This window comes from Talpa europaea (genome assembly GCF_964194135.1).
Source record: "Talpa europaea genome assembly, chromosome: 12".
NCBI lineage: Eukaryota > Metazoa > Chordata > Mammalia > Eulipotyphla > Talpidae > Talpa > Talpa europaea.
Window position 1 is genome coordinate 102,341,365 of NC_140079.1, and position 262,141 is coordinate 102,603,505.

Consider the following 262,141-nt stretch of genomic DNA (forward strand, 5'->3'; position numbering starts at 1 on the left):
CCGCCCCTGCGGGCCGTACCACTCCGCCCGGCGGGGGTGCCGCGACCCCGGTGCGCCCCGCGGCCCGCCGACCGGCCCTGCGCGGCGCCGCCGCCCCGCCGCCCCGCGCCCCGGCCCTTCCTCCGCGGCCTGCCGGGGCGCTGCCGGGCGCGGGCGCCCCTCGAACCCCGCCGCGTTGGTGCCGTCCGCTCCCGGGGCCGGGGCGGGGCGGGGCGGGGCGGTGGGCGCCGCATTAGCATACGGGGAGGGGCCTCGCGGGGCCCCGCCTCCTCTGCGGCGGCGGCTGCCGAGCGCGCGGGGCTCCGGGTGCGCCGGGCTCCGGGTGCGCCGCGCTCGGGGTGCGCCGGGCTCGGCGTTCCCCGCGCTGCCGCCGCCGTCGCCCCTGGGGCCGCGCGCGCGCCCGCCGCCTGCGGAGCCGACACCCGGGCCCCGGCGCCGGCCCGTCCGCCCCCCGCGCCTGGCCGCCCGCGGCGCCCTCGCCGGTCCCCCTGCCCGGCCCGGCCCGGCGCGCGGGCTCGTCTGGCCTCCACATTTGCGCCTCCGGGGGGACGCGTGCCGGCCCAGGCCCGCCGGCGTCCAACCTGTGGAGGCGCCCCGGGAGCTCTGCGCGCGTCCGAGGCGCTCCCCGGCTCCTCTTCCAGTCCCCCCTCCTGCCCGCGCCTTAGGGCCGCCTTCCTTTCTGGAGCAGTGGGGGGCACTGCCCTGAGATCCCGGGTGGGCGCCCAGCCCCCAAGCTGGAACCTTCATCTCAACGCTCCGGCCCCGGGCTCCTCGGCCCTTGCGTGCCCTCGCCGCCAGGAGCCCGCGCCCGCCACCCGGTTTGGGTCTCCCGGAGCCACAAGCCCTGGGCCGAGCTCTCCCTCCCTGGATGGCCAGAGCGGCCAGAGGTCAGGGGGGCGGCGGCCAGGTCACCTTCCCGACCCCGAACTCCCCCTCTGAACTCGCAGCGCAGGAAGCGCCAGGTGTGTCCCCAGCGAAGCATCCCCACCTGGCGGGCCCCTGCGTCCATCCCCACCTGGCGGGCCCCTGCGTCCTCGGCCTCCCTCTTCCTTGTCCGCCTCCGACTTTGGAAAGAGGAATCTTCACCTGGGGCTCCCGCCCTTCCTCCCAAGTACTCGCCCTTGCCAAGGTCACCTGGGCCACCCCTCTGTAAGCGCAGACACATCTGTCCTGCCGCCTGCGTGGCAGCCCTCTGCCAGCCTCCCCACCCGGCCTTTCTCCGGCTCACCTCTGCGGAGCGGACACCCTCATTCCTTCCTGGGGTCACAAGAAGGGCAAAGACAGGCCCTGCAGCCTCAGCTTCACTGCCGCCCAGGGGTGCCCAGGGCTCCCTGCGGCACTGCCCCGACCCTCATGGCTGCAGCTTTATCCTCCCCCTGGCACCCCCACATGCTGTGCCCTGCACCAAGCCGGGCTCCCAGGGAGCCCAAGGCCCATGTGCTCAGCCCCCACACTCTAGGCACGCAGGACCAAGGTCAGGGGAGCCCAACTGGAGCTGGTGTTGGGGGGACGGGAGGATTTGGTCCCAGGGGAGAGGAGCAGAGCAGCCCACTGGGGCCGGAACGAGCGCAGATTTTTTTGCAAGCACATTGGTGGGTGAAACTCATGGACCCCAGTACAGCCGTGATCCCGAGGCTGGGACGTTGGGGAGACAGTCCCTTTCTTGGGCTCTGGGACCGCATCAGCTTCTCTGTCCTTGCCTTCACGTCGTGGCCCAGTTCCAGTGTGAGGCCACGGTGGGGTGCCCACACATGCAGCCTGCCTGTCTCACCCGGAGCTCACCCTGCCCCCACCGTCACTGCAGCACCTCAAGTATTTCCATTTCCAGCAAAGGACTCGCCGTCCACCCAGCAGCCGGCACAGCAGCGGCGAGTCACAGCCCCGCTCCTCCTTACTCACCGCTGAGATCCCCAGTTCTGCCTGGGGGGTTCCCGAGCCCCTCCCCCTCCTGGGTGTCTAACCTGGGTCCTGGGAAGACTCACCTGGTCCGCCCGCTGCTGTCCAAGGGGGTCTAGCTGACGCCCCTGGACCCCTCCTGCCCAGAGCACTGGGGGCAGCCAGCCCCGGCACGGCCCACTGAGGAAGACAGCGCTATTGCCCTCATTTTGTGGACAAGGAAAGGCCCGGGAGGACTGAGTGCCCTGCCCAGGTCTCCGGACTCCTCAGAAGGCCCAGGGTGCCTTCTTGGCCTCACCGCCCAGAGGGCCCTGGGGTGGGATGGGACGCGGGCGGGGGAGGGAACGGCCAGGGGCCGCTGCTGCCTTCTCCTCCCAGCCAGCACCCCATCAGGAGCCCCTTGCATGAGGTGGGGGGTGCCTGGCTCTCCAGGAACGCAGGAACTCAGTCTGGGCCCCTGGCAGAGGCGGGCGGCGGGTGGGCTCCCTCAGGGCCGGGGAGAGAAGCGCCCGGCCCCTGCAGAGGCCTGAGGAGGGAGGGCGCTGGGGAGACACGGAAGCCAGCGATGAAACCCTAAATGGCCCCACAGGGTTGGAAAGATGAAGCTCCCCGAGGGAGCCATTGCAACGGAGGAAAAGGGCCCAGCGGCGGCCCAGCAGCCCGGGCAGCTCGAGGGCGGGCAGTCCCGCTGGCCGGCACAGGCGGCTGGAGGGCGGGGGCGCGAGAGGCAGCTGCGCTGCTGGAGGCCCTGCGCGAAGCTGATCTGGGGGTTTTTTTGGTTAGGGCCTGTGCAGCTACAGGGCCGCTCGGTACGGTCCGCAGGTAAGTGCGGGCCCACCCGGCAGGGCGGCCGGGCAGCCGCCCCAGCACCCCAGCTGGATGTCAGGCCCGGGGGCAGGAGGTCTGCGGTGGAAGGTGGGCTGCTGGGGCGCCGGGGCTCTGGCCTCCCGCCACCGACCGGCGCGGGTGACCCGACGGGCCTGGCCCGCCCCACGCCCGGGCCGGTGCGGTTGGAGGGGGCGCGGCAGCCCCGCCTGAGTCCGCGGCCCGGGGGTGTCCGCGGCGCCCTGTGATCGGGCCCGCGCTCCAGGGGAGCCGGTCCAGGGACTCGTCCTCGCCCCGCGCGGCCCCGGGCCTCGCCTGCCCCGAGCGCCCCGTCAGGGCTCAGCCCCCAGCGCCCCGCAGGCTCCGCGGCCCCGGGACGGCCCCGGGGGGGCCGATGCGGCGGCTGGGGTGCGGCCCCCCGCGTGGCCGGGTGTGGGGCCGGCCAGCCTGGACGGCCGCGTGGGGTGCAGCCCAGGGCGAGGCGCCCGCTCCGGGGCACGGGCCTCCCAGGGGGACGTGGGCGTCGGGCGCGCGGCCGATACCTGTGGATGTGCCGAGCGCGGGGGAGCCAGACTCCCCGGGTAACTCGCTTTTAAAAATAAAACAGCGCCTTCACGCCGCGGGGGAGGCGCGGGTGCGGCCGTGAGCACCCGCGGGGGGGGGGGGGGGGGGAGGGTGCTGGGGGGCGGGGACGGTGGAGGGAGCACGGCCCACCGCCCGGGGAGGCAGCCAGGGGAACGCGCGGGACACAGCTCTGCACCCCCACCTCCAGCCACGGCACCGAGGGGGTCAGGGCCTGCCCTGCCGCCCGCGAGTCTGGGTGCTAACCCCCAGATCCCTGCCCCTCTGCCTGAGGTCAGCCCCCCACATGCAGACCGCCTTCCCGCCCAGGCACTCGCACCCCTTTCCGGAATCATGCCAGGCAGGGCAGTGCCAGCGGCTCAGAGACGGGGCCCCCTGGCCGGCGCGGGCATGAGGCTGGAGGAGGGAGCTGAGGGGGCAGCGCTGGGGGCCAGGCCTCCACCCCCCACCCAGGCCGGCCCAGCTCTGGCCGCAGAGGCAGCGGGGCAGTGAGGCAGGGCCGCAGCCAGCGTGGGGCAGAGGGGGCGGGCAGGAGGGTGCGGGCACGGCCGCGAGGGGGCAGAGGACGGGGCTCCGCTTCTCCACCGCATGCAAGAAGGCCAGGAGTGGGGGAGACCGGACACCACCGACGTCACCCCGGGAGCATGCTCGGCCAGGAGCCCTCCCACGTTCTCCGCTGGAGATTTGGGTCACGCTCCTGCCATCGCGTCCCCCGTGGGCCCCGTGAACTGAGGAAACACCCGGAAGGCGTCAGCTACGCGTCCCCCCTCAAGCCTGGCCGCCTCCTGCCCCTTCCCATGTCTCGGCCTGGACTGGCCCCGGCACGCCCTTCCCACGGGCGTTCGTGCATCAAGGCCTTCGTGGCCCCAGAGGGTCCACGGTGCCGTCAGTGACCGTCGTCCAGCCACAGCCACGGGCCCTGGGCCCTGCCTCCTGCAGCATCTTCGCTGTCCCGAGCCTTACCCGCTGCTCCCATGCCTTCCCAGCAGGAGCCCGGCAGGGACCCCGCCCAGTCAGCCAGGCCTCTGGGGCCCCTCCTGCCGAAGGTCAGGCCCCTGGACCTGCCCCCAGGGTGAAGCGCCTTGACCTTGAGACCTGGCCAGAGGCACGGTCGCACATCCAGACGGCACATCCAGGGAAGGTGCTATCACCACAGCTGAATGTTCACGCCAGATCCGAACACCCACGTGCTTTTCTGCTTGAGGGGGTGCAGAAGGGCAGCTCTGGGAGGCCTGCCTTGCCCTGGGCTGGACCTATCAAGGGGGGAGGGCAGGGCGCAGTGCTGCGAGGGCCTGGGGGCCGCGCCCTGAGGGCCTCCAGTGGCTGTTCCAAGAGGTGTTAGTGTTGTGAATTTGATGACATTCTGGATTTAATAAAAGTGGCAGTAAATAGCTATAAAATTAAATCTATTTGGGCCTCCCCTGGTGGCGCAGTGGTTGAGCGCTGGGTTGCGAAGCTGCCCGCATTCTCTGCAGCACCGGTTCGATCCCCGGCTGCTCCCCGGCCACCAGGCGAGGGTCCCACATGGCGCGCGGACCTCTCCTGCCACCCGCTGCTCCCCTCAGCAGTGCACTTCGGTCCCTCTGCCTGCTCTGCTCCCCGCTCTGGCTCTGGTGAATTCTCTCACCCTCCCGTGCTTCTGACTGTACCCAGTGCATGTATAAATAAATAAATAAATCTTTAAAAAAAAAAAAATCTTTTTAAAAAAGGACAAATTGAAATACTAATTTAAATGCAATTAATCAAAACTCTGGAAGTCCATAAAATACAACAGACGTCCTCACGTGCTGTGACTCATTCCTGCTAACAAGATTCTCTGAAGTCCTAAGGACACAGACCCCCGGCAGAGAGTACCTGAGTGAGCTAGTTTGCAGGGTGCTTACGCTCTGGCTTATAAAGTGAATTTTTTAAATTTTTTAGAATTTTTTAAAGATTTGTTTATTTATACAAGAACTGGGGTATAGGCCAGATGCACAGGAGGGTGAGAGGATTCACCAGAGAGAGACAGAGCGGGGAACAGAACAGGCAGACTGACTCAAACACACTGCTGAGGGGAGTAGCGGGCGTGTCAGGAGAGGTCTGCCACGCCATGTGGGACCCTGACCAGTCGGCCAGGCTTGAACCTGCACTGCAGAGGCTGCGAACAGCTTCACAGCATGGTGCTCAACCGCCCGCGCCACCAGGGAGGCCTTAAACTTTTTTTTTTTTTTAAGATTTATTTATTTATGCATATAAGAGCTGGGGCACAGGCCAGAGGTGTGGGGGGTGGGGGTGAGAGGAGTCACCAGAGATGAGTGGGGAACAGAATAGCCGGATTGACTGAAGTACACTGCTGAGGGGAGCAGTGGGGAGACAGGAGGGGTCTGCTGCGCCATGTGGGCAGCTCCATGGCCAGGGATCAAACTCGTGCTGCAGTGGCTGCAGATAGTTGCATCTTAATGCCTTGCGCCACCAGGGAGGCCCCTAAAGTGAACTTTTATATGTTTCTTTAAAAATTTTGTGCTATTCCACAAGACTTGGACTAATTTTTAACATCAAAGGTTAGTAATGATGAAAAAGAAATGAAATATTAAAGTAAGTAATGTTCTATTTGGTGATACTTAATAGCAGATAATAGGATACTTTAAAATTAAGATAATTATCACAAGGCTTTTTAGGTTAGTAAGATGTCAAGAAAAAAAGTTGAGGGCCTCCCTGGTGGCACAAGGGGTTAAGCACCACACTATGAAGCAATCCACAGCCCCTGCAGCACGAGTTCGATCCCTGGCCAGGGAGAAACCCACATGGCGCAGCAGACTTCTCCTGTCTCGCCCGCTGCTCCCCTCAACAGTGGATTTCGTCAGTCTGCCTATTCTGTTCCCCACTCTGTCTCTGGTGAGTCCTCATCCCGTATCTCTGGCCTGTACCCCAACTCTTGTATGCATAAATAAATAAATCTTTAAAAAAAAAAGTTGAAATTCTAAGGGCCCATTTTGACAGATCATTCTAGAGACTCAGCAGCCACTACTCTCCCAGGGCTGGGTCTCAGGAGCACTGGATGGGGAGCACCAGATGGGAAGCACTGCGTGGGGGACCACTGATGGGCAGCATAGCGCGGCAGCTCCCAGAGGACCCTCTGGACTTACTCACCAGAGAAGAGAACACCCAGCCAGGAAGTCCGCAGGGGAGCCAGGCCGAAAGCGCCATGTCAGCGTCTGAGGCTCTCACGGGCCCCACCAACATGCAGTGGCAAAGCACTGACAAGCGCCGGGGGGCAGCTCCCTATGCCCCCTTTGGTGAGCCTGGGTGGCCCCGAGGCCCCTCTGGTTGAAGAGACCAGACCTGGAGCCTAGGAGTAGGAGTCACGAGACCACGTTTAATGAACACCAAGGCTGTCGGGACAGACGAGGGCTTGGGGGCCACGGGGCTGCAGTGTCCAGTGGGTGGGCAGCATGCCCCTCCCTGCGCGGTGCCCATGGAGGCCCTGGGCAGTCCTGTGGGGACAGCTGAGCGGACGAAAGCCTTGACGGCATGGGGGAGCCGAGTTCCAGAAGGTCTGTGGCTCGCCCAAAGCCACACCGGGTCCCCAGCCCCTGCTTCTGCACCGTGGCTGACTCAGAGGAGACCAGAGCGGGGCAGGGAGAAGCCAGCTGGGAGGTGGGCAGAGCTGCTGGCTGGAGCCAGGGCGGAGGGTGGGTCAGGCCCAGCACTGAAGGCCCAGGCCCCAGCCGGCCACTTGGTACCTGCTTCTTTCTCTCCCCTCAGAGCACTCGGCCCTCAGGACCAGCTGAGGGGGCCACGTGCGGGTGGGCAGCTCCCCAGGTGGCCCCTGGTGAAGAAGGCCGGGCGGGCGGGGCAGGGAGTGGCAGCCTCATGAGGTCAGGCTACAAGGGGCGCAGACGGAGGTGCAGGCCGTGCAGGGGTGGGGTGAAGGTGCCGCAGGGCAGGGGTGGGCGGACGTGCAGGGGCCAGCCAAGGGGTGGGCAGGGCTGGACCCGGGTGAGCAGGCCTGCTGGGCATCTGGCTGGGTCCCAGGTGCAGGCGTGGCAGCAGCGTGACAGAGAAGCGGCAGAGTCGGGCGGCAGAGCCCAGGGCCGTGGGCAGGCGTCTCCATGCGGCCTGCGGTGGGGCTGGCGGGTGTGGGGCGGTCCTGGGAGGCGGCCTCGGGCCCAGCAGAAGCTCTGGCCCTGCAGAAGCACAAGGACAGCAGCGTCCCCTCCGGCCAGCGGCACACATCCGGCCCTCCAACGTCAACTGAGGCAGCCAAGGTGGCCAATGGTGGAGAGGCCCCGCCAGAGGCCCTGTAGGGAGGAGGCAGAGCCGGCTGCTGGCCAGTCCAGGCCTGTGTCTGGGCCTGGCGGGAGGTGGCCAGGCTGCACCAGCAGGGGGCGCCCTGGACTCGCAATTGGCAAGGGCTCTTGCCTTCCCAGGTCTTGCCCTGGCCTCCCCAGGCCTGCAGGAGAGGCAGCCCCAGAGAAGGGCGTAGGGGCCCAGCAGCCCCGCCTGCCCAGGCACTGGCCGCCCACGGCTCTCCCTGAAGAGGAGGCCCCGCCCTGGGGGGCGGCCCTGGGCACCCTCAGGCATCACTGGGTGTCGGGGTCCTGGAAGCCCCAGGCCTCCACAGCGGCGATGAGGAAGTTCTCGGAGCAGAGCGGCTGGTTGTTGAATGTGTCACAGTGCCCGGTGCGGCCCCGGTTCAGGTCCCCATCAATGTAGAGCGCCTGACCGCCGCCGCCACCTGCGGGAGGCCAGGTTAGGGGCGCGTCCGGCGCTGCCCTGGTCCTGTGTCCACGGGGCTAACCTTCCACCCCAGCCAGGGCCCCGGCGAGGGCCCTTTGGTCTGGCCCTGCCTGTCCCTAGGGCGAGGCCCCGCCCCAAGGCCCGTGAGCCTGCCCCAGACAGGGGAGCCGGAGGGCTGGCAGGGCCAGCACAGGGGGCCCACCTATGATGAGACAGTCGCTAGCCCCAGCCATGAACATGGACTCGGCCTTGGAGGGCAGGTTGAAGTGCCGGGCAGCCAGGAAGGGCGAGAGGCGGTCACTGAGGTCCGAGGGCGCAGACGCGGACGGGGCGGTCTCGGGGGGCGCTGGCTTGGTCAGCTCAGGGTGCTTGATGACCACCCACTCATAGCGCTGCACCTCGGGTTGCAGCTGGGAGCGAAGGGCAGTGAAAGGAGGCCCCAGGGTCATGTCTTCACCTGAACTCAGCACCAGCCCGGGCCAGGAGGCCACCCCACACTGCGCGGTCGGGGGCTCCGGGGCTGAGGGCCGGGCGGGGGCTGCTGTCCTAGGAGGGGCACGGAGCGGGTCTGGCCACCCTGAGCTCCCCAGGGAGACCCACTCACCCTGAACACGAAGCACTCTCCTGTCCCGAAGAAGCCCAGTTTGCCCCCAAACTTCTTCCTCTCGCTCCAGTCCGTGGACAGGTAGGCCCCGCACACCTGGGGGAGGCTGGGTCAGCAGCGCCTGTGCGGATGGCCCTTGCGCGGGGCGTGATCCCAGCCACTCCCGCCTCCCCAGGCCAGGCTGGGGGGAGGGCGTGAGAGGGCCTGCAGGGCTGGGGCTGGTCCCGTCACTTGACTCAGCCCCAAGTGGCCACAGGCCCTGCCTGAGGGCCTGCCAGGCAGAGCCCAGGGCAGACTCAGACTCCCCGGCTCCTCCTGGAGACGTGGTGCGGGACCCCCGGGGCAGGTCTGGACAGGCTCCTGGGCTTTGGGCTTCCAGACCCCGCAGGCACCTTCCGGGTGACAGTGGACAGGCCCCTGAAGATTCCTGGCTGGGGGTGGGGGTGCAGACCTGCCTGCCTGGGGTGGCTGCACCCCAGCCCCCCTGTGCCCCGCAGGCCGGCCCTGAGCCAGGCTGTTCCAGCAGGGGCTGGAACCCGGGGAGCAACGGAGGCCCCAGGCGTCTGTGAGCAGCAGGCAGGAGGCCAGAGCACCCCTCTGCAGAGGGCTGGCCTCGCTGTGCATGCCGGCACAGCCACCAGCCAGTGTGGAAGCAGCAGGGGCGCCCCCCCCCCCGGCTTCTGGCAGGACCAGGACTCTCTAGGGCTCGGCAGAGGCCCCGGGCCCCAACCCTCACCTCCTTCTGCGTTGTTTTGATGAGCAACAGGGTCGGTTCGTGCCCCTCGCATTGGAAGTAGAACCTGGGCAGAGACCACCGGGGCCAGCTCTGAGGACAGGGCCACGGATGCTGCCCACTGCTCCCATGTCCACGGCGGGCAGAGCTGGGCTTGGCTGGCACTGCCCCACAGGGCCAGCCTGGACACCTGGCTGTGGACCACCACTCGGGAGGTGGCAAGTGGCCGGGCCTGTGGCCTGGAGGTTGTGCACCAGGGCGGGGGGCGGGGGGGCTGCTGTAGTGTCTACACAGGCCCTGGGCTGGTGGGTGTGGATGGGGGGGCGGGTACTGGAGAAGCCCAGGAGGGTCCAGGCCCCCCACCCCGGAGCGGTGGAGGCAGCAGCAGAGCCGAGCCCCTGGCCCGCACAGGCCCCGCAGTGGTGCTACCTGGTCAGGCTGTACCCGTGCTGCAGCGAGGAGAAGAGCAGCAGTGGCTGGCAGAGCGCGAACCGCTCCGGGACCCACGACCATATGTCTCTCATCTCCTTCACGCTGACCACCTCCGAGTGGAAGTTCTCCGCGTGGACGGCTAAGTGCACGAACTGCCTAGGGAGCGGGGCGGCTTAGAGCAAGGCTGGGCCAGCCGCCCACCCCCGCCAGACAGTGTCCGCGGGGAACCACGTGAGCCCCAGGGGCCTGGCCCCGCCCCGCACGGAGCAGGTGAGCCCCGCCCGGGGGCCAAGCCCCTCTGAGCGGTGGGGGCAGAGAGCAGCCAGCACTGGCCAGTCAAGCACCAGCAGACAGCACAGCCAAGGCAGCCCAGCAGGCAGGCGGCAGGCAGGCGGACAGGCAGGCAGGCGGACAGACGGCACTGCTGAGGCCCGAGCCGGCGCAAGCAGCCAGCCCCACAACACCAGGCTGGGGGCAGAGAAGCTCCTACCTTTTAGAGAGCGAGACACTGAAAACCCGGAGGAAGCAACGAACAGGAGAAGAGGAAGGAGACCGAGAACAGGTCAGTGGGAAGTGCACAGGGGCGTGCTGAACTCTGGCCTGGGAGAAGGGCTGCCCGCCCCGGCACAGCCAGGACACGCTCCCGGGTGCCGGAGCCTGCCCTCCCAGGGTGCCCAGCAGCCACAGCTTGGCCCGCGCAGAGCCTCCCGGGACGGCCCTCGGACGCCGGCCAGAGGCCGGCCAAGCATGGGCACGACGCGCGACGCCCCGGCCCCCACGCAGGCCGGCGGCCCCTGCCCACCTCTTCTGCTTGACAGTGATGCCCTTCTGCTTCAGGGCCTTCTCGTTGGCCATCTGCAGCAGCTGGATCTCCTTCCGGGAGAAGAGACGGATGGCGAAGGCTTTCTCCAGCAGCTTCTCGGGGGACGCGGTCCGGGCGATGTCCCTCACAAAGGCACGGATGTCCTGCTTCACGTTGTCCGACTCGGGGGGCTGCCCAGCCCGCGCCTTGTGGAAGAACTTCAGGATGGCCAGCGCCACGCGGTACAGCACCTTGTAGCCCTCCACCAGGAAGACGTCGAAGACGCGGGCAAAGTGGCCAAGCGGCAGCTCCCCGAAGAGCCAGCGCTGCCAGTCGGCGTAGACTTGCAGCACGTCCTCGGCCACGGCCACCATCAGCTTGTGCGCTGCCTGGCAGTACTTGTTCACCAGGTCCCCGAAGGTCATGCAGGAGGACTCAAAGGCCAGGAAGCTCTGGTCCACCAGCTTGCGGCCGGGGTCGTTACAGGCCAGGATGCGGCAGGCCTTCTCGAAGCACTCAGCCTCGTCGATGCTGTAGTGCAGCAGCAGGGCCACCACGGCGGGCAGCGCGGGGCAGAAGGAGATGTCGGGGAACTGGTGGGCGATGCACAGCAGAATCTTGCGCACGGCCCCCTCGCCCCGCGGGTTCAGGCAGTAGCTGGGCACCTGCGTGTTGTCCACGAACTCGGGCAGGGGCAGGCTGCTGCCACTGTGCTTGCCCACAATCTTGCCCACGATGTCACTGTACACGCTGGCGTCGGGCGTGACGGTGCGGCAGGGGATGTCCCGGATCAGCCGCTGGTATACCTGGGCGCGCAGGGCGTGGCTGCGGGCCCAGTAGCCCTGGCGGGCCAGCTGCTTCAGCTCCTGCAGCTCCGTGCAGCTCAGCTCCCTGGGCCCCAGGTCCTGGATGGCCGCGTCCATCTTGTCTTTGTCCACAAAGCAGTTATAGCCCGGGGAGTCCATGGTGCAGGGGGAGCCCAGGGGCGCGGCGGGGCTTAGAGCAGCTAGGCCCTCCGGCCCCCGCTCTGGGGCCTCTCTGCCAACCTGCTGGCCATCTGCAGCCTGAGGGTGAAAAGCTGCGTTCAGCGCACCTCCGTGAAGGCTCACGGCTGACACAATGCGCCTTTGTCCAGGCTCTGGAGAGCGCGGAAGGGCTTCCGGCTAGGAGACATGGATGTTCTGGGAAGTCAAGCTAGGGGGGCTATGAAGCTACCGGAATGGGCTGCACAGTGCCAAGCTAGGGAAGGGCCTCGGAAGGGCTGACTCTGAGCAGAAACTGTCCCTGAGGGGGAGCCCTCTTGGGCCCACACATCACCTTTTTGCAAAGGACCCGCTGGCCAGCAAGTCCGCAGGCCAAGCTCCTGCCAGGCACCGCAGGGGAGGCGCTGGAGGGGTAGGCGCAAGGCCTGCAGCACACATGGAAGGGGTCCCGGCTTCACATGAGACCTTTCTGGAGCCCAGTCACCCGGAAACACCAGGGGACTGTGGTCCTTGCTCCACCAAGGACCTGTGTCGAGCCACGTGGCCCCGAGAAGATGCAGCCAACATGCTGTCGGGGGCCCCAGCGTCGGGGACCCCAAGTGAGGGGCACCCCGGCGTGGGGCCTAGTCCAGTGCCTGCCACCAAGGCTTCAGTCACCTACCTCAGGTCAGGTCCTGCCTGGTCGGTGCGAGTGGCCAGCGGGGCTGCAGAGCCACTTCAGAGAGTTCTGGTAAGTGACCAGGCGACCCCGGCATCTGTAGCATCCAGGACGTTCATCTGAGTGTGAAAAAGCAGAGTTAAGGGTCACAGGCCAGGCCCTGGGAGAGTGTCCAGGCGCCCGGTGCTGGGCCTCTGGCTGGCGCAGGACACACAGGTCACTGAGCGCCTGAGCTGCTCGGGGGCGTGGGCCACCCGTGACTATCACCAGGCGCCTCCAGGACCTCCTTGCCTTCCCAGCCGAAACCCTGTCCCCTGAGCACGAGCCCCGCAGCTGCCACGGCCTCCTCTCTCACTGTCCGTCCGCCAGTGGACATGGGTGCCCCTGAGGCAATGCCAGGGACGCCAGCACCCCGCTTTCAGCTCTTCCCGGCACACACCTGCTGACATGCCCATAGGGGCTGCCCAGCAGAAACGCTCACCACGCTCAGGCCTGGCGGCTCCATTCCGCACGGCCCGCAGCACAGAGCCGAGCCACGGCAGTGCCAGGCCTGCGGCCAAGGCTAGGACTGTCCCCTCAGAGAAGACCCCAATGGCAGCTGATTTCTCCTGGGGTCGGTGGGGAGGGAGTGAGCCCCAGCTCCAAAGCCCAGGCCTGGCACTCACAGCCCACAGCTGGCCCCGCAGCAGGGCCCCGCGCCCGCCTGGGCAGCCGAGAGGTGGTGACCTCCGGAGGGACCTCAGGCCCACCCCGTGTGCCCACGAGCCCGCGCCTCTGGGCAGCGTGTGTTTACGGGAGAACACAAGCAGGCAAGACGGTGCCCAGCCTGCCCGGCGGCCTCAGGCTCGGGCTGAACATTAACCTGGAAACCCCAGAGCGGCTCCCACCCTCTCAGAGGTCCTGGGAAGGCCCTTCAGGGAATGCGGTCCAGCACCCGGTCAGATGCGGGGCTCCCCTGCAGAGGCACAGGCGGGGGACCTGCAGGCGCCTCCCCAGCCCCACCCCATGGTGTTTCTGGGCCAACAGGCCCTCCTGGGCACCGAGCTGGGGCTACCTGCAGGAAACACATCACCGCAAAGAGATCAAACAGCATGAAATCACAGGGGGGACATTAAGGGAGACTGAGGTCACGCTGGATGGCCACGGGGCGCCGGAGCAGCCCTGCAGACCCTCCCGGCACCGACACAGACTCATGCTGACCACAGTCAGGGGCGGGGGCGGGACACTCTGAGACAGGCCGGGGGGCACAGACTCAGGGGACAGTAGCTGGGGTTGGCAGCCATCACACCACCCCCTCCCCACCTCCCCAGGGCCCAGCCCAGCAGATTCATGGCCACACCCAGGGCTCGGAGCTGACTAGGAGGAGAGCCCCGTCTGCAGCCCGGGTCCGGCCTCAGAGTCCTGCTCTGCCGCCTCCCACCCTGCCTGGAGCCGCAGGCCTGGGTCCCAGGCCCCTGGCCGGCAGACCCCGCTGCCCCTTCTCCTCGGCCTGGCCAGTGGCAGTGCCGAGAGCCACGCTCCTTTGGCCTGGGTGAGGGAGGCAGCCGAGTGCTCACCACAAAGACTGGCCCCGGGGGAGGGCAGAGGCGCCTCTGGAAGGCAGCCCCTCCTGAGCCCGGCTGCCCTGCGTGCGGAGGTGCGGAGGTGCTATGCGTCTTTTGGCCTCAGACTGGGGTCTGGCCTGTGATTCTGGAAAAATAGGAAATTTGCCACCCACTCTCAAGCCGTCCCTCCGGGCACCGCGCCCGCCGGGCACCGTGCGGGGCTAAGGGCGGGAAGATGGGGGAAGGCCAGTCCAGACAAGGAGAGCGAGGGCCCGCCGGGCCTGGGGCGCAGGAGAGGTCCACGGGGACCCCACAGGCAGGAGCCCGCAGGGAGGCATCTGACTGATCGCACAGAAGGGAGCAGGGGGCCACGGCGGCCTCGGGGAGAGCGCTCGGATCAGCGGCCCGGGCGGCTGGGTGTCCGGGCCTCCCGGCCTGGCTCCGGCTGGGGTCTGGGCCCGGCTCCTGGCAGGTCCCAGGTCCTGGGAGGGCCGAGGCGCTGTCAGCTTTCTCTCCTGCCTGCGCGGCCTTCCCCACCCCGGCGGCCGCTCCCAAGCCCCAGCCCCTTCCCAAAGAGCTGGCCGAGGGACCTGTGGGCAGGGATGTTTCTTAGACAGAAAGCAGAAAGCCAGATCCCAAGTGGAAACGAGCCCCCCACGTTACCAGGGGCGAGGCCCTCCAGGTCTGCATTGACCCTGAGGAGCTCCCAAGGGGCCTGGGCCCCTCAGCGGTTCCAGCCTGGGCCAGCAGGGCCTTGTCTGGGGTGGGGAGTTTCCTAAGAGATGACAGCCAGGCTGGGAGCACCCCACAGCTCAGATAAGCCCCAACTCTCCTCCACTCAACCCCCAAGGGTGCCCACGGGAGGAGCAAGGAGGCCAGACCCCCACGCCCGAGGGTCAGCTCCAGCAGCAGGGGGCCGGGAGGGGCCCAGGAGGGTGGAGCGGGCGGGAGGCGTCGGCCCAGGAGACCGTCGGCCCAGGAGACCGTCCACGCGGTCGCCTCCCGCCCACCCTGGGGACGCTCCTGAGGCCCCTCGTGAATGACAAGCCCCACGATGGCCTCTTGGCACAGGGGTCCCAGTCCCGCCCCCACCAGCGCAGGCCCCCTCCGCCCTCCAGGACGGGGCTCAGGCCCCGCTGTCCAGGCAAGGACGAGCTCCCTGCACCGGATCTGCGGACAAGCTTCCGGTGAGGGCCACGGGCCGCACGCCCCCCCCCCCCCCCCCGTCTCCTCATCTGACAAACTCCCTGCACTCTGCAGCAGCTGCCCCCACCCGCGGGAGCCCCCAGGGCCCATGAGGGGAGGACAGGGTCCAGAAGAGGTGGCGCCTGGGCTGGAGGTGACCCAGGGGTGAGGCAGAGACCCCAGCACACGGCCCGGGTGTGGGCGAGGTGGCCCAGGGGACAGGTTCCAACTGGGGGTCCAAGGGCCTGTCACCGCACAGGGGCCTCCAGAGGCCAGAGCAGCTGGCCCAGGAGTGCCCTGCGGGGTCCTGTGCAGGGGCCTGGCCCTGTCCACTCCCCCACGCTGGCTCCCCGCCCAGTGCGACTGGCCCCCTGCGCCCCCACAAGGCAGGGAGGCCGGCACTCACCAGGACTCCTGCCCGCAGCGCCCAGCCCAAGCCCGCTGCAGCTGAAAGGGCAGCTCAGAGCTGAGGCCAGGTCGCAGGGCTGACCGCCCAGAACGGGCGTCCTCAGTCCCTCCCTCCAGGCTGAGCCACCCCCAGCCAGCCCGGGGGGGGCTGCGCCCTGGAGTGGAAGGCTGCAGAAGCAAAGGGCAGCGGGGAGACCAGGAGCCCCGAGGAGGAGGAGGAGCGGGCAGCGGCCAGCAGGCCGGCCAGACAGGGAGGGGGAGGACATCCGGGGGAGGGCGTGAGGCGGGCCTGGCTCGAGCCAACCTGAGGCCACTCAGGGAGGAGCAGCGGGCGGGCGGGCCCGGGGCAGAGAAGTCTGGGGCGGTGATGACCACCCTCTCCCATGACGCCCAGTCAAGTGTGACTTCCTCGTGAGACCCACGGGCGGGGGAGGGCAAGGAGCCGGCAGCTTTCACCCCCAGGCCTGGGCATGGCTTCCGGGCACTGGTCTCCCTTGGGAGGCTCCCTGGGTGCTGACGCTGGTCACTGGGGTGACAGGGCCACCGAGCTCCCCATTCCCACCTTTTTGCCCTGAAGCTCCCGGATGCACATAGCCCCGCGGGTTGTCCAGAACGTGCCCTTCTTCTGGCCAGAAGCAGCGGCCCTGCCTGGAGCCCTGTCCCCTCCCCGGGTCCTCCCCAGCCCCTGCCTCCTCTCAGCTCAGCTTCCTGCCTCATCCTCTCTGCAGCCACCTCTGTAAGGCACTGAAAGACAGAGCCAGCAGCCCCGGCTCAAAGTTGCCCGACCTCAGGAGTCTGCACCCTGCCGCTCTACCCTCTGCCCAGAAGGTGCACTCACAGCTCACCGCCCCCCCGGCCCCGCCGGCCTCCTCCGCACCCCACCAGCTCCCCTGGGCCAGGCCTCCGGGCCCCCAGCCCAGACCCTCCCTCCAGGCCTCAGCTGCCCACTGCCACCTGCTCTTGAGCTGGTGGTCCTCTGGGCCGGGCTGCCAGCATCCCCGCTGCTCCTCAGCACCCCCATTCGCCCCAGAACAGGGGCCCTTGCCCTCTGCCTCAGCCCTGAGCCTCCCCCCAGGGTGCCCAGCACCAACCTCAGAACCCCAGCTCTGCTGCATGTTTCCTTCCTTCCCAGCCAGCTCCTGGAGGGCTGCCGGGCGCCAGCGCTGCCCCTGCTGGCCCTGGCTGGAGGGCCGCCTTCGGGACCGCTCGGCTCCTCCCGGGCCCCAAACCTCCAACTGCTTCCCCGCTCCCCCAGCCCTCACGCAATGTGTGACTCCCCCACCTCAGCTCAGGCCTCCCCCAGGGCACACAGGCCGGGGCACACAGGCCGGGGGCTGGGAAGGAGGGCAGGCCGGGAGCAGCCTCTGTCAGCTACTGGCCTTGCCCAGGTGCCCCCTTCGGGCCCTTCTGCCAGCTCCCCATGGACGGCGCTGAGAGCGCAGCAGCTGCTCATCCCGAGCCGCCTCCGCCCTCGGCAGGCTGTGGGGAGGACCCGCAGAGGCCGGCCCGGCCGGGCCCAGCGCACCAGGAGGAAGCAGGACAAGGGCCCAGATGGAGACTCAGAGAAACCACTAACCGCTCGGCCCAACAGGAAAGTTTAATTCTAGATCACGACGGCGGCGGGCGGGCTCCTGCTGGCCTGCGCCGCCCCCACCCGCCGGGCGAGCCCTGCAGGGAGCGGCTGTCAGGCCTGCGGGTCTTGGTCCTGGCGCGCCCGCGGGCTGCGGGAACCTGATAGTGCCTGGCTGGTGGCGGCACGTGCCAGGTACAAAGGGTGTAACCGCAACGAGGCGTTAGTCACTGCTTGTCGCGTGGGAAGTTCAAACACAGGTCTCGCCCCGACACCTGAGCCGGGCGTTGGGCCCAGAGCAGGCAGAGGCCCCAGGCCCGACCTCCGGGCCACCCGGCCCGCCCACCGGCGCGGGTCCTGGGGAAGGTCTCCCTGGTGCGGGCCGGGCCGGGTGCCGAGGCAGGTCAGGGGCCGGAGGCCCCCCTCACAGCAGGTTCCCGCGAGGATCTTCAGGCTTGACGCAAGCTGGGCCCTGGAGTTTTGCAGGTTTGACGATTTTAAGAAGCTTTCGAGACTCTTCCCAGGCGTGGGCCTGAGTGCGACAGCACAGGGCGCGGCCGGGCGGCCCTTCGGGAGCCCCTGGCGGCGGGCGCCCTGGGAGCACTGACCCGGCCGACGGGCGCAGGGCAGAGAGGCCGGCCCAGGCCCTTCCAGGAAGGCGGTTCGGCTGGGCCGGTGCCTGCGAAAGGGCGTGAGCCCGAGGCCCAGGGCTCAAATGGCTGCGAGCGGGAGCGGGGCAGTGGAGGCCAGGGGCTGCCAGAGCCAGGGGCTGAGCACACCAGCCCTCCCCAGGGCCGAAGATCCCCAAGACAAAAGCTGCCGGACCTCGCCCGAAGGGGCTGGCAGAGGGTGACACAGGCAGACGAGGGGTCCTGGGAGAAGGCGCGGCCCAGGCTCGCACCGTAACGGGACAACCCATAGATCCCCAGCAGCCTCTGCGCGGCTCTGGCGACAGGTCACAGCCAGGCAGGCCGGCCTCAGGCTGCGCAGGGGGGCAGGTGCGATGCTCCCGCCACCTGTGGGAGGGTGGGCGGGCCGGGAGCCACATGCACACACACCCCCCACCCCCCCCCACCCCTGTCAAATCGTGGGGTGGCTGGGGAGGACCTGAGGCGGGGAGGGGCTGCAGCATGACCGCGCAGGACGGAACGGGGCCGCCAGGGCACAGACCCGAGGCCGGCCGGCCGCGTGGGGCTCCGTCCTCAGTGGGTTCTTTGCCTGGTCCTGCTGGTCTGCCAGCGCTGACGCCCTCACAGAGCCCGGGGTCCTGGGAGGGGAGCAAGGGGACCTGGGGATTCTGCCCCCATGGATCTGCCCCGGGGTGTGAGCGGCCCTTCTCAGAGCTGCGACTGTGGACCTGACTCGGTCTGGAGGGGAGCGTGGCCCTTTGAAATGAACGGCCATGGGGAAGGTCCCAAGCCGCAGATAAACTCGAGATGAGCGGCCATGGTGCGTGGGGCTGCCGCCTCGGCACCTTCATCTTCCCTGCCCCGAGCAGACTGGGGCTCCGTGACAGAACTGGAAAGGCCTGCGGCCCTCTCCCTCAGCCAGATGCAAAGGGTTACCCATCAGGTTTCTGTTTGTTGTTCCGGTTTATGGACACCAGACGTGCGGTGCCCTCCAGGGTCACTCGCTCCACACCGCCCTGGCCGGCCCAGCCCTTGCCGGCTCCGGCGCCACACACAGACACGTCCCCGAACTGCCCGCAGAGCGCTGGGACACCTCGTGCACCCCCTGTTCTGCATCTCCAAAGTGAAGGGCTCGCCCTTCTCTGGCCTGCACTCCTCCGGCACACTGCGGGGGCACAGCATGGCCAGGCACCCCCTGCCCCTGGCCTTAGCAGCCCTGCAGCCCGGCTCTCCGCAGACTCTCCTCTGTCCCCACCACCCTGCTGGGGCTGCGCCTCATGTCTTGCTGGATGGGCCACTGTGGCCCCTTCACCACCCCTGACTTGATACAGCCCTTCTGTACCCCCTGCGACCACTGCCACCCAGCGGGGACCCCAGAAACAGTCTGAACGGCCAACGCCACTTGCCAGCCCTGGGCCCAGCACCCAGGGTGAATTCAACCTGGGGCAAGGGCTCAGGGATGGCTCAGCTCCCTGGCCAGCCGCCCCGCAGTCCCCCTGCACTCTCCCCCAGCATGGGCACTCCCTCTGCCCCCCTGGCCCTGGGGAGTGCCCTCCAAATTTGGGCAAGCCCCTCTCAGGTGCCCAGCCAAGGCCAGCGACCCTACCTCGGGGAGTGCTCCCACGCTGCGCCACAGTTGCCTGGAGCACCTCCCTGGGCAGGGGCCTCTGCAGCCTGGGCCCAGTGGGGGGGGGGGGTCATGAGGCCAGAGGCTCTGGCTGAGCCTCGCGGCGAGGTTTCCTACTCTGCTGTCATCTCTACTTGGAAAGGGACACTGGGAACGCCCCGATCGCTGCTTCGGGTTGAAAGGGCTTCATTCTTCCGCATACGGGGCAGTCACGACAGGGCAGGTGTGCCCAGACAGGTAAAACGTTGGCAGGGCACAAGTCAAGAGCCTTTTTACAACTGGCCTCGTTGTCCTCGGCACTTGACTTGAAAACAAAAACCGCCTAAAAGCAAACACGTCAAAGGCGGCCTCTGAAGGCGGCTGGGACCACACAGCAAGAGGCCGGGCGGCCCTCAGCACCAAGGTCACGCGGCCTGCAGGCCAGTCCTGGCAGGTGTGGCCGGCGAGTGCCAGGGCCCACCTGCCGGTGCACGGGCGACCCAGGGGGTGCTTTATTGTTGCTATGGAAAACCTGCCGAGACAGCTGCTGGCTCCTGGCCGGGGGTCACCCTGAGCCCGTTCACGCCAGGCGGCGGGCGCGCAGCGCGAGGCGGCAGGGCAGGGCGCGGGCCCCGAGCACGGCACGCGCTTCTGGCCGGCCCTGGCCACGCCGCCGCGGGCGCGGCTCCCGGGCTGGCCGCTCAGGCGAGGACTTCGTCCCGGGAGCGGGCGGCGGCCGGGCCGGGCCGGGCCGGGCGCGAGGGCCCCGCAACGGCTTCCCCTTACCCGGCTCTCCCGGCCTTGGGGCGAGGAGCCTCGCGGGGGGGCCGCGGCCGGGCGCGCGCTGGGGCGGCGAGAGGCCCCCGCCCAGGGCAGGCCCGCGGGGCGCGGTCACACCGCGGGGGCCGCCCCGCAGACGAGGGCGAGGGGAGGTCGACCCCCGGCGGCCGCCCCGCCCCGGGCCCCCACCCGCCCGGCCGCCCCCCAGGGCCCGACGAGCCGGAGGCGCCGCCGGCCGCGGGGCGGGGCGGGCGGGCGGGCGGGGGCGCCGCGGGGCCACCTGCCGCCTCGAGCCGGGGCGCGTCTCCGGGTCCGCGGACTCCGCGCGCCCGGACCGAGCGGCGCGATCCGCCGCCGCCGCCCGCTCCGCGCCCCGCCCCGGCCGCGCCCCCGCCCGCCGCGGACGGAGCCCCGCGCCCCCCGCGCCCCCCGCGCCCCCCGCGCCCCCCGCCGCGCACCCACCTCCGCCCGCCGCCGCCGGCCCTCCGCTCGCCGCGCCGCTCTCCACTGCGCACGCGCGCGCGCGGCCCCGCCCCCGGGCACGCGCCGAGGGCCCCCCTCCCGCGGGTCTCGGCGCGGCGGGCTCTGGGCATGCGCGATGCCGCCCGGCAGCCGGCCCGCGCGGAGGGGCGGGAGCGCGCGCGGAGGGGCGGGGGCGCGCGCGGAGGGGCGGGGGCGCGCGCGGGGCCGGCGGGCGCCGGGGCCCCGAGAACTGCCTGGCGAGTCGCGCGTGGAGCCGGGGACGACGTCCCGTGCCGAGCACGCGGAGAAGGGCAATGGGGGTCCCGGGGCGGGGCCGCGCGGAGGGGCCGGCGGCCGAGGGACGGCCGGGCGGGGGCCGGGCGGGGGCGCGGGCGGGGGGCGGGCGGGGGCCGGGCGGGGGCCGGGCGGGGGCGCGGGCGGGGGGCGGGCGGGGGCGGGGGGCGGGCGGGGGCCGGGCGGGGGGCGGGCGGGGGCCGGGCGGGGGGCGGGGGGCGGGCTGGGGCGGGGGGCGGGGGGCGGGCGGGGGCCGGGCGGGGGGCGGGCGGGGGGCGGGCGGGGGCCGGGCGGGGGGCGGGCGGGGGGCGGGCGGGGGCCGGGCGCGGAGCGGGCGGGGGCGGGGGGCGGGGGCCGGGCGGGGGCCGGGCGGGGGCCGGGCGGGGGGCGGAGACGGGCCGGCGGAGGCGCCCGGCCACCCGCGCCCCCGGGCCGCAGCACCTCGGGGCCACAGCGCCTCCCGGGGAGTCACGGCGCTCTCTGGCGGACCTCGGAGCCCGGGTCGGGGGCGCTCGCGGCGGCCTTGGGGCGCTGGCAGGCCGCTCCCGGCCAGGCACTAGAGCAGGAGGCCTGGACCCGCGGGGAGCGGCCACGGGGCCCCAGGGAAGTGAGACGCGCCTCCCGGGACCGTGGCTTCACGGGGGCACAGTGGCCTTGGGGGCCGCCCCGCAGGGGGTTCCCAGCGCCCTTTGGCGGGGTCGGAGAGCGCGGGGCGGATACCAAGGAGTCCTCTGGGGAGGACAGCGGCCCAAGGCAGCTCAGAGCAGCTCCTTGGAGCCCCCCATCCTCGGCGGGGGCTCGTCGCGGCGTCTGTCTCCCTCCCCTGGGCGGGCGCGGGGCGCGGAGCGAGGCGCCGGCAGGGGCGGGCGGGCGGGCGGGGCCCAGATGGCTCCTGCGCCCGCGGCCGCCCTTGAGGAGCTGGCGCCGGGAGGTGGGCCCGGCCCCGCCCGCCCCAGGCCCCCAGCCCGCCCCCCGCCCGGCCCCCCAAGCCGGACCCCCCCCCCGCCCAGCGCCCCGCCCGGCTCCCGCCCAGCCCCCCCCCTCCCCGCCGCCCGACCCCCGCCCGGCCCCTCCCCGCCGCCCGCCCGGCCCCCGCCCGGCCCGCGGACTCAGGCCGGCCCGCAGCGCCCCCGCCGCTCCCGCCGCTGCAGCCTTCGCAGGCGCCGCGTCCACGCGTCCCTCCACGGCAGCACCAAGCTCCCGCGGGTGGCCCTGAGCCCGCGCGCCCGGCCCCCCAGACCCCCGCCCGCGGCCCCCGGGCCGCCCCCCAGCAGCAGGTAGCGGCGCCCGGGCCGCAGGCGCGGGCAGCCACAGGCCGCGTCCCGCGCGGGCACCCACAGCGCGCGGCTCCCGCGCCGCGCGCGCTCCCCGCCGCTCCGGAACACGGCGAGCACCGCCACCGGGAAGCGCGTCCACGGCCCGCGCGCCTCGCCGCGCGCGCCCACGGCCACCAGCACCGCTGCGGGACAGGAGGGGGGCGCGGGCTCAGCGAGTCCACGGGGCGCGGGGCGGGGCGCGGGGCCGCGGCTGGGAGCCCCGGGGACAGGGCCCTGGGGCTGAGGGGCCTGAGGGGCGCCAGGACCCAGGCGAGGGGCGGGCGGGCGCCTACCGTAGCCTTTGCGGCAGAACTTCCTCAGGCTGATGCGGTGACTGCCGCGCGCAGGCTTGCAGTGTGAGGCGCAATCTGGGGGTAAGGGGGAGGCCGCACTGATCCCCACCGGGAACCCCGCCCTCCTTCCCGCCTCGGGGCCACAGCCCCTTGGGGCAGGGGCAGGCTGTCCAGCGCCCCGGCCGGCCCACTCACCCTGGGGCTGCCCGGGAGTGCTCTCTTCCGTGGGTCCAGGGACAGGGGTCTCTGTGGAGGGGGAAGCAGGCTGCGCTCGGGGGGGCAGGGCCGTCTGCAGGCCCAGGGACAGGTGGGGAGCAAAGGGGGCCGCGGTGGCCACGCGGGACCGTCACTCACTGACACAGGGTGCCACGGGGGAGCGGCTCTGCTGGAAGCCAGGGGCGCAGCGGTTGCAGGTGAGGCCCGCGACGCCGTCCTTGCAGGGGCACTGGCCTGTGGTCTGGTTGCAGGTTTTGCCGGCAGCGCCAACTGGGTGACAGTCGCAGGCTGAGGACAGAGGCGGGGGGTGGTCAGAGTCCGTGGGGTCCCAGGAAGCCGGAGGCCGTGCGGGGCTGGCGGGAGGCTCACCCCTGCAGGCGCGGCGGTCGGTCGGGGCGCGGCCGGGGTCGCGGTAGAAGCCCTCCCGGCAGTAGTGGCAGTGGCGGCCGGCCGTGTTGTGCCGGCAGTTGAGGCAGACGCCCCCGCTTCTGCGGCCAGACAGTCGGTACAGCTCCATGTTGAAGCGGCAGCGGCGGGCGTGGCCGTGGCAGGAGCAGGCTGCCGGGAGCGAGAGGTCAGGGAGGCCGACCTGGCCCTAGGGCCCCCGGCACCCTTCTAAGGCCTCACCGAGACAGGCGTGGGCTTCCCGGGCCGTCGCCCTCTGCCAGGGCCGGTCACAGTAGAAGGGCTTGCAGCGGCCGCAGTCCGGGCCCTCGGTGCCGTGCCGGCAGTCACAGATCAGCTGGCCGCGGGCGTCCGGCGCGCACCGGGAGGCGTGCCCGTTGCACTTGCAGCGCCCACCCACCTGCAGCTCAGTGGCTGAGTAAAAGTAAGGCGCGGCGGCCATGGGGTCCCTGGTGCCCCCGGGGTAGGCAGGCCTGGTGAGCACTATTCGGATGTCCGTGGCAGTCACCCAGTCTTGGAGCACAGGGCTGCTGTCCAGATCCAGGCCTGGTGGGCTGCCATCCCGCACACTGAAGGCCAGAAGGCCACCGCCATCGGGCTGGGCCTGGGGCTCCGGAAAACACAGGGCTTCAGGCCCGGGGCCAGCGGGGCCACGGACGGGGGCGGGCAGGCGGCCATAGTCTGGGCCACAGCGGGAGGAGAAGAAGCCCAGGGGGGCCCAGCTTCGGCCGTGGTCCTGCGACTTGAGCAGCACCACCGAGGCTGGGGGTGGCGAGCAGAAGCGCAAGCTCACAAACACCAGCTCGAAAGCCTTGCCCAGGGGCACAGTGAGGGTCACGTTGAAGGGCGCGTGCGTCAGAGAGGCCGATCGCCAGCACAGAGGGCCCGCAGAGCCCCCCGCAGAGGTCAGGAGGGCCGCAGGGTGTGCCCGCCGTGCGTCCGAGGCGTCGCAGGCCCGAGTGGCTGGTCGGCCACACGTGCTGGATGCCAGCACCTCCCGGCCCAGAGCCGCGTTGACCAGGCCCGGGATGCAGCTGCGGGGCGCACCTCCCTCGTCATGGCAGGGGTCAGCAGGTGCCGGGGGCCCCTGGCTCAGCACGGCCAAGAGGGTGCCAGCCATCAGCAGCAGACACCAGGGCCAGGTGGGCATGGCGGGAGCCAGGGAGGCCCAGCAGCCAGGGGCACCGCACCGCTGCCCTTGGGGAACAACAGCCAGGGTCCAAGGCTCTGCGCGCCAGTGGGGCACGCCAAGCACCGGCGGCCCCGGCCGGGGCCCAGAGGTGGGAGCAGCCAAGGGCAGCCCACGAGCAGCAGCAGAGATGTGGGAGCGCCCTCCCGCTGGGCCCGAGCGGTGACAGGCTCTGCCCCCGTCCCAGTGTCCCGCTCACGGAGGCCCCACCCGCACTGCGCCCGCACTCACCCGCTGAGGGCCAGGCGGAGCAGGTCTCCCGGCCTCCCGGCCTCCGGGGAAGGGCCGTGGGCGGGCGGGGCCTGGGGCGCCCCTGGCCGCCTCCTCCCGGCTGCAGTGAGGGCGGGCGAGCTCTGCCAGGAGAGGGTGGGGGGCGCAGCAGGCGCAGGCCTGGGCCCAGCCAGGGGCGGGGCCACTTGGTCGGGGAAGGAGGGAGGGGAGGGGGCCTCGTCGGTGGAGCTGGAATCAGAAGCAGATTCAGACACAGGCTGGGCCAGCGGGCGGGCGAGGGGGCTGGGAGGCCGGGGGAGGGGCCTGGGAGCCTGGAATGCGCTGGCGGGAGGGGGCCGGAGGGGGTGGTCAGCCACACAGGCCTTGGGGGACCACCCAGCTGGGTCCCTGGCCCCGAGGCCTGGTGTTGACTGCTCGTGGGGCCTTGCCACGTGGGGGTCGGCGGCCGCCTCCTCCAGGCACGGCAGGCAAGCCGCACCGGAGAGGTGGAGGCTGGGGTGGGGTGCCCCTGCGTCCCTCCAGGTACACTCTGGGCAAGCGTGCGCTTGTAGGCAGTGGTGGGTGACCCCCCCCCCCCCCAGGCAGGGGTCTGCCTCAGGAGAGAGAGAACCCAGGACTAGGCTGCAGTCCCGTCTGGAGTCCCAGCCCACCAGTCCGGCCGCGTGGTCCAGCCCCCCAACCTGCATGGCCTCACGGGCAGGCGCCTGTTACGCAGCTTTACAGAGCTGTGGGAACCTGATAAGCGGGCTTGGCCGTGGATGTCGCCAGGGGTTCAGCAGACGCGAGCCCCTCCTGCCATGTGTTCCTGGAGAGGTGACCCCAGGGCTGGCCGGAGCTTTCCAGGGGCGAGGCTGCTGGCCCCACGCGGCAGGGCAGCACCTGTGCCAGCCTGAATCGCTGCACCGCCAGGTGCATGGGCGTAAAGGGCCCAGCAGGGAGGTGTGCAGTGGTGTGGGGGGTTCTGCCCTCCAGGTGGCAGGGTCCCTTGGGGCTCAGGGACTCTCAGGCAGTGGGTCCCCAGTCAAGGAGTAGAGCGTGGGGTGTGAGCCAGGGAGGGCGCGCTCATGGCCTCCAGCCAGACCCCAGCGCCTGGCCCACAGGCACAGCTTGCACCTGCTGGGGTGAGCCCGCTATAGCCCAGCGACCCCGGCCAAGAGGGACCAGGGATTGCTCTGGACAGGGAAACACTCCCCACCCCAGCCCAGGTCTATGGTGAAAGGGACTGAGCATCCCGGAAAGGACTGGGCGCTGACGCCTCATAGACCGGCCCTGCCTTGGGGCAGCTCTGAGGCCTGATGCTTCGGAGGAGCGGGAGGTGGGTGGGTGTCCAGAGCTGGCGCCCTGCCTGGGCAGAGACGCTGTCGGGAGGACTCGTGCGGATGGAGCGAGGCAGAGGACTGCGTTGTTTCCCGAAGGAGGCAGGCAGGCCCCGGACCGTCCAGGGTAAACTGAGGGAGAAGAGCAGGCGGGCCTGACCTGGGAGGAGCAGGAAGACGGGGATGGGCCCTGGCGGCCTCCCTCGGGCCTGCAGGAGGTGAGGGGCTGATGGGATGACGGGAAACGGGGAGGACCGAGCGAACAGCCCAGAGGGCCCAGGGGTCCCTCTTTGCAGGAAGCTGTGGGTGCCCTGCGGAGTCGGTGCCCCTGCCCGGCCCTCGGCTCAGGATGTGCCCAGGCGGCAGGCGCAGCCAGGTGTGAGCAGGGGCGGCGCTGGGGCGGGTCAGGTTCGGAACCAGCACTCCCCGGCCACCCTCTTCAAGGTCCTTCTGTTTCAGCCTCCAACCCCCTTCTCCACGTGGGAGGGCCCAGCTGGCGGCAGGAGGCGGGTCTGGCCAGCTGGCTGCCGAGGGAGGAAGGCCCAGGCCTGTCGCTGTGTCCCCGGGCCTGAGCGCGTCCCCAGGGAACGCCCGGCTGTCTCTGGGCCGAGGGAGGCGAGCCAGCAGCCTCACCCACCCCGCCAGCCTGGCGCGCCTGGCCCTGCGCCTCCCGAGTCGGGGAGGATCTGTGGGGCATCTGGTGGCTTCTGGGCGGGTGGGAGCAGGCGCCGGGGCTCAGCTGCGGAGGCCGGGCCCCCTCCAGGGAAGGTGGGCCTGTACTCCCACGGCCCCGGGGAGCCGGGCAGATGGCGTGCCGAGCTGAGGGGCTCTCCTCCCAGCCCCCGCCCCGACAGCTCCCGCTGGGCCCAGCCACCTGCCGGGCGCCCCCTGGCCCTGCCCCTCCTGCTGGCACCTAAGAGGCTCTGCCTTCCCTCCCCTCCCCTGCTTGCCTGGGTGGGGGGGCAGCGGCCAGGCCCCTGCCCGACCCCACCGGCGTGGAGCCTGTGGGTGGGGTGGGAAGGCACCGAGGGCCCTAAGGGACCTGAGATCTTCCCCACAAAAGCCGATGACTGAAACCTGCGGCCGCACCAGGCCCTGCTGCCCTCGCTGAGGCAGGGACAACCCGCGGCCACGGGTCTCTGCCTCGAGGGGTGTCCACCCCGCCCGGGCGGGAGGGCGGCCAGGTCCACGCCCTGCCGTCGCCCGCACCCCCGCGACGCCCGGAAAGGGGAGCGGGGCAGTGGGGGGCGCTGGGCTCAGGCCCCTCCCTGCAGCCCCCTCAGGTTCCGAAAGGGCGGGCTTGGGCAGGGGGCGCGCCGCGCCCAGCCCAGGCCTTGGGGCGCCCCGCCGCCGGCGGGGGCCCGGAGCAGCGCGAGCAGCCCCAAGGCTGCAGGGGGCTCGGCAGGCGCTGCTCACGCCCCAGACGGGGGTCGCGCCCTGGGGGGCTCCCGCACTCGGGGCCCGGTCAGAGCTGATGGGTCGGGACGCAGTGACGCAGCGCGAAGCCCGGGATGGTTTGGCCCCTCGCCCGAACTCGGGAGGGGTGGGCGGGCTTCCCCCGGGGCAGCTCCCCCGCCCGCTCCGGGCGCCTGCTGATGGGGCCTCCCCAGACCTCCCAGGTGAGAGCCGCGCACCCGCAGAAAGCCCCGGGTACACAGCAGCCGGCAGGACCCCACCAGCACCAGCGCCGGCCCAGAGGTGGGTCTGCGCCTCCTGCCTTGGGGCCTGCGGCTGGGCCCGGCCCAGGAAGAGGGCACACGACAGGTGCCGGGCTCACTGGGGGCTCAGGCTCCTCCAGAGCCAGGCATCGGCTGGAGCCCGGGGGCAGCACAGGCGCTGTGGGGCTGGGTGCCCCTTCCCTGGGCAGCAGGCAGAACTGCCCATCTCCTGCAGGCCCCTGGTGTAAGGAGGCCCCCGGGCTTCTGGGCTCCGCACCGGGGGCCCTCACAGCCCACCACCCCAGGCCTGCTGCTCCGGCGGGCTCTTGGGGGACCTGGCTGCTCTGCGAGCCAGCCGCCTCCTGTGTTTGGGCCTTGGTGGGGCTGGCGCTCCATCACCAGTGCCCCAGCGCCAGGACGGGACTAGGACCCACGGGGCCTGCAGCCTCTCCATCTGCCCCAGCCCCAGGGCGACAACCCCTGGCCCCCCATGACGGCAGGGGCAACACGGGGAATTGAGACTCTGCCCTAAAGTCCTTTTTTTTTTTAAAGATTTACTTATGCATACAAGAACTGGGGTACAGGCCAGAGTGTAGGGGTGAGAGGATTCACCAGAAACAGGCAGATCTACTGAGATACACTGCCGAGGGGAGCAGCGGGGGGACAGGCGGGGTCTGCTGAGCCATGTGGGCAGCTCCCTGGCCGGGGTCTGTGGATCAGACCCAGGCTCCAGTGACCGCTGATAGCTCGATAGTGCTAAGACTTAACCCCTGCACCACCAGGGAGGCTCTTGGCCCTGAAGTGTTAATGGCTTTGAAAGAGCGAAAACAGGTAGCTGAGAGGCCTGCGGGTCTCAGGAGGCCGCACCGAGCACCATCAGCAGGTATACTGCCCAGAAAAGGGCCTGAGGTCCCTCAGGAGGTGCGAAGGCCGCCCCACAGAAGCCCTCTCCCCAGGGAGCCAGTGGGATTCCCCAGCCAGAGTTCCAGGCAGGGAGGGGCTTAGGGTCTGCAGGGTCTCAGTCAGCGGGCGGGTCCCACAGGACAGACGGGAAGTGCTGGCCCCCCTCACAGAGCAGGCTGTGCACAGCCCGGCACAGCACCAGGGGCGGCTCCGGTGCCCTCACCAGTGGGAGGAGCTCCTCCATCAGGACCTAGGGTGTGCAGGGCACAGGCCTCAGGCAATCAGACCAGGGCCAGACAGGCCCAGGGGGAAGGTGCCCCTAGGGTGGGGTGTAAGGCCACCGAGTTCCAAGCCCTGCCCCCCAGCTGCCCTGAGTCTGGCACGAGCCCACGGGCACCCAGTCCCCCTCAGCGCCCCTTAGTCTCTGGGAAGGTGCAGGCAAGCTCTGGAAGCTGAAACCTCAACAGGCCCCAGAATCTGTGTCTTCACGTGGTGGCTCCCGTCCCGCCCCCTGCCCTGCTCGGGAAGCACCTTCTCCAGGTGTATCTGCTGCTCCAGCGTGGCCACCCGCAGCTGGAGGGCTGCCAGGGTCTGCAGCTCCCTGGTGCTCGAGTACAGCAGCAGCGGGGGGCTCCAGATGGGGTCTGCGCCCCCTCCACAGGGGGCTGGGGCGCTGGAGGGGCTCCCCTCAGGCCATGACTCCAGCTGCTGCTCCGTCACTGCTGTGGAGGGGGATGTGGCCCAATGGGGCAGCTGCGGCTCACCCCTCCAGCCTCCAGGGGCCGCAGTCTCTGCCTCCTGGGCCAGTCCCCTGCCAGCACCTCTGACTCCTGTACTACTGGGCTACAGTCCCCTGCTCCTGCCGCCCCAACTTCAGCATGGCTCAAGCGGGGGGGTCTTACCCACGCGCAGCTCCTGCAGCCTGTGCAGACACTGCCCAGCCAGGGCCTGCAGCCCCTCCAGGGTGAGCAGGCTGCGGTACTCCTGCGTCCAGTCCACCGGGTCTGTGCAGAGGCGGGGGTGGGCTGGTCCCAGCCAGTCCTGAAGCCCATCCCACGCCCGACTTCCCACTCTCAGGGCGCCCTGACCTGCCACGAGCTCTTCCCTCATGCGCAGCTTCAGTAGCGAGCAGGCCTTCTGCAGGCGCCCCACTTCTGCCTGCACCTCCTCGGTACTGAGCCCAGGGCCCCTGGGGCTGGGCCGGCCTGACTGGACCGGTCAGGAAAACTCCGCTGCGGACAGGTCCCGCCCTCCCCGAAGGAGGGCTCTTTCTGGAGCTGCTCCTCAGCCCCACAGGCCTGGAGGCAGGGTCCGCCCCCTCCCCAGGGCCCGGCGAGGATACTGAAGCCTGCATCTTCTGGAGGAACTGTGCTTTGGTGGTGGCGGCGGCACCTGCAGAGTCACTGGGCTGGGTAGAGCTGAGCTGCGCCCATAGGCTGGGAGGCACACAGGGGCCCAGGAGCCAGGGGGAGGTGGTTACCCCAGCTGCCGGGGCTGGGTCTCAGGAGGTAGGCGAGGGTCGGGGAGGGGCCCCAGCCTAGGAGTCAGACTCTGCTGAATGCCAGTGGGGGTCTAGGAGCCTTGGGGGCCGAGAGGACACTGTCCACTTTTATGGGACAGACCTTGCTGCTCTGGGAAACACCAGGAGAGAATTCAAGGGAGCAGGGAGAGGCCGGGGCAGTGCTGGCCAGGAAGAATGACAAGAGCTTCTGGGAGCCCACAGCACCTGCACCAAGCCGCAAGCCTAGGCCATGCACAGGGAGGACACCGGGCCTCGAGACGCTGTCTGTGAGCGGCTGGGCTGGGCACCTGAGGTGGCTGGCGGTCCCAACTGGGTGGGCTCTCAACATGCAGTGTCCCCCGCCCCCTGGAAAGAAAGCAGAGGCCCCCGGGAAAAGCATCCCCAGCCCAGCCCAGCCGGTGGGACGCCCTGGCCTCCTCGTTGTCCCCAACCCCCAGCGGCCCCCCACTGCCACCCAGCCGCGAGACAGCCTCACCGGGAATTCTGAGCAGCCGCCTTCCTGAAGGCCACGGGCAGCTGCAACAGGGTCCTGCAGGGAAGCCTGGGTCAGGGGGGGCTCCAGCCTCCTTCTGGCGGCTCAGGCCCTGTTCCTTGCTCAGGTCAGAGTCAGGGATGTGGCTGACACCTGCCCCCCGGACTTGGAGAGGCAGGGGTGCCAGCCCGGCACAGAACACAGGCACCTCGAGCAGGGCCAGGCTCTCCGGGGCTGAGCTGGAGCCCTCGACTGCGAGGGCCAGAGGACACGCCGCTGGCAGCAGAGGAGAGAGCAGGTGGGCCCTTGCGCTGCTGCTGTGCCTGCTGCCAGCTGCCAGGCTCGAGGCTCCCCGGCCGGCGTCCAGCTCAACATCCTGCTGTCACCCTGATTCCTGGACTCCTGCTGTCGCCAGGGAGTGAGGCGGGGCCCGCCAGTGAGAGTTTGGGGCACCTACCCCTTCTCCTTGAGCGTGAAAGCTTCTAGGGCCGGCGAGGCTGTCTGTTGGTCCCTGAGGGCTGGTGGGGGCCGGGCGGGTCTCCCCACGCCGGGCTGCCCCCTGGCTGACAGAAGCCGGCGCTGGGATGTCGAGACAGGCAGCTGGGTCTGCAGGATGCCCCTGCGGGGTCTCGCCTCTGAAGCTCCGCTGCCACGGGGGCCTGAGGCCCTGGGTGGGGCAGAGGCCGGGGAGGCGGGAGCCGCAGCCCCGGACCCAGGCTTCGGGCAGGGGCCCGGGTCCCTTTCTCCAGCCTTAGAGACGCCCTTCCGGACGCGCGCGGCCCTCTCCAGGGCGCGCGTCAGCAGCTCCAGCTCCTCGAGGTCTCGCGGGCTGGGCGCGGCCCCTGCGAAGGCCAAGAGTCCTGCAGCGGCCGCGCGCTGTCCGCGGAGGGGCGGCTGCCACCGGTGCCGCGCGCAGGCCAGGCGGAGGGCTGCGGGCCGCGGCTTACCTGCAGGCCGCGGCTTACCTGCAGGCGAGTCCTCCTCCTCCGCTGCGGGGCCCGGGCCTGGCTCCGGGGCCGCGGCTTCCGCGGGCTCCCTGGGAAGAAACACGGAGGCCGCGGCTCGCCGGGGGCAGGCCCTGGGCCCAGGGGCCCCCGCCGGGTGGCGCCTCGAGCCGCGCGGCCTCGCAGCCGGCGGGAGGCCGGGCCGGGCCCGGGTTCGCGTACCAGGCCCGCAGCAGCCGCCGGCAGACGCGCAGGCTCCGCTCCAGCTGCCGCTGCCGCTCGGCGCAGGCGTCCAGGGCGCCCCGGAGCTCGGCCAGCAGCCTGGGAGGGACGCAGCGGCGGGTCAGCCCGCAGCCCAGCCGGGCGGGCCCCGCCGCCCGCCGCCCGCCGCCCGCCGCCCGCCGCCCGCCGCCCGGGCCCCACCGGCGCGAGCAGCCCGCGGGCAGCATGGACGCGGCGGCCGCTCCTCGGATTTGCCGCCGGTGGAAAGCCCCGCCCCTTCCTGGCATGATCCCGCCCCTTCCGGGCCGCCTTCCAATCCCCGGTCCGCCCCAAGCCCAGCCCCGCCCTAAACCCGCCCCACCCTCCAATCCCCGCCCCGCCCCCAAGCCAGCCCCGCCCCCACGCCCAGCCCCGCCCCCGGGCTCCCGCGCGCCGTCGGGCGGGGCTGGGGGCCGCAGGCCGCGCCCGCCCTCCTCCCGCTGGCCCCGGCGGCGCCTCGGCGGCGGCCTCCCCTTGGGCAGCAAAGGTGCCCTGAGGCGGCCGGGAGCCGGGAAGCCTGTTGCCTGGGAACAGCCCGGAGGGCGGCGGCCCGCGTGGGCGGGGAGAGGCCGGAGGGTTGGGGGCTTCGGGACACCAGGTGGGCGCCTGGGCAGCGCCGTGCGGCCAGGACACGGCCGATGGGGCAGTGGGCCCTGGAGGGGCGGATGTGCCAGACCCCGGCCGGCGAGGGCTGGGAGCTGAAGCCCCGGGGGTGGGGCGGCAGAGCCCGTCCCCAGAGCCACTGGAGGCTGGCCTGGAGCGGGCGCCCATGGGGGCAGGACAGGACCCCGGGGACACCTGGGGCATTGGGGGCCAGTCCCTAGCTGGTGGGAGTGGTGTGGAAGGCAGGGCCCCAAGGGATGTGCACAGGCGGGGGTGGGAACCGGGCCGCAACCCAGCATGAGGTTCTGTGAGCCCGGCTCTGCCCGCAGGCACGGGTCGCCGCTCAGGAAGACACGGGGCACATGTCGCTGTCCTCATCACATTTAATCCTCACAACACCCCTGTGAGGTAGGTACCACGGCCCATCTTACAGATGAGGAAACAGGCTCTCGTGCCCTGGTGCAGTGCCGACGGGAGAGGTTTGCCGTCCCCGCACCCAGGTCCCCTCACCCCCCATGCCCACTGGGGGGTCAGAAGTCTCCGTCCCAAAATGACAGCTACCACGAGACATCAGAGAGCGCGCACATGCACACGCGCACACACACACATGCACGCATGCACACGCAGGCACCCAGAAAGCCACCGTCCACAGGACCACCACGTCCCGGCAGTTCTGGTTCAAAAACATTTGGGGACACCCCTGGCCAAGTGGATCTGGCATTTCAAGAGGACATAAAACTGACAGCAGGTGCCAGTACTGACCCCTAGGAAGGGGCAGGGGCAGGTTTTGGGGGCCAGGGGTCCCTGAGGCTGGCTCGTCTTTACACACCAGGGGAGGGGAGGGCAGGGCGCTTCCGTCCAGCGAGCCTGCGGAGCCCGAGATGGCTGTCCCGCCTCGAGACGCCTGCTCTCCTGGCTCAGCGCCCTGGGAGCACAGTTGCAAGTGACAGCCCTGGGGCCTGGAGCCAGGTTTTTCTTTAGTTGGGTCTAAACAATGTTAAGGATCTGTAGGCTTTTTTTATTCAGCATCTTCTATTCAAAACACACCTTTGCTCTCCTCCCAGAAGAATGAAGGATGGACACGAAGACAGGAAAAGAAGTGGCCAGAAATTCAGTGCACGGAGACATCGACACAGACAGTCGGGGACAGACAGACCACAGTGGGGGGCACACAGGCGCTACGGGGAGCAGGCCCGCGGAGGAGGGGCGCCCCAGGGCCCAGGCGGCCAGGGCCCGCACCCAGCCGGGACAGGAAGCAGGACAGACACGGAGAGGACAGAAAGATCTTGCTAGGGGCGGCAGGATGGTGCGGAGGCTGGGCTCCCAGAGGACCCCGGCTTCCCATTCTGACCAGACATTCTGAAGGGTCATGTGATGCCCCAAGACAGACACCTGGCACCCTGGGCATGTGCGCACGTCTCCAGGGCCCGCCAAAGGCTCACAGCCGTAGGAAGCCCATGTCCACCTCCCCCTCCACGCTGCGGGGGGGCAGGTTCTTCCTCTTCACCCGGCGCGGGGGGAGACTGCCGTCCGGGGAGCCTGGGGAGCGACACTGCAGACACGACTTCCTGGCAGGGTGGTGGCAAGGCCGGGCGCGTGAGTCGCTGCCCGGGGACGGCGCTGAGGTAGGTGGCAGGGGACTCCCAGAGCCGCTGACGGAGGAGTACCCTGAGGTGGTGAGGTCCCTGCCCGGTTCCCTCCTGCTGTAGGCAGGCGGCTGGGGCTCCGGGGAGGTAGGCATCTGGGTGCCCGACCCCAAGGCGGGCAAGTCTGGGCCTCCCGCATCTTCTGGGCAGGCCTCCTCGTCGCTGGAGTCCTGGCAGCAGTGCTGCTCGGGGTTCAGGTAGACCACGGTGACGTCAAGCACACCACTGGGGGCCGTCACTGCGGGAGGGGGCGGTCAGGGTCAGCGCAGCCCCGGCCCAGCCAGGGCCGGCTCCCAGGCGCCCGGCCACCACCTTCCCGTCCGTCCCCCATGCCGCCCTCCTCCAAGCCGCCAGCATGACTCGTGGGAGGGCACGGAAGCCAGTGGGGGAGGCCTGGAGGCAGCAGGGAGGCCTGGCTGCTCTGGGGATGCGTGGGCAGAGCCCCAACAGCAGGTCACACAATGCTCTGAGAGCCCCTGCGCCCCCACGCCGGGAGCCCTCACCCCCACCCTGCACTCACCATCGCCCTCCTTCTCGCCCTCGCTCTCCTGGTCGCCCTCATAGCCCGAGCAGTAGTCCAGGCTCCAGTCCAGGAAACTGCCCAGCAGGGTGTCCTCCTGGCTGGACAGCTCTGCAGTGGGCGTGGTGACGAAGCTGCCGCGGTCCTCGTGGGGGCCGTTCTCCCGCTTCCTGCCGGGGGAGGGACCCGGTGACAGGCAGGGGTGCGGGGGGCTCTCCAGGAGGTGAGGCCGGGAGACCCAGGCGGGCCCAGGAAGGGCCCCCGACAGGCCGGGGTCAGGCCTCCCTGCACGGAGGGTGCCCCTGGGGGCTGGGGTGATGGCCAGGCCGGGATACTAACCGCTTGGTTCTCCTTCCGGAGGGGGAGCTGAGGAAGGCCTGGATCTCCCCGGCGCTGAGGAAAGACGCCGGCTCAGGGCTCTCGTGTTTCACGCCCAGGGCCGCACACACCTGGCCAAAGCTCAGCACCTGAGAGGGAGCAGGTCAGGGGGGAATCTGGGGACGCACCCGCCCACCTGACACCCCAAGCAGCAGGGCGGGACGCACCTCCTCCTGGCTGATCTCCCCATAGCGCTTGTCCTCAAACCGCTGCTTCACGGCCGTCAGGGAGACCTGTCTGTAGTCCTTGGGGGCATCGTCGTGGAAGCTGCAGGCGGAGAACATGTCAGGGGGTGGGAGGGCATAGCATGTGGGTGCCCCGGCCCCAGGACACGGGGTCGGCATCCCCCCAGCAGCTAGGCCCGCAGTTGTAAGGGGACCAGCAGCCCTGCCTGGGCTGCACCCCAGCTGTGCCAGCTGGCCAGCATGCTCACGGCACGGTGCCACGGCCAGGGGCCCAGGTAGCAGGGTCCCGGCGCTAAAGGTGTCCAGACGGGCATGCCAGGGGAGGAGCACCGCCTCCCGCTGAAAGGTGAGGGTGCGGCTTCTTTTGCGGGCAGTTAACACGCTGGCCGGGCGCGGACCCACCCGCTGAACTGTACGCCAGATGAGGTGTAACCTGTATACGCGTTTCCAATCGGTCTGGCTTGAAGTAAAAGGAACTCAGGATAGCTATGGGGTGGGGAGAGCCAGCAACTGCGGGAGCCAGGGGCGGGCATTGGCCATGAGGTCGGGCCCGTGGCGGGGGAGTGCGGGGCGCCCGGGCTGTGGCTGGAGTGTGAGCATGTAGGGGGTGGCACATGGGTCATTAAGGGGCCAGTGCCTTTCTCAGTTCCAGCCTGTCCTGGGAGGGAGACGTGGGAGCCACAGGTCCCGAGGTGGCCAGGGAGTGGCCACGGCAGCAGTGGCAGAGCCTTGAGGGCCAGGGGGGACGGAGGATCAGGCACAGCCAGGCTGGCCCGGGCTCTGCTGGAACGACTGGGGCCTGGTCCACCCTGAGGGCCAACCGGGATGCACGCCAGGAAGAGGGGCCTGCCCTGGACCCCCCGCAGGGATAGCCTGGGCCCTGGAAGCCGCAGGTGAGGCAGACGGAGGAGGGCCCTGGGCCGGGAGGATGGAGGCCGGCCTCAGCGGGTGTGCGGGGGCCCTGTGAGCGGCCCCGAGCCAGAGAACAGCTCGTGCTCCGTGGAAAGAAAGATCCCCTGGTCCATGGGATGGGGCAGGGCCCCGGGACGTCCTGCCTCCTCAGCTAGGATGCGGGAGGGGCTCAGGGGCCCTGAGGGGCAGCGGGGGCTCACCACTTCTGATGCAGGCTCAGGACACAGGGCGTGAGGTCTTCACAGGAGAACCCAGTAAGGTCCCACAGGCGCGTGGGCCAGGGCTGTGCTGGGGGGGAGAGGAGGCAGGAATGGGGGTGCTGTTCCCGCCGGCTCCTGCCCGCCTGCCCCCAGGTTCCCAGTTTTCTGGAGCCCGGGTTGAACACAACCCACACACAGGCACCCGCCCCACCCTGTGGAGGCCGGTCCTGGTCCAGGGTCTCTTGCCCAGGTGACAGACGTGCGCCCTCTCCTCCCTCCACCAACACCGGTGTGCACAGATCCCCGAGCCAGGCACCAAGGGGCTCCTTACTCTGGCCGTGCGTCAGCCTGGCTAGCAGCAGGGCAGCAGCGGCCAGGCGGGCGGGGGCGTAGGCGGCCAGGCCGGTGTGCAGCAGGGACAGCTCACACAGGAAGCTGCACAGGTGCTGGGTACGGGGGGCCTCAGGGACCAGCGCCAGCAGGACCTCCTTGTAATCCACCACGGTGGGGACCTGAGTTAGGGGGCGACGTGGGGGCTCAGCCGCCACCGACTGGGAGGCGGGGTCTCACCAACAGCACCCCATAAGCCAGCCCAGCCCCGGGGCATGCAGGGAGCCCCGCTGGCCCCTCTAGCCGTGGAGCGGCCCCATGGGGGGGGGGCTTACTCGGATCCTGCCCTCCAGGGCGGAGATGACCTCGCCCATCATCCGCACCAGGTCCTCGTACTTGTACGTGTTGTCCGTGAGCCACACGGCCTCCCGGATGGTCAGGATCTCTCTGCTGATAAACCTGCAGCGAGGGCAGGGCTCAGCGCCAAGACCCCTGGGGTCCCTGCAGGCTGTGCCCCTGCTGTGGTGTGAAGGGTGGGACAGGGAGCTGGGTCATCCACTGCTCGTCAGGACAAAGGAGAGAGCGCCTGCCTGTGCCGTCCTGTGGGCGAGGATGGTGGCAGGACCCCAGAACAGGGAAGCCCCAGCTCGGGGCCAGAGGGCGGGCAGTGGGTGTGCCCAGCCAGATGCCGCGGTCGCCCCAAGCAGATGCTTGTCCTGTTCTCTGCCCCCGCCAGCAACCCCAACCCCCACAGGGTCATGGGCCAGGCCCAAGGCCCCTCTGTCCGCGGCTCTGCATCTCCCACCTATGCTGCCGGCTCAGCAGGGGCAAGGCTGGGTGGGACGCCAGGTGCGGGGGCTGAGACGGGTGGGGGCAGGGCAGGTGCTGCTGCTTGCTGGCCAGCCTGGAGCACCTGGCCAGGCAGCTGTCCTGGGGGCTAGGGAAGGCTGCCAGTCTGGGCAGGCACCCACGTCCAGCGTGCCTCACTTCCCGGCAGCCGGAGCAGGGGTCCTCACCGGGTGCAGATGACCATGCAGGCGATGCCCAGCAGCTGGAGCCGGTAGCGGGGCACCAGCCGCCGCCGCAGGTACCGGTCCACGCACTCCACCGTCAGGTGCAGGCACAGGCTCGTGAAGTCCTTCATGGTGGCCACTTCCACCAGCCAATCGATCAGGATATACCTGCAGGAAGCCGCAGCCTGACCACCAGGGCGAGGCCCAGGCCGCCCCCTCCCGCCGGGGCAGGGGAGCGAGCTAGTGGTCAGCTGTGTGTGGCCCGGCCCGCGAGCAGACCAGGCCCGTGCCTTCTGGCGGGGGCAGGTGGCTGCGGCCACCACCCACAAGACTCAGCGCTTGCTGTCATCTCGTGCGCGGGCGAGGGGCACCCGGCTTGCGCCGCGGGCGAGTCAGGCCCAGGGAAGGGACCGGCGTTCCAAAGGCTCACTGAGCTGCACCTGGAGCACAGCGGGGCCAGTCCGCTGCCTCCCCAGAGCCTGCCCGAGCCCCACTGCGGGGAGTCACTCAGGTTTCTGTGTCACCGCCACACCTCGGAGAAAAAGGGGCCTGCAGAGGAGCTCGGGCTGGGCGGGGCTGCCGGGCATGAGCCCTGGGCCTGGGCAGCTCCAGGGCCAGAAGACGTGAGCGTTTGTTGTGACAAGAAGGTGGTCTCGTGGCCGCGGAAATTGGGGCCAGAAATCCCATGATTTTAGAAAGACGCTTGAAAGGCTTTGCATGTTCTGGCAGGAAATAGAGAGCAGACGATGGGGCAGGTGGGCAATTTCCAAGCTCTGGCGACTCAGGCCTCATGGGCTTGGAGCACACGCGTGCAGCAGTGGGGCCGGCGGGCGCTCTGGCCCCTGTGGCTCTGCCCCACGCTCACCTCATGGTGTCGTTGAGCCCCTTCTGCACGGAGAAGACCTGCTGCTTGCTGACGGCCCGGGAGGCCTGGAACAGCTGGCAGACGATCTCGCTGACCGCCCTGGCCTCTAGTCCAAGCTGGCTCCCGTGCGCACAGGCTTTGGCTAGAGACAGCTGGGCAGAGACACAGGCCGTGTAAGCACCTGCCTTGATCACTGGCCGGGGCTTTGTCCTTCCTGAATGCATCACGCAGGATGTCCTTGTCAAGGGACAGGAGGCATGTGACGGGCATCAGCTGCCATCACAGCCGGATGCAGCCCCTTGGCCAAGTCAAGTCTCTGCCAACATTTCCTCAAGTTCCCTCTCCCATGGCACGACCAAGTGGGCAAGAGCTGCTGGGAGCCCAGAGGACTGGCTTTCACCCCCCAGCCCAGGGGTGGCCAGTGGTTGGTTTGGGGACTTCTCTGCACATTTCCCTTTCATAATGAGCAGGATAACCCCTCGCTTTGGGACACATAACAGATGTGGGCCCTGATCCACCCCCAAGGTGAGGCGGCGCTGGTGGGCAGGGCAGGGGGCAGGGCAGGCTGTCCTCGGCGCACCCGGAGCCCAGCTCCAGCGAGACCCCATCTGTGTGGGCAGGCCCTGCGGCCCCTCACCTGTGCCTCCCAACAGCCTCTGGCAGCGTAGTCCCTGAGCTTCCGGAAGCTGTGGAGGCACCGTCCAGGGTCTGTCACCTGCCAATGGAGGAGTCGCGCCTTTACACGGCTGTGTCTTGGGGGAAATGCTGAACCCAGCTAAACCCCCAAGTCCCCAGGAGGCCCCGGCTGCGTCTTTCCCAGCCCTTCACCCCCAACAACGTGCTGGGCCAGCTCCTGAGGGCACCAACCCCCGAGGCCCACTCACGTCCGTCGTCCTGTCGCTTTCCCAGAGGAGGTACGAGCTCGCTAGACACCCGTGATTAGCAGACTCTTCGAACAGGTCCCGGGCCTGCCGCTTCCTCTCCTCATCCTAGAAAAGCGCGGCCGTCTGGTCTTGTCTTCTGCTTCCCACTGCCATCCTGGCACCGTGTCCCTCAAGTTGCCCTCATCACTAACACGAGTGCTCGAGGCTAGGGCAGAGGCTTCTCCGGGAGAGAGCACTGGTGGCTGCTGGCCTCTGCCGGCTCTGCACTGCCTCAAGCGGGCTGGGGCTGCCTCAAGCCCTGGCACCCCTGCTGCATGGCCACGTCCTCCCTGGTGCAGGCGAGGAGGCTACGCACAGTGGACACCTCTGTGCCGAGTGGCTGCCGAGCTCACCCAAGCCAGGCACGCACCAAACTACCGTCCAACAGGACAGACTCACCTCAAAGAGACTCAGCACTCGGCCCAGGCAGTGCAGGATGGATGCCCTGTGGGCCTGGGATAGAAGTGAGACATGTGACGTCAGCACGGAGCCCCCACCCACTGGCAGCCCTGACCCCCACCTGCTCCCCTGGCTGCACAGACCCTGTGCCTAGCAGTCAGCGTCTCTCAGGGGCCCCTTGCAGGATCCAGCCTGCTTCCAAGGCCCTGCTCCCCTCAGGTGCTGGAGACGCCCTGGTCTGCACCTCAATTTTCTATGCCCCCATGGCCCCAGGCCGGCTCGGCCTTACCTGCAGGTTACCTTGCAGCCCCCACCACCTGGACCCCCACACAGCTGTGCGCCCTCGCCGGGCTCACCCTCTGCAGCTGGCACTCCGCCCGCAGGCTCTCATGCACCACGGCCTTGCAGCAGCTCCCAGACACAGACCACGGTGGGCGGATGAACAGCCAGATGAAGGGGGAGGCGCCAGCGCTCAGGCGTTCGGCCAGGCTGAAGAAGCGCGAGGCCTTCAGCCCATTCACCTCGGCCCGCGCCTCATCGGACACGGAGACTGTGGGACACAAACCAAGGTGGGCACTGCAGTGGGACCATCTGCCTGGCCCTCGCGTGGACCCTGACGCCCGCTGCAGAGCCTGGAGGGGACACATGTGGTCTCGACCACAGCGCGGTTGGAAGCCGAGACAGGCCCGCTCGGGGTGCTAAGCGGACAGGCAAGAGAGGCCTTGCCAGGAGGTCCTGCTCTGACTCGTGTCACTGACCCCCTAGAGTTCCAGAGGCCGGCAGCCAAGCAGAAAAGCCAGCTGTGCCGTCACCCAGGGGTGGAGGCCGGGGAAGAGCAGGCTGGCCCAGGCAGCCCCCAGCCTCTGCACAGCCCCAGCTGGCCGGTCAACACTAAAGGGCGGGTGAAAGGGCCTGTCCCCAGCTCCAGAACCATAGCTCATCAATGGGGCCCTTGGGGGGCAGCTCCGGGCACAGGTTTCTGGGAGGGGTGTTAGGTGATGGTAGATAGCAGCTCAGCGCCAAGGCTAGGGCGCTGCAGCCTCTGACACTGCAGCCTCGGCCCCGCCACCCGCCCGCCAGGACTCACGGCCTTCGTTGTATAGGTAGGCGATGCCCAGCTTCACAGCAGCCTCAAAGTTCCCCTTCTCGGCAGCCCTGCAGCGTTAACACACCAAACACAGCGTGACTTGACTCCACAGATGTGGATCACAGTACGTGAAACAGGGTGATGTGTTTTTGGGACAGATAATCTACCGCACTGTGGCCAGATGTCAACCTTCCTGGACGGGCCTTGAAATAAAGACCCCAGCCCCAGAGGTCAACAGGTCATAAGCCCCTTCATGTGAGGCTCTGGCCGGGAAGGCAGGAGCAGAGAGCAGGCTGCTGGCATCCAGGCCAGGGCTGCGGGACACTGGGGTGACTGCAAGGGACTCCGGCAGCCTGGAGACGGCCCCCCGCCAGGAACTGCCCCTGCTGACTGCCCCTGGCTGACAGCCGGCTGCTAGCAGCGAATCATGCGGCTGGAGCCTGTGACAACCACCAACCCGAGTGGAACGTGTTTCAGTAGAGACACGTCCACCGCCAGGAAGCCACCCGTGGGGCGCATGGGCGTCGCGCCCTGGTGGCCGCTGACTCTGGCTATTCCTAGGTGGATGAGGGCAGCAAGATGCATCGCCTGGAGGCTGCGAGCCTTTCTCAATGTGGTCCCAGGGGGACAGACCTTGTTGAGCCGGCAGCTGCTGAACGAGGGGGCTGCAGCCCTGGCAGGAGTGGGCTCCGCCAGGAGGGAGGTGCAACAGGACTATGCACGGCATTGACCAAGGAAATCCAAAAAGCAAGGGCTGGGGAGGGCCCACAAAGGTCACCAGTATTAGGGTCATGTGGGGAGCCAGAGCCTCGGGGGCCTCCAGTGGCACCACCCCGAAGACTGAGCGGAGCCGCGTGTCTGGGGTGGGGACTGAGGACAAGGCGCTGGACGCCGTTGTAGCTCATGAGGAGGCGGACAGTCCCCAGGCACTCCCAGGGGATGGGCAGGGGCGACATCAAGAGGAAAATTGATCTTGGGCCCAGCTAGCACGCAGACTGGCAGGCCAAGCGGCCGCCCCAGGAGCTGGCATACCTTTCAAAGAGCTTTAGGTTCTTTGGAGACGGCCATAGCTCCTGGAAGCTGGCGCACGCCCACACGCTGGCGTGGTTGTCCACCAGGTACTTCAGGTGGGAGTGCACCTGCGGAGCAAACCAGGGTTGTCTCATAGGGCAGCCACAAGGCCCGCTCCTGGGGTCTCGCAGGCACCTCCCTGCCGAAGAGCAAGGCCACAGGCTCAGTGTCAGAGCAACAGCTGCTTGGATAGAGAAGAAGCCCCAGAAGTCTCTCTGCAACTCCCGGGGACAGTCATACTGGCACAACTCCGAGGCTAACTCCAAGGGGAGAGAGTGGCCTCTCCACTGGGGCCCAGAGGGGGCCGGGCAGGAGTTCGGCAGCCAGGGCCTGGCACGCACTGGGAGCCCGCATCCCAAGGGCTAGAGCTCCCACCTCCCCTGCAGCTTAGCACCTGGGGTGTGTGCTGGTGGCACAGGTGGTGGCCCTGGGAGCCAGGAAATGGGGAGCCATGGAAGGTCACTGCAGCCTGGCTGTGCAGCCCAGGCCCAAGGGAGGCTGCAGCTCTGACCACCACAGCCCGAGCTGAGCATCATGGAGGACCTGTCCCCAAGAACAGTCTTACTTCCTGTGATACTGTCTCGTTTCCTAACAGGTGGAAGTCTCCCCCCCGCCCCCACGGGAGAGTTTTCTCTGTTAAGAGTCCCAAGGCCCAGTGGGCCCCACACAGGGGCTGTCCTGCGAGCCTCTGCCAAGACCCCACCCGCCCCTACCCACCACATCGGTGAGGCTCTGTCCTGAGATTTTGGACATGGAGGTCATGGGCCCCACAGCGCCCGCGGCCACTTACAGCTCGCACGGCCAGGATGTCGCCGACCGAGAGCCACTTCAGCACATGGACGAGCACATCCTCTGGGAGACCCAAGAGGGTGAGGTTCCGGGGCCGCCTTCGCACTCTCCGCCTCGCAGGATAGCAGAAACACTTGGCGCACCTGCAGTGGATCACTGGGGGCACGCCGGGCAGTGAGGAGCAGAAAGGGGCCGGGACCCCAAGTCGCACTGAAGGCCATGTAGCAGCCCGGCCAGAACCACCCAGCTCCACCCCAAAGACTCAGAGAAGGAGCAGAACCGGGTTACTCAGGGACCGTGCAGGCAGGGAGGCAGGTAACTTGGCTTCTGACCCAGGGCCCAGATGAAAACCAGGAGAGAGAGGCTGGTGAGGGCAGCTGCCCCGGCACCCCCCCAGGAAGCCCTGGCCCCGCTGCTGTCTGCGGCCACCAGCAGCGCCAGGGCCAAGTTAACGCGGCAGGAGCCTCGGTGCGCAGCGGGAGGGGGCCGGAGGCTGGGCTTGGGGGCCAGGCCGGAGCGCGGCGCCGGGCTGTCAGAGCTGCCCCGTCCTCTCCCCACGCCCGCCCCCTCCTCAAGCCCGGCCCCTCCGCCCCCGGGAGGCCCAGGTCTCGGCAGGGCCCTCGCCGCGCGCCCCGTCCCTGACCCGCCCTCCCTCCCGCGGACCTGGCCGGGGCGCGGGGGGCCCTCGGCAAGCGGACAGCGCTGCGCTCGCGGGCCCCGACCCCAGCGACCCGGCGGCTCGCCCGAGCTCCCCGCGGCCGGGCTCCAGGCCGGGCGCCCAGGCGCGGGCGGCACAGCCCCGAGGCGCGCCCGCCCCGCCGGGCATTTAAACCGCGCGCCGGGCAGCGCGTCCGGGCGAGCCGCACGCCGGGCCGGAGGGCGCGAGCCCGGCCCGCTCTGCCTCCGAAGGCCCCGCGCCCGCCCGCGCCCGCCCGCCCGCCCGCCCGCGCCCCGCTCACCGCCGCCGCTGCCCATCGCGCCGCCGCTGCCCATCCCGCCGCCGCCGCTGCCGAAGCGCGAGCGCCCGCCGGCCAGAGCGCGCGCGCCCTCCGCGCAGGCGCAGACCCGCCCCGCCGCCCGCCCGAGTTTTCAAACGCGCCCGGGGCTCCCATTGGCCGGCCCGGGGGGCGCTCGCCGCGGGGCCGCCCCGCCCCGCCCCGCCCCGCCCCCGCCCGCGCCGGCCGCCCGCGATTGGCCCCGTCGGGACGCGAATTCGAACGCCGGCGGCTGATTGGCTGAGCCCGCGCGCCGCCCCGCCTCCCGAGCCGGGCCGCCCGGAGCGCTGGGGGCGGGGCCGGGCCGGGGCGGCGCGGCGGGGTCCGGCGGCCGGAGCGCGCGAGGATGGCCCGCGCCGCGCGAGGGCACCCCAGGGGCGGCGTAGATCCCAGTGCAGAAAGTGGAGGCCTGGCGCCCCACGTCTGCTCCCGCATCAGCCGGCACGCTGAACCCCTTCCCCAGGCCCTTCCTCGGTCCCTGTCCCCCACCCCTAAGGCACCCCGAAACCTTCAGGGCGCTGGGCTGTGCCTGGCTCCAGCCCTCCGGAGCAGGAGACGCGGGACCCGGGGCTCGCGCCCCAGGGAGGAAGCGGGGACACCCTGAAGGGGGGCTGCTCCCCAGGGGTCCCGCGGCCCCCCTCCCCCGCGCCCCCTGCGCCCCGGGGGCTGGAATTGGCTACTGTTTCCCGCCCTGTTACTTTGTGTCCTCGGGCCGCGGCGTGGGCAGCGGCGGGTCCTGGGGCGCCCTGGTCCTCCCGGGGCGGTTATTCCAGGGCGAAGCGGCCTTGTTGGGGGAAGCAGGCGTCCTTGTGGTCCTCGTGGCCCTGCTCACCTGCGTCCTCAGGCGCTGGCCGGGGTCCCCAGGGGAGAGAGGGGCCCCTTGCCCGCCCGGCCCCGCGAGGGGGAAAGGGCTCTGGGAAGGCCTGGACTGGGGGTTCAGGGAGGCTCCCTGCTGGAATAAGATGGCAGTGGGGGGCCTGTGGGTGAAAGGACATTCAAGGGGGGGGAGCGTAAGGAAAAGGGGAGTCAAAGGGGAGCCGGCTGGGGGCATCCCTGGAAGGGATGGCCCCCCAGGAAGGCAGAAAAGGGCCCACGGAGGCCAGATGAGGTGGATAGGACACCCACAGCACGGCCCGGGGCGCGGGAGGGGGGATGGGGGGCTGAGGCTCGCAGCGCTCTGCCCCCGCCTCACTCCTGAGATTGCTGCGCCTCAGCCCTGGAATTTCAGATTCAATGGTTCTGGGGTGGGGCCCAAGAACCTGCATTTCTAATTGGTTCTGGAGGTGGGATAGAACCTTCCTGAGTAGGTCCTGGCTCTGGCCCCGGGAACGCGGAACAACACCCAGGACCCTTGGGAGCAGCAGCCCTGGGGTCAGCTCGCTGCCTGGGGAGGGGCGGACTCCCGTGGGGGGGGGGGCATGCAGCCTTACCCCTAGTGTTTGCAGGGGCCAGGCAGGTGGTGCCCCACAAATCCCGAGGGCTGGCAAAGCCCCCTTCCCGCCACACCCCCAGGGACCCCCTCCACATCTCAGGGAGGTCTCCTGGTAGGGCTCCAGGGAATTCTTTCCACCAGGCCACCCCTATCCCTTGCCCCAGAACTGACCTCCTGGGCCCACAAGCTGCCTCCGGCCCTATAGCCATGGCAGGCGCTGGCATGGTTTACGGAGGATGGGATTTGATTCGGAGGTGGGGGAGTGGGGAGCCGAGCCGCAGGGCACAGGCACTGTGGCCCCCCGCAGTCGGAAGGCAGTCTGGAAGATGTTCTTGCGGGGGCCTGGCCGACAGAGTGATCCGCTCCGGGCTGCTCCAGGACCCCAATGCTTGTGGGGCATGGGTGGAGAGGAGGCAGAGGGGGTGAAAGAGGGAAGGCCTCTGGGGTCTTGGCAAAGGCCCACCCCCTCTTGTGCACCCCCAGGGCAGCTCCCCAGCTCTGGTGGGATCCAGCTGTCTGCCCTCAGGGACTGGGCACTAGCTGGGGCCAGAGGGGCTCCCAGGGGGTGTGGGGCTTGCTGTGGGCCCTGCGGGTGGCGTGGCCTCGGTGGCCCTGCTCCCCTCTCTGTGGAGTGCAGACACCGTGTGTGCTAGGAACGCTGCGGGGGCATTGCCATGGAGACGCAGGGCGCCTGAGTGCGCTTTTCCCAAAGTCAAGCAGAGCGGCGCTCCAGAAGGCAGCTTCAGCAGTGCCCCCCACACCTAGATGCACTCCCCGTGGCCAGCGGAGGCCGTCCGGGCAGGCAGTAGTGCAGCAACCCCTGGCACTCCCCTTCCAGGACGCTGCCTGCAGAGAGGTGCCCATGGCCATAGGCCCGGGGCTGAGAGAGTGGCCCCTGGGCGGGGACTCCACCCTGCCAGCCCACATGGGGGCCCTTGTCTGTCTCCAGCAGCCCAGTGCCCCTCCCCACTTGTTCTTCTTGGTCCAGAAAGCACTCCAGGCCCCCAGGAGGCTGCAGGCACTTGGCCTCTGCCCCGCACCATGTCCTGCCCTCCCCTGGCCTGTGAGGCTCCCCCTGCACACAGGCCAGGCCCTAGGAGCCCAGGAGAAGCCTTCTTCCAGGCTCTCTGGGGTGTAAGGGCAAAGGGATGTTTTAGCTGACTTTTTTAAAGATATATTTATTTAAAAAAAAAAGATTTATTTATTTATACAAGAACTGGGGTATAGGCCAGAGGCGCAGGAGGGTGAGAGGAGTCACCAGAGCCTGAGCGGGGATCAGAGCAGGCAGAAGGACCGAAGTGCACTGCTGAGGGGAGCAGCGGGGGGGACAGGAGAGGTCTGCCGCGCCCTGTGGGAATCTCCCTGGCCGGTGGGATGGAAATCCCTGCTGCAGAGGCTGGGGATGGCCTCACAGCGCTGCGCTCAACCCGCTATGCCACCAGCGGGGCCCTTAGCTGACTTTTTTTTTTAAGATTTTTTTTTTTATTTATTTATACAAGCACTGGGTACAGCCAGAAGCGCGGGAGGGTGAGAGAATTCACCAGAGCCAGAGCGGGGAGCAGAGCAGGCAGAAGGACCGAAGTACACTGCTGAGGGGAGCAGCGGGCGGCAGGAGAGGTCTGCGCGCCATGTGGGACCCTCCTCCGGTGGCTGGGGAGCAGCCGGGGATCGAACCGGTGCTGCAGAGAATGCAGGCAGCTTCGCAACCCAGCGCTCAACCGCTGCGCCACCCTGCGCCACCGGGGAGGTCCACCCTTAGCTGACTTTTTAAAAAAACACACACTTTGCAAATGTTAACTTCCTTAATCCTCCAAGACTTCAAGGAAACAGGAACACTCTGAAGCCAGCAGAAGGAAGCTCCGAGGCCCCTGGGCTCTCCTTGCCCTGTGGGAGGGAGCCCCTCGAATCCCCAGGGCAAGTCCTGGGTCTTGGCCATGGGGCTCAGCCTCGGCCTTGGAAGCTCCCCGGAGCCATGGCTGTATCACCGGCCACAGGGCTGAGGAGCATCCCCAGGCTCTCAGAGAGGCCCTAATCTGCAGGTGCCACACTGTGGCAACCCCAGCCCCAGCAGGAAATGACAGGGGGGGCCCCCTGGCGCCCTCTGCTGTCCCTGCCCAGCTCCAGGGGACACTGAGCCGGGTAGCCCAGACCACTGACCCCCCCACAGTGGGCGCAGATCCACAGGTGAGGGTGTGGCACCCAGCCCAGCCCAAACAGGGGTGGGGGGTGTGTGTGGCTGCCCCGCCCCAGCACCAGAGAGCCTAGCGCCCTCCTAGAGGCCAAGGCTGGGCCCAGCTCACCTGCAGGTCTGCAGCTGTGGGCCTGCATGTCCAGAGGTGGGTCACCAGGGATCTGGCCCACGGGGGTCCCACAGCTCTGCATCATGACAGGCTCTCCAGGCCCACCGTGCACCCCACAGGGTGTCAACCTGGGAGCACAGCTGCCATAGAGGGGCCGCCCGCCTCCCCCACCTGGGCCTCTGCTCTGGGTACACACACAGAGGCCTCATGCCAGCACATGCAGCCGTCCCATGAAGGGACAGTTTGCTCTGGGGGGCAAACATGGGGCTCCAGCCCTTATCTGGCACCCCTCCTGCTGTCCCCTGGAAGGAAACCTGAGGGCCGCCTCCTGTCACCTCGTGAGTGTCTGGTCAAGAGAAGGTCCTCGGGCCTCCCTGGTGGCGCAGCGGTTGAGCGCTGGGTTGCGAAGATGCCCGCAGCCTCTGCGGCGCCGGTTTGATCCCCGGCTGCTCCCCAGACACCCAAGGAGGGTCACATGGCGCGCAGACCTCTCCTGCTGCCCGCTGCTCCCCTCAGCAGTGTCCTTCAGTCCTTCTGCCTGCTCTGCTCCCCGCTCTGCTCTGGTGAATTCTCTCACCCTCCCGCACTTCCGACTGTACCCAGTGCTTGTATAAACAAATAAATAAATCTTAAAAAAAAAGAGAGAGAAGGTCCTGACCGTGTCCCTCTTATGAGTGTTTTCTTTTTTTTTTCTTTTTTTTAAAGATCTATCTATTTATTTATTTATTTATACAAGCACTGGGTACAGTCAGAAGCGTGGGAGGGTGACAGAATCCACCAGAGCCAGAGCGGGGAGCAGAACAGGCAGACTTGATGAAGTGCACTGCTGAGGGGAGCAGCAGGTGTGGCAGAAGAGGTCTGCGCACCATGTGGGACCTTCACTGGCGGCCGGGGATCAAACTGGCGCTGCAGAGGCTGCGGGCAGCTTCGCAGCCCAGCGCTCAACCACTGCGCCACCAGGGAGGCCCTCTTATGAGTGTTTTCAGTGGGGATTCCTTGTAAAATATTCCCACAAAGGCAACTGGAATGGGAGGCTGCCCCTGGGGACCCCAGACCTGTGCCACCAGGTGCGCCTCACAGAGGCAGGCCCTCCTGTGCCTGCTGCCTTCTGCACTCACCTTTGTGGCTCACAGCAGGGCCCAAGGACCCTCCTCCATACAAAGGGTGGGTCTGCTCTGGCTGCACAGCTGCTTCCTGGCTTCTGGGAAGGTGGTCGCCTCAGGTCTGGCTGTTCACTCAAAGTTCTGCCCATGAGGGCCACCTTCAGCTCTTAGCATTGTTACAGGGCAGGTGGAGGGGCACCCCAGTCCCCGCAAACCTGCCTGCTCTATATAAGTTCTGCCATCTGCAGCATCAATACAGAATATATGAGACTTTAATACAATTAGGAAACAATACAGGAAAGGCAAAGGATATAGTTTCTAAATCAAGCACCCAAAGTGACCCGTCCCCTCGTGAGTAAAAGTCCACCCAAGCAGGACTGGCCCAGAGCAAGCCCGAAAGCTGCCACCAGTCTGAAGCATCTTCCAGTGGGGACCCACAGAAAAGGATCAGAAACAACCAGACAAGCCTGGGAGGAAAAGAGCAAAATCAAAATAAAGACAAAAACCGCCACTGTCACCTCCCCGTGGGCCTCTCACCCACATCTGTGTCACCCCGTCCATGACCCAAATGCCAGCGCAGTTTCCTCACGTGTCTCTCGGCTCCATGTGCCTCCTCCAGGTCTCCTCCTGGCTCCATCCTGCTTCCTTCCTTCCTCAGTCTCCTCTGCAGCTTCTTCCCTCTCTGCTCAGCTCCACCCTCCTTTTGGTGGAGGGAACCTGGAACCTCCCCCTTTCCTGGGGACCCCCCTGTTACAGCATGACAGCCCCAGCTGGCCGCGCTGGCTCCCCAGGCTGATGCTGGGGGAGGAGGAGACATGTCTGGAAACTCACCATGGGCCCCCTCCCCCTTCCTCATTGAAGCAGCTGGTCAACTCCAGGCTCCGCCACCTGGAGAGCAGGGTGGAGAGGCTGTGACAGGTGCAAACCAGAAAGCCGCCAGAGTGTCTGTATAGGGAAGGGGTGGAGGCATGTGCAGGGGCTTTGCAGGAAGACGGCAGGGCCCTAGAAGTAGTGGTGCCTGGGGACAGACGTCCCCTGGCTAGAGGGAGCCCCTGGGACACACAGGTGACACCGTGGAGATGCTTCAAATCTCTTACCTTTAAATATGAAGGCTTCTGGGGCCTCGTTGGTGGTGTAGGGATAAAGTCTCAGCAGTAGGATGCTATCGGTTCAGTCCCAGCCAGGGAGCTACCCACATGGTGCAGCAGACCGCTCCTGTCTCCCCGTTGCTCTTTTTTAAAAAAGATTTCTGCTAGATTGCTTTTATCAACTGTGCCACTGTTCTCAATGTGCTTTATTTTATTTATTTATGAGTTAAAGCAATTTGATGTTTAGTACTGGCTGTGTTTAACAACCGGCTCACAAATTCCTTGGTAATGCACCATTGGCCCTGCAGGGGCCAGGACGGGCTGGCGCCAGGCGCTGGGGGGCATCTGCCTGCAAGGACTGAGCTCCCAGCAGGGCTTCACCTCGCCCGAGGGCGCTCGCAGACTGCCTGGCAGCCCAGTCACCCCCGTTCTGTCTCTGCAGTCTGCAGAATCCTCAGAACACCTGGTCACCAGCACACAGGTGCGGGTCAGGGCAGCAGGGTCTCCATCTGGTGAGAGGAGCCTCCCACGCACTGTCCTCGGATCTCTGGCCGCTCAATATCCTTAGAGGATTCCACTTGCCGCATCACACACTCTCGAGGGTGGAAAGTCTCAGCTCCGAGGCCAGTCCACGGTGGGGGGTGCCCTCCAGCTGCTCAGAGGTAGGTGCAGAGTAGGTGGGGCTGGGTTTAGCCAGTGCCAAGGTTTTGCCATTAAAGCTCAATGCTGAGGGCCTCCCTGGTGGCGCAGGGGTTAAGATGCAACCTATGAAGCTGTCTGCAGCCTCTGGCCAGGGAGCTGACCCGCAGGGCACAGCAGACCTCTCCTGACTCGCCCACTGCTCCCCTCAACAGTGTGTTTCAGTAGATCTGCCTGTTCTGCTCCACACTCTGTCTCTGGTGGATCCTCTCACACACACCCCCCCATACCCCGCACCTCTGGCCTGTGCCCTGGTTCTTGTATGCATAAATAAATAAATCGTTAAAAAAAAAACAAAACAAAGCTCAATGCTGAACTGATGGTCAAATTCAAGGGGTCATCAGCGTGGTGGGCCGTGGCTCCCCGCCAGGTGAGGAAGCAAGTGGGATGCAGGGCAGGCTGATGGGCAGTGGAAGGTGCTGTGGCCAGTGACTGGAAGGCAGGGAGGTCATTTCACTGGGGACGATGGGGCAATGGAAGAGAGGTGATGGGAGTCAGGACTAGGGGTTCTGCAGGCTGCAGTCTGGGGTTCTGGAGGCTCAGCTACTGGAGGGCTCAGCTACGGAGCTAGTCCAGCTTCAGAGCTGACCACAGAGCACGGGAGCACTGACGTGGAGGGAGGCTGGGTGCTCTCCTGGAACACGGTCACGTTTTTACTGACAAAATAATCACAGGTGCACATCATTTTTAATGGAAAGAATGAGGAGGGATGAACCACCCCCCCCCAAAACTACGCAGAATTTCCTTAAGCTCAAGATTATCTTAAACTGAACAATGTATGTGCGCTCGCGAGGCAGGTCTTTGATTCGGCCCCGTGTCGTTCCCAAGGTGAGATCTATGCGTGTACCTTTTTTGAGGAAAGCCTCCATGTTGGTAATTAGAAGGTGATTTTTCACACAGCCACGTAGTGGGTTCTCATTCAGTCATTCACACGTCAGCACATGAGAACACCCAGTTACGTGGATAGTTTAAAGGGGGAAACAATCAGCAAGAAGCCACAGACATAAAATGACCATCTTCTCTTTCACAATCTCTATTTTCAACTGCGCGTGGAACACACAATTTGAATCTTCTACAGTCGGTGAAACTCATGTCCGGCACCCCGCTTTCCTCGGAGAGCTACCGCCCACAGCTGGGACTTAAACCCCGGGGCACTTTGCGTCCCCAAGCCTCAGCCACCACCGCACCTCACCGAGTCTTCCAGGAGCCGTGGGCACCTGTGTCTTCGCCCCGTGGGCCTTCACCCCGCCGCCACTCCCAGCGTCCCCTCCCGCCCCTTGCGTCGAGCCTGCAGCGACGGCGGACATGCGAGCCCAGGAGCTGCCGGTGGGCCGGCCCACGCGCACGCGACCCTGGACCGAAGCAAGAGAAGCAGACAGCATGGGCGGGTGGGCCTCGGCTCAGTCAGGGAGCACGGCAGCCGGGCCAGGGCTGAGCGTGCTGGGGAGGGAGGCTGAGCACCGTGTAGCTGGTGCCTCTCTGAGCTGCCACGAGCCTGGGTGCGGGCTCCTCCTTGCCAAGCGGCTCAGGTCGGGCCCGACCGACACGGGTGCCCCGCGGCGGAAGGGAGAATCCACACCCCGTGCCCTGCGTCTGGTCACCCCAGACACCCTGCGGCCCCAGAGCACGCAGGACCCCTGGTGTCTTTTTTTTTTTTTTTTAAAGATTTATTTATTTATTTATACAAGCACTGGGCACAGTCAGAAGCGCGGGAGGGTGAGAGGATTCACCAGAGCCAGAGCGGGGAGCAGAGCAGGCAGAAGGACCGAAGGACACTGCTGAGGGGAGCAGCGGGCGGCAGGAGAGGTCTGCGCGCCATGTGGGACTCCTGCCGGGGGCCGGGGATTGAACCTGCGGGCTGCGGGCAGCTTCGCAACCCAGCGCTCAACCGCTGCGCCACCGGGGAGGCCCACCCCTGGTGTCTTCATCTTCCACACACGCCTGTTTTGACTCTCCCCTCCTCGCCTCTTCACCTGGCACCCCGCTGATTTCCAAGACCTGGGTCAAGAGATATTGTCTGTGGGCTTGGCCCAGCCGCCCAACCCCCTGCGGGCCCCGGCACCCCTCTGTAGGATTTGGCTCCATGCCGGGAAGGGCAGGCAGGGCTGCCATCTACATCTCCGGGGCGCGTGTCACTCAGTGGGCATCTGCTAAGGGAAGTGAGGCTCCTGCCTCCCAGGTGTCCCCCCCTCCACTGCGCTGCCCTTACACCCGAGACTGCCCCACGAATCTACACCAGCCAGTCACCCGGCCAAGCAGAAATGGGGGTGCCGGCCCTTAGGGCAACCACGCTCCTGCGGGTGCCAGTGGAGCCTGGCCCTGCTCCTGGGTGCTGGTGTGGCCTGCCACACCGCCCTCGGGGTGCACCCTTGAATGGGAACCGAGGACACTGGCGGGAAGTGCCCTTGGCCACAGGAAAGCTCTGCCGGGGCCCCGGTTCTTCCCTAAATTGAATATTGGTCTCGCCAACGTGTGATGCCAACATCCAGTGCGGCACAACGCGGCCCCAGGGAAGGCGCCAGCATGTTGGCAGAGAACCCCTCGCAGAGTCCTCCAGCAACACTCGGCCAGACTGTCAGAGGCAACGCCAGCCTGTCACCTCCATCGGCACGGCATCAACTGCCTCACAAGGGCTGGAGTGAGCACGGTATGGGGGGACCAGCACACGGCTTGAGGGGCACCCCCCACAGGTCACAGGAGGGATGGCCCAGGGCAGCCTGGCCCTGGCCTCCAGGTCCCGGGCGGGGACCAGTGTCAGCAACTTTGAGGTTGGCAAGAAGTCCTGCCAGCAGGCCTGTCCTTTAAGTGCCCGCCCGGGCCAATGCGGGCGTCTCTTTTGGGGAAGACTCCCCTTTTGCTCAGCTAGCTCCCCCGGGCCAGGAGAGATCCCCTGGTCCATTCTCAGAAGGACCCAAGAAGCTGGGCGCGAGGGCGTCGGTACTTAGCTGCCCTGACGCCGGCTGCCCTTGCGGCTCCTGGTCTCCTGCTTGCCTGTGGGCAGAAGCCCGTCCACGCTGGGGGAGGTGGGGGCAGGACAGCGCGCCGCGGGAGAGGGGACGAAACACGGATGATGCTCAGATTTCAAACAGCGCGAGGGCAAGTTCCGTCACGGCAGCAGGCGGCACTCAGAGAGGAGGAGGGAAGATCTTTCTTTATGCCGCAGGCCCAGAGGAGACCTTCCTGCAAAGTCTGAGCCCCTAGCAAGTAGGTACCAGAGTGTTTGTCGCCTCAGCAGGCGCACGTGCCCTCTCAGGCAGGCAGGGAGGCAGAGCAGGAGACTCCCACGTGGTCACCTGGGGAGCACACACCGCGCGTGTGGCCTTGACAACGTTCATCAGCTACTCCCTGGAACCCTCAGCCTGCACGGAGGCCTTGTCCCAACATCACGTCAGCTGCTTCGCGGGCCAGGCTGCCTCTCCCACTTCCGCGTCTCCTGCCGCCTTGAGGGTGTTGATGCAGAGGGTGCCAGGGAGTGGGGGTGCAGCGCACGCCGGCCTGACTGTGGGTGAGTGTGCACCTGGGCCGAGAGCCCGGGCGGAGGGGTGAGCCCACAAGAAGGCGTGAGAACGCCAGGGAGGCCCAGGGAGAGAGCGGGAAGCTTCGCTGGCGGGAAGCTCAGGCCCCACTATTCTGGCACGAGGCTCCCTGCAAAGGTCAGGCTGCCGAGCCTCAGCCACCTCCTCTGCCAAGGAAGAGCAGCAGTGGCAGTTTGCTCATGGAGTTGGGTCCCAGTCAGGTTCCCAAAAGGACCCCTATCACCCTCCAGTGGGGGAACTCACGGAGGCTGAGAGAGGGTCCTATCCGGGCACGCAGCAAGAGGGGCACTGCCACCATCGGCCCACAGGGCGAGGACAAGAGGAGAGCATCATGGCCCGGAGGGGGGCCTCATGAACAATACGCTCCAGAGACCTCTGTGAAGGGGCCAACTGAGTTCAACCCTCCCTCCGTCAGGTGGCCGGGGCAGTCGCTGCCCCCAACTGCCCTCCCCTGAGGCCGGCTTGCGGATGCCCAGAGGCCGACCTCAGGGCGGGGCAATGCAGCAAGGGTCAAGAGTGGAGCTAGAGGCCAAGCAGGACCCCATGGGAGCTGCCCGGTAGGTGGCCGGAGAGGCTGGCCCTCCAGTGCTGGGAGCGGGGGGAAGTGCCCAGCCCATGGGCTGCACACGAGCTGGTGAGACGGACCACAGCCACATGCTGCCCGGCTCTGGTAGCTGCATTCTGTTTCTTGAGCTGTTCTGGTTGTTTCTTCTACTGCCATATTTGAGAGTGGCAGGTGAGCAGGGAGGTGGGCAAGAACATTGTTTGGGGCCTCCCTGGAGGCGCAGGGGTTAGTCTCAGCACTATGAAGCTATTGGCAGCCACTGTGGCCTGAGTTCGATCCCAGTGGGCACAGCAGACCTCTCCTGCCTCCCCGCTGCTCCCCTCAGCAGTGGATTTCAGCGGATCCTCCTGTTCTGCTCCCCACTCTGTCTCTGGTGAACCCTCATACCCCGCACCTCTGGCCTGCACCCCAGCTCTTGCATGCATAAATAAATTTAAAAAAAAAAAAGACACAGGAGGTCGAGGCTCAGAACGCATGTGACATGTGAATGAGACCAGGTCCCTGTGCTGATTTCCTTCAGCATTTGCCAAGCGCCTCCCCTGTACCGGGCACCCCAGGGCCTGGGGTGCAGCCACGAACCAGGCAAAACCCCTGGCCTCGGGGGCCCAGCTGCTGGCCAGGGGCAGAGGGAAGGAAAGCCAGCGGCAGCGACGACGCTGCTCCGTAGCAGGAGGCTCGGCCCTCCCGACAAGGTCCTCCCGGCAAGGTCCTCCCGGCAAGGTCCTCCCGGCAGGGCTCTGCGGCGGCCGCTGGTCACCACGGCGGGCCCGCGCGGCCCGTGGCTGCCCTGGGCCGGCTCTGCCGCAGGCATCCGCAGTCAGGGCGCGGGCGCGGGCGCGGGCGAGCGCCTGCTCCCCTCTGCTCGGGGTGACCCCGAGGCGGCCTGGACACCGACCGAGACCTCCACACCAGGGGCGCTGCCCCCTGCCAGGGGCCGTCTTGGCCGCAGGGCACCCCCGGCCCCCGCCCCAGGGGTCCTGACGCGACCTGCGCCCGCCCGGCCCCGGGCCCCCCTCAGCCGCGAGCCCCTGGAGGGGCCGCCGCCCCCCGCGACCGCGGGCCTCGCGAGGCTGCTGCCCTCAGCCGCGGAGAGGCGAGCGCCCCCCACGGCGGGCGGAGGCGGGCCGGGCCCGCGCGCGCGGATGGGGCTGGGCTGCGGGGAGCCGGCGCCCCGCCCCGCCCCGCCCCCTCCGCCCCGCCGCGCCGCGCCCCTGCCACGCCACGCCACGACGCGCCGCGCCCCCTCCGCCCCGCCACGCCCCCTCCGCCCCGCCCCGCCCCCTCCGCCCCGCCCCCCGCGCCCCCTCCGCCCCGCCCCCCGCGCCCCCTCCGCCCCGCCCCCCGCGCCCCCTCCGCCCCGCCGCGCCGCGCCCCCTCCGCCACGCCCCGCCCCCTCCGCCCCGCCCCCTCCGCCACGCCCCGCCCCGCCCCGCCGCGCCCCGCCCCGCGCCCCGCTCCCCGCCGCGCCCCGCCCCGCGCCCCGCTCCCCGTCGCGCCCCGCCCCGTCCGCCCCGCCCCGTCCGCCCCGCCCCGCCCCGCCCCGCGCCCCGCCCCGCCCCGCCCCGCCCGCCCCGCCCCGCCCCGCCCCGCCCCGCCCCGCCCCACCCGCCGCTCCCTGCTCCGTCCGCCCCGCCCCGCCCGGCGCCCCCTGGCGGCGGCGGGCGGCACTGCGTGGGCGGGGCACCCGCAGGGGCGGCCCAGTGCGCAGGCGCGGGCCGGCCGGCGCGCCCCCTGCAGGAGCCCAGCCCGGCGCGTCCCCCGTCGCGGGTGCCCGGCGCCCCCTCCCCGCCGCGGCCGCCTGGCCGTGTCCGCTGCCGGCCGAGCGCCGCGGGCCGAGGCGGGACCCCCGGAGGGCCGCGCGCCGGCCGCCGCCGCCCGGGCGCCGAGGGTCGGTGAGTGCCGCTCGCACCCGCGCTCGCGCTCCCCCGACCGCGGCCCCGCGCCCGCCGCGGGCCCGGCAGGTGCACCCGGACCCCGCGCCCCGGGCCTGCGGGCGCCGCCTGTGCACGGGCCGGCCCGGGCTGCCGGCTCGCGGCGTGGAGCCCCGGCCCCAGGTGCCGCCCCAGGCCGCCGCGCCCCGCGCCCCGCGCCCTCGCCCCGCGCCCCGCGCCCTCGCCCCGCGCCCCGCGCCCGCGCCCCGCGCCCTCGCCCCGCGCCCCGCGCCCTCGCCCCGCGCCCCGCGTCCTCGCCCCGCGCCCGCGCCCCGCGCCCTCGCCCCGCGCCCCGCGCCCTCGCCCCGCGGCGGGGACACCGGCTGCGCGCGGGGAAGCCGGTCTGCGCTTGGCAGGTGCCGCGCGTGGGGGCGCCTCCCGGAGGCCGGTCGCCCCGTGAGGGCAGCGCCGACCCCCGAGCCCGAGCGCCTGGGTGTCCGTGGCCGGGCGCGGCCCACCTCCCCGCTCCTGCCCGAGCCGCGCCTCCGCGAGCCCCGCCCGACGCGGCCTGTCTGTTCCGTGGCCCCGGAGCGGAGCGGGGGGCGCCGCGGGCCTGGCTGGGCTGGTGCCCGCGCCCCACAGCCTGGGAACCTGCCAGGGCGCCCCGCCACGCCAGGCAGGTGCCGGTGCGCTGCAGGCCTCCCCGGGAGGAGTCCCGGCGCCTGGAGGGGGAGGAGGGGCCGTGCCCTTTAGAGAGTTTGCACAGTGGCAAAGGTATGGGGGGGGAGGGCGAGTGCCCTGGGAGCCCCTCCCTTTTATTAACTTAAAGAATTTTTAAAAATTTGAACCCTTGCTGATTAGCTGACAAACAGGATGACCTCGCTCCCTCCTGGGCACCTGCTGCCACCTGACCAGACCGCCTTTGCCCCAGGAGAGGGCAGCTCACCTGCTTTTACAGGGCCTGCGCAGCGCAGGTGCCTGGCGGGCCCAGCGGGACCTGTTCTGACTCAGCCTTGCTGGCACTGCCCGAGGAGACGCCCTCCTTCCAGGGCTTCTCCAGCTCTACGGAGTCTGGCGAGGGGGTGCCGTCGAGGCCCCCAGGCAAATGATGGGCCAGGCGCTAGGGCCCCCACCCTGGGGACCTTAGGATGGAACCAACAAGATTATGACCTCAGACACATGAGACACCCAGGAAAGCCGCTGCGGGCGTCAGGGTGGTCCAGCAAGGACAGGAGGTCTCCACTCTGACCCAGGCCCCCCGCAGAGGCTCCATGCCCAGACCAGCCCCCACAGCCCCAGGGTGGGCCTGGGACATCCATGTCTGTCTGCAGCACTTGGGAGATTCTGTTCTGTGGCCCAGAGGACACTGGGTTGGGTTGCCCGCGTCTGCTTCACACCGGGCTGAGCCTGCCTGGGAAGTGAGCGGTCGGAGCCCAGAGGAGGGTGACGGCCACGCAGTTGGGCCACAGGAGGCTCAGACCCCCCAGGGGGTGTCCGGGGCCTCAGCCCCTGTTCCGGGAGCCTTTGTGGCACCCACGCCCCTGAACGCTCCAAGCTGTTTGCTGTGCTGGGAGAGATTTGGAGGCCGCGGGCAGCCAGGCGCCTTTGCAGGGCTGAGTGATGAGCTTGCTCCTTGCGCCTTACGGAAGCTCCATGGCTGCCTCTCCCCGGGGAGGCTCCACTGCCTGGTTACCTCATTTCCTACCCCCTAGGCGGGGGCTCGCGGGACTGGGCCGGGGGGAGCTGCAGCAGGGCCCAGAAGCAGGCGGCCCCTTGGATTTGGCAGAACTTCTTCTCATTGCCCCCTGCGGCCACAGCTTTAGCTTAAAAATACACAGTCGCTGCCTGGGGCCTCAGCTAACCCAGAGCCCCTGAGCCAGAGAGTTGGCTGGCCCCTCCATCTGGGGGTGCTGGGTGTGGGCCGGTAAGCAGGGCCTCAGCCTGGGCCTCCCAGTGCAAATGGCCCCAGTCCAGACCGCGCCTGGTGGGCTCAGGACTCTGGCAGGCTCATCCCCTCCTCCACGCGAGGCCACGTGTGTTCCCGAGCTCTTTTCTCGTTTCTTTTTGTGTCAAAGAGCTGGTACCCCCTGAGTTTCATGTATTTATTTATAAATTCTAGCTCTCGCCTGCTGGCTTAGTGTCGCAGACTCAGAAATATGTAGCACAGAGAACCTTGAAGGGACAAGGGGCGAGGCGGGCAGGATGAATACTGCCAGTGCCCAGCGGCGGCCGGGCCTGCACGCCACTTGCAAACGCTGGTGAAAGCCATATTCCCCGCGCTGGGGGGGCTGGTCTGGTTCTGTGTCCAGCAGCCCCCAGTTCTGGGGGCTCTTGCTGGTGACGCAGGCCCCCGAGGCTCCAGGCCTGCTGAGGCCGGCCTTGTTTTTCAGCCCACTGACCAGTCATGCAAGGCGTCTTGATGAGCCGGACAGGGACAGCTCCAGGGGCTAGTGGGGAATGTGGAAATTCTGGTTTCCGAAGCCTTTGGGGGGGGCGGGGGGGGGGCAGGTGCAGGTGTGGGCACCATGGCAACGCCACACAGCCCTGGAAGCGCTCCAGGGCACCAAAGGTTTCGAAAGCTGTGCCTCTCCACGGTCACCTTTTCCTGGAAGGGACAGGTCTGGGCGCCTGGGGGAGGAAGAGAGAGCCTCCGCTGAAAAGGAGAGGCCTCCAGATTTGGAGCTTTTCGTGAAAGGAGATGTGGGGTCACTGGCGGGGACCCCACCCTATAAACATGCTTGTCATGTTCAGCTTTTTTTTTTAACAGTTTTTATTGGTATTTGGACATTTTTTGTCCAGGCTTCATTGAAATAGGCATTTTCACATAAGCTGTGCCCGTGGGCCCCGAGAATCAGCTACTGGCTAAGAGACGGAGCAAAGCCGCCCTGCAGGCAGCGTCACCACGCACTCTGACAAGTGCAGCCACCTGTTGGCGCAGCGTGGCCTGCCCCGTGGCACAGGGTGCTTCCTCCTGGGTCTTTGTGCGAAGCCCTTGTGGGCGTGGACCGGGCCCAGCTCAAGGGCCCCACGCGCTTCCTTCCCAAGCCCCAGGATACGCATGTCCATCCCCAGCGCTTGCAGGCTCCCCCTGCACGGCAGGGGCTCTTTGTCCCGTGTCTCCGAGAAGGCCACTGATTCTTCTTTGCGATGGATCAATCACGTTTATGGGGCCGCTCTGGTGGTGACGCTGTGTTGTGGAGTGTGGGGCCAGTCCTCTACAGCCATTGCCGCAGCGCCCCGCACGAGCACTAGCAGGCCCCCCAGTCCTGGGCCTGCGCCCCCTGTGCTGCCCCCTCCCCCTCTGCAGACCTCAGTTCTGATGTCGGATTTCTAGGCTTTGTTTTGCTTTGGCTTTGTCCGTCCTAAAAGGCCACAGTCAAGCAAACACCTCCCCCTTGTCCACTGGCACATGGATGTCTGTCCCTCTGACCACCGGGGCCCTGTGTCTGCTGGGACGCTCTCCTGGCCGAGCGGCCTTCCCACCTCGGGCCTCAGGACAGCGCCGAGTCCTGGCCGGGCCACCGCAAGGCGTCCCGCCTGCTGCCCGCGCTGGTCTGTTTCTCCGGGTGATGTCAGGAGGCCCCGGGGCTCCGCTGAAGCCCTTCCTTCCCTCCCACGCCTCCACGGAAGGGAAACCCCAACTCGGGACAGGACGGGAGCACGTGGCCCCGGCCTGGGCTCCGCTCGCTGCCTGCTGACGGCCCACCAGGCCGTCGGTTGTCTCCAGTGGCCTGGACACACCTGCCCACGGCATGGGATGAAGATGCCCTTGCTGGCCCATAGGACAGGGCCGTGTCCTGGCCCGTCGTGTGAGAGCAGCGCACAGCAAAGAGCAGGGGTGGGGGCCGGGGCTGCAGGGGCACCAGGGCCGCAGGCTCTGCGGCCAGCCAGAGGGACGGGAAAGGCAGTCTGAGGGGCACCCCAAGACAGGGAACTCGTCAAGTGAGTTCTCAGAAGTGAGTGGCTGCCTGTGTGCTCAGACACCCCCACAGCCCCCACCCCGGAAAGCAAACACTGAGCTCTCAGGCCCTGGTGCTTGATACGTTCACAGGAAGCAAATAAGCTTCTTAGTAGGAAAAAAAGCTCCCCCCCCACCCCCAGTGAGCCCCAGTGAGCCCCAGTGAGCCGAGGAAGTGCGGGCGCACGGGGTGTGGCTTTGCCAGCGAGTGTTTGGGGAGCACAGGCCCCCCGGGAGCGAGTACCTGAAGGAGCCGCCTTCCTCCCCTCGCGCCCGGCTTTCGCAACCAGAAAGCTCTCCGGATGTTGTAATTCTGGGAATCGTCTTTAAATTCCTTTTTGCTCTGAAAAGGGCTCAGAAAAAGCAGAAGAGCAGCGGCCGGCTGGGCCTCGGGCACCCGGGAGCAGGCTGTGGGAGCAGGGGCAGCGCTGCAGTGCTGCTCAGGGCCACGCGCCCTTTGCTGTGCGACCCTGAGCCGGGCGCCCCCTCCTTGTCTCTAGAAGGGGGCGTCAGAACCGAGGCTGGGCCGAGGCTCCTGAAGCGTGCAGGTGGGAAGGCTTGAGGTCCTGTGCCTGCCCAGCGCTGCCCCTGCCGTCCGTCCCTCTCCTCTGCCCCTACGCCTCTGCCCTCGCCTGGTCCTGCTATAGTAACCCGCGCGCCGGTTGGCATCTGCGTCTTGACTCGGCAGGAGCTGTTGGTGAATATTTTTCTAAATCACGCTCAAGTGCCTTCCGTTTGCCCAAAGGTACAGAGAGTCACGCTCTCAAGCCCCGGGCCCCCTGAGCTCCCGGGAGGCGCCGTCTCCAAGGCCACCCCGCTGCACTCCAGAGGCCCCCACGCTCCCCCCCACGGCGCTCTGCGTGGGGCCTCCTCCTCCCGCCCAGTCCTCCCGTGGCCCCGACGGAGCCGGTGCCAGGAGCCTCTGCACGCTCAGGTCAGTTCCCCGACGGTGCTGTCCAGCCTTGGCCTTGGAGCTGGCCAGTCTGTCTGCCTGCCCTGCCCCCGGGCCTGGGCCTGGGCCTGGGCAGGACAGTCTCGAGCGCGGAGCTGTTTCTATTCTTGGTCAGACTTTTCCAGAAAAGGAAGTCACCCACTTCTCCACCCAGAAGACTTCTTTGAACTGTAGTTTCTTTATTTTTTTAAAGATTTATTTATTTATGCGTACAAGAGCTGGGGTACAGGCCAGAGATGGGGGTGGTGGTGAGAGGACTCCCCAGAGACAGAGTGGGGAGCAGAACAGGCAGACTGACCGAAGTTCACTGCTAGGGGAGCAGCGGGGAGACAGGAGGGGTCTGCCGCGCCCTGTGGGTAGCTCCCTGGCCGGGGATGGAACTCGTGCTGCAGAGGCTGCGGACAGCTACATAGGTTGCGTCTTAACCCCTGTGCCACCAGGGAGGCCCACCCCGGTGACTTTAAGACAACTTTTTTTGCTTCATTAATTTTAGAAGAACGTGGATCATTTATTAAGTTGCTGCTTAACAGCACTTCACGTGACGTGGGCTTTAATTTCCCCGTGTTTTACCGGCGACGGGCTCAAAGTGATGTTTTAAGGTACTTTGTAAAGAACCCTCGCGGTTGTCCTGCCCACGGTTGCTGTTGGCGCCCGCTAGTGCACAATTCTGAGCCACTTATTAGATGTGGACAGCCATGTCTATTTTTTTTCCTGAGAGTTTAATTTAAAAAATACAGCACTTTAACGGAGATGACCTGCAGCCGTAGCTAAAAGTGAGGGTGAACCTTTTAAAAGCTGCCTCGGCCTGGCTCCTGGCCACGGGTGCCAGCAGCGTCTCTGGGCAGCGACGTGCCGCAGATGAGCCATTTATTGGCCGCTTGTGTCTCCGGAGTGTTCCGACCCCTGAACAGGCTGGGTCAGTCCAGCCTGGACCTGCGCCGGTCCAGTGGCCTCAGGACCTGGGCGTCATGGAGGCTTCTCCCCCTTGAAGGACACCAGTCTGTGAAGGGCTCTCGCTGTCCCTGCACCGGCGTGAACGATGACCAGGGGGCCCTTGGCACCTGCCTGCCTGCCTGGCCCACACTGCCTGTGCTAGTGGGAGCTGCCGCCCACGCCCCTCCATGCCCGCAGCCTCCGGGGCAGGCTCCCTCTGTGTCCTAAGCATCGTGGGGACCGCCTGAGCCCATTCCTTCTCCAGCAGGTGAGTCTCTGCTCTCCAGGGAGATGGCTCTCACCCACCCCAGGGGCCCCTTGTCAGCCCCGGCTTTTACTTCTGCTGCACCTTGGTCCGATGGCCTGGCCGACTCAGCACACAGCACACACAGCTGCTTTCTCTGGAGGAAGGTGGCCGCTCTCCATGGCAGCTCCGGGGACCCGCAGCTCAAACGGGGAGATGTGCTCCTTCGGGTGGGTGGCCTCACCCTCGCCCGCCCCAGGCCCCGACCAGCCAGGCTGCAGCCCCTCCCTCGCCCTCGGCCCCGCAGAGCTCTCTATGTCGCTGTGGGGAGGTCAGGGGCACCCAGGAGCGCTGGTGACGGAAGCCGCGGCTCAGCCGGGGCGCCAGCCCGGCCCAAGCGCTCACGAGAAGCAGCGTGCGTCCTGTCTGGAACTGGTGTTTTTCTCAGGGCCGCGGAGCTAGGGTGGAACAGAGGCGGCGAGGAGGAACTCGGAGAGAAGGCCTGGTTCTCCGCTCCGCCCTGCCGCCCGGACCACAGCCCCCGGCCGCACACCCCCACTCTTTCCGTCTTCGTCCGTGGCCAGGGCTGGTGTCCCTGCAGGCAGGATGGCGGCTCTCCGGCAGCTGGGGCTCCTCCTCTGGAAGAACTACACTCTGCAGGTGAGGCTGCCGGCCCCCACCCAGGGAAGGTCTCTGCACCCCGGGGCCCCCGTGCTCCAGTGGTGCCCCCCGGGATGGTCCCTGTGCACCCCCCAGGCCCCGGTTCCAGCGGCGCAGTTTCGATTTTTCTCCCAGAAGCGGAAGGTCCTGGTGACCGTCCTGGAGCTGCTCCTACCCCTGCTGTTTTCTGGGATCCTGATCTGGCTCCGCCTGAAGATCCAGTCAGAGAACGTGCCCAGCCCCACCATCTACCCTAACCAGTCCATCCAGGAGCTGCCCCTGTTCTTCAGCTTCCCCCCGCCGGGGGGCGCGTGGGAGCTGGCCTACGTCCCGTCCCACAGCGAGGCCGTGAAGGCCGTGGCCGAAAGGGTGAGGCAGGTGCTGGACACCGTCGACCTGAGAGGTGAGGCGCTGCCCAGCCTGGTGTGGAGCCCTGGGGTGTAGACCCCAGCCCCATACATCCACTCAGAGTAGGGCAGGGCCCAGGGCCACCCGAGAGCCACCGTGGCTCCCCGTGGGAGTGGATGTCCACCCTGGAGCCTATGCACCGGGGCCAGGCCACGACGGCGCTATGGGGGAAGGCCCTGCAGGATGCCACGGGGAGCCCTCACCCCCTTGATTTTGGATGTCCCTTCGTGGCTCATTTGAGCCGGGGTGGTGGACACTCGGGATACATGTCCCTTGTGTTGGCGTGAGAGGCCCAGGGTGGGAGGCGTTTCCTGGCAACACATCCATGTCCCCTGTGTTTGTAAGACGCCGTGTTGGGTAAGAGACCGGGCTGCCCACTGGGGTAGGCACTCAGGGCCAGGCTGCCCTGGCTCTGGTGGCTAGGCTGTGCCCCTGATGCCCCCAGGAAGGCCCATTCCCAGTGACCTGCCCCTTTCTCCACAGCACGCGGCTTCCCCTCAGAGGAGGACCTGGAGGACTACGTGCGGCGCGGCAACGGCTCCGCCACTGTGCTGGCTGCCGTGGTGTTCGAGCACACCTTCAACCACAGCTCGGCCCCTCTGCCGCTGGCGGTGCGCACCCCTACCCCTAGCCCCCGGCCAGCAGCTGGGCCTTCCTCTCCACCATCCACCCCACAAGGGGCCTGCCCTGTCCCCGTGTGGCTCCTACCTGGAGACGCTGGCTGGGCTGGCCTCCCAGGCACAGCATGGCCATCCCCGGCCTGGCTGGCAGGACAGACAGGAAAGGAGCTGTTGCTTGGGACGCCCGCGTACCGTGGTGTTAGAACTCCAGGCCCGTGTTTAACAAAACCCAAGGCTTTGCTTGCCTGGTCCCTCCAGCCTCAGTCCAGCCGCTCCCGCCCACCTGAGGGCCGGCAGGCGTGGAGAGCAGGGTGGCCCTGTGGACGCCTCGCCCGCTGGGCAGAGCTGCTTGTCTGGCACCCCAGCACCCCAAGAAGTCGTGGGGGCAGAGTGGGTGGGGGTCCATGCGGCACGCCCCGAAGCCCCCAGGGAACAGGTGGGTGCCCTGCCCGGGCCCGGCAACGCGGCTTTCCCTCCCGCAGGTGAGATACCACCTGCGCTTCAGCTACACGCGGAGGAACTACATGTGGACCCGGGCGGGCTCCGTGTTCCTGAAGGACACCGAGGGCTGGCACACCACCTCCCTGTTCCCGCGCTTCCCGAGCCCGGGGCCGCGCGAGCCCGCTGCCCCCGACGGTGGGGAGCCAGGTGAGGAGCCCTGGGCCAGGCCCCAGGCGCCTGGTGAGAGCGGGCGCCCACCCTGCTTGCCTCTGCGGGACGCTTCCTGGAGAAGCGTGACCTGCTTTAGGAAGGCAGGGAACGCCGGGGCAGCCGTCCAGACAGCCGCGCCCCCCGGGCCTCAGACACAGGCTGCCGACAGAAACTCGACTTCAGTTTCTGAGAAGCTCCGGTTTGCGCCGACACTGATTTTCAAAGCAGAGGGAGGCCGGGGCCCCGCATGCGGCTGCCGACGGCAGGTGGACGTTGTGCCGCGTGGGACTCAGGCAGAGCCAGGGCCACAGGAGAGGAAGGAGGGGGCCCGACCCGCCAGGCGCAGCCCAGTCAGGCCGCAGCCCCCTGTCCCGCTGAGTGGTCAGCCTGGGGGCAGCGCGAGCCAGAGGGGGCACGCCCACCCCAGGATGCTACTGCGGCCGCGCTCAGGCCCGACCCTCTCGCGGAGGGACCGCTAACAGGTGGCCCTTGGTCTTCGTCCTTGGGACACTGAGCTCCTGCCTGGGCCATGAGCCAGTGGGCGGGCTGTTCCGTGGGGAGGCGGGACATGCCTGAGAGGCCCTGACTTAGAAGTCGGGAACCGGGGCCTCAGCGTCGCCCCGACCCCCTCTGCCCAAAGGGGAAATGGCCAGCTGCTCGGCAGCTCGTTGTGAAGTGGGAGCTGGCCCCCAGCACAGCTGCGCCACCTCCCGGGGCCCCACACCCTGCACCCCTTCTCCTCCCGGTGTCTGCCCTTCCCAGGCCAGCCCGACAACCATGTTGCGGCCCTTTTGCTTCATGAGTGTGATTTCAAAGCGCAACGGGGCCAGAAAGGCCGGCACGGAGAAGCGCACATGGGGGCTCCAGCCTGGGCCCAGGGGCGCCCTCAGCCCCATCCTGACAGGCCCATGGGCCTGTCGGGCCGGGGTCAGGCTGCTCACCAGCAGCCTGGACGCGGCGAGATTCTCGTGGCCTGTCCTGGGGGGAACGAGGTAACCACAGGCCCTCGAACATGGACAAGGAGGCCGAGGGTCAGGGAAGGGCACCGTGTCAGGCACAGGTGGGAGGGACGCTCTGGGTGGCGGTGGCCAAGCCTGAGGCGGCCCCACGTCTCCTGCCCCTCCCAGGCTACATCCGGGAGGGCTTCCTGGCAGTGCAGCACGCCGTGGACCGGGCCATCATGCAGCGGCACGCGGACGCTGCCGCCCAGCGGCTGTTTGCCAGGCTCACCGTGGTCGCCAAGCGGTTCCCCTACCCGCCCTACATCTCGGACCCCTTCCTTGTGGCCATCCAGTACCAGCTGCCCCTGCTGCTCATGCTGAGCTTCACCTACACCTCGCTCACCATCATCCGCGCCGTGGTGCAGGAGAAGGAGAGGAGGCTGAAGGTGCGGGCGGGGGCGGGCGGGGGCTGGGGGGCGGGCGGGGGCTGGTGGTGGCGGGCGGGCGTGGCAGGCCTGCTGTCCCCCCAGGAGTACATGCGCATGATGGGGCTCGGCTGCTGGCTGCACTGGGGCGCCTGGTTCCTCCTCTTCTTCCTCTTCCTCCTGGTCGCTGTCGCCTCCATGACCCTGCTCTTCTGCGTGGAGGTGAGCGCAGCCCCTGGGCTCCGTGGGGCGAAGGGCGGCCCCCAGAGAGCATGGGCTCCCAGACCGGGGTGGGGGTCTCTGCCTTCCCTTCAGGGGCAGGGCCTCACTGGCCGGCTCCGTCTGTGGCCGGCATGCTAAGACGCCCTGGTTTGCCTCCACCACCCCTGCCTGTCCCTGCGGCCCACCCCCGCGCCGCACAGGTGAAGAAGGACCAGGCGGTGCTGACGCACAGTGACCCCTCGCTGGTGCTGGTCTTCCTGGCCTGCTTCGCTGTGGCCTCCATCTCCTTCAGCTTCATGGTCAGCACCTTCTTCAGCAGAGGTGAGGCGTCCACCACGTTCACTCCTGCCCAGAAGGCTGGCCCTCGAGGGGCAGGGGCACCTGAGTAGCACTGGCTGGGGTGCTCTGTGGCTCCTCCCATGGAGCTGGACCCCTGGGGTGCAGCTAGGACTCCTAGGGTGTAGCCGGGACCCCCCAGTTCTCAGCCGACCCTGAGGCTTTGTGACTAGCGACGCCCGTGTCTGGCTCTCGCCCCGGACGGCCTTTTAGCTGCATGGCAGGTTCCTGGGGATGGACACTCAGTGGACCTGTTTGCCTGCTGTTGCCGCCAGCAGGGCACGGCATGGTGATCAGCTGCCACGGGTCCGGGGCTGGCTTTTCTTGGAATGAGAGTTTGAGCCGAGGCTCATCCTTTTCTCTCGGCCTCATCAGCACTTGCTTTCCGCTCGCGCCGTGGCCTCTCTTGCGAGACTGTTGTGGGAGGCACCAGGCTGGCCAGCACGTCTCTTCTTTCTCTTTAAAAAAAAGAAAAGAAATTGTGGCGAAACACACATGACATAAAATTGACCACCACCGCCATTTCCGAGCATGGGAGCACCGAGCCCCCCGCGCCACTGGGCAGTCCCCAGCGCTGTCCCTGTCAAACACCAGCTCGGGGAGCCCAGGCCCCAATTTGTCCCCGCCTGGCTCTGTGGGGGAGGAGCCGGTCACTTGCCCAGCTCAGGGAGTGCCTGAGGCAGTTGGGGCTGTGTCCAGCTGGGAGCAGCTGGGTGGGGCCAGGGGCTTGTGCCCCCTGCAGGCCAGGGCTGAGGTCAGCGTGGGGACCCCATGCACCTGACCGGGAAGGGGAGGCCCTGCAGTGGGGCCCCTAGCTGTGTCCATGGTGGGCGGGCGGGTGGCTGGTCCCCATGCACCTGACCGGGAAGGGGAGGCCCTGCAGTGGGGCCCCTAGCTGTGTCCATGGTGGGCGGGCGGGTGGCTGGTCCCCCTCAGGGGCTTGGGCCTCCAGGCACCCCGTCCCCAGGCGCAGATCTAGCTGGCTCCTCTCCCTCCCCAGCCAACATGGCGGCAGCCGTCGGGGGCTTCCTCTACTTCTTCACCTACATCCCGTACTTCTTTGTGGCCCCTCACTACAACTGGATGACGCTGAGCCAGAAGCTGCTCTCCTGCCTCCTGTCCAACGTCGCCATGGCCATGGGGGCCCAGCTCATAGGGAAGTTCGAAGCCAAAGGTGGGTCTCTTCCTGGCTGAGATCGGCTCCTGCCCGCCTGCTGCTCTGAGGCGCCACCCCTGGGGGGCGCTCCTGTGGGCAGCGGCCCCACCCCGTCCCTGAGGCTGCCTGAGCACCTGCTGCAGAGACACCCCTGGGCCGGGGGCCTGCTCCTGCCTCTGGGGGCCTTGGGGCCCTCCAAAGTCAAGCGCTGGTTCCAGGGCAGTGGCCCCGGCCTCCTGTCTCCCCACACCGTTGCGGGCCGGCCGAGTGAGGGCAGAATGTTCTCCCTGAATTTTATGAAACGTGTTGAGTTTTCACAATTTTGGGGGGGACCCCATAAAACACTCCTTCCGGCTCACTGGCCTGTGGCTCCCGTTTGCTGTCATGACGTCAGGCATGAGCAGGCACCTTGGTTGACCCCCTCCCCGAGATGGCGACCCCCGGTGGCAGACAGGAAGACCCCCCTCAAAGCCCACCTCCCACTAGTGGCCTTGGTGCGGTGGGTAGACGGCTCTGACTGGCCTCCCTCTTGCGGCCAGGCGTCAGTGGGCAGGAGCTGCGTGCGGGCCAGAGGGCTGACCCAGGTAGGGCCGGGACTCTCTCCAGGCCCAGCCCGTTCTGGCTCTGGTGAGGGGGCTGGACACCTCCTTCTGCCTGACCCAGCCAGCGTGCGAGCATCTCCCCGGCCTCACAGGCCCCTCAGTCTGGGGGTGGGAGGTGTGTCATGGGGATGTCCCCACAGCTGTGCGTTTAGTGAGTGTCTCTGAGTATGGGGTGTCAGTGTCACGCGTGGGCTTTTCCACGCGCTGCCCCTTCCAGGCTCACGTACTCATTACAGAGCCATTTATGAAGAGGAGCCTAACCATAGGGTGCCTCTCGGTTTCCAAACCTGTCCCGGGTTTCCTTTCTTTCTTTTTTTTTTTAGTGGGCGCGGCAGGAGAGGTCTGTCCTGCCAAGTGGGACCCTCGCTAGCGGCCGGGCATCAAACTGGTGCTGCAGAGGCTGCGGGCAGCTTCGCAGCCCAGCGCTCAACTGCTGCGCCACCAGGGGAGGCCCCCGGGTTTTCTTAAAGCAGACACACGTCTAGCTGTTTTGCGTGAACGTTGATCTGGGCCTGTGAGCGGCCACTTCCGTCAGGAGCCTCTGGGGCCACAGAGAGTGTCCAGGCCTGTGGTGCAGTGCACTGGCGCTGTGACCCTGGCGAGCCAGACGGAAGAGAGCCCTTGAGCCCGGGCAGGGGGCCGTCTGGTCCCTGCGGTTCAGGTCTGTCTTGCCCGAGTCGGGGCTATGTCCTGACAAGTCTACCATAAGCTGCTAGTGCCGGGAGCTGAAATGCGCTCAGCACAGCTGACCGGGCGCATCCCCCTCGGCACACAGACACCGGTGGCCTTGTCCTCGCCCTGGCTGGCGGGGCCGGCGGGACACAGCCGGGTGCCAGTCCTCACATGGCCGGGTAACGCAGGCCCCTGGCTACGGGGACATCAGGGTTCCTGTCGCGGTGCCTGCCGGTGCCTGCCACTCCCGCTGCTCCCGGAGTTGAGCAAGCACAGGCCCCGCCGCTGTTTCAGGCCAGACCCATCTGCACCTCTTATTCTAGAGTCCACAGTCTGCACACACGTGGTGCGGGCCTCGCCCAGACATGCATACACACGTGTGCAGCAGCCTTGCATGTGCGGGGTGTATGTGCAGGTGTGTGTATGGGGCCCTGTGTGCAGGTGCGTCCAGGTGTGTATGTGGGGGTACAGGTGTGTGCGGGGCCGTGGGGGGCGGGGGGCCTGCACAACCCAGGTGCCAGTCCGTCTAGCTGGGCGTCGGGCTCCTGCAGGCTAAGGCTGCTGGGTCTCCCCGAGGGGCGTGTGTCGACGGCGCAGAGAGCTTTGTGCTGACCTCACCCGTCCCCTGTGTCTAGGCACTGGCGTCCAGTGGCGAGACCTCCTGAGCCCGGTCAACGTGGACGACGACTTCACCTTCGGACAGGTGCTGGGCATGCTGCTGCTGGATGCCGCACTGTACGGCCTGGTGACCTGGTATGTGGAGGCCGTCCTCCCTGGGCAGCTCGGCGTGCCCCAGCCCTGGTACTTCTTCGTCACGGTGAGTCTCATGCCTGTGCCCACCCCGGGCCCTGAGGAGGCGGCAGTGTCCCTGGCACCTTCAGGCAGCCCCCAGCTTCCTGATGCCCCAATGCCGGGACAGAGCCCCTACCGGGTGTGGCTGCTGTGTGGTGTGGCCTGAACCCCTGTGTCCCCGGGAGCTCCTCAGTGGCCACCTGCAGGCCAGAGCCCCCCCACGCCTCTCTCCAAAACTGCTCCCTGGGCTTTCTCCCCATAAAGTAGGACTTGCTAGGACACACTAGTGCCACCAGCCACTCCAGGTGCTGGTCCCCAGGGGTGCGCACTCCTGTCTGTGAGGAGGGTGCGCTGCACGTATGGCTGGGCCCTCTTGGTCTCCCCGCAGCCTGGCCTGGGCACTTGAGGCCTTGCGGGGGCCCGTGTGCCACATGCCCTCAGCTCTGTCTGGGTCTGTCTGTGCTTAGACACGGGCATTTTTCTGGGTCAGCTTTACTTCCCGGTGGCCGCCCGGTGCTGCACGGTGCCCCATGGTGCCCTGTGCACATCACTCACCTGCTGGTGCCCAGCCGGGCCCTTCAGCACAGATTTGGCTGTGTCCACTGCTGAGATGCCACGGCTGTCGGGGTCACATTACTGCAGCGGCGCGGGCAGCACGACAGCCCCCCGGGAGGCCGACATGGCCAAAGTGCTGATCTCACGGCCCCTTGACACACAAGTGTGTCCCCTAAAACCAATGCCAGAACGGCCTCTGGCCCTGAAACATGTGGAGATGTCACCGTGGGGGAGAGGAGCCCCCACCCACAGCCTCGCCTCTGGGTTCTGCCCGTGCAGCTGCCCCTTTGAGGGCAGCGAGCCCCAGCCCGAGACGGCCTGCCACTGCAGGGGCCGGGTGAGGGGCAGGGGCTGCAGCGGACTATCCCAGCCGCGTCCTCTCTGGTGGCGGCTGCTGGGGCAACCAGGGCGCTGGCCATATGTGTCTCACGTGCCTGCCCCCTCCCAGCCCTCCTACTGGTGCGGGACCCCGAGCACCCTCCTGGGAAAAGAGGAGGATGACGAGGACCCTGAGAAGGCGCTTGGGACCGAGTACTTTGAAGCCGAGCCCGAGGACCTGGTGGCTGGGATCAAGATCAAGCACATGTCTAAGGTGCTGCCCGTGGGCAGAGCTGGCACATGCAGGGTCAGACCAGCCCCCTGCCCCACCCACCATGCGGCCCCTGGCCTCAGACTGCTTGCTGACCATGTTTCCAGGCTCCACCGTCCTGGCCTGCACCTCTCTGCGTCCTGGTGCGGGGCCAGAGGGGGCTGGGGGCTGCGGGGCCTCTGTGTCCTGAGTCCGTGGCCCAGCGAGGGCGGGGCCAGGGAGGTGGGGCTGGCAAGTCGGGCAGCTGTGCCCTCGCTGCAGGTGTTCGGGGCCGGGGGCAAGCGCACCGCAGCCGTCAGGGACCTGAGCCTGAGCCTGTACGAGGGGCAGATCACAGTGCTGCTGGGCCACAACGGCGCAGGCAAGACCACCACCCTCTCCATGCTCACCGGTGAGGCCTGCGACATCCCCAGACGGCCGGCCGCTGACCCCGCCTGCCCCCCCCCCTTAGCCGGCCACAGGCCAGCTCCCCCAGGGCCTGATGCCCGCCGGCCACAGGGTGTGCCCACCAAGCCTAAGCCCAGCCTCTGTGGCCCCAGGCCTCTTCCCCCCCACCAGTGGACGGGCGTACATCGGCGGCCACGAGATCTCCCGAGATATGGTGCAGATCCGCAAGAGCTTGGGCCTGTGCCCACAGCACGACATCCTGTTTGACAACCTGACCGTGGCCGAGCACTTGTCCTTCTACGCCCAGGTGAGCCCGCGGTGGTGGGTGGCCCACGGGTGGGGCGAGCATGGTCTCCGGTCAGGGTTCCAAGGCGGCCAGCCCGGCCCCGAGACCAGCACACGAGGGGCAGCGGCCCAAGGGCGCCCTGCCTGACCCCACCCCTGCCACTTCAGCTGAAAGGCCTGTCTGCCCAGAAGTGCCCCGAGGAGGTCAAGCAGATGCTGGGTGTCCTGGGCCTGGAGGACAAGCGGGACGTGCGGAGCCGGCTCCTGAGTGGGGGCATGAAGCGCAGGCTGTCCATCGGCATCGCCCTCGTGGCGGGCTCCAAGGTGTGCCCCGGCCGCGAGCGTGGGAGGCCTGGGGGGGGGCTGCATGCTCCCGCTGCCCTCTGCCTGCAGGTGCTGATGCTGGACGAGCCCACAGCCGGCATGGACACCGTCTCCAGGAGGGCCATCTGGGACCTGCTGCAGCAGCAGAAGAGGGGCCGCACCGTGCTGCTAACCACCCATTTCATGGACGAGGCGGACCTGCTGGGGGACCGCATCGCCATCATGGCCCAGGGGACGCTGCAGTGCTGCGGATCACCGCTGTTCCTCAAGCAGAAATACGGTGAGCACATGGCCCGCTGAGGCCGGCCGCCAGCCCGGACGGGCCTCCCCAGAGCCCGCATGCCCCTGTGGGTGGAAACCCCAGTCCAGGCAAGGGGCTCAGGGAGCGAGGGGGGAGCAGAACCAGTTGTGGGCCAGCCAGCCAGTGCCCTCCAGGGCCAGGGCAGCTGGGGGCGGGGCCGGGCGGGTGGGGCGGGGCCGGGCGGGCGGGGCGGGGCCTAGTGGGCGGGGCCAGGCCAGGTGGGTGGAGACGGCCCAGTGGGGGCGGGGCCAGGCGGGTGGGGCGGAGTCTGGCTGATGGGGAGGAGTCAGGGCATGTGGGGGCGGAGCCAGGCGGGTGGGCGGAGTCAGCGCGGTTCGGCGGGGGCGGGCAGGTGTGGCATCTCTTCTCAGGGTCAGCTGTGGGTCTGAGACCGGGGCCGGGCTCCCCTCCCCCTGCATCCGCGATGCTGCTGGGTCAGGGGGCCCAGGACCATGGTAGAGGGACGCAGCCCAACGTGGGACCCGTCGTGTGCAGGCGCAGGCTACCACATGACCCTGGTGAAGGAGCCTCACTGCAACCCGGAGGCCGTCTCCCAGCTGGTCAGTCACCACGTGCCCAACGCCACCCTGGAGAGCAGTGCAGGGGCAGAGCTGTCCTACATCCTGCCCAAGGAGAGCACTCACAGGTACAGCCCGCGCGGGCATGCGGCCCTTCCGTGCAGGTGTTTCACGCTGGCAGGGTCACGCTGCCCCTGTGGCCCTCAGGATGGGCTTCCCTGCCTGCGGGCCCTCGTGGCTTCTCTGACCGCTGTGCGGTGGTGGGCGCAGCCAGGCTGTCAGGGACGCCTCACAGCAGACCCAGTGTGCGGATCTGGGTGGTGTCGCCGGGGGCTGGTCTTCCGCCACGTCCCATCCCGCGAGGCCATCGTGCAGGAAGGGTCACCCAGGCTCACCGCTTTGGTCTTCTTTTCAGGTTTGAAAGTCTTTTTGCGAAGCTGGAGAAGCAGCAGAAGGAGCTGGGCATCGCCAGCTTCGGGGCCTCGGTCACCACCATGGAGGAGGTCTTCCTGCGGTCAGTGGGCACGGCCCTGGGGCCCGGGCCCGAGCTGGCTGGACAGAGGCTAGGCAAGGCTAGGCAGCCCCTGGCTTAGCGCCGCGCCCTGTCCATGGCAGACGCCAGCAGAACACACACCCAGTGGGACCCTTCTCTCTTTCAGTTGAGCTAACGGGCACGTTCCAGGCCTCAGCAGACATTTCTTGAGAGCTTATTTGGCTGACGCAGTGCTGAGAACTAGAATCCAAAGATCAGTGCGAGGGAGACGTTTCTCCCAGGACCTCAGGCCCCAGAGGGGGCGCAGAATAAGTGAGGGACGTTTCTGGACCGCAGTGAGCCCCACCTGACCGCAGGGCCCAGTCAAGAGGGTGGCAGCTGGGGGCAGGGGCCTAGCCCTTAGCCCGCGTGTCCGGAAACCCACCCCATGGTCCAGTGGAGAGGGGGCTGCGAGGGGCTTCCGGGAGCCCCACTGAACTTAGGATGTGGGGCACATCTGCAGGTCCCATTTGTAGGGCACTGGGCCTCTCTGCCCTGGCTGCTGTGACGCCCAGTATCTGAGTGCGACCTACACAGATCCCTGTCTCTGTGCAAACCTGTCTGTTCTCCTTCCTTCCTTCCTCAGGGGGGCACTGTCCTTGCAGGCGCTAGAACAGACATGCTCACACCCAGCCCCCCGTCCTCCATCCATCCATCCAGTGGCTGGTTAGCCCTCCATACACAGCTGAGCAAGGTCCAGGGGAGGCGGGCCCCAGGCAGGCTGCCCCGGGGCAGGCTTGGACCCCGAGACCCCTGGGAGTTGGGCTCACAGGCCTCAGTGCTGCTGTAGCCGCCAGCCTCCCGCCTGCCCGCCCTCCCCGCCCCAGCCCTGTCAGGCCCAGCCCTGCCACCACACACGCCTGCTCTCCACGCCCAAATGCACCTCTCATACTGCACCTCCACCCACCCACCCCCGCCCCGCCTGGGATGATCCCACCCAGCCGGGCCTCAGGCCCACACCCCCTTCGCTCCTCTGGGAAGCGCTGACCTCAGTCCATCTCCCAGGCTCAGCCAGGGCACTGCGTGGCATTCAGGTCTGCCCAGCCAGCCTGGCTGCGTGTAGCTGGAGTTGCAGATGCAGTGATGGTGGTGGACTAGGCGACAGCCTCAGTGCCCCACACATGCCCCCAGGCAGCGGCAGCCCTCCTGGGAGGTGCTGTCTGACCAGGCCTCGCGGTCTCGGTGCAGGGTCGGCAAGCTGGTGGACACCAGCATGGACCTCCAAGCCATCCAGCTGCCCGCCCTGCAGTACCAGCATGAGCGGCGGGCGAGTGACTGGGCCCTGGATGGCCACCTGTGCGGCATGATGGACCCGACCAATGGTGTTGGCGCTCTGATGGAGGACGAGTGTGGTGCGGTGCAGCTCAACACCGGGGTGAGTGCCCAGCGGGGGCACCCTGCACTCAGGGCAGCCATGGCTTTGGGGCCTGTGGTTGGCAGGGAGACAGGGAGCCAGCAGCCTCGATGACACACCTGTCATTTCTGAGTGTTGTCACTGCTCAGGGCTGAGCAGCAGTGACCATTAGCTCCACTGACCAGGGGCTTTGCCAGCTCCAGGCCTGACCCCAGGGACCCTCCCCGCCTCCAGAGGGCAGGGAAGGGACGACGGAGAATACAGGCAGTGGGAGGTCTGTGCCTGGTGCCCATGTGAGCGTGGCCTCGAGTGTCCCTCTGCATCGGCGTGTACAGCAGGGGCCTCTGCTCCCCTGGGGGGTCAAAGCCTGCCCCCCACCTGCTGCCAGGAGCACTCAGGCCTGCGTCCCCACCCGCTGCGCCGGCCCACCCTGCCTGGCAGGCGGGCCTCACGCAGCCCTGAGGACACCTGCCCACCCCTGTGCGCAGCTCGCCCTGCACTGCCAGCAGTTCTGGGCCATGCTCCTGAAGAAGGCGGCGTACAGCTGGCGGGAGTGGAAACTGGTGGCGGCCCAGGTGGTGGTCCCGCTGACCTGCATCACCCTGGCCCTGCTGGCCATCAACTACTCCTCTGAGATCTTCGACGACCCCCCGCTGAGGCTGAGCCTGAGCGAGTACGGCAGGACCGTGGTGCCCTTCTCCACGGCAGGGGCCTCGGGGCTGGGCCACCAGCTGGCCGAGCACTTCAAAGACCTGCTGCAGGCTGCGGGCCAGGAGCCCAGTGAGGTGCTGGGTAAGGGACTCGCACCCCCGGAGCCCCCGAACCCCTCTCCTTGCCTGCAGCACCCTGGCTGTGTGGCGCCCAGTGCCCCCAGCCTGTCCCGGCAGGTTCCAGGGAGGGGCTACCTGGTCCTCAGCCTCTTGCAGCCACAGGAGGTGCCCCTCTTCCAAGGCTGCGGCCCCAGGAGCTGCTGCAGTGTGGGAGCACCCAGCCTAGACAGGGCATGAGCAGTGGGGGCGCATGTCCCCAGCCCCTGGCCCCTCGGCTCCCCTTGGGCGTGCCCTGGCCGGTTGTCCACTCCGCTGACCCTGGTCTTGCCCCCAGGTGACCTGGAGGAGTTCCTGATTTTCAGGGCCTCCATGGAGGGGGGCGGCTTCAATGAGCGATACCTGGCGGCAGCATCCTTCAGAGACGTGGGTAAGCAGACAGTCGTCACCGCTCTGTTCAACAACCAGGCCTACCACTCGCCGGCCACCGCCCTGGCCCTCGTGGACAATCTTCTCTTCAAGCTGCTGTGCGGCCCTCAGGCCTCCATCACCGTCTCCAACTACCCCCAGCCCCGGAGTCTCCTGCAGGCGGCCAAAGACCAGTTCAATGAGTATGTGCACCGGCCCCTTCCCTGCCCTCCAGGACGCCCCCCAAGCCAGGAGGTCTTGGCGGCCGCAGGGGCAGTGCTGGGGGCCGCAGCCTGCCTGGGAGCTCCGGGCGAGGCGCAAGCTGGGGTGGGACGCGGGCAGGGTGGCAGCGGGCTCGTGCTGGAGGGCTGCAGGGGGCAGGACGGGCCGGCACGGACCTGTCCGCAGTACGCAGCGAACGGCTGTCACTTGGGACCCCGGCTCTGATGTGAGGGAGGCAGGGTGGTCAGTGCCAAGCCCCAGCTTTCCTGTGACGAGGACACTCAGGATCTACCGTCTCAGCGACATGCACACGTGTGACCTGTTGTCGCCACCTCTGGCCTCCTCCCCAGGACCAGGGGGCTCATAAGTGCCCGCTTGACCCTTTGACCCCTGGCCCGCCTTGCCCATCCCCCACCCGGCCTCTGCTGGCTGTAGTTAGAGGCTCAGCTCAGCTCTACCTGCCTGTAGTTAGGCCCTACAGGCGACACTGTGCCGTTGACTTATTTCACTGAACATAACATCCTCAGGGGCCATCCACGTGGTTGCAAATGACAAGGTTTCCTTTTTATGGCTGAATAATATTCTGCTCTGTGTGTGTGTGTGTGTGTGTGTGTGTATGAGAGAGAGAGAGAGATATGATGAGCCTCTGAGCAGTGTGTGTGGGGGTGGAGTCTCCTGGGAGGGGGAGGCAGAGGAGGTGAGGCTGTCCTGAGTGGCTGTGGGGAGTGGCTGGGACAGGGGTCAGGTGACAGCAGCTGGGTGGCACTGCCCTCATGGGGTCGGGCGGCCAGAGGAGGAGCTGGTCTTGGGTGGGCCTCCGGGTGCTGAGAGCCCCGGGCTGGGGCCTCTCCCACAGCCCCCACGGCTGCTGGGCCACCGCGATGCCCCGTGGACTCCTGGGCTGCCCCTGAGGCACTGTGTCCCCACAGGGGCCGGAAGGGGTTTGACATCGCCCTCAACTTACTCTTCGCCATGGCTTTCCTGGCCAGCACGTTCTCCATCCTGGCGGTCAGTGAGAGGGCTGTCCAGGCCAAGCACCTCCAGTTCGTCAGCGGGGTCCACGTGGCCACCTACTGGCTGTCCGCTCTGCTGTGGGACCTCGTCTCCTTCCTGGTCCCCAGCCTGCTGCTGCTGGTGAGGCTGCAGGGTGTTGGGACCCCCCCTGCGCGCCCAGAGCTTGCTGGGACCCCCCCCCTCCCAAGGAGAACCAGGTGGCTGGTCTCTGGGAGGGGAGTTGGAAATGTGAGGCGCTCCCCCAGGCTGTGCTGACCAAGAGAAGCTGCTTTGGGGGTCCTAGCCAAGGCCCCAGCGGGGGCGGGCACAGCCCGTCGGCTGACCTGGGTGGTCAGCAAGTCAGGGTTCTCTAGTCCCTTCACTGGTTCTCCCACCCCCGCTGGCCCCGCCCCTGCCAGCCGCCCCCCACCCCCCACCCCAGCCGGCCCCGACCCTGCTGCTCGCTTGCGCTGCAGGTGGTGTTCAGAGCCTTCGACGTGCACGCCTTCACGCAGGACGGCCACATGGCGGACGCGCTGCTGCTGCTGCTGCTGTACGGCTGGGCCATCATCCCGCTCATGTACTTGATGAGCTTCCTGTTCGCGGGCCCGGCCGCCGCCTACACCCGGCTGACCATATTCAACATCCTGTCGGGCGTGGCCACCTTCCTCATGGTCACCATTATGCGCATCCCAGGTGGGAGCGGGGACCCCAAAGGGGAGGCATCCAGGACACGGGCCCTGGGAGCCGCAGGGTGCCCCAGCAGGGACCAGCCCCTCTCCCCGACCGCTGTCTGTCCTGACCCAGAGGCAGATCAGGGCTCCCAGCGCCCCCCTCCCCCACCGCCTGCCCTGTGCAGGGGACCCCAGAACCTGCCCTTCCTGATTTTGCCTATCACTGGGGCAGAGAGTTGTGTCCTCCAGCGTTGACAGGTCTGTGCCCCTTCCCTCAGCTGTCAAGCTAGAAGAACTTTCCAGAACGCTGGACCATGTGTTCCTGGTGCTGCCCAACCACTGCCTGGGGAGGGCAGTCAGCAGCTTCTACGAGAACTACGAGACCAGGCGGTACTGCGCCTCCTCCGTGGTGGCGGCCCACTACTGCAAGAAGCATGGTGCGCCCCGGCCCCTCCATTGCCACACCCCCACTGCCCGTGCCCCGGCACCTGCCGCCCCCCAATCCCCCGTGTCCCTGGGCCCTGACACCCCCACCTAGGGCCATGTACCCCCTCCTGCCTGCTGGCCCAGTTCTCTGTGCCCAGCCAAGGGGGCCCCGCTCCCCGCTGCCCATCTGCACCCAGGCCACTGGCCTCCTGACCAGCCCCCACGGCCCTCCACCACGTCACCCTCAGACGGTGCTGGGGGGCAGCAGCTCCGTACCCTCACTGCCCTCCTCCTCTCCCCGCTGGCTGGGCGAGGGCCTGGTCCCTGCCCTGAACCCTGGGGCTCTGCCAGCCACGGTGCCTCCCCTTTTGGGGGTCCCCACTCCCACCTGGGATGCGGTGACAGTGACCATGAGGAGGGGGGCTGCCCACGTCACAGTCACCAGCAAGGTGCAACCCTCAAACTGCAGGGAGCACCTGGGGTCCCGTGCGGCAGGAGCAAATTGGGGAGCCTCCTGAACAGCAGGCATGGGCCTGGGCCCCTGAGCCCCTGGGAGAGGGCCTGGGCGGGCACCTCCGGGCCAGCAGGAGCTAGGCCTGGTGCAGCTTCTCCCCCACGCCCCCTCGCAGACATCCGCTACCAGGAGAATTTCTACGCGTGGAGTGCCCCCGGGGTGGGCAGGTTCGTGGCCTCCATGGCTGCCTCGGGGTTCACCTACCTTGCCCTGCTCTTCCTCATCGAGACCGACGTGCTGTGGAGGCTCAAGACCTGCCTCTGTGCCTTTTGGACGCGGCGGGCACTGGTGAGGGCTCTGGCTCTGGCTCCCCATGGCCCTCAGGAGCGGCAGGCCTGGGCAAGTGCCTTCGCCGCACTGGCTGTCACTCTGGGGTGCTGAGACCCCGCGGCTGTGAGCATGTCAGGCAAACACACCCCTGCAGCGTGCAGCACCCCCCCCCCAGCGCACAGCCCCCCAGCACGCAGCCCCTCAGGGCACAGCCTGGCCACAACCCTGGCACCAGCTTCTCTGAGGAGCGGGAAGTCTGCAGCCACCCAGCAGTCCTGCTTGAGCCCCGCGGGTGACTTGTGCTCCCCACAAGGTCCGCTGCGGCCGCCGGGGTGGCGAGGCTCTGGGATCTGAGCCCTTTATCCACAGAGGGGATCTCGGGCGGGAGCTTACCCGGGCCATCTCTTTCCGGAACAATTAGACAGAAGTGTCCGCCCGGACGTCCACACTTCCAGAGGACCAGGACGTGCTGGACGAGAAGAACCGGATTCTGGCCCACAGCCTGGACGACCTGCTAGACACGCCTCTGGTCATCAAAGAGTTCTCCAAGGTAAGGCGGCCCCGGGACCTGGTCTGCCAGCCCCGACACCGCCGGCTCTGCAGCGCCCGGCCACTCCCCACAGGTGTACGAGCAGCGCAGGCCCCTCCTGGCCGTGGACCAGCTCTCGCTCGCCGTCCAGAAGGGCGAGTGCTTCGGCCTGCTGGGCTTCAACGGCGCCGGAAAGACCACCACTTTCAAAATGCTGACGGGCGAGGAGACCATCACGTCTGGGGACGCCTTTGTTGGGGGCCACAGCGTCCGCTCTGACATCGGGAAGGTGGGTGTGCCCGGACCTCGGCTCGGATCACGGCTGGCAGGCGGGCAGCAGGGCCAAGCAGTGGCTGGGGCCAGGGCTGGGGAGCAGAGAGCCCGGGAAGATGAGCCCCATGGTGGCCGGCACGGTCCCTGCCAGGGAGAAGCCGCTTCTCCGGTCCTCGTGTCCGGCCCCCCTCCCAGAGCTCTCCTCCCCATGGGCGGGAGGCTCAGCACCTGGGGGACGCATCTGGGAGCAAGTGAACGGCCTTTTGCCGGTGCCTGACCTGCCCTCGCTGCCCATGGCGGCCCAGGCCAGCCACCTCTGGCCCCCATGGTGTGTGCTAGCTCCAAGGGCCCGGGACAGGGTCACTGGAAGCCCCGAACAGCCCCCTCACATGCGGCCCCGCGCCCCAGGTGCGGCAGCGGATGGGCTACTGCCCCCAGTTCGATGCCCTGCTGGACCACATGACGGGCCGGGAGACGCTGGTCATGTACGCCCGGCTGCGGGGTGTCCCCGAGCGCCACCTCGATGCCTGCGTGGAGAACACGCTGCGGGGCCTGCTTCTGGAGCCCCACGCCGGCAAACTGGTCAGGACCTACAGGTGCGCCCGGCCGTGGTGGGCTCCTCAGCGCTGAGTCGGCGCCCCTGTCTTGCTCTGCCCTGCCCTGGCCCTGGCGCTGTCCTGGCAGCACAGATGCCTGCCAGCCAGCCACCTGCAGGCACAGGCCAGGGGCGTGGTGCCCAGTGCAGGGTGGGCTGCGACCCCGCCCGTGGGCTGCGATCTCTCTCCGGGTTCTGCCAGCTCCAGGGCCCTCCCTCCCACCCGCCCCCTTCTGCTCGCAGCGGGGGCAACAAGCGGAAGCTGAGCACTGGCGTCGCCCTGCTCGGGGAGCCCGCTGTTGTCTTCCTGGACGAGCCGTCCACCGGCATGGACCCCGTGGCCCGGCGCCTGCTCTGGGACACCGTGGCCCGGGCTCGGGAGTCTGGCAAGGCCATCGTCATCACCTCCCACAGGTATGGGGCTCGCTGTGAGGGGAGGGCTGAGTGGGGCTCGGATATGTTGTCCGCTGGTGCAGAGTCCGCGGGAGTGTCTGGGCTACCCACTGGCCACGCTGGACCTGGCGAGGAGCAGCTGGGTTTGGGCTCACCCGCGTCCCTCGCGCCACCTGCCCCCCAGCATGGAGGAGTGTGAGGCGCTGTGCACCCGGCTGGCCATCATGGTACAGGGGCAGTTCAAGTGCCTGGGCAGCCCGCAGCACCTCAAGAGCAAGTTCGGCAGCGGCTACGCCCTGCGGGCCAAGATTCGGAGCGGCGGGCGGGACGCGCTGGAGGAGTTCAAGGCCTTCGTGGGCCTGACCTTCCCAGGTGCGTGGCTGCCCAGCCCAGGGACGGGACAGGACAGGACTGGACGGACCAGGGCTCAGTCCCCGGCCCCGCGGACATGGTATCCTCTCCGCAGGCAGCGTCCTGGAAGACGAGCACCAGGGGCTGCTGCACTACCACCTGCCCGGGGAAGGCCTCAGCTGGGCCAAGGTGAGCACCACGGCCCTCGCCAGCCACCCCCCGAGACAGCGGCTCCTCCCAGGGGCGTCACCTTTGGTTCTGCGCTGACACTGCCCGGGTTCCACCAGGCTTGGGGTATGGGGGAACCAGATTATCCGAGGTGGGAAAGCTTAGTGAGGGCAGCCTGCCCGCTCGGCCGAGGCCGCTGCTCCCCAGAGTCTGCCTCTGGGTGGGAAGCTGCCAGGAGCAGGCCTGGGGCCAGTCTTGCTCCTCGCTGCCTCCCCAGCGCTGCCGTCGGGCCATGCCTGGGGCCGCTCCGAGGCTGGGGCGCACTGGGCAGGATCTGGAGGGCCTCTTCCTGCTCTCGCGGCCACCGCGCTGCTGGCCTCCGGGTTCCTAGCGGCATCTCTGCCCCAGGTGTTCGGCGTGCTGGAGAAGGCCAAGGAGAAGTACGGGGTGGCCGACTACTCTGTGAGCCAGACCTCGCTGGAGCAGGTCTTCCTGAGCTTTGCCCACTTGCAGCCGCCCGCTGAGGATGAGGGGCCGTGAGGGGGCGCTGCCCTGCGCCCGCCTGCCCTGCGCCCTGTCTGGTCGCCGTTTCCTGCAGCAGGTCAAGCACCGAGCCACAGCCACCCAGTGCCGCAGACCGCAGGTGCTCGGAACTTGGAGCTGCGGGGCCCGGGGGCAGGGCCTGGGGCACCGCCCGGCCAGGGGGCTTTCCCTAAGCACTTGTGAGGGGAGCACCGCGCCCTCCCGGCACCCACACGACACGGAGCGTCCCTGGGGGTGAGACACGAGGCAGTGGCCACCCAGGACGGATGGGCCATCGCCGGCCGCCTCGAGCAGGGGGGCGCAGCATGAGCGGCACTGGGGGCCTGGCTTCCCTGAAGCTCCTGCACCCTAAAGCCTGGACCCCATGCCAGGCAGCGCCACCCAAGCACTCGCCAGCAGCACCTCCCGTTCCCAAGACCGGCCCTTCAGGAAGCCGCTGGCCAGAGGCCAGCCAGGGCCCGCGGGGTGGGGCGGCTGTCTGCGGAGGAGGCACCGAGCCGGGGTAACCCCGTCTAGAGAATAAAGGCTGGGGGAACACGCCCTGGTCTGTTGGTCACATGCGAGTCAGGGTGTCAGCTCACCCGCCCCCCCATGACCCCACACAGGCCCCGCATTGAGCTGCAGACACAAAAGAAAGAGCCTGTTTCCCCAGCGTGGGGCCTGCAGGACTCATGGCCCGGGGCAGGGACAGGCACAGGCAGGGCCGCTCACGGGGCTCCTGCCGGGCAGACGGGGCAGGCTCCAGGGCCACTGAGGACGTGAACCCATTTTCCAGAAGATTCTTCTTTAGCTTCAACTCTTTATTTGTGCACTTTCTTTGTGCAGTTTTCTAGGGTTCTGGGATTTTGAACCTCTCCCTCATACAGTCCCTCGGGTTCAGGCAAGGCCCATTTTCATCTCTGGTGCGTTTGGGGCGGTTCCAGGCTTGCACTTCGCCTAAGGATGTTCCGAGTAGCGTCCAGAAGTTCCCCTCGAGCTCCTTAGGCTGTGGTCACACAGCGGTTACTAAACGGCGGTAGGCCCTAGGGCGCAGGGCATCTGTAGGAGGCCCCCGCGGCTGCACCCAAGCGCAGAGCTTGGGCACCCCGGGGCGGGGGGCACCACTGTTACGGCCCACCACGTGTGCCCTGGCCGTCCAGGGGTGGGGCCTCAGGACACCCCTGGGTGGCAGCCTCAGCCGAGGGCAGGACAGGGAGAGGCATGGGCTCTGGGAAGGAAGGGGCCCCTCATCCTGTTCCCCACTGCTCCTGGGGCCATGGGCCCAGGTGGTCCCCAGAGGGGCAGCCCCACTCACCACAGGGACTCGGCTCCCGCCTGCTTCCAGCTCAGCGGTCAGGCTGGGCTTCCCCTGTGCTACGTGGCTGGGGAGCTCCCAGGGGAAGGACACCCGTGTTGGGGCCTAGGCTGGCCCGCAGGCCAACGGCATGACTGGGCTGTGGGTGGACACAGCTGAGCCTCAGCCTGATGGCCGCACCCAGGACCAATGGCCAGCAGGTCGAAGGGCAGCCCCCAGGGGAGGGGGAGCCCCCGCCGCCGTCTTCACCACGGGAGGGCTGCCGGCGCTGTCACAGGTCAGCCCTGGGGCTGCAGGAACAGCTCCCACAGACACGCGCTGTGGTGCAGATCCGGGGCTCGGGGTCTGGGGGGCAGCAGTCTGGTCTCCATGTGGGCGTGCAGGGAAGGTGGCACCAGCGTGGTTCCTTAGGGCTTCGGGGGCCACACACTGTCCGGGTACAGGCCCTTCTGAGTCAAGGTCAGCTCCCTGAGGCTTCCAGAAGGAATTGGCAGACCAGGCGGCCAGTTCCTGGGCAGCACACACTGGAACTCAGGCACACGACCGCCCTGGGGCAGGGGAGCCAGACAGCCCGCTGTAGGTCCAGCTGGACACCTCAGATGGCATCCGGATGCTGCAGGCGCACAGGCATTGCTGGTGTCCCCCACCTCCCACCCTGGCTACCAGAGCTAGCAAGGCCCCTCCCCCAGGAAGCCCCCCACCACCCCTGGAGTGCCACCAAAACAAACTGGCCAGTTTCTTGCAGGGCAAATTCCACCCTTGACCTTGAGCCCTCGTCCAGGGACAGCCGAGGTCACCAGGCCTCACCAAGCAGCAGAGAAGCCCCAGGCAGGGTGAGATGGAATGGGCAAAGGTCAGCGCCTGCGTGGGGGTGGGGGGCAGAGGCGGCGCTGCCTCCTTGGCTTTGCCTCCCTCCCTCCCCCCTCCCTGGTTAGCTGTGGGCAGAAGCTTCCTCGATGTGGACACCTGCCTCAAGCTCCTGCCTGGCCCACCTAACCTCCATGCCTCTGTGCGTGCTGGGTCACCAGCCTCCAAGGGGGCACTGACTGCGGAGGCCACAGCCCTGGGGAGGGAGGACATTCCACCTTGATCTGGGCAGGCTCTTAAGTTCAAGCTGTGCCTCATCACCCATGGGTGGCCCTGACCCTGGCAGGAAAGCGTGCCAAATGCCTGTCCACAGGCCTGGCCCCCTCACCACACCAGGCCAGAGACCTCTGAGCCCCGGCCCTCTGCCCCCACAGTCTGGGCAGGCTGAGGGGCAGGGAGGGGGCCCCCTGGAGGGGGCGGCCAACTTTTATCTTCTCGTGTTTCCTCGGGACACATTGTGCTGGTCTCAGTGACAGCAGCCGAGCTGCTCAGTTGTGACGGCTGCAAGCACGCTTGGTAACAAAAACCAGGCCTGTTTAGGAGCATTTGATTCAAGTCATGCGTCCAAATGGATCCTGTCCTCAGGGTGTAAGCACGTGCGAGTTCTGTGCTGGCAGCCTGGCCCACCTACTCTCACCTTGGCGGGGTCACCACGCTGCCCTCCTCACCTCAGGGTCGGTGCCGTCCTGGGTGCAGGCCCTGGGTTCAGGACCCTTCTTCCCCACACTGATGGCCACCCAGGGTGCGGGAGGCTCTGAACAGCAGCCAAGGCCCGCTCAAACCTGGGGACCAAGGCGACCCCACCCCCAGTGCCAAGTGGGCCCCTTTGCCCCTCACTGCTGCCAGCCAGGGCTGCCCCTCACACCATGCCTGGCTGCAGAGTGATCCCGAGAAGTCAAGCGGTGCTCCATGTCCCCAAATCTCACCTCAACCCACAGTGGGGGGTCAGGAGCCAGACTGTCGTGGCCTGCAACCCACACCCCCAGAACACACTGGTGCCTCGAGGGAGGGGATGAGGGACAGGCTGCTCCTCCCAGGCTGCCTTTTGATCCCCACTCTTCAGACACCCCTCAATTCAGGACTGCGCGTTAGGGATACACCTGACTCCCCGGGACAGAGCCGGGGGCCAGGGCCCCATCCAGAGGCCGCAGACCCAGAGCGGACAGCCGGAGCGCAGGCAGCCGCCCGTCCTGGGCGCATCGCCTTCCCTCCCCCACTCGGGTCACCCCACTCCTCCGGGGCTCGGTGCCCCTCAACTCCGGGGGCCGGGGGAGGCACTGCGTGGGGGGAACACACCCGCGAGCCCTGGCCTTCCCGCACGCCCGCCCGGGGCCCGGCCTCCCCGGGGTCTCCGCGCCCTGCCAGGGCCTTGACAGCCCCAGCCGGGACCGTCCGCCGGCAGGGGCGGGAGGCGCGGGAGCCGGGCCGCGGCCTGGGTGCCGCCCCCCAACCCGGGCCTTTGCACCTGCCGTTCCCGGCCGGCGCGCCCTTCCACGCGGGCCCAGCGCGGGGTCATCTCGGAGACGCCTCGGCGCCCGCCCGGCCCGGCCCGGCCCAGTGCGCACGCGCACGGGGAGGGCGGGCCGCGGCCTGTTAACCCCTGCGGCTCCAGCGAGCTGCCCGTTTGCCGACCCCATGAGGCGCGCGGTCGGCCGAGGGGGGCCCAGAGGCGCCTCCAAAGAGGGAGACAAAGCGAGTGCCCCCAGCCGGGTCGCCCCCGCGACCTTGCCCCTTTAACTCTCCTCGCTGCGCCCATTGGCTGAGGCGCCACGTCATCGGCGCGCGCCGGCCAGCGGCGCCTTCCCGCTTCTTAACCCTGACGACAGAGCGGCGCCGGCCTGAGCGGCTGAGGAGAGCGGGAGGCGGTCGCGGCGGCGGGAAGATGTAAGTTGTGCGAATCCGACCCCATCCGAGCGTCGGGAGCCGCCCGCCTTCGTCGGCTGGGCGCATCGTGGAGCCGGCCCGCTCCTCGGCCCCGCGAGAGGGACGGCGGCCGGGCGGCGCGGCGCGGGGTCTGAGAAGAAAAGAGTGTGGCCCGGGCGGGCGGAGTGGGAGGTGCCGAGGCCGCGGCCCGGAAGTGGTCGGCGCCGCGTTGGGCGGAAGGGCGCCCCAGCTTCGCCCGCTCCGCGGCGGGCCCGGCAGGCCCGCGGGCCCCAGGGCCGCCCGACGCGACCTCCACCCGCGGAGCGCAATCCCCGGCGGGAGGCCCAGGCCCGAAGCGCCGGGCGCAGCGTGGAGGCGCCCGCGGCCCGCCGCCGGGGCGCGGGAGTTGTGAGTGAGCGCGTCGGGGGGCGCGTCGGCGTGCGGGCCCGCGCTTTGTGGGGTGTCCGGCCAAACCGGCCGATCCTCCCCGGGGGGACGTGGAGCCCGGGCGCCTGCGTGCGTGCTCGGCCGCCCCCGGGGACGGGGCCCCGCGGGCCCGGGGCGGGGAGGCGGGAGGACCCACCGGAGGGCCGCGGCTTCCCCTTTGTCTCGCATGCCTGGGCCCGAGCGGCGGGGGCGGGGCCGCCCGCGCTGCTCTGGCCGCTCCGCGCTGACTAACTCTTGTCTCCTCTCTCCGCCGCGGACGCGCGCCTTTCCGGAGGACGGGGAGGTCGCCGAGGTCCTGCGCCGGCACCCGACCTGGCGTGAGCGGAGAACCTCAGCCTTTGCTTTCTAGCCACACCCAGCCCAGCGTGTGCTGCACTGTGGTTCTCGTTCCAGGGTGCCGGGGGCTGCCCCGGGGCCTGTTGTCGGAGTGCGCGGGGTGGGGGGGGCGCTCGCCCTGGGGGGCGCCGGGTCTGCTGCTCGGCGGGCGCGGGTTGGCAGGATGGGGGGGGGCCCCGGACCACTGTCCAGCACTTGAATACGCTCGGCCCGAGTTGAGGTGTTGAAAATTAGCGTGGGGAAAAGGAAGTGTGCCAGTAGGAAATTCCTGTACTCGCGGTGTGTGGAAAAGGTGATGTTTGGGGTCCAGGGCTCACGTACATACGCAGCTAGAAGTTCACCGCGTTTGTTCTCCCTTCTGCTCTGGCTGCTAGTTGATTTGGGGTGTACCTGCCGTTTGCACTCCTGTTGGACAGTGCTGCTCTAGGTGATGCTGAAGGGGGGGTCCCAGCCCCCCCTGCTGAGCGCTCTGAGATAACGAGGGGATTTGGCAACCAGAGTGTATGTGAGAAAGGAGCCTTCAAACCCAAAGCAACATCCCTTCCTTCTGAAAATGGCTGACATTTACTGAGCCCGCCTGGCGAAGTGTCACGTCTTTCTAATGGATCAGTTCACTATCCCTAGTAGCTCTGAGCTGGGAGCGGTGGTGACCGACACAGCCAGGTTCAAGGACTTACCCGAGGTCACACGTCAAAGGCTCCTCTCAAACCCAGGCAACTGACTCCAGACTTAACTGATACTTACCGAGGGGCCAAGGGAGGACACTCACCTCATCTGGCGTTGCCCACCAGGCACCTGTACGCCCTGATTATGGGACAAAACACCTTAAAGAGTCTCACCACTCTGGCCACTCTGATTATTCACAGCTGGACACGCTTGTCAGAATGTTTATCCTGCAGGGAGCCATGCTCCATCTGGTATGCTGTGTCCAGGCTATTTAAGAGCTTGGAGGAAGGTGGGACGGAAGTGCTTAAGACGAATATCCTGAGATTTTGGCTTGCAGCTCAGCAAGTACACAAAACCTCACGCAAGCGTTGCAGGGGGAGTTTCTGGGGAGTAAGGCACTTGAACTCGCTTGTGAGCGGCCCTGTGTTGAGCACCTGCGCTCTGCTGACCCGTAGGCGCAGCCACGACCTAAGCGCAGTGTTTCCTTCCCCCAACATTTTAACGTTTAAAACCTACACAAGTAGAAAAAAGCCGAAAGCACTGTATTGTGTTAAGTGCCCCCCCACCCCCACCCCTGGGGCTCAGTCACACCGCGTCTGTTTCTGGTGTGCGTGTCTACCCGGCCAGCTGCGTGTTTCTTGCGTTTCAGAGTAAATTGTAGGCGCTGGCATACTTCCCTTAAACACTTCCGACTCCGTATTCTCCGTTACAGTTCAGCGGTGCAGCAAATCACTGGACTGCCTTGTCAGTGCTCACCTGTGGTATTTTATCTGTTTGCATGTGGGTATTTATACGCGTTTTGGTGCTGGTAGCAGTCAGTGTGAAAGGGCTTTGCTTCCAGTCCTGTCACTGTCCAGCAGTAAAACAAGATCAAGGCCAACAGTCAGTGGTAAGACAGAGAAGAGCCACGCTTCGTGGGTTCTTCTCTGCGTGCAGATGTGCTGTGGCCTTTTCCAAACAAACTCCTGAGGGGAAGGTGGGAGCCACCAGCATTTCTGTAAGCCAGGCTGAGGCGACGCTCCACCTGCAGCTCCTGGGGTGGGTGGGGTGGCTCCGTGTCCTCCCATGGGTGCTCCACTTTAGTGCTCCATGCTGCCTCCTCGTGTGCTCAGCCTTGACTGCGAAGTGGATGTGTTGACTTGCCTATTCGTTCACTCTGTAAACCCTTTTATCTTGTTATTAGGCTGCACTTTGGCGTAAATTGCAATCGATTAGGGATCGTTTCTCAGACTCAAGTTAGAAGTGAGAGTTCAGATAAGTGAGGCTGCCATTGCTGCTTTGAACACCTGAGAAGGGGAGAATGGATTTATCAGGAGTGAAAAAGAAGAGCTTGCTAGGAGTCAAAGAAAATAATAAAAAGTCCAGCACTAGGTAATCCTTCTGTCAGATTTTTCTAGTGCTACTTTGGGGGTGCTCACTGCTAGGGACCTTCAGAGAGGGGAAACTTGGACATGCCACGCACTGCAGTGAAAGTGTCCTAAGCACAGATCGATTTTGCTCTGTGATCACCTGGGATCTCTAGCCCTTTGAAGTCCCCCCTCTTTTGGGTTGTGCTGCTGTTTTAGTGTTCAAAACGATGTGCCATCTCACACTCTTCCTCACCATCCAGGGCTCCTTCTCCTACCAAACGCAAAGACCGCTCTGATGAGAAGTCCAAGGATCGCTCCAAAGATAAAGGGGCCACCAAGGAGTCGAGCGAGAAGGACCGTGGCAGGGACAAAACCCGAAAGAGGCGCAGCGCGTCCAGCGGGAGCAGCAGCACCAGGTGGGGCTGAGGGGTTCAGGCTCTGCAGCCACCTCCCCTCCTTCCCAAGGAGCCCTCGGGGTGGCCTGTCCTCTGGGCTTCTGTAAGAGACTTGGCTTAGGGCACGCTGTGTCAGGGTTGGCCCTGATTACTTCCTGGAAGGGGGCGGCGGTGTCACTAAATGCCCATCTTTCAGAGTAGCGCTCGGAGGCCTCGCCTCGAGCTTGTTTCTCCGGGCATTGAAAATGGGCCTGAGGGGGAGCCGCACACCTAGCTGAGGGGGTTCTGGTTTGCTCCCCCAGTGGGTGTGGCCTCTGTGTAGGTAGCAGCAGCTCTGCCTGCCTGTCCTGCCCCCTGTGCTGTGTTGTGTCCCTGCCTGAACGCAGGCTCGGGGTTGGGGGTGTTTGCCCCACTGGGGAAAGCAGTGAGGTGGGCAGGGGCAGCGGCTTCCCCTGGGGCACACGCAGGCCTGTTTGTGCCAAGCAGTGCCGCCCGGCCGCTGTGGACAAGACGGCCCCATCTCACCCTCAGGTCTCGCTCCAGCTCTACCTCCAGCTCGGGCTCCAGCACCAGCACGGGCTCCAGCAGCGGCTCCAGCTCCTCCTCGGCTTCTAGCCGCTCGGGCAGCTCCAGTACGTCGCGCAGCTCCAGTTCCAGCAGCTCCTCTGGCTCTCCCAGCCCTTCTCGGCGCAGACATGACAACAGGCGGCGGTCCCGCTCCAAGTGAGCACCCCCCCCCCCCCCACTTTTCACTGCCCGTGGTGCCCCCGCCCATGACTTCTTTGGGAACTTGGGTTTACAGAGTGGGGACTAGACAGTCTACTAACAGTGGTTATTAGATAAGCGTAGACCCAGAGGGGGGCGTTTTATCTGAAAGGACTGTAAAGCCCTGGAAGGGAGCGGGGTGCGCGTGTCCTGCACTCCCCACCTCGTGTGGAGTCCAGAGCAGGGACGGTGACCCGCTGCTGGCCAGAAGCGTCCTTCTAAGGAGCGTTGTCAATCTAGCGGCTGCCGGCCCCGGTGAAAAATGGACTTACCAGAAATTGATCAGTTCTTCTGTTTTGATTTTGGTTTTTTTTCCTCTTGATCAGATCCAAGCCACCTAAAAGAGATGAAAAGGAGAGGAAGAGGCGGAGCCCTTCCCCTAAACCCACCAAGGTGCACATCGGGAGGCTCACCAGGAATGTGACCAAGGTGAGGGTTCGTGAGTGCCACAAGGCATGTCCTGCCCTTTTTTTCTTTAAGACTTATTTATTTATACAAGCACTGGGTACAGTCAGAAGCACGGGAGGGTGAGAGGATTCACCAGAGCGGGGAGCAGAGCAGGCAGAAGGACCGAAGGACACTGCTGAGGGGAGCAGCGGGCGGCAGGAGAGGTCTGCGCGCCATGTGGGACCCTCGCTCGGTGGGCAGGGATCGAACCGGCGCCGCAGAGGCTGCGGGCAGCCTTGCAACCCAGTGCTCAGCCGCTGCACCACCGGGGAGGCCCCGTGTCCTGCCCATTTCTAAAATGGAAACCGGAGAAGCGGGCCTCTGCTCGGGGCGGCCTTCAAGGGATGGAGGGCTGATGAGTTTCCTCTGTGGGGTGCTAACACGTGTGTCTGGGTGTTGGCCCGAAAGCATGGTGGCCGTGGCCGCTGGTGGGCCGTCCTGACTCCTCGGTGGGCCTGGGGATTGTCTCCTCTCTAGGACCACATCATGGAGATATTCTCCACCTATGGGAAGATTAAGATGATCGACATGCCCGTGGAAAGGATGCACCCGCACCTCTCGAAAGGCTACGCCTATGTCGAGTTTGAGAATCCCGATGAAGCCGAGAAGGCGCTGAAGCACATGGACGGAGGTGGGTGACCCAACAGCACCCCTCTGTCCCCCCGCACCCCCAGTAGAGTCCTTTAGAGCTGGTGTCCAGCCTGGCTGCCCGGCGCAATCCCCTGCAGCTCCTCCTGGCTTCTGCTTCTCAGTCAGAGGTGTAGGTTCACCACAAGCGTGTCTTATGGTACTTTTTCTTGGAAAAAAGTTCTGCGAATGTGACTATGTTAGCATTTCAAGAATCTTTTAGTCTGTTGGAAACTTAAGAATGAAGGGACGGGTTTTTCTGAAGATTATGTTATGAGCAGCATGAGGCTTCTGTACAAAAATGTTTCCTCTAATCCTCTGGGCCATTTTCCCTTTCACTGATAGTTCAGCATTTTGAGGATTACTTTGCTGACTTCACCAATTTCACCCGTTTCCCAAAGGCTTGGTTCTCAGCCGTGGCGGGCTGGCTGGCTGGGGCAGAAAGATTCTGGCAGCTTATGGACCTGGCAAATGGTTTCCGACAGCCAGTCTTCGTTTTCTCTTCCAGTCAGCGTGGAGGAGCTGCGGCATTTTCCTCTGCCCCACTTGTGGGTGCCGGGGTCCGGGCAGCTAGGCCCAGAGCCAGGACTGCCCGCGCGGTTGCCTTGCCCCATGGGGAGGAGTCGCAGTCGCCCACACCCTGGATGGAGGTCTGGGGGAGCCCCGTGAGAGGCTGCTGCCCTCGGGTCTTGCTGCAGTCCGCCGGCAGGAGGGTCTCTCGCCAGTTTTTCAAATGGAAACCGGAGACGCGGGCCTCTGCTCGGGGTAGCCTTCAGGGGATGGTGGGCTGGGGAGTTCCCTCTATGGGGCGCTTACAGGTGTGGCTGCGCGTTCCAATCCCCTGAAATCCCCTGGATTTCTGCTGTCAGGGGCTCGGATCAGCTCTTGCCTTTGGGTGTCAGCCGTTGTTCGAGGCCGTCAGTCACCGGCGTAGGGCGGGGAGCCCCTGCCGGGACTCAGGACGGGGGTGCGTCTGTGGGGGGGGTGTGATTTCAGTGCTCCGTGTTCTCGCTTCAAGAGAACCTGACAGGTTTTTCTGCGTGTCCCCATATTGTGCTTGCGCCCCTGAAGGTGACCCCTCCGCGCGGGCGCCGGGGGAGGGGGGCGGCGAGGGCGCGGCCGGTGCTGGCTGCTGGCCCGGAGATGGCTTTCGCTCTCTTGCCAGTCCATGCCGGGAAGCCCCTTGTTTGCGCTGGGTCTTACAGTGGCCGGTGCCCGCCGCCGGTCCTGTTGCTCTGCGTGCGGTCCCCACGCCGCGCTGCCCTCTTCCCTGCGGGGGCGCTGAGAAGAGTCCGCCGCCCTCCCTCCGGCCATTCTGGGGGAGGCTGTTCATGGGTCGGGAGCCGACTCCTCCCGGAGGCTGCAAAGTTGATAGCTCCCGTCACTTCTAGGCTCGCCTTGTGGGAGGTGCAGCTTGGGCACCCGATCAGACCAGGCGAAGCAAAACTGGGCCTCTCGCCAATAGCTGCCCGGCCTTGAGGAAGTCTGGAATAGAGCGCGATGCCATGTGGGCCAGAACCGGGCCTGTGCACGCGGGGCCTCTGGGCGGTGGTCGGGTACCATGAGAAGCTGGGACGGCCTGGTGAAAAGTAAATCACGCGAAAGTTCTCTTAGATAAAACTGACCGGGCCTTGTTTTTAAAAAAAGGGGGGGGGCAGCCTTCCACCTTGGGGCCTGGGGGACACCGCCAGCTGTGTTTGGCCCCCTGGAGTCTGGACTGAGGTTGGGGTGTGTGCGCCCCATTCCTTCCTGACACCTGAGCCTCTGCCTCTCGTTGCTGCTCCCCCAGAGTCTTCCTCCTGAGCCCCACTTCTCAGGACCAGTCCACAAGCTTGGTGCTGCCCCTCCAGTGCCTGCTTCCAGCTCCCCTCCCGCTGTGTCGCCACACCCTCACACCCTCGATTGCACCTCCCGGCTGCCCGGAGTTCTTGCAGCTCGCTTCCTGTCGCGCCTGCCCACGCTCCTGGCAGGCCTCCCCTTCCCAGTCAGCTCGAGCCTTCCGACTCGGACCTTCTCCACTTAGTGGTCCCAGCGCTGTCTTCAGGCGTCAGCGTAGCCGTTGCCTCCGAGAGGCTGTCTCCATGCAGCAAGACGTCCCCCGCTCGATTCTGTGCCCCTGGGCGTTCCCCGACCTGCCGTTGGGCGCGGGCCGTGGCCCTTCCTGGGTCGGTGTGCGCCCATTTGCACCTTGATCCCTTTTTCTACAGGACAGATCGACGGCCAGGAGATCACTGCCACCGCTGTGCTGGCCCCCTGGCCGCGGCCGCCCCCCCGGCGGTTCAGTCCCCCCAGGAGGATGCTGCTTCCACCTCCCATGTGGCGCCGGTCACCCCCACGGATGCGGCGACGGTGAGCCGTCGGGGTTCTGGGCAGGGCTAGCTGGGGCCAGCTTGGGTTTGCTTGACGCGTGCAGCGGCGAGGATCTGGAGGCCCCAGGCCTGCACCCCACCCGGTGAGCGCTGATGGTCTCCAGGCCCTTTCAGGGGAGGAAGCTGAGGCCTGTGGTCCTGAAATGGGGAGTAGCCTTGGGGGCGTTTGCCAGGCCACCCGGTGTCTGATGCGCTTTTCTTTCCTCCTGTAGGTCCCGCTCGCCTCGGCGCAGGTCCCCAGTGCGTCGGCGCTCACGTTCGCCCGGCCGCCGCCGCCACAGGAGCCGCTCCAGCTCCAACTCCTCTCGATAAGCAGGGCCCCCGTGCTCTGCCCCCCGTAACTTAAGTCCCCTCCAGCTCAGTGTCGTCACTCTTCCAGCCGAAGGCCGATGGGCAGGGGAGACCCCTTGACAGGGGCAGGCTTCAGAGGCAGCGATTGGGACGAGCCCTCTGAAGGCTGAGTTTTGGCTCCGGGTGTTTTGGTTTGGGGCTGTGCCTGACGGTACCCCGGTTCTCTGGCTAGAAAGCGCCTGCGTTTCCAGCTCCTGGGAAAGCTCAGTGGCAGAACCATGGGGTTCCCGCTGCAGTGTCCTGGGATCCCTCGGGGAGGGAGGCGCACCTTCCTGGGGCCTGTCCTAGCCACCGCTCCACCCCCCACCCCTGGGGCCAAACACCGAGAAGAGCCCTCGCCCCGTCGCGCGCGCACCCGCACCCTACTTCCCCTCTGAAGCCGGAGAGCAGCCCGAGCCGGCACCACGGGCGGGCGGCGGTGCGCTGTTGATGCCCTTCACGGCGGTCTTGCCGGTCACCTTGGCGACTTGTACATTGCTCTTTTTTTTTTTTTTGGCTTCTGTTGTACAGTCAGTGCTATAAGATTTGTTTTCAGTTTTGTAACTCGCATTTTAGACCATGTTGTGTTGGTGGTCTGTTGTGTAGGGTGTTGAATAAACGTAGGGTTAGAGTAAGACTGTGTGGGCTCACTGCCTCCTCCCCGCCCCCCGGGCTGCCGCCTGTCCCCAAAGTCACACCCCAGAGCCGCGGGGCCCGGGGCAGTGCTGCACCCAGGAGCTTGGCTCTTCTGCCCCGCCAGGGACCTGCCGCCTCTGCTCCTCTGCTGCTGTCACTGCCGTCCCCAGGCTCCTGGGCACACTGACCACCTCAGAGACTGCCCTGCAAGCGTTGAAGATGCTTAGGGGTTGTGCCCTCCACGCGGGACCCAGCTGTGGGGTCAGAGCAAGGCTCCCCCACACATGCCACCCACCCCCTGGGTTTCCTGTGCATCCTGCCAGGGCGACCACCCGCCCACTGCGCCTGGGGCTGGAGCCAGAGCTCACGGCCCAGCAAGTGGCGGGTCTGGGTGGCTGGGCTCTGCCTGCTCTGGAAGGTGGCGGCGTCCCAGCCAGGAGCTGCGGCCTGGCCCCTTGGAGCCCCCTGGAGCCCCTTGAGGCCTCCAGCTCTGCAGCCTTGGGGGCTGCGGCGCTCTGACTTGGGTGCCATCCCCTCCCGTGCCAACGCCCCTGCCCCGGGGACCGCATCTGGACCTGGTTGGTGGGCAGCGCTGGGCGTGCCGCCTCCCGTGCGCTCATGGAGGGGGAGGGCCTGCCCTGGGCAGCGGGACGACGGCATCTGTGCCCCCTGCACCCCGGGCCACGGACTTCCCGGACTAGGCCCTTGCTGGGAGGAGCCACGGGCGGCCCGGGCGGGAGGAGCCTCGAGGGGGACGGGCGGGCGGGCGGGGCGGGGCGGGGCGCTGTGGTCCGCCCGCCCCCGCGGAGAGGCCACCCCGCGACGCCGCGCCCCCGCCCGGCCCAGCCAAGATGGCGCTGATGGCGGGGCTGCGCGTCCGGGCGCGCGCTCTGCTCCGCGCCGGTGCGTGACCTGGGGCTGCCGGGCTGGGCCGGGCCGGGCCGGGGGCCGGCGGGCTAACGGGCCTCGGTGCTGCCGTTCGCAGGGTCCCGGCTCCGGGGCGCGGCCCTCGCACGGACGGAGGCGGCGGCCGGCTTCGGGGACGGCGTGCGGCGCTTCGGGAGCCAGCGGGTGCTGGTGGAGCCGGACCCGGCCGCAGGTAAGCGCCCCGCGCGCCCCCGCCCGCCCCGGCCCGAGCGACGCCGGGGACCCTGCGGGCACGAGCCGGAGCCCCGAGTTCGAGCCGGGGCTGCGCATTGGGGCTCCCCGGCTCTGAGAGATGAGTGTGGGCGGGTCCTCCGTGCGGGCGACGCGCCGTGAACTCCTGCCCTGCTCGGAGTAAAGCGTGTCCCCGCGGCGGGCGGCCCGGGCACTCCGAAGCCCCCCGGCGCTGTGGCAGAGCTGCCCGCAGCTGTTCCTGCGGGCCTCGGCTTGGGGGGCGCGTCTGGTCGTGGGGCCTGCACCCCTCCTGCCACCGCCCTGCCCGGGCAGCGGGGGGCCCCCGCAGGCCCAGCCGCAGCCTCGCCCTCCCCGCCCCTGAGCGCGCACAGACTCGGGTGCTGCCCTGAGACGAGGGCGCCCGCTCCCTGCTCGGGTCTCTCCTGTAGCCCCTCTGGGTCGGGGGCTGCCTGAGCGCGGGTGCGAGGGGCCCGGGGGGCTCCGCTGCGCAGCCCACGAAAGCCCCGCTTCGGGGAGCAGTCGTCATCTTGCCGCGCGCCTCCAGGGTGACACGCTTGGGCCCAGGCCTGGGCGCTGCCCGCCTGCGGGCCGGTGGCGCACAGTGAGTCTGGGTTATGTAAACAAGCGCTGGGGCTGTGGTGAGAGAAGTGTTTACCCGCGGGCTCTGCCATCTCTATTTTGCGGTGGCACAGCCAGCTGGAAAGTAGAGCTGAGGTGAGAACACCAGACCAGACCTGCATCCGCCCTCCCCTCCCCTCCGTGGGAGCAGCCTCCTGCCTTGGGCGCTCTCGGGGAGTCCGCGGTTCTCAGCGGCCTTAGCTTCTGCTCCTCGTCCCCGCCCGCAGCACCTCGGGGTCCTCCCTGCGCTCAGCTCGCGCCGCCACCTCGTGCCGTCCAGGTTCGTCCAGTTCTTGGGTAACTCACGGCCACCTCTGGCCTCCTTACCTTTCCCCCAGTTTCTGTGACCGCCCCAGCGGCCTGCAAATCTCCAGGGTCAACTTTAGAACGTCTGGAGAGCGGGCCCTGGAGTTCGGCTGCCTGCAGCCAGGGACAGCCTCCAGCTCTCGGCCCCCGCCCGGAGGCCCCTCCGCAGTGACCCTCGAGGACTGAGTCCTCCCAGCGAGGGGCCCTCGTGCACCATGGGGCCTGCCGTGGGGGCCCCGCGACCAGAGCCAGCTGGCCGGCAGCTCGGTGTCCGCAAGGGCAGGCCCTGCCCCGCTTCCCTGCTGCTGGCAGGGCGAGTGGACGTGGGGGTGTGGACAGCTGCCCCTGTAACCTCAGCTTCCTCCCGAAACGGGGAAACCACATGGCCTGCTGCAGGGCTCCTGGCACGTCGGGTCCTTGGAGTTTGCTAAAGAAACTCCAGCCATTTGTACGCCACGAACGGAGAACTTGCGGAGACGTAGGGGCCGCGAGGACGGCGGGGAGGGACAGGCTGTGCGGCGCCCACCTCCCTGTCCCCGCATGCTGACCTGCCGCGCCGTCGCAGAGGAGGCGGGGTGGACGTGCAGGGCTGCTCGGCTCCTCCAAGGCCAGGGGGCCAGAGGTCGAAAGCCAGGTGTCCTCAGACCCCGGCCCCTCGGGCATCCTCGGCCTGCGGCTGCATCGCTGCAATCTCTGCCCTCACCAGCCTCTCCTGCGTCCCTTCCTCACGGCCCTCCTGCAGCAGGACCTGGGCCTGCCCGGCCACCTCCGACCCCGCGCGGGGCGGAGAGTTGGGACTCGGCGAGCCCTCAGGGGGCGCCGCCCGGCAGCAGTGACGGCCAGCTGAAGGGGAGGGGGGTCCGGGCTGGCGCTCCTGGGCCAGGGCCTCTTCCTTCGCCTTCTGCCCGGGACGCTGGCGTCCTGGGCGGGCCGGGAGCGGCAACCCCAGAGGAAGCCCTGGCAAGGTTCTTTCTGCTCAAAGTCCATGTTGGCCCTGCCCTTCTCAAAGTCAGCCCGCCTCCGGCCGGGAGAAAGGGGAAACTCCGACCGCGCTCTGGCCGGCCCCTCTGAGTGGGCACGACCCCCAGCTCGGTCCGCCGGCCCCCTGGCTCCCCGCGAGCTGGGAACACGGCTGAAAACCGAGCAGGTCCAGCGCCGCCCTCCTGCCCTCCGCGCCGCCCCCAGGGTCTGCAGTGCCGTGGCCGTGTGGCACTTGGCCCGGCCTGGACAGAGGCGGCGGCCCCCAGGGCAGCGGGTGGGCCCCTAAGTGGCCACCGAGCAGTGCCCTGTGATCCGAGAGCGAGTCCTCGGGCGGAGGACGCAGCGCCCGGCTGCTCGCGACGGAGCGTTTCGGTCTCGTCCTGCTTATTGCCAAAGTGGCTCTCGGGCGCCTGGGAAGGGAAGAGCGGCCGTAACAGTGCAGAGGGCGCCCAGGTCGCTGTAAGATAGACCTGACCGTGACGATAAGAGCCTTCCTGTGCACGCGGTTTCCTGCCTCCTGTGCCCCAAGGGGCTCCGGGGCTCCCCTGAGCTGCAGAGGGGCTGAGGCAGAGGCGGCGGCCAGCGGGGGGGCCTGCCACAGTTGCATCTCCTCCCCCTGGCCGGCTCGGGGGTGCTGGGGGTGCCGGGCGGAGGAGGAGGGCAGCCACGCCCCCGCTCGGGGGGCCTGGGAACCTCCAGTGAGCAAAGCCAGCGCAGGGCACACCGGTCTGGCCCCGCGGGTGTGACGTGTCCGGAACGGGCAAACCCACAGATGGGGTGGGGGTGGCAGGGGAACGCCGACGATGCCCCATGCCCGGCGGGGTAGGACCCCGGGGTGGGCGTGAGCGCTCCTCTCCCTTTCCAAACCAGGGGTCGCGGTGGTGAAGCTGAAGAACCCCCCAGTGAACAGCCTCAGCCTGGAGCTGCTGACCGAGCTCGCCATCAGCCTGGAGAAGCTGGAGAATGACAAGACCTTCCGCGGCATCGTCCTGACCTCGGTGGGTGCAGCCGGGCTCTGGGACCGCAGGCCACCCTGTGCGCGGGCTGGTCCGGAGACGCCTGAGCCAAGAGCTCTGCGGGGGCCTTGGCCGAGGGGGCGCAGGCACCCCGGGAGGACTGTGGTTGTTTCCCCGGCAGGACCCCCCGGAGGACCTCGGTGCCCGCAGCCCAAGCCTGGGTGCAGGTGGGGGAGGCTTTTTTTTTTTTTTTTTTTTTTAATACAAGCACTGGGCACAGTCAGAAGCGCGGGAGGGTGAGAGAATCCACCAGAGCCAGAGCGGGGAGCAGAGCAGGCAGAAGGACCGAAGGACACTGCTGAGGGGAGCAGCGGGCGGCAGGAGAGGTCTGCGCGCCATGTGGGACCCTCGCCAGTGGCCGGGGATTGATCCGGCACTGCAGAGGCTGCGGACAGCTTCGCAACCCAGCGCTCAACCACTGCGCCACCGGGGAGGCCTAGGGGGAAGCATTTTTTTGCTGGAATCCCCTAGAGCCCACGTGGGCCCTGTTTCCCGTGGGGCGGGCTCTGCTCCCTCCTGGGCTCTCCAGGGAAGCTCAGCATGCCAGGTGGCCCTGGGCCAGCAGCAGTGGTTTCCTGGGGGAGCGTGGGCAGCTGCAGCCCCAGGGCATGCGCCGTTGCCAGGGGAAGGTGCTGCTCCTGCTCGCCAGGCGCTTTCCACACCCAGACCCGTCGGTCCTGCCTCCCTCCAGCGGTGTCCGCCCACAGCTCCACCCAGGGGCTGACCGTGGAGACCAGCAGGTGGGCGGGCAGCACAGTGCTGACCTCAGCTGTCCTCTGTCAGGTCACCTTGCAAGTTAGGAGGAGCCACAGACACGTGTCACCTGGGCTCCTGCAGCTCAGGACCACACCCCCAGCCGAGGACCATACAGGCCGAGTCCCAGGTCAGGGTTTCCAGGTGGGCGCCCTGGGGAGGCTCCTCCGCCCTCCCAGCACAGGGTGCTCCTGCCCCCACTGTGCAGCACCTCTCTGCCGGGATGCGGGTCACGGGACCCAGGGGTCCCCTCCAGGGTGGCCTCGCCTGAGCACACCTGCGGTCTCATTCCCACAGGCGAGCAAGACTGACCCATCTCTGGGGTCGCGACCCGGCCCGCCGGTGGCTCTTGCACAGGCGGGAGCGGGGTCTTCATTGGGTCCTCCCGTGCACACGCCAGCTCCCTACCCGGCGTCTGTGGCCATAAAGGTCTTGGATTTGGGGCTCTTGGTGGGAAAGGTAGGGGGTCTGTCTGGCGTCCTGCTGCGTACCCCCCAGGGCCAGACGGTGGGCCTGGGCCGTGGGTGCCGCCTCCGCTCTGCTGGGCCTTCCAAGTCCTAGGAGCAGAACCCTTGCGGAACAGAGGGCCGCCTGGAGACGCAGCGCCACGCCACTTGTGGTTCCCCCGGCCGCGTCGCCAGAGGCCGGGCGTGGGAACGTGCCTTCCCAGCCCTCCGGCCCCCCAGCACTCAGGCCGCGCCACGTCAGCCCAGGCCCAGGAGCCCTGTGCGCCCCATGCGGTGGCCTGTCCTCAGCTGGCAGGGCCTGTTGCCACAGCCCGGGCATCCCCACCTCCCCTCCGTCCTTGCTCCTGCCCCATCCCTGACGGCGGTGTTCGGCACGGGACACCGCCTTCTGGGTCATTCCCCAGATTAGTGTGTCGGGCCCGACAGGCCGGCGCTCCGTCAGGCTCGGCCTGCCTGTCCTGCCTGTGTGCGGGCGGGCAGCCCTGGACCCTGGGAGCCAGGATGGGGAGCCTGCCCCGGCTCCCGTACTGCCCCTTCAGACCTGGAGCCGGCAGGGGAGGGGCGTCCCCGGACAGGCCACTGAGTGTGCCCCTGGGGGCGCGTCCCGCCGCCTTGTCGACACGTGGGCCCGTGAGCCGGTGTGTCGCCGGGAGGCAGCCTCTGAGCCCCCCTTCTTTCCCCAGGACATCCGCGGGATCTTCTCGGCCGGCCTGGACCTCACGGAGATATGCGGGCGGAACCCGGCCCACTACGCGGAGTTCTGGAAGGCTCTGCAGGAGCTGTGGCTGCGGCTCTACCTGTCCAACATGGTCGTGATCGCCGCCATCAACGTGAGTGGCCGGGGCGGGAGTGGGGGGCATGTGGCCCTGCCCCAGGGGTGCGGGAGGACCCTCACAGCTCGGGTGTGGATGACTGCCTTCCCAGACGGGCGTCCCAGGGGGCCCTGGGGTGTGGGTGGGGACTCAGCCCCTGGGGGGCCACATGGGGCTCTGGGCAGGAAACACCCCTCTGGCCCTACCCGGGCAGGCAGGGGCGCTGAGAGGAGGGTGCGCCGCTGGCCTGGGAGCCTGCCGGGAGGGCTCCAGGGCCGGGAAGCTGTGGGGCCAGGGTTCTGGAGGGAAGGAGGCTCGGGCCTGCCGCCTCCGTGTGGGGCCTGTGGGGCCCGGAAGGAGGGTGGAGTGCATTTTGGGTTCCCAGGACGCTGCGGGGGGCTGGCCCCTCTGGCTAAGTCCGCACTAAAGCTTGCCGCCCGCGCCGGGGAGCTGTGTCTCCTGGCCACGGAGCGAGGCAGCCCTGCAGCCCCGGGGCTGAATCTGGTGGTGGACGGCCCTGGGGTGTGGCTTGGGGGCCCAGGCAGCCGCGTGGCCCCCAGCGCCGGGTCTCTCCCCACCCAGGGGGCCTCTCCGGCCGGAGGCTGCCTCATGTGCCTCAGCAGCGACTACCGGGTCCTGGCCGACAACCCCAAGTGCGTCATCGGGCTGAATGAGACCCGGCTGGGAATCGTGGCCCCGTTCTGGTAAGGCCCGTGCCGGCCGGGCTCGGCTTGTCCGCGGGGGGCGCGGGGGCCGCCAGCCCGTGAGCGAGCGTCTGCGTTCTAGGTTCAAGGACTCCATGCTGAACACCATCGGGCCCCGGGCCACGGAGCAGGCCCTGCAGCTGGGGACGCTCTTCCCGCCGGCGGAGGCCCTGCGGGTGGGCCTGGTGGACCAGGTGGTGCCCGAGGACCAGGTGCAGAGCGCGGCGCTCTCGGCGATGGCCCGGTGGTTGGCCATTCCAGGTGAGGCCGCGCCCAGCTCCGGGGCCGTGGGTGTCCGTGGCTTGGGCTCGCTTCGCCCCGTCCCTCTTCCGTCTTCCCGTGGCCTCCCTGCGCATCTGTCCCGACACTCGCGCGCCCGCGGCCTTAGTTCCCACCCCAAATCCCGTCTAACTTTGCCCGAAGGCCCCCCACACACAGGTTGCGAGGGGCTGGCACAGACAGCTGCCCCGAGCCGGGCAGCAGGACGCCCGCTGGCCTTCCGAGGGGCAGGCCCAGGCACTGTCGGCAGAGCCGGGCTCGCACGCCACGCGGGCTCACGGCACGTCTACCCCACAAAGCTCAGGGTCACTGAAATTTGAATTTCATGTAATTTTCACGTTTTGATTTTTTTAAAAACTACTTTAAAAACATGAAAACCACCCTCAGCTGGTGGGGGCCGGGGGGCCGGGTTCTCGCCCCCAACAAACATTAGCGCCTTGGTGGGCGGAGCCCCGGTGGCCTCCACGCTGCCGGGTTGGAGGGCGCCTGCCTCTTGTGGGCTCCGAGCGCTCAGCGGTGGCGGCTCCTCCTCCCGTGCCCACCCACCTGCTGCACCGGCGCCCGGCCCAGGCCCTGCGGCCGGCCTCAGGTGGCCCTGTTTTCTCAGACCACGCCCGGCAGCTGACCAAGAGCATGATGCGCAAGCCCACGGCCGACCGCCTGGCCAAGCAGCGCGAGGCCGACGTCCAGAGCTTCGTCAGCTTCGTGTCCAGAGACTCCATCCAGAAGGCCCTGCAGACGCACCTGGAGAGGCTCAGGCAGAAGAAGGGTTGAGGGCGGCTCCCGGCGGCTCGGCCACCCCGCTGGGCCCTGGGGCCAGTTGGACCCCAGCTGGAAAGCACGCTCAGCTGTATCTTGCTGGTCCCCCCTCAAGGCCCGGCGCCCCAAGGCCCCGCACCCCCATGTGTGCCTTCCTGCCTGGTGGGCCCGGCCGAGGGCGGCTGGGGCGTCAGTCTGGACCTCGACCACGTCACCAGGCGTCTCCTTCTCAGGACAGAAGTGTGAATAAAGTCCTCGGCTGGCCTGTCCCGCCGCTGGAATGTCTGATGGCTGGAGGGGCCGGGCCAGGGGCCCTAACGAGCCCCCCAAGAAGCCCCGCCCTCAAGAGCGCCGTGTTTGCCCTGAGATGAGGGGAGCTCAGGACTCAGGTGGGGCCTTGGGGCCCGGCTCTTGTGAGCTTCCTGTGCCCCGTGCGCCCCGGCGCTTCCTCCAGAGCAGCTTCCCCAGACCGGACGTGCTGCTCCCGGGCGAGGCCTCTCCTCCTGTATGGTCATGCCGGCCGGAACCCCGCCCAGCAGAGGTGCGTCAGCACCCGTCGGGCCTGTAGGGTGCTGTGCCCGGTCCTGCTTGCCCTCCATCCTAAGGAGCGGGGCCAGCCCGGGACTCAGGCTGCCATCCACCCCCATCATCTTTCCCCAGGAGGGAACCTGGGGGGATGCCCACCCCGAGGGGTGCAGGTTCCTGGGGCAGGACCTCACCCAACCCACCTGCCTGAGCTGGAGGACCTGGCCGCCGGCCACCCGCTGAGGGCTCCCTGATATCCAGGCCTCTGACCGGCGGGGGGCACAGGGCCGGGCAGGGCCCTTGACACAGGCGACACTGGGATGCAGCACTTGGGGCTGCAAGAGGGCCGGTGGCCAGGAGGTGGCCTTGCGTTGAATGTCCTGGACAGCAAAAGAGCGTGTGCCTAGCTGCCCACCCTCGGTACAAGCACTGGGCGTTGGCAATTTGCACTGGAGAGAGAAGGTGCTTGGGCTCTCCAGTATGAGCCAGACCCTGAGGCCAACCTGGCCTGGAGGCGGTCAGGGTCCGGTGGGACATGAGACAGGTGACCAGGCTGACAGGACCCACTGGCCTGTGGGGCTGAGGTTTGTGCCCCAGAGTTCCTGAGTCCTGGGAACGGGCAGGAGGCCTGGAGCCTCCTGTGAGGTCCTGGCTGAGCGCTTGCTGGGCACTGCTCTCCGCCCAGCACTTCACAGGTGTCCTCACCACCCCATGAAGGTGGTGATGGGGACCCACTCTACACACGGGGAAGCAGCCTGAGTCACCCTCAAGCGCATCCATGGCCTCTTGTCCAGGCCCAGCTGATCCGGCCCGGGGGCTGTGATGGGGAATGAATGGCCTCACCCTGAAGAGCCCCTGGGGCTGTCCCCCCTGGCCAGGCCTCAGGGCTGTCAGTGGGACTTGAGGGTCACCTCCACCGGGAAATGGTCGCTGATGGCAAGAGCCTGGAGGGAGGAGGAGAGGGTTTCGGAGGCCCTGCTGGGCAGCCAGGCAGGGGGGTGGGGGGAGCCCTGCCCCCGTGGAGCCCACCCCCGCAGGTGGAGGCAAAGGACAGCTGGGTGCCCGCCCGGAGTTGCTCGGCTGGGCGCGGCTGGCCCTCTGGGGCGTCTCTAGGAATGCCAGCCCGAAGGCAGGCGGCGGCGCATGGGGTGAGCTGAGCAAGCCTGGGGCGCAGGTCAGGTGCCCGCGGCGGCCGGCGCTCACCTGGGCCTGGTCCAGGCCGAACTCCTCCCTGAAGTCGCGCACGGCGGCCGACTGGGGCTTCAGGCTGCGGCGCAGGCGCGCGCCGCAGGCCACGATGCGGTCGTAGGCGCAGTCCGAGTTGCCCACGGTGGTGTCGGCGCCGTCGGGGATGAGCCAGCGGAAGAGCTCGCTGCTGCGCAGGCGGATGGCCGGCCAGTCGTGCGCGCGCACGTAGCTGCAGTCCGCGTTGAAGTCGCCCAGGAAGAGGATGTCCTGCGGGCGGCGGGGCGAGGGCGAGGGCGTGGGCGCGCGCCGGCACCCGCGCACCCCGGGCGGGCCGGGCCGAGGGGCGCGGGGGCTTACGTCGGTGCCCCACTTGTCGATCACGTCCAGGTACACGTCGTAGAGCGCGTCGATCTCCGCCACGGCCTGGTGGGGCGCCGCGTGCAGCGGGACCAGCACGAACTCCTTGGCGGCTGCGGGGGGCGGCGGGGTCAGCGGGGCGGGGGGCGGGGGGGTCCGCGGGGCGGGGCCGGGCGGGGCCTCACCGGAGCCGGGGGCCGAGAACTTGACCACGAAAGGTTCGCGGCTGAAGGCGTCCTCCGGGTCCGGGTACTGGTACGTGTCCGCGACGGACGCCGCGTCCTTCCTGGAGGCAGAGGGCGGGTGGGCGCGCCCAGCCGGCCACCTCCCGCCGCGCCCCGCCCCCGCCCCGCCCCCGCGCGCTCACCTGTACACGAACAGGTACATCTCCTTGTACTGCTCGCGCCCCAGCGGCGCGCTGCTCACGAAGCCGTACTCGTGCGCGGACAGGCTGCGGGGACGGCGGCCGGGGGTCAGGCGCGGCGCCGAGGTCTGGGCTCCCGCCCGGCCCGACGCCGGCCCCGCCCGCCACACCTGTTGATCTGCTGCATGAGCTCGGACACGGCGCTCAGGTCCGGGTCCCGCACCTCCTGCACGAGCGCGATGTCGTAGCCGGCCAGGATCTGGGGGGCCGGCAGGGGCGGAGTCACGCCGCGCCGCTTCACCCCGAGCCCCGCCGCGCCCCGGGCCGCGCCCCGCCCGCCCGCCCCCCCTCACTTGCGCGATGACGCCGCCGCAGGCCGGGTCCGACACTTTGCTGTCGCCGAAGCTCTGGATGTTGAAGGCTCCGATGCGCAAGGCTGTGGCCCCGGCAACCCCCAGCGCCCAGAGCGCGACCAGCAGGGCCCGGGGCCCACCCATGACGCGGCTGGGAAGGACAGACACGGCCGCCTGGGCCGGGCGGGAGTGGGGCTCAGGCCCACCTTGGCGCGGCCGGCAGGTCCGGCCCCCTCTGCTCAGGCGCATCCCTCCCCCGCGCCCCGGGGCCCTGGCAGCGCCGAGGCACGGCCTCTCCCGGGCAAACAGCGAGGGAGCGGCCCCCACCCAGCCCCTGCTCAGCCCAGCCCCACTCACCCCGACGCGGACTCGCTCGCAGAGGCGCGGGGTCTGAGGTCCAGCCGGGAGGGCGCGGGTGGCGCAGACTGCACAGGCTTGGTCTGCCAGCCGCGCCGGCACCAGCCCGGCCAGTATTTGAGGCCCAGCTCAGGGAGGGGCCGGGCTGCACTGGGTCCCGCCCCCTCAATGAAGTTGGCCTCTGCAGGCCCCCTCCCGCGGTGACCCCAAAGGACCAGCCCTGCCAAGACAGCAGGGAGCCTCTCTGGCTGCAGGCTTGCCCCAGACTCAGGAGCCCCGGCCAGGCCCCCCAGAGCGGCCTCGAGACTGAGGGCAGCCACGCCTGTGGCCCAGGGGGATGCCCGTCCCGCCCCTAGGAACGAGGTCACCCTGCATCTCCCCGCCCAGCCGCGTGCCCCGGGGAACTAAGGCCGCACACCCCGGAGAGCAGCCTCCTCGCCAGTCCACAGCCTCCGGCTGCTTCTCTGGCACGTGGTGACCTCGGGGTAAAAAGTCAGGACCCCTGGGTCCCCCAACACCCGTCTCCAGCCCAGAGCGGCCCCAGGGGCGTTGGCCGGGAAGCAGCACCCCTCCCACCCACACGGCAGGGCCGCTGGGGTCACGCTTGGGCTGGGCGGGGCGCAGGAGCCCGCCGGGTCACATGCCAGCACGCCCACGCACCGCCACGGAGCCGCCAGCCCTGGGCGGGGTGACGGGCAGCGTCTGAGGGGCCCCGGGCCGCCGCGCCGCGGTGGGAACTGCCGGCCCCCAGGGCTGCCCCGCGCGGTGTAAGCTGTGGGTTTTCACATTTTATTGTAAAGCAACAAAATCTCTGGGTATGTACAAGCCCCGCCTCCTCGGCACGCCCGGGTCCTGCGTGGCGCACCTCCGCGCCAGCCCCCGGGGGCGCAGGCAGGGTGCCCGAGGCCCCCGCCCCGCCCCCAGCCCCGCTAGACGATGACCGTCTGGACCTCCAGCTGGCCCTCCGGAGAGGCGATGACCAGCTCGCCCGCGTGCTCCAGGATCTCGATGTCCTCGGAGGAGACCATGGTGACAGTGGCCTGCTCGGCACCGCTGGCGCCGGCGCGGGCCGTGAGCACCGTGCCCTCGCTGATGGCCGAGGCCAGGGTCATGGCCACCTGCTCCGTGAGGCTCTCCGGGGTGGCGATGGTGATGGTGTCGGCGGCGGCGGCCTCGGGGCCCAAGCCGGCCTCCTGGTCCATGGTGACGTTCTGCACGATGATCTGGTGGCCCGCGCTGGCCTGGTGCACGATCTGCCGCACCACCTTCATGATGTGGCTGTCCACCTCGGCCTGCGCGCCCCCGAGGACCTCGGCCGCCTCGCTGCTCTCCGCGTCGTCCCCCGCGGCCTGCGCCAGGACAGAGGTCAGCCGCGGCGCCCGGCCCCAGCCCCCCGCGCCCCGGGCCCGCGCCCACCTCGATGATGTACTCCTGCGTGTCGGCCACCACGGACGAGAACTCCACCAGCACGGTGTGCGGGTCCTCCGCCAGCACGGCGGCCGCGGGGCTGTCGTCCACCAGCAGCTCCTCCACCTCCAGCAGGCAGCCCCCTGGGGGCGGAGGCGCGGGTCGAACGCGGTGGCGCCCCCGCCCCGCCCGCCCGCCCGCCCGCGCGCGCGCGCCGCCGACCTTTGGTGCGCAGGTGCCGGTTGAGCGTGCCGTGCTCGGCGAAGCCGCGGCCGCAGCGGTAGCACTTGAAGGGCTTCTCGCCCGTGTGGTGCCGCACGTGCCGCACCAGCGAGCCCTTCTCCCGGAAGCCGCGGCTGCAGAACGGGCACACGTGCGGCTTCTCCTCCAGGTGCGTCCGGAAGTGCACCTGCTGCGCGTTCTGCGGAGACCCGCCCTCAGCGCCGGCCCGGCCCCGCCCGCGCCCGCCCACCTCGCGCGGAGGGCGGGGGCGGCCGGCCGGCCGGGCCGGGCGCGGGGAGCCCGCGGGGGGGCACCAGCGGGGCGCGGGCCCACCTTGGTCTTGTAGCGCTTGCCGCACTCGGGGCAGGGGTAGGGCCGCTCGTCGGAGTGGACGCGCCGGTGGCCGCGCACGTGCGCGATGGTCTTGTAGAGCTTCCCGCAGTCCCCGCAGCGGAAGCGGCGCTCGTGCACGTGCGCCTCCTGGTGCTTCTTGAGCAGGTAGGCCTTGGGGAAGGCCTTGCCGCACTGCAGGCACGTGAACAGCCGCGGCCCTGCGGCGCCCGCGTCAGGTCAGGCCCGGCCCGGCCCGGCTGCGCGCCCCCGCCAGGCTCCCGCCAGGCTCCCGCGCGGCCACCCACCTGCGTGGCCCCTCTTGTGGGCCTCCAGGGTGGCTGCCGTGGGGAAGGTCTCGCTGCACTGTGGGCACGGATGGGTCCTGGGTGCCGCCGAGACCTCGTGGGCCTCCTACGGGGTCCACAGGCGCCTTCAGCACCCACGCGGCCGGCCAGGGCGCCCCTAGGACAGCCGCGGGCCCATCCTGGAGCCCCCACCTGGGCCAGGAAGGCCGGCAGGGGGCGCGCCACTCGGAGGGTGCAGCCAGCAGGCCGGTGGCCAGGCCAGAGGGGTGGCCTTGGACCCGGGCCTCCCGAGGGAGCCTGCCCATCCCCGCGACTGCCCCCACCTGCTCCACGTCCAGCAGCGGCAGTTCTGGGGGCCGAGAGGCGGGCCGGGCGGCGTCCTCCCCAGCGCCCCTGTCAGGCACGAGCCCGGAGTTCCGCATGGCCTGGCGCAGAAGGTTCTCCCGGCCGCCCTCGCTGGCGCCGGGGGGCTCCTCGGGGCCCGGGGGCTGTGGGGAGGCGGAGGGAGGGCTGGCTGTGTGGCCAGGACCCCGGCACAGGGCAGCCCCACCCAGGCCGGGGGGACACGGCGCCCTCACTCAGAGGCCCCTCGGGGCCACGGGGCCAGCTGCCCTGGCCTCTGCTCCTCCCCTCGGGCCTGCCCAGAGTAAACTGGTGCTCCCACCCCGCCTCCCGTGGCCCTGCAGCCAGGCAGCGCTGGGAGCCGGCACCCCTGCTCCCGCCAGAGCTGCTGCCCTGGCCAGAGCTGAAGAGGTGAGCCCGCCCCCCACCCCACCTCCGGGGCCAGGCCTTTCACGCCCAGGGGGAGCTCCTGCATCTGGACATGGACTTCATGGATGACCGTGCCCTTGGCGTCGGTCACCAGGTGGATCACCGGCGACGTGTCCATGGGCTCGCCTGTCACGGACGGCGATGCGATGGTCCCCACCGTGGAGGCGCCAGGCCCTTTAAGGGAGTCCAGAGTGAGGGTGCCCGAGGGCTGGCCAGGCGGGGGGGGGGGGGCACGGGCACCCCACCCCCCTGACCTGCAGGCGTGTCCTCTTTGCCCACCACCACCACGTCCTTGCTCATGCCGAAGCGTATTTTTTCTGTGCACGGGGTGAGAGACTTGAGGTGCCGGGTCAGCGCGCCCGACTCCCGGAAGCTCTTCCCGCACTTGGCACACTTATAGGGGCGCTCGTCTGCGGAGAGAAGGGGGTCAGCCTTGGCGGCGCGGGCCGGGGCGCGGGGGAGGCGCGCGGGCTCACCCGTGTGCCGCCGGTGGTGGCGGATGAGCGAGCCCTTGGTGCGGAAGCAGGCCCCGCACAGCTTGCACTCGTGGTCCTTGCGGCTGCTGTGGGTGATCATGTGGGCCTTGAGGATGCTGCCCTGTGGGGAGGGGCGGCCGGCTCAGCGCCTGGGGAGGCGGGCGTGGCACCCCCCCACCCCCGCCCGCCCCGGCTCACCGTCTTGAAGGTCTTGCGGCACAGCGCGCACACGTAGCGGCCGTCCTTGTTCACCAGCAGCTTGACCTGGGCCTGCTCGCCCGGCCCCGCCGGCCCCGGCCCCCGACGGTGGGGGCTGCCCGAGGCCTCTGCCATCTCGTCGTCCCCCGGCTCCGCCTCGGCGCCCACGATGACCTCTTTGATGTGGCCGCCACCTGCGGAGATGGGCGCCTGAGTCTTCCGGGCCCGGAGCTCCCGGCCCGGGATGTGCAGTGGGGACCCCGCACGAGCACAGAGCCCCCGCCGCCTGGCGCTGCCCCCCGCCTGGCCCCTGGGAACGCGGACGCCTGCCCCAGGGGTCCCTGGCCGGGCCGGCAGCCGTGGGCTCGCCCAGGCCGGAGAAGCCGGGCCGCCGCGCCTTCCGAGCGGGAGCTGGCAGCGGGCTCGGCCACGCCGGGAGCACGTCTGGGGGTCTCGGCGCGGAGACGCGCGGCGTGGGAAACGGCGGCGAAGCCTCTTCCTAGACACCGTCCGCCGGGCCGGGCCGGGCCGTGCCAAGATGCCGCGGCGGCCGGAAGAAAACGCCGTGAGCCAGCGCGCCGCGGGCGAACCCGGGGACGGGGGTGGGGGGGTTGGGGGGGGCGCGGCCACGGGAGTCCCGGGGAGAAACTCAAGTTTGTTTCCAGGAAAGCGGCGGGAGGGCCCGGGTGGGTGTCCAGCCCCTCGACGGTGGCGCCGGCCCAGCCCGACCCCAGCCCCGGACTCTGGCCCTGGACTCCAGAGCAGCTGACGCCAAGGGACACCCAGGATGCTGGCAGAGGGGGACGTTCCCAAGGGTGCAGAAGCAGCAGGGGGTTCCCGAGGGCCCCAAAAGAGGTGCCAAGCAAGGCCTGAGTGGTTGGAGGCAGGTGGTGGGAAGGACCCGGCGGACCCAGAGCCCAGGGTTGCCGCCTGACTCAGGAGCTTGTTTTCCTGTGTGAAGCCACCCACCCAGAAACCGACGCCCCGCCAGGGCCCCGCCTGCTGCGCTCAGGAATGCCGTGGGGAGGCGGCCTGGGGACAAGGGCAGGTGTCTGCCCCTCCTGAGCCATCTCTCGGGCTCCTCCACCCCCTCTTTCTGCCCCAGTGAGCCCCAAGGGCTTCCAAAGGTCAAGGTCGACCTGTTGCCCAAACCTGCTTCCTGTCCAGTCGCCCACTCGCGCACCTGCCACAGCGCCTGCCCAGTGGGCCCCCGCCCGGAAACCACTCCCTCCCCACTGCCCACCCCCAGCGGGCCTCCCCCTTCCGACGTGGGCATGCCCAGCTCCCTCTGAATAGCCCCCTGCCCACCGCTGGCCTGTCCAGGATGAATCGGTGTGAGCCCCCACCGCCGCCGGGCATCAGCCTGCACTTTGACTTAGAAGCAGCCATCAAAGAGGCGGCTGGGCTGCCGCTCGTAAACGCGCATCGGGGAGCGGGTGGGGGTGGGCACGCTGGGACATGAGGAGCAAGGTCAGGCAGCAGGTCAGGGCCAGCTGGAGCAGCGGGTGTGCCCTGGCACCGCCCCACCGCACCCGAGCCACAGCTGCAGCGGGCAGGAGCAGGAAAGCGCGGAGGCAGAAGCGGGGAAGGTCCTGGAAGACCAGGCAGAGGTGGGGACGGTGGCAGGAGGGGGTGCCTGTGCTGCCAGGGTGCCCCAGGGCTGCAGGCGCCTGCTCCCTCGGTGCTGGCAGATCAGTGCCCTGCGGGAGGTGCACAAGCAGCCTCATCCCCGGCCAGCCACGCGGGGTGTGCAGAGGCCCCAGCCTCCGGCCGTGTACCCTGTCCACAGCGCCTGGTCTGGGCCCCATGTGGACAGCCGGGGCTCGAGGCTTACCCACGATGTCGGGCGCCTCCACCACGATGTGGGCCACGGTGATGGGCTCCTCCCGGCCTCCTGCCGCCGCCGGCACCACCTACCGACAGGGGACAGGGGCCAGAGGACTCATCTGTGGGCTCCTGGGTTGCTGGGCTCCGAGCTCAGGCTGCGCTTGATGTCCATGGGGGCCAGCTGGGCTGGGGCTCCGCCTCCCCAGACAATCCCCTCCAACCCAGGCCAGGGTCTGGCCCTTCACTATAAGACCCCAGCCGCCTGGGCCAGACTGGAAGCACAGAGAGCCGCCCCGGGTCCAGAAGGAAGTGACTTAGAAGCAGCCACCTTAGAAGCAGGCCCTGGCGGGCAGCTCAGTGTCCCAGCCGGGGATCAGCACGGCCTGGGCCTTCCCGCAGGAGAAGGCCCGGCTGGGGACAGCGGGTCGGAGGAAGACGGCCTCTGGCTTTTCCAGTCTCCTTGCCTACTCCTGGGCCACGAGACTGGCAGGAAAGCTGCCCACAGGTGGAGGGTCTGAGGCTGTGTGTGCCCTGCCTGAGCTCACACGGGCCAGCAAAGATGGCCATTTTACGACGGGGGCTGGCCCCCAGAGCCAGCGCCTCACCAGTGCGATCCCTGGGACTGCACGAGTTGGACCCGACACCCCCAAGGCAAGACGGGCCACAGACTCCGAGGGGAGGGGTGCAGGCTGGGCCACCCCACGCCCCCAGCTGGCCCCTGCACCCCGACAGCAGAGCCCAGCCCACCTCCCCCAGGACCGGGCACCTCCCTCCACCTGCCATGCGAGGGGCATGTGTGGGGCGGGGCGGGGGCTCACCTGCTGGCCCAGCAGTGTGGCGGCACCAGGCGGGGCAGGAAGGATCTCCGGAGGGGCCCGCTGGCAAGTCCTCTGCAGCTTGTGCTGGACAAAGCCCTCCAGGGCGGTGAACTCCGCCTGGCAGCGGCCACATCTGTGCACATCGTCCTCATCTGTAAGGGGTCTGGGCTCAGGGGGCATGGCACAGGGCACCTGCCAACCAGACCTGGAGCCTCCCCTGCCAGCCCAGGCCAAACCCAGCCGAGGATGGCATCCAGAGGGACCTTCACCAGCCCTCTCCCAGGGCCTCAGAACACGCTCGGGGCCCCGGGGGCTGCCCCATCCTCTGGGAGTGTGGGGTGACCCCAATCATACACTTACGATGAGGGAGAGAGGTCCAGGGAGGGGCTGGGCAGTGGAGGGATTCACCCAAGTCAGTTGGGGGAGTGGAGGGCCCGGGTTTAAGACGAAGGGGCTGGCGCGTGCCCAGGGTCTTGGGGACCATCTCTGGGACTGGGCGGATGGGCAGAGCACATGCAGAGCACAGCGGCCTGGCCTGTGGCCTCTTCTCACTGGCCTCAGACAGGCAGCCCCGCCCCGCTCGGGGGATAGTGCACAGGTGGAACTTCCCAGAGGCCCGACCTCACGTCAGCTTCCTGCTCCTGGAGCCCCTGCGGTGTGCCAGGCAGTGCCTGCGGGCATCACCCAGTCCTATTGGGACTCCGGGGAAATGGAGATGACTGTTCCCACTTTGGAAAAGTGACTGGAAATTCACCCATGGGTGGGCGCAGGGTGGGAGCCCGAGCCTGTGGGTCTATTCCTGACGCCCCCCGTGTGCCCCAAGGCGCGGGAAGATGCCACCCCCGCCTCACACGCTGTCCCACGGCTCGGCCCAGCCCAGGCTTGGGCCTTTGGGAGCCCAGCCGAGGTCTACTGAAGCCACGAGCACAGGCCGACCACAGCCATGGCCGCCCCGGAAGGTCACGTGGCCGGCAGCTCGGTCACAGGCCAGCTGCTACGGTCCTCGCCACCCTCTGAGCCCTCCCATCTGCCTCGCCAAGCCTGATGGGGCCCAGGTGTTGCTGCGGGAAGGACCCCCGCCCCGAAAGGGAACACGTCCTCTCCATTTCACTGGCATGCGCATGGGCAGGCCCAGCAGGGCCCAGCAACCTCTGGAGACCCACCTTGGGCTGGCACTGGCCCCGGTGGTTCTGACCCTCCCCAGGCTGGACTCAGAGGAGCAGAACAAACTGAACAGGGAGCAAACGGAACAAATCCGATGGGAACAAAGCCCACCGCCGGCGTGGCCAGCCTGCCCAGGGCCAGTCGACAGCCCCCGGGCCTGGGAGGAAAGGCCGAGCGTCCTCTCCAGAGGCTCTCAGGGCCCCTGCGGGGAGGCCGCCACCAGCCTGGCCCCAGCAGTTTACATGCGGGTTCTATTTTGCATCCCCCCAACCCAGGAGGTGGCCGGAGTCAGAAGTTAGCGGCACCGGCCGGCCCTTGCTGTTTACTAGCTGGATGCCCCGGCAGGGCACATCTTTGAGCCTCCTTCTCCCCCGCCACTGGCAGGAAGGCGAACAGCAATGACCACGACGGCCACAGCAGCGCCCAGACTGTCTGAGGATGAAAGGGCGGCGCAGGGCGGGGGGGGCTCCCGAGGTCCGGGGCCACCGGCCAGGACCCAAAGCTCGAGGCCGGCCGGCGGCAGGGCCGCTCCCCGCCGCCCGCCCCGGCGCCCGGGCCGGCCGAGCCCCGAGGCCCCGCCCCCGGGGCCCCCGGCCACACCCCGGCGGGGCCCGGGGGCCTGTCAGGCGCGGGGAGGGGGCGGGGGAGGGGCGGGAGGGGCCGGCGGCTGACAGCGCGGGCCGGGCGGGGGGCGGCGGCGCTGACAGCGCGGGCCGGGCGGGGGCGCCGCCGCAGAGGCCAGGCCCGGCGGCCGCGAGGAGTCCGGCGCGGGAGGGTCTGTGGCGCCCGCAGCGAGGGCCTCCGCCGGCCCGGGCTGAGCCGCCCGCGCCCCGGCCCGTTGGGCCCCGTTACCTTCCTCGCTGAAGGTGGCGGGGAGACCGAGGAAGCCGCCGGGGGCCGAGGCCGCCGCGGCCGCGACCCCGCCCTCGCCAGCTTCCCGCCCGGCTCCGGCCCGGGCTTCTGCCGTATGCGCGGCCGTCACCCGCACTGCCATCGCGCCCTCCATGTCGCAACGCGCCGCAGGAAGATGGCGGATTTACGACCATGTCGTCATAACAACGAGCCGCGCCGAGGCCGGCCGGAGCTCCAGGGAGCCGAGGCCTCCGGGGGCGGGGCCGGCGGCCTGACGGACAGGCGGCGGGGCGGGGCCTGACGGACAGGCGGCGGGGCGGGGCCTGACGGACAGGCGGCGGGGCGGGGCCTGACGGACAGGCGGCGGGGCGGGGCCTGACGGACAGGCGGCGGGGCGGGGCGCGGGCGGCCCGGCTCGCCAGGAGACAGAGAGGGGCGTGGCCGCGCGGGCGGACGGGCGGACGGGCGGACGGGCGGACGGGCGTGCGGGGGCGCTGCGTTCCCGGGGCCGCGGGGCTGGGCCCGGGGGGGCCGAGGCGCGCGGCCGACGAGCGGCCCCTGCCGGCGAACCCCGCCGGCACCCCAGCTCCCACCAGCCACGGGGGCGGCCCCCTGCACGCTCGGGCCTCACCTCCCCGTGGCCGGGCGGCTTCGCGGGGCCGCTGCTCGCCCGGGTGGCGGGCTCCGGGCCGGCGGGCTGTCCCTCGGGTGACCGGGACGGCCCGGGGCGCGCGGCCCGCCGCCGCCCCCCCACGCCCGCCCGTCCTGGTCAGCGCGCGTGCCCGCCGTGTCCACTGCTGTCGCGGAGGGAAACTCCTGCAAGGCCGCCCGGCTGTGACCGCTGCCCGCAGACAGCGTCGAGGGAGGAAAAAGGAAGCGGCGCGCGGCGAGCCCCGCGGGGCACCCGGCCAGGAGGGGGCCCGCGGGTCTGGGGGAGTCACTGCGGGGAGCAGAGGAAAGCTGGCCGGCAGCTGGGGGTTCGCCTGCCCGCAGCCCGCCATGAGGGCCCCGCCTGCTCCGGCCAGGGGGCTGCGGGGAGGCCGCGAGTCGGGACGCCCCACCGGCCGTCCCAGCGCACCGCACCCCTCCGCGACCGCCGGGGCCGCCGCCCGCTCCTAGAAGGCGGGCTGCGCGGGCGCTCCTCGAGGCGGAGCGCTTCACAGAACTCACTCCAGATAGCGGTCACCCCTATTTTGAAGGTGAGGAGACCCAGGCTGCCGCAGCTCGGTCCAGGGCGGTGGGCAGACACCGAAGGCAAGCGCCCTGCCAGCCCAGCCTGCAGGATGCCAGAGACCGCGGCCCCGGGCAGGACGGCCTGGACAGACTGCATGGGCTCTGCCCCAGGAGGGCAAGGGCCGAGGCTGTTCAGCTGGGCGGGCGAGCTTAGCAGGAGTGGGCATCAAGCTGCGGCAGGGCTCTCCTGCTGGCTGCAGAGGTCCCGGGAGCAACAGGCGGCGCCCAGGAAGCCTCTGACCACTGTGTGAGAAAGGCCCACAGGGCCACAGCAGAGGAGCCAGGAGGGCGCCCCAGGAGGGACAAAAGGGGGGAGCGGCAGGCGGGGCTGTGGAGCAAGGGATGTGGCCAGCTTTTGGGCAGGGAGGCCCAGGAGGGCACCAGGCGAGGAGGGGGTGGCAGCTCAGTGCTCTGGGACATTCCACTCGAGGCTGTGCTGCGGAGAAATGGGCACCACATACCATATAGGTGGGGGAAGCCCCCGCAAGGGGGAAGGACGTCAAAGACCTGGTGCCCAGGGGTGGGTAACAGCAGGGGGGCTGACCACAGCGGGTGCAGAGCCAGCACTGTCCCCTGTGCCCAGGAGGCTGGGGGAACAGTTGTGGGGGGCAGGCCAGGCCTCCTGCCTACTTATCCCCAGGGGTAGAAGGGCCTCCTGGCCAGAGACATTCTGGGAGCCCCCTGTGGCCTAGCTCACAGAAGTGCTGACCTCTGAAGACACTCAACTTGCACTTTCAAACAAATCCTTGCAGCACATTCAGGTTAATTGCTGTGGGCCCCTGTCACCAGCTCGCCCCATGCCCCGTGCCGCTTCTGGGCAACCCTGGCCCCGTCCACTGGCAGGACACCTGGAGCACCTCTGTGAGTCAGGAACAGGTGATGGTCGTGCAGGTCACGCTCCTCTCCCCTCCAGACGCAGGCATCGCACCCTATTGCCACCAAGACCAGCCCTCCCAGCGAAAGCACCCTGCCTGCGCAGCCCCCTCCAGGACCTGGCCGCAAGCCTCTCCCACACCTGCCCCTCGGGTGAGTCAGGCCAAGAGCCGTGCCCGGAGCTGGCGCTTACCCAGGCCTAGGAAACCACGGCAAGTGGGCATGTCCCCCTCGGCCAGACGCACACCGTGCTGCTGGCCTCCCGCTGGATGGTGATCTTCAGGTGCAGCTGCTCAGGTCAGTCCCGCCAGCAAGCGGGAGTGGGAAGGCACAGCCCCTCCTGGGTGGGGGCACTTGGGGCAGGAAGGCTTTGCTGGACCTGTGCTTGGGGGCCTTGACCTCTGTCCTGCAGTGGGTCCCCGGCCAACAAGGACAGGGATGGGCAGTGAGTGAACAAACGGTGCTCAAGGGATCGGAGGCCGCCCGCCTGACCTGGGGGAGGGGAGTCCGGACCACATGTGATGCAGACCTGGGGCCCAGGAGACGAGCGGGTGTTGGGTCTGGACAGTCTGGCCCAGGTGGGGCCTCGGGCGGCCCGGGCCACCAATGTTCTGCCGCCTGGCCACCGCGACCGGGGCGGGAATGGCCCTCAGGAGGGGCAGCTCCGCGCCCACGGGTGGACTCAGCGCCCCGCGCCGCGGCCCGCGAGGAATGAGCAGCCGAGACGGCAGGACGGGCCTCGGCCGGGCCGCCCGCTGCTGCCCGGGCTTCCCGGGGGCGGGAGCGCTGCCCCGACCGGCGGGTCGCCCGGCGCGCAGGCGGGCGGCGGCCCCGCAAGCTGCCCTGGGCTCGCGCGCCCCGGGGGCGGCGCCTCGGCGGAGGTCGGCGGGGCAGCGACCGGGCGGGTCCCCGCGCCGCCCCGTCCCACGGCCCCGAGGGCGGCGGGCGGGCGCCGGCGGGCCGGGCCGGGCCCCCCGCGGCCCCCGCGGCCCCCGCGGCCCGGCGCGCCCGGGCTCCGGCCGCGGCCCCCGCCCCGAGGCCGACCGCGCAGCGGCGCCCGCCGGCGCCCCGCCGCGTTTCCGCAGAGGCCCTCCGCCGCCCCTGCCGGTTGGCTCCCCGCCAGCCAATCGGCGCGGCGCCCGGGCGCGCCGGCCAATGGGCGGCCGCCTCCCCGCGCCCGCCCGCGGCGGTTGGTGCGCGGGCGCCGCCGCCGCGGCCAATGGGCGGCGCGCGCGAGGGCCCGGGCCAATGAGCGCGCCGGGGGCGGGGCGGGCGCCGCGGCGGGCGGCTACGAGGAGCGGCCGGTGGCGGCGGCGGCCGGTGGCGGCGGGCGGCGGGCGGCCATGGCGGCGGAGGCCGGCGGGCGGGGCGGCCGCTGCGTGCGGCTGAGCGCCGAGCGGGCCCGGGCGCTGCTGGCCGACGTGGACACGCTGCTGTTCGACTGCGACGGCGTGCTGTGGCGCGGCGAGACGGCCGTGCCCGGCGCGCCCGAGGCCCTGACGGCGCTGCGCGCCCGCGGCAAGCGCCTGGGCTTCGTCACCAACAACAGCAGCCAGACCCGCGCGGCCTACGCCGAGAAGCTGCGGCGCCTGGGCTTCGGCGGCCCGGCGGGGCCCGGCGCCGGCCTCGAGGTCTTCGGCACGGCCTACTGCGCCGCGCTCTACCTGCGCCAGCGCCTGGCCGGCGCGCCCGCGCCCAAGGCCTACGTGCTGGGCAGCCCCGCGCTGGCCGCCGAGCTGGAGGCCGTGGGCGTCGCCGCCGTGGGCGTGGGCCCCGAGCCGCTGCAGGGCGACGGCCCCGCCGCCTGGCTGGCCGCGCCGCTCGAGCCCGGCGTGCGCGCCGTGGTGGTGGGCTTCGACCCGCACTTCAGCTACATGAAGCTCACCAAGGCCCTGCGCTACCTGCAGCAGCCCGGCTGCCTGCTCGTGGGCACCAACATGGACAACCGGCTCCCGCTCGAGAACGGCTGCTTCATCGCAGGTCCGTGCCCGCCCCGGGCCGGGGCCGGGGCCGGGGCCGGGGCCGGGGCGCCGCGGGCGGGCGGGGGGCCCCTCCCGCGCTCTGACCCGCGCCGCGCCCCTCTCCGCCCCGCAGGGACCGGCTGCCTGGTGCACGCCGTGGAGATGGCCGCGCAGCGCCGCGCCGACATCATCGGGAAGCCCAGCCGCTTCATCTTCGACTGCGTGTCCCAGGAGTACGGCATCGACCCCCAGCGCACCGTCATGGTGGGGGACCGCCTGGACACCGACATCCTGCTGGGGGTCACCTGCGGCCTGAAGACCATCCTCACCCTCACCGGGGTCTCCACGCTGGGGGACGTGCAGAGTAACCAGGAGAGTGACTCCGAGTCTCGGAAGAAAATGGTCCCCGACTTCTATGTTGACAGCATAGCCGACCTGTTGCCCGCCCTCCAAGATTAAAGATTTAGTGTCTTTAATCTCCAGAATAAAAAACATTGAAAATCGTTACCCAAATTAATAGGTGGGGCGTAGGCCGGGCCGGCTGGGCGCCCCGCAGCGGAGCCACTAGGCGTTGGCCTTGTAAGTAAAAGTTCCCGGGGAGGGCGGGGGGCGGGGGGGCTTTGTATCCAGACGCTTATATTTTGAGATGCACTTTCAAGCTTGGTGGGCATTGCGGGGGGCCTGGCGCCTTCCACGGCCAGCAGGGCGGGCTCAGCACCCGTCCGGGATTCAGGTAACCTCGGCGCCTGCTGGTGGGTGTCAGGTGGGTCTGGGGCGTCACTTCTTTTATGGAAAGATTCAGGGATCAAACCTCCTTGCGGGGCAAGGTGAGGGGCAGCTGGTGGCTTGGACTGTTACGCACTGTGCTCAGAGGGGCGTCTGGCAGGGGAGCCTGCCCCAGCTCCTCAGCTGCCGGGGGGCATGGAGCGGGGCTGCTGCCCTGCCGTGTCTTCCTGTGCGTGGGTGTGCGGTGCCGCCCTCGCTACCACCCTGAGCTTCCTCAGAAGCCACCTTGTGTCACCATTGTCTGTCACGTTGCGGGTGCCCCGGGCTGCGGCTCCCGCTCCACGCGCAGCTCTGCACACTCGGCTGAGCCTCTGCTGTCTCAGGCTGAAGTCCGCCGGCCCGGAGGGCTGGGGTGCCTCGTGGACCTCTGGGCTGCGCAGGGAGCTCAGGGCAGTGCTGTTACCTAAAAGTTTCTTTTTAGACTCTGAACAAAGTTGTCAAGTGGTGGAATTGAGTCTTACGTGTGTTGATTAATAGCTGTGCTGTGTCGTGTTGGGGAAAATCCCCGGGGAGGAGTCTCCTGCCCCTGCCAGCAGCACAGCCAAGGCTGGCTTGCTCTGGCCTGAGGAATGCCTGTTGCCCAGGGTGCCCTCTGGGGGGGGGGGGGGGGAGGGGTGTCCCGGAGAACAGGAAGTTCTTTTTCGAAACCTCCAACCTCTTCCGCTCTCCCCAACCCTGGCCTGGTTGGGGGGTTAGATCCGGTGGTCCACGAGGCCACCGACCTTGGCCCTGGAGGCCCTTATTACTGGCCGGCAGGAGGACTGGCAGGGGATCTTGCGTGCCAGGGGATTTTGGCAGGGGGCCCTGGCCTTTTCTGCCAGCCCCCATGTTTGCAGCCCTGTGGGAACAGGCCCGCTGAACACTCTCTGCTGCCTGCACTTGCAGGCCTGGGAAGCAGCTCCTTTCGGCCAGCTCTTTCCGGGCCGCTCCTTCCCGGCGGCTTCTGGCCCTGCACCATGGCGCTCTTGTCGCTCCTGCTAAGTTGCCTGCAATAAAGGGTGTCCCGGGCCTCCAGCTGCTCCCAGGCCCAGGGTACCTGGGGATCGGACTCGGCCACGGGGTGCCTGTGAGTCGGTGGCTTTGTGAGGTCGGCTCAAGGAGGGTCTGGGCACGGAGCAGGCCTCACCCACCCAGGAGCTGGGAGGTGGCCGGGGAGCCAGTGTCCCCACCCCACCCCCTTGCACTGTGTGAATGCAAATGCGTATTAAACTTTTGAACCCACACTGACTCCCGGCCTTCCCTGTGCGGCTTCACAGGATCTGTCCATCCAGCGCTGGGCCGTGGCCAGCTCCGCCCACTGCAGGGGGCAGGCTGGGGAGAATGAGGGGCAACAAGGCTGGGCCACTGGGCGCAGCTGGTAGAGAGCACGCAGGTCCTGAGAGCGGCCCGCTGGCACCACCTCAGAAAACCAGGCAGGTGCGGGTGGCAGCCGGGGGCCTGAGCCCGGCATGGCCCAGTCAGCTCCATGGCACCGCCCTGGCTTGGGGGTGAGGGGTCCAAGCAGGCTGCTTCCCATCTGCCTGCCTAGGGGAGGGGCCGGGCTGTGTGGGGAAGGAGGGAGTCAGGGCAGTCGTTCCAAAATGCTTTTATTGGGGGTTTGCTGTGTGCCAGGCCCGGTGCCCAGCCGGGCCACTAGAGTACCCCAGAGCGGAGACCAGCCTGCCCCGACCGCACCGCCCAGCCATCCTGCCTGGGCAGCGCCGCCCTCCGGCACACTCTGGGCTCCCGCTCACTCTGGCCTGCTGCTCATCCGCACAGGCTGTCAGGAGGGCAGGGGCGGGAGGGCGCTGTCCAGGTTCTGACCTGATATCCGGTATCTGGGCCCAGGGGGAGGCCTGGCTGCAGGCGGGGAGGGGCCGGCTCCCCGAGGGCTGATGGGCCTCACAATCGGCGCATTGTGCCCAGGGCTGCGGCATGGAGCAGGGCAGCTGCGGTACGGAGGGCGCCGGGCCTGGGCCCGCCGGGGTGAGTGCCTTCTGCACCAGGGAGCTCTGCTGGGCAGGGGCCAGGGCACTCAGGGCTGGGACGGGATCGTGGCACCCACCCGCACGCCGCCTCAGCCCGGCCTGCTCGCCCGCAGGTGAAGACCAAGCCCTGCCCAGGGGACTGGAGAGCCTGGGGTCTGCTGCTGTTGCTGCTGGTCGCCGCAGGCACAGCGGCTGGAGGCCTGCTGGGCTTTGCTCACAGTCCTCCCAAGGTGAGGCCCCCGCTGGGCAGGGGCAGTGAGAAGCAGGAGGGAGGCTGGCCCGCCCGGCTGAGCACTGGCTTCTCCTTCAGCCGCTCCCTGCGTTGTTCCGCCTGACCCTCCCGAGCCCCAGGGGGCCCCGGTCCAACCAGACGGCCCAGGTGGACGCGGCCCGGGACACGGCGACCCTCAGAGTGACCCCAGCCCAGAGCAACCGTAGCTGGGCCGTGCTGTTGGACGGGCAGAGCGTGAGTGGGCTGGGGGTCACGGCCCCAGGGTGCCCGGCGGCCCCACCTCACCAGCACCCCCTTTCCCCCAGGGCCATGTCTGCTACCGCCCGCCAGAGCACCGGGCCTGCTTCCTCCGCCCCATGGAGCCCCGGGACCGCCAGGCCCTGCGGCTGCTGGTGAACACCTCGAGGGTGAGCAGCCCCGCGCGGCCAGCGCCCGGCCCGGCCAGACAAAGGGTCTTCTTGTGTGCGGCCGCGCGGGGCACAGGGCTGGGGCTCTGGTTTCAGGAAACAGAAAGTTGGATCTTCCCGGCGCGGGTGCTGAAGGGGCTGGGGTGGGGATGGGCCGGCAGCGAGCCAGCAGGTCCGGGATGTGCGGGTTCTACCCAGCCCGGAGCAGGCCCAGTGTCCGGCGCGGGCCCACTGGCGACTCCCCTGCAGGCCCAGGAGTCCCCCAGCCCCAGCCCGGCCCCCCACTATGCCCAGGAGCTGCTGGCCGTGCTCGGGAGCCACGAGGTAGACCCTGCCCAGGTGGGGGCTTCAGTGCGGCACCTTTGCGTGAAGACCCCCATTTACTGGGCCCGTCGAGCAGTCGGTGAGTCCGGGCAGGTGCTATGGCGAGGCCTGGCCGCAGGAGTCTGGGACGCGGGGCTCACGGAGACCCCTTCCCCAGGGCCCCAGAGGCAGCGGCTGATCTACCTGTGCATTGACATCTGCTTCCCGAGCAGCGTCTGCGTGTCGGTCTGCTTTTATTACCTCCCGGACTGAGCCGCCGCCCACCTGCCTGCCCACCGGCTGCCAGCCACACCGCAGGGCGAATAAACTTCTCCACCCGCCCCTGTGTCCTCCATGGTCTCCAGACACGAGTCGACGGCGGGATAGGGAAGGAGCTGGGGATGGGCACCAGCCGGGTCCTCCCAATGCCCGAGGTCTGCAGAATATCTGAGGAGCGTGCAGGCTGGCATGGGCAGGCTCCCGAGCCCCGTTAAGCCCAGACAAACAAAGGGGGACTGAGGGGCCCTGGAGGGGAATGGGCCCCCTCGGGTCCAGACAGCCAGGCTGGAGCACCACGGGGGTTCTCTGACCTGGGCAACAGGGCGGGTCCAGCCAGCTGCTGCCTCCTGCCAGGCCGGCCCCATGCCCCCACACTGCTTGCCGGGCCAGTCAAGGGGCGCAGGCTAGCCCAGCACGCTGTCGTTGAAGGCCAAGCAGACAACGGCCTTCTGGTGGCCGCCGTACTCCCGCTTGATCTCCCCGGTCTCCACGCACCAGAGCCGGGCCAGGTTGTCAGAAGAAGCTGCAGGGAGGAAGCAGGGACAGCAGCTCAGGCCAGACCCCGGGGGCGGGCTCCCCTCCCGGGCGGCCGGAGGGGGCAGCAGGGTGCGGGGAGGGCAGCGGGGCTCACCTGTGACGATGTACTGGGAGTCCCCTGAGAAGGCACAGCCCCACATCCAGCCCCGCGAGGACTCCCCGGGGTTGCTGCTCTTGATGCTCAGCTCTGTCATCAGGGAGAAGTTGGACGTCCGCCAGATCTTGCACGTCTGGTCGGCCGAGCAGGTGGCAAGGAGCCTGGGAGGCCGTGGTGGGGGTCAGCAGCCGCTGCCCCACCCTGTGCCTGGCCCCGGCCCCGCCCCCGGCAGCCCGCCCGGCCCACACGCACGTGGAGTCAGGGCTGAAGCGGCACTGCAGGGCGTAGCGGGTGTGCGCTGGGATCTTAGTCTTGGGGATGAGCTGGGTCACCTCGTCCCCGATGCCCCCGGTCAGGTTCCAGACATAGCAGTTGCCCTGGGGGTGGGAGGGAGGTCACGGGGGCCCAGGGGGTCCGCTTGGACAGCGGAGGAAGGGGGCACCAGGGGCGAGGCGGGGTGCGGGGCCTGCCTCCTCCGCAGCGTGTGCAGGGCGTGAGCGCCGGGCCGCGGGGCACCGGGTCCAGCCTCAGGAAGCAGCGGAGCGGCCTGGCCCCGACCACGGGCCACAGGCAGCAAGACGAGGGGAGGACGCGCCTCCTTCCCAGAGGGGGCCTGTCCCCCGGGACGTGAAGGGCGCGGGGATGGAGGCGCCGCACAGGCACAGGCGCAGAGGGAAAGTCTGGGGATGAGAGCTGAGCTTTAACAGAGGTTGGGGAGCAGGTGCGACTGGACAGGAGAGTGAACGGGGTGCCCCGGGGCACGGTCAGGAGCCAGGGGCGTCCCAGCTTCACACAGGGAGGACGGGGGCCGGGGGAGTCAGTGAGAACGGAGACGGCAGGAAGGCCGCGGCTGCCGGTGGGGCGGCCGCGGGAACGCGGACCGCGAGCTGCAGGCAGGAAACCGGCAGCAGACAGAGGAAAGGCTGGAGGGGGTGGTGGCCGGCGGTGGCCCAGGTGGGCGGGCAGCGTGGTCATCAGGAGGGACACCGGGTTCCGGCGTCCGGGCTGGAGTAGGAGCCTGCGGGGGGAAGCGGGCCTGGAGGGAGGTAGGGCTGAGGGCGGGTGCGCAGCTGAGGGGCTCACGGTGCTGTTGACGGCTGCCATGTAGCTGGCGTCGGGGTCGATGTGGGCAGAGGTGATGGAGACCTCTGGCTCAGGGATCAGCTGCTCGTTGTGGTCAGTTTTCAAATCCCAGATGTGGATGGCGCCGCTCTGGTCACCCACAATGAGCTCCGCCTGGGGCATAGGGAGGGTGAGAGGGGGCGGACCCTGCCCCTCCAAGCCCCGTGGACTGCCCCCAGCGAGCCCCTCACCTGGTTCGGGTGCAGGCAAACGCAGTTAATGGGCGCGTTCACCTGGAAGATGCGCTGGCACTGCAGGTTCCGCGACCTTGGGGGATGGCGGCACACGCTGTGAGGCCACCATTGGTGCCCCGGGCGCCCTGGCCAGTCTGTCCCTCTGATGATGGGCGCTGTCTCCCAGGTGAGGCCCTCCCAGGGGTGCCCGGAGCATGGACTGACTCAGAAAGGGTAGGAGCACCCCCGGCCTCCGGGCGGGGTCTGATGCAATTCACTCTCCACAGCTCCCTGTGGGGTCAGGCCAAGGCCCCCTCCCTGCCCTCTCCTAGCACCCTCCGCTGACCCTGGGAAAATCACCGGACGGGGAACCCTGCCTTGGCCTCTGCCGGGGGCACCTCGCCCTGGGCGGTATGGCAGACTTCCTGGCCCAGCCCACCAGCCGCCTCACCTGAGGTCCCAGATCCGGGCGGTGCAGTCCTCCCCGCCCGTGTACATCCAGCGGCCGTCCTCGTGGAAGCCCACGGACGCTATGTTCTTGTTGACCCCGTCGTAGCTGATGATGGGGTTGGGGTTGTTGGAGTTGAGGTCGTACATGCGGATGTGCTGGTAGCCTAGAGGCAGGGGCGGAGCTGAAGGGGGGGGAGCCCGGCCAGCGGGGTGGAGCTGAAGGGGGAGCCCAGGCTGGCCCCCCAGGCTCCTGGGGCAGCGGGAGGGGAGGGTACCTGCAGCCGCGATCATGCTGCGGTCCGGGGTGATCTCCAGCGCGTTCACCTGCTGGGTCTGCTAAGGAGGATGACGAGAAGGGGCCCGGCCCCCCAGGCCGTCCCCCCACCGCCCACCCACCGCACCGGCCGGCACCAGCCTCCCACGGCCGGGGCCAGAGGATACAGAGTCCTGGTGCTGCACCGTGCGCGTGCAGATCCCGCTGTGGGCCTGCCAGAACCGCACCGTGTGGTCATAGCCGGCCGTGGCCAAGATGACCGGGTCGCTGCCCACGGTGCCCGGGGACGTGTTCATGGTGTGGCCGCCTGAGGGCTCGGCCTACACGGGCTCCGAGAGGCGGGAGTCAGAGGTCACAGCATGGGGAGGAGAGACGTGCAGGGCTCCGGGAGTCCCCTCCAAACAGGCTCCACAGGTGTTCTCGCTCCCGCCCTAGAGAAGGGGAAACTGAGGCCGGGGAGGGTCGGCTCAGGCGTGGCACCGGCCAGGGCGTCCGACCGCCGGCGCCACCCCGCGCGGCCGGCAGGGGGCGGTCGCGCCCCGGGCGCCGCTCTGCCGCAGGGACCGGCCGCGCGTGCGCAGGGCGGCGGGCGGGCCGCGCATGCGCAGCGGGCGGCGGCGGACCCCGAGGGAGGGGGCGCCCCGGGCTGGCCCCCCGCCGCCCCCGGGGCCCCGCCGCCCGCCCTGGCTCCGTTCTCCTGGGCCGGCTGCCCGCGGGCGCGCTCTCCCGGCCGCCGGCGGCCGCTTCCCGGCCCTCGCCCCGGCCTCCGTACCTTACATGCGGCTCCGCGCTCCGCCGCGGTCCAGGACGGCGAGCCGAGCGGGGCCGAGTCGATCGGGGCCGACGCCGAGCGTAGAGCTATCGATGCACCCTCAGGGCGACACCATCGGCCGCGCGGGGGCGGCTGGGGAGAGACCAAGTTCTGGGGCGGGGGCCGGGGCCGGGGCCGGGAGAAGCAGCGGGGACCTCGGGGAGGCCGGGCGGCGCCGGCCTCTCCGCACCCTCTGACCCGCCCCCCCCGCCCTCGGGCCCCACCCTCGGCCGGGGCAGGACTGCCCGGGAAGTCACAGGGCAGGGGGCCCGGTTCCGCTCGGACGCACAGCCGTGGCCTGCAGGGGCCGCGCTCTGCCCACCGGCCTGCGAGGCACCGGGCTCCCGCGGCCCGGCGCTGCCCCCGGCCCGGCCCTTCAGCCCGGCCCCAGGCCGCTGCCCCTCCCTCGCCCCACTCGGCCCAGTGACCCCTGCCAAATTGGGGTCCCCATGCCCCCTTTCCCCTCCAGCTGACCCACACTCCACCCCAGGGTCTCACCCTCTTTCACAGAAAAAGACCTCGCAGCCCTCTCCCGCGGCCCCACCCGCTCACGAGCCGGCCACACCCCTTCCTTCCCCTGGCCAGGCCCAGGGCCATGTCCCCGCGGGCCCTGGGTCCTGGGAACCTTCCTTCTGTTACCTGCCCCACCTCCCTCCCCTTCCCCTCCCCTTCCCCTCAGCCTCTAAACACCATAAAGCAACCCTAAAACTCCTTCCCCCCCCCAGCGCCACCTCCTCGTGGCCCATCCCCCCCCCACCCACCAATGATTCTGCCTTTTGCCCCCAGCGTTCCAGTAAAATGGCACCAGGGCACAGGCTGCCGGCTCTGCCAGCCCCCGCCTCTCCTGCAGCCCCCAGCAGGGCTGACCACTGCTCTCCAAAGCCCGGCACTGGCTGCTCCTGGCCCAGTCCCGCCTTCCCCCAGAGGCCAGTGGCCTGGAGTTCTGGTCTTTGCGCCTGCCCCCGGGCTTGGTCTCCTCTGTGACCCCAGCTTAGATCCGCTTCCGGCTGGAGCCTGTGCCTTGAAGACCCCAGACACCTCCTCTCTCAGTGGCCAGGACTGTTGTGGACCACACCCAAGGGTTCTCCTGCTCTGCGGTGCCCACGGTGTGTTTCGGCCAGGCTGGTCCTAGGCACACACCTCCCGTCTCCTGCTCCCGCTCGGCCTCCCAACTACCTGCTGGCCCACGTCCACCCTCCTGCGGCTGCCTGCCCGCTGCCCTGCGGCCCTCCCCTCACCCTCCAGACTCCAGGGCCCTGCCGGCTACCCTGCAGTTCCTCTGTTCCTCGGTGGGGGGCCAGAGTGGAGGGCAGCCAGGGCCCGCCAACCCGTCCAGCCCTTGCCCTGAGGCCTGCTCTCTGCCTCTGCCTGCCTGGCTCCTGCTCCCCAGCACCCCCAGCCCTGCACCCCGGGGGTATGCCCGTCAGTGCTGGCGCTTTTGTGTTCACTGAGGTGGACCTCATCCCCTGGAATGAGTCATTTCATGGTGCACAGTTGAGGGCATTTAGCGCCCTCATGGCACGGCCTCCGGCTGCTGTCCAGCTCCGGAGCTGGGATCCCTCCCCAGAGAGCCCCCGGCACTCAGCCCCTTCCCAGAGCAGCCCGTCCGCTCTCCGCCCCACCTGCCTCTTCCTGGTGGCTCCCAGGTGCAGCAGGCCTGTGGCCTCGCCTCGGGCTTCCGCCGCCGGGCAGGTCTCCTTGGGCTCGGTGGCCATGTGAGTGTCGGTGCCCCGCGCTCCTCAAGGTGAGGACTCCTGCGGCGGACAGGCCGGTGGCACTCCTTGCTCCGACGGCGGGCGTCCGTGTAGTCACTGCGTGGCCGTCGGGATTAGCCTGCCGATGGCTGTCCGGCTTTCTCCCGAGGACACATCTTCATTCTCTGGGTCCGCCTGAGGAGTGGACCTGCTGGGCCATAGCCCAGCTGTGCGGGCATTTACCCCACACATGCGGGGGTCTCCACACTGGGTGGGGCAGCGACCCCATCGAGGAGAGGAAACAGGCTCAGAGCCGGGGAGTCGTGCGTCCCAGGCCACCGGGCCCCCGTACTGCTGATGTCCCCTCGGACCAGCGGGCTGCTTCCCAGGCAGCCCTGCACCCCAGACCCCTCCTCTTCCTGAGTGGCCCGGAGCACCCCTGGCTGGAGGGGAAGGCTGGGGAGGAGGGCCCTGTGAACCTCAGATCTGAAGACTGCACAGAGCAGGGCCTGAGAGCGGGGCAGGGAGCGAGGGGACGCGGAGGACCTAGTGGGAGAGCTTGGCTCCAGCAGGCAGACCCTGAGCTGTCTGCCTTTCTGTGGGGACTCTGGGTGCAGCTCGCGGGTGGCCCAGGCCTTGGGGGAACCGACAAGCCAGCCAGGCCCCCAGCATGGCCTAGCATCGGGCCAGAGGCCGAGCCCAGCCCCTACGTTGCTTGGTGGTGTAAAGGGTGGCCAGCCCAGCGCCCCCGCGTCTGCAGGTTCCAGCGGCCCAGGGGACACGGCTCTCATCTCCAGTACACCGAAGGGGCTGGACACGGGCTCTGGGGGGCTGGGAGGGACACGGGGGAGCACCTGAGCAGGCAGGGCTAGTGGGCAGGAGCAGGAGTCACAGTGGGGGAGCCGCCACGCTTGGGGAAGGATGGCCAGCCCCAGCTGCAGCGAATCAGCCAGCCGCGCGCAGCTCCAGGCTGAGCCTCAGCAATTCTGCTGGCTCAGCGGCCTCCTCCTGGGTTTGTCCGCACAGGCCTGACTTCCTGGAGGGCTGCCTGAGTCCCACGCCTCCGCGTCCTGGTCCCCCAGCGGAGTGGCTGGTGTACCTGCGCCCCCACCCTGGCGGGACCTGGCGGAGAGACCCCCGCCCGCTCGTCCTAGGCCTTCGCCGGCCCTGGCTGCAGGCAGCTGCCGGCCCACCTTGCCGGAGGTGGCTGAGCGCTGGAGCACGTCCGAGGTGGCCGGACCTCCCGAGCCCCCGAGGACGCTAGCCTCGCTTGGCAGGGGAAGGCCAAGCGCCTCCACGCCTCCTCCCAGACACCTGGGCAGCTGCTCGCTCCAGGGTCCTAGGGGTCTCTCCCAGCTGTGGGCCACGCAGCCGGGGCTCACCCCAGGTGTGGCGCTGAGAGGGCCAGAGCTGGGCAGGGCAGCAAGGGCAGCGCAGGCAAAGCCCGTTCGTTTCCGCAGCATCTGAGACCGAGGACCGGCCCTGGGGTGGTGATGGAGGTGTCGGCTCGGCAGCCACGTCTGCTCAGCCAGGGCAGAACGCCTTCCTCTGCCGGGGCGCGAGCGTGGTGGTAACGTAGAGCTAGTTTTGTGTTTTGGGTGCCCGTTTGGTAACGGCCCCTGGGTGTTGGGCTCTTTTGCTAGAACAGAGGGAAAGCCACCCCTGGCGGCCCGGGCTGAGACCCGGACCCGCAGCGCAGTGGGGGCGCCGGGGTGTGTCCGATGGTCACGAGGCAGGTCACCCATGAAGGGGTGTCTTTCTTGCCCCTGTTTTACAAAGAGGAAGTCGAGACTCAGGAAGACAATGTGACCAGAGAAACAAATCCAGGGAGGGGGACACCAGGCCGATGTGGGCGCAAGGCCACACTCCTGACCCAAAGACCGGGCCCTCAGGAGGGTCACTTGGCTTCACTGAGCCTTAGTTTCTTCATCTGTGAAATAGGCACCGCCCCCACCTGCCACCAATGGGACTCAATCCCCCACCCTGGGCACCAGTTGGGTGTGTCCCCCAGACCTGACCCACCAGCAGTGACCGGCAAGGCGTCTGGCACAGCAGGTGCCCGGAAATTGGTCATCATAAAGAGTGGGGGTCCTGGCGCTTGAGGAGCGGCCCCAGCCCAGCATGTGCAGGAGACAGGCTTGCTCCCTACATTTCCTGGGTGACCCCACAGGGGACATGACCAGCTGCCAGGATCAGGGGACCCCAGAGCCTGCTGCTTCTGCTTCCCCACCCTCTGGCCACCTTCCTCTCAGACCTGCCGGAGGCCCAGAGCCCAAGGCCAGGCCATCCTCCCCAAACCTGACCGCGTGCCCCTGCTGCCCCTCCCTGCCCGGCCAGGCCTTCGCTGGAGTCCGGGGTGAGCCCTCCAGCAGGTAGGGTCCGCCCGGGGCTGCCCGGCGGTGCTGCAGGCCCGTGGGCTGGGGCAGGGGCTCTGGTGCTGGCCGGGACTGGGATGCCCTGGGCCCTGGGGGTGGAGTGTGTGGCTGTCAGTGGTGGATCTGGTGGGGGCTACCCCCCAAACGGTGCTACCCAGGGGGGAGGGTGGGAGACCAGAGGCCCCATCAGTGGCAGCGGGGGGCCGCACCCCACTTGCTGCGAGTGGGGCTGCCCCGGGCCTGGGCGCAGGTGGCGCTGAGGAGGGGCTGCGGCCCCGCGGGCGGGCGCACGGGTTGGTGGAGCAAGCAGCGCCGCGGGGGGGGGGGGGGGAGTGCAGGGGGGCGGGGGGGGGGCGGGTTCCCTGACACCGAATTCATTATTGGGAGATTCCTCTTCACAGCCGTCGACACCTCCCACGGGCACCGCGGCCCAGAATGTCTGACAGCCTCTGGCGGGCCGGCTCCGCGCCCCGGGGCTCGGCGCGGGGCCCCCGCCCGCCGCCGCGAGTCCCTCCCCCACGCCCCGCAGCCTCCGGCGCCGCTCTCGGGCTCGGGCTCGGGCTCGGGCTCGCGCCGCGCGGGGCTCAGTGGGCAGCGCCGGGGGCCCGCCGCGCCCCTCTGGCCGTCGCCGGGCCGCGGGGTGTCCGCAGAGGCCGGGGCGCCCCGCACGTGCGGAGGGGGCGTCGCGGGGGGCCGCGGGCGATGTAGGGGCGGGGCCGAGCCCCGGGCGCGCGGCCGGCGCGGGCGCACCGAGGTCAGCGGCCGCAGGAGGGGACCCCGGAGGCGGCGCCGGGTGCCGCGCCCCCGCCCGCGCCCGCGCCCGCCGCGCCGCCCCCGCCCGCGCCCGCGCCCCCCGCCCGCGCCGCGCTCCCGCCCCCCGCGCCGGAGCCCGCGCCGCGCCCGCGCCCGAGGACGGCGAGGGGCGGCGGGCGGCGGCGGAGGCGGGAGGACGAGGCGGCGGAGCCGCGGGGCCGCCCCGCCGCCTCGGAGCCGCGCCGAGCGCTGGGAGCGCAGCCGCGTCGCTGCGGCCGGCCGCGCCATGGGGAAGGAGCAGGAGCTGGTGCAGGCGGTGAAGGCGGAGGACGTGGGCGCCGCGCAGCGCCTGCTGCAGAGGCCGCGGCCCGGCAAGGCCAGTGAGTGCCGGGGCGGGGGCGCGGGGGCGCGGGGGGCGCGGGGGGCGCGGGGCGCCGCGCGCCCCGGGGGCTGCGCCCGCGCCGGCCCCCCACTCCTGCCGGCGCCGGCCGGGAGGGGGAGGCGGCGGGTCCCCGGGGGCGGGGCGGGGCCGGCGGCACCCAGCCCTGCGGCCCGCGCCCCCCGCCCGGCCCGGAGGAGGCGGCCCCGCGCCGGCCGGCACCCCGCGCCCCGGCGGCCGCAGGCGCATCCACGGCCCGGCCTCTCCCGCCCTGCGGGCTGCGGGCTGGCGGCTGGAGGCTCTGCCCGGGCCTTTAAAGGGCGAGGCCGATGCCCCCCCCCCCCGCCGTCGCCGCCGCGGAGGGCTTGGGGGGCCCCCGCAGCGAGGGTCCGACCCTGGCTGCCGCCCAGCCAGACCCCTCCCGCCCCTTGTTTATGACAGGTCTGCGGAGGGTGGGGGCGGCAGGACCACGCTGGGGGTGTGGCTGCCATGGCCGGCGCCTGGCCGGCTCCGTGGGGGCGCGAGAGCCAAGGTCGCCCAGCGCTGGTGCAAGTGCCCGCCGGGTCAGCCTGGGAGCCAGAGCCGCCAGCTCGCTGGCCTGCGCTAGCAGACCGCGGACCTCTGCGCTTCCCTGCTGGGAAGGATGGGGGGCCCACTAGCCATCCTGTGCTTGTGCGGGGCGTAGGGCCCCAGAAATGACTGGGAGCGTGGAGCCCAAACCCGGCAGTGGCCGCCGGGAGCAGAAGCGTCTCCCTGGGGGCCGGGAGACGGATGGATGGGCGCGCGGACCGTGTGTGCCACTGCGCACCTCTGGCCCCGGCAGTGTCAGGCACCTGTCGGGGCACGGGCAGGGTTCTGCACGTGGCCCGTGGGCTCTGGGTGCCCACTCCCCACCTCATCCCACAGCTCTATAAGCCCCGGGGCCCCTCCCCTCTCTCCCGCAGGCTGGCTGGGGCCTGGGCCCTTGAGCCCGGGTCTTGGCCACAGCCCCATGCCGTGGGAGATGCAGCCCCCAGCCTGCACAACCCCTGGCCTGCGCCCGGAACTGCTCCGGGGCGTCTGGGCCCAGAAACAGCAGCTTCTCGGCAGAGGCAGCCTCAGCCCGCCAGAGCAGGGCGGACGAGGGCGGAGGGCGGGCAAGGCTTCCACCTAGCGGCTGTGGGCCTGGCGCAGCAGCCCAGCCCCGTCCGGGCTCCAGTCTGCGGGTCTACCCTGGCCCTGCTCTCAGTGGGCGCAGCGAGCCCCCAGAACACGCTGTGACCGTTTCTGAGACAGCCCAGGCCAGAGTGCCAGGAAAGTGGGAGAATCCGATTGGGGGGTCCTCCCTTCTCTACTCTGCCTCCTCCCCACTCCCGCCCCACGAAGGCGCAGGGACTTTTACCTCCACCGGAGTGTCCACCTGGGATCTCTGTTGGCCCTGCCAGGCCTGGAGGGGACGGGCAGGAGCGACACCTGCCCGCCGTATCTGGGTGACTCACAGGGGCGGGCGCGATAAATCACCCGGAGAAATCCCTCCATGAATTAGCTTGGTCGTCATGGCAACGCTGGCCTGCTTTGGAGTAAGATGTATTTTGATTCCTCAAAGTACAGCTTGGAGTTTGGGCCGGGGGGTGGGGGGGCGCCCAGCAGTGCCCCAAGCTACAGGGGCGCTCATGCGCCCCATGACCGCCACCTGGCTGTCACTACCCTCTGCCTCCACACTGTGTGTCACCTGGGCTCCGTCAGCGCCCCCACCCCACCCCGACAGGAGCCGCTCCTTCCACACAGCCCTGCGGGGCCTTTAGGGAGAGCTGTGGCTGCTAGGGCGGGACGCTAGGGGTGGCCTCCTGTGGGGCCACGGCTGTCCCTCCTGGGGCCTGAGCTCCTGGTCCCTGCTCCCAGAGGACCCGGCCAGCGGTGGGGCCCCACCCTCACCCACTGCAGCCCGCAGCTGGGGCCCAGCACTGGGGCCTGGTGGTGCTGGGGGTGGCCCACCCTGCAGGGCGCCGCCACTCAGACAGCAGGGACAGGGGGTGCTGGCCTGGGGCGTCTCCTTGGCCAGAGCAGTGTCTGGGCTGAAGGGTGTCGGAGACCAGCGGGAGGGGCTCCCCTGGGCTCTGGGCCTGGCTGGCCACAGTGCAGTTGGATCCCGGAAAGCAGTGGGAGCGACAAGAGCCTGGGGTCCCGCTGGGGCCAGGGGGACATGTGCGCTCGCTGCTGCGGGGCTTGGAGGCTGTGGGAGCTCCTGGGGACGGACCCCTCCACCTGTTCCCAGTCCTCTCCGACAGGCCCGCTCAGACCACCTGTCTCCTTAGCTGGGGACTCCCCAGCAGACGCCAGGTCTGGGCCCCCTCAGAGACCCAGGCCCCGGAACTCCACTCCCCGGTCCCATTGGCTGTTCTCCTCTTTGAGGAGACTCTGAGGGGGGGTGGGATGACCTCAGCAAGGTGTCCCCCTGGCGTGGGGAGTGGCCCCTTCTTGTTGGACCCCCACGGTGCCTGTCGCTTCCAGCCTCGCTCTCCAGCTCCTTGGGGGTGTCGGCCCTGCCGGGGCTGCCGGTGAGCAGGTGGCCTGTCCAGGGCTCCGCAAGACCTCTGGCGCGCAGTGGCCTAGGGGCCCTGGGTGGGCTGCAGGGGCGTCTGGGGCCCTACGGGATGGCCGTGTCTGCGCTCCTCCCGCCGTGACGAGACCCCGCGAGCCTGGTGCAGGCTGCCCTGTCCAGACGTACAGAGCGTCCCACGAGGGTGACCGCGGAGCTCCCGGCCAGGTTCCTCGTGCAGGTGGCCCGGCAGGTGGGTGGATCTGGGACCAGGGCACCCCCCAAGCACTGGTGTCCTGAGGACCCCATGCAGGGCAGCTGCCTGGCCGAGGTGAGCGGGGGGGGGGCGGGCGGGGGGGGGAACACACGGCCGTCCTCGAGTGGCTCAGAGGAGTGATGACAGGCAGGCTCCGTCAGTGAGGGGAGACACATCATGGGGAGGCGAGGGGCGGGAGGGCCGTCGGCAGGAGGTGGGCGCCTCCCTGAGCAGGCGACCTATGGACAAAGACCTGAAGCTCGGGGGGAGGAGCACCCCACATCGCACACCCCACATGCAAAGCCCCACGCCGAGCGAGAGCCGGAGGACATGCGGCAGGTGTCCGGCCTGGCTCTGCCTGCTGCTGGCAGGACCCCGGCACCGGTGAGGTGTCTGGCGAGGGCCGGGGAGTGGGGACCCCTGCAGCCCCTCTGCGAAGGCTGGTGGACCCCTGGGTGCTGATATCTGCCCGGCCGCAGTGGCCAAGTCCACGCAGACCCCTGATATGTGGAAGGTCCGGTCTCCGGTCAGCCCCGTCGGCATCCAGGTCCAGGGCCATGGCCACAGGGCTGGGAAGGAGTTGAGGGCAGACGCCAGGCAGGCCTGACTTTGTGGGTGTCATGGCCTCGTGGGCTGTTGGGGGGACCCACCCCTTCACCCAGCGGCCAAGACTGAGCGGTGGGCGCTGCCATGGGCCACCGAGCAGCCCAGGGTGGCCCCTGCGTGATTGCTCCTTCCGGCCCCTGCCCTCGGGCACCACCCCCACCCGCGTGGGCCTGGACAAAGGGGCTTCTGTCCGCCAGCCCCTCCCTCACAGGGCGACTGACCCACAAACGGGTTATGTAACCACGGCCGGCGAGCAGGGGCCTGGCCCGAGGCCGCCTGGCCCGGCGCCCGAGGGGGGGCTCTGGTGGGCTCCCTCCGCTGGTGGGCGGCCGGCGGGGCTGGGGGGGCGGCCCTGGAGGGAGGCCTCGGCCCCTCGGCGGCGTCTCGCGGGCATCTGGGCCGGCGTGTGCCCCTGCGGTCTGTAGTGTCCTCCCGGGCCTCCGCGGCCCTGCCTGGCCTGCCAGGTGGCTGTCCCGCCCTGGCCCGCAGTGCTGGGGAATGGGGAGGCTGCCCCTGAGATGAGCTCTGCCCGGTTCCGGGCGTTACAGCCTCCCAGGCCGCCCCCGGCCCCATCTGGGTCCTCCGAGGAGACAGATTGGCCGGCTCGCTCCTTCCCACCACGGGCGGGCGCCCCGCCAGCCTCGCGGGGGTGGGGGCACGTGCGTGTGTCTGGGAGCCGCCTGGCGCCCCGGCCTGGGTGCAGGCGCGTTGCTGAGTGAATGAGTGAAAGAGTGGCCAAAGCCCCCCGGCTCCAGCGTCCTCTGCCCTGAGGGCCGGGCCGAGGCGGCCTCCCTCACCGTGCCTTCCCCCTCCGCCCCCGCAGAGCTCCTGGGCTCCACCAGGAAGATCAACGTCAACTTCCAGGACCCGGACGGGTGAGTGCCCGAGTGTCCGCGGGTGTGGCCCCGGGGGCAGGCGGGGGAGGGCTAGGTGAGTCTCCTCTGGCGTCTGCCCCCAGCTTCTCCGCCCTGCACCACGCGGCCCTGAACGGCAACACGGAGCTCATCAGCCTGCTGCTGGAGGCCCAGGCCGCCGTGGACATCAAGGACAACAAAGGCAAGGCCGCCGGGGCGTGCCGGCGCGGTGAGGTCAGGGAGGGCCCGAGGCTAGCGGCCCCTCGGCTGGGGTCGCGGGCGGTCGTCCTGGCGGCCGGGTCTCGGGCTGGGCCGGGTCTCGGGCTGGCTCCCAGTGGTCCCCCTGCCCCCAGGCATGCGGCCACTGCACTACGCGGCCTGGCAGGGCCGGAAGGAGCCCATGAAGCTGGTGCTGAAGGCGGGCTCGGCCGTGAACGTCCCGTCCGATGAGGGCCACATCCCCTTGCACCTGGCGGCCCAGCACGGTCACTACGATGTGGTGAGGACCGGCCCGGGGGGCGCTGGGGCCCGGGGCGTGGGAGGCCTCGGACTGACCGTGCCCCGGTGCCCGCAGTCGGAGATGCTGCTCCAGCACCAGTCCAACCCCTGTGTGGTGGACAACTCGGGGAAGACGCCGCTGGACCTGGCCTGTGAGTTCGGCCGCGTTGGGGTAAGTCTCCCGGGAGCCGAGCGGCCTCGGCCCTCTGCCTTCTTCTCAGAGGTGTGGGGCAAACCTGTACCAGCCGGGCCTCCCCCCAGGTGGTGCAGCTGCTCCTCAGCAGCAACATGTGCGCTGCCTTGCTGGAGCCCCGGCCGGGGGACACCACTGACCCCAACGGCACCAGCCCCCTGCACCTGGCAGCCAAGAACGGCCACATCGACATCATCAGGTGGGCCGCAGGGGCGCTGCTGGGGCCTGTGGGCGGGCGGGGGAGTCCACAGAAGTTCCAGGGCCCAGGAGGCCTCGCAGGCCTCAGTTTCCCGTCTGTGAAGTGGGCGTAGCAGTAGCATCTGGCTGGGCCAAGCCCTGGGCAGCATGGAAGAGCCGGCACAGGGTGGGCACTTGCACGATGACCATCACTGTCGGCCCCAGGACTCGGGGCCTGGCTTGGGGTGCTGGGGCGGGGGCTCCTGCCACAAGGCCGCCTGCCCCCCCAGACTCCTCCTCCAAGCTGGCATCGACATCAACCGCCAGACCAAGTCCGGCACGGCGCTGCACGAGGCCGCCCTCTGCGGCAAGACAGAAGTGGTCCGGCTGCTGCTGGATGTGAGTCGGGGGGCCGGGCGTGCGGGGCAGGGGGTGGGGGGGGTCATGACGGGCCTGGCTCTGGCTGTGCAGAACGGAATCAACGCCCACGTGAGGAACGCCTACAGCCAGACCGCCCTGGACATCGTGCGCCAGTTCACCGCGTCCCAGGCGGGCAAGGAGATCAAGCAGCTGCTGCGAGGTGGGCGGCGGCAGGGGCAGCCAGGGGTGGGGGTGGGGGGGTGGCGGGCGGCAGCGGGGCGTGGGACTGGGCTTCCTCTCCTGTGTCCCCAGAGGCCTCGGCGGCCCTGCAGGTCCGGGCGACCAAGGACTACTGCAACAACTACGACCTGACCAGCCTCAACGTGAAGGCCGGGGACGTCATCACGGTGAGGCCGGGGCTGTGGGGCCAGGCCGGAGCTCCAGACACCCTCCCGCAGGCGCAGGGCGCCGGCTCTGGGCTTCCTGGGCGAGCCCCACTCTGCCCGCCAGGTCCTCGAGCAGCACCCGGACGGCCGCTGGAAGGGCTGTATCCACGACAACCGGACGGGCAACGACCGCGTGGGCTACTTCCCCTGCTCCCTGGGCGAGGCCATCGTGAAACGAGCAGGCAAGCGGGCGGGCGGCTCTAGCCACCGCCACCCGCGGGGTGTGGCGGCGGGGGGGGTCCCTGTGCCCGCCCGTCCTACACACACGGGCACACCTGCCACGTGGGGTCCTGAGCTGACCGGTGGGGAAAGCCGGGGTCCAGACAGGTGGCTCTCCTGCCCCGAGGACCACTGTCCACCCTAGGGAGGGAGGGAGCAGGGGTGGAGGGACAACGTGGGATGTCCCACCAATGAGATGTGGCCGGAGACCGCTTTAGGTCAGAGAGGCGACCTGGCTGTGAGGCCGGCCTGGGGAGGGGCCAGGCAGGAGGCGTGGGCAGTCCACCCTCAGTTGGCTGGCCTCTAGGGCTGCCCCTGGCCACCCCGCTCCGGCTGCGGCCCGCAGGAGGCCTGAACTCTCCACCCCGTGGAGGCTGCGAGCTGCTTCCCCAAGGTGCGAGGGTCTGGCCTCTGCCTTGCCGGCCCCAGGCCCTTGGGGTGGCCCCCCCACCGGCACAGGCCTCCAGTCGGGCTTGGGCCAGGGCTCAGGGGGTCGCGCTCCCTGCAGGCTCCCGAGCAGGTGCAGAACCAAGCCCACCCCAGGGAGGCGGCTCGTTGGGGTCCTCTGCGCCCCCAGAGGACATCTGGGTGTTGAGGAAGCCCTTGGCAGGTAGGCGAGGCCCGCTGGGCAGGGGGCAGGCACAGCAGGGCCAGCCCCACCGACTACTCCTTCCTGTAGGTGGGGACCGCAGCGGTAGCCTGAGCGGGGCGGCTGGCGGCCGGAGCGGCGGGGGCCACGCCCTGCACGCGGGCTCCGAGGGGGCCAAGGTAGGTGGGGTGGGGGGGCGGGCGGCCTGTGCCGGAGCAGCCTGGCCAGCCGGCCTGTCTGGTTGCAGCTCCTGGCCACTGTGCTCTCCCAGAAGTCCGCGTCTGAGTCTAGCCCTGGGGACAGTCCTGTCAAGCCTCTGGAGGGCCCCACGGGTAAGAGCTGGACGTGGAGTTGCTGGCTGGCGGGGGCCCCTGCCCAGCCCGCGTCCCTCACTGCACCTGTCCTGCCCAGGTGCCACCCGGTCCCAGCCCCCAACGGCCCAGGCCGGGCAGGCCTACGGGGAGCAACCGCCCAAGAAGCTGGAGTCGGTGTCAGAGGGCAAGGTACAGGGCCCGCGGCACAGGGGGGCAGCCGGGCAGCCCTGGGCCCTGACGGCCGGACCCTGCCCTTGTTTGTCGCTCCGTGTATGTGTCGTGTGCATGGTGCGTGTGGTGTGTCTGCGGCGTGGTCGTGTATGTGCCGGTGCCGTGGGCGTGGCAAGCGTGAGGCGAGCGGGTGAAGTGTGACTGAGCGCCTGGAGGCGTGTGCAAGGGCCTGGGTGTGGCCAGACGAGGCGTGTGGTGTGCGGAGGGGGAGGCATGAGCTGCTGCTGAGTACCCCCACCCCCCGCGAGGGCCTGAGGCCCGGCCCTGGCCCCCAGAGCCCTTCCCGGGCCACACGCGGGACGCCTGGTGCAGACCCGCACGGCCTGGGAGGCCTGTGACCCCACAGCAGCTGGACCCTCCCGGCTGAGATCAGGGAAGGAGGCCGAAGGGCTGGACGGCGCTCGGGACGGCGGCAGCGGCGGGGCAGAGCGAGGAGGAGCCTGGCCGCAGACGGAGCAGCAAGGCGGAGTGAGGCCGCGGCGAGCGAGGCGGGCGTGCGCGGCCTGCAGTGCTGCCTTGTGTCTTCCAGAGTGCCGAGGCTGTGGGCCAGTGGCTCGCCACCTTCCAGCTGCAGCTCTACGCCCCCAACTTCACCAGCGCTGGCTATGACCTGCCTACCATCAGCCGCATGACCCCCGAGGTGAGCGGCCTGCTGCCGGCCAGCGCCGCCACCCCGAGCCAGCCGGCCTCAGCTAACTGGCCTTCTCCTGCCCAGGACCTCACGGCCATCGGGGTCACCAAGCCCGGCCACCGGAAGAAGATCACCGCAGAGATCAGCAGCCTGAGCGTCCCCGACTGGCTGCCTGAGCACAAGCCCGTAAGGCCCCGCACCCCGTGGCCAGGCCGCCCCACAGGCCACCCCCTGGCCCCGCCCTCGCGCCCTGGGGGGTGCAGGCCGGACACGGCCACCTGGACAGCGCGGTCACTGTCCCGGGCGCTGGGGCGGGGCCTCTGCTGGGGTGGTCAGAGAGCCAGGAGAGGCCACACTCGGCCCCTGCGGCCCATCGCGTGCACACCCAGGGGTGCTGAGGCCCACCTGGGTGTGCGTGTGCAGGCGCTGTGGGTGTGGTGCACGCCTACCTCGGCACGGGGACACCCACTGCGGTGCGGGCACCCGCGGGGCGGGGCGGGGCTGGCCGGGAGCAGGCGGGCTCAGGCCCGCCCCATCGGAGCTCCTGTGTGGGCCCCACGCCGAGCACCGGCTCCTTCCCGTCCATGGGGAGAGGCTGGCGCCCTGAGCCCCGGGGCCCAGTCGGCCTGGGCATGCGCCCCCTCGCCCACTCAGTCAGCGGCTCAGGCCCCGGAGCTCCCGAGGCCCAGGGGCTGAGTGTGCAGGGCTGGTTGTGTGAGCGACGCCCAGTTGGGAGTGTGGCCATCGAGGGAGTGACTGGAGGCTGCGTGGATGCTTGCACACACGTGACTGTGCGCGTGACTGTGTGAGTGTGACGCGCGTGTCGCCGCATGTGATGGGTGCCGGGCGCATGGCTACACGTTCCGGTCGGTGAAGCTGTGTGTCTGCGTCGTGACGTGGGGTGTGTCCATGGTGCGCTGTCCCACGCCGCCCGGCTCCTCCCCTCCCGCAGTGGTGTCCGAGGTGGGTGCCGCATGTGCCCACCCGCGTGTGCACCGTGAGCTGGCCTCGGCTCCCCTGGGCCGCGCTGTCTCCAGAGTCGACTCCTCCGGCCTGTCCGTCTGTCCTTCTGTCTGTCCGTGCTGGCTGGCCCGGCGCCCCCTTCCCAGAGCCCCGAGGGTGGGCAGGGTGTGGGCAGCTGGCCCGGGCTGCCCTCTGTGTCCACTACTCCCCAGGCAAACCTGGCTGTGTGGCTGTCCATGATTGGCCTGGCCCAGTACTACAAGGTGCTGGTGGACAACGGCTACGAGAGCATCGACTTCATCACGGACATCACCTGGGAGGACCTGCAGGAGATCGGCATCACCAAGCTGGGTGAGGCCCGGCCCGGCCCCCTCCTGCTCCTCCCTGGCCTGGCCTGACCGGCTCGTGCCCTCACAGGACACCAGAAGAAGCTGATGCTGGCGGTGCGGAAGCTGGCGGAGCTGCAGAAGGCCGAGTGCTCTAAGTACGAGGGCGGGCCCCTGCCCCGGAGGGCGCCGCCGCCGCTGGAGGTGGTGGCCATCGAGTCACCGCCCCCTCCGGAGCCCGCCCCTGCGGGCTGCCAGTCCCCCAAGATGACCACCTTCCAGGACAGCGAGCTCAGCGGCGAGCTGCAGGCCGCCATGACAGGCCCCGAGGGCGCCACCACTGCGGAGAAGCCCCCCAACCACCTGCCCCCCACCCCGAGGCCGCCACTGCGGCAAGAGCCCAGCCTGGGTGGCCGGGCCCGGCACATGAGCAGCTCCCAGGAGCTGCTGGGTGATGGCCCCCCTGGGCCCGGCAGCCCCATGTCTCGCAGCCAGGAGTACCTGCTGGACGATGGCCCCGGCACCCCGCCCAAGGAGGCCCGGCCCGGCCGCCACGGCCACAGCGTCAAGCGGGCCAGCGTGCCCCCGGTGCCCGGCAAGCCGCGGCCGGTTCTTCCTCCCGGTGCCGGCCACTTCACGCCCCCCCAGACACCCACGAAGGGCCGGCCCGGCTCCCCCCAGGCCCTAGGGGGCCCGCATGGTCCAGCCCCAGCCACAGCCAAGGTGAAGCCCACCCCCCAGCTGCTGCCGCCCGCCGAGCGCCCCATGTCCCCCCGCTCGCTGCCTCAGTCGCCCACACACCGCGGCTTTGCCTACGTGCTGCCCCAGCCCGTGGAGAGCGAGGCGGCGCCGCCCGCGCCCCCGCCCGTGCCCACGCTGTGCCTGCCCCCCGAGGCCGAGGCCGACGCCGAGCCGGGGCGCCCCAAGAAGCGCGCGCACAGCCTGAACCGCTACGCGGCGTCCGACGGCGAGCCCGAGCGGGACGAGCTGCTGGTGCCGGGCGCCGCGGGGCCCTACGCCACGGTCCAGCGGCGCGTGGGCCGCAGCCACTCCGTGCGCGCCCCGGCCGGCGCCGACAAGAACGTCAACCGCAGCCAGTCCTTCGCCGCGCGCCCGCGCAGGAAGGGGCCGCCCCCGCCGCCGCCCAAGCGCTCCAGCTCCGCCCTGGCCAGCGCCAGCCTGGCCGACGAGGCCGCGCCCGACGCCGAGCCCGAGGGCGCCGGGCCCGAGGACGGCCGGCTCGGGGTGCGGGCGCAGCGGCGGCGCGCCAGCGACCTGGCCGGCAGCGTGGACACGGGCAGCGCGGGCAGCGTGCGGAGCATCGCGGCCATGCTCGAGCTGTCCTCCATCGGGGGTGGGGGCCGGGCCGCCCGCAGGGCCCCCGAAGGCCACCCCGTGCCCCGCCCCGGCAGCCCCGAGCCGGGCAGGGTGGCCACGGTGCTGGCCTCGGTGAAGCACAAGGAGGCCATCGGGCCTGACGGGGAGGTGGTGAACCGGCGCCGCACGCTCAGCGGGCCGGTCACCGGGCTCCTGGCCGCCGTGCGCCGGGGGCCCGGGGAGCCGGCGGGGCCCGCAGAGCACGGCCCCGGCGGCGAGGACGGCGCCCGGCAGCGGCCTCGGGGCCCAGCCAAGGCGGAGGCGAGCGGCGAGGGCCCGCCCCTGGCCAGGGTGGACGCCAGCGCCACGCTCAAGAGGCGCGTCCGGGCCAAGCAGAGCCCGCAGGACGGCGTCAAGTTCATCCTGACCGAGTCCGACACCGTCAAGCGCAGGCCCAAGGCCAAGGAGCGCGACGCGGGGCCCGAGCCGGCCCCCGCGCTGGCCGTGTACCCGGACGGCGCGGCCACCGTGCGGCGCCGCCCGGCCCCCGAGCAGGCCGGGCCCCCCGAGCTGCCCCCGCCGCCCCCGCCCGCGGAGCCCCCGCCCGCCGCCCCGCCGCACCTGCCCCCGCTGCCCGCGCCGGACGGCGACGCCCGCAGGCCGGCCAAGCCGCCCGTGTCCCCCAAGCCCGTGCTGGCCCAGCCCCTGCCCAGGACGCAGGGCTCGCCCACGCCCGCCGCCAAGAGGGCGCCGCTGCCCGGCCCCGGCAGCCCAGGTAGGTGCGGGGCGCCCGGGAGGCGCTGCCGTCGCCGCCGAGGGGGGCCGAGCGGAGGGGGGGGAACGGGGGGCGAGGGGGGCCGAGGGGCGCCTCCTGCACTGGCCTGCGCCGGGCGGGGGGGGGGGGGCGGGGAGCGTCTCGGCCGCCCCCACCGGCCGGCGCAGAGCTGGAGGGAGGCCGGGGGCCCACGCGGGGGCTCCCCGCGGTCGGGAGGCGCCCCCGCGGGGTGTCGGGCAGCCGCGCCAGCCTGGCCCTCCCCGCAGAGCCGAAGCGCGCCCACGGCACGCCGCCGCCCGTGTCGCCCAAGCCGCCGCCGCCGCCCACGGCGCCCAAGCCCGCCAAGCCCGCCGCGGGGCCGCCGTCGGGCAGCGCCAGCCCGTCGCCCGCGCCCTCGCCCGCGCGCCAGCCGCCCGCCGGCCCCGCCCCGCCGCCGGCCCCCGGCGCGCCCGCGCTGCACGTGCCCGCCAAGCCGCCGCGCGCCGCGGCCGCCGCCAGCGCCGGGGCCCCCGCCTCGGCCGACGGCGCCAGCGCGCCCGGGGACAGCGCCCGGCAGAAGCTGGAGGAGACGAGCGCGTGCCTGGCGGCGGCGCTGCAGGCCGTGGAGGAGAAGATCCGGCGCGAGGACGCGCAGGGCGCGCGGTAGGGGCCCGCGGGGCGCGGGGGGCGGGCTGGGGGGGGCGCGGCCCCGCCCGCCCGCTCACGTCGCGCCGCCCGCAGCCCCGCGGCCGCGGAGAAGAGCACCGGCAGCATCCTGGACGACATCGGCAGCATGTTCGACGACCTGGCCGACCAGCTGGACGCCATGCTGGAGTGACGCGCCGCCCGCGGCCGGCCCCACACACTGACCTTACCTCAGGACGGGCACCTCTGGGCGCGGCGCCAGCGGGCGGGGGGTGGGGGCCGGGCAGGAGGGCCCGGGGCGCCTGCCAGGCTGCCCGGGGCACGAGGCGGGCACGCCGCAGCCGCCCGCCCCCGCACAAGCACAAGCCGGCCCCTGGGCACAGCCCGAGAACTGCCTGGGGGGCCCAAGGGCACTGGGCAGACACTGCCGCCCCCCGGGTGCCCGACCCTGCCTGCTGCTCCCCGTGCAATAACCGCTGGCCCTCGGGCCCTGCCGCGCGCAGTCCAGCGTGGGCCGGCCCCTCCCCAACCTGAGGCAGAGCACAGGCCTATGCCCAGCACAGAACTGCCCGTGGGGACCTCTGCCAGCCGCCCCCGCGCACAAGGGGCCGAGCTGGGCCCCTGCCCCACTGCACCCCCAGAATATAAGCTATGGAAAGTATTAATTTATTGGGAATGAGCTAAGGCAGATTTCCCCAGAGAAACAAAAAGGTATAACTTTAACAAATATATATTTAAAAAGAAATATTATTGAGTCTATAACAAACCATTTACCAACTGCAAGGACACTGACGTCTAGCCCGAGACAAAAGCTGTGTAAGGCCCAGGCCATCTGTCTGTCCATCCAACCTCCCGTGCCCAGGAGTGGCCAGCCCCGCCCAGTAGCACAAGCAGGAGGCTGGGGCCTGGGGAGGTGGTGCTCGGCCGGCCCCTCTGGCCTCGCTTGAAGGATGTGCCTTGCGTGCTGCCGGGCCGTGTCCTCTGTGCCAGGAGCCGGGAGGGGCTCCTCTCCCGGGGTGCTGGTATGCGGTGCGCCCAGGCTTTGGGTGAGCCATAAGGCGGCAAGGTGGGTGCCGGCAGGCACATTGTGGGGGCCCAGTCCCCACCCCCCGAGGCCCGTCCTCGCCCCCAGGCTCTTGTGGCTGAGGCCTGCAGTGAGGTCCTCACCCCCAAGTGCTAACTGGCCTGTTGTGTTTGCTGATCTACATGTGTTGGGCACAACTTTGACATTTCTTAAAAAATTTAAAACAAAAAACCAGCGATAGTGATTCGGCGGGGAGTGGGGCCGGCCAAGGTGGCTCGGGTGTGCAGACCCTCCCAGCTGCCTCCCCCGCAGCTCCGCAGAACCCGGCTGGCTTGGCAGTGGGTGGCCCGGGCTGGGCTCGGCAGATGGGGAGGGGGTCCGGGCAGGGAGCTACTGTCGGCTGTCAATAAACAGCAGAAAACGGAGCTGCCCGGCTCACTTTTTTTTTTGGGGGGGGGTGCAGGGGCTGGGCGCCGGCCGGGCAGGGAGGAGTCACCACAGGAGCCCCTGTCCTGGCCTCTCCGCTGCGCACCCGTCGAGGGCTGCCTCTCCCTCCCCCAGAACTGGCCCCACTCAGCCGGTTTGTGCAACTTTTATTTTCACCGGAAGTGATCAGATCTAGCTCCAGTTTAAAAACAGTAGAAAAGGTTAGTAAAAAGGCCCCAGCCCCTCTGGGGAGATGAATGCGGGCCGGGTGAGTGTCGTACCTGGCACCTGGGGGGCACTGTCCTGGCAGCAGCAATGACAGGGCCAAGGGAGGGCGGCTTGCCGGGTGCAGGCAAGAGGGCACCGCCTGGCCAGCTGAGTCTGCCCACCGGTGCCCAGGGGGCGGGCAAGGCCCAAGGCCAACTGGGTGGCCAGCGTGACCGGCAGGGCCCACACAGGTGCAAAGGAAGCCGAGAGTAGCCTGGGTCCCGTCAGCAAGTCCAGACCTGTGGAGGGGGAACTGTTCAGGCACCAGGCCAGCTGCCCGGCCAAAGACCCTCGCCCACCCTCACCGCCCGCGGGGCGAGCCGGGTACCTTCACAGTGCTGTCCACGGCCCCCGAGAAGAGGCGGCCTCGGGACACGGCCAGCGCCGTCACGCTGCCCTGGTGCCGCAGGAGGGTCTGCGTGCAGATCATGTTGTCCATGCTCCAGACCTGGGGGCGCACAGGATGTGAGGGCCGCCTGAACTGCACCCACCCGCAGCCACACCGCTCCCACGCCCCGCACCGCCAGGGGCGCACCCTGAGGGACCGGTCATAGGACGCGCTGAAGACTTTGGTCTGGTCCGGCGTGGAGATGACCGCCAGGGCGTACACGGTGCCCACATGGCCTGTCAGGGTCCGCACCTGCTCCTTGGACTCGATGTCCCACACCTGAAGGGCACAGCAGGTCAGAGGCTGGCAGGGGACAGGGCCCGGAGCCAATCTGCCCGTTCCCGCCATACATGAATGAGGTTCTCATAGGTCCCACAGACGATGTGGTGGCTCGTCACGGCGATGGAGTAGACGCTGCCGCCGGACGTCTGCAGCACGTGCACGCAGTCCAGGGTCCGGATGTCCCAGATCTGTGGGCAAGCACCGCCCTTGGTCCCGGCCAGCACCCCGCCCCAGGGCCTCAGCCACGGGGCGGGGGGAGGGGGGCAGGTCTTGGGGCGCCGGCCCCCGCCCAGCCAGGTGGATCGGCCCAGCACACCTTGATTGTCTGGTAGGAGCCGCTGTACAGGTAGCTCTGGGCGGCCACCAGGGCGCGTACCCAGTGGTTGAGGCCAGTGAGCTCCTTCTTCAGCTTCAGCTCGGTGCCCACGATGTCCCAGACCTGTGGGGGCAGACTCATGTGTGGGCTGGCAGATGGGTGTGCCCCACGGCGCCCCCCTCAGCCCCCCCCACCCGACCTTGATGGCTTTCAAGGAGCCACTGAAGAGCATGTTGTGTGAAGAGACGAGCGTGCACACCGGGTTGTCATGAGCCCGGATGGTGTTCACCTTCTGCAGGTTCTGGATGTCCCACACCTGGCAGGCGGGCAGGTGGCGGTCTCAGGGCTTGGCCCACCACCCTGGCCCAGGCACCCCCTCCCGGCCACCCCGCCCCACTCACAATGATGGTGCAGTCGGCGGAGCCGCTGTAGAGCTTGCACCTGGGGGTAGAGCCAGGCCATCAGGGGGAGACCCACCTTCCCCCAAGGCCGCCCCGGCCACCAGAAGCCTGTGGCTGGGGCCAGCACCACGGCTACTGCTGCACCTAGAGCCCGCCTTGGCCTCGTGGTCCTGCCACGGCGAGGGGCCCAGCCTGGGAGACCCCCACCGCGTGGCTGGCAGTCAAGCTGCTGCCTCCTGAGCAAACATCTCACACTCGGGACATAAGACCAAGTGGAAGGTCCCAGCGAGGGGTCACCTGGAGGTGAGGGGTGGCGAACCGGCTGTTCTGTGGTCCTGTCCCCAAGCTGTGCCCAGGGCTGAAGGTTGATGGGCACTGAGCTCCTGTGTCCACCCTCGGCCAGCCCCGCCTCAGCCTCTGACTGCCGAGACGCCCCAGGGTAGGTGCCCGGGATGTGGGGCCATGTGCCCACACCAGCCGCCTGCCCTGCTCGGGGCCTGGGGCGACAAGGCTGGCTCACCCCTGGATGCAGAGCGCCAGCACGATGCCGTCGTGGCCCTCCAGTGTCTTCTGGCACTTGTAGGTGGTGCACGTGTCCCATACCTGCAGAGAGGGGGTCAAGTGGGTCGGAGCAACAGCGACGAGGGTGCCCGCAGCTGCCACGCCCGCGGCCAGACCCTGTCACCTTGATGGTCTTGTCAGAGGAGCCGCTGAAGAGCAGGTCCCCTGTGGAGTAGACGCAGAGACACCAGACAGGGCCCTGGTGGCCCACGAAGGTCCCTTTGCACTTGAAGATCTGCTGGGGGTCGTAGGCTGCAGGGAGACAGAAGGGGCCGGTGATGGCGCCATGGGCCCCCAGGGTGCAGTGGGTGGGGGGGAGCAGCGGGCCTGTACTCACATCCCAGCATGCCCGTGTTCAGTCGCGCATTGATATGGGAAAGCTCGTCCTGTGGGGCCGAGGGAGAGCACAGCGCAGCGGTGAGTGGGGGCTCTACGGCGCCCCCCAGTCTGGGCTGGCCGGGACCAGGGTAGGGACAGCAGCAGCCTCCCCTGACCTGGCAGCAGCCGGAACCTGGGGGCACCTCCCCCGGCCAGCGCCGGCCCCACTCACGTTCAACATGGACGCGTCCCTCCGGAACTCCATGAGGTCCTCGCTGAGCTTGCTCTGATTCTCGTCCAGGACATCTGCGGGCAGGGCAGGGCCGGCCGGTCAAGGACAGGGAGCGGGCTGCACGGGACTCCCCCCGGCCCCCTCCCCCGGCCCCAGCAGGCGCGCACCGAACTTGAGCTCCAGGCTCTTCTCCAGCTGGTCGATCTTCTCGGAGAGCTTGCCCAGCATGGAGCGCAGGAAGGCGATCTCCTGGTCCTTCTGGGCCAGCGCCACGTGCATCTCGTGGAAGCGGTCGTCCGTCTGCTGCAGGAACTCCTTCAGGCCCTCAAAGCGGCACGTCTCCAGGTGCGTCTCGTACGTGTCCTGGTTCCCGATGAAGGCGCACCTGAGGCACAGGACAGCGCCTGCCCACCCGCTCATGGCCCGCCCGGCTCCAGGGAACCCACTTCTGTGCCCCACGCCCCAGGTGGGCCCCGGCTCTGCAGGTGCACCCCGCCCACTCACTGTCTGGCTCCGGCCACCCGCGCCCCTAACACGCCCCACTGCGCTGGGGCCATCCCCACCGCAGCCCGCCCTCCGCACAGCCTCTGCGCCCGGCCCTCACACGGCCCTGCCCCGGCGCCTTCTGCTCCCTCCGCCGGATCTCTCCGGCACCCGCGCCGGGCCTGTGATTTCCACCGCAGCAGAGCCGGGGCCCACCGTCTCGGGCACAGCAGCCTCGGCGGGGGTGGGGTGGGGGGGAGAGGCGCCCCACTCACCCGTACTTGGAGTGGGGACACTTGATGTGCTCGCACTCCTTGAGGTGGGCCTCCAGGTTCATCCTGAGCAGGGGCGGGCAGCTGGGGTTGTTGGGGCAGCGCACAGGCCGGTAGTCGCAGCTGGCCTCGTGGTCCCTGCAGCGGCACGCGGGGGCTGAGTGCCAGGTCGCGGCGGCCCACATGGGCATGGGGGAGGGGGGGCACTTACTTCCGGGCGCTGAGCTTGATGGTGAAGGGGCAGCCTCGGGGGTCCACCTCGAAGGCAGGGGGCTTCCCGCCGCCCGCCGCGCGGCAGCCGTGCCTGCAGTGGATGAAGAGCTCCCCGATCTGCTCGGCCACCGCGATGTTGTTCACCACCACGGTCAGCTTGGCGTTGTCCACGGGGCACTTCTCTGGGGGGAGGGCATGCTGACCCCAGGGCCCGGTCCACCCCCAGTGCCGGGATGCAGCAGGGGCTCTGGGGAGCAGCTGGCTGGGCAAAGTCTAGGCAGGGCCAGGGGCGGGGGCCGGAGTGTGGGCGCTGGGCTGGTACTAGGCCTGAGGGGACCCGCCCATCGAGGTCTCCAGCACGGTCCCAAACACCCACCCGGTGGCGCCTACGGGCCGAAGCAGGACTGGGGGAGGCTGCCTGAAAGCGGGGTGCGTGGGGTCGGGCTGGGCCTAGGGGCCCTACCTGACTTCAGGGCGCATCTTCGACAGAACGTGTGCTGTGGAGACAACACAGGCTCGGACACAGCCGTCGCCATCACCCGCCCCCGACCCCCAGGGGCAGGGGCAGGGCCTCACCCCACAGGTGGTGATCACGGGGTCCTTGAACACGCTGCAGCACAGCTGGCAGCACAGCTTGACTGAGGGCTGCTCGGCGAACACCAGCGGCTCCTGGAACGCGGGCAGGCGGCACACTGACCCCACGGGCCTGGTGGCGTGGGCCCCGGCAGGGGTGGGCCCCCAGGGGGGTCAGCGGAGGCCTGAGGCTGGGCCTGAGCTCTGAAGGGTCAAGTTGGGCAGACCCCCCAGGGTGGCCTTGACCCACAGGAGCCCACCCTGTTCCGGGATGCAGACTGGGGAGAGTCCTGGGGCAGGGAGTGGAAACAGGCCTGAGGGCCTGCTCTGGCCTCTCCAGTCCCTGATGTGGACCAGCAGGGCGGGGGCTCTGCCTGGGCCGCTCATCCTCTCACCGCCACCCCACTCAGGGTCTGCCCCTCAGGGTCTTCTGCACCCAACCCGCCGCATGGGCACCTACCGGTTCCTCTTCCTCCTCGGGCAGCGAGAACGTGGAGCGCAGGGACATGCTGGACTCAGAGTGCAACGAGCGGACGGAGATGGCGGAGTCTGAGCGGCGTGGGGTGCTGATAGGGGGCTGCAGCAGAGACAGGCGGGGGGAGGGCCAGGCCCCGTGCTCACCCGGGCAGCCGGGCCCTCCAGGCTGCCCCGTCCCAACAAGGCCCGCCTGGCCTGCAGGGGAGAGGCCCCGCCTGGCGGTCCTGGCCCCCTGTCCGGCCACCGGCTTGCGCCTGCCAACTTTCTTTGTGTAAACGGAGCGACTTCCTGCTATTCAATTCTACGAGGACACGCTCAGCCTGCTTCCTGCCTCCCGGGAGGGAATGTGGGCCGTGGAGGGGCACCTTCAACCGCCAATCCTGGGGCCGCTGGGGCAGTGGAAGTCTGGGAAGGGGGCTGTGGCGCGCCAGAGGGCCACTGGGCCCGAGGCTCCGGGGGAGGCGGGAGGCCCCCCACCCTGGCTGAGCATCTGAGAGCAGAGGATGGGCCGTGCGACCTCTGACTGGGGCACCGAGATTAGGACTTAGGGGCCGAGGTTGGTTTCCCCTTCGGACCTCGAACCCTGCCGAAGACACCTGCCGCTGCTCCCCCAACCCCCGCCTCCACTACCACCCACGGCCCCCGCCCCGGGCAGGCCCGCTGGAGCCTCCGTGGGGCGTGGGGCCACGACAACCACCCCCAGCCCTGCAGTGGGGCGCAGGGGCAGCTGGGCATGATGGTGCCAGTTCCAGGCCCCCCAGCAAGGGCAGCAGAGGCCTCTGTGCTTCCCATGTGGCCACAGATGGCGCCTCCCCCATTGGGCAGTGCCGGTGTCCCAAGAGGCGGCCCATGTGCAGGCACCACATGAGGAATGAGAAGTCGGAGAAAGACGGTCACGTGGCCCCTGCAGCAGCAAGTCCAGATGGAACCGTCTGCTCTGCCCACCTGCCCCTGCCCTCAGGGGCTTCACCCTCCTGAGCCAGGACGGTATGCCCCAAAAGCTGGGCCCCCCGGTCTCCACGCTACATTCACAGCTCCCCAAGGCCCCCAGACCCAGGGGGCTTCCTGAGCTGCCCAGGTATCCGTTCCCGTCACGCTCCAGGTGGGTGACGGGTCAGTGGTCAGGGCCTGGCCCCCAGCACAGCGCCTGGCACACCAGCGTACGAGCTCGATCGCCGCTGTCCCTCGTGAAATAGGAATCAGAGGCCTGGCAGCCCCCTCCGGCCCAGAGCCCGCAGTGAGGGCGGTGGCCACACAGCCAGGTGGAGCCCCCGAGCCACCTGGACCCACAGAGCCAGTGCAGAGACCCACAGCTCCACCCCTGCCCACCGCCACACAGGCTGACCCCAGCGTGGGCCCCGCCACGTCCCCAGCTGCTGGGGCCATCTCCCTGGTCAGGACCCCGCATGGGTCTCCTGCCTCTGCCCCACCATGCCAGCCTCTGCTTGGCAGCACTGGGAGCTGCACAAACGGGACCTGATCATGTCACCCTCCTGCTGGCACCTTCCATGGCTCACACCCCTCAAGAGGGACCCAGTGCTACAGATGGACATATGCAGGCGCCGCGGGGGCTACTCAGGCTTCGGGTGGCCCAGAGCTCCCCGACCCTCCACGACCCGGGCTCTGGTTGCTCCTCACAGCTGAGCCCACCCGGGCCCCTCCCACACCCTGTCCTGGCAGGAGGCGCTGGGCAGGGGTAGGGCGCAGACCCACCATGCTGTCCTCTTCGTCCCTCGGGGGGAAGGCCAGGGTGCTGGAGGAGGAGGGCGTCCTGCGGTGCTGCTTGTACGTGCTGGTCCCGTCAGCTGCCGAGAGAGGGGCCGGCTGAGGGCGGCCGGGCAGGCTCCCACGGCCTCCTTTGGGGCTGGAGTAGGGCTGGGCTGCAGCCGCTGCGCCCCTCTCCCCAGGCAGGTGCCTGCGTGAGTCCTCTGCGCCTCCCGGGGGCCCCGCCTCCCTGGCTCTGCAGGAGAGGGAGGGGGGAGGCTGGGGTGGCCTCCCTAGTCTATCTGCGCTGGGGGGTTGGCCTGCCCGCACGTCCCAGCGAGCCCGGAGCTCCCCGCCCCAGCAGGCCAGGGGTCCCTGCAGGGGTTCCGGTGCTGCCAGCAAGGACCCAGTGCACAGCCTGGCGCTGGCCTCAGGTAGCCCTGCGGGGCTTGGCCTCCTCACCCCACAGGGGAGTGACTGAGGCGCAGGGAGTGGGGAGCCTGTCGCCGGTCCCTGTAGGCGGGATGACGGCCTGGTTGTGCAGGTCCTTGAGTTCCCCGCACCCGCCGCCCCTGGGCAGGAAGCAGGGACCCGCCAGGACAGGCTGTGGGAGGGGCCTCTGCTACGCGTCCTGTGGTGGTCCTGGGGGGCTGGCAGGGGCCGAGGGGAGGGGGGGAGCCAGAAGGCCTCCCGCTCAGGCCCTGTGGGCGGCAACCAGACTCCAGCGGCCCCACAACCAGCCCCAGAGCCGGGGAAGAAGGCCACTCCCACAGGGCTCCGGCCGGACATGGGCTGGGCTGGGAAACCCACCCCTGTTCTGGAGGCTGGCGAGGGGCGGGGTGTCACCGTGATGGGGGCCGCCGGGGCAGGGGGCGCGCTGGTCCCACGGGCTCTCCTCTCACCTTTCGCGATGGTGGTGACGGCAGAGAAGGTGGGCCCGAAGGTCGTCTCCATCCTGGCCTAGAGCGCGCGGCGGGACGGCCCCGGGAGGAGGCGGGCGTGCACGCTTCCGTGCTGCCCCCCGCCCGGGCACCCCAGGTGAGGGGGGCGGCTCCAGGAGCTCTGCTGGGGCCCTGGGGCGCAGGGTGCGCGGAGGACAGGCCCGCACCCGGCCCTCACCCTGCTGGCGGTGTCTGGGGGGGGCAGGCGGCAGGCTGCGGAGAGGCGGCTGTGGGCGCAGCTCTCGCTCTAGAGGCATCGAGGGTCCTCGGGCAACGCCCCCTGCGGGTGGGGCCAGAGCGGCTTCAGGGGCAGCGCCAGCCCGCCAGCTGCTCCGGCTCTGCCTGGAGGCGGGAGCGCCAACCCGCGAGCTCTCTGGGCCCGGAGTGGGCAGCAGCCTGGTGCCCTCATTTGGACAAGCCTCACGCTGTGCCCCAGAGAGGTGCCGCCGGCCGGGCCCTGCAGACCTGGGGGTGCAGTGCCCAGGCCCAGTTCCTCACCAGTCTCTCCCAGACAAAGTCCTTTGGGGCAGGGGGCGAAGAGAAGAGCCCAACTCTTGCCCAGTCACCAGCCCGAGAACCCAGGGCGCCCCCACCCGGGTATGGGACTCAGGGCCCACGGCTGGGGGCACCTCCACCTCCGAGGACCACACGCCCCAAGAACAGGGCTGGGCGGCCCGGGCGCCCCTGCAAGGGAGGGCTGAGGTCACGGGAGAAGGAGCAGGGACCCCGCTGGCCCCCCGCTGCGGGAGGGGCAGAAAAGCCCCCCTGAGCCCCCAACGTGAGCACTGCTCAGAGGCGGCCGTGCAGGCCAGTGGGTCCCAGCACCTTCCCCATCGCTCCCTCCGACCTGAGCACAGGGTGACCTCTACCGCCCCTCCCTTAATCACCCCGTGTCCTCCCCGAGCCCCACCTGTGGGCCTGCAGGGAGCTGCCGGCGTCCTCGGCGCCCCAACAGCACCCGCCCTCCCGATGCAGCCCCGCGGGGCGGGAACGGCGCGTGGGAAGGGCTGAGCCGCTGCGGGCCCGTCCAAGCCGACCTCGCAGGCCACCGGGTCTGCGCAGAGCCACCCCCTGGTGAGTCCGGGGCAGCCCCTGCGCCCACGAGTGGCACTGCCCTTCCGGAAGGCCCAGGCTGGCCCCTGCCTGACAGCACCGAGGCCGGGAGCGCGGGGGCCCTGGCAGAAGCTGGCCCGGCCTCTGCAGAGCCACTTGCCACCTCCCACGAGCTGCCTGGAGGGGCGGCCGAGCCCCAGTGAGCGACCCCCAGGGCCCCGGCAGCCACCTCACTCCGCGCGTCCCTCCGAGCGGCCGGCGAAGTAAACACAAAGGCACGTGAGGTCGCGTGCAAATGCGGGGCTCCAGGACGGCCGCCGCTGGCTCAGGGACACAGGCCCGGGGGGCACAGCCAGCCCGGCCCTGGACCCATCTGAGTGCGGGGAGGGGAGTCGGGGGGGATGTTTCCGGAGCACAAGGCTCACGGCCAGCGCCGGCCTGGTGGATGGGCTCCAGCGCCCCGTTGCCGGCCCTGCCCAGAACGGGGGACGTGCAGCCCAAGCACCTCAAAATTGAACAAAGTGGCCGAATCCGCCCCAGGCCCCAGGGTTTTCCTGAGCACCCCAGGCAGGCTGAGACCCCAGAAGCGAGATGGGGCGTGCACCCCCACCCAGCGGCCAGCTAAGTGTCTGGGCAGCCGTCCTCTGGAGCGAGACTCCGCAGCGGGGAGCGGCCGGTGCCCTAGGGGAAAGCCGTGGTGGGTGTAGGGGGTCAGAGGGCTTCCTCAGCTCCCCAGTCCTCTCTGCCAAGCCTCACTGGCCTACTTCCTGGCAGCTCTCCCGGGCCCCAGGGGTGGACCCCAGATTCCCTCTTCACTCCACACCCGGAGGTAGCCGGTTGGGATCTGCTGGGGCCCAGCTGGCGGGAGGTGGGGCCTGGGTCCCCACCCATTTTGGCCAGCGGAGGGGGGCGGGTGGCCAAGCCCAGCGATGTGTGTGCTGGGGTTCCCCGAACCACATGTGCCGAGCAGCAAGGGGAGAGGTGCAGCCCAGGGAGGCCGCACAATTGCTGGCTAGACTATAGCAAGGCCCCCAGCTCATGCACAGACTGCCCCGCCCCCGGTCAGCCCTGCCCCTGGCCCCAGCCCAGGCCAGGCTGCCAAGTCCTTTAAAAACAGGCCCGGTTGCCACAGCAGAGCCGCGCACACCGCCCTGCTGCTCCCTGGTGTGCCTTAACACGTCTTTTCCATCCCAAATAGGCTGGGTACAGCTTTGAGGATCCCCTCAGCACCACGGCATGTCCTGTCTGAGGCCTCTCCCTCCCCACACCCGATGCCCAGGGCTGTGCCCCTTGTGCTCCTCACCCAGCTGGCCTGCACGCCTCTCGTGCCCCAGCCCAGCTTCTCTGAGCTGCAGCCCCTCTGCTGGAGGAGGGTCCCTCTTGCAGGAAGGCCGTTACCTTCCACCTGATGCCTCCTTCCCGCACCCGCCGCCATGTGCCCCGGGGTCTGGTGGCCCGGCTGTCCAGCATCAGGGCTGGCGGGCCAGAGCGGAGAGGCAGCGTTGTGTCCGGCTGGTTCTGGAGGCCAGGCAGGCCGGGAAGTGAGTTCGGGGCGTCTGAAACCGGTGGTTGCAGACTTACGGAACAGATGCCGGGTCTCGCCTGAGAGCTCTGGGCCCAGCCGGCCTCCCTACCTTCCTGCTTCTCGCTCCCCTGAAGAAGCTGGGGTGCACACGCAGTTCCAGGCCAGATCCGGCTCTGGAGGTGCGATGGGAGAGCGGAGGGCAGAGCTCTGGCTCAGCCCCACCACCACCGTGTGCCCCCGGCCCCAGAACACTCCTTCGTCAGCCCCAGGGCTCCCCAAGTGTTCCTTCCTCCTGGCTGTTCCTGGCACTGGCTCAAGGCCACAGACACTGGACTCTCAGCTGAGTTCAAATCCCCGCTCAGCCACTTCACTACCATGCATGCTGGATGCACCGTCGCCACCCTGGCTTCAGATCTAGGCCACAAGCCTTCAGAGACAGGCCAGCAGGAAGGAACGAGGAAGAGAACGCGGCTGGGGGTTGGGGGTTCGGGGTGGGCAGGCTGGGGTGGGGAGGGTCTCAGGGTTGGGGAAAAGGGTGGTGGGCAGGGCGGGCAGCACAGGACTCCAATGGAGGGAAGCAGCAGAGCAGGGTGGAACCCAGCCGCGCCAGTGGGCCCGCATATGGTGTGAAGGGCCTGTGTCTGGAGGGACCTCCTGAGGGGACTGAGTCAGGGTGAAGGCCCTGTGACAGTAGCCCCACTCAGGGGCTGGGGGCTCCGTGGCCCTCCCAGGGACACAGGGCAGAGAGACAGCACGAGGACTACCCAGCGTCTGTTCCTTCTGCTGCCTCCTCTGCCACCAGCAAACCCAGGAGCCCCAGCAGGCATGCCAGCTAGTCCTGCACCTGGCCTTGCTAGAGAGCCATGGGATGTCCCCCCGGCCCACGCCGCACAGAGCCCCCTCAGCATCTTCTGTTCCTGAAACCGCCCGTCCCTTTGTCCAGTCAGCTGGCCTTGCAAGGCTCACCCCTGTTGCCAGGTTCCACGCTGGAGAGAAGGGACGTGGTAACAGCTAAGCGTGAGTCTGATGGGAGCCGGGAGCCCACGGGGGTGGGGGAGGGCAGGGGGGGCGCAGTGGGGCGGGAGTGCTGTGCCAATGAACCTGGCCCTCAACCCCAGTATTGACCGGCCCTGATAGGTCTTTCCTTTCCAGATAGCCACAGACTCTACTCCTCGAGACCCCTCAGGCTGGGTCCCCTGCCCGAGCCAGGCTGCACACTGCCCTGCTCCCCTTCCAGAGAGGAGTTTCTGCCCCACCTGGAGACAGCGCAGCTCTAGGGTGGAGGAACCCTAGGACACACAACTGGGGTTTGCACCAAGAAATGCGAATGCCCAGGGCAGTGAAAGCAGGAGTCGGGGCAGAGGCAGTGCCGAGGCCACAAGCCTTCAGAGACAGGCCAGCAGGAAGGAACGAGGAAGAGAATGCAGCTGGGGGTTGGGGGTTCAGGGTGGGCAGGCGGGGGTGGAGGGGGTCTCAGGGTTGGGGAAAAGGGTGGGTGGGCAGGGCGGGCAGCACAGGACTCCACTGGAGGGAGGCAGCAGAGCAGGGCGGAACCCAGCCGCGCCAGCGCAGGGTGGGTCCAGTAGGACCCCAGACTAGGCTCCAGACGACTGTTCTGGCTTGGCTCAAGACTGGCAGGCCCAGTGGGGACTAGGAGAGGGCCCCACCCGGCCCCTGGGGAGCCAGCCTCCTCATGCTCCCGCTGCCCCGAGCCTGGCAGGGGCAGCCCCCTCCCCTCAGGCGGCGGCCCATTCCCAGCACGCTCCTCCAGCCACTGCCCAAGGCGGGCTGCCGCTGGGGCACTCCCCGGAGCCCCACTCGTTCCGCCCCCCTCACAGCGCCTGTCAAATTCCTCAGGACTCCGTGCGCCCGGCACCGCCCGGCCCGCTCCAGATCCCCTTCTCCAGGGGCGCGGAGGGAGGGGGATCGTGTCCCCCGCGACGTTCTACGACGACCGCAGACATTCCGGGGGTCCCTGAGGGCGGGTGCTTCAGGCGTGTCGCGGGGGGAGAGGGGGTGCCCCACACCCGGCGACGCCCCCGCGCGGGCCCCGGCGCCAGGGGCAGGCGAGCCCGTCCCCGGGGCGAGGAGCGCGGCCCAGCCCGCCGCCCCGCCCCGCGCCGCGCCGCCCCGCGCCCGGAGAACGAGGAGGGCGGAGGGGACTGCGGGCGGCGGCGGGGGACGGGGCGAGCGGCCGCCCAGCTGACCGCGAGCCCCGCGCCCGCCCGGCCCCGCCCCCCGGGCCCGAAGGCGCGCCCCGTCCGCCCGGCCCGCGCGCCCGCGGCGCGAGCCCCGGCCGCAGCCCCGCGCGGACACTCACCCGGCCGCGAGCGCCCGGGCGCGGCGGCACCATCCTCGGAGCGCCGTGTCCTCGGCCGCTGGCCGCCCGAGCTGCCGGACGCGCGAGCCGGAAGCGCCCGGGCGCTGGGCACGCCGGGACTCGTAGTTCCCGGGCCGGGGCCGGGGGGACCCACCCGCGCGGGGCGCTCGGGAAACGACGGCTTCCGGCGCCAGGACGTCGCGGAGCGGGATTGGCGGCCCGAGAGCGCGCTATTTCCCCATCGGAGTCTGATTGGCTGATGCATCCGTCGCTCACGGGTTCAATGGCCCCTGCAAAGGGAGGAGCGTCGGGAAGACCGCGCCCCAAGGAATTGCCGCGTGCGATTGGTGGAAACGGGGAGAGTAGCGAGGGGAGCGTATCCGCGGCGAGGGGGGCGGGTATTTCCGCCGGGATTGCCCAATCACGGAGGGGGAGATACTATAAAAGCTTGAGCCGGGAGCGCGCGCCTTCTTTTGGGCGCTGCGGAGGGCGCGCGCAGCTGCCCGGCTTCCGCGCGCGGTCGGGGTAGGCGCGGTCCAGGCCCGAGAGGAGCTCCCGAGCGCGCGGGCCGGACCAGCCCCGCCCCGCCCCGGCCAGCGCCGCCTGAGCGCCGCCGGGGCACGGAGCCCGCGCCGCAGGTGAGGCCGCCTGCGCGCCGCGCGCGGGGAGCGCCGGGCCGGTGATGAGTCGCTGTAACTTCTGACACCTCGTCTGAGCGCTGCGCGCGCAGCCTGATTATCTCGCGAGACTGAGGCCCCGCGTGCTGCTCCCCGGCGGGGGGCGGGGGGCGGGGGGCGGGGACGCGCCCTCCGGGCCGGGCGCGGACACCCGTCTGCTCTGTTTCAGGGCCGTCGGCGACCCCGCTGGACGCCCCGATCCCGACTCGCCACCGCCCCGGTGTGGGCTCGGCCCCGACATGCCGTGGGCCCCTGGGCCGGCCGCTCCCGGGAGGAGCGCGGCCCCTCGAGGCTCGCGCGGATCCGCCGCTCGCCCGTGGCCGAAGCACCCGCGAGGGCCCGCTCCCTGCGCGGCCTGGGACCTGCACACACGTAAGGGGCCGTGGGGCTGTGGGTGACCGTCGAACGCTGTGCTCAGAAACCTCAGGCCCAACCCAGACAGGACCTTAGTCCCAGCCACGTGGAACTCGCGTCGGGTGCCTGGGCCTCCGTCTGCGGCCCGGCTCCCTCAGAGCTGGGCAACGCTTAGCACAGGTTGCCATCTGAGGGAGGCCCGAGCTGAGGACACGGGTCTAGGGAGTAGTACAACAGGCCAGAAGATCCCTTCGTTTTTTTGGGACAAGCAGCGCGTCGATAGTGACCTCCCAACACCCTGACTATGACGACAATTAATAACTCCTCTTTTCAAAACTTTTTTCTTAACAATCTCTTGGTTGGTGAGAGTGCTGATGAGGAATAGGCTCAGTCTGGAGGGGGGTGGGTGCCCGTGTCTCCGCTGACTGAGATTGCTTTCCCAGTCCTTCGCAGCCCTGCGCTAGTGCCCCTGCTCATGGAGTTTCTCAGCGATGATGATGATGATGAGCCCCGGAAGCGCGCCACGGTGCCCTCCACAGGAAGTCAGCGGTCGTGGGTGAGACCACAGCAGAGCCTCGATTGCACGCAGGGCGGCTGCAGAGCAGAGATACCAGAGAACATTCTGCGGGAGGTAAGCAGTGAAGTGTGGAGTGATGGGAAGCCAGGACGGGCCGTGAGAGTCAAACCCGTGAAAGTGCTGCTCAAGCCACACGCGAGGGCCCCGAGGCTGAAACAGCGCCCGCTGAAGAGACACGATAGGAAAGTAATGGACCACCTGGTCGCTGCTTATCTCCAGTACGGGCTCCTTCGGCCCTGCAGGTCTCCCTACAACACTCCGGTCTTCCTGCTGCGGGAGCCGGAGACAAGAAACTACCGTATCGCCCAGGACTTAAAAGTGATCAATCAAATTGTAGAGGACGTAGGCCCAGCAAAGCGAAACTCTCACACTCTTCTCAACCAGCTGCCGCACGGCTTGGGCTGGTTCACGGTCTTAAGTTTAAAAGATGCCTATTATTGCATACCTTTGAGCAAGAAGTCCCAGGAGTTGTTTGCTTTCGAGTGGGGCAGCCCAGAGTCCAGTGGGGACAAGCAGTACTGCTGGACGGTTTTGCCACTGGGGTTTAAAAATGCCCCTGCCATTTTTGATGAAGTTTTTGCTAAAGATCTGCGGGACCTCCAGTTAGAAGAGGGAGTTTTACTGCAATACACAGGTAACATCTTGATAGCCAGCAAAACCCAGGTATTTTCTCATAGAAATACCATACGGACCTTAAATTTCTTGGCAGAAAGGGGGTACAAGGTCTGTAAGAAGGCCCAGTTTTCGCAGAAAACAGTGAAATACTTGGGGCTTGAGCTGTCCCAGGGGCAGAGATGGCTGCCGCCCGAGCGGGGCCTGGCCCTCGCTGGTGGGGCTGTACCCACCACCAGGGAGCAGCTGCGGAAGTTCCTGGGAAAGGTGGGCTTCTGCCGGGCCTGGGTTCCCAACTTCGGGCTTATAGTCAAACCCTTGTGTGAGGCACTCAAAGGCGATGGTGAGTCGTTCCATTGGACTGCAGAGTGTTCCCGAGCCTTTGAAGACATCGTGGACTGGCTTTCAAAGGCCCGTGCGCTTGGCCTTCCAGATCTAAGGAAGCCGTTTGACCTCTTCGTCCATGAGCGCCAGGGTGTAGGCCTTGGGGTGCTGACCCAGCGCCTGGGCAGCGCTAGACGCCCCATTGCCTATTGCTCTAAGCAGCTGGATGAGGTGGCGCGGAGCTGGCCGGTCTGCCTGCGGGCAGTGGCTGCGACCTATGAACTTCTCCAGCAGGCCAAGAAGTTCACAGAGGCCCAGCCCGTCACTGTGTACACGCCACACCACGTGAAGGCCCTCTTGGAGCAGACAGAGAGGTGGTGGCTCACCTCTGTGAGGCTGAAGAAGTACCAGGATAGCCTGCTGGGCGTCGGCATCAGGCTAAAGACAGTGTCTGCTCTAGACCCTGCCACTTTGCTTCCGCGCGCCGGGGACGAGCCTGCCCACAACTGCGTACAGGTCGTCAGGCAGCACTCCAGCAGGGCTGACCCTGAACCCCAGGTGTCCACAGTGGGCCTTCTGGGGTCCTGGACACCCGTCCTTCACCAAAGCTTCCAGAACTTGAGCCTTTGGTCCTCATACTGAGACACGCTTCCCATCCTGCTGGGCTCTGCCCACCAGCAGCAAGCCCTGACTGACCCAGGTGAGCCCTGCGTGCCTTCACTGAGCTGGCTACTCCGGAAGCGGCCAAGCCAAGATGACCTAGTAGTTAGCCTTTCACTTGCTCACGGCGGTGCCTTTGTCTGTTATTAGAGAACCCAGCCGCTTTGTTGGGCTCTTTAGAACATGATCACCGGGCTCTGATGTCTGTGCCAAAATACACCACAGCTACCTCCCGCTGCCCACCAACCCGCCCCTCTATCCCCAGCATCCTCCAGGCCCTCCGGCCACACGACCCGGCCTCTTTATAGACCTGAGAGCACAGCAATAAAGCAAGGGCAGTGGGCATACTGAGCCTGTGTCCTCACTTTCATGTGCTGCTTGTGCTGCGAGGACTGGCTTGGCCTGGGCAGTGTGGGACCTGGGTCAAGGCATGGAGGTGGGGTGCACACGGCAGCTTCACGCCTGCTGGACTCTGGGTGGGTCATACTTTTTTTTTTTTTTTTGGTGGGGCCCTCTTCAACTGCTGGGAAACAAACCGGCGCTGCAGAGGTTGCGGGCAGCCCCGTAGCCCGGCGCTCAACCGCTGCACCAGGGGAGGCCCTAGGTCATGCCCTTTTAACGGGCCATGGTCATTAGGGCTCCCATGGGGAAGTAGACCCCCCCCCCCCCCCCCCGATGTCCGCAGTGCTGGTGTCCAGGCAGTGCTGCGCGGGTTACAGGGCAGCTCCCTCTGGGCTTGGGGCCTGCCCCTCTTGCTCTGGGAGCGGTTTCCAGCCGTGAGGCAGCGTTTCAGAGAACAACTTTATTTACTAGGGCTGGGTGCAAGGGGTCCACTGAAGGCGGCCCTGCCTGGTATCTGAGCCTGCACAGGCCTCTGCTCAGGCCAGGTGGGCAGCCCTCCCTGACGGGCTTCCATGTCACACACCAGCGTCCCTTAGCAGGCGGCTGGTGTTTGGGACACAGCAGAGATGTGTCCAGGCCCTCTGCCTGGCAGAGGTGGGAGGCCCCCCCCCCCACAGGGACAGCAGGGTACACATCGCCAAGTGTCCCTCCTGTGCACGCAGTTGCTTTTCCACGAGGGCAGGAGAGGGGCAGGTAAAGGGGAGCTATGTGCTTGCTGGCTGCCTGAAGCCCATTTGTTGCAGCCAAGGCCTGCCTGGGAGTGGGGGGAAGTGGCCACTGGGAGCCTGGGCCTCCCTGCTGGCCACCCAGGCTCAGGGCCGGCAGCAGGAGCCCCCGCGGCCCTCCCGCCGGACATAGTCGTGCAGCCGGAAGCGGGGCTCGCCGGGCGTCTTCATGGCACGCTGCTTCAGCTCCCTGCGGGCAGGGGTGATGAGCAGGGTGTGCCCCCCAGTGGGGGGCCAGTCGGGTCTGGGGCTTCCTGTTGACTTACTTGGCTACAGCTGTGAAGGCCAAGTCCACGTTGAGGCCGGTTCTGGCACTGGTCTCCATGAAGGGCAGCCCGTACTCCTGCAAGCAGCGGCTTCCAGCCCCGGGGAGGGCGGCCCAGCCCACAGCGGCGCGCCCTCCCCGCCCGCCAGCCCCACTCACCCTGGCCAGCTTCTCCCCGTCTTCCCTCTTCACTGCCCGCTCCTGGGCAGAGTCCACCTGGTGGGTCGGGGGTCTTGGTGAGAGGCCCCGCGCCCCGACCCCCATCCGGAGCCTGGGCGGTGCCCACCTTGTTCCCCAGCAGCATGAGCACCACGTCGCGCTGGGCGTGCTCCTGGATCTCCGCCAGCCAGGCCTGCGGGGCGGGCGCGCGGGCTGGGGCTGGGGCTGGGGCTGGGGCGCGCCGCCCGGCCCTCGCCCCTCCCCCCGCCCCGCCCTCCGCGGCTCCGGCGGCGGCAAGGCCCGGAGCCGTGACCCCCAGGCGCCCCATCTGCGGGCCTGGGCTGTGGGGCTGCGAGGGCCCCGGCGCCCCCAGCTCACCCCACCTGCCCCCAGGGGCCTAGAGGGGCTGCGCGCCCTCGCTGTCAGTGGGTCCTCAGGCCTCCGGGTCCCTAGGCCCGATGCCGCCTGGCTGGGGGGCCCGGGGCGGCCGCTGACCTGGATGTTGTCGAAGGAGACCTTGCTGGTGACGTCGTAGAGCAGCAGCAGCGCTGGGCAGAGGCGGGGGGGGGGAGCGGTGAGGACGCGCGCCCCCCGCGCCGCGCCCCCCGCGCCGCGCCCCCCGCGCCGCGCCCCCCGCGCCGCGCCCCCCGCGCCGCGCCCCCCGCGCCGCGCCCCCCGCGCCGCGCCCCCCGCGCCGCGCCCCCCGCGCCGCGCCCCCCGCGCCGCGCCCCCCGCGCCGCGCCCCCCGCGCCGCGCCCCCCGCTCACCGTGGGCGTCGCGGTAGTAGGCGTGGGTGACGCTGCGGAAGCGCTCCTGGCCGGCCGTGTCCCAGATCTGCGGGGCAGGCAGGTCCAGCAGGCGGCGCGGCCGGCCCCGGCCCCGGCCCCGGCCCCGCCCGCCCCGCTCACCTGCATCTTCACCTTCGCGCCGTCCACGTCCAGAACTTTGTTCTGAAACAGAGTCAGCTCCAGCGGGCGCCCCGCGCGCCCCGGCCCGGGCGGCAGCTCCACGAGCACGGCCTTTGGAGGGGTCTCCGGCCAGGGTGGGGGAGCGGAGGCCCCAGTGCACCCTTCCCGTGCGCCCCGCGGGCGCCGCGCTACTGCGCATGCTCGCCTCGCCTCGCCTGGGCCGGGCTTAGGGCTTGGCCTTGAACCCCGGCCACCGGCTCCCGCCTTCTTCGTGGCGACCGGTCCCGGTGACTGCACAGAGGGCGCCAGGCCCCTCTCCCGCACATGCGGCTGTCCTCCGCGGCCAGCTCTGGGTCAGGCTTTTCTTCCCCTGCCCACTGGGGAGGCCTGGCCCTGAGTCCCACCAGCCCCACTGCCACTGGGGCCCCTGGCTGCCGCCCACCCCTGTCGCTCTCCCCCACACCCTGCCCCTCTCCTACCCTCCGTGATACCAGCCTGGAGACGTCCCTGTGCCCACCTGCCAGCCCAGCCGAGCCCTGGTGTACACCCCTCCCGGACTGCCCCAGCCCACCCGCACGCTAGGCCCGCACTGCCCCCGTGCTCAGGGCTCTCTGTCCCTCAGTTTCCCCAGCACAAGTGGGAAAGACCTGGGGCCCGTCCTGTGGCTGCTCCGCTGGCCTCACGAGCGGCTGCTGGGAGGGCATCTGCCCAGGGACCCGGCTCCTCCTAAGCTGCAGCTCCAGGGCGGGTGCAGCAGATAACCAGGGGCCAGAACTCTGCCTGGTGCTCCCTGTGGGTCAGGACAGGGGAGGGGCCCACCCCACTTCCCATCTGCTGGGTGGGGGTGGCCTAGGGGCGTTGCCTGCCCTCCCCCAAGCTCCCGCAGTCAGGGTGCTTCTCGGTCTCTGGGGAACAAGCGCAGCCATCTGCCGTGCTGGGAGGACACCCCCCCTTCCCCGGCACCCAGAACAGGGGTGTGGGCCAAATGACCTCACCTCCTTCTCACCTGCCCCTGAGCCCAGAGGGGAGGGGGAGGAGGGACTTGGGGCAGAAACAGGCAAAGGACCAGAACCGGGGGCCTCCCTCTGCACCCCTCTGTGCCTACTTCATTGCAGAGGACTTGAGGAGACCTGGCCCCCCAAAACAGGGTAGGGAATGACTCCCCAGGCTCCAAAGAGCCCCATTTCCTGTCCCCAGAGTGGGTCTCCCAAGTGCCTGCCAACTGGGTCTAATTAAAGGGTGAGAAAAATGCAAAATCAGGACTTGCCAGGAACACACCAGCACCTCAGCATGTGGGCTGCAAGGGAGGGCAGAGGTGGCAGGCCCCGGTGTTGGACCCGTCACCCCCTGCTGACCCCACAGGCTGCTGCAGGTGCCATGGGTCCTGGGAGCCAAGTGTTTCTGGGCACTCCCCAGCAGAACCCCAGGACACAGCCCTCAGTCTGGCAGGGCCGGGTGGTGGCGTCAGGGGAGCGCAGCCAGGTGGGAGCCTTTGCCCTGAGCCTCTCACCCAAGGGCCAGGACCCTTTCCCGAGCAAGGCCTGACGCCAGGGGACACCCTGCCCCTGGGCACCACAAATGCCTGCCTCAGGGTGCCTGACCCCTCGAGACAGCGGGACAGGGCGCAGGCCTCTGAGTGGATGTGGGCCACGAGGTTCCTCCCTGCCCCCCGCAGCACCTGCCTCCCTGGGCACAGGGAGCCGGCCAGGGGCCCTGTCTCTGCTGGCATGGGATGTGGCCACCCCATCTCCTGGACCCCGGAGTGTGGGGGGAGGCAGCTGCTTTGCAGTGTCCCGCTAGGCAGCCTGCCCCGGGGGCGGCGGAGAAGCTGCTGCTAGGGTCTGAGGAGCACTAAGTGAGCCGATGGGGACACTTGGGGCCCGGCCTGCTGCTGGCCCGGTCAGGGACTGGGGCACCAGACTCCGCTCTCACCCGGAAGTCGATGCCCACGGTGGAGATGAAGGTCCCCGCCAGGAAAGCCCCATCCTTGAAGCGCACAAGCAGGCAGGTCTTCCCCACGCCCGAATCCCCTACCAGCATGACCTGGGTGGGAGGGACCGAAGCGTTGGGGCGGAGGGGACAAGCCCCTGGCCCACCCAGAAGGGTGTGCGGCTTAAACAGAGTCGGCCTGGTCAGGTGGGCAGTGGTGAGAGGCAAGTGGGAGAGGCCAGGAGGTGTTGCTGGGCCTGGGGGAGACGGTGGCTGCAGTCCCTGCTGGCCTTGACCCCACCTTCACCTCTAGAAGGTTCTGCCCCAGCTCTGGAATGAGAGGTGGGGCGACTCCTCCGGGACCCCTGGCTCTGGACACCATGCTTCATGGAAGGGGACACTTGGGGCTCAGTGGGGAGCAGACCCTGGGGGGATGTTTGGGGAGCTCCAGAGAAACCTGTGGGGGCCTCTGTGCCAGAAAGTCTCTTTTGGTCCCAGCAAGACGGGAGGAACTTGTCAAATGAAGGTCGGCTCTTGACCTGAGAGGGGCTTAGGCCAGGTCTGTGGACAGGGAGGGGCAGACGGGCCTCTGTGCCTCCCCCTAGCCCGCCCTCCCCCAGCACCAAAGGCTCGCAGGCCCAGAAATAGTCCTGCCGGCCCCACATACTTCACAAGCTTCTGCCTTGGCCTAGACACCCGGTGCCCACCGCCGCGCTGGCCAGCCCCGTCTCCATCCCCCTAGACCGGGCCACACGGGGACCAGTGACGGCGGCCTGGGGCGGGGCCCACCTGCCGGTTCTGGCGCCCAGCGAGCGACCCCGCCCCAGGCCGCTGACAGCCGGGGCACCGGCGGCCTCGCCAGCTGTTGGGAGTCCCGCGGCGGGTCCGACAGCTGCGCGCGCGCCCGGAGGCCCCGAGCCGCCGAGGGGGCCGCTCCGCCGGCCGCGCGCCGAGGGTCCGCCGAGCCCGGCGCCCCGTCCCCAGAGCGCCCCCCCCCCCGCCGGCCCGGCGGGACCCCACCTGCTGCGCCCCGCGGGGGCGCGGGGGGCCGCTCACCTTGAAGGCGACGTCGTAGAAGTCGCCGCCGCCGCCGAGCGAGGGCCGGCCGGGCCGCGGGGGCCCGCTGGGCGGCGTCGCGGGGCCGGGGCGCGCCGCGCGGGGCCCGTTGGCGGCGGGCAGTGCGGAGGCCGCGGGCGCGCCGGCCCCCTTGCTCCTGGGGCTCCTCTTCCTGGACATGGCGGGCGGGCTCAGTGCGCGGCCGCCGCGCCCCGCGTCGTCTGCTCCCCGCGCCCGCGGAGCCCGGCCTGGAACCGAACCCGCCCGCGGCCGCGGCTTCCCGGGCGCTGCTGCCGCCGCCCCGCCCACCCCGCCCGCCCCGCCCCGCCCCGCCCCGCCCCGCCCCGCCCCGCCCCGCCCCGCGGCCGCCGCCACTCAGGCCCGGCCTCCCGCCGCCGCGGCCAATGGGCGCACAGGGGCGGGGCCATGCAAATGAGAGGGCCGGCGGGGGCGGGGTCAGGGGGCGCCGGGGCGCCGCCCTCCGGCCGGGACAGGGCCTGGGGCGGGCGCGTCCCGGGTCCTGCCGCGCCTCTGCTCGCCGTCACCCAAAGGCCGTCGCGGGACCCCACCTCGGGGCCTGCAATGCCAGGCGCCCCCTGAGGCCCGAGGCCGTGGCCTGAGGGCGGCGCTGGGTGCCCGCTGGGCCCTGACAGCTGGCCGTAGGGCAGGCAGAGCAGGCGCCCAGGCGCTGGGCAGGAGCTCGACCCGCTGCGGCGCCGCTGGCTGCGCTGGAGCCCGGGAGCCTGGCGGGTGTTTTGGGGGGCAGGAGTCACTGTCAGCACCAGGCCTCTCAGCGACCCCGCCTGCCCGAGAAGCCCCCTCATCCGAGGCTGGGGCTCAGTGCCCCTGAGATCCTCTGGGCGCAGGAGGGGTGGCTTGGCTGACCCCTGACATGTGGCATCTGTGGGCAGTGCCCAGGGCGCAAATAATTATAATGGACAGACGCTCCCGGCCCAGAGGCCCGGGGAAACACAGCCGGAGGGACACTGGGGCCAAGGGCCTCCTGGGAGGGCCTGGCCGGAGAGGCCGTGGAGAGCTGCCTTGGGTCACTGCCGTCCTGTCTCCGTCAAAACTGTCCTGAGGTGGGTGCGGCTGTGATCCTCAATGTTCAGATGGGAAAACTGAGGCCCGGAGCGGGGATGGGAGTTGTCCAAGGTTGCCAGGCTGGGAAGGGGCAGAGGCGGGATTTGCCCTTGGAGTGGGCAGCCGAGGGCATGGCAGGGGCAGCGAGGGCTGGCTAAAGGCCTGTGCCCCGGGCCCTACAGAGCTGGGCCACGCCGGGGAAAAGGCCTCTTTCTGGTCTTGCTCCTCTGGCCTCATTTCTTCCAGGCTGATGCCCGGAGGCCTGGGTGGGCCTGGGCTGGGGCTGTTCAGTACCTGCCATGGCCCTGATGACTCCAGGTGTCCCACCCCAAAAGGCCAGCCTCAGGGTGACTGGTTGGGGGTCTCAGCTGGGGACCCCTGGCCCCAGGATACCAGGCAGTTGGCTCCTTCTGTCCTCCTGCCAGGGGCTGCCCAGATCATGCCCGATGTGGGACCGCAGAGGAGTTTAGCTGCCCTGGGGTGGACCCTCCGAGTGGGCAGCCTGGGGTGGGGGAGAGGGGACGCGTGCTTTGGGGTGGCCAGGGACAGAGAAGGAGGCTGGCACCTGCAGAGAGCAGCAGAGAGGAAAGGCTTGTCCTTGCAGCCTCTAAAACTAGGCGTTTATGACAAAATCCAGGTGTCTGGTTTCTCTTGAAAACAGGGAGCTCGTGACACCCCCTTGCCTTCAGCGGCCCTCCAGTCTTTGTTCGTGGTACAGCTTGCTTCCTGCGCGCCATCTGTCCCCCCCTCTGGAACGTGAGCTCTCTGGGCTCCGGAAGCAGCCTGTCCTGGTCACCATGCCCCTGGCAGCTGGCTCCGGGCCTCCACAAACAGTCATTAAATTGGTGAGAGTAACGTTAGCGGCACAGGCCCCGCCTGAGGAGGACTCGGCTTTGCTCAGGAGGATTGAGTGCCCCACCTTGAAAGCAGCCAGAGGCTGGGGGAGGAGGCGGCCTGTGGGGAGGGGCCTGCAGCCCCAAGCTGGCCTGGAGGGCGTGGGCCCAGCAGCCTGTCCCGGGCACTGGAGCGGAAGGGGCTAGAGAGGACCAGGGCCGGAGGACAGGGGAGGCGGGGGCTGGGGACGGGGCAGCTGTGGGCGAGGCGGGGTTCTGTCTGGGCGCTTGGGAGTCGGGAGCAGGTGGTTCCTGGGCGGCACTTGCGAGAACACGGCCATGGCGCAGCGTGAATGGTGTCCTGTAGACAGGGAGGGAGCTTGCGGTGGCAGTGACGGGGTGGTGTAGGGACCGGACCTCCAGGAGACAGGACCTGCAAGCCTGGGCTGTGGCAGGGCGGGGGCCCTGGGCAGAGCCGGCAGCTGGAATGGCCCTTCCTGCGGGGACTTCTTCCATACGCCTCCCAGCTCCTGGCCCAGGGCCTCTGGCCGGTGGCGCTGCAGCTGCTGAGCACGGACACTGGGAAGGCTCTGTGTCTGCATCAGGGCCCTGACCTCGCGACCCGACCACTGTCCCTCCTGTGCCACGGACACTCCGTCTCGGTGCCCAGTGGGGGCGCTGTGAGAAAGGCAGCTGCCCCTCTGGAGAGCAGCCCCTCTGGGGGGAGGTTGGGGGGGGGTTTGCCACCACGAGGACGCCAGGCGTCCTGGCCAGGGTGGTGGGAGCCCCAGGTTCCATGCAGGGCAGAGGTGAGCGTCTCACCTCTTGTCCACACCGCATGGCCCGGGCTGCAGTAAGGAGTGTCTGAAGGTGTCCCTGACACACCAGCACGTGGTGGCCTGCACAGGGAGGGCAGACAAGGGGTGCTTTGGTAGGAGGGGCCAGGGTGGTCCTGGCCACAGCAGGGGATGCCCAGGCCCTCGGGAATCTCAGGCCCCTGTGGCCACAGCATATCCCTGAGGGAGGGGCTGGAGCTGGGGTGAGCTCTTGGCCGAGTGAGGGGCAGGGAGTGTGCCCCAAGTCTGCAGACACAACAGCCCCCTGGGCCTGATGCCTGGGCTGTCTCTCTGGACTCCCATTTTCCACGCCCTCCAGCTTTACCCCACTTCGATCACCCCCAAGCATTGGCCCTCGAGGCTGGCTCACTCAGGCAGGAAGGAGAGACCTCCTTGACCTTCCAAACTGTGTTGGGAGCCCCCTCCCCCAGGCAGGCTACCCAGCTTTTCCCACCCTCACTTCTGGCTCCATGGATGTGCACAGACACCCCCAGTGTTCCCCAGGGACCGTGCCATCCCCATGCAGCCCTGAGCCCCCTGAGGAAGTGCCCCAGCACCAAGTGAAGGGCTCTGAGCAGCACAGAGCAGCACTGGGCTTCAGGGGTATTTCAGCAAAACTTGTGTCCCCGGGGCATCTCCCCAGCAGGCCATCCTGTGGGATCCAGCTGTCTGCCCTCAGGGACGGGGGGCTGGCTGGGGCCAGAGGAGCCGCAGGGGGTGCGGGGCTTGCTGTGTGGCCTGGGTGGGTGCCGTGGCCTCAGTGGCCCTACTCCCCTCTCTGTGCCGTGAGGGCGGAGGAGCTGGGCTGGAGGTCCCCTCGAGAAGACACCTTATGTTCTGTGGAATCCGCGGGAGAGTTGCCATGGAGACGCAGCATGAGCTGCAGCCTCCAAAAGTGCCTTCCCCAAAGGCGAGAAGAACCAACACCCCCGAAAGCACATCTAAGGTGCCTGCACCCCACCACCCCGGAGGCCCCACCAGAGTGTCCTGGTCTCTGTGGCACAGGCAGCTGGTGGGACTGGCTGGGGGATGGAACAGGAGACAGCGGGCCCCAAGGCAGGCAGGACCATCCCCATGGGGTGCCGAGGTGCCTGGGCCGGCCCCTGGCCAGCCCGGGTTCTGGGCAGAAGAGCTGGATTTGAAGGGATGCTCCGCCTCCCGGGCTTAGTGCCGCCCCCCTCCCCGGAGCCCCAAGGGGTGGCCAAACACATGTGCCTGCAGAGTGGGGTCCCAGCACCTCAGAACCTGTGCGGGCAAGTGGGGGCGATGCTGGGGCCATGGGGCCGTCCAGGGGCCTGGGCAGGGGCAGGAGGGGTGGGCAGGGGTACAGTGTAACCATGACAACCAGGAAAGCTTGGGTGGGCCCCAGGAGTGGGCCTGGGCCTCCTGGACAGCCCCCTTCTTTTTTCATTTTTTTTTTTAAAGATTTATTTATTTATTTATGCAAGCACTGCGTGCAGTCAGAAGCGCGGGAGGGTGAGAGGATTCACCAGAGTCAGAGCAGGGAGCAGAACAGGCAGACTGACGAAATACACTGCTGAGGGGAGCAGCGGGCGGCAGGAGAGGTCTGCGCGCCATGCGGGACCCTCCTCCGGTGGCCGGGGAGCAGCCGGGGATCGAACCGGCGCCACAGAGGCTGCGGGCAGCTTTACAACCCAGCGCTCAACCGCTGCGCCACCAGGGGAGGCCCTTTTTTCATTTTTTTAGTGATTTATTTGTGCATGCAAGAACTGGGGTGAGGGCCAGAGGTACGGAGGTGAGAGGATTCACCAGAGACAGAGTGGGGAGCAGAACAGGCGGACAGACTGAAACACACTGCTGAGGGGAGCAGCAGAGAGACTGGAGAGGTCTGCTGCACCATGTGGGTCAGCTCCCTCGCTGGGGATCGAACTCCTGCTGCAGTGGCTGCCGGTATCTTGATAGCGCTGTGTCTTCAACCCCTGCGCCACCAGGGAGGCTCTCCCTTCTTTTTCTTGACTGTTAACATAATGGCTGAGGTTCATGGCTGGGGCAACAGCACGGAAGGGCAAGGCAGGCATGGAAGCTCTCCCCACCTGACGCTGGCTTGGTATGTCCTGCCGCTGCCGTCACAAGCCCTGCGAACAACCTCACTGAGAGCTGAGTGGATTTTTCCAGGATTGGGAGGCAGGAGCCGGAGGTGAGGCCTGGGGTCAGGGTGCCCAGGCCAGCTTCTTCTGGAGGCTGCTGGTGGCCCCCAGCTCTCCCTGGCCTGTGGCCACATCACTCAGTTTTGCTTCCGGAGTCACCTGACTTCCTCTTCTGTGTTTGAACCTCCCTCTGCTCCTCGGAGGACCCAATTGGACATTAGGGCCCCCCGGGTCTTTAATAATCATACCTCAAGGGCTTTCTTGCCATGCCAGGCAACAGTCATGGCGGGGGTGGGGGCTGTGGACATCTTTGGACCCATTATTTACACAGCACAGTTCAGTTTTGCTATTTCGGGATTTTGTTTGAAACAGGGATTCTAAAAGATCTAGTTAAAAATCACTGGGCCATGGATTCCTTCTTTCTATGTCATCTTTTCAGTCTGTCTGGACATCTAAACTACAAGATGGATGGGCGTCCCTGGTTGCTCAGGGGTTAGTCTCAGCACTATGAAGCTGTCCACAGCCACTGTGGCCCGAGTTCGATCCCGGCCAGGAGCTACCCACAGGGCACAGCAGCCCTCTCCTGTCTCCCCGCTGCTCCCCTCAGCAGTGTGTCTCAGGGGATCTGCCTGATCTGCTCCCCGCTCTGTCTCTGGTGAGTCCTCTCTCCCAGGCACCTCTGGCCTGCACCCCAGCTCCTGTATGCATAAATAAATAAAAATAAATCTTTAAAAAACAAACTGTGAGTTGTGACCCTGTTCTTTAAGAATATAAATAAAATCCTAATTAGCTCATCCTTGCACATTTGGCAGGGCGAGCCCGCCAAAGGTCTGGACTCGGCCGCTCCCCGCCTGGCTTTGACGTGCTTCCGGTTTCTTCCTTTTTTTTTTTTCCCCAATATTTAAAAAGCAGGTTTATTAGGAAAAGGGTTAGAAAAGTAAAGTACACTTGTATAGTCACAAGCTGGCAGGAAGAGCTCAGTTTCTTCCTTTTTTACTGATTTATTTGCAGTCAAACACGCTATCACTGAGTGGTGCCTCCTATTATTGACTTATTTGGATTTTTTATTTCTTCTTGAGTCTTTTTTTTTAAGATTTATTTTTATTTATCTATGCATACAAGAGCTGGGGTGCAGGCCAGAGGTGCAGGGGTGAGAGGATCCACCAGAGACAGAGTGGGGAGCAGAACAGGCAGATGGACCGAAGTACATTGCTAAGGGGAGCGGCGGGGAGACAGGAGAGGCCTGCTGCGCCCTGTGGGTCAGCTCCCTGGCCGGGGATCAAACTTGTGCTGCAGTGACTGCGGATAGTTTCTTTGGTTGCATCTTAACCCCCTGTGCCACTAGAGAGGCCCTGTGCTTAACTTTCTAACTTTTCTCCCTTTCCCCCCCAGAATAATGACTTGAAGGCTTAGTTTATATACTAATTTGGTTTTTCATGCTTAATTACATCCCTCAGATTTGATAGCCTGTATCCTGGTTACTATTCATTTGTATATAATTCACTTTTAATTTTCTTAGGCCCAAGAGTTATTTTAAAAAGAGTATTCTATTTTCATAGGGTTAGAATTTTGAAGATCAACTTTATTGAAACATAGTTATTGTATGATAACATTCAGCGCTTTCCCCTGATATTACAATTATGTGTACACAGATTAGGCATCTATTCTAATCAAATTAGTTTTGGAATTGCTATCATTATTTATTTTTTCCTCACTTTCCCTCCCCCCCCATCACTATTTTTAATTGAGGTAACATCGGTTGGGTTAGGAGGGGTTTGGAGAAGCCCCACCTGTGGGCTGGACTCCAGGTGTGGGTTTACAGGCCTGTGAAAGGAACCCCAGGGCCTCTAGGGGGCAGTGTTGCCTAAGGCCACTTCGTACCTACTCTTTCCCCTAGTCTTGCCAAAATATTGTCACATAAAATAGAACTTGTGAACTATCTTATTGAGTTCCCATCTCTCATGACTTAAAATTTTTTTTAAAGTTTAAAGACTTTATTTTTTTTTATAGAGGCATGTTTTGTTTATTCGTTTGTTTTGTTTATACAAGCACTGGGTACAGTCAGAAGCACGGGAGGGTGAGAGAATTCACCAGAGCCAGAGCGGGGAGCAGAGCAGGCAGAAGGACCGAAGGACACTGCTGAGGGGAGCAGCGGGCGGCAGGAGAGGTCTGCGCGCCATGCGGGACCCTCCTCTGGTGGCCGGGGAGCAGCCGGGGATCGAACCACTGTGCCACCAGGCAGGCCCATGACTTAAAATTTTAAACTTGATTTGTAAAAATTAAAGGAAGGTGTAATACAGTCTCTCACAATAATTTTGTGTGTATTTCTAACTGTTCGATGTGTTGATAATTTTAAAATGCCTCTTTATATATCCTGTGGGGATTGTGTCTTTCATTAGTGTAAACTCAAGGGCTCCTTTATCATTTACTATCTTTTGCTTTAGGTTCTATTTTTCTGGTGTTTATGCTGCCACCTGCACCTTCTCTGGTCTTCCTTTTCCTGTGTCTTAATTTTTGCCCTTTCTGGCTTTTTAAAAACCATGTGTCAATAAATAGCACGTGACTGGATTTAGTGTGTGTTCTTTTTTTTTTTTTTTAATAGAGGCATGTTTTTTATTTATTTATTTATTATATTTGTTTGTTTGTTTTGTTTATACATGCACTGGGTACAGTCAGAAGCGCAGGAGGGTGAGAGAATTCACCAGAGCCAGAGTGGGGAGCAGAGCAGGCAGAAGGACCGAAGTACACTGCTGAGGGGAGCAGCGGGCGGCAGGAGAGGTCTGCGCACCATGTGGGACCCTCCTCCGGTGGCCGGGGAGCAGCCGGGGATCGAACCGGCGCCGCAGAGGAAGCGGGCAGCTTTGCAACCCAGCGCTCAACCGCTGCGCCACCGGGGAGGCCCTAGTGTATGTTCTTAACAGGAGACTCCCTGTTCTTGAAGAGGAAATTTAACTGGTTTACATTTATTGTGATCCCCCATGTAGTTGGCTTTATTTTTTGTGTTCTGATTAAAACACTGCTTGCTCCATTGTTTCCTTTTTGATGCTTTCCCTGGACCACTCGGGTTTTCTTGTTTCTTCCCCTCTAGTTTTTCCTCTCCCTCTAGTTTTCCTCTTTGTTTTATGCTAATACCTATCTTTATTTATTTTTTAATTTTTTTAAGATTTATTTATTTATTTATACAAGCACTGGGCACAGTCAGAAGCACGGGAGGGTGAGAGAATTCACCAGAGCCAGAGCGGAGAGCAGAACAGGCAGAGTGATGAAGTACACTGCTGAGGGGAGCAGCGGGCGGCATGAGAGGTCTGCGCGCCATGTGGGCCCCTCACCTGGCGGCCAGGGATCGAACTCTGCAGAGGCTGAAGGCAGCTTCGCAACCCAGCGCTCAACCGCGGTGCCACCGGGGAGGCCCTTTAACTATTTTTTTAAAGATTTATTTATTTATGCATACAAGAGCTGGGGTACAGGCCAGAGGTGCAGGGGGTGAGAAGATACACCAGAGACAGAGTAGGGGACAGAACAGGTGGACAGACTGAAACACACTGGTGAGGGGAGCAGCGGGCAAGACAGGAGAGGTTTGCTGCACCCTGTGGGTAGCTCCCTGGCCGGGGATTGCACTCGAGCTGCAGTGGCTGGGGATAGCTTGATAGCACTGAGACTTACCCTTGCACCACCAGGGAGGCCCCTCGATTTCCTTTCATACCTAAGTTTCGAGAAACAGCAGACCACAAGCCACATCTACACCCCATCCCCTGGTACCAACCTGCTGGCATCTGGCTTCCTACCAACCCCGGCACTCAACCTGCCCTCAGTAGAGGTCATTGGGGAGCATCGGGCCTGCAGTTTCTTGCAGGTGGCATGGCAGAATTGAGGGACAGGATGTCCTAGGGGCACCAACAGTGGTGGGACATATGCTCTGCCTGCAGGTGACGGTCCATGATGTGTTCCCTGAATGGCCGTGTGAGGGGAATAGGCACACCAGAGCATGGCTGTGGGGCTTTGCCGGAGGAGGAGGCACCTCTGTTGAGCCCGCAGGCATGAGTGTTCATGGGGGTGGGATGACAACACATTCCAGGCACAGAGATCAACATGGAGAATGGCCAGGAGGTGAGGTCGTAGAGAGTTCCTGAAGCCCCAAGTTAGGGTTCATGTGGACCTGTGCATTGTAGGGGGGATGCACAGCCGTAGCACATCCAGTCCCTGTCCTGTTCCTGCGGCACCTGCGCCTGCTGATTTCTCCCCTCTAGCGTTTCCCTCCATTCCATACACCGTACGGGGGGGGGGGTACTCAATGGCCCAGGGCAGCACGGGTCCAGAGCCCACTTCTCACTTTTTCTCCACATCCCTCTCCCGCAGGGCACCCCACCCAGCAAACAGCCTGTCCTTTTCTGGCAAGCAGCTCCCAGGCAGGGCAACATCTGAGCCCCCTCCTTCCTCCACTCCCCCATCATCCGAGGCTCCATCCCACTGGGACCTACTGCCTCATCCCAACTCGCCTGGCCTGGAGGGGCGCGGCGGAGCCCTCCCTCTGGTTCTGCGGGCAGAGGCGAGCTGGGAGAGGTGTGCCAGCCCCGCGGTCCTGCCCTGTGAGGAGGGACGCGCCTCCTAACTTAAGCCCCGCCCCTAAATTAGAGCTGGACAAGAAGGGCTTGAACTCTGCGAGTGGCGCCCCGGGCCCCCCTAGGCCCGGGCCCTCTCCAGGCCCCTGTACCCTGCCCGCTCCCGGCCATCGACCCTGCTCATCCCTGGCCCCTGAAGCGCTGGTTTGCTTTCCCGGGAGAGGAGGAGGTGTCCAGGGTTTCTGGCCAGGCGGACGGCGGAGCATCCGGGGCCCGGCCCGCAGGGAGTGGTGGCGGGACTTGCCCCGCGCGCGCGCTCAGCCCGGAGAGAACATGGGTGGAGAGGAGGCGGGGAAGCTGCTGGATGCCGCCCGCACAGGCGCCAGGACTGTGGGACGGGGCCCTCAGCCCTGTCGTCTGGGGACCCCTCAGCCGCCCCCCAGGCTCTCGGGAGATGATTTTATCGCGTCTTCATGATTTTTAAAGATGTGATTCCCGGGCCTCCCGCGGCGCGGCGGGTGAGCGCTGGGCTGCGGCGCCGGTTCGATGCCCGGCGGCGGCGAGGGCCCCGCCCGCGCGCAGACCCCCCGCCCGCCCGCCCGCGGCGCCCCGGCTTGTCCCCCGTCCTTCCGCCGCCGCGCTCCCGCTCTGGCTCTGGCTCTGGCGGGTCCTCTCGCCCTCCCGCGCGCCGGCCGCGCCCCTCGTCCGCGCCCCCGACCCCGCGCGCTCCCGGGGCTGCCCGCTGTGGACGCCCGGCCGGGGCCTGCGAGCCCGCGCGTCGGCGTCGCCGTGAAGCCCCGCGCGCCCGGGAACCGGGGCCCCACCGCGCGCGCGGGGCCGCGGGAGCCGGCGCGGGGCCCCCGGCGAGGGCGGCGGGGCCTGGGGGCGGGGCCGGGGGGCGGCGCGCGGCGGCGCTTCCGGGGCGGCGCGCGCCGGGGAGCGAGGAGGAGGCGGGGCACCGGGACGCCCCGCCCCGCGCCGGGGGCGGGCCCGGTCGGGTGGCCTGTCCCGCCCCCGGCCCCGCCCCGGCCCCGCCCCCGGCCCGCCCCCGCCCCCCGCGCCGCGCCGCCCGGGAGGAGGCGCCCGGCGGCCGCAGTGCAGCGCGAGCGCGCGGGCGGGCGTCCGGCTCCCAGGTCGCGGCGGGCCGAGCGCCGAGCGGGCGTCGCGCACAGACAGGCCGCGGCCGCCGCCGATTCCGCCCCGCCCGCCATGCCGCGCGCCGGGCCCGCCTGAGCCGGGCGCCGGGCCCCGGGCCTGGGCCGGGCCGGCCATGCGCGCGCTGCCCTGACGATGCCGCGCGCCGCGCCCGCCCGCCTGGCGCTCGCCCTGGGCCTGGGCCTGTGGCTCGGCGCGCTGGCGGGGGGCCCCGGGCGCGGCTGCGGGCCGTGCGCGCCCGCCTGCCGCTGCGCCCCGGCGCCCGGCGCCGCCTGCCGCGTCGACTGCGCGGGCCGCGGGCTGCGGGCGCTCGGGCCCGCGCTGCGCATCCCCGCCGGCGCCACCGCGCTGTGAGTAGCCGGGCGGGCGGGCGGGCGGGCGGGCGGGCACTGGCCGGCGGCCGGGGCGCGGGGCGGGCGGGGCGCGGGGGCGCGGAGCGGGGGGCGCCCCGGGGAGGGGCCGCGAGGCGCGGGCGCGGCCGGGCGCCCGGGAGGGCGGGGGCCCCGAGGCGGGGCGGGGTGGGGGACCCCGGCCTCCGTGCCTGGCGGGTGCTCGGCCGGGCGCGGGGTGTCCGAGGTCTCGTCTCGGGCAGGGCGGCCGGCGGCCGTGAGGCCGGCCACCTCCGCCGAGCCTGTCCAGCCGGCCGGGGCCCCGCGGCCGCGCCCTGACTCGGCGGGGATCCCCGCTGCGCCGATGAGAGCGCCGCGGGGCGCTTGTCTGAGAATGCGGCGGCCGAGCTGGGCTTTGACCCGGGTGGACCCGAACAGGCCCCGCGGGCCAGGAGTGGCGGGCGTTGCCCTGTCCGGCCGGCCCTCCCGGGGCCGCTGGGGGCCCTCGGGCCTCTCCCGCCCTTGCCGGGCCCGCACCAGGAGTCGGGGCTGGGCTCTCAGCGCCCACCTCTGTTGGGCGCACCCGGGCGAGGGTGGTGCTCGTGGGCACCGGCGGCGGGGCAGCGGGCTCTCCGGGGGCCGGCGGGCTGCGGGCTGCCCGGCCACTGGCTCTGCTGTCTGGCGGCAGCACCTGCGTGACTGGCAGAGCCGCCCGCCCCGTTCCTCCAGCTGGGGGGTGGCCTCATGTGCCTGTTGCCGGCCCCCCCACACCTGGTCTCCAGGAAAAGTGGGAACGGGGCCTGCAGTGGGGGGCAGCTCTGAAGACTCGGTTCGCAGCAGTGGAGTGGAGCCTGGAGCCTCGCGCGTGTCCCCTTAGGCCCTGCCCCCGGCTTGGAAGGAGGGTCCCTGGGAGCAGGCTGGGCCGAGCTGGCCAGGCCCCCAGTTGCTGGCCCCTCTGTGCCTGTGGCGGGGTCCTGGGAGGCTGGAGGATGGGGAGTGGAGATGCCGTGCTCGGCTTGATCCCCTGAAGCGGCCTGTGGGGGACTTCTGGGGGGCTGGGAGTGAGGGTCTTGGGGGAAATGGGGCCTTTGGGGGGCCAATTGTTAGTCTTCCAGGCCCCTGAGGGCTGCCCAGCCGTTCTGCCTGGACGCCAGTCTCCTCCTGGGCAGGGAGAGGCAAGCCGGGCCGACAGGCCTCCTGGAGAGGGGCTGCGCGCAGCCCAGGGGCCCAGCTCTCACGGTAGGCCCGACCTGGCAGCTCTGGTCAGTGCTGCCCCGCTGGAGACCCTTGCCAGCCTGAGACGGCAGCTGTGTCCAGACTGGGGAGGCCGAGACTGGCCGGCCTGGACTCTGGGCTTCGGTAAGGGAAAGACCCTGGACTTTCTCTAATTAAGATGCCGCTGAGAGGAGCAGCCTGCAAAGGGGGTGTTTCCCAGTAGAATGTTGCTGTTCCCCAACTTCTTGAGCTTACGGTGGAGAATGTGATGGACCCCAAAGCAGGAAGAACATCCTGCCCCGCCCCTCCTACAGCAAACCAGCACCCTGTTCTTGGGTCTATGAGCATTTTGTGGGGGTGGCCACTCCAGGGTCACCCCAGAAGCCGAGGGACACTCTGTTCTGCATCCAGTGTTCATCGTTCGGGCTGTCGTGGGTGTTCTGCAGTTTGGGGGACCGACGGGCCCAGGTGAGGTCCAGGTGGTGACCCAGCAGGGCCCTGCATCCCGTGGGGTCGTGTCTGCCCACTCCATGGGCTCATGGGCCTGTCCGCCTGTGGCGCCTGCACTGTGGCCGGCCACGTGCCAGGACAGCTGCGCGTGGCCGTTTTCCTGGGCAGCAGAGGCGGACGGTTCCACCCCGCAGAGCGCCTGGAGCGCGGCCTGGCTGGGGCCGCCCGTGGGGCTGTGTAGTCGCCTGGCGGTGACACTGCACTGCCTCACGGGGTGTCGGGGGCTCGAGGCTCAGAGGCCCGCGATAGGGCCTTGGGGTCCTCTGGTGACTGACAGCAGCCGGAAAGTCTCCCCAGTGAGAGGAGAGTGGGGCTGGCGCGCCCCCGGGCTGTGCACAGGCGTGGGTGTGTGGGAGGAGGGCCGGGGGCAGGTCCCGTGTGCCTGGCTGTGGGTGCGTGACGGGGCAGCTGCCCTGGGGCTGGCCCTGTGCAGGGAGCCGGGGTCCCTCTGAGGCTCTGCCCTCACGGGGAATTGTGATGCTGAAGACTCAGGCCTGAGGATTGAGGCCCCAGGGCGGCGGCGCAGGTCGCCCTGACCAGGGAGCCGTGATGGCCGCAGCAGGGGACGCATCCTCGCGGGTCAGGGCCGCAGAGACAGGCGAATGGACTGAAATGGCCGTGTGTTGTCAGCCGATGGGACGGAGGCCCGCCAGCCATCGGCGCAGACTGTCAAGCCCCTAGGGTGGCACCCCGGGCCTGAGGGTGGGAGTGGGAGCCCTGGGGCAGTGGGCAGCACCCAGCCGTCCACCCCGCGCGGGGATCTGTGCCTTGGCAGTCAGCAGGGGAGGACTCCCCCAACCCCCCCACCGAGGGAGCCACGGCGCAGCCCGTCCGGCCAACCCAGGAGTGTCCAGTCACCAGCAGGACCGAGGTGCCGATCGCTCTTGCCAGCTGACCCGGGCGGGCTGTGAGCGGGAGGCCCATGCTGCAGAGCCTACCGCAGGAGGCAGGAGCGGCCACGTCCATGACGGGCCGGGCTGGGGGGTTGCGTGCGCCGGGGGCCACCTCAGACTTGACTGCAGCTGTCCGAGGAAAGACCCCCCCATGCTGTGCCTTCCTGTGCAGCCGCCGCCAGGGCTCACCATGTGCTCTGCGCAGCCACTTCCCTTGCCCTGTGCTGCTGGATTGGGGCAGGCCCTGGCACCGCACCCAGGGCATCCGTGAGTGGGGCCGGCGGACCTGGGCTGGGCCCCCCGATGCTCCCTGCACCCTCCCTGCTCAGCTCCTTCCCAGCCGTGTCTGCTTTGGTCAGGAGGAGAGGACTCCGGCCTGGGGCAGGCCATGCTGTCCTCTCTCCTGTGTGACGTTGGCTCGGCCGCTCGGCCTCTCTGAGCCCGGCTCGCACCCCTGAGACGGCCCCCGATGGGTGGGCGCACCCACAGCCTCGGCCGTAGTACCGGTCCCAGGCGCTGGCCACTGGGGAGGGCCCCTGGTCTGGCCCGGCCCCGGGGGCGCCCAGGGCACCTGGCTGAGGGCCCCTCTCCTCTTACTGTCAGTTTCCAGGCGTCCGGCAGGAGCACCGAGCGCCACCCCCCCCATCCTGCGGAGAGCACATCCCGCCCGGCTCGTGGCTGCCCCCACTGCCGCCATCAGCCCGTGCTCCCCCAGGCCTGTTTCCCCATTCTCCCTAGCTGCCTCCCGGTGCCAGGGTGCTGGCTGGCGGCTGCCCAGCGGGCTCCCTGGCCGTGGGTGCTGTGCGCGGGAGGCGGCGGGTGGGCGTGTAGTGTGAGCCCCGACGCCTGAGGGAGACCAGCTGGATTGGGTTTCAAGGAGGAAGCCATCTTGGACGGAGACATTTCCCTTTCTGGAACGCTTCGCAGCGGCCCGCGCCAGCAGGGAGGCTGGCCGCCTGGCGCTCAGGGATGAGAACAAGCCGTCCCGTGGCTGTGGCCTGGGCGGGGGCGGGCGCGGGCTGCGGGCGCGTGTCCTGTCCCCGAGACACCCCGTGCTCCCCGGCTCGGCTGTGGCCAGGGCGGGGACGAGGCCGGGTGGGCCGTGGCGTCGGCCCTGTGAGCGTGGACCTGGCCATTGGCGGCCCCCGGCCCTGGAGGTGCCCGGAGAGACTGCCCTGACCGGCCGGGCCCCACGCGGGAGGGGGCGGTGCTGCGGGGGTGAGGAGGGCTCCCCGGCCCACCCTGCTGTGAGTGCCCTGGGGGTGGAGCGCCCAGGGCCCCAGGGTCGACCCCATCTCCCATCTCCCTCCTCTGGCTCCCCAGCCCGGCCTCTGGGCCCGGGGTCCTTGCAGGGCGCCCCACGGCAGGTGTCGGGAACTCAGGCCCTGGCAAACGGACAACAGCCCCCCCGAAGTGCAGACCTCATGTCCTGAACCCCGGGACCCTCAGGTGCCGCAGGCGACTGGGGGGCTCACCCCGTGGAGCCGGGGGCCCCTCGCTTTCTGACTCCTGCAGGCCTGGGGGCTGCAGGCCCTCCTGCCCCCTCCTGGAGCGCCCCCGTCTCCCCACCCACCCCTCGATGAGTTTTTCTCCAAATCCACTCTCCTAAGCTTAGATTCATTAATTTAAACATCATTTCCGGCCTGGAAGCCGCCCGCTTGCCAGAAATAGAAAGGAATGAAAACAGTGAGGCGATTTGATTCAAGCTGGCGTCGTGCTGGGGGCTGCCCCCGCCCCAGCCCTTCCAGCGGGTCTCAGGGCGCCCTGGGGTGAAAGCAGCCCTGGATCCTGCTTCTGGGGAGACTGCTGGGGCCCCTGGGGCGAGGGCGGCCGGGGCGCCGGGCAGGGCGGGGCCTCCCCTGCCCCGCGCGGTGCTGCCAGAGGGAGGAGGCAGCTGCTGGCGCGGCGCCGGTTACATAACATCTGCAGCGGCCCCTGCGGAGCCCGGCCCGTCCCCCCCAAGCCGTCTCCAGGGCAGTGGCCAGCATCGGGTGGGGGTGCTGGGTCGGGGCCTGGCACCCGCCCCTGCTGCTGACCACACGCGTCTGGAATGTGCAGATGCTTCCCGGGGGCTCCGGCTGCCCCCAGACCTGCCCCCATCTGGACTGGGGAGTGGGCCCTCCTCATGGGCAGGCGGGGAAGCTGAGGCTGCGAGTCAGGGCAGCAACCACCCCTTCTCCAAAGCACACGGCCCCCCATCTCCCTCTCCTGCTTTTGAAACAAGTCGGGTGTCAGGGCTTCTGGGGGGAGGCTGTGTCTGGACAGCGGCCCCAGGGGGGACGGGGTGGGGGGACCTGGCAGCCGGGCTTCCTGGGAGGCCTCTGGCCGTGTGGGGGGGCGCTGGCCAGCTCTTCCAGCTGGGCTGTGGACTGGGCCCTACGGGAGGAGCCTTGGGGGGACAGGCCTTCAGGCAGGCTCCCCTCCTCCACAGGACCAGCTGCCCTGCCCCCCTCCCCGCCGGGAAGATGTGCCCCAGCTGGGGCCATGGCTGAGCCCAGCGGGTTTCCCAGTGGCGGGAGGGGGTCGAGGGCACCCAGCTGCAGGGGAGGAGGAAGGTGCCCGAGGGCTTCCCGCATCTTGTTTTTTGGAAAATCCTTGAGTGGCAGCTGCTGGGAGCTGCCTGTGGCGCCTGAAGCCTGGGTGGGGCGGGCGGCCTAGGCCCTGGCCTGGCTGGCCCCGACACCCCCAACCGATGCACGCGGCCGGCCAGCCCCCCCAAGGCTGCGCACGCACACACGTGCCCCAGCCCCGCGTGCTGCTGGCCACTGCATGCCCGGCGCCCCTTCTCCCTGCTCGCCCCGCCACGGCCCGGATGCCAAGAAATCCTGCCCGGGGCCCAGACCCAGCTCGGCTGGCCAAAGGGGCAGGACCAGGACAAGAGCCACCCTGGGCCCTATAGGCCCCCGAGCTGGCCCTGGGGGTGGGGAAGTCTGGGGGGGTAACCTCACTGGGCGTGGCAGGGGACCTGGAGGGGGCACCAGAGGGGGACACCAGTGCCTCAGCCACCCCGCCCCCACAGCACTCCCCCCACCTCCATCTGCTTTTGCCATCACTGTTCTGGGGGACCGCCAGGGCGCGCGAGCCAGCCCCAGCTCTGCAGCCGCCCCGCCCCATGCTGGCTGGGCCTGGAGCAGGAGCCGCCTGCAGGGCCAGCGCAAGACCCGTGGAAGCCTAGGCCAGCACCTTCCAAGTACCCCAGATCAGGCTGGCAGGCACAGGCCCGAGGGCGGGTGGGCATCGTGAGACGCCCTGAGGGAGCTGGCACAGCCCAGCAGGACCAGGCTGGGCACGCTGCCCATGGTTCAGGGACATGGAGCCAGCGTCGGGGCTGGGGCACTGGCACTTGGCCTGTCCCCTCTGCTGGTCCCACTCTGGCTCCAGACGGGGCAGGTGGGGCACACGCTGCCTTCAACCTGCGGTCAGCTGAGCGGCTGCAGCACTGGGGCATCCCCAAGGCGGTCGCGCTTCTCGGCTAGGCAGGGCCTCTGGGTCTGGGTGTGTGGCTCCTGCCGGGGGTGCTCAACCTGCGAGGGGATTGCGTGGGCTGCCCTGGTCAGTGCTTGTGCTGGCCCCGGGACCCTGTTCGCCTGCCTGGGCCCACTGATGCTGCGTGACTCGTGGCCACTCTGGCTGCCGCCTCCCTGGGCCAGCCGGAGCCACTGGGGAGAGCTTTGGTGGCCTGTGCTGTCCCCTCAGCACCCTGCTTTACAGGCGGAGAGACCAGGCTCCCAGGGGTCAAGGTGGTGCCTCTGCAGTCCACCTGCCCTCATTGGTGGCAGCTAGCAATGTGAGGGAGCCTTGTGTGCTGGCTGGCCTGTCCCCACCTGGTCACCTGCTGCAGGCCGCACAGCCTCCATAAACCCAGCGGGTGCCCTGGCTGGGCTGGGGCCGTGTGGCTGCTGGGCCCGGGTGGGGACGGGGCGGGGTGTCGGCCCTGGAGGTCAGGGCTGGTGGGTCAGGCTCCCCAGCACAGGCTGCGTGGGCAGAGGCCCCGGACCCAGTTGGATGGTGGAGGCCCTCGTGTTCACACCAGCCTGCTCTTATTAAGCTCCCACTGTATACAGCAGGCTGGAGGAGCAGGAGCCTTTCCAGGGATGATGGGTACTTCTGGACACCCCAAGCTGCCCTGGGTGCTGGGGCAGAAGCGGGGGTGACTGTCCTGTGGTGGGCGGGTCGCTGTAGGAGCTGGGGTGGCTGGATGTGGGGCAGGAGGGGAGGCATCAAGGCTCTGACCTCTGGGCGGTGGGCGGGAAGGGTAGGGCTGCCCCAGGGACTGCGGGGACATCCAGGAGGGCTGAGGCTTTGGGGCTGGGACCTGTGTTTTGTCTGGGTGGGGGCTCCTGTTTCTCCAGGCTCAGTGGGGCTTTGACTGGGTCGCAGCTGTGGCTGTGCCCCAGGACCCTCTGCTCAGCGCTGCTCCCTGGGCGCACCCTGCTGGGCCGAGGGCATCGAGGCCTTGGCTCGGTGGGGAGGGACCTGAGGGCGGGCATGGGGGGAGTGGACCCTGTCAGAGGGCTGTGGGGTAGGAAGCCACGGGCCAGGTGCCTGGGGAGTGTCAGGTCCCAGGCCTTGCCCTGACCTGCAGCCGCCTCGCTCCCCAGAGACGTGTCCCACAACCTGCTACGGGCGCTGGACGGCGGGTTCCTGGCCAACCTCTCAGCGCTGACGCAGCTGTGAGTGACTGCAGGCCGTGCGGGCTTGCGGGTGGGCCGGTGCTGCGCGCTTGTGGGGCCTCCCACCGACCCCGAACTCCCTTCTTGCAGGGACATAAGCAACAACAGGATCTCTGCATTGGAAGAAGGAATATTTGCTAACTTACTTAATTTAAGCGAAATGTAAGGCGTGTTGCCCTGATGGGCTCCGGGTCACGGCCAGCCCTGGGCGGGGGGCAGCTGGCCCTCGGCAGGGGCTCCCCGTCCCACGCCCACCCTGCTTCTCCCACAGAAACCTGGGTGGGAACCCGCTGGCCTGCGACTGCGGCCTGGCCTGGCTGCCGCGCTGGGTGGAGCAGCGGCAGGTGCGGCTGGTGCGGCCCGAGGTGGCCACGTGTGCTGGGCCCGGCCCCCTGGCCGGCCGGCCCCTGCTCAGCGTCCCCTGGTCTGGAAGCTGTGGTGAGTGTGGGAGGCAGGCGGGCTGCCCAGCCGGGCCCTGCTGTGGACCCACGGGTGCCCGGGGCCACTAGCGTGGGGGCGAGGGTGGGTGGTGGGAGCAGGTGTGTGTGGGGAGCGGCTGCAGGGCAGCCAGGCCACCTGGGGAGGAGAGCCGGCCACCGCGGACGGTGTCCAGGCCGGGCAGCAGGGGCAGAGGCCACATGACTGCCGGGCGCCTGCCCCACGGCCCATTGCTCCCCAGGTGAGGAGTACGTGGCCTGCCTCCCAGACAACAGCTCGCACGCGCTGGCGCCCGTGGCCTTCACAGCTGTCCACAAGAGCCCGCTGGGGCCCCAGGCCTGCAGTGCCCTCTGCTTTGGGGTTGGCCAGGGCCTCGCGGCCCTCTCTGAGCAGGGCTGGTGCCTGTGCGGGGCCCCCCAGCACCCCAACGCCTCGTCCTGCCAGCCCTTCTGCTCAGGCCCCTCGCCGCCCCCCGCCTGCGGGGCCCCCACCCTCCTCCAGGACGTCTTCCCAGCCTCCCCAGGGGCTGCCCTGGTGGGGCCCCCCGGACCCCTGGCCTCTGGCCAGGCCGCAACCTTCCACATCACCGCCCCGCTGCCCGTCAGCTCCACACGCTGGGACTTTGGCGACGGCTCCCCGGAGGTGGCTGTTGCGGGTCCGACGGCCACCCACCGTTACGTACTGCCTGGGCGCTACGCTGTGGCTGTCCATCTGGCCGTGGGGGCCGGCTGGGCCCGGCTGGGGGCAGAGGTGCGGGTGGAGGCCGCGCCTGCTGCCCTGGAGCTCCTGTGTCAGGCCTCCGTGACCAGCGACCAGGCCCTGGAGCTGGGCGTCCGGAATCGGGGCGGCTCTGATCTTGAGGCCACCTACCGCATCATGTCCTTGGACGGGGAGCCGCCCCAGGGTGGGTGACCCTCCTGCCCCTGCCCAGGGTCTTGGTGGGCGGCAGGGCAGGCAGGGCCATGCCTGACCCCTGCCTGCCCACCTCCAGTGGTGCACCCGCTCTGCCCGCCGGACACCGCCATCTTCCCCAGCAACGGGCACTGCTACCGCCTGGTGGCCGAGAAGGCGGCCTGGCTCCAGGCGCAGGAGCAGTGCCGGGCCTGGGCTGGGGCCGCCCTGGCCATGGTGGACAGTGCCGCCGTGCAGCACTTCCTGGTCTCGCAGGTCACCAGGTGCTGTGCCCACCCCAGGAGGGCCGGGGCTCTGGAATGCTGGGGGGTGCCGGAGACGGGAGGGGCCGGTGCGGCTGGGGCCTGGGCGGGACCCTCTTGTGCCCCTGATGGCCATTCGCATCAGCTCCGCACGTGGGTGCAAGAGGGGTGGGCTGCGTGCCCGTGTCCTGGGGCCCCTCCGGGTGGGACACCCTGGACCCTGTGCAGCCACGCAGCCCCTGCCTGGTGGCAGGGTGGCCCACACCCCAGGGCCTCTGGACACCCGCCCCTCCAGAGAGCACTTCCCCCGGTGGGCTTTGGGAGTCCCCGGGTCATGCTGGGCCACAGCGCCTGCCCCGGCCGGGAGAGCATGGGACTGGAGCCCCCTGGCTCCCCTGCAGAGGGGCCCCTTGGGCCTGGGCGCACACTCTGGGCACCCTGTGGCCTGAATGGCAAGGATGGGCCCACCTGCCTGCTCCCGGGTGCAGACTCCCCGGAGGAGGGGTGCCATTCTGGGGGCCTCCCTGAGTGCGCACCCTGCCCCACCGCCCTCAGGAGCCTGGACGTGTGGATAGGCTTCTCGGCGGTGGACGGGGTGGAGGCGGGCCCGGCGCCGCGGGGCGAGACCTTCAGCCTGGAGAGCTGCCAGAACTGGCTGCCCGGGGAGCCGCACCCCGCCACGGCTGAGCGCTGTGTGCGCCTGGGGCCTGCCGGGCAGTGCAACACGGACCTGTGCTCCTCGCCGCACAGCTTCGTCTGCGAGCTGCGCCCCGGAGGTGCGTCGGCCCCCACCCTCCCCACCCCCCCCCGCCCGCCCTCCCCCTGCTGCCCCGCCCCCCACCTGGACCTCACCGGGCTTGTCCTCCCCAGGCCCCGTGTGGGATGCACAGACCTTCCTGGTGGGAGCGCCCAGCGGGGACCTGCAGGGGCCCCTAAGCCCCCTGGCACAGCTGGAGGCCCTCTCAGCCGCCCGGGGCCCTGTGGAGGTAGGCCGGTCCTGGAGCCCTCCCTGAGGCCCGCTGCCTCCTCCCGCTTCACTGAGTCCAGTGTGCCCAGTGCAGGGGCCCAGAAGGCCGGCCTGGGGGTTTGGCCCCCTCCTGAGCCTTTTCTGGGTGTTTGTGGGCTTTTAGGCCCCAGGCAGGGACCTGCCACTCCCGGCGCATGGGACCAGCTTCCCCAAGGGCGCTGTGCCGGCCCAGTGAGGCTCCGCTCTCCAGAAGGGGCTGGGGGACCCGACTGGGGCCAGGTCTGCTGGGCTGAGGGTCCCCGCCTGCAGGTGCTGGTGCTCCCGGGCCTGGGCCGCGAGGCCTTCATCACCGCGGCTGAGTTTGGGACCCAGGAGCTCGACCAGCCCGTTCAGCTGAGGCTGCAGGTGTTCCGGCCCCGGGCAGGAGCAGGTGGGGCTCTCCCTGCGCTGGGCGGCCGGGGCGCTGGCCACCAGTGTCCCTGTGCCCTGGGTGGCTCCGGCCCTGCAGTGGGCGGGTGCCTGCAGCTCCAAGCTGGGGTCGGTGTTGGCAGGGCAGGGCTGCCGATGGGATTGGTGCTGTGGGGGTGCTTGCTGGTGACCTGTTCATGAATTGGGGTCCTTGCCACCCCCCTCCTGCAGCGTCCCCTGAGAACAGCAGTGACTCTGAGGGTAGGAGCCTGGACAACGACACTGAGCTGGCCCCTGCGTGCCCGCCTGAGGGGTGCCAGTGCCCCAGTTCCAACGTCTGCCTGCCACTGGGTGCCCCCTGCCACCCTCAGGCCTGCGCCAGCGGGCCCCAGGCAGGTCCCGGGGCCACCTTTGTGCTATGGAAGGAGTCCCTCTTCACCGTGCCCCCAGGGCCCCCCGCCCAGTACTCGGTGCGTGCCCCTGGCCTGGCCACCACCCCTGACACAGTGCGGGCCCCCTGCACAGCCCTGCAGCCCTGCCCACTGCCCCTAGCTCAGACCTCCCAGGGTCCCGGTGTCTCCAGAGGACCCTCCTTGTGGCACGTCCTGCCCGCAGGCCCCGCAGAGGGCGCCCACTGGCTGCGGCCTCTGTCTGCCCTGGGCTGTCCCCAGCTGCCTCCCTCTGGGGCCCTGTGGGGAGGGCTGGTTACTGGGGGATGCTGCTGCCCTCTAGGCCCTGAGTGGCCCACTGAGGACTGGATGCAGCCCTGCCACCCTCTCTCATAGGTGGCCTTAGGGGGCCTGGATGGCCCACTGCTCCCCGGGGACCTCGTGAGCTTGCAGCACGATGCCGGCCCTGGTGCCCTCCTGCGGTGTCCCCCGGCGCCCGGCCCCGCCGCCCCACACTTCACCGCCCATGCCTTGGCCTGGCTGGCCCACCTGCCTACCCAGCTGCAGCCCGCACCGGCCGGCCCCCACTGCGCCCTGCGGCTGCTGGCCGCCACGGAGCGGGTGACCCCGCTGCTGGGCCCAGGGCCCAACCCGGGTCTCCGGCGTCCTGGCCGCTACGAGGTCCAAGCCACAGTGGGCAACAGCGTGTCCAGGCACGACCTGTCCTGCCGCTTTGACGTGCTGTCCCCAGTGGCCGGGCTGCGGGTCCTGCACCCCACCCCCCAGGATGGCCGCCGCTACGTCCCCACTGTGGGCTCAGTCTTGGTGCTCCAGGTGGACGCGGGGGCCAATGCCACGGCCTCGGCACGCTGGCCTGGGGGCAACGCCAGCGCGCCCTTCTTAGCCGAGTGCCCTGCGCAGGCGGCTACCCTGGTGCCCAGCTGTGCCCGGGAGGCCAATGGCACCCTGTTCTCAGTGCTAGTGCTGCCCCGGCTCCCAGAGGGCGAGCTCACCATGGAGGTGCTGGTGGAGAGCGGCGCCGGCCGTGCCCGCCTCAGCCTGCCGCTGAGGGCCGAGGAGCCCGTCTGTGGCCTGCGTGCCATACCCAGCCCCGAGGCCCGAGTGCTGCAGGGCGTGCTGGTGGTGAGTGCCCGCCCATCCTGCCCTTGCAGCCCCAGCACTGCATCCAGGGCCAGTGTCACGCCCAGAAGGGGCTGCCCTTCCCTGGGTTGCCCGCCCTGTGCCCGCCGGCCACCCCCCCAAGCAGCCTCACCCTGGGGCCTCGGGAGGGGTGCCCTGAGGGTTTGCCCCTGTGGCGCGGCCCTGGTCCCCGCAAGCCTGTCACACCATCCCCCGGCGATGCGGCAGATGGCAGAGTCGGGCCAGGTCATGGCCTTCCTGCCGCAGGCTGTGGAATAGGGGCAGAGCAGGGCCCAAAGCGGGCGGGGTGGGGGCTGCTCTTCCCGGCCATGGAGCCAGGTCCACTTTCCAAGGGGGGAGATGAGTTGGAGAGGGTCAGGCCCAGCATCCCGGGCCCCTCCCCTTGGGCCTGGAAGCCCCCGCAGCCAGCCCCAGGGCGTGTCCAGTGGGGCAGACGGCCGGTCACAGGCCCCGCTGCCTGTCCTGCAGAGGTACAGCCCGGTGGTGGATGCAGGCTCGGACGTGGCCTTCCGCTGGACCATCGACGACAAGCAGTCCTTCACCTTCCACAATGTGGTCTTCAACGTCATCTACCAGAGCACAGCCGTCTTCAAGCTCTCGGTGGGGGGCGGCCTGGGGTGGGGGGGCTTGGAGGGTGGCCTGGGGTGAGGGGCCGTGTCTCACTCCTGCTTTCTGTCCCCCTGCTCCCGAGGACCCTGCTGCAGCCGTGGGTGAGTGTGGGGTGGGCTCTGTGCACACTGCCCAGGGCGCTGGCCGCTGCTCACTGCCACCTCTCCCCCCCAGCTGACTGCCTCCAACCATGTGAGCAATGTCACAGTGAGCTACAACGTCACGGTGGCGCGGATGCACAGGATGCGTGTCCTGCGCGTGTCTGCGGTGCCGCCTGTGCTGCCCTGCAATGCCACACTGGTGCTGGCCGCCGAGGTGCTGGTGGATACCGCAGTGGATGTCACTTTCCTGTAAGGGTCTTGGGTCTGGCCTCCCCCATCGGACGGAGCAGGGGTCATCATGAGCCTGTCCCCACAGCCTGCCCACTGCTGCCCTGGCAGGTGGACCTTTGGGGACGGAGAGCAGGTGACCAGCTGGTTCAAGCCCCCCTACAACGAGTCGTTCCAGGCGCCAGACCCCGCGGTGGCCCAGGTGCAGGTGGAGCACAGCACCTCACACACCTATACCGCCCCAGGTGAGGCCAGCCATCCCGCCAGGTGAGGGAGGGCATCCCGGCAAGGGGTGGGGGCGCCGGGCACCATGGCTCGAATCTGCTGGACCCTCTTGTCAACCCTGAGCCTGTCTTGCGGGGGAAGGGGGACGTGGAAACATCCCCTTCGGTGACGTGGAAACTCCAGAGGCTTTACCCATGGCACGCAGAGTAAGCAGGGCCTCGCTTTTGCCCTGCGCACCCCTACCAGCGTGCCTGGCACGGCTGCTCCTGCCCATGCCAACGGCCGCTCCTGCTGCCTGGGCTGGTCTGCAGTGCTCCCCGGGTGTGCGCTGCCCCGGGGCTCCTGCTGCGCAGCGCCCAGTCCCACCCCACTCGGCCCATTCCCCAGGTGAGTACAACCTGACCCTGCTGGTGTCCAACGCCTTCGAGAACCTGACGCGGCAGGTGCCCGTGAGCGTGCGAGCCGCCCTGCCCGCTGTGGTCGTGGCCGTGGGCAGCCGGGTCCTGGTGGCCGGCCGGCCCGTCGCCTTCTCCCCAGACCCGCTGCCCGCCCCAGGGGGCGTTCTCTACTCCTGGGACTTCGGGGACGGCTCTCCGGTGGCGCGGCGGCAGCAGCCTGTGGTCAGCCACACCTATGCGGCGGGGGGCGCCTACCGCGTCTGCCTGGAGGCGAACAACACGGTGAGCAGCCGCGCCGCCTGTGCCCGCGTCCGTGTCCTAGAGGAGCTGCGCGGCCTGAGCGTGCGCCTGCCGCCGGCCGTGGAGCAGGGCGCGCCGGCTGTGGTCAGCGCCTCCCTGGAGTCAGGCGACAACGTCACGTGGACGTTCGACATGGGGGACGGCACGGTGCTCACGGGCCCCGAGGCCACGGTGGAGCATGTGTACCTGCGGGCGCAGAACAGCACGGTGACCGTGGAGGCGTCCAGCCCCGCCGGCCACCTGGCCCGCAGCCTGCCCGTGCAGGTGTTTGTGCTGGAGGTGCTGCGGCTCGAGCCGGCAGCCTGCATCCCCACACAGCCCCACGCCCGGCTCACGGCGCACGTCACAGGCGACCCGGCCCACTACGTCTTTGACTGGACCTTCGGGGATGGCTCGTCCAACACCACCGTGCAGGGGGACCCCTCGGTGACCCACAATTTCACGCGCAGCGGCACCTTCCCCCTGGCGCTGGTGCTGTCCAGCCATGCCAACAAGGCGCACTACTTCACCAGCATCTGCGTGGAGCCCGAGCTGGGCAACGTCACGCTGCGGCCCGAGCGGCAGTTCGTGCGGCTGGGGGACGTGGCCCGGCTGGCAGCGCGCGCCTGGCCCCCCTTCCCGTACCGCTTCACCTGGGACTCCGGGGCCGAGGACGCCGCCGCCCACGCTGGGGGCCAGGAGGCGACGTTCACCTACCGAGATGCAGGCTCCTACCTGGTGACGGTCACCGCGTCCAACAACGTCTCCGCCGCCAACGACTCGGCGCTGGTGGAGGTGCAGGAGCCCGTGGAGCTCACGGGCATCGCAGTCAACGGCTCCCGGGCGCTGGAGCTGCAGCAGCCCCACCTGTTCTCGGCCCTGGGCCGGGGGCGCCCTGCCACCTACCTGTGGGAGCTGGGGGACGGCAGGCGCTTCGAGGGCCCTGCGGCCGTCACCCACACCTACAGCAGCACGGGCTGCTTTGCCATTAGGGTGTCCGGCTGGAACGAGGTGAGCCGCAGCGAGGCCCGGCTCAATGTCACGGTGCAGCGGCGGGTGCGGGGGCTCAGCGTGAACGCCAGCCGCACCGTGGTGCCGCTCAACGGCAGCGTGAGCTTCAGCACCGCCCTGGAGGCGGGCAGCGACGTGCACTACTCCTGGGTCCTCTGTGACCGCTGCACACCCATCCCCGGCGGCCCCACCATCTCCTACACCTTCCGCTCGGTGGGTACCTTCAACATCATCGTCACAGCTGAGAACGAGGTGGGCGCTGCCCAGGACAGCATCTTCATCTCCGTCCTGCGGCACATCGAGGGCCTGCAGGTGGCTGGTGGCCGCGGCTGCTGCTTCCCCACCAACCTCACACTGCAGCTGCAGGCCACAGTCAGGGACGGCACCAATGTCTCCTATAGCTGGACTGCCCAGCGGGACGGCGGCGGCCCAACCCTGGTCGGCAGTGGCAGAGCCTTCTCACTCACCGTGCCCACGGCCGGCACCTACCACATCCAGCTGCGGGCCACCAACATGCTGGGCAGCGCCTCAGCCAACCGCACTGTGGACTTCGTGGAGCCCATGGGCGGGCTGGCCGTGTCTGCCTCCCCCAACCCGGCGGCTGTCGGCACGCGGGTCGCCCTCGCTGCTCAGCTGGCCGGGGGCAGTGGCGTCGTCTACACCTGGTCCCTGGAGGCAGGGCCAAGCTGGGAGACCCTGGGGCCGGCCACCACCCACATCTTCCCCACCCCCGGGCTGCACTGGGTCACGGTCACAGCCCAGAACCAACTGGGCTCAGCCAATGCCACCATTGAGGTGGCCGTGCAGGTGCCCGTGAGTGGGCTCAGCATCCAGGCTGGTGAGTCGGCAGCCCGCGTCGTGGCGGCCGGCTCCGCCATGTCTTTCTCGGGGCAGCTAGCTGCGGGCACCGACGTGAGTTGGTGCTGGGCCGTCCCGGCCGGAGAGAGGCGTGGCCAGCATGTGGCCGTGGTCTTCCCCGATGCCGGCGCCTTCTCCATCCGCCTCAATGCCTCCAACGCGGTCAGCTGGGCCACAGCCGCGCACAACCTCACCGTAGAGGTGCCTGTCCTGGGCCTGGCATTGTGGGCAAGCAGCAAGGTGGTGGAGCCCGGGCAGCTGGTCCACTTCCAGGTGCTGTTGGCCGCTGGCTCGATGGTCAGCTTCCAGCTGCAGGTCAATGGGGCCGGCCCCGAAACGCTGCCCGGGCCGCGCTTCTCCCGCAGCTTCCCACGGGTCGGGGACTATTTGGTGGCTGTGCAGGCCGAGAATCGGGTGAGCCGGGCCCAGGCGCAGGTGCGTGTCCTGGTGCTGGAGGCCGTGGCTGGGCTACAGGTGCCTGACTGCTGTGAGCCGGGCATCGCCACGGGTGCCGAGCGCAACTTCACTGCCCGTGTGCAGCGGGGCTCCCGTGTGGCCTACGCCTGGTACTTCTCCCTGCAGAAGGTGCAGGGGGACTCGCTGGTCATCCTGTCTGGCCGTGACGTGGCCTACACACCCGTGGCCGCGGGGCTGCTGGAGATCCACGTGCGTGCCTTTAACGAGCTTGGCGGGCAGAACTGCACACTGGTGGTCCAGGTCCAGGACGTGATCGAGCACGTGGTGCTGCGGGGTGGCCGCTGCTTCACCAACCGCTCTGCCCGCTTCCAGGCGGCCACCAGCCCCAGCCCCCGGCACGCGGCCTTCCGCTGGGACTTCGGGGACGGGGCGGCGCAGGACACGCGGGAGCCCTGGGCTGAGCATACCTACCTGCGGCCTGGGGACTACCGCGTGGAGGTGAACGCCTCCAACTTGGTAAGCTTCTTTGTGGCCCAGGCCACGGTCACTGTGCATGTGCTGGCCTGCAGCGAGCCCCAGGTGGACGTGGCCCTGCCTCTGCAAGTGCTCATGCGGCGCGCCCAGCGCAACTACCTGGAGGCTCATGTGGACCTGCGGGGCTGCGTCACCTACCAGACAGAGTACCGCTGGGAGGTGTACCGGGCGGCCAGCTGCCAGCGGCCCCGGCCCCTGACCCGCGTGGCCCTGCCTGGTGTGGACACTAGCCGGCCGCAGCTGGTGGTGCCGCGCCTGGCGCTGCCCGTGGGCCACTACTGCTTCGTGTTCGTGGTGGCGTTTGGGGACACACCACTGGCACGGAGCATCCAGGCCAATGTGACGGTGGCCCCCGAGCGCCTGGTCCCCATTGTGGAGGGCGGCTCCTACCGCGTGTGGTCGGACACGCAGGACCTGGTGCTGGACGGCAGCAAGTCCTACGACCCCAACCTGGAGGACGGCGACCAGACACCGCTCAGCTTCCACTGGGCCTGCGAGGCCTCCACGCGGGTCAGCACCCCCGCGGCCGCGGCCCCGTCCCCAGCTACCCCCGGCGGGCGGCGCGGGAGGCCGGCCGCTCACGCCCCCTGTGGCTGCAGGACGCGAGCGGCGGGTGTGCGCTCAACTTCGGGCCCCGCGGGAGCAGCCTGGTCACCATCCCCCGGGAGCGCCTGCAGGCCGGCGTGGAGTACACCTTCAGCCTGGCCGTGTGGAAGGCGGGCCGCAGGGAGGAGGCCACCAACCAGACGGTGCGAGCGGCCCCGCCCCAGGGAAGCCCCGCCCCGCCCGCCCACCCCGCCCGGGCCCCGCCCACAGCCCCGGGCACGCCCCACCTTGAGGCCCGTCCACCTGTCCCGGGGTAGCCAGCGCCGGGCGGGGCGGGCGCCTGTGCCCTGCGGGCAGCCCCAGGACAGTCCCAAGGCGCAGAGAATGAGCCCCGTGTGGTCTCTTAGAGGACGCCCCAGCTTTGGAGGCACGAGGCCAGACGGATCCCTGGCCGGATCCTGGGGCGACAGCCTCTGGGCCTGGGGCCGCCCCGGCACCAGGTACCTCTGGGCCTGCCCAGGAGCGGGCCAAGTCTAGCCCCATCCGCCCCGCCACCAGGTGCTGATCCGGAGCGGCCGCGTGCCCATCGTGTCCCTGGAGTGCGTGTCCTGCAGGGCGCAGGCCGTGTACGCGGTCAGTCGCAGCTCCTACGTGTACCTGGAGGGCCGCTGCGACAACTGCAGTGGCGGCGCCAAGCAAGGGGTGAGTGGGGTCGGGGTGGGTAGGCCCCGCAGAGGCGCGGCCGCCCCTGAGCACCTGTCCCCCCGCAGCGCTGGGCCGCTCGTACCTTCAGCAACCGGACGCTGGTGCTGGATGAGACAACCACGTCCACGGGCAGCTCGGACCTGCGGCTGGTGGTGCGGCGGGGCGTGCTGCGGGACGGCGAGGGCTACGTCTTCACGCTGACTGTGCTGGGGCCCACGGGCCAGGAAGAGGGCTGCGCCTCCATCCGTCTGGCCGCCAACCAGCCCCCACGGGGTGGCTCCTGCCGCCTCTTCCCGCTGGAGACCGTGCGCGCCCTCACCACCACGGTGCACTTCACCTGTGCGGGTGAGCCGGCCGGCCCAGGTGGGGGCGCCGCCGGGCCTGCCCACTGCCCACTGACCTACCACCCCCACAGGCTGGCAAGACGCTGAGGACGCGGGCGCACCCCTGGTGTATGCCCTACTGCTGCGGCGCTGCCGCCAGGGCCACTGTGAGGAGTTTTGTGTCTACAAGGGCAGCCTCGCCGCCTACGGAGCTGTGCTGCCACCTGGCTTCGGGCCCCACTTCCTGGTGGGCCTGGCCGTGGTGGTGCAGGACCAGCTGGGTGCCGCCGTGGTGGCCCTCAACAGGTGTGTGGGGCTGCGGGGGCCGGGGCTGCAGGGTGGGGCCTCGCTCACCATCCTCTGCACGCAGGTCTCTGGCCATCACTCTGCCCGAGCCCCCTGGCGCCACCCCCGGCCGCCCTGCGGACCTCACGGCCTGGCTGCACAGCCTGACAGAGGGCAGGCTGCCTGGGCTGCTGCGGCAGGCTGACCCCCAGCACGTCATCGAGTACTCACTGGCCCTCATCACTGTGCTCAATGAGGTTAGCAGGGTCTGCGCCCAGCCAGCCCCTGACACTCTGGAGCGGCTCCTGCTGTGCCGCCCCCACCCACCGGCTGCCCTACCCACCGGCTGCCCCACGCACCTCCTCGCGCCCCATCCAGGCGGGGTTCCTGAGCAAACCCCCCTTGCACTTGGGCAAGGTGCTTGGGGCTCGATTTGCTGCCTCCGCATGGACGTCCGCGGCTGCGCCTGCCCACCCCGGGGTCAGGGTCCTGGGGCCGCTGACCGCGCCCTGCCACTTGCAGCACGAACAGAGCCTGGTGGCAGCTGAGGAACCTGAGCAGCAGCAGCAGCTCCGGGCCCAGATACGCAAGAACGTCACAGAGACCCTGGTGTCTTTGCGCGTCCACACCGTGGACGACATCCAGCAGATCGCAGCCGCACTGGCCCAGTGCACGGTAGGAGCCTCTGGCTGCACCCGGCACCTGCGGCCACAGTGGCTTCAGTGGGAGGGGTCGGGTGAGGGGCTGGCCCTGCGGCCTGTGCTCACGCGGACCAGTCACTCCCACTGCGAGGCCATGTGCTGCCCGTGCAGAGCTGGGTGCAGAGGCGTGGGGAGCGGAAGCCTGGGGGGCTGCCTGCCACGGGGCATCTGAGTGGGCAGGTGCCAGGCAGCAGGGAACACTCTGCCCCCTTGGGCTTTGTCTGCGAGTCCTGAGGCCACAACCTGGGTCTGGGCCATGGGGGGTGCTGGGGTTGACGAGTGGTCTACAGGTGTCCCGCAGGGAGCTGGTCTGCCGCTCCTGCCTGAAGCCAACACTGCACAAGCTGGAGACCATGATGCGCATCCTGCAGCAGGAGACGGCGGCCGGCACTGGGACGCCCACCGCCATCGCCGACAGCATCCTCAACATCACAGGTGTGCTGCCGCCCCGCCCACCTGCAGCTCCCTGCCACCCCCCACCTCTCCCCTGCAGGTGGCCTCGTCCCCCTGGCCCACCCCCCCACACGTCTCCCCCGCAGGCGGCCTCATCCACCTGGCCAGCGCGGACGTGCAGGATGTGCAGGCCCCACCGCGCCCGGAGCCAGGCACCGAGCCGGACTCGCCAGCGCTGATGGTGGCGTCCAGGGCTTACCACCTGTCCTCGGCTCTCATGCGCATTCTCATGCGCTCGCGGGTGCTCAACGAGGAGCCCCTGACGCTGGCGGGCGAGGAGATTGTGGCTCAGGGCAAGCGTGCAGACCCGCGGGGCCTGCTGTGCTACGGCGACGCCGTGGGGCCCGGCTGCCACTTCTCCATCCCCCCGGCCTTCAGCGGCGCCCTGTCCAACCTCAGCGACGTGGTGCAGCTCATTTTCCTGGTCGACTCCAACCCCTTCCCCTTCGGTTACATCAGCAACTACACCGTGTCCACCAAGGTGGCGTCCATGGCCTTCCAGACGGAGGCGGGTGCCCACATCCCCATCGGCCACCTGGCCTCGGAGCGTGCCATCGTGGTGACGGTGCCCAGCAGCTCGGACCAGGCGGCCCGGGGGCTCCGCCGCCCCGCCGGCTCTGCTGTTCTCCAGCCCTGGGCCTCAGTTAGCGTTGTGGTCACCTCTGAGAATAGCAACCCCGAGGCCGGGCTGCATCTGCAGCTCACCTACACGGTGCTCGACGGTAGGGGCCCAAGCCTTGGCGAGGCCTGTCCTATCCTGGGGTTCTCTGTGCCCCAGGGATTCCGGGTGGTGAGAGAAGCTGCTCGGGGTGGGTATCGAACCCACATGTGCCTCCCCAGAGCGCTACCTGCCCGAGGAGCCGGAGCCCTACCTGGCTGTCTACCTGCATACGGCCCCTCAGCCCAGCGAGCACAACTGCTCCGCCAGCAGGAGGATCAGCCTGCGGGCGCTGGCGGGCGAGGACCACAGGCCCTATACCTTCTTCATCGCCCCGGGGTGAGCGCCCCGCGGGGGCTGCGGCAGGCGGGCAGGGCAGGCTGTGCCCTCGGGGGCCTTCGCTGGAGCCGCGGGCGCTGGCCCGTGGGTCGCGCTTGTGACTCGCCGCTTCCGCAGGACCCGGGCCCCCGGCGGGCGCTACTACCTGAACCTGACCAGCCACTTCCGCTGGTCGGCGCTGGAGGTGTCGGTGGGGCTGTACTCGTCCCTGTGCCAGTACTTCAGTGAGGAGGACTTGGCGTGGCGGACGGAGGGGCTCGTGCCGCTGGACGGGACCTCTCCTCACCAGGCCGTCTGCCTCACCCGCCACCTCACTGCCTTTGGGGCCAGCCTGTTTGTGCCGCCCAGCCGTGTCCACTTCATCTTCCCGGTGAGTGAAGGCCACTGCCACCCGAGGAGCGGGGGGTGGGCGCTGCCCGGGCCTGACGGTTCTTCCCCAGGAGCCCACGTCCACTGTGAACTACGTGGTCCTGCTGACATGTGCCGTGTGCCTGGCGACCTACGCGGTCATGGTCGTGGTCCTGAGGAAGCTGGACCTGCTGGACGTCAGCCGGGTCCGCGTCATCCCTTTCTGCGGGCAGGGGGGCCGCTTCAAGTACGAGATCCTGGTCAAAACCGGCTGGGGCCGAGGCTCAGGTGAGGGCGGGCTGTGGGCGGTCCTGGGCTGCTGCGCAGCTGTCTGGGTGCTGCCCAGGGGCCAGTGTGGGAGCCCACAGCAGAAGGGCGGCTCGCCCCGTGGCGGGGCCCCTGCGTCGGTACCGATGGGCGAACCTGGGGTGGGGAGGGGCACCTGTGCACAGCGCGCCAGGGGCAGCAGCGGAAATGGAGGGTTGCCCCAGAGCGCAGATGGACGGGCCTCTGGCCTGGGCTGTGAGGTGGCGGCTGGCAGAGCTTTGGTGAGCACCTGCGAGCAGCCTCCCAGCAGGGCCCAGGCCTCTCCGTGGCCGGAGTCGCGCCTGCCCGCCCTTGCTGTCTGCCCGAATCGCCAGCTTGCCACTAGTGCTTGGTGGGCGCCAGGGCCTCTGCCGCCTGTCCTCGCCGTCACCACCAGTGTCCCCGTGACGGTGGCAGTCTGCTGCGGCCTGAGGTCTTGGGGCCGCACCTGCAGCCACCGGCGGCTCCTCGGGTTCTGTGGCCACTGGTCGCCACCCTTTGTCGGCCTTGGCCTGTTGACACCCCGCACTGTGCGTGCAGTCCGGGCCTGGCTTGGCTGGGGGCCCGGGCAGCGGGCAGCAGGCGTGAACTTGGTCTGGTGCTGCACTGGCAGCTGGCTCTGTCAGTGGGTGGCGGTGCCCGGGGGGCGCCGCTTGCGTCTGTGGGTTGAGGCCCCAGCTCTGCGGATGAGGGGCGTTGGCGGTCTGGCCTGGGCCCCGTTCTGCTGGGCGGGAGCAGACCCAGAGCGCAGCCTCCCTGCCCCACAGGCACCACGGCACACGTGGGCATTGTGCTGTATGGGGCGGACAGCCGGAGTGGCCACCGGCACCTGGACGGGGATGGAGCCTTCCACCGGAACAGCCTGGACATCTTCCAGATCGCCACCCCGCACAGCCTGGGCAGCGTGTGGAAGATCCGGGTGTGGCACGACAACAAAGGTGGGGTAGGCGCGCCCCGCCCCTGCCGGGTCCACGCCCCGGCCCTGCCCCCACCAGCCCTGCCCCGCCCCGCCCCGCCCCGCCCCGCCCCTCTGGCCAGGCCCCGCCCCGCCGCGCCCCGCCCCCTCTGGCCAGGCCCCGCCCCGCCGCGGCCCCGCCCCCTGGCCAGGCCCCGCCCCGCTGACCCGGCCCCGCCCACAGGCCTCAGCCCCGCCTGGTTCCTGCAGCACGTGATCGTCCGGGACCTGCAGAGCGCCCGCAGCACCTTCTTCCTGGTCAACGACTGGCTGTCGGTGGAGACCGAGGCCAACGGGGGCCTGGTGGAGAAGGAGGTGCTGGCAGCGAGTAAGCCGGCGCCCCGCGGGGAGGGGGGCGGGGCGCGCGCCGCAGCCGCCTGAGGCTTCCCTGCGCCCCAGGCGACGCGGCCCTGCGGCACTGCCGGCGCCTGCTGGTGGCCGAGCTGCAGCGCGGCTTCTTCGACAAGCACATCTGGCTGTCCGTGTGGGACCGGCCGCCGCGGAGCCGCTTCACTCGCGTCCAGCGGGCCACCTGCTGCATCGTCCTGCTCTGCCTCTTCCTGGGTGCCAACGCCGTGTGGTACGGGGTTGTGGGCGACGCAGCCTACAGGTGGGTGCCCGTGGGTGGGGGTCAGGACGCCCCGCAGCAGCGCCTGCTCGCAGGCCCAGCCCAGCCCACCCGCCTCCCCCCCACAGCACCCGGCCTGTGTCCAGGCTGACCCCGCTGGGCGTGGACACCGTGGCCGTCGGCCTGGTGTCTAGCGTGGTGGTCTATCCTGTCTACCTGGTCATCCTGTTCCTCTTCCGAATGTCCCGGAGCAAGGTAGGCTGGGACTGCCTGATTCCCAGGGTGGAGCTGGGACTGCTGGCTGCCTCACCCCCGCCTGAGGGGTGGCTATAGGGGTCACAAGCCTTTGAAGAGGCTGACCACACTGCCCAGCCTTTGACTAGATCCAGAAGTAAATGATTTGGGAGGTGGCACAAACAAAAGGCATGCCCAGAGAGCTCAGCGGGGAGTGAGGACACTCCCAGCACCCGAGGTGACTCGGGAAGAATGGACGTGTGGCCACAGGCAGCCAGCGGGCCTGACCTGAGGGGAGGTGGCAGGCGAGCAGAGGCCCAGCTGGGCTGACAGCCACTCCAGAAAGCAGTGGAGAGCACTTCCTGCCTCCCCCACGGGCCCCTCCTGTGACCAGGCAGGGCAGCGGGCAGCAGGGCGCAGGCAGGGGTCCTGAGCAAAGGCCCGGCATGTGGGGTCACACGCCCCACCATCAGGGACTTCCTCGCAGAGTCCAGTCTGGACGCCGGGAGTCTTGCGTGGCTGTTCATATTTAATTGAAGTCAGATGAGATTCAACTCCTTATCGGTCACCAGTCAGCTTCCAGGGCTCCCGAGCACACAGCTGGCAGTGGCTGCAGAGTGTGGGTTTATCCAGAACGTTCTCTGGACAGCCCTCATCTGGAGCCTGGGCTGCTGGGAAGGTGCTCTGCCTCCTGCTGACCACCCCTCCCTTCAGGTGGCAGGGCCCCCGAGCTCCATGGCACGGCCCGTCCTGGACACCGACAGCTGCCTGGACTCGGCGCTGGACAGCTCCTTCTTCACGTCCCCCAGGCCTCGGGCTGAGGTGGGGCCACCGCCAGGGCCCTGTGGGCAGGGTGGGCCCTGCTGCTCTGGGCAGCACTGAGCCTGAGGTCCCCTGTGCCCTTCTCCGCAGGTCCTTGCTGGACAAGTGACAAGTGACTTGTTTCTGGGCGACTCTAAAAGGTGGGGGTCCCGGAGGAAAAGCGAGGCTCAGCTTGGGCTGGTGCTGCTGAGGGAGCCCCGGGCCGCCCCTGAGTGTCGCGTGTGAGTGGACATGGCCCCTGGGCCCCGCCCCCCGTGTTGCCCGCAGCCTGGTGTGCTGGCCGTCCAGCGAGGGCACGCTCAGCTGGCCAGACTTGCTCAGCGACCCAAGCATTGTGGGTAGCACCCTGCAGCGGCTGGCACGGGGTGCTGAGGACGAGGGCCTCTCTCTGGCCAGCCCCTCGTCGCCAGCCAAGTATTTCACAGCTGCAGGTGAGCGAGGGCGCCCAGGGCTCAGGGCGGGAGGCGGCAGGGCCCTGCACCCCCTCACCCACCAGCGCCTCTGCTCCCTCCAGACGAGGCCCTGACCCGGCAGAACCTGGCCCCCACCCAGGACACCCACGCAGACGCTGACCTGCTCGGTGGCCTGTGAGTGCCCGCTTTCTGCTGCTGCTCTGAGCCCTCATTGTTGACACATTGAGCTGGCCCCGGGTACCTGAGCTGCATCTGCGCCACCCACGTCCGCACCCCGGCTCCCGCGGGCAGGTGTCCGCACTCGGGCGTCTCTGTGGCAAGGGCTCTGCGCTGCGCCCGGCGTGATGCTGCACACGCGCTGGGAGGACGGCGACTCTGACCTGCAGGCCCAGTCGCTGCGCTCACAAGGCGGCCGCGCTGCCCCTCACCGGAGGCCAGTCCAGCAGAAGCGCGTGCCGCCTGCCTCGGTCTGCTCCCGGGCCTGCCCGCGGCATGCAGCCCTCGCGCTTGGGTGGCCAGCCGGAGACGCCCCTGGAGCCCAGGGCGGCGTGGCTAGGTCGGAAGGCCGAGCTCTCCTGGCTGCAAGATCGGCTGGAGCTCAAAAATGCCGCGTGCCCATCCCCAGCAACGCACTACCTCTCCGTGCGCTGTTTCCTCCCTGGCAGCGGCCCTTCCCCTGGGGCCACCGGGGCCGCTGCTGGCTGTGGAGCTGCGCAGTGTGGGGCGGGCCGGGGTCTCTGGGGTTGGCTGGTGTGAAGCGGCGCAGGGATTCGGCTGCCAGGGTGGCGCCCGCTAAGCGTACCGGGACGGGATGGAGCCGGTGCAGGTCACAGACACGGGCGAGGGGCCCCGGCCGGGAGGTGGGGGAGAGGAGCGGGCGCGCCCGGCTCCCTGACGGCCGGTTGGTGGCCAAGCTGAGCCCCGGCGCCCTGTCCACCTGGGCTCAGGGCGACCCCCTGTCCCGGGGGGGATGAAGTCCAGGGAACGCCGCCTCCAGGCACTGAGGGCTCCTCATCCCGGGAGGGGTCTCACAGCCTGCTTTGTGTCCAGGTGCGGCACCCTGGGGGAGAGGACAGAGGCCCTGATGCTGCAGAGGCTGGGCCCGAAGGGGCTGCCCGGCCCGGGCCTGAGCTGGGAAGAGCCCCCCGCCGCGTTGCTCCCCAGGACAGGTGGGCTCGTGTCCCAGATGCCCCGCCCCTGCCCTTTGGGCCGCGGCCAGCTGACCGTCTCTCCGCAGGGCTGGTGGAGGGGCTGCGGAAGCGACTGTTGCCGGCCTGGTGCGCTGCCCTGGCCCACGGGCTCAGCCTGCTCTTGGTGGCCGTGGCCGTGGGGGCCTCGGCGTGGCTGGGGGCTGGGTTCCCGCCCCGTGTGAGTGTCTCATGGCTCCTCGCCAGCAGCGCCAGCTTCCTGGCCTCCTTCCTGGGCTGGGAGCCCCTCAAGGTGAGCGGGAGGCACGGGTGGGCGTGGTCGGGTCCCGGGGCGCCTCTGACGTGCTTCCGCGCAGGTCCTGGCGGAGGCTCTCTACTTCTCCCTGGTGGCCAAGCGGCTGCACCCAGATGAGGATGACACCCTGGTGGAGAGCCCGGCCGTGACGCCCGTGAGCGAGCGCGTGCCCCGCGTGCGCCCCCCCCACGGCTTCGCGCTCTTTCTGGCCAAGGAGGAGGCGCGAAAGGTCAAGAGGCTGCACGGGATGCTGCGGGTGAGTCCCCGTCCGCCCTCCCTCCCCAGCCCTCGCTGCCCCTGCACCCACAGCTTTGCTCAGCTCCGCCTGGACTTTCTGGGCCCTCGGCAGGGAGCTAGTGGGGTGTCCACGCCATCCACAGTGCCAGGTGTCCTGGCCGTGGGCGTTTTGCCATCTAACGTGGCCGGCCGCTCCCCAGAGCCTCCTGGTGTACATGCTCTTCCTGCTGGTGACTCTGCTGGCCAACTACGGGGACGCGTCCCACCACAGCCATGCCTACCACCTGCAGAGCACCATCAAGCGGGAACTGGACAGCCGGGCCTTCCTGGCCATCACCCGGTAGGGACACCCCGCGTGCATTCACATGCCCATGCCCTGCCGGGTGGGCTGGCCTGGCGACACTGACCAAGATCCCTGCGTCCTGCCCTGTCCCTTCAGCCCCCAGAGGGTGGTGGGCAGTCTCCATGCGGTTTGGGGACTGCGTGGCAGGCAGGGGTGTGTGACGGCTCCAGATGGCTGCCCTTGCCCCGGCAGGCTGCAGCAGCGGCCTTCTCTGGCCTCGGAGCCTGGGGGTGTGGGGTGGGGCCAGGTGACTCTGTGCCTGCAGGTCTGATGAGTTCTGGCCGTGGGTGTCCCGCGTGCTGCTCCCCTACGTGCACGGGAACCAGTCCAGCCCCGAGCTGGGGCCGCTGCGGCTGCGGCAGGTGCGGCTGCAGGAAGGTGAGCCGAGTGGGCTCTCCCGCGTGTTGGTGTTGGCAGCCCCCGCCGGGGAGCGAGACACGGCTCATTTGCCGCTTGCGGGCGGGTAGAGTTCTGGGGCGCGAGGGGGGCCAGCAGAGGTGGCGGGCGGTCAGTAAGCGGCCTCCGATTCCAGCGCCCTGCCCAGACCCCCCTGGTGCTGGGACGCTGGGGTGCGCGCCGGCCTCCGGGGGCTTCAGCACCAGCGACTACGGCGTTGGCTGGGGGAGCGCTGCCCACGAGCCCTCGGAGGCGTGGGCCTACTCGGCGCCGGACCTGCTGGGGTGAGCAGGGCGAGGGCCGGGCGGGGCGAGGGGCCCCGCTGGGCCGGGCCCCCCTCTGAGGCGGCGCCCCTCCCGCAGGGCCTGGTACTGGGGCTACTGCGCCGTGTACGACAGCGGCGGCTACGTGCAGGAGCTGGGGCCGGGCCTGGAGCAGAGCCGCGCGCGCCTGGCCTTCCTGCGGCAGCACGGCTGGATCGACAACAGGTGGGCGCCCCGCGCCCCGCGCCCCGCGCCCCGCGCCCCGCGCCCCGCGCCCCGCACCCCGCGCCCCGGCCCGCCCCGCGCCCCGCGCCCCGCCCGGCCCCCGCCCAGCCCGCCGCGCCCCTCCCCGCAGGAGCCGCGCCGTGTTCGTGGAGCTCACGCGCTACAGCCCGGCCGTGGGGCTGCACGCGGCCGTCACGCTGCGCCTCGAGTTCCCCGCGGCGGGCAGAGCCGTGGCCGCCCTCAGCGTCCGCCCGTTCGCCCTGCGGCGCCTGAGCGCCGGCCTCTCGCTGCCGCTGCTCACGTCGGTGAGGCCCCGCCCCGCCCCGCCCGCCCCGCCCACAGCGCCGCAGGCCCCGCCCACGGCGCACCGGACCCCGCCCCCTGTTCCCCGGGCCCCGCCCCGCAGGCCCCGCCCCCTGTTCCCCGGGCCCCGCCCCGCAGGCCCCGCCCCTGTTCCCCGGGCCCCGCCCCGCCGGCCCCGCCCACGGCGCCCCGGGCCCCGCCCCGGCCCGCGCCCGGCCCCGCCCACCGCCGCCCCCCCCGCAGGTGGCGCTGCTGCTGTTCGCGCTGCACTTCGCGGGCGCCGAGGCGCGCGCCTGGCGCCGGGAGGGCCGCGGGCGCGCCGGGCGGGCGGCGGCCTGGGCGCGCGGGCTGCTGGTGCTGCTGACGGCGGCCGCGGCGCTCGTGCGCCTGGCCCAGCTGGGCGCCGCCGACCGCCAGTGGGCCCGCTTCGTGCGCCGCCGCCCGCGCCGCTTCACCAGCTTCGACCAGGTGGCGCAGCTGGGCGCCTCGGCGCGGGGCCTGGCGGCCGCGCTGCTCTTCCTGCTGCTGCTCAAGGTGCGCGCGGGCGGCGGCGGGCGGGGGCCGGCGGCGGGGGGCGGCGGGGGCCGGCGGGGGGCGGCGGGCGGCGGCGGGCGGCGGCGGGGGGCGGCGGGCGGCGGGGGGCGGCGGGCGGCGGCGGGGGGCGGCGGGGGGCGGCGGCGGGGGCCGGCGGGGGGCGGGGGGCGGCGGCGGGGGGCGGCGGGGGGCGGCGGGGGGCGGCGGGCGGCGGCGGGGGGCGGCGGGCGGCGGCGGGGGGCGGCGGGCGGCGGCGGGGGGCGGCGGGCGGCGGGGGGCGGCGGGCGGCGGCGGGGGGCGGCGGGGGGCGGCGGCGGGGGCCGGCGGGGGCCGGCGGGGGGCGGCGGGCGGCGGCGGGGGGCGGCGGCGGGGGCCGGCGGGGGGCGGCGGGGGGCGGCGGGCGGCGGCGGGGGGCGGCGGGGGGCGGCGGGCGGCGGGGGGCGGCGGGCGGCGGCGGGGGGCGGCGGGGGGCGGCGGCGGGGGCCGGCGGGGGGCGGGGGGCGGCGGCGGGGGGCGGCGGGCGGCGGCGGGGGGCGGCGGGGGGCGGCGGGGGGCGGCGGCGGGGGGCGGCGGGCGGCGGCGGGGGGCGGCGGGCGGCGGCGGGGGGCGGCGGGGGGCGGGGGCCGGCGGCGGGGGCCGGCGGGGGGCGGGGGGCGGCGGGGGCCGGCGGGGGGCGGGGGGCGGCGGCGGGGGGCGGCGGGGGGCGGGGGGCGGCGGCGGGGGGGGGGGCCGGCGGCGGGGGGCGGCGGCGGGGGCCGGGGGGCGGGGGGCGGGGGGCGGCCCCTGACGCCCTGTGCCCGCAGGCGGCCCAGCAGCTGCGCTTCGCGCGCCGGTGGTCGGTGTTCGGGAAGACGCTGCGGCGCGCCCTGCCCGAGCTGGCGGGCGCGGCCCTCGGCCTGGCGCTGCTGGCGGCGGCCTACGCCCAGCTGGCCGCCCTGGTAGGTGGCGCGGGGCGGGCGCGGGGCGGGCGCGGGGCGGGGCGCGCGGGGGCCCGGGCCTCACGCCGCCCCTTCCCCGCAGCTGGTCTCCTCCTGCGCCGACTCGCTCCGGACCGCGGCCCGGGCCTTGGTGGCGCTGTGCCCCGGGGCCGCGGGCCCCGCGCTGTGCCCCGCGGAGGCCTGGCGCCTGGCCCCGCTGCTGTGCGCGGGGCTCTGGGCCCTGCGGCTGTGGGGCGCCTTGAGGCTCGGGGCGGTGCTGCTGCGGTGGCGGCACCAGGCGCTGCGCGGGGAGCTCTACCGCCCGGCCTGGGAGCCGCAGGACTACGAGATGGTGGAGCTCTTCCTGCGGCGGCTGCGCCTCTGGCTGGGCTTCAGCAAGGTCAAGGAGGTGGGTACGGCCCAGTGGGGGGGAGAGGGACGCGCCCTGGGCCCCGGAGCCCAGGGCGCAGCCGGACTGACCGAGCCCCTGTGCCGCCCCCAGTTCCGCCACAAAGTCCGCTTTGAGGGGATGGAGCCGCTGCCCTCTCGGTCGTCCAAGGCTTCCCCGGACGCGCCGCTGCCCAGCGGGGGCTCCGATGCCTCCCGCCCCTCCACCGCCTCCAGCCAGCTGGAAGGGCCCGGCGGGGGCCACAGCAGGCCCGGGCCGCTGGCAGAGCCGGAGCCCTCCCGCCTCCAGGCCGTGTTCGAGGCCCTGCTCGCCCAGTTCGACCGCCTCAACCAGGCCACGGAGGACGTCTACCGGCTGGAGCAGCGGCTGCAGCGGCTGCAGCATCGCAGGATGGGCGGGTCTCCCGTCTCGTCGCCCCCCAGTCCCTCCCCAGGCCCACGGCCAGCCCTGCCCAGCCGCCTGGCCAGAGCCAGCAGAGGCATGGGCCTGGGGCCGGGCCCCCGCAGGACCTCTCTGCGCGCCAAGAACAAGGTCCACCCCAGCAGCACCTAGCCCGGGCAGCGGCAGCACGCTGGCCCTGGCGCCGACCCACTCAGTATTATCGCCCGTCCTGCCCGCGAGGTGCCCGGAGCGCTGCGTCCTGGGCTTCAGCACTTTAGAGAGGCCCGTGGCCGCCAGGACCCAGGCTCCCTCCCGCCCCCTGGGCCTCTGAGATGCTATTTATTGCCAAGTCCTCAGGTACAGCGGGCTGTGCCCGCAGCGGTTCCCGGGCAGGCCTTGCCCCTGCTGAGGCTTTAGCTGCAGGGAGGGCACCCCGCCCCTAAGTTATTGCCCCCCCTCCCCCCTCAGAGCAACGCGCGGAGTCTGTAGCGCCTGTAACTTATAAGGGTCTGGAAATGTATATATTTTTGTACGTCCTCAAGTTTCGCTCGGGCGGGGCTTGCTGTCCCTCACAGCCCAGGGACACCCCGGACAGTAGCACTGGCCGCCCCCCAACACCTGCCCCGGGACAGCCCTGGGACCAAAGGCTGCTGGCGCAGGGCTGAGCAAGGAGCGAGGCAAAGACGCCCCCCCGGGGGCTGGCTCCCGGGACGGGGCTGCGAGGCCCAGCCTGACCGTGTCTGTGGGTGCAGCCGCCGCTCCCCAGCACCCCACCCCGACTGACGAAGTCCAATAAACGTGTTGGCTGAGCAGCGGCCGAGTCTGAGTGCCGGGGCGGGCCCGGCCGCGCGGCTCCTTTATTCCATCCGCACGGGTCGGCGGCGCGGGGCGCGGGGCGGGCAGGCCGGGGGAGGCGGGCGGCTCACACGAACTCCGTGAAGTCGTCCACAGAGGAGATGAGGCGCCTGCGCTGGCCGGTCTCGTGGGCGAGCGTGGGCTCGGCTGGGGCCTGCGCCGGTGCCTTGGCGTGGCCCGGCAGGTGCACCAAGGGCAGGCTGGGGTGTGCGTAGTGGGCCTCCTCGCGCACCTGAGGGCGAGTGGGTGTTGGGCGTGGGCGGGCAGCCAGGGCAGCACGGCCCCCCTGGCCCGGGCCACCCCCTACCCGCTGGCGCAGCCGCTTGATGTGGCGCAGGCGGGCGATCCACTTGGAGGGATAGACGTCGGTGGGGTTGGAGCGGCTGTGGTGCACCTGGGAGGCCATCTGCCGGGAGGGTGGCACGTGAGCCCCGGGCGCCCCTGGGGCCGCCGCCTGCCCCACCCGCCCCTGCCTCGCCCGTCACTCACGTTGGCGTGCAAGGCCATCTGGCGGGCCACGAAGGGCAGGTTCCGGTCAGACACAATCTTGGCCACGCTGGTGTCCACGAGGCCCTCCATGTCTGGGGAGACACAGGGCTCAGCTGCGGCTCAGCTGCGGCTCGGCCCAAGCCCGCGGGCGCCCAGCCGGGCCTCACCTTTCCTGCACTGCAGCGACACCAGGTTGCACTCGTAGTCCAGGGGGGTGATGATCACGTGCACGAAGTTGAACTGGCCCTGCCGGAGCAGAGCACAGCAGGTCCCCCAGGGCCTGCCCGCGCCCCCCTCCCTCTGCATCCCCCCGCCCCCCGCAGCGGCTGCCCGAGCTGGGCCCACACCCGTGCCCCGCAGCACCCCCCCACCCCGTGCCCCTCACTCCCCGGTGACTCGAGAGCTGCCCCTGCTCCTCGGGCCCTCCCTGGTGCCCGGACGTGCGCAGGCACACCTTGCTCTCGGCACCGGCAGGCGCAGCCCCCCACCCCCAAGTCACAAGGCCCGCACCGTGCGCTCCGCAGGGCTCCCAGGCAAGCGCTCACGCTACAGGGTGACGCCCAACTGCGAGCCGCTAGGTCCCCCCTCGCGCCGGGCCCCAGAGCTCGAGACCATGCAGCAGACGCTCCTCGCGGGAGCGGCCAGGCCACGTCGCCTGCTCTGCCGACGGGCAGCACCGTCCTCACCCCAGGCTGTGGGCGCACCCGTGTGGCCACCTGGCTGACCCCGGCGTCCTGCACCCGCCCGCCGGCCTCACCTTGATGGTGCCCAGCTTGAAGTCCTCGCCAGAGTCGTTGTAGACGATGGACACGAGGTCGTTGCCCAGGTGGCGCTTCTTGTCGCAGCGCTGCCGGTCCCCGTCCTTGGTGGGCATCAGCGTGGCGATGTGGAAGACCGCTGCGGGCGGGCGAGGTGTGAGCAGCGCCGGGCTGGGGCTGGGCGGGACACCCCCCGGGCAGGCACCGCCGGGCACCTTGCATGATGTCATCGTGCCAGCAGTAGGTGAACTGGCCGTCCTCGCCGCACACGTCCAGGCCGCCCAGGTACACCTTGTCGGGCTGGCAGTCCTTGAGCTCGATGAGCCGGCCCAGCCCCGTCAGGAACTCCGTGTACCGGTAGGAGCCGTGCTCGTTGGACAGGATGGCGAGCTCGCTGCTGCTCTGTGGGGGGAGGGCGCCCTGGCACCTGCTGGGTCCGAGGGCCCGGGCTTGCCGCGAGGGACGGCCCTGACCCCTCGCCCCAATTCTGCAGCCCAGGCCCCCCGCCGCCAGCCCGACCACTGCCCGACTGCCCCGCCCCCGCCTGCGCTCCCTGAGGGGCCCCGGCCTGGCTGGCTGCTCCTGCCAAGGGTGCTCCCCCCCACACTCAGCACCCCCTTCCTGCCCCCGGCTCACCGGTCACCTTCCCGGCCTCCCAGACGTGCCCAGCGCCTTCCCGGCCTCCCAGACGTGGCCAGCGCCTCTGCACCCGCTCCCAGCCAGGATGCCCCGGGGGGCCCAAGCAGTGACTGAGCTCAGGGAGACCAGGAGGCCCACCCCAGCCCCAGACAGGCGCTGCCGGCGCGGCCTCACCTGGCCTTCGCCCACGTACAGGACGGCGATCTTGTGCGTGTCGTAGGACGGGATCTGGTCGAGGAGCTGCACGGACCGCTCGAAGGTCTGGAGCCAGAGCCTGTCTGAGCCCGGGCAGAGACCGGCCCCGGCCCACAGACGCCCCGCGCGGGAGGCCGCTCCCCATCAGGCAGGGGAAGGGCTTCCGCAGAGAGCGCAGGCTGGAGCCCTGCGGCGGGGGCAGACCAGGGTACCCCACCATGCCCCCCACCCGGGCTCCAGGGAGACCCCGCGTGGGGGCCCACAGGGGCAGCTGCACACCTCGTTGGGCAGAAGGATCGGCTTGTTGGACTCATCCCCGAAGAAGGGCGAGTGGTAGAGCTGCAGGAACACGAAGCTGTGGAGGGAGCCGGTGAGGACGGGGAGGCGGGGGGGGGGGGGGGGGCAGCGCTGCAGGAGGCAGCTCCCGCCGTGGCCCCGGGGCCAAGGGCCACAGGCGCAGTCAGGAAGCCGGGCTCACCTGGGGTTGATGCCGGGCACCTTCTCGGCGTTGGCGGCCCCGGCTCTGCTCTTTAGGGCATCCCGCTCCACCCTCTTGCCCCTGCGGGACGGGGCCGAGTCGGAGATGGTGTAGCCTCGGGGCCGCAGGCCGCTGGGGGAGCGGGGGCAGCTGGCAGGCGAGGGGCCCTCGGGCTGGGGTGGGCCCAGGCCCTGGCCGTCTGCCCCCGAGGCTGACCAGGAGGCGCTTTCCCCGTCCAGGGTCCCGGACTGTGACCGGGCTTTGGCCTCGGGGCTCAGCCGGCCGAGGTCAGCCTTGTCCCCGGGGTCCCCGAGGACGTCCTGCAGGCTCTGCAGTTCCGGCGAGGAGCTGGACTTGCTCAGGGGCTGCGAGGGCTGGAAGGCGAGGTCTGCAGTGGGCCGGGCTCCCTCAGAGGACACGGCCCGCTCGATGGGGATCCCCCCGGCTGCCGGCTCCTCCCCGCGGAACGACTTCTCCTCCTGGCTGGAGGTCGACGAGGACTGCAAAGCCGGCCCGCGGTCAGCCCTCCCGGGGCCTGGCTGCCGGCACCGAGCAGATGCCGGCCCCCGCATGCGGAGGCGGATGGGGGAGGTGCACACACGCCAGCCCCCCGAGGCCGAGCAGCTGGCTCGCCCACCATGCTTCCCCCCTCCTCCTGGGGGGCTCTGCGACTTAGGCCCTGGTCCCTGAGTCCAGAGGGGTGCACCCCAGCCCCAGCCGCACCCACCCTGCTGTAATCCGTGGCACGCTCGCGCCTGTCCACGCCTGGGGTGGCCTCAAAGTCCTCCAGGTCCGGGGGCTCAGCGGCCAGGTGCACCCCGCCAGCGTTTCCCTCCTCCAGGACCACAGCAGAGTCTGGGAGGACAATGGGGGCTGCTGGGTGCTGGCTTGACCCCTGGGGCCGCGCAAGGCTGACAACAGTCCCAGCAGAGCCTCGCCCAAGGCCCTCCTGGCCTGCGACTCTTGGCCATCATGCCCTGTGACCGGGGAGCAGGTGTGTTGGGGGCCCCTACTCAGCCCCAGGGGTCGGACTGAGGGGCGTCTGCATCCTCCATCTACCCCCGCCCACCCCGTGTGCACAGGAGCAGCCCCCTGCTCCTCTGGCCCAGCAGGAGGCCAGAGTAGGGTGGCTGCGAGGACGGGCCTCAACTTGGGAAGAGCTGGGCACCTCAGACAGTCTGGTCAGAGGCAGACGCTGCTGTCACCCAAGGCCAGCATGGCAGAGGTGGCCGGTCCCTGCGTCGGCGTGGGCTCGAGCCGGTCCCTGGAGGCGGGGGTGCACCTGCCGAGCCCACGCGCTGGAGCCAGGCACAAAGGGGGGTGCAACCCCAAAGCAGCATCTCCTGGGCCAGCATCAGGACGGGCGGGGGAGCACAGCCTGGCACACGCAGCCCAGCAGTGCCCAGCGCCCACTGCTGCCCGGCCGGCCCCGCGGTGGGAGCGCCATGCAGGCCTCACCCTGCCGGGTCTGGGGCAGGGCCCCCAGACGGGGCAGCCAATTTTGGGGTTCATAAAGCCAATCAGACACCAAAGGCCAGGGAAGGTCAAGCTCAGCTGAGCCCTGGGGCCAAGCTCGCCCCCAAACAGCTGTCCCCTGCCGGCACCTGCGGCTCAGCGGCCCGAAGTTGCCCGCTCAGTCCGCAGAGGCGCAGGAGGCCCAGGCGCTCGGGACCGGCGCGTGGCAAAGCGGGTCCCAGAAAAGCAAAGGCGAAGGGACGTCCTCGCGCGAGGCGGCCGGGCCCCCGGAGGCGGAACGGCTCAGCCGCGAGGGTGCCGGGTGCGACGCGGTGGCAGCGCCTGCGAAGCAGAGCGGGGCTCTGCAGAGGCACCGCGGTCCGTACAGACACGGTCCAGTACCTGCCCAGGAAATGCTCCTGTGCAGCCGTCCTCGGCACCTGGACTGGCACAGGGAGGAGAGAGAGGCCACTGCAAGGGAGACCACGCGAGCGGCCGGTCAGGGGGAGTCAGGCCAGGTGGCGCAGCAGAGGGAGGCGCTAGCGCCGCGCAGACCCCGCGCCTGGAGAGGAGGGAGGGGCCGGCGGGCCGGGGGCGGCGCGGGAGCGGCCGTGGGGCAGAGGCGAGCCAGGGTCTGTGGCGGCCGGGAGGGCGGCTCCTGCCCAGGCCCACGCCAGGCGCTGGTGGACACTCTGCCGGCCGCAGCGGCCTGCGGGCGGCACACCCGGCCCTCTGGAAGGCGTCTCTGGGAGGCCAGCGGGTGGGCAGGCGGCCGCTCACCTGTGTTGGAGCGCGGGGGCGGGGGCGGCTTGGCAGAGCCAGCGGCGGGCATGGACAGCGACTTGTACAGGGCCGTGTCGCGCCGCTCCTTGAAGCGCTCGGCGGCCATGAGGGCGTTGGACAACTCCTGCAGGGGCATGTTGTCGATGTCCGAGGAGAAGGGGCTCAGCGGGTTCTCCAAACTCATCAGCCAGCTGGTGTTCCCTGGGGGGGTGGCAGCGCCCAGAGTCGGCTCAGGGCTGTCCAGGGCAGACCCCTCAGGCACGCCCTGGGCAGGGAGAGACGGTGGGCAGGCGCCCAGCCAGACTTCCCAGCTCCGGCCACACGGGGGCAGTGCTGGCATCTCAAAGTGGCCGAGTCCCCAGGTGGGCCCTGCTGGACGCTCCCCAAGGCCCAAGCCCCCAGCTGGCTGCATGGGCACCATGCTCCCCCTCAGGCGCCTCCTCCTGGCCCACCTGGGCCCTCCCAGCTCTCCCCACTCACCCACGAGGAGCCTTGGCACCCCAGCCCCGGCACTCACACCTCTGTGGGCCAACCCCCAGGCTTCTCCCACCAGGGCCCACCCCCGAAGTCCTGTCTGTCTGCAACTCCCTGGGCTGAGCTATACCCCAAATCCACTCGCTGAAGGCCTAACCCCAGGCCGGAGAGGGGGGACTTGAGTGGGGGGCGAGGAGCCCGTCCGACGGCGTCCAGAGAAGAGGGGTCAGAACTGGATGTGCAGGGACAGCCCCGAGGAGCCAGGCCCTTGAGGGAGCGCCCTGCGCCCGGCTGGGCCCAGCCCTGGGGCAGGAGGAACCCGCCCTGTGCTCAGCAGGCACCTCCCACTCCTCCGGCCCAAGCCAAGCCTGCCTGCCCGCCCTCCCAGTACCTGTGGGCCTGCGGACCAGGATCTCTGCCCAGCCCTGGGTCAGCAGGGGCACGTAGGCCGCCAGGTTTGTCTTCCTCCGCGCTGGATGCGGGGAGCCCTCGGGCACTTCGGGCCGGCTGGCTGGCACGGTCTGTGATCCCGGGGAAGTGGGGCCGCAGGGGAAGTGGGAAGCTGGGGCGTCCAGGGCACCAACTCGAAGGCCGTGGCCCCCTGAGGAGAAGGCCGGAGACTGGTGGCCACTGCCAGCCCCACGCCAGGCCACTGCCCGGCCCCAGCCGTGCCACCCAGGGTTGGGGGGCCAGAATCCATGCCAGCCGCAGCCCAAATGGGAGGCTGCTTGAGCCTTGCAGGCCTGGCACACGAGGGCCGCCTCGGGGGACCCAGGGTGGCAGGGTCTTGGGCAGAAGCAGAGCACAGGGGGAGGTGGGGCAGGGCTGCTGAGGGCTCCCCCCCACGCCGGCCAGCCCCCTTCACGCAAGGCAGCCCCCCACACTGAAGCCTAGACCACACCCCAGGTACTCCGCCTGAGCCAGGCCTGAGTAACCCCGTCCCCTGGCCCCCAGGGGCCTCCCGACGCAGGGACCCACAGGCACGGTGCGGCGCGGGCGGGCAGAGGCTCACCGGACATGGAGCGCACCCGGTCCCGGGCCCCGCGGCCCACCTGCTGCCCAGCCTGGGACTCCAGCTTGGCTGGCGCCTCCTTCGTGTGGCGCACACGTGCGCCGGGGTCGGAGCTGAGGACACAGGCCCACACAGGCGATGAGGGAGCCCGCGGGCTCCAGGACGGCGCCCCAGGCCTGGCCATGACGGCCACCGTCGAGGCCAGACGGGGTGGGGGAGGGGAGTCACCTCAGGTCCGGGTTGCCCTGCAGCTCGCCCGAGTCCAGGCCCAGCAGGGAGCGGGTTCCGGTGCCCACACTGGTTGTCACGGTGACCAGTTTATTCCCGACCAGCCAAGTCTTGGTCCTGCCGCCGGCCAGAAGGAACTCTCCCACCGGGGACCTGCAAGCGCTCAACGTCGGCCTGCGCGGGCCCGCACGGGGGGGGGGGGGGGGGGGGGGGGGGGCAGGCAGGCAGCGCAGTGCTCGAGAGGGGGAGGCAGCCCAAGGGCCCCCGCCCGGCCCCACCCCGGGCAACGCGGCCCACCCGCTGCCGCCGAGCAAGCCCCGCATGGCCGCCCCCTGAGCAGGCCCGGCCCGCACCTCTTGGGCACCGCCGTGAAGTTGGAGAACACGTATCGGGCCATCATGTCCAGACACGTCTCCGTGAGCTCCAGGTGGAGGTTCTTCAGGCTGTCGTCGGCCTGGGCCACGGAGCTCTCGTCCGCAGACCCCAGGCTGGCGCTGGTGAGGGACGTGTGTATCCTGCGGAGGAGCGGCCTCGCGGTCAGGCAGCTGGCGGGACCGGCTCACCTGCACCGGGCCACGGCAGGGCCAGGCCCAGCTCTGCACACCCAGCAGACCACACCGCGCCCGAGGAGGAGCGGGGAGCTGAGGAGCGCCCCCGGCCCGCCCCGCAGAGCAGGGGCTCAGGAGAAGGGCAGGACCCCGTCACCAAGCGCAGGGGAGCTGGGGCGGCGCGTGGCGGGGCAGCGGAGTCATGCAGACGTAGAGACCACGGTCACGCTCGAAGATTGCATTCTGCCCCGGGGCGCCGCCATCGCGGCCGGGCCCAGGCTGGGCTGCAGGCGCAGTCCACCCCACGCTTGGGCCGGGGAGTCGAGGCCGCCGAGCTCACCCGGGGAAGGGGCTCCGAGGTCTGGCCCTGAGGTGACCGTCACAGCCCCTTTGCCTTGTTAACATCACTCACAGCAAAGAAGCGGCCAGAAAGGCACTGAGGAGGGCGCCTCGGTGACCAGGTCCTGCCCCGCCCCGGCCCGGCCGAGTCCAGCCCGAGGCCCAGCCCCCTCTCGGTGTCAGCGAGGGAGGACCAGCTCGCTTCCGGGGCGGGGACAGGCAGCCTGCTGCGAGCAGCCGTGTGGTCGGCACGAGCCCCAGCCCTGCAGCCCCCACCTGCACCTACCGGGCAGGCAATGACTGGCCCGCCCGCTGCCCCCCGCAGCGTCCCTGCCCCTCGCAGCTGCAGCAGGAGGCAGACCCTTCCCGGAGCAAGCTCCACCAGACAGCCCACCGAGATCCACGAACACCCCACCGGGCCGGGCCCCACCGCCAAGACCCCTGGCCGGGGGAAGGCTGCCTTCCCAGAGCGGCTGCCCAGCCAGCCCGCCCCCCGCATGGCTGGACAGAATGCAAACTTCCCCCCTCGCCACCAGGCTCCCCTGGGCCGAGGGCCGGCTCGGCAGGGCGGCCTCAGCCGGCTGCGGCCCAGGAGGGGCAGGCAGCTACAGGTCATGCAGGCGCCCCATGCCCCTCCACCCGGCGCCCCGCCTGGCAGCGCCGCCTCACGGGCCAGCCCGACAGAGCCACTACCTGCGGGCCGCGTGTTCAGACACACTGACGCTGCGGCACCGGAAGGCCTCGGCTGCAGAGCTCTCCTTGAGTTCTTTCACGGGTGGGGAGTTGTTCAGGCCTTGTTTGGGGGGCCTGGCTACCCTCAAACTACCAGGTGAGGAAGGCAGCCCCAAGCCCCAGAGAGCCCGGCTCCCAGAGGGAGAGCAAGCCGTGGAGGGAGGAGGGGGCCACGGGCCACAGGGTTAGGACGAGAGCCCCAGGGCGAGGCGGACAAGACCATGCCAGAGGCCAGTGAGCGGGGGGAGAAACAGAAAACAAAACGCATGAAAATACATCTTGTGAACACGACCGAGAAAAAGTAAGGTCTCACGCACGACACCGAAACATTAGTGCAAATAAAACGTGGGTCGCCCCCACGGCAGGTTCCAGGCTGTGCCGACCAGGGGCCGCCCCCGCAGAGGCCAGGTGGGCGAAGGCGCCAAGCCTCGGGCCGGGGCTGCGGGCCTCCTGGACAATGCCAGTTCTGCGCTCAAGGCCCTGGCCCCCAGCCACCAAGGGCCTGAGGGGCAGCGTTCACATGTAGGCCACACTGACTCGGTCACTCTGGAAAATGCCGTGCCCCCAGCTAGGGAAGGCCGAACAAAACTTGGGCAGGAGGCAGGAGGCGGGGGTTGGGGTGGGGGGGGGGGCGGGCACTGGGATGAAATGCGGACAACACGGGGCCTGGCCAGATCCTCCCAGGCCTGGCCAGCACGGCCCTGATGGCCAGAGAGCACGTCCCCAGGGTGCGATGGGGGCAAGCGGGGAGGCAGCCTGGCCAGAGCTGGGCTCGTGGGCTGCGGGGTTGCGGGGTGGCGACAGCGGGCTCCTCCCCGTCAGGGCCAGGCACCAGGCTTCTCAGGAGCCACAGCTGCCCGAGGCAACCCAGTCCAGCCCAGGGTCAGAGCGACCCAGATGCCCGGTGGCGGCACCCTGACTGCCACTGCCTGCCCTCGCCACCGGGCTTGGTCCCTCTAGCACAGGGGCAGCCGTGCCGGAACCCTCCAGCCAAATGGGGGGCTGGGGGCCCTCCCAGAGCCTGCCCTGCCTGCAGCTCGGGGCCCCGGGCCGCCTCGGCCCGCAGAGGCGCAGCCGCAGCCACGCGTCTCTCCACTGCTGGCCAGGGGCGCCAGGCCCCACCTCACCCCTGTGGGGGCAGCACCCACACGCCGCACCTCTTGGGCCTCTCGTTGAGACTGGTGCTCCGGGCTCTGAAGCTGTCCTTCTCGGGGGTGTCGTCGAAGGACATGAGAACGTTGGAGCGCAGGCCCTGCAGGACGGCGGACCCGGGCCAGGCTGAGGGCCCGTCTCCAGGCATCGGGCCCCCTTGCGCCTGCAGCCCTGCCAGGCCCAGCGGCCCCGCCCCTCGCAGCAGCGGCCACCCACCTTGGTGATGAAGGGGACGAAGTCCTTGCGGAAGGGCAGGCGGCACCTGATGAACCACATGGCGATGACGTGGTGGGCCAGGCACACGATGTACTGGTTGAACCTGCGCGGACAAGGGGACGGGACGTGTGGAGGCCGAGGTCAAGGCCCAGGCCAGGACCACCCCCCCCCGCCCCCCAGCTGACTTCTGCCCCGAGGCCAGGCCTCCCGCGAGCAGAGCCTGAGACTGGGCGGACCTGGCGGCAGGCGGGGCGGGCAGAGGCGGTACTCACTTGGAGGGGTTGGTGTAGGGCAGGGCGATGGCAAACACGCTGGCGTACTGCTCGGCCGCGAAGTTCCTGTAGAGGTGCGGCAGCCTGGCCAGAGCTGCGAGAGGGGACGGCCGTGAGGCGCCATCAGCCCCAGCAGCGCTGCAGCCACCTGACCCAGGGCGCTGCGGATGGCGCGACGCTGCTCCATGCCTGCAGGGCCCAGCCCAGGGGGTCTGACATGCACCGCGCCAGCCCACAGGGGTATTCAGCGTTTGAATCATGTACAAGATGGGGGGGAGGGCCACGGGCCACGCGAGGCCGCCCACCCTGCCCACCCTGCCCCTGCCGAGCCCCGGGCTGTGCCTCAGCCCATGGGAACTGCCCACGCAGCTGAGGAGAGGCAGGGCCGAGACAGCAGAGGACACCGGCCCGCGGCGGGGGGCAGGGCATGGAAGGCGCGGGCAGGTCACGCGGGCTCTCTCGGGCAGGCCCACCCGGCAAACTTACTGGACAAGAACTCCAGCAGGGGGATGGCCATGCTGGCCGTGGCGGAGATGTGCGTGAGCTTCACCACCAGCACGGGCAGCGCCTTGACCATGATGTCGGGCATCTCCACGCTGCAGATGGCTAGCGCCACCACGCACTGGCTGGCGCAGCGGAAGATGAGGCCTTGCTCCAGGCAGTACACCATCTCCCGCTGTGGACCACACACAACCTCAGCCAGGGCCGCCGGCCTCCCCCGCGTCCAGGGCCATGGTGCTCCCTAGAGGAGGCTGAGGGAGGCCGGCTGCCTTGTTCCTGGGCACCAGGGGGCAAGGTCACCAGTGCAGACCCCACCTGCACCAACTGGACAGCTGCTGGATGGGGGCTGCTGGACCCTCACTCCCTTGGTCCCGGGGGCCCAGGGGCTGGCATCACTTTAAGAGCAGATTCTTCCCGCGTCCAGGCTGCAAGGCCCACGCTGACCAGGGCTGGCTCAGGCCACAGCCCCCCTAACCGCCAGGGGGCTCTTGCAGGAGGGAGGAGCTCCCTCCTCCAGTGGGGCTTCCTGCAACCCCACTCAGGCTACATCAGGGGCCTTGAGGGCCTCAGGGAACCTGCAGTCTGGGATGCCCACCCTGAGGCGCCACTGAGGAGATGCCAGCAGAGCCCAGGGAGAGCGCGAGCTGGCCAGGTGGGCGGGAAGGCCCGGTGGAGTGGGGACAGTGAGGGGTCCAGGGCTCCGACAGGCCATATGCATCCAGGTCCTCAGGGTAAAGGCAGCCACACAGGTGGCGAGCTGGGCCCTCACTGGCCGCCCTGCCACTATGGAAGACCCAGCCCCACCAAGCCACCTGGCCCTGCCTGACGCCAGGGCTGGGGCAGGGCCAGGGCGAGGCCAGCGCGAGGAGACGCTGGGCTCCCAAACAGGTGGCCGGAGAACAGGGAAGCCGGCCTGGGGTGCGCCACAGCGGGAAGCAGAGCCTCTCACCCACCCAGTGCAACCGCCCCAGTGAGGGGAGGCCTCCCGGGCCCAGGCTCCCGGCAGCGGCCCGCACCTGCCTGGCCTTGTCCAAGTAGCCGTGGTAGGAGATCAAGGCCGTCAGTACGGGGACCACGGCCAAGTGCAGGTCAGTTCTGGAGAAGCCTTCCGGGGTGCCTCGCAGCCGCTCGAGAGTCTTGGGAACTGAAAGCTGACAGCGAGGCCACAGTGAAGACCAGCCGGCTGCCAGGGCAGGCGCTGGGGCCGGAGGACTCACGAGCCAGAGGGCGGAGACCCAGCTGCAGGAAGGCCAGGGTCCAGGGGCCCGCCTGCTTCTTCTCTGGCCTATGGCACCCTCTCCAGAGACACGGAAGGCCACCCCCCGCCGCCCACGGGGAGCAACAGATGTGTGTGTCACAGGCGTCCCGCTGGGAAGGGGAGCGCCCCACAGCAAGCCTCCCCCAGCACTCGGGGTCGGGAGGGCGGGCTACGCTGCGGCCCTGGAGACAGGTGGCTCACCATGGCGCAGAGGGCAGAGGACAGCTGGTCCACGCTGCAGGGTGAGGTGAAGATGAGGACCTTGTAGCGCAGCGCCTCAGGCAGCTTGCTCAGCACCAGCTTCAGCACCTTCCAGTCGGTCTCCTGAAGGAAGGAGGCCGGGGCAGGGCTGACCACACCCCAGGAGCAAGGTGCAAGCTCAGGGTGGACCTGAGACCCCTCTCCTAGGCACGGCACCAGCGTTGGTCCCTGCTCCAGGCTCCTCCAGGCCACCACCCACCAGCGGTGAGCGCAGCCACGGCTGCGAGGCCCAGGGCCCTCCCCGTGGACTGGAGCCCCCAGGAAGCTCCAGCCACCCCCTCAGTGGAAGGCCGGAGCCAAGCACCCTGTCCTGCGCCTCCCCTCCATCCTGCGTCCCCACCAGGCTCCTGTCGTCTACCCCCGGCTGCCCACCTCTTGCACCCCAGCTGACCACCCCACTCTCTCTCACTGCCCCATCAGCAGACGGACCCACGCCCTCTCCCCGCGGGTGGCCCAGCTATCACAGGACTCACCACCCAGGCCCAGCAGCCTCTGCCTGCTCTTGCTGCCCAGACCTCCCTTCCTTGCAAGACTGACCTCACCTGCCCAGTGGGGGCTGCGATGAGGGCTGACCCTCCCCCTCAGCCCTTCCTGCACGATCCTTCCCAGGCAGGCCTACCCCTCACCCTGTGCAGCTCGGTCTCCCGGGACGCTGCCCTGGCTCCCACTCTGCGGGCCGATCAGCAAAGCCCCACCCGGGCCTGCAGACCCACGGCCTCCCGGAACTGCTAGCACAGGGGACTGGCACCGGGCCCTGCCGCGCCCAGCCTGCCCAGCGCCAGGCCAGCGCCGCACCTGCTTCAAGCACCACAGCAGCACACGGAACAGCAGGGAGTACGGCAGGGAGGCCAGTCGCACAGCCGGGCCCGGCGTCGCGGGGCTGGGAGGCCCGGTGGGAGGCGACAGGGGGCCACTGGTCTTCTTCTCAGGGCCCCGCTCAGGCTCCCTGTGGATGCAAGAGGAAGCCCGCTGCAAGCACAGACCCGGGACCCAGCACCGACGGGCGCTGCCGGCACCCTCGGGACCCCTTCAGAGGCCCTGCCTGCCCCGCAGGTCCCGCCCCACCGGCGCGCACACGCACGCGGAGTCGCAGAGGCAGTAGGGGCTGAAGCGCACGAGTCCGTCCTTGCTGGGCAGGCCCAGGCGGTGCAGTGAGTCCGCGCGCAGCAGCAGCAGGAAGTCGAAGGCCTGCGAGGGCAGCACACATCCTCAGGAGCAGGGACAGGGCCTAGCTCCCAGGCTGGCAGCACCGTGGGCCGCAGAGCCGGCTCCTCGGGACACAATCCCTCCCTCCATCCCTCCCCCGAGGCACACCGGCTGCTCCCCCGGCTCCCAGAGACAGGGGATGCCCGGCAGGAGGACCTCTGTTCTAGCAGCACCCCCACCTCGCGCCACCCCCACATAGGGAGGCAGTGACCAGGCCCACAGGCTGCTGCCCCCGCCGGCCCGCTCACCCGCAGCCGGATGCTGCTGGCAACAGGCAGGGTGTAGCTGTGCACGTAGTGCAGCTGCAGGTGGCCGACCAGCATCTCGTAGACGCGGGTGGCGTGGCCGGCAGGCAGGGCGTAGAGCTTGGTCTGGAGGAGCATGTGTGGTCACCGTGAGGGCGCAGGCACAGGGCAGGACTCTCAGCCGGCAGCCTGGGGCCGGAGACCAGGAGCCAAGACGGCCCCTCAAGCCGCAGGTCCAAAGCGCCACCCAGCGGGCCACGCGCCGCCACGCCCACAGCACACTCCCCGCACCGTGGAGCCACGAGGCCCGGGCAGACATGCCAGGCACAGGTGACAGGCGGGCCAGGCCTGCTCCTCCCGCCAGCCAGGCAAGGTGGGCCCGGCTGCGCCCTTGGTGCTGCCGGCGAGCGGGCGTGGGGGGCTGCGGTGCAGACGAGGCCCCTCCTGTGAGCGCTGAGCCTCGAAGAAGAGCTGCCAGCGCTTGAGAAGCAGCACTTGTCCCTCAAAAAGACACAGCGTTTGGGAAAGCGCCTCTCCCTCTCAGGCGACGCAAGGAGAGGTCACGCGCGGACCGGCGCTGCGGGATACTCGAGGCCCTGCCCGCCACCAGGCCGCTGGCTCCTCAGTCGTGGCTGCTTGTGTCCCGGGCACGGGTGCCACTGCGCAGCATGGGGGGAGACAGCACCCGGCTCTCTCCTCAGCCCCTCCCGGCTCCCTGTGCCCCGCAAGGCCAAGGCGGTTGGTGTGGCGGCCGCTGTAGCGGCCCACCCCTTCCCGCTCTGCCGTGGGGTTCCGGGGTACGTGGCCGGCCGCTCAGTCACAAGAGGGGAGAAGGCCAACGGGTGGGGGCACAGAGGACAAGCAGGACAAATGTGGCGGGGGAGGCCCGTGGTCCACAGGGCAGAAGCTGCCGCAAGGGCTGGGGCAACGAGTAGGGCGCCGGCAGGCACGGGGGGAGGCCTCAGGGGTCCGCAGTGGCAGTGGGGAGTCACGGCTCGGGAGTCACCTCTCAGCGAGCAGGAGTGCACCAACCCAGCAGAACCGGGAAGCGCGGCAGTCCCTCAGCACCTCCCGGGGAGAGCTGGGGCCCCTCTGGCTCCGCCCACCCACCCGCAGGGACACGGGTGGCGCCGCCGCAGAGAGCACACCTGGAGGATGACCAGGAGCCCCAGGACCGCCGTCTTCACATCCTCCAGGGAGGCCGAGTAGGCAGCCACGTCCCGCTCCTCCAGCTCGGGGGGTGGCGAGAGCGAGCGGGCGATCACCTTGAAGGGAGAGGCCGCGCTCAGACCCCGCCCTCAGGTCTCAGACTTCCTCAGAAGGGGGCTCCCACGCCAGAGACCCCTGGGAAGCCGCGGCGCGGCAAAACCGCAGAGGCGCTGGCCACGCAGGGCCGCAGTCTGGGTTCTCGGGGTGGACGCAGCCACGCTCCGCGGGCACCTCTGTGATGGGGCAGGGGCTGAGGACACCTGGCTGCAGGCCGCCCGGCCCACCTTCTCGATGATGTCCAGCAGGCTGTTGAAGTGGTGCGTGTGGCAGCCCTCAGCCAGGTCCACCAGCAGCTGAGTAGCCAGCTTCCGCACCTGGGGGTCCCTGTCCTCAGGGATGTGGGAGAGCTGCGAGATGACCACGGAGTTGATGAGCTCCTCCTGCGCCAAGCACAGAGGGGCGAGGTCAGCTTCCGCCGGGGTGTTGGCCAAGGCCCTGGGAACGGCAGCAGGGCCGTGGCTAGGGCGGCGGCAGCGCCAGAGGACGGGGGCCAGGCCCCCTGCACCGCCCTGCAGGAACCAGGACACGAGGCAGCCGGGGACAGGCCTGCTGCGTCATGAAAATCACTCAGGACGCTCCCGCGAGAGGCGGTGTGCACACCAGGGTAGAGGACCTTGTACCTGACGCTACGGGGGCCGCTGTGACGGGGCAGCGTGTGCTCGCCCAAAGCAGGAGCAGGGAACAGAGACTGAGCTGCGTGAAAGACCCAAAGACCCAGAGCGGCTTCCTGGAAAAAGCAGCACTGAGCTCACCTCGAAGGGTGGGCTTCCAGGGAACCGAGACACTGGAAAAGGGATGCGGGGCACCAGGTCCCAGAGGCAGGAGGCTGCGAGGGAGCTGAAAGGCCAGCGCAGGAGACCAGAGCCCAAGGCAGCTCCCTGCGAGGCACTGGGGCACATGCGCTCCCGCAGGGCCAGGCACTGCCGGATGCAGCAGGCGAGTGTGACTACAGAGAGGCGGGGTACCCCGAGGCTGGGGTCCCCAGGCTAGGCACTGTGTCCTCCTGGCAGCCGGCCAAGTGCCCAGGCCCAGCCCGGGTCTGGACATCTCCAGAAGCGTGTGTGGACCCGGCGCACCTGGACACACCTCATAGAACTGCCGGTTGATGAGCAGCACGAAAGACAGCACATCCAACGCCTTGATCCGCACAGCGCTGCGGCACTCGCTCCTGGGGACAGGAATGCACCTGCTAGTGGGGGCACCCGTGTGCCCCGCGGCCCCCCGCCACCCTGTGCCCAGGTCTGTCCCAGGGTGAGGCTGAGTGGATTTGTCCCCCAGGCACAAATGGTTTTGGACATCCAAACCAAGGACTGGGGCCCGGCACAGAGGCCACAACCTCGGGGCGGCCCCTCTGGGCAGCCAAGGCCTGAGGCTGGCCCACACCCCCACAGGGCCACCCCCTCAAGCTGCAGAAAGGAAAGGGCCAGCCCCCAGTGCCCAGCCGGGGCGGGGGGAGCACAGAGCAGTGGCTGTGGGCCACGCCGACCCTGCGCCCACCTGAAGAACCTCTCCATCAGCGCCTGTAGGCTGCGGATCCAGCCGTCCTTGGCGGGGTGGATGGACTGAGCTCTGTAGGTGATCAGGTTCAGAAGGGATGACTCCTGTCAGCAGGAAAAAAAACCTGCACCGTGAGCTGTTCCACCTTCCGGAGGGTTCCCTGGAAGACATGCTGCAGGCCCAAGAGCCTGGTGCCCACACACAGACTGTCGGGGCCACCAGGAGCCTCAAAGCCCGGGCCCAGGCCTCACACGCAGCCGAGTGTGTCTCCCAGGAGGACCGGCTGCACCACGGGCAGAGGCAGACTCGGCCCTCAGGTTCTGCCATGCCCGGTGACGTTCCAGCTGGAGCCCGAATCCCAGCAGGCCCCAAGTTTCAAACTCCAGAAAAGCTGCCTCAGATCCACATGGCTAGGGCACGCCCACCCAAGGCCCCACCAGGCACCCGGCCTTACCGGCCTCTGGTCCGCACATCTCTCAACGAGCTCAAAGTATCTCTCCTGTGAGCCGTGGAACTCGTTCTGGTCACACAACTCCTCCACCGTGGTGAGCAGATCGTGGACAATGGCCCTGAGCTCCGGGCTGTCCAGGCACTGAGGCACCAAGGTGTGGTCACACAGGTGAGCCTTCCCGCCCCTTGAAGGCTCCAGACAGCCTCCGGGCCCCCACCGCTGGATGCACACAACCCCCACTGGCCTGGATGTGGGGGCACAGCGAGGCCTGCTGCACCAGGGCTCCAACAAGAGGCACCCCCTGGCCAGCTAGTCTGTGAGAACAGCACAGTCCATCACCTAGGCCCCACGGCCTGCTGCGCTTCCTCCTGCTGTCCAGGCCACCCCCATTACCCAAGTCCCTCACAGACCCAGCCCTGAGCCGGGGCCAGAAGTGGGCACATCTCCTCTGTGGGGCCTGTCGGGGTCAACTCTGCCCTCCCAAGCTACGCCACGGCGAGCATCCCAGACGCTGCAGGGACCCGTCTTCCGGGCCCACTTACAGCCCATGGAGACAACCTGGCCCGTCGTCTACCCTGCCGTCACCGTCCCCACCAGCCTTACCCCTGCCCACCCGCTACCTAGTCCTACTGGGCAACCAACCCGAGAGCCCTCCAAGGGCTGAGGGCACCATCCAAAAAGTGGATTGCTGCCAGGAGGGCCTGAGTGCACAGGGAGCCGGAAGCCATGGGGCTGGGTGGGCCGCCCCTCAGCCCACATCCCAGGGCAGGGCCCGGCTGGAGGCCAGGGACCCTGAGACCCGCCCCACGCCCACCTGCAGCTGCTGCAGCAGGCGCTCCATGATGCGCAGCAGGATGTCCCACGTCACAGCCTGCAGCTCCCGCCTGTACTTCTTAACGAGCCTGGTGATGGAAAGGACGATCTCGTAGGACACCACCTCGTTGGGGCAGGTCATGGCCTGAAACAGAGCGCGCAGGCGCACTCGTGAGGAAGCACCGTGCTCCGGCCTGGGCCCTCCCGCACGGCTCCCGCACACCCGGCCTGACCGCTAACTCGGAGTCCGGGCCCCTGGCCGCAGCCCCGGGAGCAAGTGGCGCACCCACCCTCCCACCGGGCTGGGGCCGCTGCTCCTGCCAGCTCGGACAGCGGGTTACCTCGTAGAACGACGGCAACACTGATGTCGGGGAGTTCTTAAGGGAATAGAGTCGGTGGGCCCCCCAGAGCGCCATGCCGACAAAGAACACGGCTCCCCTTAGCAGCGGGGCGTCCTCCATGTACGCTCTGTGGGTATCCCCAGAGAGGGAGTGTGAGCAGGGGTGACCCAAGCTCCTGAAGATCTTCCCAGAGCCCCCCGTATTTAAGGGCCATTTGGGGGCAGGGGGCAGCAGCCAAGGCCATGATCTGAGTGACCCCTGCAGTAGCTGCCCGCTGACCAAGGCGGGGGAGGCCAGGGCGTGAGGGAAGCGGGGGAGACGCGCTCTCAGCTCGTGGCCCTCCTGTCACTTCAGGGGGCGAGGAGGAAGGCCGGGGCACAGCACCAAAGCGGGAGCGAGGCCAACACGAGCAGAGGACATAGGCCTGGCAGGGAGGCCATGCAGAGGGACAGGCCCCGGATGGGGCGGGCGTGGTGCAGAGGGGGCAGGCGTGCCAGCCTCGCCGACAGCAGGGGACTGGAGCGGGAGCCGGGCCGGCACAGGCCGCACACGCACCTGTCCTCCATGACGCGGCACATGTTGCAGATGGCACTGTGGCCCAGGTGGGTGCCCAGGAGGTTACGCATCAGCTGGGACAGAGGCAGCACCTCAGGTGGGCCGCACCCAGCCCCGCCCCGCCCCACCCCAGCACCACCTCCCCAGAGGCCTCCGGGACCCCGAGCCCAGCTCCAAGCAAGGAAACACCACTGAGTCCCTTGGACAGGCCGCCCCGTGGACACCCAGGACCTGACAGCCGCACGTGGAAGACACCAAGGCCCTCGCCCTGGGGGCGTGCCTGGTGTAACGGGGAAAGGCTGTGGGCTGTGCCCGGGGCACCTTCCAGCAGGGCTCGCAGAGCTCCTTGACGTTCACGGTGCGGCAGAGCGTGACGAGGAAGAGCGGGAGGCTCTCGGCAGGCAGGCGGTTGTAGCAGACCACGGCGTCCAGCACCTGCAGCGATACCTGGCGGCGCAGACAGGGCAGTGTCAGCCCAGTCTCTCCTGCCCCCTGCAGGGACCGGCCGACTCAGCCTCCTTGGGCTGGGAGAAGGCACGCGTGCCGGGGGCACCCCACCTCTGGTCGCTGTGGACCCAAGGCATCCAGACCGAGGCCCGGGACGGGGGCCAGCACGCCCTTCCTCACAGGACACTCTGGCGGCTGGAGGCCGAGCCGCCCGCCAGGGCACCCACCCACAGGAAGCACACAGGGCCCGGTCCCTGAGCCCAGGGCCTTGGCCCTGCCCTGTTCAACACCCCAGAGGTACACGAAGGGGGCCTCTCGCAGAGCCCGGCTGCTGACCTCTATGTCCACGGAAGACACGGTCTGGACACACAGCAGGCAGATCATGCTGCAAACGAAGCGCCAGAGTCGGCTGGGGGCTTCCAGAGGCGGATGGCTTTGCCCCGCTGTGCGGTTCCTCTGCAAAGCCGGGGTCTGCGCGCCCCCTGCCGCCCCAGAGCCCCCTCCACAGCTGCATGCTGGTGCCTGGCGGGCAGCACGAGGCCAGGCCCTGCCTCCACGGGCTCGCAGCATTTGCCAAAGACAGACGTAAAAGAAACAAACGGGATGCAGGGATTCCACCGGGAACCAGGCGCCAGAGCCAGCCTTAGGACACCCCTCGGAGAGCGGCGTCCACGCCACTGTCACCCCGAGCCAAAGGACCGAGCGGCGGGCGCCCTGGAGGAAAGGCACAGTGCTTACTTCACCATTGCCGAGATGTGCTCGTCCAAGTAACAGCTGTTGAACTTGACCAGGTTCACGAGCACCAAGAGGAACTCCGAGGACAGGCCAACATCCATCCACTGCAGGACAAACTCGGCTGGGGGAGAGGAGAGCGGTGTGCCTTGGTGCTCTCCCTGGAAAAGCGGCACTGGGACCCCTTCATTGGTCCCCATGCCTCCCCAGGGAGCCCCAAAAGCACACCAGGGACTTGCATCCCCGCCCCGCTACACCAAAGGATCCCAGCCAAGGCAGCTTATGGTGGGACATGTGGTGCCCCGGCCGGCTGAGGAGCAGCACCAGAGCAAGCCCTGGGCGCCCACCCGGCAGCTCAACAGAAGCACCAGCAAAGCTTGGCCACAGGCCGGCAACCTCCGCCAGAAAACCTGACGACAGCTCCCGTCAGCTCCGACCCTCTGCGCTGAAAGCCGGGCCAGGCTGACCAGCAGGATAGGATGGCCAGGGCCAGCTGCCAATTCTCACTCCCACATGGGCACCTCAGGCTGGCAGAGCTCTCACCTTCGGGACGACGGGAAGGTGGCCAGTAAAAGGGGGCGGGACGGGCCCTGGGCTGGTGAGGCGACAGCAGCAGGGCGCCCTCGACACCGGCTCAGTAGCACATGGCCCGGATGACAGAACTGCCCTTCCCGCAATGCCGGCCGGGCCCACTGCCCAGGCCCCTGCAGGGCCTGCGAGCTCCCCTGAGACTAAGGCGGCCGACGTGCCTAGGCCCAGGGACAGGAGCCGCTGGGCACAGCATGGCGCCCTCTGCAGACCAGGCCAGGGCCACGCTGCTCCTGGCCCCGCGTTACATCTGCTCGCCCTGGCCGGGAAACCGCACACCCAGGCGGCACCCACCCAGCTCTTCCTCCAAGTAGGTGATGTGCCTCCCGTTGTCTGTGAGCGCCTTGAACACTTCCAGCCGCTCGTGGAGGTCCTCGTTGGAGGGGTAGTCCCTGATGACCCTGAAGAAGAGGGCCCGGAGGATGCCCAGGCGGTCGCCCTGCAGACAGAGCACGGGTGAGCGGCGTCCGCCCAGGACCCCCGCCCGGGCTCCCAGCCACTACTCCCGCCAGCATCCGCCCCTTCCCGCACGACAGGCTGTGGGGGGCGGGGCACACCGGGTACACCCCAGCAGCTGGGGCAAGGAACGGGACCAGCGCTCGCTGTGGACAGGTGTGGAGGGCGAGGGGAGGCCATGTGGGGAGCGGGCGGCCCTCTCCCGGCAGCCGTGGCGTGCGGGGGCGGCGGGCTGGGCCAGGAGGATGGAGCCTTCGGGAAGGTGGAGAGGCGGGCATCCTGGAGTGGCAGAGACCACAGCGGCCGGTGCGTGGGCAGGTGCTTGGCGGGAGGGGGAGGGGAGCGTGGGGGGGCACTGTGGTCAGCGGGGCAAGGGAAGGGATCACCCGCGCACACAGGTCCCGTGACCCCATGATGCCCGAGCCATCCCAGAGGCAGAGGCGCCGTGAGGAAGTGGGGCTCCGGCGCCTGCTCGGGCCATCCCGCCGCACAGCTGCGCTCACCTGCCCCTGCACGATGGCCTTGAGCAGGGCCAGCACCGCGTGCCGGGCCTCCGGCGGCCGCTCCGGCTGCAGCAGGTCCGCGACGGCCTTCCAGAGCGCCTCCACCGCGTGCTGCTCCGGCGGGGAGGGATGGTGGTCAGGGAGCGGCGCCGCGGGCAGACACAGCAGCGCAGGTGCTGACTCGGACGCGCTGCTCCAGGGCCTGCACTGGTGCAGCTGCCGGGGCCCGCCCCCCAAGTCTGAGGGCTCCCAGCTACCAAGAGCCCTAGTACAGTACGATCTCCAGACCACGTCTTGCCTACATCCCGGCCACCTATGGATACTCCAGAACGTCCTTCTCTGACCCTTTCTTATTACCTGCAGGGGTGCAGCCGAGGCTGCACGCGCTGTCTGCGGGCTACCCAGCCTCCTACCCAACCCACCCGTCCACAGGGCAGCAGCTCCCCTTTCGTGCCCACGGGCACCTCACAGAGGGCCGGCCTCCACGCCACCCAGCTGCCACGCAGGGGCTCGTATGGACACGCGTGGGGCGCGTGGGTGCTCTCACTTCGCAGGTCTCACTGCTGGGTACGAGGCCCACATTCCCTCCCAAGTCGTGGGAAAGCCAGAGGTGAGCCCTGGAGGTGCCCTCCCCGCAGCCCTGCCCCCGGGACTCAGTCCACATCGTCAGGAGCAAGCCTGAAAACGCCAGGCATGTAGGCACACCCCATCTGGGGGGCAGCTCGACAGAGCAGCAGACACTGCTCCCAAAAGCTACCGAGACAGCCCCGCAGCACCCTCCCTCCTGCCGTTTCCCGGCATCCCTTCCCCCAGACCTCAGCGGACAAGGGCGCGTCTCTACAGATCACCACCAACTGTCCTGGGACCCTTCAGAGTATGCTTGGGGCCTTTCTAACACTCCCCCAATATCCAGGGGGTCAAGTTTCCCTGAAGCGGTGCGCCCTGAAGGCAGTCGGGGGTCAGCCTTGCTCCCAGACGGCCAGGCTGAGCTCCAGCGGGGCACACCCACCTCTTCAAATTTCTTAGTTTTTGCAACTTCACAGATCTGCCCTATCGTTCGGATGCGATTGTTGAGACCACACTCGATGCTGAGTTCCTGGAGAGATGAAGAGTCAGAAGGGAAGGAGGCCTCAAGACCCCGACCGCCTTCCAGCCTGCAGTCAGCAGTTCCCTCTGCTCAGGTGTCCCCAAAGGCCGCCCCAGAGAACAATTGTTCCTGACTGCTTTGTTTTCCAGATAAAATTCACCATTTTAACAATTTCAACTGTGCAACTCAGCCTGCAGCTGCTCCCCCTAATTCCAAAGTAGTTTCTGGAATTGTCTCCAGAACACTATACCGCAGGCGTCTCCATCCCCCACGCAGGAGACGCCGTACCTCTGAGCAGTCCCCATGCCTGCCTCGCCCCAGCCCTGGCAAACGGGGACCCACTCCCGCCTCTCTGATGGGCCCGCTCCAGGCGTCTGCTGTATGCGGGCGCTATGCGGGGGCGCCTGGGGATTGGCTTCTCTGCACAAAGGCCTCAGGACACCTCTCTAGCGCGGGGGATACCCGCACGGTTCTTTCAGGCAGGTAATGCCCGCGCCTTCCCCGGCAGGACGCTTGGGTTGAGAGAGACAAACTGGCGCGTGCAGAGCCCCGGCGAGGCGCCGCGCACGGGGCAGGGGGCTTCGCGCCAAGGGACAGAGGAGGCAGCAGCTACCAGCGGGCCGTGACTCCGACCGCCGGCGGAGACGCCGAGCCAGGCGGACGTTCTCGCACGACTGACTGGGCCGGCCGGACCGGGCCGCCGGGACCCGACCTCCGGGGCCGAGGACGCGGGCCTCCCGCGGACGGAGGCAGCAAGCGCGGCCCAGGCGGTGCCCCCCGCCCGGCCGGGCCCGCCCCGGCCGCTCACCCTCAGGATCTCGCCGGTGATGACGAACTCCGTGTGCTTGCCCTCCGCAGACCGGGGGTGCGGCCGCGGGGTGCCCAGGCCCAGCAGCGTCTTGAACTTCTCCCTCAGGCCCGAGTCTTTGCCGGCGGGCTTGGCCATGGTGCACGGGCCGGGCGGGGCGGGCCGGGCTGAGGCCGAGGCGCGCGCGGGGCTCCCGGGCCGGGCCGCGGCGGGGAGGCCCGGTGCGGGGCCCGCCCCCGCCGCCTCGCACGGAGCAGGCCGGCGCCTCCGCGCTCGCTCCCGTCGGGGTCGGCCGCCCGCGCGCCGCGAGCCCCTCACCCCGCGCCGCCCGCCGCGCGCCCGGCGGTCGGGTCGCGAGACGGCCGCACACCCCCGGCCCGAGGCGCCGCCGGAAGCGACCCCTGCACTTCCGGCGGCGGCGGCCCGGCGCGGGGCTTGCCGGGAGTCGTAGTTCCGGGCCGCCCAAGGCCGGAAGGGCGCGGCCACGTCGCGTCACGTGGCGGCGCCGCGGGGGCCGCCGGGAGGTGTAGTCCGCGGGGTCGGCATGAGCGCGGTGGGCGTGCGGATGCTGACCCGCAGCCGGAGCGGGGGGCCCGGGGCCCGGCCGCAGCGCGGTGGGGAGGAGGCCGCGCCGCTCCGGGGCGGAGAGGCGGCTGCAGGTAGCGGTCGGGCCGGGGCACGGGAGCAGAGGCGGGCACAGAGGCTCGCAGGGACGAGGCGCGGCCCCGGGGGCTCCAGGCCGGGGTCCGCCGCGCGCGCGCCCTGGGCCCTGCCCCGGCGCCAGGCTGCCCGCGGGCCCCGGCGCCCGTCCCCGCCGCGCGCCTCCGGAGGCCACCCCGGCGAGGCCCTCGCGGAAGCCGCTCTGGGAGCGGAGGCGCCGCGGCCGGGGCGCGCGGGCCCCGCGGGGCTGGCGGGAGGGGCCCCCGAGGCTGCAGGGACCCGCGGTCGTGGGTGCCCGGCGGGCGCGGAGCTGGGGGCAGGCGGGGAGGCCGCCGGGCGAGCGCGAAGAGCCAGTGCGCCTCGGCCGGCCGTGACTCCTTCCCGGCGGCAGGTGGAGGGGCGCGGGGCGGCCCTCCCCAGAGCCCCGGTCGCTGCCGGGACTCGGCCCGGGGCAGGCAGACCTGCGGCCGCCGGCGGAGACCGGGGCGCGCCCAGCCCCAGCGCGGGAGATCGCGGGGCGGCGCCTCCCCTGGGGCTCCCCGTGGAGGGACCGTGTGGCCCTGTTTGCAGAAGGAGGGCGACGCCCCGAGCCTGCGAGGTGTCCGCGGAGGGCGCGCAAACTGAAGGTGGCCTACGAGGCCTCGGCCTGGGAGAAAGGAGCGGGCGCCGAGCCCCTTGCGGCGCCGGGCTGGGAGCCCCGGGACTGGCGGCTGCACCTGGCGAACGTGCGCGCCATGAGGAGTGGGAAGGACGCACCTGTGGACCAGCTGGGAGCTGAGTGCTGCTATGACCCCAGCGCACCCCCAGAGGTAGGCATGTGTGGCGCGAGCGCTTGGCCACCCCACTGGGCCTCTGGTGGGTCGGCCTGGTGCCCGGCTGCCCGTGACTGGCCCAGAGTGGCTCCTCGCAATGCCCGCCCGGCCCTGAGACAGCGAGCCCAGAACGGGGCAGCATCACTCTGGGAGCAGCGGTGGCCGGGGTGGCCTCTGGCAGGCGGGGGCCCCTCTGGGTCCCATGAGTCTCTCAAGCCTCGTGGGAAATGGTGAGGCAGGCGCTGGCCTCAGCCCTGCAGGCCCACGTGGCCTGACCAGCCAGAGGGAGGCTGCTGTCCCCCGGGAAGCCGGGCTGGGCCTGACCCCCACCAGCCTTCCCGCTGTGTGAGCAGGTGCGGAGGTACCAGGTGCTGCTGTCGCTCATGCTCTCCAGCCAGACCAAAGACCAGGTGACCGCCGGCGCCATGCAGCGGCTGCGGGAGCGGGGCCTGACCGTGGACAGTGTCCTGCGCACAGACGACAGCACGCTGGGAGCGCTCATCTACCCGGTGGGCTTCTGGAGGGTGAGCGCCAGCGGCTGGACACACTTGCGGGAGGGCTGGCAGTGCCAGTGGGTGCCCGTGGGGCAGCCTCCAGCCTCCACCCCACCAGCCTTTGGGCCCAGGCCTGAGCCCAGCAGGCTTTCCTGTCTACCCACCCCTTCCTTCCTCCCCGCCTCGCCCACCCCTTTCCCTTTGTTTACGCCAGCTCCTTGCTCGCGGGGTGGGCGGAGCTGTGAAGGCAGCCTTGGGCGGTGCTTCCCTTCAGGCAGGCGTGGGCTGCGGCCCCGTCAGATGGGACTTAAATAGCTCTCTGAAGCGGACAGGATGGGAACCACCCAGCTGGCCGGCGCTGGCCGGGGAGCCCCAGTCCTCAGCTTTCCTTCCTGAAGGGCCAGGTGCTGAGCCCAACTCCCGGGAGGGGCTGACCCTGCTTGCCCAGCCAGGCCTGGGGTGTGACCCAGGCCAGACCCCACACGTGTCACACGTCCACGCGGGAGGGGGCTGGGCTTCCCTGCTCCTATGGGCTGGTTCTCTCCTGGGGGCTTGGGGCAGGTGCCTCTCTCCATCCTGGGCAGGTGATGGCTGCTCTGGTGCCCATGGGGCTCCTTCGGGCCTTGTTCTCCCCGGCCAGGCCACTCACCCCTTCGCATCTGGGTTCACCCCCCCCCCAGAGCAAGGTGAAGTACATCAAGCAGACCACGGCCATCCTGCGGCAGCGCTATGGAGGGGACATCCCGGCGTCTGTGGCTGAGCTGGTGGCTCTGCCAGGGGTGGGGCCCAAGATGGCACACCTGGCCATGGCTGTGGCCTGGGGTACCGTGTCAGGCATCGGTGAGTGGCACATGCTGGGGGGAAGGGCTGGCTCCCCACATCCCTAAGACCTGTGACCCCAACCCCTGTATTCATCCAAGACTGGCCCCAACAGGTCAGGAAGGGGTTCCAGGCTGAGCTGGGTCCCATGTGCGAGGCCTCTGCGCGGGGCTCTGCTACACGTACTGTGGCGTGGGGGGCGGGGGCAGAGCACTGGGGGCACCTGGTCCCAGGGTTTAGCCGAGTGAGGCAGAGCGGCCTGGAGGAGGAGTAGCGTCTGCAGAGCCTTGAGGGTGGGGGCAGCCGGGGCCGAGGAGAGCGATTAGGAAGCCCCCAGCGCTACCACGGCCCAGAGGCCTGTGTCCTGGGGAAGGCCCTTGCCAGCTCTGCTTTCCGCCCCGCGGGCAGCGAGGGTGAGACCTTGACCCCCATCTCCCGTGCAGCTTGGGGCCTGGAGGAGCTCTGAAGGGCCAGGCCAGCCTCTCCGAGGACACTTGGGCTTGTCCGGAGTGGCAGAGCAGAAGCAAGCTATGGGGGGGTGGGCCCTGCCCCCGCCAGACGGGCCAGAGCCCAGGGAGCTGCGGACCCAGCGGACAGGAGCCTGCTGCATTCTGCTTGTGGGTGGGCCAGGCACCTGCAGGGGACCCTTGGAGGGGGCGTCCCCTCAGTCTCAAATCGGGAGTCAGGGAGACTGTCCGCTCTGCCCACCTGCTGGGCGGCCTTGGGCAAGCGCTTGATTCCTCTGAGCTTGGCCGCGATGCTGGGTGAGCAGCTGGCCTTGTCTGTGTGGAGAAGCCCTGCTGGGTCAGCCCGTCAGAGGCTCTCGCGTACAGGTGTCCCGACACTGGGCCCTGGGTGACTTGGAAGTGCGGCTGCCACAACCCAGGGTGCGCCCCGTCTGGGGATGGGCAATTAGCAGGGGTGGGAACTGGAGAGGAGAGGCTGCAGTGGGACGGCGGCCTGCACCCCGAGTAGAGGTCCTCCGAGCCTGGCCACAGCCCCTGCCAGGCAACAGACCCTGGCCCGACCTGCCCGGGCCAGGACAGTGCCACCCTGGTCCCAGCCTCCGGCACTGGACTGGGGCCATCTGGGCTGGGAGGGGCCTGGGTTCACCCCACCCCATCCCCAGCAGCAGTGGACACACACGTACACAGAATCGCCAATCGACTCAGGTGGACCAGGAAGACCACAAAGTCCCCTGAGCAGACCCGCAAGGCCCTGGAGGAGTGGCTGCCCAGGTGAGGGGGGGGCGAGAGTCACCCCCACCTCCCTCTTCCTCCCTCCCTGCACGCTGACAGCTCCCATCCTCCCAGGGAGCTGTGGGGCGAGATCAACGGACTGCTGGTGGGCTTCGGCCAGCAGACCTGCCTACCCACGCGCCCACGCTGCCAGGCCTGCCTCAACCGGACCCTGTGCCCAGCCGCCCGGGGCTCTGAGGGCTGAGCGGGCCATGCTGTCGTGACGCGCCTTTGTGGGAACACGTAGCCTGTTTGTAATAAAGCTTGGGGTTGTTTGCAGTCGGGTCTGGCTCTTGTCTACCCGGGGCACGTGCACGAGCGTGCTTGCCCGGCTCGTGGGCCTGGGGCAGGCTCTCTGGGGCCAGGGCCAGGACGTGACGTTTGGCGCTGTGGCCGAGCCTGGATGGAAGCGCCGGATCGTGGGAGCCAGCTGCAGCCAGCTGCTGGGAAGCCAGCCAGGGGCTCTGCAGGCCTGGCCCCTCCCTCTCAGCGGCTGACTGAGGTCCTGAAAAAGGCCTTCCCTCCTGAACTCATGTGCCCCCAGAGGCTGGGCGGCCCACCCCCAGGTTCACAGAGCCCTGGCCCCAAAGGAGGCTGGGCACCGCCTGGCAGAGGCCTGACACGTGTGCCTGCCGGCCGGGGGTAAAGAAAAGGAGCTGCACAGCACGAGGACAGTAGGGATGGGGCCTCACCAGTCACTCCTGGCCACTGGGTCCCCAAGGCTGCGGGCTGGGGGAGGCGGGGCAGCAGCGGCCTGGCTGCCGGCAGCAGGCTCGGAGCTGGAGGCTCGGGAGCAAAACCCCGGTCTCCAGAGCTGACACTCTGGGGGCCCGCTGGCTGCTGCTTCCCGGCCCCAACAGCTGCGGCCCCCTGACCACGACCGAGGACACAGGAAGGACAGGCAGCTGAGGGTCCGAGGATGGCCTGTTTATTCCGAGGCGCGCATGCGCTATGGCTTACCAGAAAGACAGCAACGCTGGTCAGGTTGCCAGCAGGGAGGGCGGTGTGGGCAGTGAGGCCCAGGTCCGGGCCCCCGGGGACAGGCTCACGCACCCCCTCTCCCAAGCCCCAGAACAGCCACAGCAGGACGAGGGGCCAGTCCAGAGGCTGCCCTGCTCTGGGCACCGGCCTCCATCCTCAGCCCCGGGAGAGACGGGCCCTGCGCCCAGATCCTGATGTGTTGGGGTGATGGGGGGCCTGGCCTAGGACCCCACGCCAAAGAGGATGGGGATGGGGCAGCTCCCACAAACGCAGCCCGCCCCCTCCCCCTCCCCCTCCCCCGGAAGTTTCTGGACTCCCACCGGGGGTGGCTGCTGCCGAGGGGGAACAGTTTGCAAGAAAGGCTTGTTTTATTGCAATTATTTAGAGAGCTCGTCCTGAGGGGGCGGGGGCAGGGGCTCTGGTATTAAGTGGAAACATGTGTGGAGCTGGAGCTCTTTTTGGAAAAAAAGCAAAAACACAAATTCCTCTAAGTCAGCAGGCCCCAGCGTCTCTCCCTCCGCGCCTCCCTCTCCTCAGTCTCTGGGTGTCTCTCCCATCTCAGGGTGTCGCCCCCACCTGGCTGCCAGAGCCCCCCCTTAGCACCCAGCGGGCAGGGGGACGGGGCGGGGGCTCACTGGGGCCCAGGTTGGCTCCTGGGTGGCGGTGGGACCACCATGGCTTCTGGGGATGAGGACGCCCCCCTCAGTCCGCTGAGGCTCGGGAGCGCCGCTGGGCTCGGGGTGAGGCCCAAGTCTGTGGGGAGGCCCGGGGCCCCTGGACAGGCCCGGCAGGCTCAGAAGTTGCTGAAGATTTCGCGCTTCCGGCTCCAGTCCATCTGCGGTGCCCGCTTGTTGGCGCGGGTGGCCCTGGCCTTCTCCTTGGCCTCGGCTGCCGTGGGGCTCAGGTGGAGGCCGCTCTCCTGGAACGGGTCCGGCTTCCAGGTGCCGCCATCCTGGCCAGGGGCGAGGTGGGCAGCGGGTGAGCGCCAGCCGCGGACCCAGGCCCCCCGCGGTGACGGGGCGCCCACAGCCCAGGAGGCCTTCAGGAGGCGCTGGCCCCTGCCCAGGCTGCCCGCTCCCAGACACGCACCCCCGAGCCTTGGCGGCCGGCGCCCGCTACCCCACGTCCTCGCCTAAGCCAGGCCCGTGCCGCCACTGAGTGGGGCGCCCAAGGGTGAGGCTGCGGGAACCCTGCGGGTGGCGGCGCACCGGGGCTGCCTCCTGTTCTCCAGCGGGCGGCGGGCACCGAGCGCGGCCACCACTGTCCCAGTCCCTGGCGGGGGGCGGCGGCGCTTCACCAAGAGCCCCCGGGGAGGGGGAGGGGGGGCCGGCTCCCGCTGGGAGACCGAGGGCGACTTCAGGGGGTGCGAAAGGGACATTAAGTCAGGAGCCCACCCTGCCCTTCCCCCCTCACCTGCGCAGGGCTGGTCCCATTGGTGACGGGTGACGGCAGCGGACCTGTGGGGACACAGTCTCAGTGGCTGCCAGGCCACACCACCCCGTGCCCCCCCGAGGCTGCCGGGCACCCACCTTCCACGTGCTCCTCGGTGGGCGTGACCCGCAGCCGCTTGAAGTGCTCGTCTGTCTCGGGGTCCACCACCAGCAGCCTGGCCTCGTCCTCCCGCGCCTTGATGCTGGCCACCACCTCCGCGTGGCGCAACCCCTCCACGTTCTGCCCATTCACCTGCCACCGGCAGCAGGTCAGTGCCCCCCGGGCAGCCGCAGCCCCCAGCGCCCGCCAGGAGTGGCATCAGATATCCACCCGCCATCAGCCACGGCAGCTCCGATTCCAGCACCTCCCCCCTCCCACGAGATCAGGGACGCGGGGACGGGGCGCGCAGGGACATGGGGACACACAGGGACACCGGGAATAGACACTCATGGGGCACAGGCCCACGCACACGGGTGGGAACCTGAACTGGGACGCAGGGCACTCCGAGGCCTCGGCTGGGTACCTCAATGAGGCGGTCCTGGGCACGGAGGCCAGAGTGGGCGGCGGGCGAGCCCGGGTCCACGGAGCGGATGTACTGGCCGGGCCGGGACTTGTCGCTGTGCAGGTTGAACCCGTAGCCCAGGGGGCCCTTCCGCAGGTGGCAGAGACGTGGGCGCAGCTCCCTGGGGGGCCCGTTGACACCCTGCAGCACAGGTGTGGGTGAGTGCCGGCTCCTGGCCCCCCCCCCCACGGTCCCTGTGCCTCCCGGGGTCCCCGAGGGTGTGGCACGGCAAGGGGAGTGCCTGGCAGCTGCCTGTGCAGACCTGCGACCTGGACCCCCGGCCCAGCCAGTCTCCAAAGTCAAGAGCAGGGGCCTCTGAGGGGACAGAGGCCTGCGGGGCACCAGGAGAATCAGGGCTGACCACAGGCAGGGGCCCAGGAAGAGGCCAGCAGAGGTGCGCTGCCCCTCACAGCTCCCTAGGATGGCTGTCTCTGACCCTGCCTCCGCCCCCCATGGCTGTCCCGGGCTCTGCCTTGCCCCTCCCCATGGAGGACTCAGGGCGTCCCAGGCCAGCAGTTTGTGTTCTCTGAGGCCTGCAGGGGCCAGTGCCACTAGCGGGCTGTTTACTTTCACATTCCAGAGGGAGCAGGGCCGCCCCCACCCCCACAAGGCTGAGCCGGCAAGGCAGGAGGTGGGGGAGAAGGCCAAGGAAGGGGCTGCCCTGGCCTCCCTGCCGCAGCACCCTGCAGCCTGCCTCGCTTTACCTCCGGCATCCTGCAGCGGGGCTCCGCCAGGCGCGCAGGCAGGGCTGCCCTGGGTCCCACCCGGCCGGGACCGCAGTACCCAGGGGCCAGGCGCGCTGGCGCTCAATTAAACATGGCCGAGGTGAGCGGGCGGCAGCGGCTCGGGTTTCCAGGGACGCTGGGGCGTGCGCGCAGGCAAGGGCGCGCCGGCTGGGTGCTCTCCCTGTGGGGGGCCGAGGGACCCGGGCCAGGTGGGGGCAGCACCAGGGGAGAGCCCGAGACCCCAGCAGAGGACTGCAGGCCTCAGGTGGCCGGCCCCCTGCACCCCGGCCCCCAACTCTCTAGCCTCGGGCTTATTCCTAACCCCAATGCCAGTCTGCAGGGCGGTAGCTGCCCAGAGGTGGGGCCAAAAGCATGTCCCTCCTCGCAGCACAGGCGCACCTGGCCCTGGGTCTCCCTGACCCTGGGACATTGCCTCCTGGCGGCCCACGCCCCTCCTCCAGGACGCTTCCCTGACCCGCAAAGTCTGCCCGACACCCCTTCAGGACCCCCGCTGCAGGCCAGTTGGCCACTGCATGCAGGGACTCCAGGGACAGAGCTGCTTGCTGCCCCTGGGCACGCCGGGGCTAAGCCGGGGGTGCAAGACCCCGAGGTCTGCAGGACCCCACTATGGACTCCTGGAGGCTCAGGCGGCAGCACCTTCGGCTGCCAGGCGGGAGCAGAGCCGAGCTGGGCCCCACGCGGACACAGCACCAGTGCCAGGCCCCACGTGGCGTGGACAGCAGGCAGCAAGCGCTGGCGGACATAGCGCCAGGGCCGCGCGAAAGGCCGGCTCCCATCACGAAGCCCCACGCGGGAAGCAGGATTTGGGGGTGCTCAGAGCCATGAGTCCAGGCTAAGGGACATCCGTTTGGGGTCACAGTGGCCACAGCCCCGCCCACCCAGCCACAGGTGAGCCTTGCGCTTTCCCCTGACCCCACACCCGCCCCATGAGTGGGGTCCAGGAGCCTCCAACTGGGTGTGGGACCCTCAGGTGAGAAGCTGTGGTGCGGGCCAGGCTGGCTGCATGGTCACCCAGGGGGGAAGCCAGAAAGCTGGGGCGCAGGCACATTGCTCAGGCATTGCTCACATTCCTCGCTCCCCACCCTGGCTCTGAGCACTTCCTGCCGCCTCCCAGCCAGGCCCTCCGGCTCCCACGGCTCCCAGCTGGGACCCCAGAGCTGGGTCAGCCACATCTCCCAGTAAGGTCTGTGGCCAAAGGACTGGCCGGGGCACCCCGGGAGCCGGCTGCGCTCCCCCCCACACCCCCGAGGGTGACTCACAGCCGGGCAGAGAAAGGCTCCCGTTGTTGCCCTCGCTGCTCTCCCGGGCCGGCGGGGCCCCCGCCCGCCCCCCCCCCCAGGCTCAGCCAGCTGCCGGGGTGCTCCCTGCCCGGTCCCCGACCTGACCTGCGCGGGTCCGCGGCCGGGGCACCGCGAAGGGGCTCCTGAGCCCGAGGCGGGCGGCGCGGCGTTCCCGGAGCGGGCCATGGGCGGCGGCGAGCGTCCAGCTGCGGGGCCTGAGCTCTCAGCCGGCCCGCGGCCGCCACCCCATTTATCCGCCTCCCGCCGCGGCCCGGCCTCCCCAGGGACGGGTGGGACAGGGGCTGAGTCACGCTGGGCAGCAGGGTGGTGACCGAGACCCTCCCCTGCTCAGGCTCCAGCCTGGCGCCCCCCACCCGCCGGGTTTCCGTCCCCAGAAAGGAAGGAAGGAAGCGGCGGGCGGCCCTGCCCAGCGCCCAGGACCCAGGACCCGAGGCGGCCGCCCCGCCTCTCCGAGGGCCTGCACCAGGCGTCCCGCAGGACCGTCCCCTCACCCCCCTGCGCCCGGGCCCGCGTCTACCACGGCCCCGCCCGGCGCCGCACGCCGCCCTGCCTGGCCCTGTCCGGGGCGGCCGCGGTCTCGCCACCCGCATCAGCTGCAGCCGCAGCGCCCCGGGCCTGGGCCGGCTGAGTCACCACCACCACCGCCCAGGCCCTGACTGGCCGAGGGGGGCCGCTCCCGGCAGCACGCCCCACCCCGCGGGGTCTGACTCCCCGGGGCCTCTGGCCCAGGGCGGCCCCTCCGCCTGCTCCGCTCGCCGCACCGGCAGCTGCCAGAGCACCCCCTGGGCTCCCAGCAGCCGGAGAGGGCGAGTGGGGGTCGGTGGCGGGACGGGTCCCTGACGGCTGCCCTCCTCCGGGCCCCTCTCGAGAGCGGTCTGTGCCGCGAGGGCGGGTGCCAGCCAGCCCCGCACCTGACTGCACCCCCCGCCCCCCGTTCCCGCAGATGTGTGCCGGGAGGCTTCCTGCAGCCCCCAGAGCCCGGAATAGCAGAGGGGGGCGCCCCGCCCGAGGAAAGGTGCCTCAGCCACCCCACCCTCCAGATAAGGCCCGAGGGCGGATTTTTCCACAGGAAGGTGGACTCAGCCCTTTGCGTCCAAATCAATGGACAAACGCTGGGCGGGGGGAGGCTTCCTCCAGGCGGCCAGACACAGGGGTAGGAGGGACCCCCCCAATGCCACCAGCCCAGAGCGCCCCTGAAGTCACAGACCTGACCCTGAGGCCCCTGCTCTGTCCCTTGGTGGCTCTGTCCAGACTCCAGAGCCGGCCCCTGGCCCTGGCACCCCACGGCCTGCCTGCAGCCCAGAACCAAAGCACCGTGGGTCCACGCCTGGCCCCCGGGGTGCCGCCAACCCCCAAACAGGCCCACAGTCCAGGCAGCAGGCTCGCGGGGGACACCCACGAGAGGGGTCAGGGGGATACCAGCATAGCCTGAGCCCACTGTGCCTGTGGTTCTCAAAGCGGGACCTGGGGAACCCTGGGCTTGAGGCTGTTTCCCTGTAAGCAGAGGCAGGAGGTCCCGGGAGAGCCAGCAGCCTGGCGCGTCCTCTGCCAGGTCCTGCCCGGGGGCTACTCCCGCCCGGGGCAGGTGGCAGCACCCGCCCCTGCTCTGGTCCGAGGCAGGGGGCAGGGAGGGCCACCCCGCGTGCCCCACCTGTGTACCCCACCGAGACGGGCGCCGCCCCCACTGCCCAGGCCTTCACAGCGCAGCAGGCCGGCTCCTCAGGCAGACCCAGGGACAGACAGGCCGCGTGGCGCTAGCTCTGCGTCTGGGACGCCGAGCGGCCCTTCCCTGGCCAGGGCAGAGCAGAGCGTGGCCCAAGTGGCCGGGCCAGGCACAGAGGCCCCGGAGCCAGAAGACAGCGAGACAGACTTCTGGGGCCGGGCGGGAGGTGCCGCCGCGGGCAGGTGGGGACGTGGCCCAGGGCCCACCATACCTTCTGGCCAGCCTCGGGGCCGGGGCTGCACGCCTGCACCCAGCCCTGCTTCAGCTCCCAGGGGTCGTGGGCGGGCGGAAGCCCGTGCTGGGCCATCTCCTCGGTGCAGGTCAGCTGCCGCCGGCGGAGCTCCTCGTCCGTGTCCTTGTCCACCACCAGCAGCCGAGTCTGCCCCTCCACGGCCTTGATCCTCTGGACCACCTGGACGGGCAGCGACGGAGGGGGTCACTGGCCGGATTCTGCACAGCCCTGGGCAGCGGCACCACCCAGGGCGCCCGGGCTCCGGCACAGGCGGCCACCAGAGGTGGGCGGCTGGACTGAGGCCCGCGGCTCCACCCCCCACCCCCGGCTGCTCAGCGCCCTCCCTCCGCTCTTGGGCTCCAGGCACTCAGCTCAGCTTGGGGCTGCGCGTCCACCAGGCTCCCCTCGTCCAAGCTCTTCCTTCCGGAGGGGCAGGAGGTTGGGGGGCAGCCCGTCTGGAGGGGCGAAGACAGCCCTGGTTCTGGGTGTTGGGGTGTGTGGGATACAGGGCCTGTCTCTCCGCCGGGGCTGGCGGGACAGAGGCAGCTCCTGGGGTGGCAGTCTGGGGGTGCCAGGCCCACTCCTGCCCTACTCAGTGGCAGAGCACAGAGCTCGAGCCCGGCCCCCACCCTCCCCGGGCCTCCAGACTGACAGGACGGCTCTCAGCAGGTGAGGTCCCGCCCCCACAACCAGGTAGCAGGCCCTGGAGCCAGCAGGCGGGGGAGGGGATCTACCTGTGGGACAAGTGCGCCTTAGGGCCATCTGTGTGTTTGGGTGCTGGGAACTAACGCGGTGGGTGGCCATGGGACACGTGCCAGTGTGTGCCCATCAGGCACGAGGAAAGGGGGTGAAGGACGGGAGGAGCAGGTGGGCCCTGCCAGCTGCTGGGCAGATGCCGCCCCGAGGGTGTCTGAACCAGGCTCCTCCACCCCAGCCCTGATCTGTCCCGCCCTCTCCCTGCGACCCAGGGAGCCCAAGAGGACGCTCTCCTGCACCCTGACTGTGGTGCCAAATGAGTTGGCCAAGAATCCCAAGCCTGAGCCTCCTCACCCCTAAAATGGGGGTCTTGACTGGACCTCCCCCCGGGGTAGGGAGGCAGGTCCCCGAGCACCCGCACCCAGAGGCCTGGCTAACAGGCACCAGCTCTGCCCGCCCCACCCACTTTGCCCGCGGCTGGGAGGCCCAGCCCCTGGCCCTGACCCCCACCTCCCTCAGCAAACAGCCTTGTCCAGGTGACACTGGCTGGCAGACGGGCCCCAGGAGGAAAGAGGGCGCCAACTCCCGCCCAGCCAGGGCAAGCCCCAGCTGAGGTTGCAGGGGCTCAACGACCCGGGGCAGACTGGTTGAGGGTGGGGCGGACCCTCGCCTGGTGATGCCAGGTGGGGACATGGACAGCCCCGGCAGGGCCCGCACAGAGGAGCCCCGCCATCCTTCTGGCCTGCCTGCAGCTGCAGCAGGGGGTTGCGGCAGTGACCCCCAGGCCTGGGCAGCCTCCCAGAAGGCCTGGCCCGGGGCAGGGATCGCCAAGGCTGCACCGCAGGGGGACCCGGACACCGGCTCTCGCCCACGTCGCCAGGGCAGGCGCTGCCGGGTGCAGGCCGGCAGTGTGGGCTCCCCCACAACCCCCCCACCCCAGAGGTGCACCCCAACGCAATGCGTGCACGTACCTCAGCGAGGCGGCCAGGGTCCCAGGGCCCACACCCCGGGGGCCCAACCCCGCACACACACTGCCCACTGGGGCCGAAGCGAGCGCTGGGGCAGGAGAGGCGCCGCAGTGCGAGGGGGGGAGCCCCCCCCCACCCCCCTTTCGGGGCAGCGCCGGCTTCCTGGGGGGGGCTGGGAAGGAGGCTGCGGCGCTGCCTCCGCGGCCACGTCCCCCGCCTCCCACGCGCGTCCACGTAGGCCCGAGGCCTGGGCACCCGCGGCGCGGGCCGGGGGTCGTGGGTCCCGGGCTCGCGGGACGCGCGCCGCAGGGGGGGCCCGGCGGGGCGGGGCGGGGCGGGCACCCACCTGGTGGTGCGTCTCCCCCTCCACGTTGACGCCGTTGACCTCGACCAGGCGGTCCCCGGCGCGCAGCGCGGCCGCCTCTGCCGGGGAGCCGGGCTCCACGCGCCGGATGAACTGGCCGCGGCGGCCCTTCTCGCCGTGCAGGTGGAAGCCGTAGCCCTGCTCGCCGCGCACCAGGCGGCACAGGCGCGGCCGCAGCGGCTCCGGCGCGGCCATGGCGCCCGCCGGCCGGATGCGGACTGGCCCCGGCGCCCGGGGCTCGCGCGCGCGGGCAGGGGCGCGGGGCGGCGGCCTCCGCGGGTCCCCCTCGGCTCGCGTCGCCTCGGGCTCCGGCTCCGGCTCCGGCTCCGGCTCCGGCGGCGGCACCGCCCCCGCGCCCGCCCCTTCCCCGCCCCCTCCGCCCGCGCCCCGCCCCGCCCCGGGGCCCAGCGGCGCGGCCAACCCGGGGCCCAGGGGCGGCCGCCGGACAGGGACCCCGAGTCGCCGCCGGCCCCTCCGTCTGACCCCCACTCTGGGCAGCCCCTCGGCACCAGCGCCTTTGCCTCCCAGAAACATTTATTGAGCATCTACTGTGTGCGGGCCCTGCGCCGGGGCTGTCTTCCGAAGGGGCAGGGAGTGGAGAAGGGGTGCCCGGGGAGGGTCCCTCCGCAGGGGCCCCAGCCCAGCCCACCTTCCTGGAAGCCCCGCCCACCGCTGTGGTCCCCATACCTGCCCCCCCCCCTGCGCCCAGAGCGACCCAGGGTGCCCCTGGAGGCACAGGAGGGTGGGAGAGGGAGGAGGAGCCCGCAGCCAAGCCCTACATCCCCGAGGCTAGTGGCGGGGTGATGCCCGGCCTCCCCAAGCGCCTCGGCCCTCTCTGCTGCCCGTGTCCTTCAAACATCTCCCTCCGCCTGGCCCCTCTCTGCCCTGCCTGACCCGGGCGCACAGGGTGAGGGAGGACAATCACCAGCCTGTCAGAGGAGGGGTCTCCGCTCTGCCCTCGCTGGCCTGCTGCACCCAGCTGAGCGCTCTGGCCTCTGGTCAGTGCCCACAGGATCTGTTCTGAGGACCCAGCCCTCCCTTCTCTCCTGCTCCCCCAGCACGAGCTCCCTCTTCCCCCACGCGCACAGGAATAACCATAATGGAGAAGCTCTGCTGTTTCGTCCTGCCTCCCCGAGTGCATTTTGCCTGGAACAACCCTTGGGGCTCAGGCCATTTTCCAGATTGGGAGACTGAGGTCTGGAGAGAGTGGGCATCCAGGCCAGTTCCCAGCTCTGTGTGGGCCGGGGGCGGTGAGACGCCAGTGCACTCTGCACAGGCCTGTTCTCAGCCTCAGTACGGGGTGATGGCTGAGTTCCGGGCTCCCCCCGCCTGCCTCTCCCCCACGCCACCCACCCCTTGCACATACCTGGTCCCTGGGGGCCAGGGACAGCCAGCCCAGACAATTCCCCATCAGGGCAGAGGCGGGCTCGGCTCTGGCTCTCTGCTTCTGCTCTCTGCAGTGCCCTCGGCCTGGGCTCCCAGCCCCCACCCAAGTGCAGGGCCCGCCTCTGGGCAGCCTCCTGGGCCACAGCCCCTTGGGTGTCCACACCCCAGCTGCTGCCCCTAAAAGCCTCTTAGGCTGAGGTTGCATGGATGCTCCTCAGCTCCGCCTCAGTTCCTGCGGGTGCTGCCACAGACTCCCGCCTGGCTGGCCTCCTCCAGCTGTCTGTCTGCTTGTCCAGAGTCAGGCCTGCCACTGGCTTCCTCATCCTCAACTTGGTGCGGCTGCCCTAAGGCTGTGAGGATGGGCAGTGCAGTCAACCACCTGCCTGCCAGGTGGGGCTTAGGGCTCAAGCCAGGGCCTGCTACGCAGCAGCTTTGGGACCACACCAGGGTCGAGAGAGGTGACTGGAGGGAGACTCGGGGCCAGGCTGCAGGGAAGGCAAGGGTCCCTGGTCCCCTGAGTAGAGAGGCTGTCCCCCATGTGGGTCAGCCCTGGGCCTCCCTGCTTTCTGCAGGCCAGGAAGGCCGCACGCCCCCCAATAGGTGGGAGGTTAGCCCCGCTGCAGACATGCCAGGGCTGTCGTTGGCAGGGTCCGGGAACACTGCCTCCCAGAATAACAAAGGAGGCCTGTCAGAGAGCAAAATGACAGCTGGGAGTGTAAGGACCTGGGGCTCCTGTGGGGGTCTCCGTCTGTCTTGCTGTAGGAGGCGCTGCGAGGAGCGTCTGTGGGCGCCAAGTGGAAGTTTACAGCCAGAGAGCAGGTGGAGTGAAGGACTAGAAGAGCGATGGTTCAGGCAAAGCCACCTTCCCTCTGGAAGGCAGGGTCTCATCACGGAGGTGACCTGCTGTGGCCCGTCCCCCCCAACCAGGATCCCATTCCTGGGAGGGCTCGAGGCTGCAGTCGGTGGTAAACCTTGGTTTGCAGAGTGGGCACGAGAGACTCCATTTGGGGCCAGTTGTGTTTTTAACAACCCAAAGCAGAGGATAGACCTGGAATAACAGCGCCGGCGGCCTGGGAGGAACCAGGGTGGTGACGAAGGAAGTGGGCAGAGGGGAGAAACCAGGCAGACCAGGAGGGGCCCGCCCCCTGGGACAGTGGGAGCTGTGGGGAGACAGCAAGTGTCAGAGCCTGCGATGACAGGCCAGGAAAGCGGCCCAGGCCCTCCTGCCCAGGGAAGGCCTGCAAGGGCTGAGGGGCTGCGGGCGCTGGGCGGCTGGGGAGCGCGCGACGGAGGCCTTGGTGGAAGGTGGTCAGGGCTCTGGGGATCCTCTCCTCCCCTCCTGCTGCCTGACCACGCAGGCCCGGCCACAGAGGACGACGAGGCGGGGGCCAGACCCTCAGGTCCAGCCTGAGCTGCGCAGGGGAGGGTCCACGGCGTGGAGCGGGGCTTTTCTCTGACCTTTGAACCTACACCCTTGCACAACCCCGCCCCCCACCAGAGAGAAGGCGCGCGGGGCCTGGCCCCGACGCTGGGGAGTGGCGGAGGGCCGGGCCTAGCCGGCCCCAGGGAGGGCCGGGGGCCATCTGGAGGTGGAGCCATCAGTCGGGCGCCCCGGTAATGGCCCGGCGCTTCCCGGGCCGACGCGGGGCCCTGATGGGCATTAATGGCCCCGCGAGGATGACCAGACCGCTCAGCGCCTCCTCCCTCAGGCTGCGCCAGGCCTCTCTTCAGAGCGCGAAACAAGCGGGCGGGACCGGCGCGACGGGAAGGGACGAAGACAGCAGCGCCCCAGAGATGGAGGGGCGCGGAGGCCGGCGGCCCCGCCCCGCCCGCCAGGCCCCGCCCCGCCCGCCAGGCCCCGCCCCCAGCTCCGCCCAAAGCCGAGGTCGCGCTCAGGCAGTCGCGCGGCGCCACCTGCCGCCCGTGGCGGGGATTGCAGCCGGGGAGAGCCAGGCCCCGCCTGCGCCCGGACCCAGGGCGGGCGCGCTCCCTAGGGCGGCCGGCACCGGGGGATGCGGGGGCGCGGAGCCCCGACGCCGAGACCCCGACCTCCGCGCGCCCCCGGTCGGCTCCGCTCGCTCAGCTGGGGCCCGGCCCCAGGCTGTCTGGGCCGGCGACCTCCCGGCAGCGGGGAACGAAGGCCCGTCACCAAGTTCTCGGCACCTGTGCCCTCAAGCCGGCGCGGGCCCGGGCGTGCTCCCTCAGGGCGGAACCTGGACTCTGCCCGGAGTGCCAGCCGGCGCGTGGGAAGGGGAAGGGAGCCGCGGGGCCAGAGCCCGCGCAGGCCGGCCCCGGGTGTGCGCCTCGTCGGGGCTGCGGAGCCCTGGGCGCGCTGTGCGTCGGGGTGGCAAGCACTGGGCACCCGTGCTGTGAAAGGCCACGGGCAGTGAGGCGCAGGAGCAGACCGTGGGGGAGGAGGGAGAAGGCGTTGACCTGAGGCGTCTGCGACCCCCTCCCCCCAGTGTATGTCCTTGGGGAGCGAACCCCAACGGGGCAAACAGATTCGGGGGTGTGTAAGAGTCCTAGGAGACGGCGGACAAGAGCACAGGTGGGGACCACGCGGGGGGAGGGCACACCCGTGGGACGGAACTGCCAGCGGGGAGGGGGAGGCTGGCAGCCCGTGGGGCTGGCAGCCCAGGAGTGTGGGAGCGGGTGTGGGGGAGCCAGGGCGCTGGCCTCCCTGCCCCTGCTGCGGGCCCCAGGGCACCTTGCCACCCGGGAGCTTCGTGGCGCAGCGGCCAGGTGGCTCCAGGTCCGAGGCTTGTGGCTGTCCAGCCCAAGCAGAGAAGGTCCAAGAGAGGGGGGACACCTGCGAGGGGACGCAGGTTGAAAGAGTCCTTGCTCTTTAAGGTGGGGGACACCTAGAGCCAATCGCTAAAAACACAGAGGAGGCTAAGAGGAGGGGGGCGCTCCTGCCTCAGAGAGCTTGCCCAAGAGGGGCCCTTGGGGGCCCCCAGCTCTCCAAGCCTTGGGGGGGGGGCAGGAGGGCTTCCGTGCAGGCTTCGGCTTGAATGCTGGGAGGCTGGGAGGGGAGGGGAGACCGGGCAGGCCGCCCGCTGCGCTTCTGCCCCTGGGGGATGGCATTCCCTCTCAGCAGCCCCAGCGGAGAGGGGCTACCTTGGGCACTCCCGGGTCTGGGAGGGGGGCTGGAGGCCGCATTCCCCAGGGCGCGGGGGATGCAGCAGGACGTGTCCTCCCCAGGACCCTCCCCGGGCAGGAGAGGCAGTGGGCAGAGAAGGGGACGCAGGTCTGGGCAGCATCTCTGCTTCTGCCCCCAAGGCTCCCAGGTGGGGGTACCCCGAGCCTCCCCAGAGCCAGGGGAGGGCTCCTGACATTTGCCAGGACGTGGGCGCCGTTGTTTGCAGCCCGAAGGTTGATGGCAAAGTACACAGCGCGGAGGAGCGGGTCACGCGGGGACGCGGGAACCAGGCGACTTTTATTGACGGGCGACCTGGCGGGCTCTGCCCCGAGGCTGCGGCGACTCGGCCCGGGTCAGGCGCGCGCCCGCGGGGGCTGCGCTCGGGACCGCCCTGGGACGAGGCGCGGGCGGGCGGGTCCGGGTCGCTGCAGTGGCCACGGCCGGGCGGGGGAATCCCCGAAGGCTCTGGAAAGAAGAGAAGAGAACGGTGGGGAGGGAGCGGGGCGCCCTCCTGCCCTGCGGCCCCGCCCGGGCTGCGGGAGAGGCGCCGCTCCAGGAAGGCGTTTCTCCGGGCGAGCGCGAGGGGTGCCCCGTGGGCACGCGCCGGGCGCCCCGCGTCGGCTCGCCCGAGCCCCGACGGCCCCGAAGCCCTTCCTTTGCCCACGTACCTGGCCTGCTCCTCCGAGGGCCAGGCACGGGCCTCCCGCGGCGGATCGGGCTGGGGCCCGGGTTCCGGGGCGCGCGCGTTCCGAGGGGCGCTGCCCGGGAGCTCTGCTCGCCAGCTCCTGCGTGGCGCCTCCCGCAGGCCCTGGGCCCCGGAGGGAAGCCGGACGGCCTCGCGGGCGGCGGGGCCGGGGGACAGGGTGTCTCTGGCCCACGGCCTCTGGGGGCGCGCGCCCGGCTCGACGGCGTCCCAGGCCAGGGGCCCGGCAGTGGGGCGCAGCGCGCGGCGCCACATGTAGGGCGAGCGGCGGAGCCCCATGAGCAGGCCGGCGGCGCGGCCCACCGCGTGGTAGCGCGGACTCGCCACCTGCTTGTACCACGCGCCGGCGGGCTCGGGCGGCAGCAGCAGCAGCAGCAGCAGCAGCAAGGCGAGCAGCGGCCGGCGCGCTGGGGGCGCCCGCCCCGGGCCCCTCATGCCGGAGCCGCGCGCCCGGGCGCTCACGGGGCCCGCTGCTGGGAGAGGCGGGCCGGGAGCCGCTCGGCCGGCCGGGTGCGGCGGAGCCTGGGGCGTCGGGAGCGCAGCGCGCGGGAGGCCGAGGCGAGGGCTGGGCCCGGCGGCGCCAACTATAGCTGCTCGGGGCCCCGCCCCGCTCGCCCCCGCGGGCCGCGCGGCGCTGGAGGGCCGGGCCGGGCCGGGCGGGCCGGGGCCGGGCGGGGGCGGATCCCGGGGCTGCCGGGCTGCGCTCACCAGGCGGTGCTCAGCAAGACTTCGGGCGGAGGGGTCCGGACGCCCCACACCCCCTCCCTCCCGCGGGGGCCGCCGCCCCTCCCCAGGGAGGGAAGTGCCGCGAAGGCAGGAGCAGCGCCCGGGCAGCGCGAGCGGGCGCCCGCAGAGCGAGGGGGAGGGCTGGTCGGGACAGGGGGTGCCGCGGGGGGCGGCGGGCCCTCGGCTCCCGGGGCCCCTCCCCGGCTGCGGCCGCATGGGCGCGGGCACCGGCGCGGCGCACCGCGCTTGGCCCCGGCTTCCAGGGCGGCGTCAGGGCCTCGCGCCTCAGTTTCCTCAAGTGTGGCCGCGGTCGTGATGGCCGCGGCCTCCTCCAGGGCCACCAAGTCCTGGCTTCCTGCCCCGCGGGGCAGCCCACGCACGCCCGTGCCCTGCTCTTCCAGAGGCTGCCCAACTGCCCTCGGAGCTGGGGTGGAGGGGTGAGGCGCAGGGCGGGCGCCTGGGGGGGGTGACGCACGGGGCCGGGAGGCGGCGAGGAGGGGCCGCCTGTGTGCCCCGGGAGGCCTGGAGGACCGCCGGGACCCGGCTCCCGCGCAAGCCGCCCCCGCGGCGCTCCCACAGGACCCCTCGGCCTGGAGAGCCGCCTGGAGTGCGCCGTGGGCGGGCGGCTCTGCACACACCGGAGCCCCAGGCCCCGGGGGACTGCCCGCGAGCGGAGGCAGGGCCCGCAGCGTGGCGCTGCGTGTGCTCAGAAGGCCCAGGGGCTCGTGGCCGCTGCACAGAGAGGTGGGGCTGCCAGTGCCCTGCATTCACAGCGGAAAGCGTTGCTTGGAGGAGAGAGAAAAATGCCCGCGCTAAGTCCAGCTGCAAGTCTGGATGCCCCTCTGGTGGCGCGGGGTGTCGGCCCAGGGCGGAGGATGCCAGGGCAAGGCCAGGGGGTTGGGCCTGGTGGGGAAGGCAGAGGGGAGGGCAGGAGGCACCCCGGGGTGTGTGAGCAGGAGAGCCCAGGGCACCAGGGGAGCGAACAGAATGACGCGACAGTCCAGGGACTCCCAGGCCCTGTGCTGGGGCCTGAGACCACAGCCCCGGTGGCCACGGCCCACACCCGCCCAGTGTGCACCCCAGTCCTGAAGCTTGGCGGCCCGTGGGAGCCTCACTGCGGCGCGCCAGCTCCACCCGCCCATGCTGTCACCTCTTCTTCGGGAGGTCACAAAGGTCCCATGTGAAGTGGGGGAACGGCCCGTCCCCCACCTCTGCTCTGCACCCCAGCCTTGCTCCCACCCCCTCAGCCCCCCGTGCCTTGTCCACAACGTCACTGTTCCCCAGCCAGGCCCTTCCAAGGAGCTAGAACACACCCTAGCGCCTGCACTTGTTACAGGCGCCCCCACCTGTGTGCCCAGGGCCCGGCCAAGATGGGAACGACCCTCCCCAGGGGCTCCCTGTCCCCCACCCCAGCCAAAGCTCCAGCATAACCCGGGTCGCCTGGGCCCAGGGTCCCCAAGCGCTCCTCAGGGCACACTGGGCTCCATGGCCCTTCCTGGGGCACCTCTGCTCTCTGGGCTGCCGGTTTTGGCCCTTCATGCTGTGACTTTGCTCTTGAGTCTGGGAGCCCGGCTGCCAGATTGTGGTGATGAGCGTGACCCCACACAATGCTGGGTGCTCTTTTTTTTTTTTTTTAAATATATTTATTCATACAAGATTTATTTATTTATTTGTTTGTTTGTTTGTTTATTTATTTATTTATACAAGCACTGGGCACAGTCAGAAGCGCGGGAGGGTGAGAGGATTCACCAGAGCCAGAGCGGGGAGCAGAGCAGGCAGAAGGACCGAAGGACACTGCTGAGGGGAGCAGCGGGCGGCAGGAGAGGTCTGCGCGCCATGCGGGACCCTCCTCCGGTGGCCGGGGAGCAGCCGGGGATCAAACCGGCGCCACAGAGGCTGCGGGCAGCTTCGCAACCCAGCGCTCAACCGCTCCGCCACCAGGGAGGCCCCTGGGTGCTCTTTTGAGGGGCACATTTGCTGATTGGTAGGCTTCCCAGCAGTGTCTGGGGGCTTGGGGGGGGTCCTTTCTCTGCAGCTGGTCCATTTCTCCAGTGGAAAATCCTCCTACCTGGGCCTCCCTGGTGGTGCGGGGGTTAGGACGCAGCACTATGACGCTATCGGCAGTCACTGCAGCACGAGTTCGATCCCCAGCCAGGGAGCTGACCACAGGGCACAGCAGACCTCTCCTGTCTCCCCGCTGCTCCCCTCAGCAGTGTGTTTCAATGGATTTGCCTGTTCTCTCCCCAAGTCTGTCTCTGGTGAGTCCTCTCACACCCTGCACCTGTGACCTGTACCCTGGCTCTTATACGCATAAATAAATGCATTTTAAGAAAAAAATCCTCCTATCTCCTGCTGTAGGTGAGCAGGAGGGCGGCCGGTGGGGCACAGCTCCATTGCAGGGGGTGCTGGGTCCCCAGCTTGATGGTGGACTTCTGCCCACTCCTGTTTTCAGTCCCCTGCGCCAGCTTGCCCACAGTAAGACTTCTTTTTTTTTTTTTATTATTTTTAATAGAGGCATGTTTATTTATTTGTTTGTTTGTTTGTTTGTCTGCTTCATTTATACATGCACTGGGTACAGTCAGAAGCGCGGGAGGGTGAGAGGATTCACCAGAGCCAGAGCGGGGAGCAGAGCAGGCAGAAGGACCGAAGGACACTGCTGAGGGGAGCAGCGGGCGGCAGGAGAGGTCTGCGCGCCATGTGGGACCCTCCTCTGATGGCAGGGGAGCAGCCGGGGATCGAACCGGCGCCGCAGGGGCCGCGGGCAGCTTCGCAACCCAGCGCTCAACCACTGTGCCACCGGGGAGGCCCCCACAGTAAGACTTCTCATGGGGCCTCCCAGAGGGCTTGGGGGTGCTTTACAGGATGAGTCACCCTCCTTCTCCTTCCATTACTACAGGTTGTCTACATCTCTCAGCAGCTGCCTCTGCCCGGAGACCCCTTTGTGCTGATTGGTTTCCAGTCTCTTTTTCCTCTCCTGTGCCCTGGTGGGGGGTTGTGAGGGAGGGGGCCTCTGCCTGCTACCAGGTTTATTTTGAAATTTATTTATTTATGCCCAAGAACTGGGGTACAGGCCAGAGGCACGGAGAGGTGAGAGGATTCCCCAGAGACAGAGTGGGGAGCAGAACAGGCGGATCCACTGAAACACGCTGCTGAGGGGAGCAGCGGGGAGGCGGGAGGGGTCTGCCGCGCCCTGGGGGCAGCTCCCGGGCCCGGGGACAGCTTGATCGTGCGGAGACTTAAGCCCTGCCAGCGGGTGTAACTGGGATACGATCCTTGTTTATACGGGGAGGGTAAGGGCCGCGCGGGCCATTCAAGGTCACGGGCAACTGGGCGCCTGCGCTGGGGTTTCAAGCCCACGTCGTGCGACCCGGCTCGCCCCGGGCGGCCTCCCTGGACTCCCCCGCGGCCAGGCCCGCCTCGCCCAGCGCTCGCGCCGCGTGCCCCGGCTCGGAGAGGGCGCGGCCCGGGGGGGCTCGGGGTCCCGCCGAGGTGCCCCGCGGGGCCGACGCGGGCGCGGGCGTCCACGAAGGGGGCCGCCGCCGACGGAGACGGCGCGGCGTCCGGGCGGGCGCGGGAGCCGCCGTCGCCGCCCCCGAGGGCCCGCCCCGGCCGGCGCCCGGCGCCGGGGCTCCGGGGCTCCGGGGCTCGGGGCGGGGCGGCGGGCGCGCGACCTCCCGGCCGAGGGCGCGGGCCGGAGCGGCCGGGCGGCGCGGCGCTCTAGCCGGCGTCTCGCTGGGCGGGCGCGGGCGCGCTTCCGCCGGCCGGGCCGTTGCGGGGCGGCGCGTGACGTCGGCGGAAGGGGCGGGCCCGCCGCGCCAGGCCGCGCCGCGCCGGCCGGGAGGGGCCGGAGCCGGACCATGGCGGCGGCGGCGCCGGCGGGCGCCGAGGGGCGGCGCGCGGGCCTGGAGGCGGCGGCGGCGGGCGAGCGCGGCGGCAGCTGCGTGCTGTGCTGCGGGGAGCTGGAGGCCACGGCGCTGGGCCGCTGCGACCACCCGGTGTGCTTCCGCTGCTCCACCAAGATGCGCGTGCTGTGCGCGCAGCGCTACTGCGCCGTGTGCCGCGAGGAGCTGCGCCAGGTGCGGGCGGCGGCGGCGGGCGGGCCCCGGGCGGCCCTCGGGCTCGCCGCGCCCCGGAGCTCCCGCCGGCGCGGGCGGGCGGGCGCGACGTCCGGCCCGGGGGCGGCCCTGGCCGCGCGGCGACCCCGGGCTGCCCCGCGCCGGCGCGGCCGTCGGGCCCGGGCCTCCCGCGGGGGGCGGGGGGCGGGGGGCGGGCGGGGCCCGGGCTGGCGGGGCGCCGCGCCGGAGGCCCCCGCCGCCGTCGGGGGTCGGGCGCGCCGGGGCGGCCGGCCGGGGCCCGTCCCCCCGCGGCGGTGCCGGCCGCCGGCGGCAAGCGCCTCGCGGGGCGCCCGGGCCGCGACGGCGCCGCGGGGGGCGACTCCTCCTCCGCGGCGGGGGAGCGGGCGGCTCCCGCGGACGGGGCGCCCCCGGCCCTGCGCCCCCCGCCGCGCTCCCTCCGCGGCCCCGGGCGCCTCCCGCGCCGGCCCGGCCGCCGTGACGTCAGCCCGCGCACCCCTGGGGCCCCGCCGCGGGCGCCGCTCGGGGGGCGCGGGCCCGGAGGGCCTCGGCGGCAGCCCCGGCCCGGCCTTGTGGCGAGGGAGGGCCAGGAAGTGCCGGGCGCCACTGCCCCCGGCCGGCCCGCCTCTGGCGCCGGCCCGCCCCGGGCCGTCAGGGGAGAGGACGGTCCTCGCCCCCTCCTGCCGCGCCCCCACCGGGGCTGCCCCGCGCGGGCCCTGCGCGTCTGTCTCCGGCCGCTCGGGAATTCCAGCGACCCCGCCCCGCCCGCCCGCCCGGCGGGGACAGTGCCGGGACCGTGGCCGTGGCCGTGCGGGGTGGGGTCCTGGTGCCGGCTCCCGCCCGGGCCGTCCTTCCAGCCGCCGTGCCAGGCGGCTCGCCCGCGCCCTTGCGCGGCATGGCATGGGCCTGATGCCCGCTGCGGGGGGGATCTGCGCCTTCCTCCCACCCTGGGCCTGGGCCCTCCAGGTGCCGGTTCCCAGGGGCTCATCTCTTGGTCCCCCCAGACCTCTCTTTCCAGCGCTCTGCACACCTGCCTGGCTTGCATACCCGCTGGGTGGGGGCTCGCCCAGGGGGCACCTCCCCGTCGCCCTCCTAGGGACTAGCCTGGGGCCCACCAGGGGGCGCCCTTTCCCCTTGGTCAGCTACTGCCTGGCAGACTAGAAACGGCCCAGGACTGCCCACCCTGTGTCTAGGCCTAACCTGCGCCTCTGTCCTCAGACCCAGCCCTCCTGCGCCCAGCCCTCCTCCGCGGCTCTTGCTGGGCAGTCCCGGCTGCGCAGTCTGTCCCAGGGCCAGTCAGACTTTCCCCATCCTCAGCCCCTGCTCCACTCCTGCTCGCCCTTATTCTCCAGCACCCCAGCCTGGACCCCGCATGCTGCAGCCTTTCCCCACCCCCTCTGACCTAGGTCTGCAGCCCTTGGTCCCGCTGCCTCTGCACATCCACATGTGGGCCTAGATCCCCCCAGGGGCCTCCCATCTTGGGGCCTTCACCACCCTGGCCCTCGTCAGGCCGTCGTCCTCCCACGGCCTGCCCGGCCTCTCCACTCCGAGCTGCGGCCTGCTGCCCTGGAGGGAGGCAGCTCCTGGGCACGCGGGCTTCGGGCAGCGAAGACAACACGCTGTGTGGAGGGTGGTGCGGGCGCGGTGCCCAGAGCCCATGCTGCCCCTGCAGCCAGGCAGCCCCCACGAGCCCCCCACCCTCCCGCAGCTGGCACCCACCCGCCTCTGTCCACAGCAGGGACTCAGAGGGGACGGAGGTTCGGAGCAGGGAGGGATCTGCCTGGGCTTCCTCCTTCCTGCCTGCGTCTGCAGCTTTGGAGCCTCTGGCAGCCCACGGGCTCCCCTTGCAGCAGGTGCGGCGGCTCCTCCACCCCACAGGGGCTGCCTCCACCCAGCCTTGGGGGGCAGTGAGCCCCCATGCCATGCTCCCTGCTCCTCCAGCACGGTCTGTGCAGCTCGCTACTCCGCCAGGCAGGAGGCAGGGGGAACCAGGGTCCTGCTGGAAGGTTTCAGGGCCTCCAAGAGAAGGCCGGGGAGGAAGCTGGTGGAGGGTGCGAGGTGGCATCTGGAGGTCATGGGAGGCCGGGCCTTGCCAGACACAAAAGGCAAGAAAGGCCTGTTGGGGCGCTGCTTGTCCACCCCCACCCCAGAACAGGTGTGGCTGGGGGGCCGGGGGAGGCTGGGCCTGGGCTGTGTGCATGTGGAGGCTGCACCACCCCTGGGCCAGTGTTCACACTGGGGCACTGACGGGTGCGCCCCCACCAGTTCTGTGCTCTCTAAGCGCTTGGCCATTCTGGCCCCAGGTGGACCTCACTAACCATAACAGGTGACCTTGATGTGACCTTCCCTGCCCCAGCGGGATGTGCTGGTGAGGGCTGACCTGAGCTGAGCCCCTGGCTCCAGGCCGGGGCAGGAAGGGCCCAGAGCAAGAGCTGAGTGTGGCTTCAGGGGGTGGGGCCTGCGGGGATCAGTGCCCTCACCGGCTCAGGGGCCGCGCCGGGGCCTGGATCAGGGCTGCTTGTGGTTGGGCTGCCTGCACCCACCATCAGTGGCCCCTGAGAAATAGCCCGCCTACGGGACCTTCCATGTCTGGCCCTTGTAGGGTGCTCAGCTTGTCCCTCTGGAGCCCCCAGGCCCCCCTGTTAAGCAACGGGACGCTAGCGGAGGCCGGGAGGGGCCCCTCCTGTGTGGTCATGGAAACGCCTCGGCTGGATGGGGTGGCTAAAACCTTGGCCTTTGGTCAGCTGACCCGGCCTGGCCTGGCAGCGGCCGCTGTTGCCTTAGCCGCTGCTCTGACTCCCCGAGTGAGAAAGCCACTCGCTGCCCAGCACCCACGTGACCGCGCCTGGGGTCCCCTGGCCGCGCCTCCCTGCACCTGCTGCTCGGGCCCCTCCGGGGTGCTGGCGCGACCGAGGACGGGCGGGCCGCCCCCTGGCGGCGAGCTCAGGGGCTGCGCCTCCCGCGCGGCCAGGCCGCCTGGTGGGGGCGGGCGGCGGCTCAGAGGCGCCTCTGTTGCAGGTGGTCTTCGGCAGGAAGCTCCCGGCCTTCGCCACCATCCCCCTCCAGCAGCTGCAGCACGAGAAGAAGTACGACATCTACTTCGCCGACGGGAAGGTGTTTGCCTTGTACAGGTGAGCGGGAGGGGCGCCTGGGCCCCCGCCGCAGGCTCTGGCGGGGACGGTGAGGGCGCGCCCCCCGGCCCCGGGGACCCCGGCTCTGCTACAGCCGGGCTGCTGTCCCCAATCCGCGTCCACTCCTGGACATCGCGTCCACCCGACCTGCCTCTTGGCCCCCGCACCGCCGCTGGGCGCGGGGCCGGCTGGAGCCGGCTGTGGGGCCCCACGCGGGGTCGCCGCCGGGAAGGCTGAGTCGGGGGGTCTCCCCAGGCAGCTGCTGCTGCACGAGTGTCCCCGCTGCCCGGAGCTGCCGCCCTTCGGCCTCTTCGCGGACCTGGAGCAGCACATGCGCCGGCAGCACGAGCTGTTCTGCTGCAAGCTGTGCCTCAAGCACCTCCAGGTGCGCCGCGCCCCGCCCCCCGCGCCCCACCCCGCCCCCCGGAGGCCCCCCGCGAGCCATGGCCTGTCGCGCAGATCTTCACCCACGAGCGCAAGTGGTACTCGCGCAAGGACCTGGCGCGCCACCGCATGCAGGGCGACCCCGACGACACGTCGCACCGCGGGCACCCGCTCTGCAAGTTCTGCGACGAGCGCTACCTGGACAACGACGAGCTGCTCAAGCACCTGCGCCGCGACCACTACTTCTGCCACTTCTGCGACGCGGACGGCGCGCAGGACTACTACAGGTGGGGCGCGCCCCGGCTGGGGGGGGGCCGCGGGGCGGCGGGGGCGCGGGGGGCCGGCTGACCCGCGCCCCCGCAGCGACTACGCCTACCTGCGCGAGCACTTCCGCGAGCGCCACTTCCTGTGCGAGGAGGGCCGCTGCGGCGCCGAGCAGTTCACGCACGCCTTCCGCACGGAGATCGACCTCAAGGCGCACCGCACCGCCTGCCACAGCCGCAGCCGCGCCGAGGCGCGCCAGAACCGCCACATCGACCTGCAGTTCAGCTTCGCCCCGCGGCACTCGCGCCGCGGCGACGGTGAGGCGCGCTCCGGGCGGGCCGCCCTCCCCTGGCGCCGAGCCTCTCCGGGGTTCTGGGGTCCCGGCCACTCTTCAGGGGCCCTGGAGGTGGAGGAGGAGCTGCCGCCTGAGGCCGCCCTGCGCTGTGGGCTGTGGGGTTGGGGCTGGCAGGGCCTCCTGGACTCAGCCCTCGGGACCGGTCCGGTGGGTCAGGCCCGCTGGGGGCTTCCAGCCGAGCGCCAGTGACAGGCTCCTGTGCCGGCCGCAGGGGTGGTCAGTGGCGAGGACTACGAGGAGGTGGACAGGTACAACCGCCAGGGCCGAGCAGGCCGGGCCGGCGGGCGTGGAGCCCAGCAGAGCCGCCGAGGAAGCTGGAGGTACAAGAGGTGGGAGGACTTGCGAGCTGCTGACGTTCGGGTCCCCAGGCGGGGCAGCAGTGGCGGGGGGCAGGCACGGTGGTCAGGAGCCTCTGGCCGTAGCTGACCTGGGTGGGCAACGGGGTCTGCTCGCTGCTCTCCCTGACTACAAGCTCATCCTCGGCTCCAGTTCTGGCAGCGACGCGAGGCCCTGCCGATAGGGGTGGCACTTAGTGGGCTGGCACAGCGGGCGCAGGCTGGGGTCAGGCACTGTCCCGGAAGGCTGGCAGACCACGGCAGCGCCCAGAGCTCATAACCTTGGCCTCATAACGCCCTGCCCCCCTCACAGCCCCTGCGGGCCAGCTGGGGCGCGCGCCGCCTCTACAGCCCCAGCCTGTCTCCCAGGGGCCCCAGCCCCTCCCCGCCGACTACAGTTCTGGGCCTGCCCTGCCTGACGGGCTCGCATCCTAGGGAGGAAGAAGACCGGGAGGTGGCGGCTGCCGTCCGGGCCTCGGTGGCGGCGCAGCAGCAGCAGCAGCAGCAGCAGGAACCTCGCAGGACCGAGGACCGGGAGGAGGGGGGCAGGCCCAGGAAGGAGGACGCAGGGGGGCGGGGGCCCGAGGAGCCTCGTGGCCCCCGGCGCCCAGCCCGGACGCCAGGCGAAGGCTCAGGTGAGCCAGCTCCACCCCAAGGCAGTGCTGCTGGGCCTGAGGGTGAGGTCGGGGAGGGCTGCTCCCGGAGGCCTGTGCCGCCTCCCCCGGCCCGTGTCAGTCCTGCGTGTCTCCTAGGCCCCAAGGAGGCCTTGGCCAACGGCCCTGCGAGCCAGGAGGCCTTTCCAGTGAGCGGCTCGGCCGCAGGACCCGTGCTGCCAAGGTGCGTGTGCGCAGGCCCCAGCGCGGGCGTGCGGGGTCCCAGGAGGGCGAGTGGGGGGCAGGGCCCTGTGCCTGCTGACCAGCTTTCCCCTCTGGGGCCCAGCAGCCTCCTGCCTCCTCCTGCCAAACTGAAGGACGAGGACTTCCCCAGTCTCTGCGCCGCCGCCGCCACCTGCCCCCCCGCAGCAGCCCCGGGGCCTGTGGGGCTGGCACTGGCCTACCCTGTCCCCGCCAGGGGCAGGGGCACCTTCCAGGAGGAGGACTTCCCCGCTCTGGTGCCTTCAGCCTCCAAGCCCAGCCCTGCGCCCGCCAGCCTCACCTCCCCGTGGAACAGCGGCGGCAAGAAGGCGGCCCCGCCCGTCCCAGGAGCCCAGGCTGCCGGCGGGGCTGGCCCGGCTGCCAGGAAGGCGGGGAAGACTGGTAAAGGGGGCAAGAAGGGCGGGCCGCCCCCCGTGGAGGAGGAGGAGCCTCGGGGCGGGCCTGCTGTGGGCGCTGCCACCTTGCTGGCCTCCACCCAGCCCTTCACCAGGGCAGGCAAGAAGAAGAAGGTGGGCTCTGAGAAGCCCAGCGCCGTGTCACCCCCGCCGCCAGCCCCCGACAGAGACGGGCCCGAGCGGGCCCCCGCGGCTCCTGCCAGTAGAGCGGACGGGCCCCTCGCTGCCGTTGTCAATGGACACTCCGAGGGGCCGGCCCTGGCCCGGAGTGCCCCCAAGGAACCCCCTGGGCTCCCACGCCCCCCAGGGCCCTTCCCCTGCCCTCCGCCCCAGGAAGACTTTCCTGCGCTCAGCGGCCCCCGCCCGCCCAGGATGCCGCCCCCGCCTGGTACGTGCTCCCAGCGCCCACCTGCTCCGGGCACCGGGCCGGGCGGGGTGCCAGGGCAGGGTCGGGCGGAGCCTGGCGAGGGGACCTGGCGTGGGGAGGGCAGGTGCCGTGCCCCGGTGCCCGGGAAGCTTTCCGACTTCCCCGGTGGTGCCCCTGGCCTCCGGGTTGCAGCTGCCCCCGCCTGCGAGCGGCCCTCGGTGGGACGGCAGTGGGGCTGCTGCTCGGCATCAGGCCAGCCTGCGGGCGGAGATTTGGGCAGGCCGTGTGTGGCAGCGAGGGTCACGTCCGGGTCTCCCTCCAGGCTTCAACACTGTGGTGCTCCTGAAGGGCACGCCACCCCCTCCCCCGCCGGGGCTGGTGCCCCCCGTCAGCAAGCCGCCCCCCGGCTTCTCCAGCCTCCTGCCTGGTCCCCACCCGGCCTGTGTCCCTGGCACGGCAACCACCACGAAGGCGTAAGTGTGGGCGGCTGCCGGCCCCACCCAGGGCAGTGCTAGCCTGGTCCAGCCCAGTGGCCAGCGCCCCACCTGCCCCCTCCCACCCGCAGGCCCAGGCTGACGGCTGAGCCCCGGGCCTACCTGGTTCCCGAGAACTTCCGGGAGCGGAACCTGCGGTTGATCCAGTCCATCAAGGACTTCCTGCAGAGCGACGAGGCCCGCTTCAGCGAGTTCAAGAGCCACTCGGGGGAGTTCAGACAGGTCAGGCGGGCGGGGTGCGGGCTGGCGCAGGCCGGGCGGGGCGGGTCTGACCGGCTGCTCTCTGGGCGCAGGGCGTGATTTCTGCGGCCCAGTATTACAAGAGCTGCCGGGACCTGCTTGGGGAGAACTTCCAGAAGATCTTCAACGAGCTGCTGGTGCTCCTCCCCGACACAGCCAAGCAGCAGGAGCTGCTCTCTGCACACACGGACTTCTGTGGCCGCGAGAGGCCCCCCGGCGGCAAGGCCCGGAGGAGCCGGCAGAACGCGTGGCAGGCCAGCGCCCGGCCAGCCGGCCTGGACTGCTGCGTGTGCCCCACCTGCCAGCAGGTGCTCGCACAGGGGGATGTCAGCAGCCACCAGGCGCTACACGCCGCGCGGGACGACGACTTCCCCTCCCTGCAGGCCGTCGCCAGGGTCATCACGTAGCTCCCGCGCGTGGGCAGAGCGCCCCGCCCGAGAGCCTCCTTTCTCCCTCCTCCTGGGCTGCCCCGCAGCCAGGGGACGGCCTGAGGGGGCCGCCTGCGCAGTGGTCGCTGGGAAGGCCTGCCCGCCCGTCCGCGCGTGCGGTGCGGTAGTCCATCCGTGTCCCCGGGGAGCGGGCCGAGACCCCGCCTCCGTGCCGGCCCCCTCCGGTGTAGTCTCTCTCCTGGAGGTGCCGGGGAGGGGAGGGCTGGACGCCGGGACCTGTCCGTGCCTCAAAGCCAGGACCTGCGGCGGCCTGGGCCGGGCCCTCCTGAGCCCGAGGGCCACAGCACTGCAGCCCCCGACTGGACGCTGTCCGCCCATTGGTGCTGGAATCAGATGTTGAGTGTGTCGTGTAAACAGTTGGCTGTTTCGTGATTCGAGAATGTTAAGGATTAAAAGCAGACACGAAATTGTGCTACTTGAAGTTGAATCTATTTACAAGACAAGCTGAATCTGGGATCTCAAATTGCCTCTGATCTTTTATAAGACAGTTTATCTTCAAATAAATTTATTTTGCCATAATGCACCCAGCTGGTGTCCTGAGCTTCTCTGCCTTGGAGGTCAGCCCGCAGCCAGGTGGACCTGGGGGTCACCAGCTGCTGCCGCTGGGCCCTGGGCAGTGACACAGAGGCGGCACGGGCTCTGCTTGGGGGAGCGAGGGCAGGCGCCCAGCCTTTTGGGGGAGGCCAGCGGCCTGGCTGACAGGGCTGGGCTGGGTGCCCGCCCTCCGGAACCACAGGGGGCCATCGTGTGGCCTCGGGTCTCGAGAGCCTTCAAGACAGACCCCATGGGCAGTAGCAGCCAAGGGCGTTTCTAAAATAACGTAAGGACATGATATTTTGCTACTTGGATCCAGAAAGTTGCTAAAAGTCTCCCTTTTCTGCCCCAAGCCCATACAGATAGTAGGAAAAAAAATCCAAACACAGGCATGTCCAAATAGAGCAAAAGAGACACCCTTATTGAGGAGAAGCTTTTTTTTTTTTTGTCTTTCAAAGATTTATTTATGCGTACAAGAGCTGGGGTACAGGCCAGAGGCGCGGGGGGGTGAGAGGATTCACCAGGGACAGAGGGAAACAGAACAGACAGACTGACTGAAACACACTGCTGAGGGGAGCAGCGGGGAGACAGGAGAGGGCTGCCGCGCCCTGTGGGTAGCTCTCTGGCCGGCCAGGAACCCAAGCTGCAGGGGCTGCGGACAGCTTCACAGTGCTGCGCTCAACCCGCTGCACCATTGGGGAGGCCCTGTCTGGACATTTTAAAATGAAGGCCGAGGGGACGAAGCCCCCACGGCCAGCAGCCACAGAGCATGCCTGGCCTGTCGTGCATGAGGCTGCCCCTGGGGTGTAGCCAAGGTGGAGGTGGCAGCAGCAGGCCCGGGTCTGCAGCGGCCTACATGGCACCTGCTCATGCCCGGCATCCACCTGCTGGCAACAACCTGTAGCTGCTTGGCCGTGCCCCCACACACACACCTGTGAGGGCGCCTGCCCACCCCGTCGTCGCAGGGACAGACCCACAGGAAACCAGGCCACAAGCACTGAAGCTGCCACCACCGAGGACGGCGCCCCTCCCTGGGAGAACCTGTACCCACCCGGCCTGCCAGCGTGGCCACCCCGGGAACGGCGGGGCGTGCACCCACCTGCTGGCCCCAGGATCTGGGAATTGGTGTCAGCGGCCACAGGCCGTCCAATCCCCCGTGCCTAAAATAAGGAGCCCTGGGCACAGGTGGCAACCCCCTCCCTCAACCAGACTTCACGTGTGTGACGGAAGGAGAGGGCACAATCAGAAGGCCTGGCAGCGCCCCTGCAGGGCCTGGGGGGAGGGGGGCAATGAGGGCCCCGCGGGGCGGGCGTGAATGCCAAGCCAGGTGCCCCTGCTACTGCGGAGAGAAGGGAGGCATAGGGGTGTGGGGGGCCTCCACCTCCTTGGCCCTGCCGGCTCCGGGCCAGCCCTCAGGTCCCCACCTCTGGCACCGGGAGGGCGGGACGGAAATAATCCCACCTGGACCAAGTCAACTCACTTAGGGTGTTTATTGTAAAGAAGTGGCGGCTGAGACACGGACACTGGAGACAGGCACGGGCCATTCCTTCCAGCGCGGAGGACGCAGGTACCACTATGGCCGCCACCGTGCTCCGGGGGCTCCATATGCGAGGGCAGACGCCGCCCTGTCTGCTTTGCACAGGCCGGGAGGGCCAGCGGGGGAGTGGGGGGGAGGGGGGAATTCCAGGAGTGGCCACACGGAGGGACTCTGGCTGTTGGTTGGGGCTTTAAATGGGTGTCAGGGAGGGGATCCAGGGTCTGGGCCAGGAGCCAGGGACCCGGTGTGCGGGGAATGGCCTCCCCCGCCACAGTGGGCCTCTCCCGGCAGGGGTGGGTCTGGCGGGCACGGGGTGTCCCGTGCCTCCCTGGGACGAGGGTTCATGAAGGGCGGGGGGGGGGGTGGTGGCTAGAACGGGGGTGCTGGGGCAGGGCCACACACAGAGGAGCTGCTTGTGGGGAACTACAGGGCGAGACCTGGACTTGTCCACAACCACGTGACGGCCTGGCTACGGAGCAAGCCGGAGAGGGGTGAAGTGTGGCTCAGACACCACAGCCTAGGGATGGGACAGCACTGCCCACAGGACACGGGGTTGGGACAGAGGCCACGCTCCTTGGCCACCGGCAAGATGGGGACAGAGGCCACGCTCCTGCCTCTGTCGGGGCTGCTGGACCCCTGGCCTGAGTGGACAGGTGAGCCCCAGGCTGCTGCCTCGCAAGGGGAAGGGTCCCTGCTCAGGCTGACCTGCTGGGGCTGGACGCTTGTCTAGGGCTGCACTGTGCTGCCTCAGGACCTCAGGCCAGGACTGGGGACTACAGGGAACTTGGCTTGACAGCCCAGGTGCCCTGGGCACTGCCTCTTTACAGCCTGACAGCCAGCCACGGTCACTGCGGCGACCCCTTGGCCAGGAGATCCTGAGTGAAGTCCCAGGAGGCCTCCGAGCCGTGGGCTGGGGCTGCAGCCACTAGTAGGCGGGCACCTGGTACCCCTTGGGACTGGTGTCCAGGGTCTCGGTGAAGGGTGGGCTCTGGTAGGTCTCCGAGCCCTCCACGCCGCTGCCCACTGGGTAGCCCGGGTAGGCCTGGCCAGCCCCGGCACCCAGCTGCTCGGTGGCAAAGAGGGACATGTCGGTGCCCAGACGGAACCGCTGCAGGGCCTTCACGGTGAGCGCCGCCTGAAGGGGAGCCAGGGGTCAGGCAAGGCCGCCCGCCCGCCGCGGCAGGCCCTGCGCCCACCGGCCCACTCACCCAGCTGAGGACGGAGAAGAAGCTGAAGGCGATGGCGGCCCGGGCCGCGTCTCCCGCCTGCGTGGCCCCGGGCCCGGGCGCCGTGCGCTGCCACTGGTTGGTGAGGAAGCAGAAGCCCACGAACCAGAGGAAGGCCCAGAGCCCTGCGGCGGGCGGCG

The 262,141-nt window shown here is 69.4% G+C and overlaps 21 protein-coding genes across 41 annotated transcripts in view; 9 read left to right on the forward strand and 12 right to left on the reverse strand.

The window, feature by feature from the left end:
• Positions 1–6,678: 6,678 nt before the first annotated feature.
• Positions 6,679–11,561, reverse strand: TBC1D24 (TBC1 domain family member 24; the record flags this gene model as incomplete). 2 transcript variants are annotated; one of them, XM_084249638.1, is made up of 7 exons in its annotated part: positions 6,679–8,020; positions 8,225–8,432; positions 8,627–8,722; positions 9,363–9,426; positions 9,789–9,947; positions 10,282–10,299; positions 10,594–11,561. In XM_084249638.1, the coding sequence occupies 7 exons, from the start codon at positions 11,556–11,558 to the stop codon at positions 7,866–7,868; spliced, it is 1,665 nt and encodes a 554-aa protein (XP_084105764.1). In that variant the 3' UTR covers positions 6,679–7,865. The 2 variants fall into 2 exon arrangements, with proteins under 2 accessions (XP_084105764.1, XP_084105763.1); XM_084249637.1 differs by lacking the exon at positions 10,282–10,299 and having other exon boundaries at positions 10,594–11,558.
• Positions 11,562–21,821: 10,260 nt separating this feature from the next.
• Positions 21,822–24,162, reverse strand: NTN3 (netrin 3; the record flags this gene model as incomplete). Its single annotated transcript, XM_084250925.1, has 6 exons — positions 23,165–24,162; positions 22,907–23,095; positions 22,676–22,825; positions 22,517–22,567; positions 22,322–22,396; positions 21,822–22,171 (listed from the first exon to the last, which is right to left on the reverse strand). Exons 1-6 carry the CDS (start codon positions 24,090–24,092, stop codon positions 21,822–21,824), a joined length of 1,743 nt encoding a protein of 580 aa, XP_084107051.1. The 5' UTR covers positions 24,093–24,162.
• Positions 24,163–28,354: 4,192 nt separating this feature from the next.
• TEDC2 (tubulin epsilon and delta complex 2) lies at positions 28,355–31,626 on the reverse strand (the record flags this gene model as incomplete). Its single annotated transcript, XM_084250266.1, has 10 exons — positions 28,355–28,489; positions 28,771–28,961; positions 29,142–29,243; positions 29,328–29,448; positions 29,582–29,675; positions 30,237–30,290; positions 30,691–31,075; positions 31,199–31,269; positions 31,400–31,498; positions 31,601–31,626. 10 exons carry the CDS (start codon positions 31,624–31,626, stop codon positions 28,355–28,357), a joined length of 1,278 nt encoding a protein of 425 aa, XP_084106392.1.
• A 1,853-nt stretch (positions 31,627–33,479) lies between these two features.
• Positions 33,480–43,334, reverse strand: CCNF (cyclin F; the record flags this gene model as incomplete). The annotated part of the gene is made up of 17 exons (XM_084250267.1): positions 33,480–33,925; positions 34,208–34,377; positions 34,547–34,674; positions 34,753–34,852; positions 35,883–35,970; positions 36,214–36,394; positions 36,548–36,671; positions 37,229–37,393; positions 38,091–38,242; positions 38,728–38,805; positions 38,975–39,079; positions 39,413–39,466; positions 39,769–39,962; positions 40,500–40,567; positions 41,532–41,638; positions 42,361–42,515; positions 43,319–43,334. 17 exons carry the CDS (start codon positions 43,332–43,334, stop codon positions 33,480–33,482), a joined length of 2,331 nt encoding a protein of 776 aa, XP_084106393.1.
• A 19,307-nt stretch (positions 43,335–62,641) lies between these two features.
• On the forward strand, positions 62,642–81,995 carry ABCA3 (ATP binding cassette subfamily A member 3; the record flags this gene model as incomplete). Its single annotated transcript, XM_084249212.1, has 30 exons — positions 62,642–62,695; positions 62,831–63,098; positions 63,587–63,714; positions 64,206–64,371; positions 65,502–65,761; positions 65,846–65,962; positions 66,163–66,283; positions 67,299–67,472; positions 69,364–69,545; positions 70,524–70,667; positions 70,926–71,055; positions 71,204–71,358; positions 71,505–71,660; positions 71,730–71,940; positions 72,457–72,607; positions 72,895–72,993; positions 74,200–74,386; positions 74,854–75,157; positions 75,470–75,743; positions 76,692–76,896; positions 77,232–77,451; positions 77,708–77,866; positions 78,485–78,657; positions 79,061–79,189; positions 79,263–79,457; positions 79,850–80,037; positions 80,280–80,450; positions 80,614–80,805; positions 80,900–80,969; positions 81,357–81,995. 30 exons carry the CDS (start codon positions 62,642–62,644, stop codon positions 81,486–81,488), a joined length of 5,115 nt encoding a protein of 1,704 aa, XP_084105338.1. The 3' UTR covers positions 81,489–81,995.
• Positions 81,996–88,264: 6,269 nt separating this feature from the next.
• Positions 88,265–94,111, forward strand: RNPS1 (RNA binding protein with serine rich domain 1; the record flags this gene model as incomplete). The annotated part of the gene is made up of 7 exons (XM_084251610.1): positions 88,265–88,335; positions 88,574–88,729; positions 89,240–89,431; positions 89,800–89,902; positions 90,398–90,551; positions 92,755–92,896; positions 93,129–94,111. 7 exons carry the CDS (start codon positions 88,265–88,267, stop codon positions 93,226–93,228), a joined length of 918 nt encoding a protein of 305 aa, XP_084107736.1. The 3' UTR covers positions 93,229–94,111.
• Positions 94,112–94,733: 622 nt separating this feature from the next.
• On the forward strand, positions 94,734–101,949 carry ECI1 (enoyl-CoA delta isomerase 1; the record flags this gene model as incomplete). Its single annotated transcript, XM_084248921.1, has 7 exons — positions 94,734–94,785; positions 94,868–94,981; positions 97,777–97,904; positions 99,826–99,972; positions 100,537–100,658; positions 100,741–100,919; positions 101,545–101,949. 7 exons carry the CDS (start codon positions 94,734–94,736, stop codon positions 101,709–101,711), a joined length of 909 nt encoding a protein of 302 aa, XP_084105047.1. The 3' UTR covers positions 101,712–101,949.
• A 1,162-nt stretch (positions 101,950–103,111) lies between these two features.
• DNASE1L2 (deoxyribonuclease 1 like 2) lies at positions 103,112–104,627 on the reverse strand (the record flags this gene model as incomplete). Of its 2 annotated transcripts, XM_084249640.1 has the most annotated exons (7): positions 103,112–103,165; positions 103,425–103,676; positions 103,767–103,879; positions 103,952–104,052; positions 104,134–104,217; positions 104,301–104,389; positions 104,484–104,627. In XM_084249640.1, the coding sequence occupies 7 exons, from the start codon at positions 104,625–104,627 to the stop codon at positions 103,112–103,114; spliced, it is 837 nt and encodes a 278-aa protein (XP_084105766.1). The 2 variants fall into 2 exon arrangements, with proteins under 2 accessions (XP_084105766.1, XP_084105765.1); XM_084249639.1 differs by having other exon boundaries at positions 103,767–104,052.
• A 1,030-nt stretch (positions 104,628–105,657) lies between these two features.
• On the reverse strand, positions 105,658–113,367 carry E4F1 (E4F transcription factor 1; the record flags this gene model as incomplete). Its single annotated transcript, XM_084250268.1, has 13 exons — positions 105,658–106,189; positions 106,257–106,390; positions 106,470–106,668; positions 106,803–107,020; positions 107,108–107,213; positions 107,431–107,595; positions 107,883–108,052; positions 108,133–108,288; positions 108,355–108,475; positions 108,553–108,768; positions 110,391–110,465; positions 111,198–111,349; positions 113,214–113,367. 13 exons carry the CDS (start codon positions 113,365–113,367, stop codon positions 105,770–105,772), a joined length of 2,286 nt encoding a protein of 761 aa, XP_084106394.1. The 3' UTR covers positions 105,658–105,769.
• A 3,280-nt stretch (positions 113,368–116,647) lies between these two features.
• On the forward strand, positions 116,648–117,739 carry PGP (phosphoglycolate phosphatase; the record flags this gene model as incomplete). The annotated part of the gene is made up of 2 exons (XM_084250526.1): positions 116,648–117,299; positions 117,414–117,739. Exons 1-2 carry the CDS (start codon positions 116,663–116,665, stop codon positions 117,737–117,739), a joined length of 963 nt encoding a protein of 320 aa, XP_084106652.1. The 5' UTR covers positions 116,648–116,662.
• A 1,997-nt stretch (positions 117,740–119,736) lies between these two features.
• On the forward strand, positions 119,737–121,248 carry BRICD5 (BRICHOS domain containing 5; the record flags this gene model as incomplete). Its single annotated transcript, XM_084251065.1, has 6 exons — positions 119,737–120,031; positions 120,147–120,263; positions 120,344–120,499; positions 120,571–120,672; positions 120,922–121,075; positions 121,154–121,248. Exons 1-6 carry the CDS (start codon positions 119,981–119,983, stop codon positions 121,246–121,248), a joined length of 675 nt encoding a protein of 224 aa, XP_084107191.1. The 5' UTR covers positions 119,737–119,980.
• Positions 121,249–121,307: 59 nt separating this feature from the next.
• Positions 121,308–124,203, reverse strand: MLST8 (MTOR associated protein, LST8 homolog; the record flags this gene model as incomplete). Of its 3 annotated transcripts, none has more annotated exons than XM_084249216.1 (8): positions 121,308–121,777; positions 121,886–122,049; positions 122,141–122,265; positions 122,972–123,124; positions 123,202–123,277; positions 123,635–123,797; positions 123,909–123,957; positions 124,075–124,203. In XM_084249216.1, 8 exons carry the CDS (start codon positions 124,201–124,203, stop codon positions 121,659–121,661), a joined length of 978 nt encoding a protein of 325 aa, XP_084105342.1. In that variant the 3' UTR covers positions 121,308–121,658. The 3 variants fall into 3 exon arrangements, with proteins under 3 accessions (XP_084105342.1, XP_084105341.1, XP_084105340.1); XM_084249215.1 differs by having other exon boundaries at positions 123,909–123,960; XM_084249214.1 differs by having other exon boundaries at positions 123,635–123,815; positions 123,909–123,960.
• A 5,623-nt stretch (positions 124,204–129,826) lies between these two features.
• Positions 129,827–142,009, forward strand: CASKIN1 (CASK interacting protein 1; the record flags this gene model as incomplete). Its single annotated transcript, XM_084250269.1, has 20 exons — positions 129,827–129,920; positions 134,123–134,174; positions 134,258–134,355; positions 134,507–134,652; positions 134,728–134,823; positions 134,913–135,043; positions 135,312–135,420; positions 135,493–135,601; positions 135,694–135,788; positions 135,892–136,009; positions 136,555–136,656; positions 136,726–136,814; positions 136,883–136,967; positions 137,047–137,138; positions 137,710–137,820; positions 137,896–137,997; positions 138,987–139,125; positions 139,192–141,192; positions 141,459–141,834; positions 141,913–142,009. The coding sequence occupies 20 exons, from the start codon at positions 129,827–129,829 to the stop codon at positions 142,007–142,009; spliced, it is 4,242 nt and encodes a 1,413-aa protein (XP_084106395.1).
• Positions 142,010–143,511: 1,502 nt separating this feature from the next.
• Positions 143,512–150,707, reverse strand: TRAF7 (TNF receptor associated factor 7; the record flags this gene model as incomplete). 3 transcript variants are annotated; one of them, XM_084249520.1, is made up of 19 exons in its annotated part: positions 143,512–143,772; positions 143,862–143,981; positions 144,069–144,200; positions 144,272–144,391; positions 144,520–144,642; positions 144,719–144,835; positions 144,921–144,960; positions 145,441–145,523; positions 145,606–145,733; positions 145,819–145,867; positions 146,032–146,105; positions 146,199–146,416; positions 146,790–146,924; positions 146,998–147,181; positions 147,463–147,496; positions 147,576–147,668; positions 148,033–148,149; positions 149,763–149,854; positions 150,641–150,707. In XM_084249520.1, the coding sequence occupies 19 exons, from the start codon at positions 150,705–150,707 to the stop codon at positions 143,758–143,760; spliced, it is 1,941 nt and encodes a 646-aa protein (XP_084105646.1). In that variant the 3' UTR covers positions 143,512–143,757. The 3 variants fall into 3 exon arrangements, with proteins under 3 accessions (XP_084105646.1, XP_084105647.1, XP_084105645.1); XM_084249521.1 differs by having other exon boundaries at positions 143,512–143,981; positions 150,656–150,707; XM_084249519.1 differs by having other exon boundaries at positions 143,512–143,981.
• Positions 150,708–159,968: 9,261 nt separating this feature from the next.
• Positions 159,969–164,420, reverse strand: RAB26 (RAB26, member RAS oncogene family; the record flags this gene model as incomplete). Its single annotated transcript, XM_084249217.1, has 9 exons — positions 159,969–160,113; positions 160,190–160,266; positions 160,348–160,404; positions 160,475–160,540; positions 160,843–160,895; positions 161,115–161,181; positions 161,256–161,297; positions 163,188–163,298; positions 164,241–164,420. 9 exons carry the CDS (start codon positions 164,418–164,420, stop codon positions 160,011–160,013), a joined length of 756 nt encoding a protein of 251 aa, XP_084105343.1. The 3' UTR covers positions 159,969–160,010.
• Positions 164,421–174,949: 10,529 nt separating this feature from the next.
• PKD1 (polycystin 1, transient receptor potential channel interacting) lies at positions 174,950–204,889 on the forward strand (the record flags this gene model as incomplete). Its single annotated transcript, XM_084250270.1, has 46 exons — positions 174,950–175,164; positions 182,363–182,434; positions 182,525–182,596; positions 182,706–182,872; positions 183,114–183,776; positions 183,864–184,047; positions 184,582–184,802; positions 184,897–185,012; positions 185,303–185,423; positions 185,633–185,871; positions 186,187–186,933; positions 187,420–187,551; positions 187,735–187,910; positions 188,001–188,134; positions 188,502–192,121; positions 192,211–192,360; positions 192,716–192,859; positions 192,928–193,207; positions 193,278–193,491; positions 193,556–193,727; positions 193,993–194,145; positions 194,462–194,606; positions 194,711–195,346; positions 195,465–195,621; positions 195,739–195,991; positions 196,062–196,257; positions 197,043–197,213; positions 197,415–197,558; positions 197,630–197,840; positions 197,927–198,053; positions 198,747–198,854; positions 198,945–198,994; positions 199,122–199,285; positions 199,369–199,441; positions 200,318–200,436; positions 200,505–200,707; positions 200,772–200,966; positions 201,148–201,287; positions 201,556–201,668; positions 201,823–201,970; positions 202,049–202,174; positions 202,305–202,479; positions 202,721–203,011; positions 203,815–203,949; positions 204,032–204,337; positions 204,431–204,889. 46 exons carry the CDS (start codon positions 174,950–174,952, stop codon positions 204,887–204,889), a joined length of 12,837 nt encoding a protein of 4,278 aa, XP_084106396.1.
• Positions 204,890–205,579: 690 nt separating this feature from the next.
• TSC2 (TSC complex subunit 2) lies at positions 205,580–228,499 on the reverse strand (the record flags this gene model as incomplete). Of its 9 annotated transcripts, XM_084250677.1 has the most annotated exons (41): positions 205,580–205,805; positions 205,881–205,979; positions 206,063–206,154; positions 206,230–206,308; positions 206,820–206,959; positions 207,036–207,222; positions 207,634–207,733; positions 207,932–208,009; positions 208,133–208,632; positions 208,860–208,987; positions 209,990–210,058; positions 210,368–210,571; positions 211,236–211,445; positions 211,857–211,969; positions 212,085–212,237; positions 212,438–212,599; positions 213,665–213,793; positions 214,861–214,955; positions 215,072–215,174; positions 215,344–215,437; positions 215,830–216,019; positions 216,861–216,995; positions 217,304–217,426; positions 218,159–218,309; positions 218,445–218,551; positions 218,818–218,940; positions 219,963–220,079; positions 220,308–220,463; positions 221,170–221,251; positions 221,581–221,684; positions 222,035–222,172; positions 222,846–222,989; positions 223,186–223,312; positions 223,741–223,814; positions 224,062–224,187; positions 224,524–224,572; positions 224,926–225,043; positions 225,802–225,946; positions 226,467–226,577; positions 227,476–227,562; positions 228,362–228,499. In XM_084250677.1, 41 exons carry the CDS (start codon positions 228,497–228,499, stop codon positions 205,641–205,643), a joined length of 5,445 nt encoding a protein of 1,814 aa, XP_084106803.1. In that variant the 3' UTR covers positions 205,580–205,640. The 9 variants fall into 9 exon arrangements, with proteins under 9 accessions (XP_084106803.1, XP_084106807.1, XP_084106808.1 ...); XM_084250681.1 differs by lacking the exon at positions 213,665–213,793 and having other exon boundaries at positions 207,634–207,720; positions 207,934–208,009; XM_084250682.1 differs by lacking the exon at positions 213,665–213,793 and having other exon boundaries at positions 205,881–205,967.
• Positions 228,500–228,754: 255 nt separating this feature from the next.
• NTHL1 (nth like DNA glycosylase 1) lies at positions 228,755–232,648 on the forward strand. 2 transcript variants are annotated; one of them, XM_084250926.1, is made up of 6 exons: positions 228,755–229,020; positions 229,592–229,830; positions 230,187–230,357; positions 231,008–231,167; positions 232,279–232,384; positions 232,460–232,648. In XM_084250926.1, the coding sequence occupies exons 1-6, from the start codon at positions 228,906–228,908 to the stop codon at positions 232,587–232,589; spliced, it is 921 nt and encodes a 306-aa protein (XP_084107052.1). In that variant the 5' UTR covers positions 228,755–228,905; the 3' UTR covers positions 232,590–232,648. The 2 variants fall into 2 exon arrangements, with proteins under 2 accessions (XP_084107052.1, XP_084107053.1); XM_084250927.1 differs by lacking the exon at positions 231,008–231,167.
• A 1,135-nt stretch (positions 232,649–233,783) lies between these two features.
• On the reverse strand, positions 233,784–241,583 carry NHERF2 (NHERF family PDZ scaffold protein 2; the record flags this gene model as incomplete). 2 transcript variants are annotated; one of them, XM_084249219.1, is made up of 6 exons in its annotated part: positions 233,784–234,317; positions 234,779–234,822; positions 234,895–235,048; positions 235,320–235,499; positions 239,340–239,540; positions 241,371–241,583. In XM_084249219.1, 6 exons carry the CDS (start codon positions 241,581–241,583, stop codon positions 234,159–234,161), a joined length of 951 nt encoding a protein of 316 aa, XP_084105345.1. In that variant the 3' UTR covers positions 233,784–234,158. The 2 variants fall into 2 exon arrangements, with proteins under 2 accessions (XP_084105345.1, XP_084105344.1); XM_084249218.1 differs by having other exon boundaries at positions 233,784–234,343; positions 234,760–234,822.
• A 9,616-nt stretch (positions 241,584–251,199) lies between these two features.
• ZNF598 (zinc finger protein 598, E3 ubiquitin ligase) lies at positions 251,200–258,873 on the forward strand (the record flags this gene model as incomplete). 5 transcript variants are annotated; one of them, XM_084249165.1, is made up of 12 exons in its annotated part: positions 251,200–251,418; positions 254,434–254,546; positions 254,802–254,931; positions 255,006–255,217; positions 255,294–255,511; positions 255,761–255,878; positions 256,320–256,519; positions 256,637–256,727; positions 256,824–257,542; positions 257,844–257,994; positions 258,087–258,237; positions 258,309–258,873. In XM_084249165.1, the coding sequence occupies 12 exons, from the start codon at positions 251,200–251,202 to the stop codon at positions 258,660–258,662; spliced, it is 2,676 nt and encodes an 891-aa protein (XP_084105291.1). In that variant the 3' UTR covers positions 258,663–258,873. The 5 variants fall into 5 exon arrangements, with proteins under 5 accessions (XP_084105291.1, XP_084105292.1, XP_084105289.1 ...); XM_084249166.1 differs by having other exon boundaries at positions 256,637–256,721; XM_084249163.1 differs by having other exon boundaries at positions 256,637–256,710; positions 256,804–257,542.
• A 2,783-nt stretch (positions 258,874–261,656) lies between these two features.
• Positions 261,657–262,141, reverse strand: part of SYNGR3 (synaptogyrin 3) — a gene marked incomplete at its 5' end in the record, with an annotated part of 2,436 nt that continues 1,951 nt past the window's right edge. Inside the window, 2 exons of the mRNA XM_084249641.1 lie at positions 261,657–261,910; positions 261,984–262,126. Of these exons, the coding sequence (XP_084105767.1) occupies positions 261,701–261,910; positions 261,984–262,126 (353 nt within the window). The 3' untranslated portion in view covers positions 261,657–261,700. The remainder of the gene's footprint in view (positions 261,911–261,983; positions 262,127–262,141) is intronic.

Coding starts and splice junctions, on each gene's coding strand:
- NTHL1 (XM_084250926.1), top strand. CDS start 228,906: ATGAGCGCGGTGGGCGTGCGGATGCTGACCCGCAGCCGGAGCGGGGGG. Junction 229,021..229,591: donor GGGCGGAGAGGCGGCTGCAG/GTAGCGGTCGGG, acceptor CCCTGTTTGCAG/AAGGAGGGCGACGCCCCGAG. Junction 229,831..230,186: donor ACCCCAGCGCACCCCCAGAG/GTAGGCATGTGT, acceptor CTGTGTGAGCAG/GTGCGGAGGTACCAGGTGCT.